Source organism: Hyperolius riggenbachi, chromosome 5, assembly GCF_040937935.1.
Source record: "Hyperolius riggenbachi isolate aHypRig1 chromosome 5, aHypRig1.pri, whole genome shotgun sequence".
Classification (NCBI taxonomy): Eukaryota; Metazoa; Chordata; class Amphibia; order Anura; family Hyperoliidae; genus Hyperolius; species Hyperolius riggenbachi.
This window is the reverse complement of record NC_090650.1, coordinates 394,098,515-394,386,872: the sequence shown is the minus strand read 5'-3', so window position 1 is coordinate 394,386,872 and position 288,358 is coordinate 394,098,515. Positions and strand designations below refer to the sequence as shown.

General features: G+C 44.7%; 4 protein-coding genes across 54 annotated transcripts in view; 2 read left to right on the top strand and 2 right to left on the bottom strand.

Annotated features, from left to right (window-relative positions):
• Positions 1 to 22,354, top strand: part of LRP12 (LDL receptor related protein 12) — a 74,902-nt gene extending 52,548 nt beyond the window's left edge. The window contains exons 4-6 of the mRNA XM_068234909.1: positions 10,620 to 11,712; positions 15,252 to 15,384; positions 20,194 to 22,354. Coding sequence (XP_068091010.1) covers positions 10,620 to 11,712; positions 15,252 to 15,384; positions 20,194 to 21,039 — 2,072 coding nt within the window. The 3' untranslated portion in view covers positions 21,040 to 22,354. The remainder of the gene's footprint in view (positions 1 to 10,619; positions 11,713 to 15,251; positions 15,385 to 20,193) is intronic.
• A 57,586-nt stretch (positions 22,355 to 79,940) lies between these two features.
• Positions 79,941 to 183,512, top strand: DPYS (dihydropyrimidinase). 2 transcript variants are annotated; one of them, XM_068237823.1, is made up of 10 exons: positions 79,941 to 80,297; positions 111,438 to 111,596; positions 116,199 to 116,378; positions 120,840 to 121,029; positions 138,173 to 138,329; positions 141,118 to 141,259; positions 142,356 to 142,498; positions 179,831 to 180,038; positions 181,643 to 181,716; positions 183,035 to 183,512. In XM_068237823.1, the coding sequence occupies exons 1-9, from the start codon at positions 80,043 to 80,045 to the stop codon at positions 181,703 to 181,705; spliced, it is 1,497 nt and encodes a 498-aa protein (XP_068093924.1). In that variant the 5' UTR covers positions 79,941 to 80,042; the 3' UTR covers positions 181,706 to 181,716; positions 183,035 to 183,512. The 2 variants fall into 2 exon arrangements, with proteins under 2 accessions (XP_068093924.1, XP_068093923.1); XM_068237822.1 differs by lacking the exon at positions 79,941 to 80,297 and adding an exon at positions 95,756 to 96,207.
• Positions 183,513 to 192,423: 8,911 nt separating this feature from the next.
• On the bottom strand, positions 192,424 to 202,846 carry DCSTAMP (dendrocyte expressed seven transmembrane protein). The gene is made up of 3 exons (XM_068234908.1): positions 201,601 to 202,846; positions 197,319 to 197,648; positions 192,424 to 193,588 (listed from the first exon to the last, which is right to left on the bottom strand). Exons 1-3 carry the CDS (start codon positions 202,642 to 202,644, stop codon positions 193,538 to 193,540), a joined length of 1,425 nt encoding a protein of 474 aa, XP_068091009.1. The 5' UTR covers positions 202,645 to 202,846; the 3' UTR covers positions 192,424 to 193,537.
• A 22,309-nt stretch (positions 202,847 to 225,155) lies between these two features.
• RIMS2 (regulating synaptic membrane exocytosis 2) overlaps positions 225,156 to 288,358 on the bottom strand; it is an 816,797-nt gene continuing 753,594 nt past the window's right edge. For 49 of the 50 annotated variants that reach the window (XM_068237786.1, XM_068237812.1, XM_068237820.1 and 46 more), the window contains 5 exons: positions 238,671 to 238,812; positions 235,326 to 235,438; positions 233,710 to 233,811; positions 231,698 to 231,837; positions 225,156 to 228,792 (listed from right to left, as the gene is read on the bottom strand). In XM_068237786.1, the coding sequence (XP_068093887.1) occupies positions 228,574 to 228,792; positions 231,698 to 231,837; positions 233,710 to 233,811; positions 235,326 to 235,438; positions 238,671 to 238,812 (716 nt within the window). In that variant the 3' untranslated portion in view covers positions 225,156 to 228,573. Of the gene's footprint in view, positions 228,793 to 231,697; positions 231,838 to 233,709; positions 233,812 to 235,325; positions 235,439 to 238,670; positions 238,813 to 267,825; positions 268,168 to 288,358 lie in introns of those variants that run through there. The other variant, XM_068237819.1, reaches the window with a different exon arrangement.

The window sequence follows — 288,358 nt, the reverse complement described above, 5'->3', positions numbered from 1 at the left end:
GGGGACCTTAGTTTGGTTTGGGATAGCAACAGAGGCTGGGCTGTATAGGCAGATCCAGCCTCTGTATGCAGATAACATTCTTTAAACACACCTCGGGTTCTCTTTAAGTTACCTCCTCTGTAGTTATTTTCACACGCAGTTAATTAACAGCCTGTCTTTAACTCTGGAGTTATTTTAAGGATTGAAGAGTTAACTCAAGGACAGAAGAGTTTACTTTAGGTTTGCCTGAGGTAAAAAGTTTCCTGAATACTACATGACTTATCACTGTGGTAACAACTCTAGAAATGTTATTAAAGACAGGAGATAAGCTTAGTGAATTGAGGCCAATGTTTCAACCAGAAACGTTATTAAAGACAGGAGATAAGCTTAGTGAATTGAGGCCAATGTTTCAACCAGAAGATGAGAAGGCAGTGTGCTGTCATTCTTTTACTGCTTACAATGATGCACGGTTAAAGATTGGAGGGGGGAGGTGGCACATTTGTCCCGCGGGCCTTGTTTGACACCTGTGGCGTACATAGTCACATCACTAACTGTCCTCAGAAGGGCTCACAATCTAAACCCTGTCATTGTATAAGGCCAGTTTTTGCAGGGAACCAGTACACAGTACAGTATGCTTTTGGGATGTGGGAGGAAAGTTCAGTGCAGAGGACTAAGGCCTAGTTTACATGGATGTTTTTAAAAGGTAATCTTTAGTGTGGGAAATAAAGCTATTTACATACCTGGGACTCCTTCCAGCCTCCCAAAGTCTATCAGGTCTCTCACTGACCTCCCAGTCCGCTGTGCTGCTGTCACCACATGCTCTGTTCCAGACATGCGCTTCTCTTTGATTGCGCTCATGTGGCCGGCAGCATTCATAAAACTTGCAGCTGCGCAGGAGCCCAATTGAGGGGGTACATGGCCGCGCATGCACAGTAGCCCATGACTGAACCGGTTGCGAACTTTAATTGGGGGCACAACAGCGTGGATCAGCAGGTCAGCAAGGGATCTGAAAAACTGCGGGGAATGGAAGGAGCGCCAGGTAAGAAAATCTGCATGCCACACTTAGTTATCCTCAAATCTAAAGGCCAGCACTCTGCTCTGGGCTGGGACACGATCTTTGTAGCGTTTGTATGCTCTCCGGTATTAAGGTTTCCTCCCACTGGTCCCTCGAAACATATTGGTAAGCTAATTCCTTGCAAAAGAGGCCTTATGCTACGTACACACATGCGACAACGATCGTTCGTTAAGAACGACGAACGAACTTTTAATTGATGAAAGAACGACCTAAGTAAAGATAGTTTTAAAATGTGTGTAACGATCTGATCGTTAGAACGAACGTTACATCACAGAAAGCAACTATTGCGCCTGCGCATAAAAATGAGAAGTTCCATGGAGAAATAGTGAAATGCGCATGTCAAGCCTAGTACGAACGATCGTTTCCAACGATGTACTACTTTTGCAAACGATCGTCGTTGGTTAAAATCCGCCGAGACAGAACTTTCTTTTGTAGCGATTTGGCTCGTTCGTCGTTTGCCTTAATAGTCGGTGGTTCGTTTTTTGTAACGATCGTCGTTGGTAAAGATCGGGGAACGATCGTTACAAACGACTATAGTCGCATGTGTGTACGCACCTTTAGACTACAGTAGGGACTAGTAGACTATAACTATAGTAGTCATTAGGTTGTAAGCTCCTGTGAGGCACAGTAAGTGACATGACTATGCACTCTGTAAAATGTTGCAGAAGTCAGAGCAAGGCAACTGTTTTTTTTTGTTTTTTTATAGGAATTAAAAATGGCGGCCTCTATATTTTTCTCACTTCAGTTGTCCTTTAGGGCTGGAACCCACAGGAGCACTTTTGGCAGCACTGCGATATGCTAGCAGTTTGCCAAAACGCTGGGCTAATGTTAATGGATGGGGCAACTTCCACAGGAGCGTTTGCGTTTCCCAGAAACGCAAACGCAGGACCTGCAGCATTTTGGCAGCGTTAGCGCTTCAATGTAAAGTATTGAACCGCTAGCGGAAACGCTCAGCAAAACCTAAACTGAGCGGTTTTGCTAGCGTTTTGCGGTTCAGCACACTGTAACAAAATTAAAAATAATTCACAGGACCAATCAGGATAAAAACGCGAAATGCAAAACGCTACACAACCGCTGAGCAAAAAAATACACTGTTGCAAAACGCGACCGAAAACTTGCATGAATCCGCTTGCAAACCGCTCAGGCAAAACGCTAGCGGTTGCGTTTTGCGTTTGCGGATTTCAGTGGGTTCCAGGCCTTAAAGTGTACCAGAGATGACCAAAAAAAAATCATACATTCCTGGGGCTTCCTTCAGCCCGATCGCTTCTCAGGCATCCTCCGCCTCCTTGATCTTCCATAAGGGCTCCCGGTATCTTCAGCCAGTCGGCGCATGTGCAGTGCGGCTGCGGCCAGGAGAGTTCTGTGCCTGCGCAGAGAGCTCCAGACGACGGAGTCAGGCAGGCGTGGCTTAGCCGCGCATGTTCCGAAGATACTAAGAGCATTTACGGAAGATCCAGGAGGCGGAGATTGGCACAGAGAAGCGATCAGGCTGTAGGAAGGAACCCCAGGTATGTATGAAATTTTTTTTTTTAATCTCCGGTTTCTTTTAAGCTGACATCAGCATGTTCTGCTGCTTGCAATGCATGAAGTAGCTGCACTCTGAGAATATTCCACATAGATTCCAGTGACATCTGCCTGCCTGGGAGCAGACTTCAGTGTGCTAAATCGGCTGCCTAATTTCCTTGCTGCGTAAGCTGCGCATTAGCTGGCTGAGGGGAAGGCATTCGCGTTCTGCGCTTCCTTGAAATGAAAATTGTTCCCAGGCTCTGCAGAATGGAAGTGTGCGGAGAAGACTGTTACTTGGTTACTAATTCAAGTCTGACTAAACTTTAGACCTACAGTCAGAGGTTGTTTTTTATTTTTCTTCTCCTCTTTCTGCTGTAAACGGTCCTCTGAGAATGGTTTGGCATCTTCTGGCTCATACAGTGGTTGTTTTTAATTGGACCTGAACTCTTGCACAGGACAGAAGGAAAACCTAGAGAATTGCACCCTGTATGTATTAAGAGAGTTTAGCCTGTCTAATGGCCCCTCATCTGTGACTATTCACAACTATAATTTGATCCCTCAGCTGTGTCAGCTCTGGAATCTTCTCTGCCACGGCAGAGCAGTTAATTTGTAAACACAGGATTTTAACAATATGTCTGCTTCCATGAAAGCAGGAAGTTGACACACTGTAGATATATTGCAGGATCTGTATCAGCTGTAATAAATGTTTTTCTTTAAAGTTTATTATGCTGTTGCTTATCTTTTGGAGCAGAGAGGAAGATATGAGTTCACGTCCGCTGTAAAGGGATCCTGAAGTGAGAGGGATAAGGATGTTGACATGTTTCCTTTTCAACCATACAAATTTCTTGGCTATCCTGTTGATCCTCTGCCTCTAAGGGTCATTTCACACTGTGCAGGCTGCATTGCAATAGCATTGCAACAGTACTGAAAAAGTGAAGCCTATGCTAAATAGGCATGCAGATTAGGTGCTCCTCTGACTAGAGTATCCACGTGCTTGTTTCAGGTGAGTGATTCGGACACTACTGATGCTTGAAAGATCAGCAGGACTGCCAGGCAAATGGTATTGTTTAAAAGGAAATAAATATGGCAGCCTACATATCCCTCTCACTTCAGGTTCCCTTTAACCTCTTGTTGGAGCTGCAATGGTATATCTACGCTCCTTGGTACTTCATCTTGGCACCAGGGGCGTAGATAAACAAACCTCTCCATGATTGCCCGCCGTGCATGCTCTAATACTCATTCTCATCGCTGCCTGTTAGTACACTGATTAGTAAATGGGAACATGCGTTCCAAAACCCAATCAAAGTGCCTGTAATCAATGATCACCGGCATCAGTGAGATGCCGGTGGTCATTAACAAACAAAGTAAAAACACACACATTTCCTGTGTACTGTTGTCAGTACACAGGAAAAAAGTGTGGGGGGGAACATCTAAAAATAAATTCCTCTAAATTCCCCCCCACTCCCACAGTTGCCAAAATAAGACACTTGTAAAAAAAAAAAAGTGACCTATTTAAAGAGACACTGAAGCGGGGAAAAAAAATTGATACAGTATAATGAATTGGTTGTGTAGTACGGATAATTACTAGAACGTTGGTGGCAAAGAAAATATTCTCATTTTTATTTTCAGTTATATAGTGTTGTTGTTGTTTTTTTTTTATAACATTGCATCATTCTCTAAGATTTGCCGTTTACACACTACTCGGCATTCTCAATGATTTTAAAGAGCAGGCCAGTGAACTATTGAACTGTCCTCTGGAGAGAAAAAGAAAATACAGTGACTGACAGTTGAGATAACAAGCTTAGACAGAGCTCTCTGTGACTTTGAATGTTGTGGAGCTCAATGGCTCTTTTGCATAGATAACTGGAGTTTCTTAACTCTCCCTGTACTGGGAACAATATTAGACTTATGTCTCTGCTCCTAATGTTTTATTTCTTAGCTGTACTACACATACAAATCATTATATCATAATTTTTTTTTCGCTTCAGTGTCTCTTTATAAAAAAAAATGGTTACCTTAGGGACTCAACTTTTTATAATGTATGTCATTAAGGTATACTAATGGCCCATACTCACGAGGGACTTTTGTCGCCCGTGAGTATGGGCCGTCGCACACGCGCGCACCCCGAACTGTCGCCCGCCGCTCATGTCGCCATGCGATTGAAACTTTCAATCGCATGGCGACAGTCGCCGCTGCCCCCCCCGCCGCAACTGTCGCTAGTCCGCGTGAGTACGCGGACTAGCGACAGCAACCTCCATGTAGGTACATGGAGCTTCCGGCGGGGGGAGGAGGAACGTCAGCGACAGCTTCCGCCTTGCCGCTGGTCCCTCTTCCGCGTGTGTACGCGGAGGGACCTGGCGAGAAGCTGTCGCCGGCCTGTCGCCCACACGCTCACGTGTGCTGGCGACAGGCCACATTTCTCGCCCGTGAGTATGGGCCATTAGAGATGGATAAACCGTGAGCTTTCGACTTATAAAAAGCCTTCGTCGGACTGGTTCCTGACCAAAACTGATAAACACAGCTTATATACACTGACATACAGAGGAGAGACATTCTTTAGCAAACATAAATGTAATTAGATGCCTTAACTGTTACTGAGGAGGCTTTCCCAGGCATCCTGGCTAAATTGATAAGATCAATAGAATCATCAACATGACATGAAGCAGACTCTGGTGATGGGGAGACATCGTAAATTCCGAGTTCAAATGGTAACTGGCCTGGTTACATGCACCATTAATTCTAAACTTAAGAGAATTGTGGCCTTTAAAGCCAGCATATGAAAGCAAATAAAATGAATAGTGTCAGTGAATACCATCTTACACAGCATATGACACAAAAATGAATGAAAAGATAGAAAAATTAAAATTGAAAGAATTATGGCATTTAAAACCCATCGCACCAGCACAAGAAGTTAGAGTCCTTGTTTAAACCATCTTGTACAGTTTTGAACCAATGATCTTATCAATTTAGCCAGGATGCCTGGGAAAGCCTCCTCAGTAACAGTTGAGGCATCTAATTACATTTATGTTTGTTAAAGAATGTTTCTCCTCTGTATGTCAGTGTATATGTTACGGCCAGAACCCGAAGTTTGGCCACTTCTAGTTCTGGCCGGCCACTTCGGGTTCTGGCCGGCCAATGCGCGAAGTGGCCGCTGCGCTGCGGCCACTGTTGAAAATGGAATGATTCCTCTGACATTAATGTATCTTCTGGCCGCAGCGCAGCGGCCAAACGTAGAACAACTTAGTTCATTTAATGCAATTCAGCCGGCGGCAATGTAACAATTCAAGCCGCCGGCTTTTTCTCTGCCTCTCTCTCCTCCTCTTATGGGCAGCAGGCGGGGACACACGTGTCCCCGGGAGTCGTTCGTCGCACCAGGAAAGCAGAGCGGGGAGGCTGCAGACATCGCTTCTGCCAGCACCGGCTCTGCAAGAATGGCAGGATTCCCCTGCCGCGACGAACGACTCCGGGGGGACACTCGTGTCCCCGCCCGGCTGCCCATAGGAGAGAGCGAGAGAGGCGGGAGGGGGGGGGGGGGGGGAAGAAGGAGAGAGAGAGATGCAGAGAAAAAGCCGGCGGCTTGAATTGTTACATTGCCGCCGGCTGAATTGCATTAAATTAACTAAGTTGTTCTACGTTTGGCCGCTGCGCTGCGGCCAGAAGATACATTAATGTCAGAGGAATCATTCCATTTCTAACATTGGCCGCAGCGCAGCGGCCACTTCGCGCATTGGCCGGCCAGAACCCGAAGTGGCCGGCCAGAACTAGAAGTGGCCAAACTTCGGGTTCTGGCCGTAACATATATATATATATATATATATATATATACATATATATATATATATATATATATATATATATATATATATATATATATATATATATATATATATATATATATATATATATATATATATATATATATATATATATATATATATATATATATATATATATATATGCTGTGTTTTTCAGTTTTGGTCAGGAACCAGTCCGACGAAGGCTTTTTATAAGTCGAAAACTCACTGTTTATCCATCTCTAAGTTAGCCAATAAATGGTATTATCCTGATTCAAAACTTTTTGCTTTTACTCATGGCTAACGCGGTACAACACTCTACTGCTTCTATTAAGGTATATTAATATTATTTTCTTTTATTTGCTTTATGTTCCTTACTACTGCCGCAAGGTTGTTATCTAAGTAGACTATCAATATCGGAGATCTTATATTGGAACAAAACTAGCTTTCTTAAAGAGGATCTGTGACATCAAAAGATCCCCTGGGGGGTACTCACCTCGGGTGGGGGAAGCCTCCGGATCCTAATGAGGCTTCCCACGCCGTCCTCCGTCCCTCAGGGGTCTCGCTGCAGCCCTCCGAGAATAATGACGTCAATATTTACCTTCCCGGCTCCTGCGCAGGCGCTCTGACGGCTGTCAGCTCCGAACTACACGGAAATACCCGATCGCCGTCTGGTCTGCTCTACTGTGCAGGCACAAGTTTCCGGCGCCTGCGCAGTAGAGCGGACCCGGCTGAGATCGGGTATTTCCGTGTAGTTCGGAGCCGAGAGCAGCCACAGCACCCCCGCTGGAGCCTGCAAAGGTAAATATTGAACTGACAGTCGGGTCTGTCGCCGGCTGTTCGGAGGGCTGCAGCGAGACCCCCGTGGGACAGAGGACGGCGTGGGAAGCCTCATTAGGATCCGGAGGCTTCCCCCACCCGAGGTGAGTACCCCCCAGGGGATCTTTTTGACGTTACAGAGTCTCTTTAAAAATGTAAAATCGGTCACAAATCTGTTATAAATGATGACCTTCTCCATCTAAATTGTATTGTTTTTTGATCGATTGTTGATTGGGAAGGTATCTTACCGAATTGAGCAAGAGAGGGAAGTGCACAAGAGGTAGCTGCAATTACGGCCGCATTAGCTTAGTGCTGCATCTAGCGGTGCCAGCGATGTGATTATTAGTTTAGAACTCTGCTGTTTTCTGATCTAACGTTCCAGTGGTCCTGGGTGACAAACAGGTGAACAGTCTATGCCCTGAGCCACCCCGCAGAACACTTTCAAAAACAAAAACTTATCGTAAAGTGCTCTGCTCAAGGGGTACTTGAGGCGATGTTACATACAATAGGGGATGCTTGGCAAACGCCATCTTTGATAGAGTGGCCCATGCTGTATATAATGCTGATAAACACTTTTTTACCTGATCTAATGTAGTGTGTTATAAGGTCTAAAGAATGCATGCCAAATCTGGCCCTCTGAGCCATCAGATTTGGCCCTCAGGTGGTTTACCCACTTTGCATTATATTTGGCCCACTTAAGACCACCAGAGAAGCTATATTGGAGGGTTACCCCTAGATCAGCAGGGAAGCCATATGTGGAGGGGGAAAGCACTAGATATCAGGGAAATGTATAGAAGGGGGGCCACTAGACACCAGGAAACTGTATAGGAGAGGGAGGACCACAAAACACTAGGGAATTGTATAGATGAGGGAGGGAGGGAGGACCACTAACCACCAGGGAACCGTATAGGAAAGGGAGGACTACTAAACATTAGGGAATTGTATAGGTGAGGGAGGACCACTAAATATCAGGGAACTGTAAAGGGGTCGGAGGAGGTCATTAGACACCAGGGAGAGAGGTGGCCACTAAACATTGAGGTCAGCCCGCGACTTGGTCCCAGAGCCCAATTTCGGCCCACTTTGTATTTGCGTTCCCAGTCTAAAGAGCGCATTGGAAACACAAGCCTTCTGAAATGCAATGTACAATATGTTTGGCTGCTTACAGTTCTGTCCTGTGCAGGTTTACTGGTAAGAGGTGTTACATCTCCATCTGCTGGGGATTAAAGGAGTTGCTCATTCAACAGAGCCATGCTTTTCAGAGTATGGGATGTCTGTCAGTGGTGTTTTCGAGTTAGGCCTCACACTGCAGGGCTCAGGATTTCTAAGGAGAACGGCATTGTGGGAGATTCTGCTCACTTTAGGGACCCCTACCTGGAACACATATCTCTGGGAGCAGCTGATGGTGTCTGTACAGGTTGTAGAAAAGTAGGCAGAAAGTCTCTTGCATTTGTAGTAATGCCATGTCCACATCTGTGACTGTGAGTGTCATCATTTCCTGTCCACACAGGAAGTAAGGTAATCTATGAGTATGGCAGTTTTGTAGTGCAGGGAGGTGTTAGGGTCCCCAACCTTTTTTTTTTTCCTTTTGCTAACGCTCTTCCTTTACCAGAGTCTACCAGTTATCATATAAAACCACAAAGCTGCATAGAGATACACATAGTATAGGATATGGAGGAGTTTCCTTCCATTTGGGGACTCAGACGGTAGTGACTGGATAGTGTACTGGTTAAAGGCTCTGCCTTTGACATGGGAGACCAGGGTTCGAATCCTGGCTAGGACAAGTACCTATTCAGTAAGGAGTTCAAGGCAAGACTCCCTAACACTGCAGGGTGGCCTCTTGAGCGCGTCCCAGTGGCTGCAGCTCTTGAGCGCTTTGAGTCCGACTGGAGAAAAGCGCTATACAAATGTTCGGATTATTATTATATTATTATAAAACTTACAAAATTGTAACCTCTTTTCACATTATTCAAGCTTAAAACACGACGATTTCCTGGAAGGCATCAAAGCATGTCATCAGTCGTTTGGCATACATCAGAATAATGGGCACCAGAGATACAGGATAGTAGAATATCTGTAAATTACCGATATTCTACTATTGGGCAGTGGTTAAAGGGGCACTACAGCAAAAAACTGTAAAATTTAAAATATGTGCAAACATACAAATAAGTACATTTTTTTTCCAGAAAATGAGCCATAAATTACTTTTCCACTATGTTGCTGTCACTTACAGTAGGTTGTAGAAATCTGACAGAAGTGACAGGTTTTGGACTAGTCCATCTCTTTATAGGGGATTTTCAGGGATATATTTATTTTCAAAAGCACTTAGTGAATGGCAGTTGCTCTGTCCAACTGCCAAAAAAACTGTGAGGGGGGCAGGGAAGCTGGCAAGCATCATTGTTTAAATCCTTTTTAGGGAATATCTTTATAAAGAATAAAAGGCTTGCTGAGAATCCCCTATGAAGAGATGGACTAGTCCAAAACCTGTCACTTCTGTCAGATTTCTACTGCCTACTGTAAGTGACAGCATTATAGGAAAAAAGTAATTTATGGCTCATTTTACTCTGAAAGAGACATACTTCTTATTTGTATATGTCTGCACATATTTAAAATTTACAGTTTTTCATTGTCGTGCCCCTGTAAATATCAGTAAACTTTACCGACACTTTACTATTGCCTAACCCTATTCTTGTGAGATTTTCCTATATTTATGCCTAGCCCACTCCAACCCATACCATTGCCTAACCCTGACTGACACCCCTACCCCCCCCCCCCCCCCCCCACGTATGCCTAACCTTAACAGACATCACACATGCGCGCGCGCACACACACACACTCATGCGTAGCACTAACCGAATCCCACTCATGCTTCACCCTAATTCACCCCACCCATGCCTAACAGCACAACACCTCACCCACCATTGCACACTCTATGCTATTTGCGCTGCCTTCGCTGATATATACCCGTACCACAGAAGTTTTGGTGCCCCATAGACAAGGCTCCTGCAATTTGTAGCCGCACTTTGTTTAGGGAGCAGCCCTTGCACTTGCTATTTTATCGTGTAGAACTGATTTATTGGGTGCCTATGAAATGCCCAAACTTCCGCGGTGTTTGGGGAAACCGGGAGCATTTTCCCGGGTCCGAATCTGCACTCTTGGCCGGGAGCCAGCTGAGAACAGCTGACCTGTTGGCAATAGGAAATTGCACGCATTGTGCGATTAAAAAGCAGCATTTTCCCCGCTGTGGAAAAAACACGTATTGCTCCCAGTGCACAGCGATTGCGCATTGGAAACATTGTGTGGTTTGCGTTGCGGAAAACACCCACGATATTTGGCAAGTGTGACCCTAGCCTCAGTATTTTGTGCCTTCACTTTTTTATACCAGTTATTCTGCATAAGTAAGTTGTTTCAGTGCTAATTTGCTTTCCTTTTTTCCCCTTCTCTTTAAGGAAAGAAAAAATGTGAGCGGAACAGATTCCACTGTGACAATGGAAAGTGCATATTGGAATCGTTGAAATGTAATCACCTGGACGACTGTGGCGATAACTCTGACGAGAAGTTCTGCCCCAAGCTCAGCCACCCCACCGAGCTCTCCTTTCAACCCTGCTCCCCCATTCAGTTCCAGTGTCTGTCGCGCTTCACCAAAGCCTACACCTGCCTCCCCAACACGCTGAAGTGTGACGGCAACATCGACTGCCTGGACCTGGGGGACGAGATTGACTGTGACGTCCCCACCTGCGGGCAGTCCCTAAAATACTTCTACGGGGCCTTCAGCTCGCCCAACTATCCTGACTTTTATCCGCCCGGCAGCAACTGCACGTGGCTCATAGACACGGGAGACCGCCGTAAGGTCATATTGCGATTCACGGACTTTAAACTGGACGGCACCGGCTACGGAGATTATGTGAAAATATATGATGGCCTAGAAGAAAATTCTCATAAACTTTTGCGTGTTTTGACTGCTTTTGATTCCCACGCTCCCCTTACGGTCGTTTCATCTTCCGGACAGATACGGGTGCATTTTTGCGCCGATAAGGTCAGCGCGGCCCGAGGATTTAACGCAACGTATCAAGTGGACGGATTCTGTTTGCCGTGGGAAATCCCCTGTGGCGGTAACTGGGGCTGCTATACGGAACAGCAGCGTTGCGATGGCTACTGGCACTGCCCCAATGGGAGGGATGAACTCAACTGTACCATGTGCCAAAAAGACGAGTTCCCCTGCTCCAGGAACGGAGTGTGTTACCCCCGCTCGGACCGCTGCAATTACCAGAATCACTGCCCCAACGGGTCCGATGAAAAGAATTGCTTCTTTTGTCAGCCGGGGAACTTTCACTGTAAAAATAACCGCTGTGTCTTTGAAAGTTGGGTGTGTGATTCGCAGGACGATTGCGGGGACGGCAGCGACGAGGAGAACTGTCCGGTGATCGTACCCACCCGGGTAATAACTGCTGCGGTGATTGGAAGCCTCATATGTGGGCTGCTGCTGGTCATTGCGCTGGGATGTACCTGCAAGCTGTATTCTCTGCGCATGTTTGAACGCAGGTCAGTGAAAAGGTTTATAATGGTTTGGTAGAGGTCCGAGCCAAAACTTTAAAGTTTTTCTTTTAGTTTTGGTAGACTGGAAAAGGATTCCAACCTTGGAACACTACCATAATGTACAAATGTTGGTAACTCTTGCCTCTGCATTAAATACAAAATAGCTGAAAAGAAGTGGAAAATGAATTGTATGTTTAATATAAATACATTTAATGTAGATTTCAGCTCCAGCCTAATAATGTATGACTTTTTAGCTTGACTTGAACCTGAGATGGCGCTGAAGGAAAAAATTATACATACATGGGGCTTTCTCCAGCCCCCTTCAGCCTAATCGGTCCCTCGCAGTCCTCCTTCGCCTCCTGGGTCCTCCGCTACGGCTCCTGGTAATCCGGCCAGTCGGGGTGCAGTGCGTTGGCCTGGCCAGGTACGCTCTTGCTGTCGGGACTGCGCCGTCTGGCCTCGACTAGCCAAATTACCAAGAACCATAGCGGAGGATCCAAGGAGGATGGCGAGGGACCAATTAGGCCAAAGGTGGCTGGAGGAAGCCCCAGGTATGTATACATGTTTCTTTTTGCACCATCTCAGGTACACTTTAAAACAGAACCTGTAGTTGGAAGGGTAAAAGTTACATACTTATCTCAGTAGTTGGAAGTCTAGTAGTTGGAAGTTAGATACTTATCTCAGTAGGTGGAATCCTCTGGATGGTCCAGAGGCTTTACTGGACAGGGCAGTCGCTACTATTGGGGCAATCTGGGCAATTGCACTGACGCCACCCACCCCCACCTGGTCTCCCCCGACTCATGCTCCTCAGGGCCCCTGCAAAGTTTTTGGCAGCATAGCCATGCTTGTATGGATGTGGCTAGGAGAGTGTCTGGAGGAAACCAAGCAAACACAGAGAGAACATGAAGTCCACGCAGATAGAGTCCTGGCCAATATTTGAACCATGAGTTTAACAGTGCAAGACAAGAGCGCTATTTAGTAAATCAGTGCTGCCCATATTACATTATATGGACTAGTTTTTTTGCAGCAAAAATTTCTGCATGCTGTCCATGCCGTGGGGTTTAACAATAATGACCATTATCCGGTGAACGGGTGAGTTATTCAACCATTCAGTCGCCAATTCCTAAACTATAAGGAGACCATTAGGCCCCATTCACACTTGCGTTTTGGCAAGTAAACAGACCAGATCCTGACCTGATCCTGATCAGAACCGTACGGTTCCGATCCGGATCCGGTCCGTTTGTATCAGGCATGCATCAGGCTGCCATCCGGATCCGTGGGCAAAAAATAGCGAAATTTAAAAAAAAAATGTTGGGGTCAGCAGAAGGTGCACGTGTAGAATCAGGTTCCTCCGCTGTAGGCCTCACCTCCACCTCCCGACATACTGCCAAACCGCTCCAGCACGTCTGTCACTGCTGCTCCACTCCAGACATGCTTGGCCCATGTGTCCCCATCCGAAATGGCCGCTCGGATACGCATAGGAAGTGGGGTAGAACGTCAGGTTTTTGTAGGCAGTGTGTTCTGTGCCTTCTGTGCCTTCCGTTCCCCATTGGTTTCTGTGTTCCTGATGGTGCTGTCAGGCTCAGGTCCGGCTCCGGTCCGGGTGCGTGGGCTGGAGATCCGGACCCAAAAAATAGCGCATGTTGGAAAAGAGTCCGGAGTCCGGATCCGATCCGGCTCCGTACTGTACGGAACGGACACGTGTGAACGTCCGCATAGCCTTTACATTGCTATGCGGAACGTACGTTCCGTTTGTACAGTATGCGGTCCGGATCAGATCCGGAAAATCCGGATAGCGAACGCTAATGTGAACCGGGCCTTACTTGCAATAAATTATATGCACAAATACACTTGTGGTAGGATTTAAACTTTCAGTTAACTCCAATTTCTCGCCTCTTTCTTGGATGTAACCACAATGAGTTTCCACCACAAATTCTTGTTTGAGTTCAAAGCAGGCGACTGGGTAGGCCAGACAACAAAATAAACACATCTGGTTCTATAGCACTTCTACACAGTCATACAATGATTGATGAGATGCTAAAAATTCAGTCTTGAACGCAGCTCAGAAATAGGCCTGTCAAAATTGTCAGAAAGTTCATTTGATTGGCTTAACTCCAAACTGCATATAATTTACATTTAATTTGCATCCAAGCTGCATATAATTTACATTTCATTTGGAATATCTGAGAAATGGAACTTCACACAGGCAAAGTAAAGGAATGCAGTTAACCATGCTACAAAAGAGAGCCCAGAAATACCTTTTAATTGAAGAGAACATAAAGCATTCCAACAAAATGATACTCGCCTAAGTTGAGGGAAGGCTGTGGATTGCATAGAGCCTTCCTGGCCCTCTTTCTGTCCGGTCATTCCACCTATGTGCCCTGGTGAAGCTCTTCGACCTATATCAAACACCTCTGTCCGCGCTTGCGCAGTACTGATGTGCATATCTTCGAAAACACTTGGGAATGTGAGCACTTCTGAGTAGTGGTGTGCGCTACTCGTAATCGAAATTTAAATTAGCTAGCACTGCCCGCGGCAGAGGGTGGGGTTAACTTACCTATGTCGCTGCCTATATCTGATGCGGTCCACGTAACTCCACTCCTTCCGGGTTTGAAGGAGGAAGTGGTAAAGTTCCATGGAACGCATCGGCTACAGATGGCGGCATAGGTAAGTTACCACCCCCTCTACCACGGGCAAGGCTATTTAGTTTAAATTTCTATTATGAGTAGCTACTCGTAGAGCGCACCACGCCTGCCGAGGCATCCCAAAGACACAGCCAGACTCGGAAATTCAACAGGAGACATAGGTGGAATGTTAAGAAGGACCGAGGACCTGGAAGGCTCTATGGTATCCAGAGCCCTCCCTCTGCATAGGTACTGTATTTTTTAGACTATAAGACTCACTTATTCTCCCCCAAAATTGGAGAAGTTCACTGCGTCTTATAGTCCAACTGCAGGGAACGCCTGCCAATAAACAATGCCGGGGACTCCCTGTACTGTGCCCATGCAGAGGAGGACACAGGGGGACACAAAGGGGCATAGAGAAGGACACAAGGGGGGGGGGACACAGAGGAATAGAGGGGGACACAAAGGGCTATAGAGGATGACACAAGGGGGCACAGAGGAAGACACTGGGGGAACACACAAAGGGGCATAGAGGACAACACAAAGGGGGACAGAGGAGGACACAAGGGGGCATGAGGTACAAAGGGGGCATAATCCACAAGATGCCCCTTCACCATGGATGCACCAGGTTTTGTATATATTTTTTCCTCTCTGGTTTTTGTCCTCTAAAGCTAGGTGCGTCTTATGGTCAGGAGCCTCTTATAGTCCGAAAAATATGGTATGTATGAAACCTGAAGTGAGTTTCCTTGTTTCAAGTTCTCTTTAAAAAGAAAACTTTTGGAGTTCAAGTGCACCAGAAGCCAGCTTGTCCAGCGTTTGTTGCTCATATGCTTGACTTTATTTAAATCTTTGGTCATTTTTCTCTCTCTGCTTTTGCTTTATTAATAACACATGGCCATTTCTTTTCTCTCTTTATTTCAGATCGTTTGAGACGCAGCTGTCCCGGGTGGAGGCTGATTTGCTGAGACGAGAGGCCCCTCCTTCTTACGGACAATTAATTGCTCAGGGCTTAATCCCACCTGTGGAGGATTTCCCAGTATGTTCCCCCAGCCAGGTGAGTATCTTCTATTCTGCGTGTATCTTTATCCATCACAATAAGCTTTCTAATAACTGGTGCAACAGGAGACCATTTTAACACTGTCAAATACTCTCATTCCATTATCGATCTCTTCAGGGAAAACAGAGATTTAGGGTAAGCATGTAGATACCTCAGTAGAGGGAAGCCTTCGGATCCAAACATTCCAACTTCCACATAGGACTCGCCCCTCCAACATGTAGTATACAATGAGATATTTATTAATCCATAGCGGTAATACAGCACACAAGAAAGCACAACGTTTTGGGCAGAGGCCCTTTCTCAAGTGCTCGGATCCTCCAGAAGCTTCCTCCAATGCCTCACCATTCCAGCGCTGAGACCCCAGAGCTTGTGGCCGCGCCCCTGTATGAGAACTAGCATGACCGCACAGCGCAGGCATAGGATGACTCGCACCTGTGGAGTAGCGTAGAGTCACCACTCGGGCTCAGTGGAAAAAGCTTTGTAGTGCAGGCGAGCTCCGTCAGCTGGCCGTTGTTGCTTGGCTTGGGGGGTCTCAGCACTGGAATGGCGAGGGGGACAGGGGAATACTCTCTACTAAGGTAAGTAAGACCTTTTAGGCTGCTTTCACAGTGTGACGTTACAGCCGCACGTTACAGCAGCCCCTAACGCAGAATAACTGACAGTAATGATAAATCAATGGGCTGTTCAGTGCCCGCGTTGCGTTGGAGTATATACTCTTATTTCGCTGCGTTAGAATGTTTCCACCTGCTCAGTAATGATTTTTTTTTTTTTTTAAATGTGCCGCATGCGCCGTTTTCGTTCGATCAGTATGCGTCAAAGTACGAATCAAGAGACGCATAACGCAGTTCAATGTAACGTCCAACTTCAAAGCTAACATGCGTTGCATTAAGGGCACTTTATGCGACCTTAACGTCGCATTAAACGCAACGTCTTAGTGTGAAAGAGCCCTTAGTGCATTTAATCCTACTGTACTTTAATACTTTTTCTCTCATTAAATTTTTTTATTGAAGATGAATTAACAAAATTCAACCAGACCATGAACCAATGAATGATAAAATACAAAGAGGTCCGATCATAACATGGGGCATAACAGAATTCAGTTTTAAAAGATGCAGAAGTCCAAACAGCCATACTATATACCGTGTTTTTCAGAATATAAGACACTCTGGAATATAAGACGCACCTAGGTTTAGAGGACAAAAACCAGGGAAAAAAATATATACTAAACCTGGTGTGTCCATGTTCCAGGAGCGTCTTGTAGATGTTCTCCCCCAATAATTGTCCTCTGTGTCCCCTTCTGTCCACCAGGGCCTCGATTCACTAACCGGCGCGAAGCCGGTTAGGAGGCCTTAACAGTTAGTAGGCGCAAACCACAGCGTTAGGTGGTTTGCACCTGTCAAAAACCCGAGCGGTTCTTGCCTTTTTCATGATTGCAAACTCAGTAAAGGACCAGCCCTTAAAGCGTTGCTATCATATAAAGGACCACCCACATCGCGCGCAGCACGGCGGGACAGTAATAGTGCGCGGTGCGACGACAACGTTGCACCCGCTGCCTTGTAAACAAAACGGCCTTTTACAAGGCAGCGGGTGCGGTTATCGTCACACCGCGCACTATTACTGTCCCACCGCGCTGCGAGCGATGTGGGTAGTCTTGTGCTATTAGTGCCCACAAAGCTACTTATGGAGCACTAAGCGGCTGTTCACTCCGGCGCTATCAATTAGCACCGGTTAGTGAATCAAGCCCCATGTGTCCCCTTCTGTCCCCGTGTCCTCCTGTTTATCCCACTGTGTCTTGCTTTGCACCCTTCTGGCCCCATGCCTGTGTCCTTTCCTGGCCCCCTGTGACCTCTGCATTCCCCTTCCAAGCAAGTGCAGTAGAGCCGACTGGCGCGACTGAGCCAGGTTACTGGGACCGATACCAGGCAAACGGAGGCACTCAGGAGGATGGCGAGGGACGTATCGGTGCTCATGGGGCTGAAGAAAACCCGAGGTAAGTATAAAATCTTTTAAATATTTCTTCTTAGGTACACTTTAAAGAGAGAGGCTTTTAAAAGTGACCATACATTAATGCCATCTGATTTAGCCAAAAGATAGATCCCTCTCTGATCAAATTCTGAACCGAAAGGGATCTATTACTGCCACACACTGAAATTAGATTAATAGATTTCAACATAAAATCTATTTAAAGCCAGTGGGGAGATGAAGACAGAAGGACAAAGGAGAAAGTGTGCTGACCAGGCAGGTGAATGGTGAGTAAGCTCTGCTGTGAGTACGCTGCAGGGGCCTCTGAAGTGAGAGACATAAAGGCTGCCATATTTATTTCCTTTTTTAAAGAAAACCTGTAACTAAAAAAAAGTTCCCCTGGGAGGTACTCAGCTCAGGTGGGGGAAGCCTCTGGATCCTATCAAGGCTTCCCCCGTCCTCCTGTGTCCCACGGCGGTCTCGCTGTGCCCCTCCGAACAGCCGGAATGTAAATATTTACCTTCCCGGCCTCAGCGCAGGCGCAGTATCGGCTCTCCGCTCGGAGATGGGCAGAAATAGCCGATCGCTGTCGGCCCACTCTACTGCGCAGACGCAAGTCTCCTGTGCCTGCATAGTAGAGCGAACCCGACAGAGATCGTCTATTTCTGTGCTGAGAGCCGCAACAGCGCCACCCGCTGGAGCCTGGGAAGGTATATAGATCAAGCCTTGACGGGGAGGATTGCGGGATGCTTCGGGGGAACCAGCACTGGATTGCCTGTAGCTACAGGGGAGCGGGAAGCCTCACTGGGACCCTGAGGCTTACCCCCTTCCAAGGCAAGTACCCCCCAGGGGACTTTTTATTTATTTTTTATAGTACAGAGTCTCTTTAAGCAATATCATTTGCCTGGCTGTCCTGCTGATCCTCTGCCTCTAATACTTTCAGCCATAGTCCCTGAACAAAATATTGTCAGACCTGACAAGATTAGCTGCATGTTGTTTCTGGTGTAATTCAGCCACTACTGCAGCCAAATAGATCAGCAGGGCTGCCAGTCAACTGGTATTGTTTAAAAGGAAATCAATATGGCAGCCTCTGTTTCACTTCCCTTGGGTTCACTTTAACCTCTTGCCGACCGCCCACTCATAACGCGCGTTGGCAAAGTGGTAGCTGCAGAACCAGCGACGCACATCTGCGTCGCCGGCTGCAGGCTAACTAATCAGGAAACGCGGCTGCTTCCTGTCAATTCACGGCGGGGGGCTCCATGAATAGCCTGCGGGCTGCCGATCGCGGCTCGCAGGCTAAATGTAAACACGAGCGGGAATAATCCGCTTTGTTTACATTTTTACAACGCTGCTAACAGTAGCAGCGTTGTACCAGATCAGCGATCCCGGCCAATCAGCGGCCGGGGATCGCTGTCACATGACAGGCAGGAGCCTGTTAGAGGCTGCACAGGACAGATCCGTTCCTGTGCAGCCTCCGATCTCCGGGGCAGGGAGGGAGAAGAGGGAGAGGAGAATCCTGCCGTGGAGGGGGCTTTGAGGTGCCCCCCCCCCTCCGCCACCCACATGCATGCAGGAGCGATCAGACCACCCCCCCAGCACATCATCCCCCTAGTGGAGAAAAAAGGGGGGCGATCTGGTTGCTCTGCCTGTTATTTGATCTGTGCTGGGGGCTGTAGAGCCCACCCAGCACAGATCTTAGAAATCGGCGCTGGTCCTTAAAGGACTTACGAGGCCAAAATGGCTAAAAAAGCCAAGTACCTGCAAGATGTTTAAATGCACGGAGGACGCGGTCCGCGCCCTCCGTGCAGCTCTGCCGGGTCCCCTTCCTGAGATCGCCCCCCGTGCCGATCGCGACCCCACAGGCCGGGTCGGGCTCTCGTGCCGCTCCCAATATGGCCGCTTCCTCTGGCCGCGGCAGCGCAGTCCGCCTGGCCGCGAGTGCGGCTGCGCAGCTCTAGGGCCAACCCCTCCGATATACACTACAGTGCGTGGTTCGGGGGGTTGGCCCTAGAGCTGCGCAGCCGCACTCGCCGGACTGCGCAGCCGCGGCCAGAGAAAGTGGCCATATTGGGAGCGACACGAGAGCCCGACCCGGCCTGTGGGGTCGTGATCGGCACAGGGGGCGATCTCAGGAAGGGGACCCGACGGACCTGCACGGAGGGCGCGGACGGCGTCCTCCGTGCATTTAAACACTCACAACAAGGCTTTTATAGTGCACAATTAGTTCAGGCCCAGAGACCCTGACTGGTAGATACTGCGAAGAAAGAACAAATGCAGAGCGCTCTCTGGTGCAATAAATGTTTTAATTGAAACTTCCTGCATTAAAAGTTACTTACGTAAAAACAATGATATCCAGCATATCACACAATGGAGTACAGAATCTGCTACTCCTGCAGCTGTATCCACCACGCTGTTGTCCCCTGCACTATGGCCAGTAGTGTAGATGTCCACTCTCATCAAACAGACCAGACCGTTCTCTTGCGTGGGTATTGTTCCTTTGTTGGTTGTGTGCTTCAGTGTTGGTCAGCTGAGGCAACAGCCAACACAGCAGATGATTCATAGTAGTTTTAATATTTTATATACGGGTTGTTCCTTGGATTCCACCATACTTAATGGGATAATTGCGGGTATTGATACCCTATTTGCTTTGAGTTTGGATCTTTTGCACCATACCAGAGAAATAATAGGATGGCTTTATAAGAGACCACCAAATAATCTCAACGTTTTATTTCTAGTGTTTGATATAACAGGCTATTATGCACATCATTTTTATTTATTTATTTTTTGGGGTATGTTTATATTCATTGCACCAATCTCTGTATTCTTCTCTCTTTTGTATCACAGGCTTCCGTCTTGGAAAACTTAAGACTAGCCGTCCGGTCTCAGCTGGGCTTCACATCGATCAGACTCCCGATCACAAGGCGGTCCAGCAACATTTGGAACAGAATTTATAACTTTGTGCGCTCGCGTAACTCCGGATCCCTGGCCTTGGTGTCCACTGACGGGGACGGTGCGTCAGGGCGCGGTGCTGGCAGAGACGACCGGGGCGGCACGCATCGGGGCCTGTTCTCTGTGGAGTCCGATGATAACGATGGAGAACACGATAGGAGGGATCCGCAAGGGGCCGTTGGAGGTGTGGCAGCTCCTCTGCCTCAGAAAACGCCCCCTGCTTCAGCCGTGGAGGCTTCTGTGAGCGGTAGCGGCAGTTCAGCCACTTCAACATCCAGCAGCAGTACATCGGACCCCGGGCGGGACGCCCCGGCCCCAGAACCGGCGGTCATCAGTCCAGCTCGCCAGCAGCTTAGCAGCGCACTTAGCCGAATGACTCAAGGTTTGCGTTGGGTACGGTTTACTCTGGGAAGGTCGAGCGCTGCTGGCCAGAACCAAAGCCCCCTGCGGCAGCTGGATAGCGGCAGCGTCGGCAGAGATGAGGACGACGATGTGGAGATGTTAATCCCATCTTTAGACTTTGACCTTAATGACTGCACTAGACCCTTACTTGATCTTGCTACCGAGCAGGGGCAAGGACTTGCACAGCACAGCCCCACCCCTCAAGGCGCCAGGCGCTGCAACCGGGACGGGCCTTGTGAGTGCTGCGGCATCGTGCACACCGCTCAGATTCCAGACACCTGCTTAGAGGCGGTGCTAAAGAATGAGGCTAGTGACGACGAGGCATTGCTTCTCTGCTAGGCGCACGCCCACACACAGCACTGGCAATGTATGTTTGGAGCAATATCTAGTCACTGTTTTGTACTTCACAGAAAAAAAAGAGGGCCTGGAGGATACAAGTGGCCCCCTGAGCCACCCCAGGCCCCGGTCCTGCTTCATGGCACTTCTGGTTATTACAGTGAAATGTTTTGTCTGCGGAAGTGTAGGTGGAAGATCCATTCATAATGGTTTAGGATTGATAATATATTTAAAGTGGACCTGTATGCATTTAGACAGTTTAGCCTGTCGAATTCCCTCTCATCTCTGACTAATCACAAGTGTAACTTGATCCCTCAGCTGTGTCAAGCTGGCTTCCTCGGCAGATCAATTTGTAAACACAGGATGTTAACTTATGTCTGCCTCCGGGAAAGCAGGAAGTAGACACTGCATTTTTATTGCAGGATTTGTATCAGCTGTAACAAAAGAAATGTTCTTTCTTTAAAGGTTATTATGCTGCTGCTTATCTTTTAGAGCAGAGAGGACGTTCTGAGTTCAGGTCCGCTTTAAAGTGGATCTGTCATCTGCATAGGACGGTAGCGAGCATTTTGTGGGCCGACCTAATCTCATGCCTGTCCATCTCCTGGGAACTGCAGAGGGCGCTGTAGCACCTCGTACCTCTGTGAATAAAATCGCTGATTATATACGGTACGCTCTGTTCGCCTTGATGCACGTAGAACCTGATCCTTGTCAGACAGACATAGGAGATGCTCCACAGCCTGAGTAACACGTGGGTTGATTTCTCCTGTGGCTTTGCACAGCTACCGCGTCTTGATTGCCAGAACTCACAAATTGCAGGCTTCTCAGCAGGCTATGCAAATCAGCATCTGTAGTTTCAGGAGAGCCGCAATTCACTTTGATCCGCTGCGCTAAACTAAAATTCAAGATAATTATTACTTCATTTGAAGTCAGATAGGATTAGATGAGTCTGAAACATGGGATCTTCCCATAACAAAGAATAATTACGCATTGTAGTTTCTCTGTGCTTTTGATCTAGACATTCTTCACTGTGAATGCTTGGACTGCTGCACGTTTCTGTCTTCTGAGTGCCCCTCGGCAGCCGGTCAAGCTTTGCTTTCTGTAGTGTTGATTGTGTGTGGCAGAACTCAAGGAGGAGCATGTGATTGGTTTGATCAGGTGATGAGATTTGGAGGGCTCTGATTTGCTGGCCATCGTCATGTGCTAAAGTAGGAAGTGTTAAGAGCAAAGCTGAGCCTTTGGAATCTATCAGCTTGATCTCACGTCTCCTCGGTATCTGCTACACAGGAGCAAGACTAGCTGTCAGCTCCGGAAAGATCAGTTAAAGGCCTCTTGCACACTGCTTGCGATTCTGATTCAGATTCCACTTTTTAATCAGTTTTTACATCCGATTCAGATTCCGATTTGCAGTGTGCAGGGAGCAACCTTTAAATCGGAATCTGAATCGGATGTAAAAACTGATTAAAAAGCGGAATCTGAATCGGAATCACTTGCAGTGTGCAAGAGGCCAAATATTGCTGCCACAGATGACCAATCAGAGCACAGAGTACCTACGTTTTTCCTGTTATTGAACTGTCCAAAACGAAGCTACCTGGAGTGGTAGGCAGCCATCAATATAATGCATTTTTTTGCCCATTTACCTTATTTTGATTATAGATACCTTTCACCCCAGACTAAGATTTTAAAGTCAATCTTGGCAGTAAATAAAATCAATCTAGGTTCCTGACATGCTTGGTACTTAGTGGTACTCATTGTCTGTTCCCACTTGGCAGTGCAAAAGCCTTCCAACTATTATTATTATTTTTTTTTTATTATTTGAATAGTGCCAACATCTTCTGCAGCGTTGTACAGTCTTGCCACGAATTCACCCTCAGAGGAGCTCACAGTCTAATCCCTACCATAGCTATATGTCCACTGTAGTCTAGGGCCAATTTAGGGGAAGCCAATAGACTTATTAGTATGTCTTTGGGATTTGGGAGGAAATCATCAAGTTGGGCAAAAATGGCGCTGGAAATTTAGGCGCACAAGGCACCCGCATAGGACATAATAGAAATTACGGCTATATTGGCGCCCAGGCAGTAATTTGGGTACATCAGCACACCAGTCTTAATAATTCATGCATCGTACATTTCTTGTGCACTATTCCACACAAATATCCACATGCCTTGAGAAAGGGGGACCCTGTGAGACCCTTAAAACAATTGTCTGATAAATGTGTGGATTAGTGCACAATAAATGTGCGTTGCACAAATTATTAAAGGGACTCTGTAACAAAAATGTCATTGTGTTTTCTACCATCCTACAGATTCCTAAACCTATTATAATGTGCTCTGGCTTACTGCAGCACTTTCTACTATCACCATCTCTGTAATAAATCAGCTTATCTTTCCCCTGTTGGACTTGTCTTCCTGTGTCTGGAAGGCTGCCAACTCTTCAGTGTGATCTGCTATGCATGCCCCCTCTATTCTATGCACACTCCCCTGTGCGTGTGTGTTATTTACATTAGCCAGCTTTTCTCTGCTCTCTTATCTTTTACAAGCTGGATAAATCCTCTGTCATCACATACTGATGAGTCACATACTGCAGAATTACAGACAACCTGGCAGAGCTGTCTGCAAGAGTAAACAAACAATCAGCTTGTAACTCTTCAGTGAGCTGCAGGGGGAAAGAAACACACAAATGATCTCTTGAGATTCAAAAGGAAGGCTGTATACAGCCTGATTGTGTATGGATGTATTTTCTATGTGTGGACATACTGTACATCAACCTACTTCCTGTTTTGGTGGCCATTTTGTTTGTTTACAAACAAACTTTTTAAAACTGTTTTTGACTACTTTTAATGCGGCGGGGAGTGGCGAAATTGTGACAGAGGGTAATAGGAGATGTCCCCTAACGCACTGGTATGTTTACTTTTGTGCAATTTTAACAATACAGATTCTCTTTAAGACTGGTGTGCTGATGTACCTGAACTACTGCATGATTTAAGTGATTCTGCCTTGTCACAACATCAAACACCCGGAACCTGATGGTGTGCCAACTTTATCTTTTTCTATAGGCAGTCATTTGGGCGCTTCAAAGAGACAAAGCCCAAATTACGATAAAAACAGTGTAATTTGGCTGCCAGCGCACAAATGACCGCTAGCTGTAGCCAATTGTCTAAAACCATTACTTCTATGTTCTACTTGATCTGCTACAATCTACATTGAGCACAGCTTGTGCGCCCAGTTACTGATAATTTACACAGGTGTCCTTTTAGGCGCCCCGATCCCCACCCCCAAATGACCTTATCCAGCTCCCACCTGCAAAGTGACCTGAAGCCTCTAAATTCATAAAGTGTGTCTCGAGGTAACAGGGGTGCTAATATTTGTTGCCTGCCCACACACATGGGTAGAGCATAGCCTGATCAGGCTTAAAGAGGAACTTCAGCCTAAACAAACATACTGTCATTAAGTTACATTAGTTATGTTAATTAAAATAGGTAATATAATCTCTTACCCACCCTGTTTTAAAAGAACAGGTAAATGTTTGATTTCATGAGGGCAGCCATCTTTTTGGTTGAAAGGAGGTGACAGGGAGCATTAGACACAGTTCCAACTGTCCTGAGCACCTCTCCCGGTTGCTAGGCAACGTGAACAACAACATAGGAAATCCCATAATGCTCTGCACAGCATCAGGGGAAAAAAGCCCGGGGGTTTTTTCTTTGATGGGTGGAGCTTAGCTAAAAATGCAGCTAAAAATTATGCTTTGGTAAGAAAAACAAAGTTCTGATGCTGTGAAACTGTTAAAGAAACACCAAGCCTTTTCAGTTCTGCTGAGTAGATTTTTAGTCCGGAGGTTCACTTTAATGTTACGTGATCCATCCTGATTGCTGAATACTCTTATTAATGCCTTATTTTCAGAAGTCTGGTCAAAATTCCTGGAAACCGCCACTGTAAAGCACTTTGTATTGCAGTACAGAAGATCCGCTCTGCCCGCTGACCCCTCTCCCCCACTTGCTTTGCCCTCCCTAATCAGTTAAATGTCATCGACCAATTTTGGGGAAGCAGTACATTATCAGATTACCAGAATAGTAGGAGGTGCCCTTGTTGTATATTTCAAAGATACTGGTCGTTTAACCATATGTAGAATAAAATAAAAATAAAATGATTAGCCTACCTTATAGAAGGAGACATTATTCGAAAAGGTAGTCAAGTAGATTTATTGGTAAAAGCACTTCGGACAATTTTCAGATTGATTGGATAAAATGATGTTGCTTTTCAGAGATTTAGTAACTGTCAGCAAGGATTAGTGGGCAGCATGGTGGTGTTGTAGTGGATAGCACTCCCGATTTGCAGCGCTGGGTCCCTGGCTCGCATACCAGCCATGTGGGTTTCCCCCGACACTCCAGTTTCCTCCCACATACCAAAAACATACTAAGGAGCAATTGGCTTCCCCCTAAATTGGTCCTAGACTACGATGGACAGAGGACTATGGTAGGAATTGTTTGTGATGAGACTAAGTACTCTGTACAGCCCTGCGAAGATGTCAGCACTATATAAATACTATCTAATAATAATGAGTACTGATGGCGAATGAGCCGTTGTTAATTCCATCTTGGATATAAATGAAATGCAGCTTTCTATTGGGTCAGTCCAAATTTTCAGGAAGTGCTTTTAATTGGCCCAATCCCAATCTGCGAATTTGCATTAAAGAGAAACTCTGACCAAAAATTTAACTTTATCCCAATCAGTAGCTGATGCCCCCTTTTACATGAGAAATCTATTCCTTTTCACAAACAGACCATCAGTGGGCGCTGTATGACTGATATTGTGGTGTAACCCCTTCCTCAAGAAAAGTTCAAACTTTTGGCAGTTTCTAGGCTGTGAACCTTGTTGCGTTGTGGAAAATAGCTGTTTACAGCTGTTTCCAACTGCCAAAAAAGCAAGCAGCAGCTACGTCACCTGCCAACAGTAAAATGTCCACTGGAGTTCCTCTTTAAAGGAGTTCTTTCGCGAAAAAAGTAGGCAGTTAAAAAATGTGACAGATGACAGGTTTTGGGCCAGTCCATCTTTTTAAGGGGGATTCTCAGGGCTTTCTTTGTTTTCAACAGCATTTCCTGAACAGTTGCAAAATCTAACTGACATAATAGTGTGCAAGTGATTAGGGAGGCCGGCTGGTATCTTGCTATTTTGGCAGTTAAACTGCTGTTCAGGAAATGCTGTTGAAAACAAAGAAAGCCCTGAGAATCCCCCTTAAAAAGATGGACTGGCCCAAAACCTGTCATCTGTCACATTTTTTAACTGCTTACTTTTTTCGCGAAAGAAGCCCTTTAACCTGCTGGGCGGTCTGGACGAGCTCAGCTCGTCCAGTACCGCCGGAGCCTGCCGCTCAGGCCCTGCTGGGCCGATTTGGCTCAAATAAAAAGCAGCACACGCAGCCGGCACTTTGCCAGCCGCGTGTGCTGCCTGATCGCCGCCGCTCTGCGGCGATCCGCCGCGAGCAGCGGCGAAAGAGGGTCCCCCCAGCCGCCTAAGCCCAGCGTAGCCGGAACAAAAAGTTCCGGCCAGCGCTAAGGGCTGGATCGGAGGCGGCTGACGTCAGGACGTCGGCTGACGTCGATGACGTCACTCCGCTCGTCGCTATGGCGACGATGTAAGCAAAACAAGGAAGGCCGCTCATTGCGGCCTTCCTTGTTTATTCTGGGCGCCGGAGGCGATCGGAAGAACGCCTCCGGAGCGCCCTCTAGTGGGCTTTCATGCAGCCAACTTTCAGTTGGCTGCATGAAATAGTTTTTTTTTTATTAAAAAAAAACCCTCCCGCAGCCTGCCTGGCGATCTTAATAGAACGCCAGGCAGGTTAAATGTGCATACAGTCTGAGATTATGAGCTTCTCATTCACCATCTCTTTGGCCTCGTTCACCTCATACACGGTTCTGTGCACATTTGGAAGTGCGTATGACATGGTGACAAGCAAGAACAGCAGAAGGGCATAGACGGCCTTTCTGCCCTTCACGTCATAGGCGCTGTGCAGCAGTATGACGCGCTTGTGTACTGCTGCCTGCATTTTGCCCGCAAGCGCAGAGCTGACCCATCACTGGATGGGATCAGCAGCACAGCGGGTAGCACACCGATGGCGTTCGATCGTATGCATTACGTTCTGATCGCACGGCCATCTGCGCTAGTAGAGGTGTACGAGGCCTTAATGATCCTTAAACAAGATGCTTCTTTTCCACGCTTGTTGCAAATTTATAACCTACTGCGTGGATTTACAAACTGAGCCATTCAAAATCGGCAGCTACCGATTTTTGTTTTCTATTGATTTTGTTTTGTGTTTTTGTTCAGTTTCAAGTTTCATAGAAATTTGTAACTAACCAGACAAGACACATGACATTTATATTGTGCTTTTCTCCTGGCGGACTCATAGCAGTAGCAGTGTTATGGAGGCTTGCCCAAGGTCTCCTACTGAATAGGTGCTGGCTTACTGAACTGGAGGATTATTTGTTTTTGTTTTTTTTAAACTTCGGTTCATGTGATTGGATGTTTGAAAACACAAATTTGCATCCAAGCTTTTCATTGGACCTCTCCTTCACCACATGACTCATCAGTATCGGCAAATATTGATGCTTATATCTCCATGGCAGAGTACCATAAACCGGTAGGCTTTAAAGACAAGCCAGGTGTGCATCAGGAAGAAGGACAAAGTAATCCAGTTAGCGAGTTCCCAGGGGATTGATTGGCTGTTGGATCAGCATGCAGAATAGCTGCTGTGCAGGTGACCAGTGCACTTTAATGGCTCCATGAGCAAACTACTTTTCAACACAGCTCTTCGGTACAGGAGACTCCTTGAATCCAAGTCATTAACTGTTGGGATAAAGTGTCTTGTGTACCAGTGTCTGTAGGACTGTTCTCAATGCCCATAGCAACCAATCAAATCACCTGGTTTTTTTTGTTTTTTTTTTCCTCTCTCTCTTTTTTGCTGTCTGTATTTTAAAGAAACCTGAACAGAGGAGTATGATTGGTGCTGTTGCTGATTTCATTTTGTACACAATATTTGCCTGGCCATTGCCTGTAATACCTTCACAGTCACTGATCCAGAACTAGTATGCAGATTGGGCATTCTGACTCCACTGCCCACATGCCAGATGTACTCAAGCACTGCTGACACCAAAGGAAAGTTTGGCAGGCAACTGGCATTTTTTAAGAGTAATGATGGCCGCTTCCTCACTCTAGATTTCAGGTTTCGATTAAAGTGTGCCTTTTTGACATTTGTGGAGGTTGTCCTCTTGACCGCCTCCGTAGAAAAAGTGATTCAAATGCTAGATTGCTGGATGTAATGTGAATCATTTCAATGTTAAAGCCTTTTGGGTCATAAGCCTGGAACAGGTTTACAGATTAGGGGTGTGCTCACAAGACTGTGAGGGGAGACGCTACAAAAAGTAGATCTGTTCCAAAACAAACTTTATTAACATGCACAAAAATGTACTAAGTTTCCATTATTCCAATATTGACAAATGTATCTAGATGTACAAGGGTGATGACACTTGTCTGTTTCGGACCTCACCAGTTCCTCTATCAAGCTTTTAGACATTGGAATAGGCTGTTCTTGCAAATGTATAAAGGGTGTAAATCTTAAAAGATACATGAGACCAAAAGAAGGAGTGCATCTTTACTTGGAGCTTCTTCCAGCTCCTAGAAGTCTCTGTATTCCTTGCCAGAGTTCCGCAGTCACCAAGTTTCCTGGTGTCCTCTCCGTAGTGGACCCTGACCCAGTTGGGTGCTACGGCACATGTGCAAAATGCTCTAAGCCACGGAAGCACACGCACTCATGCATGCGCAGAGGTTGGTCGGCAGCTGCTACGGAGCGGACAGCAGGAGACTTGGTGACCGCAGAACTGTAATGAGGGACACAGAGACTTCTAGGGGCTGGGAGAAGCCCCAGGCGTGTAAATATGCTTTTGTACTTTTGGCATCATGTATCCTTTAAAGTGCAAGCCACTTCCTTTTGCAGGCATGGCGGTTTCCACATCTTTCCCACTTTAAGACTGTGCTATACAGGTAGTCCCCGGTTAACGAACGAGATGGGGAACTGTAGGTTCGTTCTTAACCTGAATCTGTTCTTAAGTCGGAACAATGTGCCATCTCTGTCCCCTGTACCGCTTCTGTGTCTCCAGTGTCCCTCTATGTGTCACCTCTGCCCCCTGTATCTGCTTATACAAGTTTAAAAGCCATTTTTTCTTAGAATTTTTTTTTAAATCGATTTTCTCAAAAACTACACGTCCAATTTGAAAAATGTTTTTTGACTTGTTCCCATGGAAAAACCGAACCCATGCCGTTCCTAATCGGCAGGTCGTTGGGGACTACCTGTATACATTAGAAAAATAACCTATTCCAATGTATAAAAGCCTGATAAAGGACTTGTTGTGGTCCAAAATGCAATAAAGCCCGTCACCATTTTACATCTGTTTTTGGACTATACAATATGATTGGCTGCTTTGAAAATAGAAGCCTGGAACATTTTGGTCTGTTAATCAAGTTAACGTGTTTTGTCACAGATCTTTCTTCTTTTTGGGTCACCCAACCCCACCCCACCCCCTCATATTCTTGTTGTGACAAGTGAGTTTAGTGATTGCTCTTCCCTTTACAATGAATGATGCTAGTCACAGCACTTGCTGTGTGCTCTTCTTGTGAATGCTTCTCAGGGCTGTGCACAGCAGCATCCTGGACAAGTACAGCACTCTCCCTGCTATGACTATAGCTTCAGGAACGTGCAAAAGAAGAGTACGCTGTGAGGACAGTGCATGGCTGAGCCCAGTCAATTAACTGGAGGGGACAGTGCCACACCCAAGGGGCATCTGTCAAAGTGGAGTGGTCCCAAAGATTATGCGGGACTTGGAGAAACCCAGCTATGGCCACATTATGTTTATTTTTTTAGTTCAGTTTTTCTTTTTTAGTCACCGGCCTGTTGCTGTTGTTCTTTGCCTTATTCTGTTTTAGGTTTACTTGGGCATTTAGGAAAGGGTCACCCTGGTTGCTCTGAGTAACGAGCATTCATTCCTTCAGACACTCCTATACAAGGCCATGTGTGTTATTTTTATTCCATTTGTTGAGTGTTTTTTTTATGTTATGGGAATGTAAAATATGTTTGTTTTTTTTTAATCCTATTTAGACTTTTTTTAATTTACTACATGTGTATATACATATGCTTTTCAGCCGTATGAAATCTGTGATTGGAAGGTCACTACTGGCAGGCACTTGCTGTCTGCTAAAGAACGCCTCTACCCAGAATTCCGATAGACCTTTTCCTGACTTAGGAGAGAGTTGATAAAATGGTACAAATGAGATAAGACCGTGGCCCCAGTTGCTGCACTGTCCCTGTAATATTATAGACTAACATTTCACATATCCTGGTTGCATAGGAAAGCACTTAAAGTACACCTGTCAAAGGAAAAATATGGGGATGGGCGATGCACACCCCAAACCACACCCCTTATCTCCAAACCACACCTCCAACGGCCCCTGGCAAGTTTTTGTCTTTAAAATGAATTTTGGTTTACATTTCAAGCATTAGGAGGGGCATGCAAGTTGTTTTTAACAATGTGGTCTCTCGCTGGTGGTCACAGAGGCTGTGGCGATCATTTGGCACCGACTCAGACAAGACTAATGTGTGTACAGCTCTTACGGTGTCATTTAGGAATCCATCAGAGCAGCTCACTGTGTGAAGAATCAGCCCGCTGGGCTGGTATTTACCTGCCAGCCAGACACCACCAACCTGTCATCCCACCTCCTTTCTCTATTGACAGTGCATACTGTCCTGCTGTGTCTGAGCAGCGTGTAGGTACAGCACTCATTGTTTGTGTCACCCTAATAATCAGGAGGGGAACAATGGAGGGGAACATTGGAACTGCTTGTATGCAAGGCTAAAACCCTGGAAGCAAGATTGGCACTCCCTCCCTCCTTTCTTTCCCCTGACATAAACTCTACAACAGCAGGTCTTCCCTGCTCACTATTGAGCACTGTTGTAGCGTTACTGCAGAGCTCCAGGCAGTAGATGTATATATTCGGGGCGGCAGTCTGCAGCACATGGAGCTGCTTCCAACTGGCTATGGAGGGCATGATTCCCATTCTATTAAGATGCTCGCCCATCCTATGAGAGTTAGACCGCTCTACAGCCGACTGGAAGCTTCTATACTTGCAGCTGAAAACTGCTGTGCATGAAAACCATACAAATCTACAATGATGCACAATATTCAGCAGATGAGACTGGCTGCACGGGGGGGATGGCGCACAATACTGCCCAGTACTGCTACTCTGGCTAGTGCTCTGGGGTGACAGCCAGGTCCCAGGAAGGGGAGGCCCCATTGTGCCTTCATTTGTACACCTGCTGTATTTGTTTATTAGGTACAGAAGTATGTAGGGCAGTGATGGCTAACCTTGGCACTCCAGCTGTGGTGGAACTACAAGTCCCATGAAGCATTGCAATACTCTGACAACTATGTGCATAACTCAGGGAGGCAGAGGCATGATGGGATTTGTAGTTTTGTTGCAGCTGGATATAGGAGAATTGCATCAAAGAAGAAGAAATGTACACATTGCTGCAGACAGAGGGCAGCAGTGAGCTGTCGCTGACTTCAGGATCTGTATTTGATGTCCCAGCAAAATCCCAGCAGCGTTTCCACCATAAGCTAGGTATATTATGGCTAGGTTTACACTAGTGTCAGGCAAAATAAAATCCAGTGCTGGTTCTATGTTACCACCCCTTCACCTGTGACATCAGCTTTGCTTGGTAGTTTCCTCATCTTGGAGCCTGAGAGAACTCCGTGTAAGTGACAGGAAGGTCATTGCATGCAGCATCTGCCACACACACCACAGATGGAACATCTGTCGGCAAGAACAGTTCTTATGATAGGAACAATGGGAAACGCTGGAGCAATGTCTTCAGGGCTGTGAAGTGGGTACAAAAATCACCCGGCTCTTCAGTTTATGAAACCTCTTACTCCAGGTACCCAAAAATTGTTTTGACTCCACAGCCCTGGTTGCCTTAGCTGCGTCTCCTCTACACGCATGCTCTGTGTGATCTTTTAAAGATGTACCCCAAATTCTTTAAAGAGAACCCTAGGCAGATTCATGAAATCTTAATAGGACACAGAGGCATGCCCTGTGCACAATGATATGCCTCTGTGTCTTTCTGCACCGGCCCTAGTCCCCCCACCCCACCCCTGGGGTCTGCTGTCTCCACTGAAAAATACCGCCAGGCTAGAGACAAACTGCTTGTCGCTAGCCTGCTACTTACCTGCGCTTGTCAATCAGCTTCTCCTCCATAGCATGGCACTCCCTGCCTCCGCTAGCTTCCTCCAATCGGAAGCTAAGCCGCGACCCAGGAAGTACTTCCGGCGGCTTAGTCTCCGATTGGAGAAAGCTAGCGGGGGGGAGCCACGCTATGGAGGAGAAGCTGATTGACAAGTGCAGGTTAATAGCAGGCTAGCGACTAGCAGGTGTCCCTAGTCTGGCGGTATTTTTCAGGGGGGACAGCAGACCCCAGGGGTGAGGGGGACTGGGGCCTGTGCAGAAAGACACAGAGGCATATCATTGTGCACAGGGCATGCCTCTTTCCACCTTGGTGCTGGTCTGGGGACACCCCTCATGCTCTGCTCATTGTGAACCCAATCCAATGAGATGTGATGTAAAGCTAGAGGTGTTCCTCTGACCTGCAGCTTTCACAAGCAATCGCTGAGGTCACCGACAAGACTTTGAAAAATACTTGCTGGAACAAACAAAAACAGTTTCCGGACCTTGCAATAGGTATTCACTTCCTCCTTGTACTGTATCTTTTCATATAAGGTTTGAGGCCTCCTGCACATTACATGCGATTCCGATTTGAGATTTTTAATTGGTACTGCATGCTGCGTTTTCCTGTGTTTTTGTTTTGATAGCGTCCAGAGAAAATCTGAATCGCAACTCTGATTTGCATTGTGCAGTCTGTGTTCCCAGTACAACAAAAGCAGTTTTTTACCGCATCAGAAAACTGACAGTGAACATATCCTATTTTATAAAATGGATCCGTTGCGGTCAGCGGACCATACTTCTGTGCTGTGATTTTTATTTTTTCATTTTTTTTCCCCGGAATGGCGGATGTGACTACCATATAGCCTATGGTTGAAACATCTGCCCCAGACTCCAGCTAGAAGACAGCTACACTGTCTGCTCCCAAAAGTCTCACTACTGTGACTGCAGCCAAAGATGGTTTTAGCAACTATGACTCAGGAGGTTACATACATATGCAAACAACAGTTGTCTGTTTTTATAGCTACCTTTCATCACAGTAATATTCTGGACCATTTAAAGTATTAAGGACTTGACAGCCAACAAACGTTGAGAACCAGATTGTAACACAATGTGGGAAAGTCCAAGGGGGAGTGAAACTTTTGCAAATTACTCTAGCGTGAGTAAGGGTGAGTTTACAGTGAGCGCAAGCATCAGTCCCCACCCAACTACTGCATGGGGTTTCTAGCACACAGTGTGTGTTGCCATGGTGTTGGGGAAAAAAAAGCATGGAATCTGCCCAGCTACTAGGGATGATCAAGGAGATACAAATATTTATGCAAATGTATGTACATTTTTATAAAAATATCCAGCTTGAAAACAGACCAAGTCCCACCTAGGTTTAAATTGCTTGGTCCATTTTCAAACTGCATATTTTTGCATATAAAAAAAAAAGACATACATTTGCATAAACTCAGAAATATTTGTATATCATTGATCATCCCTACCAGCTACTGATGCAACACATTCACTGTAAACTGGCCCTCATGGGCTACTGTAAATTGGCCCGGGCATGCTGGAAGCTGTCCTATCTCCAAGATTGGAGTTAATTTAATTTTTTTTTTTTTATTATGGTTTTGCCCAGTAAAATAGTGTTGAATGAAAAAAGGACTAATACTATGCATTTTCCTTGTATGTTTGTATTTATTGGTGCAGAGCATTACTTTTTTCTGTTATTACTGTCTGGCCAGGAATGGTATTCGCAGCAAGGCTTGCTTAGTAAATTGCGGGATGTGTAGTACTACAAAGCTCAGCTTAGGCGTTTTTATATACATATATATATTCTTGGTAATGTTTGGAATTCTGGTATCTGCACAATTCTGTGAATCCTGGTGTGTATATTGCTATATATACACACGCATTAACAAAACACTATGCGCTTTCTCCGAGCTCCTCAAGTGGAGGACGTACTTTGCTACTGGCAAACTAGCTTCAACTAATAACAGTCACCTTTATTTCCCTCTGGGTTTCTGCCGGTTGTAAGAAACGTTTTTCACACTTGTGTTTTTTCTATATTTTTGTAATGTAAAAATTCACTATGTAATATGAAACCTGCATCACATTGGAAGAGAATTGACTGACTGATTTTTTTATTTTTTTTTAATTATTTTTTTTTCCTTTTATTTATTTTTATTTTTTGGTAATATATAGAATTTTTTTTATCCCTTCTAGGGAGTATACCGAACATTGTGTTTGTGTCTGTATGCTATTTATTAAATTGCTGGGGGGGTTAAAAACAAAAAAGGAATTTTACAAGCATGTTTCAAGTCCTGTGCAGCTGTCCTGTGTAGTCAGTTCAACTGACCAAATGTTTTATGTATGAACATTAAATTTACTTTTTTGTTAAGTTTTTTGGTGTGTTGAGTTGTCGTACAGTAAGGCTGGTGTTACTGCAGCTCATTAAAAAAAAAATATGCATCCAAGAAGATTTTGGCTATGATCAAGATAAGACCAATAACATTTATATTGCTCTTTTCTCCTGGCAGTCTCAAAGAGCTTGATCTGCAGCCACTAGGCAGTAGGTGTGTTAGGGAGTCTTGCCCAATATCTCCTTACTGAGTAGGTGCTGGCTTACTGAACAGGAAGAGCCAAGATTTGAATCCAGGTCTACTGTGTCAGAAGCTGAGCCCTTAAAGGATACCGGAGGTGACATGTGACATGAGGTAGACATTTGTATGTACAGTGCCTCGCACACAAATAACTATGCTGTGTTCTTTTTTCTTTCTGTCTGAAAGATTTGAATATCAGGTATGTAGGTGGCTGACTCAGCCCTGACTCAGGCAGGAAGTGACTACAGTGTGACCCTCACTGATAAGAAATTCCAACTATAAAACACTTTCCTAGCAGAAAATTGCTTCTGAAAGCAAGAACGAGATAAAAAGGGGAATTGCTTATCAGTCAGGGTCACACTGTAGTCACTTCCTTTCTGTGTCAGGACTGAGTCAGCCACTTACATACCTGATGTTTAACTCTTTCAGGCAGAGAAAGAAAAAAAGGAACACAGCATAGTTATTTGTGTGCCAGGCACTGTACATACATGTCTATCTCATCATGTCACTTCGGGTATCCTTTAACCACTTGACGACCACAGAGCTAACCCCCCCCTCCCCTAATGACCAGGCTGTTTTTTGCAGCACTGGGCTGTGCAGGCTTTTCAGCCTCCTGCACAGCCCAGCTATGGTGCCCAGCTATCTGACTCTCCTTTTTTTTGTCCGGCGATCCGTCCTGTTCCACCTCTCATAGGCATCAGCCTATGAGAGGACAGTGCTCCCTGGCCAATTAGAGGCCGGGGATTGCTGATCTCATACAGTGCTGTCGGGGAACACAGCGCTGTACGGATGTCAACAAAGGGGATTTCTTTCCCCTTTCGTTTACAAACAACCTGCTAGCCTCGATCGGCGGCTAGCAGGCTAATCGCGGAACTCCGTTCTATGAAGTGGCAGGGAATGACCACCTATGCGCGCGGCTGTTCCCTGGGAAACTGCAGCCCCAGGACTTCACGCCAATGGTCATTAGGCGGCCCTGGGGCTGCCGCCACGCCCATCGGCGTAAGGCAGTCCACAGGTAGTTAACCATTACACTATCTAGATCATGTTTTGTGTACCCAGCAGTACTGGCTGTGTGGGCAGGTGTCTGTGAATTTTTGGAAGAGGAGCTGTGAAGTAGACACTCTAGATACAGCCAAAGATGGAAAAAAAAAAGTGAGTATTGCTTAAGAGGGTCAGGATTACCTTTCAATAGGTTTAAGAGAACAGTGGGCAACACGGTGGCATAGTGGTTAGCGCTCTCGCCTTGCAGTGCTGGATTCCCATTTGAAATCCCAGCCAGGTCAACATCTGCACGGAGTTTATGTTCTCACCGTGTCTGCGTGGGTTTTCTCTGAGCACTCCTGTTTCCTCCCACATCCCAAAAACCTACAGATAAGTTAATTGGCTTCCCCCTAAAATTGGCCCTAGATTATGATGCATACACTACATGATACCTACATGGACATGACTATGGAAGGGATTAGATTGTGAGTCCCTCTGAGGGACTGTTGGTGACAAGACAATATACTCTGGATCGCTGTGTAATATGTCATCGCTATATAAATAAATAACGAAGGTAAAGCTATGTGCACACATCCAATTTTTATTGGTCTGTCATTAGCCAATTTGACTCCCTCCGTTTTGAATGAGGACCAACAAATTTTGAATACTATGAGCAGTTTGTGTTGGTGAGCTCTCACACTACTTAGAAAATTGGACAATTGCGCGCAGCCTAAGGCTAGAACCCACTAGACGCGCTTTGGTAGTGCTTGCCAATTGGCAAAGCGCGATGCCAGGAGATTCCTTTCAGGGTGGTCTCACTAGCAGTGTTATCGTAAAACGCTGCTTACAGCATTTTGTGAGGGACCAAGAAATTGCAGCACTTCTGAGAATTACCAAATCAGAAGCACTTTGTGATTCCGTAAGATGCCCATAGTAGGTCCCAGCCCTAAGGGTACACACATTCCGGGCCTGTGTTCAGGAGCCCCCCAGCATCACCTAAAGATACAGCATTTGCCTGACGTTGATCAACTGCCGAGGGCATTGTTCTAATCGCCACTCTTGTCCTGTACTGTGCGTTGTCCCTCCTTCCTTCTCCTCCCGACTTGTCAAAGGGCCCGGATGCCACCTTCTCGTAACCCCCAGAATAATTTTTTTATGATGATTCAGTTTCTTCTCTTAACCACCTCTCACTTCAAAATGCCTAAAGGGGGGAGTCAGAGCTACGTTGCTTAGGGCCCGATGTCCTCTTAATCCGCCCCTGCCTCTCCCAAGGTAAGTATCTGACTGTTTTTGTTTGCAAACGTCACTGTTTACATGTTACATGCTGTAATCACTGCTTCATCACATGATCATGACCAACCAATCAAAGCCTTACGAGTCTGACATCTGATCACACGCTCTCCGTGAGTCCTGCTATACACCAGCGACGCTATGACTGCTTAGCAGGCACAGGATTTGGTCATTGGAACCTCAGTGCGAATTTAAAAAGACCAATATTTGCCATTGTGACATGCTCAGTTTATTTCAGGAGAAGGGTCAATGTATCGCTAACCAATTGAAATTTACCCATGAATGATGATGGTGACCTTGACGCACAAGATTTAGGTAATGGTTAACCAGAGTCAAATTTCAATGTATTTAGTTAATGAGGATCCCTCCTACCAAAGGTCATTGTCTCATAAGTTGATGTGTACAGTATTCACCCACTGCTTGGATTTTACCAATATCCCTTAGTGTGAAGGTGCAAAGATCAGCATGCTCAATCTGCATAGAATGTGGAGGTGTTGGCTATAACAGCCAATCAGATTACAGGTCTTGCTTCGTTCCTGTTCTGGCTGTATCTAGTCTGTACTATCCAGCACAACTGTTCTCAAACTTTACTGGCCTGTGTACACACACAAGGGGATCTGTTTGCATGGAGCCTTTCAGATGATTCATTGTTCTAGCCAATTTCTTGAAATCACAAAAGAAGAGAGGGAAATCGAGACGCTGCTTCCTAATAGCCTTTTCATCCAGCCGGGCATTCACAGTGGTACAGAACAATGGGGGTGTCAGTGCCTGACAGTTGTTTCACAGACTAACCACCTGCTTCTTCAGAGGAAAAATATGTACTGTATTTTCTGGCATATAAGACAACTTTTTTAACCCAGGTCAATCTTCTCAAAAGTCGGGGTGCGTCTTATACACCAGGTGTTTCTTAAAGCGCGGGTTTTGAAGCTTCCGAGCTGGAGAATCTGTGGTTGCCTCATATGGTGGGGGCTCAAAAACGTCAGCGGCCGTATGCGGCGAACATATGAAAGCAGTAACTGGGTGCTGTACAAGTATGGTAGAAAAAAAATCTACTCACCAGGATACGTGGAAAGAAGTGACTTAACGCGGCCTGATGATGTGAGGGGACACCTCACTGGGAACGTGTAAGTGAAGGGCGGAACAAAGCTGTAGGCGTCCAAAGCCCAGGGTATGGAAAAAAAAGCGGTGCTGTGCCCAGAAAAACATGCCTCTTTCACCCGTCTGCCCCGCCCTCGTTACCTATTACCATACCTCTTTCTCTGCTTCTCAGATCTCACTCCTGAGGGGGACTGTAGTGAAGCGGGCATCCATGTGCGAGATCTGAGAGGCAGAGGAGGTGGTAATAGTATACAAGGGCGAGCTAGGCGGGTGAAAGAGGCGTGTTTGCACTACCGCTCCGATAGTCTTGGAGACAGGGATAGCTGACCAATCCAAGCAGGCATAGTATACAACAACCAGCCAATCGCTTGCCGTGATTGGCTGGTTGTTGTATACTGGGTACTGCATACAGTACAGCACCAGTCTCTGTACCTGTGTGTGTATACAGTACAGTATACACATTTTCAACAGTCAAGAGGGGGGTAGTCTTATACTGTGAGTATATCCCAAAATGTACATGGTTTTCCTCTGAAGAAGTAGTGGTCACACTGGTCATTTACAAGTAAGGTTCATGACAGAACAAAGTGCCTGTGCATAGGAGAAAAAAAAAAAGCAAGCCAGGCACGAGTGACTTTGTTTTACTCGGTATGTAGGGACCTCATGGATATCCAGTCCGGATGTGCACGTCCACAGCCAGCAGTGCGGCCAGAAAATTAAGAGGAAACTTGCGCTGGACAGATGAGCTTCAGTATTTAAGCAGCCCCTGTATCATTCAGAGGCTTCCAACTACTGAAGTATGCGAACCCCCTTCTCTTCCCTCCCGTACAGGTTTGTTTTAACCTCCGGCAGTACTCACTAAAGCAGTGGTCCTCAAACTAAGGCCTGCGGGCCGAATGCGGCCCCCTGAGGCTTTTTTACTGGCCCTTCACAAAAAAATGTATTACACATAGATGTGGCCTGCTTCATCTTTAAATATTGGTTGCTGCATATAGAATAGCAGAGCTGGCACTACCCTTCCACATGTAAGCCAGAAAGGAGTCATTTGCTGGCTTCCAATCCTAGGTATGCTTCACTGTCTGCATGCATGTGTGTACCCATGTGTAGTAGGGGTGGGTAATTTGCAGTTCTTGCAATTACTGTAAACAGGGTAGTTTTGGTGGGCGGGGGTTGTGACATTATCGCTCACATATGACTTGCTATGCTAGGGTCACAATGTCTGCACTTGCTGAGTTGGGGGCGGAACATACTATCTGAACATGCTGACACACTGGGACATGAGGCTGCACTTGTTAGTAGGCGCTGTCTGCAATACCTAGGTTCAGTGTAATGTTTTTCTACATAATTTTATGTATACTCCGGCCCCCCAGCACTCTGAAGTATGTTGACCCGGCCCTTGACCAAAAAAGTTTGGGGACCCTAGCGCTAAAGCAATGCCCACTCCACACAGCCAGGTTGAGGGAGGGAGAAAAATAATCCGTAGACATTGGCTTTGAGGAATAATTAGCAATCTCTCTGTAGATGTATGAAGCTGTAGCTGTCTTTCTGGACATCTCGGCAGCATCTTGTCACAGTTGTTAGAAAATAGGACAAAGAAGTTTCTGCTAAGAATTACTTCTGGCCTGGGTGGAACGGGGTAGAAGTTCTTAGCGTTCTTTTCCAGCAACAAACAAGTCTCTCTGTTCCATATGAGGATAATGTGGGCACATTCCACAGTACGTAAGGCCACTTTGTATTCTTTAATATCCTGAGAGAGGCTTTACTTGTCTTTCCTGCTCATCAGAATATTTGTGGAGTAAATATTGTTCAGAATAGCCAGAATATATTTGTTGTGTGACCCAAAATAGGGTCTGTTCACATTATAATGTACATTGCGTTGCATTTTCAAGGAAAACTTGCAACGATCTGCTAGTGTGTGAGCACTAACAGACAGACAAATATCAGACGTTTCCTAAACGGGTAATGTCTATAGATAGTGTTAGTAGAAGGCAGCACTAACACTGAGTACAGATAATGAGAATGGTCAACAAACCGGGTCGGTAACAAATCTGACAGATACGGTACAAAATCGGCAGGCAATTACAACATAAGTGAACAAGCAGAGGTCGGAAACAATCAGATGTGCAAAGGTACCAAATTGGCAGGCAAGGGCTAAGTGAATGTTCGGGCAGAGGTCGGAAACAGATCAGATTGGCAAAGGTACAGAATCGTTAGGCAAAGGGAAGTCAGATAACAGGCAGAAGTCAAACACAGTATAACAGATAATCAATATAATAGTAGGCTAGCTAGTGTGGAATCCCCGGGGTCCTGCCGGTTCAAGCCACACACGGAACTGACTAAGGTCTGAAGCCTTCACTGTGAAGTTTTAGCTAGAGCAGACAGTGAGCAAGGGTTAGATTCAGAGCTTAAATAGCCCGGGTAAGTATGAGAACACGCCCCCAAGCCGCTTGGCCAATCAGCAACCAGAGGCGGAGTCCTGCGTGTCAGCTGACACGCTTCCTGAGAGCATAAGAGTGCATGCGTCCACCCTCACTTTCAGTCCGAGCATCATGCGGCCGGATGCCCGCAGACACGCTATTGACATCATCCCCGCCGATGCGGCTGGCCGCACCGTAAGTGCCAGATGCGTTGCCAGCAGAGGAGACATCTATTGAGCTGGTAAGCACAGGATTACTGACAAAACTGAAGTCATAAGAATATGGAGGCTGCCATATTTATTTCCTTTTAAACAATACCAGTTGCCAGGCAGATGTGCTGAGCTGTTTGGCTGCAGTAGTGTGTGCACTTGGCCCTTTGCATTTGGCACTTGGCCCCTTGCATTTGGCACTTGGCCCTTTGCACTTGGCCCTTTGCATTTGGCACTTGGCCCTTTGCATTTGGCACTTGGGCCTTTGCACTTGGTACTTGGCCCTTTGCACTTGGCCCTTTACACTTGGCCTTTGGCCCTTTGCACTTGGTACTTGGCCCTTTGCATTTGGCACTTGGTCCTTTGCACTTGGCCCTTTGCATTTGGCACTTGGCCCTTTGCACTTGGCCTTTTGCATTTGGCACTTGGCCCTTTGCACTTGGAACTTGGCCCTTTGGATTTGGCACTTTGCACTTTGACAGCTTTTTTTCCTTTTTTTTGGGGGGGGGGGGGGGATTTTAAGTCCCCACATGGTAGCTTGAAAGCTTTCAGCTTCAGACTTTATTCCTGTTGACTGACAATGTTAGAACATACAATCAGAAGGGAGTAGAGAGATTTTTTTTTTCAAATGTGTCATCAAGATGCATTAATTAATCTTGAATCTTGAAAGGATTTTGAGGTATTTATAGCAAATAGATAAGACCCTTGGTTTACTTAACCTCCAGAGCTTTACATCGCTCAGGAGGTTTTGCTAGACTGAGTCCCCCAGTATACAGTAAAACTATTAGGTTATGTGGCTTCATAAGATGTTAGCTAGCACTAGGCTAGCTACTATAGGTGTTCACAACCTCACGATTGCTCCTGAGCCAGCCGCTTATACATTACCCAGCCTCTATCCAGCGATCACTGCAGCCTCCCGCACAGCTCTGGTCTTCTCTATATTATATTAGGAAGTACATCCCAGTGATGCACTTCCTGCTCAGCCAGGGAGTACATTACTGAATTGGGCAGCGCTCTGCCTATGATAGTGTTGGGCAAACACCTAGATGTTCGGGTTCGCGAACGTTCGCCGAACATCGCCGCGATGTTCGGGTGTTCGATCCGAACTCCGAACATAATGGAAATCAATGGGAAGCCGAACTTTCGTGCTTTGTAAAGCTTCCTTACATGCTACATACCCCAAATTTGCAGGGTATGTGCACCTTGGGAGTGGGTACAAGAGGGAAAAAAAATTAGCAAAAATAGCTTATAGTTTTTGAGAAAATCGATTTTAAAATTTCAAAGGGAAAACTGTCTTTTAAATGCGGGAAATGTCTGTTTTCTTTGCACAGGTAACATGCTTTTTGTCGGCATGCAGTCATAAATGTAATACATATAAGAGGTTCCAGGAAAGGGGACCGGTAACGCTAACCCAGCAGCAGCACACGTGATGGAACAGGAGGAGGGCGGCGCAGGAGGAGAAGGCCACGCTTTGAGACACAACAACCCAGGCCTTGCATGAGGACAAGAAGCGTGCGGATAGCAATTTGCATTTTGTCGCCATGCAGTCATAAATGTAATACAGATGAGAGGTTCAATAAACAGGGACCGGAAACGCTAACCCATCACAGATGTTCATTGTTCATGTTACTTGGTTGGGGTCCGGGAGTGTTGCGTAGTCGTTTCCAATCCAGGATTGATTCATTTTAATTTGAGTCAGACGGTCTGCATTTTCTGTGGAGAGGCGGATACGCCGATCTGTGACGATGCCTCCGGCAGCACTGAAACAGCGTTCCGACATAACGCTGGCTGCCGGGCAAGCCAGCACCTCTATTGCGTACATTGCCAGTTTTTGCCAGGTGTCTAGCTTCGATACCCAATAGTTGAAGGGTGCAGATGGATTGTTCAACACAGCTATGCCATCTGACATGTAGTCCTTGACCATCTTCTCCAGGCGATCGGTGTTGGAGGTGGATCTGCACGCTTGCTGTTCTGTGTGCTGCTGCATGGGTGTCAGAAAATTTTCCCACTCCAAGGACACTGCCGATACCATTCCCTTTTGGGCACTAGCTGCGGCTTGTGTTGTTTGCTGCCCTCCTGGTCGTCCTGGGTTTGCGGAAGTCAGTCTGTCGGCGTACAACTGGCTAGAGGAGGGGGAGGATGTCAATCTCCTCTCTAAAGTCTCCACAAGGGCCTGCTGGTATTCTTCCATTTTGACCTGTCTGACTCTTTCTTCAAGCAGTTTTGGAACATTGTGTTTGTACCGTGGATCCAGAAGGGTATAAACCCAGTAATTGGTGTTGTCCAGAATGCGCACAATGCGTGGGTCACGTTCAATGCAGTCCTAGGCCGAAGAGGTCATAGCCTAGGGTCACAAAAACCTGTTTATTTGGGCAATTTCAATGGTAGTGATGCTGACGTACATAAATCTCAGCCATGGCCGTTAGCAACGTCTGAATTTCACGAAATGTCTCATGCAGGTAGAAGACATATTGTTAGACTTGGATTCCAAAGATGGGGTCCCTACATCTCTGCAAACCAGAGTTACAGGGGTCCAAAATTGGTAAAATCCCCCATAGGCTTTCATTGGGCCTACTATTTACCGTTCCAAAATCTCACACCATTTCAAAGGGCAATGGCTCAGCAGTGGCAAAACTCACCAGTCATGATCCCCCTAAGAGTCCCTACAATGCTAGAAAATTTGGTACTGCTAAGCCATTGCCCTTTGAAAAGATGTGAGATTTTGGAAAGTGAAATAGGGAGGCAATGAAAGCCTATGGGGGATTTTACCAATTTTGCACTCCTGTAACTCTGGTTTGCAGAGATGTAGGGACCCCATCTTTGGAATCCAAGTCTAACAATATGTCTTCTACCTGCATGAGACATTTCATGAAATTCAGACGTTGCTAACGGCCATGGCTGAGATTTATGTACGTCAGCATCACTACCATTGAAATTGCCCAAATAAACAGGTTTTTGTGACCCTAGGCTATGACCTCTTCGGCCTAGGACTGCATTGAACGCGACCCACGCATTGTGCGCATTCTGGACAACACCAATTACTGGGTTTATACCCTTCTGGATCCACGGTACAAACACAATGTTCCAAAACTGCTTGAAGAAAGAGTCAGACAGGTCAAAATGGAAGAATACCAGCAGGCCCTTGTGGAGACTTTAGAGAGGAGATTGACATCCTCCCCCTCCTCTAGCCAGTTGTACGCCGACAGACTGACTTCCGCAAACCCAGGACGACCAGGAGGGCAGCAAACAACACAAGCCGCAGCTAGTGCCCAAAAGGGAATGGTATCGGCAGTGTCCTTGGAGTGGGAAAATTTTCTGACACCCATGCAGCAGCACACAGAACAGCAAGCGTGCAGATCCACCTCCAACACCGATCGCCTGGAGAAGATGGTCAAGGACTACATGTCAGATGGCATAGCTGTGTTGAACAATCCATCTGCACCCTTCAACTATTGGGTATCGAAGCTAGACACCTGGCACAAACTGGCAATGTACGCAATAGAGGTGCTGGCTTGCCCGGCAGCCAGCGTTATGTCGGAACGCTGTTTCAGTGCTGCCAGAGGCATCGTCACAGATCGGCGTATCCGCCTCTCCACAGTAAATGCAGACCGTCTGACTCAAATTAAAATGAATCAATCCTGGATTGGAAATGACTACGCAACACTCCCAGACCCCAACCAAGTAACATGAACAATGAACATCTGTGATGGGTTAGCGTTTCCGGTCCCTGTTTATTGAACCTCTCATCTGTATTACATTTATGACTGCATAGCGACAAAATGCAAATTGCTATCCGCACGCTTCTTGTCCTCATGCAAGGCCTGGGTTGTAGCGTGGCCTTCTCCTCCTGCGCCACCCTCCTCCTGTTCCATCACGTGTGCTGCTGCTGGGTTAGCGTTACCGGTCCCTTTTCCTGGAACCTCTTATATGTATTACATTTATGACTGCATGCCGACAAAAAGCATGTTACCTGTGCAAAGAAAACAGACATTTCCCGCATTTAAAAGACAGTTTTCCCTTTGAAACTTTAAAATCGATTTTCTCAAAAACTATAAGCTCTTTTTGCTAAAAAAAATTTCCCTCTTGTACCCACTCCCAATGTGCACATACCCTGTAAATTTGGGGTATGTAGCATGTAAGGAGGCTTTACAAAGCACGAAAGTTCGGGTCCCCATTGACTTCCATTATGGTCGGAGTTCGGCTCGAACACCCGAACATCGCGGCCATGTTCGGCCCGAACCTGAACATCTAGATGTTCGCCCAACACTACACGTGACCCGTTCGGCCAATTACAGCACTAGCCGAACGTTCGGGTAACGTTCGGCCATGCGCTCTTAGTTCGGCCATATGGCTGAACAGTTTAGCCGAACACCATCAGGTGTTCGGCCGAACTCGAACATCACCCGAACAGGGTGATGTTCTGCAGAACCCGAACAGTGGCGAACACTGTTCGCCCAACACTAGCCTATGATCATGTCGGCGCACTCTGACGCTGGGTCCTATGATTGCTGTCTTTTGCATTGTGGTGGGATGCGGGAGGAGCATCCCACCACAATGCAAAAATCAAGTGTGCAATTTGGTCTAAAAGTAATACAAAGAATCTCCCATGAGGAGATAGACTAGTCTTAAATCAGATCTGGATGCTTTTTACTACCTTCTTTAAGGGACTGACCGCAACATGGAGAAAAAAGTAATAGTATAGTATAGAATTAGCATTTTACTATAGGAGCAGGCCCGTTCCACCCATGATGCCAAGTGAGGTGACTTCCTCAGGCAGTAGAAGTCTGGGGGCAGCACCAGGCAGAAACAGGAAGTGATGAGAGTGCCTGGCCAACCTATACTGGGGCCAACTGTACCTAGCTACCAATACTGGGGGCACCTATAACTAGCTACCTACCTGTACTGAGGGTGTTATTTTGGGGGACTCACCGCAGCTATAACGTGCGGTGCAAATTGTTGGGTGCTGTGCGAGCATTCCAATACGTGGGGGGGAGGGGGGTGCACATCTTCACAAGTTTGCCTCAGGCAGCAAAATGTCTAGAACCGGCCCTGTATGGGAGAAATGTACATTTTGTATGTATGTATTTAGGTTACACTGTTTTTCGGCATAGTGGTCCATTGTATGCATCTTGGAATTGGCCCAAATGCACATCCTGCTGATTTGGACTGATGCAGTTCCAATCTGCATACATACATACATACATACAATTTCAAGCAAGCCAAAATGATTTACATTTCATCTTTATTCACAGGGCCGGATTTACCAAAAGGCACTGTAGGCCCGTGCCTACAGGCGCCTGATTATGGAAAAGCGGCTCACTCCCCTCCCAGAGTGCCTCCCTCCATCCTACCCAATGCAGAATGCTGAACAGAGCATAAATGAGAGGGTACTCATCCAGCTCTCTGCATTCCACTGGCAATATCTCTCTTTAGTTGGGGGCACCTCTAGCTACTTAAAGAGACTCTGAAGTCTCGTTTTTCACCTCTTTTCTTCATATAATCCTGTTCTGCATGAGTGCCCCAATAGATTTGCCGCATCCCCGCGGCAGATGGGTGATTTATTACTGCATTGAAAGCCCTGCAAACCTCCGGAACTTCTCTTCCTGGAGAGGCAGAGCTTTCAGCTGTAGCTCTGCCTCTCCACAGTCAATCTCTGCTGATCGCCGCCTCTCCCCACCCCTCTCAGTCTTCTTTCACTGAGAGGGGCGGGGAGGAGGTGGAGATCTGCAGAGACTGATTGCAGAGAGGCTGAGCTACAGCTGAAAGCTCTGCCTCTCCAGGAAGAGAAGCCCTGCGTGTCAGGGCAGCAGAATCTACGGCCTGCAAAGTCGTACAACATTGCAGGTCAATTGCACAGCAATGAATCACCCATCTGCCACGGGAATGCGACGATTCAAGGGGGGCATTCATGCTTAACAGGAATTTATGAAGAAAAGAGGTAAAAAACGAGACTTCAGAGTGTCTTTAGTACTGAGGGTACCTCTGGCTACTTAATACTAATGGACACCTGTAGCTACCTATGACGGGCAAGGGAGAAGTGACAGCTGCGCTAGCCAGCTTACTTGTGGTTCAGTTCAGGAGGTGTTTGTAGGTTAATCGAGGGTGAAGTCCAGGGTGTCAGGACATCTGTGCCTATAGTCTCCTGTGATGAGGGCCTGTTTATTCATGAGCAGAGATGAAACATGAGATGCCAGTGCAAATGTTAGCGCAACTTGTGTACAGCTTGCAATTGAGCCAATCAAAAATTGACTGCTGCTGCATTTGATTTGACCGGTCCCAAGCTGAATTTGGAATCCGTTGGTTATCTCTATTTATCAATTATTACCGAAACCTGCAGATTTTCTTGAGGCAGCAGAACCAATGTATGTGATGTATGCGTCAGCCTCTACAAAATATAATGTTTGGGCGCCGGCAGCTAATGCAAGATTTGGGGGCCCCATAGGCCCTAATGCAAATATCGGCTATAAGGCAGAAAATTGGGCACACAATCATCATTTTGAAAATTATAATGTTATAGTTTTTGAAATGTTTTATCTTTTTAAAAATTAAAACGTTATAGTTTTTGACCTTTTTAATGTTTAGAAATTATTCACTTTTGAAAGTTATTGTTTCGAAACGTATCGTTTGCTATATTATAAGGTTGAGAAGGGGGGTTTTAGGGTTAGGTGTCAGGTAAGGGGTTTTAGGGTTAGGCATCAGGAAGGTGAGGTCTTAGGGGTAGCCGTCAGGTTTAAAGCGTTGGGCAGCAGGAAGGGGAGTCTTATAGGACTACTGTAAGGGGGTAGGGGGGAAAAAGATTTAAACTTACCCGGGGCTTCTAATGGTACACAGCAGACGTCCTGTGCCCGCGCAGCCACTCACCGATGCTCCGGTCCCTGCCTCTTGTGCAATTTCTGACTTAAAAGTCTGAAAACCACTGCGTCTGAGTGGCCGTGTCCTCGCTCCCTGTGATTGGCTCCGAGACGCCATGAGCGTACTTTGCAGGCGCAGACCGTACTGGGCCTGCGCAAAACATTCCTGGTGACGTCACCGGGAGCAAGGGTGCAGCCGTGCAGTTGTTTTTCCGACTTTAAAGTCGCAAGTTCCGGAAGTGAACCCGGAGGCGGGGACCGGAGCATCGGTAAGGGGCTGCGCGGGCACAGGACGTCTGCTGTGGACTATTAGAAGCCCAAGGTAATTTCAACTCTTTTTTGTTTTTTCTCCTACCCCCCTGCAGTAGTGCTTTAATGTTAGTTGTCAGGAAGACAGGTTTTAGGGTTAGGCATCAGAAAGGGGGGTTTATATGGTTAGGTGTCAGGAAGGAAGGGTTCTGTGTGTGAGAGTAGGGTTATGTTAGGTTGTAGTAAAATACTGTTAACTTATACCAATATTTTATTACAGTAATTTACACTTAGCATATGGGTAGATATTAACGATAATTTTATTAATGAAAACCGACGCCCATTTTGCTCTGCAACTTGTTACATACTAATATTACGAGTACATGGCGTCTCGGAGCCAGTCAGCTCGGGAGAGGCAAATGACGGCTCTCCCCTGCCACTAAACTCGAAGGTGGTGTTAAATACTATTTCCCCCTCCTTGTTGTCGGAACTCTTTGGGGTCTGGCAGCTTTCGGTGCCCTGGATTATAGTTACTGCAATGACGGCGCCCAGCTTCGCCGCACGGGGCTCAGCGTTGCGCGCCGAAATATCCTAAATCTTACATTACAGCGCTGCTTTATGCATGTCATTAATTTGCCTGTTGACATTTCTCCTCCATACAGCTCTGGTGCTGAAAGGCAGTAACTTTTTACAACACATGTTCCTCCCGTATCATATGTCCTCTCTTACCCTAAACTCTGATCGCTTTCCTGTAATATTTACAGTATGAGTAGACCGTGCACAACATCTCCCACCACAATTCCATGATGCATATTTAGGTATTATAACACTAATATATTAAAGAGGAACACTGCAGTGAAAAAATGTGTGTGTGTATATATATATATATTTATATATATATATATATATATATATATATATATATATATATATATATATATATATATATACAGTGGGATGCGAAAGTTTGGGCAATGTTGTTAATCATCATTTTCCTGTATACATTTCTGGTTGTTATGCTAAAAAATGTCAGTTCAATATATCGTATAAGCAGAGGCGTAACTAGAAATCACTGGGTCCCCCTGCGAAAATTTGGACACCCCCCCCCCCCCTGCCCATAGGTGCCAAATGCCAAATAATCCTAATGGGGCAGCGTTTCACCATAAAATAATCGTAATGCAGCAATGTTTTACCAGAAATTAGTCATAAAGTGGGCAGCAGTCACCAGAAAATCGTAATGTGTGCAGCAGTCACCAGAAAATAATCGTAAAGTGGGCAACAGTCACCAGAATATTATAACGTAGGCAGCATTCACCAGAGCATAGCAATGTGGGCAGCATTCACCAGAAAATTGTAATGTGGGCAGCAGTCACCAGAAAATTGTAATGTGGGCAGCAGTCACCAGAAAATTGTAATATGGGCAGCATTCACAGGAAAATCGTAACGTGGGCAGCATTCACCAGAAAATCGTAACGTGGGCAGCATTCAACATAAAATCTTAATGTGGGCAGCAGTCACCAGAAAATCGCAATGTGAGCAGCAGTCACCAGAAAATCGTAATGTGGGCAGCATTCACCACAAAATCGCAATGTGGGCAGCATTCACCAGAAAATCGGAATGTGAGCAACAGTCACCAGAAAATCGTAATGTGGGCAGCAATTACCAGAAAATCATAACGTGGGCAGCAGTTACCAGAAAATCATAACGTGGGCAGCATTCACCAGAAAATCGCAATGTGGGCAGCAGTCACCAGATAATAATCGTACAGTGGGCAGCATTCACCAGAAAATCGTAATGTGGGCAGCAGTCACCAGAAAATCGTAATGTGGGCAGCAGGCACCAGAAAAATCGCAATGTGAGCAGCAGTCACCAGAAAATCGCAATGTGGGCAGCATACACCAGAAAATCGCAATGTGGGCAGCATACACCAGAAAATCGCAATGTGGGCAGCAGTCACCAGAAAATCGCAATGTGGGCAGCATTCACCAGAAAAATCACAATGTGGGCAGCAGTCACCTGAAAATCGTAACGTGGGCAGCATTTACCAGAAAATCGTAATATGAGCAGCAGTCACCAGAAAAATCGCAATGTGGGCAGCAGTCATCAGAAAATCACAATGTGGGCAGCGTTCACCAGAAAATCGTACAGTGGGCAGCATTCACCAGAAAATCATACAGTAAGCAGTAGTCACCAGAAAAATAGTACAGTGGGCAGCAGCCACTAGAAAATAGTACAGTGGGCAGCAGATACTAGAATAAAATGCACCTGTAAAAAAAAAAAATAACAATTCACTCACCTGGCAGAAGTCTCCTCTCCCGGCCGGCCTGTGGTGCGCAGATCCCCTGATGATCCTCCTGCAGCACATCTCCCGCGCTGACAGGCAGAGTGCAGGACTATGGCAAGATGGTGCCTGAAGCCCTGTGCTTGAGACACAAATAGTCTCCAGTGCAGGGCTTCGGCAGCCATCTTTCCGTAGCCCTGCTCTGCCTCCCAAGAGACTACGGGTTGCGGGGAATGAACTGGCCCGGCATTTATTAGACGATGCGGCCAGTACCACACCTGGCTGGTGGGTCCCACAATCGGGGGGGGGGGGGGGGTTAGCGGTAGCACTCCCCCTGCACACGGCTGGCCCCGGGCCCCCCTGCGGATGATGGGGTTGCATCCCCGGGAGTTACACCGGTGCATATAGGATACACACACAGTGATATTTGAGAAGTGAAATTAAGCTTATTGGATTTACAGAAAGTGTGCAACAATTGTATAAATAAAATTAGCTTTATTTTGCAATAAGATGCTTTGGACTGATGAAACTAAAATTGAGTTATTTGGGCATAACAAAGGGCATTATGCATGGAGGAAAAAGAACACAGCATTCCAAGAAAAAAAAACCTGCTACCTACAGTAAAATATGGTGGTGGTTCCATCATGCTGTGGGGCTGTGTGGCCAGTGCAGGAACTGGGTATCTTGTCAAAGTTGAGGGACGCATGGATTCCACTCAGTATCAGCAGATTCTGGAGACCAATGTCCAGGAATCAGTGACAAAGCTGAAGCTTCGCCGGGGCTGGATCTTTCAACAAGACAACTACCCTAAACACTGCTCAAAATCCACTAAGGCATTCATGCAGAGGAACAAGTACAACTTTCTGGAATGGCCATCTCAGTCCCCAGACCTGAATATAATTAAAAATCTGTGGTGTGAGTTAAAAAAAAGCTAACAACCAACAATTTATACAGGAAAATCATGACGATTAACAAGGTTTCCCAAACTTTGCATGCGTGTGTGTGTGTGTGTGTGTGTGTGTGCGTGCGTGCGTGCGCGCGTGTGTGTGTGTGTGTGTGTGTGTGGTGTTTCTGATGCTCAAACCAGGATAGTTAACGTTAAAGTGGGTATCCATAATAAATTATAATGTGACGGTGCCTCTTTAAAGGACCTCTGTCGCGAAAATCTTAAAAATACATGGTAACTTATATAAATAAGAAGTACATTTCTCCCAGAGTAAAATGAGCCATAAATTACTTTTCTTCTATGTTGCTGTCACTTACGGTAAGTAGTAGAAATCTGACATTACAAGCAGATTTTGGACTAGCCCATCTTCTCAGGGTTCTTAGAATTTTCTTTATTTTTAAAAGCACTTAGTGAAGGGCAGTTGCTCCATCCAACAGCCAAAAAAGTGTGCAGCGAGCAGGCAGGCTGTCCAGCACCATTATATAAATCATTTTCAGGGAATGTCTTTATAAATAATAAAGGCCATGCTGAGAATCCCCCCATGAAGAGATGGACTAACCCCAAACCTGTCGGTTCTGTCAGATTTCTACTACCTACTGTGAGTGACAGCAACATAGGAGAAAGTTAATTTATGGCTGATTTTACTCTGGAGGAAATGTACTTCTTACAATTATATATATAAGCTGCAACTGCTATGGGGCCCTAGAGAAGAGGAGGGCCCAGATGGTACTTAATGTGTTCACTATAAACTTTGCTTTGTTTCTAACCCCCTCCCTCCCAGACTTTGTCTCAGTGCTCATGGACTATACACAATGCAGGAGAATGTAAATTGACCAATCAACTCATATCCATACAGTAGGGGTAGGCAGCATTGCTCAAGAGTGCCTAGATATGGGGCCTCACAAAACTTTTGCTATGGGGCCCCATAATGTCTAGCTACACCACTGTCTTTAAGGGTTAAAAACAAAAAGAACTGACTTGACACTGATTCATGGGTTATCTGCTGGTCATTAGAAGTTTGGCTGGGTGTCAGCTTACTCAGGCTGCAGCTGTCTTCTGGTCTGTTCCACATCTAACTCTGCATGTTGTCTGAGAATAGCAGCAGCATATGGAGAAAAGAAGTGAGTAGTGGTAATGTCTGAGTGACAGGTCAAGTGTGTTTCATAGAAGTAGCTATGCTAATATTTCATCAACAAACATGGCCGCTGGCCTGTGCAGGTCTCGGGAGCAGGAGTAATGAGCCATACGGAATAGGATTATGTCACTCGTTTTCCACACCTGGGTTCATCTATTGACTTCAGCAAAGTTGGATATTAAATTATTTTTAAAGTGTGCCCAAGCCGAAGCTCAGGTACACAAAATCAGACATTTACCTAAAGAGAGGGAAGCCTCAGGGTCCCCCGTCGCTGAGCGCGGCCACCCCGAAAATTAGTGACAAGGCATTTTTGACCCAAGATTCTGACCTCTTTAACCACTTGAGGACCACAGTGGTAAACCCCCCTAAAGACCAGGTTATTTTCATAATTGGCCACTGCAGCTTTAAGGCCAAGCTGCAGGGCCGCACAACACAGCACATGAGTGATTTCCCCCCCCCCCTTTTCCCCCCACCAACAGAGCTCTCTGTTGATGGGGTCTGATCGCTCCCCCAGTGTTTGTTTGTTTTTTAATAAATATTTGTGGGGTTTTTTTTATTATTTTTTACAATTTTTTTAAATTAATTTATTTATTTAAAACCCTCCCTCCCCCCAACCAGCCAATGATAGCAATCAGCTCTCATAGGCTTCACCCTATGAGAGCCGATCGCTCTCTTGTCCCCCGGGGGGACAGCCGTGTCACACGGCTGTCCCCAGTACAGCATTGCTGCTGATCGCAGCGCTGTACATGTAAATAGACAGCGATCACGCAGTCTAACAGTCTCCCGAGCGGCAATAGCCGCTTGGAGACTGAAGAGGGGGTAGAGCTCTGCCCCTCAAGAAGGAGATCTGCGCGCGATCTCCTTCAGTAGCTGGCTCCAGGACCTGACACTAATTGGCGTTAGGCGGTCCTAGGGCTGCCGCCGCGGCCACGCCCACTGGCGTGGAGCGGTCTTAGAGTAGTTAAAGCGCGGGTGGGCTTGATCGTCTACTGTGCGGCCATGAGTGCAGAAGAGGAGCCGCACGGCCACAATTTGGAGTGAGCCACGCTCAGCAACAAGGGCCTTCCAACAACCGAGATAAGCCTCAATAGGATCCTGAGGCTTCCTCTCCTTAGGTAAGTATTTAACTTTTGACCATAGGTTTGCTTTGAGTACTCTTTAAGAAATCCTAAAACTGTTTAAAATGCCAAAAAAATCCACGGTAAGCAAGCCAAGGGCCAAGAAAAGGAGGACAGTGGGAATAAAAGCGCTCTGCTGTCAAATACTCTGCAGGGGCTCTGGTGACCACAATTCACTCCGGAGTAGGGGGTTGGGAGGGTCCGCTGGCTGGGTGGGGGATACGCAGTACTCCAATTACGTGTTTCACCTCTTTTTCTCCTAGGTAATATTTTCACAACTTGTAAATAAAATGACTTTTAAGATTCCCCCTCTGAATAAATGTGATACTTTTTGATCCTTTAAAATAATTTTTTAGCACCCTGCAATTTATAAATAGAAGATAAAAAATGATCTCCTAGGAGAAAACTCAGGAGAAAAATGTAATTGCATATGGGCCCTGGTACTACTAGTGGGGAAGTGGGGGCGGGGGGGTTGTCAGGGGCCCTGTATCATTGTAGCTTGATCCAGCCCTAGAGACCTTTCATCAGTGCGGGGTCGAGGCAGAGGCTCCAGCCTCAGGGCGCAGTGTAGGAGGGGGCGCACCACTCACTCAGCTATCATTCCCCTATTGTGTTTGAAGCAGAGAGAAATAATGAAAAGAGGGGGATACATGGCAGTGACTGCAAGCCGGATACCTAGAGATTAAGGTGTGTGTGTGTGTGGGGGGGGTGGCCTCTTAGTCTAATGGAATAAGTGTGTGACGGCTGGAGTGGGAGGGATGGAGGGGCGCACTTTAAAGTCTTAGACTTAGACTTGGGTGCTGGAGGAGTCGGACCTTGTCCCGTCTCTGTCTTTCATCACTTTGCTATCATATCACAATGCCATGTGCACTCCACTGGGCAGAGGCTTTGGGCTTGATTCACAATTGATAGCACGGCTGTTTTCATGCGAATTTTCGTGGTGCGGGCGATTGTGAATTTTCACACGAAACGGTAACGTTTTTGCGTGGAACCGCGAATTTGTGCACGAAAATGATATTTGCACACGAAAAACGTTATTGTTCTGCGCGAAAATTCACAATCGCGCGCATCGCGAAAATTCACACGAAAACGGCTGTGCTATCAGTTAGCACTATTTGTGAATCAAGCCCTTTGAGTCTGTGTACACACAGCTATTATTAACACACAGACTCTACGTTCTCTTGTGCCCCCCCAGTCTGCCCTTTGCCTCACCAGTCCTGGACTCCCATTATCAGAAACTAGAAGCCTTATAAAATGTCTGCATAATAACATATGGATTGTTATAAGCAACATTTATTTAACACGGGCTTTTATCCTTCCCTTCCCTGCTTTCTCACCTATCGCTGTATGATGGATCAATAAGGGCAGAGCTGTGTTATCATACATCACCTTGCAAGTTATGTCACCAGCGCTGGACTGCACCCAACTAATGGTCATAATAAACCACTCCATAAACTCCTGGCCTTTCTGCTAGGTATTTAACCCTAACAACCCCTCCCCCCCATCATTCATCATTAAAGGGAATCTGAAGGGAAAATAATCTTATGAGATAATGATTTATATGTGTAGTACAGCTAAGAAATAAAAACAGTAGCACAGATACGAGTCTCATATTGTTTCCAGTACAGGAAGAGAAACTTCACTTGTTATCTATGGAAAGCTGCTTCTCCGAGGTCTCCCACAGACTGAGTCCCACTAATTAGTCCTAATCTTGCTGCAGCTCAGTATCACCAAATTCTCTCATCAGCCCTAGAGAAAGCTGCTCCACCAATATTCCGCCGCAACCGACCCCCTAACCCCCAGCCCTGGCGCACTACCCATACTCGCAACCTCCAGAGGGAAACACGCGCCACTGAACGAAAATGGCGGAAAACTCGACTAAACCAGGATTTCCTACAGTACAAGACTAACCTGCAGCAGTTCCACACTGCCCTTGCTCATGCGAAGCAGGAATACTTTACCCAGCTCATCGGAGCACAAGCACCCAATCCCCGGCGTCTTTTTAGCACCTTCAACTCCCTGCTTAAACCCACCCCCCCACCTTCTGTTTCCTCCCTCTCTGCCACAGATTTAGCCACCCACTTCACCAACAAAATAGTCTCCATCCGTCAGGAAATATCCAATCTTCAATCTTCACCTCCCACCTGCTCACAACCATCTCCTTCTCCACCCTATCCTCCCCTCACCTCCTTCACTCCTACTACCACTGAGGAGGTCAACCACCTACTGCAGACTTCCCATACCACTACCTCCCCCCTTGACCCTATCCCTTCTGATCTACTTCAGCCTCACTTCACGGATCTGGCCCCAGTCCTCACTACCATGTTTAACCTCTCCCTATCCACAGGCACCTTCCCCTCAGACTTCAAGCAGGCCACTGTACTGCCTCTGCTCAAGAAACCCTCCCTCGACCCCTCGCTACCCTCCAACTACCGCCCGATCTCCCTCCTCCCCTTCGCCTCAAAACTCCTTGAGCGTCTGGTTTACAAACGCCTGACCCAGTACCTCAATGCCAACTCACTACTAGACCCACTGCAATCTGGATTTCGGCCTGCCCACTCAACCGAAACGGCTCTCACCAAAGTGGTCAATGACCTTGCCTTAGCTAAAGCTGAAGGTAAATACACCATTCTCCTCCTCCTTGACCTTTCAGCAGCTTTTGATACAGTAGATCATCCCCTACTCCTCCAGTCCCTCCAATCCATGGGCATTCACGATCTCGCCCTGACCTGGCTTTCATCCTACCTCTCCAACCGCTCCTTCACGACCTCCTTCAATGAGTCCTCGTCCACCCCCAACCACCTCTCAGTGGGAGTCCCCCAAGGCTCGGTCCTTGGCCCCCTACTGTTCTCCCTATACACATCCTCCATTGGCAAGGTTATCTCCTCCATGGGTTTTAACTATCATCTGTATGCAGATGACACCCAAATCTATCTCCACACCCCTGACATATCCACCACTACCATGGACAAGGTCTCCTCCTGCCTATCTGCCATCTCCTCCTGGATGTCCGCTAGGTTCCTAAAACTAAATCTAGACAAAACGGAATTTATGATCTTCCCACCCCGGTCATCCCTGGACCTCCCAGATGTGCAGGTCACTGTTAACCACACTACTATTCACCCTACCTCTCAAGCCCGCTGTCTGGGTGTCACCCTGGACTCCGCACTCTCCTTCACTCCCCACATCCAAAACCTCACAAAGTCCTGCAACTTCCACCTTCGTAACATCTGTAAGATTCGCCCTTTCCTGACCCCTGCCACCACCAAACTCCTCATCCATGCCCTCATAATTTCCCGCCTCGACTACTGCAATGCCCTTCTGTCTGGACTCCCTAAGACCCGAATAGCCCCACTGCAGTCCATCATGAATGCGGCTGCCAGAATTATCCACTCCTCCCATCGCTCCACCAGGGCGGCTCCCCTCCGTGAATCCCTCCACTGGCTTCCTATCCAGTCCAGAATCAGATTCAAGATATTGTGTCTGACCTACAAATCCATCCACAAAACCTGTCCAACCTACATTTCTGATCTTACTCAGAGATACACACCAAGCCGCTCACTCCGCTCCTCCAATGAACTTCGCCTGACCGTCCCCCGCATCACCCAGTCCCATGCACGCCTCCAAGACTTCTCAAGAGCCGCTCCGACACTATGGAACTCCCTACCTCCACCCATTAGGGCAGCCCCCTCCTTCAACACCTTCAAGAAGGCCCTCAAAACTCACCTTTTCACTCTTGCCTACCACCCCTCACAATTGCTCTAAACCCACAGCCGAACTCTGGTCCCCTACCTCTCGTGTCCCTACCTCTCCCTCTAGCTTGTAAGCCTTTGGGCAGGGTCCTCACTCCTTTTGTGTCCTACCTGATCATGCACCTCTATTACTGTGCACCCATGCTATGCATTTGAGTGAACCTAACTTGCCCAATCTCCATGCTCCCATCCAGTGACTAAGCATTACCTTGTACTCATACTGTGCTGTGTGATCTGGTTTTCTTGTATTCCTGTATTGTCATATTGCTGTTTGTCACCCCTAAATATTGTCTGTAACCTAAATTAATGTCCAGCGCTGCGTAATATGTTGGCGCTTTATAAATACAACAAATAAATAATAATAAATAAAAAATAGTCAGAGAGCGATGTTTTTTTTCTAAAGCACTTATACTTCAAAGAAACAATGAAAGACAACTGCAGAGAAGATTTTACTGCAGAGAAGATGAAAGGGTCACATTATTTTTGCTCTGTTTCATAGTTTAAAATGCAAAGTGTAATGTGTAAACTTCAAATATTAGAGAATGATGCAATGGTATGAAAAAAGCTATATAACTGAAAATAAAAATATGAGATCTTTTCTTTTCTGCTAATGTTCCATTCATTATCCGTACTACACATACAATTCATTCTATCATACCTTTTTTATCACTTCAGTGTCACTTCAATACAGAACCTGTAATGTTTACCCTTGGTACGCTTTAACCACTTCCCGACCGCCGTATATACAATTGGCGGCCGGGAAGTGGACCCCGCAAGGACCGCCGTATTGACAATTGGCGGCGGTCCTTGTAGGGGCATGGGCGGAGCGATCGCGTCATCAGTGACGCGATCCTCCGCCTGGCGCCGCTCACCCGCCGCAACATCCCGCCGGCCATACGGAAGCGCCGGCGGGATGTTAACCCGACGATCACCGCATACAAAGTGTATAATACACTTTGTAATGTTTACAAAGTGTATTATACAGGCTGCCTCCTGCCCTGGTGGTCCCAGTGTCCGAGGGACCACCAGGGCAGGCTGCAGCCACCCTAGTCTGCACCCAAGCACACTGATTTCTCCCCCCCTGCCCCAGATCGCCCACAGCACCCCTCAGACCCCCCCCTGCCCACCCCCCAGACCCCTGTTTGCACCCAATCACCCACCTAATCACCCATCAATCACTCCCTGTCACTATCTAAAAACGCTATTTTTTTTTATCCCCCCCCCCCTGCCCCCTGCTCCCTCCTGATCACCCCCCCCCCCACCCCTCAGATTCTCCCCAGACCCCCCCCCCAGACCCCCCCCCCCCCACCCCATGTACTGTATGCATCTATCCCCCCTGATCACCTGTCAATCACCTGTCAATCACCCATCAATCACCCCCTGTCACTGCCACCCATCAATCAGCCCCTAACCTGCCCCTTGCGGGCAATCTGATCACCCACCCACACCAATAGATCGCCCGCAGATCCGACATCAGATCACCACCCAAGCGCAGCGTTTACATCTATTCTCTCCTCTAAACACCCACTAATTACCCATCAATCACCCATCAATCACCCCCTATCACCACCTGTCACTGTTACCCATCAGATCAGACCCTAATCTGCCCCTTGCGGGCACCCAATCACCCGCCTACACGCTCAGATTGCCCTCAGACCCCCCCCTTATCAATTCGCCAGGGCATTATTTACATCTGTCCTTCCCTGTAATAACCCACTGATCACCTGTCACTGCCACCCATCAATCACCCCCTGTCACTGCCACCCATCAATCACCCCCTGTCACTGCCACCCATCAATCAGCCCCTAACCTGCCCCTTGCGGGCAATCTGATCACCCACCCACACCAATAGATCGCCCGCAGATCCGACATCAGATCACCACCCAAGCGCAGCGTTTACATCTATTCTCTCCTCTAAACACCCACTAATTACCCATCAATCACCCATCAATCACCCCCTATCACCACCTGTCACTGTTACCCATCAGATCAGACCCTAATCTGCCCCTTGCGGGCACCCAATCACCCGCCTACACGCTCAGATTGCCCTCAGACCCCCCCCTTATCAATTTGCCAGGGCATTATTTACATCTGTCCTTCCCTGTAATAACCCACTGATCACCTGTCAATCACCCATCAATCACCCCCTGTCACTGCCACCCATCAATCACCCCCTGTCACTGCCACCCATCAATCACCCCCTGTCACTGCCACCCATCAATCAGCCCCTAACCTGCCCCTTGCGGGCAATCTGATCACCCACCCACACCAATAGATCGCCCGCAGATCCGACATCAGATCACCTCCCAAGTGCAGTGTTTACATCTCTTCTCTCCTCTAAACACCCACTAATTACGCATCAATCACCCATCAATCACCCCCTATCACCACCTGTCACTGTTACCCATCAGATCAGACCCTAATCTGCACCTTGCGGGCACCCAATCACCCGCCTACACGCTCAGATTGCCCTCAGACCCCCCCTTATCAATTCGCCAGTGCAATATTTACATCTGTTCTCCCCTGTAATAACCCACTGATTACCTGTCAATCACCTGTCAATCACCTATCAATCACCCATCAATCACCCATCAATCACCCCCTGTCACTGCCACCCATCAATCACCCCCTGTCACTGCCACCCATCAATCACCCCCTGTCACTGCCACCCATCAATCACCCGCTGTCACTGCCACCCATCAATCAGCCCCTAACCTGCCCCTTGCGGGCAATCTGATCACCCACCCACACCAATAGATCGCCCGCAGATCCGACGTCAGATCACCTCCCAAGTGCAGTGTTTACATCTGTTCTCTACCCTAAACACCCACTAATTACCCATCAATCACCCCCTGTCACTGCTACCTATCAGATTAGACCCCTATCTGCCCCTAGGGCACTCAATCACCCGCCCACACCCTCAGAATGCTCTCAGACCCCAGCCCTGATCACCTCGCCAGTGCATTGCTTGCATCTATTCCCCCCTCTAATCACACCTTGAGACACCCATCAATCACCTCCTGTCACCCCCTAACACACCTACCCATCAGATCAGGCCCTAATTTGCCCCGTGTGGGCTCCTGATCATTTGGCTAAACCCTCAGATCCCCCTCAGACCCCCTTCCGATCACCTCCCCAGTGCATTGATTGCAAGTGACCCCATTTTAGAAAAAACGACACCCCAAGGTATTCTGTTAGGTGTATGACGAGTTCATAGAAGATTTTATTTTTTGTCAAAAGTTAGCGGAAATTGATTTTTATTGGTTTTTTTTCACAAAGTGTCATTTTTCACTAACTTGTGACAAAAAATAAAATCTTCTATGAACTCGCCATACACCTAACGGAATACCTTGGGGTGTCTTCTTTCTAAAATGGGGTCACTTGTGGGGTTCCTATACTGCCCTGGCATTTTAGGGGCCCTAAACCGCGAGGAGTAGTCTAGAAAACAAATGCCTCAAAATGACCTGTGAATAGGACGTTGGGCCCCTTAGCGCACCTAGGCTGCAAAAAAGTGTCACACATGTGGTACCGCCGTACTCAGGAAAAGTAGTATAATGTGTTTTGGGGTGTATTTTTACACATACCCATGCTGGGTGGGAGAAATTTCTATGTAAATGGACAATTGTGTGTAAAAAACATCAAACAATTGTCATTTACAGAGATATTTCTCCCACTAAGCATGGGTATGTGTAAAAATACACCCCAAAACACATTATACTACTTCTCCTGAGTACGGCGGTACCACATGTGTGGCACTTTTTTACACCCTAAGTACGCTAAGGGGCCCAAAGTCCAATGAGTACCTTTAGGATTTCACAGGTCATTTTGCAACATTTGGTTTCAAGACTACTCCTCACGGTTTAGGGCCCCTAAAATGCCAGGGCAGTATAGGAACCCCACAAATGACCCCATTCTAGAAAGAAGACACCCAAAGGTATTCCGTTAGGAGTATGGTGAGTTCATAGAAGATTTTATTTTTTGTCCCAAGTTAGCGGAAAATGACACTTTGTGAAAAAAAACAATTAATATCAATTTCCGCTAACTTGTGACAAAAAAATAAAAACTTCTATGAACTCACCACACTCCTAACGGAATACCTTGGGGTGTCTTCTTTCTAAAATGGGGTCATTAGTGGGGTTCCTATACTGCCCTGGCATTTTAGGGGCCCTAAACCGTGAGGAGTAGTCTTGAAACAAAAATGACCTGTGAAATCCTAAAGGTACTCATTGGACTTTGGGCCCCTTAGCGCAGTTACGGTGCAAAAAAGTGCCACACATGTGGTATCGCCGTACTCGGGAGAAGTAGTACAATGTGTTTTGGGGTGTATTTTTACACATACCCATGCTGGGTGGGAGAAATACCGCTGTAAATGGACAATTGTGTGTAAAAAAATCAAAAGCTTGTCATTTACAGAGGTATTTCTCCCACCCAGCATGGGTATGTGTAAAAATACACCCCAAAACACGTTGTACTACTTCTCCCGAGTATGGCGATACCACATGTGTGGCACTTTTTTGCACCCTAACTGCGCTAAAGGGCCCAAAGTCCAATGAGTACCTTTAGGATTTCACAGGTCATTTTGAGAAATTTCGTTTCAAGACTACTCCTCACGGTTTAGGGCCCCTAAAATGCCAGGGCAGTATAGGAACCCCACAAATGACCCCATTTTAGAAATAAGACACCCCAAGGTATTCCGTTAGGAGTATGGCGAGTTCATAGAAGATTTTATTTTTTGTCACAAGTTAGCGGAAATTGATTTTAATTGTGTTTTTTCACAAAGTGTCATTTTCCGCTAACTTTTGACAAAAAATAAAATCTTCTATGAACTCACCATACTCCTAACGGAATACCTTGGGGTGTCTTCTTTCTAAAATGGGGTCATTTGTGGGGTTCCTATACTGCCCTGGCATTTTAGGGGCCCTAAACCGTGAGGAGTAGTCTTGAAACGAAATTTCTCAAAATGACCTGTGAAATCCTAAAGGTACTCATTGGACTTTGGGCCCTTTAGCGCAGTTAGGGTGCAAAAAAGTGCCACACATGTGGTATCGCCGTACTCAGGAGAAGTAGTATAATGTGTTTTGGGGTGTATTTTTACACATACCCATGCTGAGTGGGAGAAAGATCTCTGTAAATGGACAATTGTGTGTAAAAAAAATTAACAAATTGTCATTTACAGAGATATTTCTCCCACCCAGCATGGGTATGTGTAAAAATACACCCTAAAACACATTATACTACTTCTCCTGAGTACGGCAATACCACATGTGTGGCACTTTTTTGCAGCCTAACTGCGCTAAGGGGTCCAAAGTCCAATGAGCACCTTTAGGCTTTACAGGGGTGCTTACAATTTAGCACCCCCCAAAATGTCAGGACAGTAAACACACCCCACAAATGACCCCATTTTGGAAAGTAGACCCTTCAAGGTATTCAGAGAGAAGCATGGTGAGTCCGTGGCAGATTTCATTTTTTTTTTGTCGCAAGTTAGAAGAAATGGAAACTTTTTTTTTTTTTTTTTTCTCACAAAGTGTCATTTTCCGCTTACTTGTGACAAAAAATAATATCTTCTATGAACTCACTATGCCTCTCAGTGAATACTTTGGGATGTCTTCTTTCCAAAATGGGGTCATTTGGGGGGTATTTATACTATCCTGGAATTCTAGCCCCTCATGAAACATGACAGGGGGTCAGAAAAGTCATAGATGCTTGAAAATGAGAAAATTCACTTTTTGCACCATAGTTTGTAAACGCTATAACTTTTACCCAAACCAATAATTAGTGACAAGAAAAGGAGCCAAAATTCATTTAGGTGGTAGGTTGTATGAGCGAGCAATAAACCGTGAAAGCTGCAGTGGTCTGAATGGAAAAAAAGTGGCCGGTAGAAAGCCCTAGGTCAGTGGTTCCCAACCCATGTGCCGCGACACATACATGTGTCGCGGCAGCTTTGGGTATGTGTCGCGGCTCTTGGAGGGGAGCAGCGCAGTGGAGGGAGAAAAACTGTGGGCAGCGGCGGAGAAGGGGGCCATCTCCCCCCCTTCTCTCACCTTAGGGTGCTCTGCCTCCCTCACTCTCCCCTCCGATACTAACTGTGGCGGGCTGGCGGCACTTGGCAGTGGGCGGGACTTACCTTTTGTGTCACTCCATGCGCCGGCCGGAAGTTCTGGCTCTGCAGCCGCTGCTCTGGTCTGGATCAGGCCAGAGTAGCGGCAAATCATCCCGCGCCGGCGACGAGACCAGACGGGACAGAGACACGGAAGGTAAGTTCCGCCCCTCTGCCAGCCACCGCACTTCGTTCCGGAGGAGAGAGCGAGAGCACCCTGAGGTGCCGCTCTCCTTCCCTCGCTCTCTCCTCCTGGGGGGGTACCTGGCTACATATTCTGGGCACATATATCCCTGGCTACATATACCCCTGACTACATATACGGGGACATATACACCTGCCTACATATACTGGGGACATATACCCCTGGCTACATATACTGGGGACATATACCTCTGGCTACATATACTGGGGACATATACACCTGCCTACATATACTGGGGACATATACACCTGCCTACATATACTGGGGACATATACACCTGCCTACATATACTGGGGACATATACCCCTGGCTACATATACTGGGGACATATACCTCTGGCTACATATATTGGGGACATATACCGGGGACATATACACCTGCCTACATATACTGTGGACATATACACCTGCCTACATATACTGGGGACATATACCCCTGGCTACATATACTGGGGACATATACCTCTGGCTACATATACTGGGAACATATACACCTGCCTACATATACTGGGGACATATACACCTGCCTACATATACTGGGGACATATACATCTGCCTAAATATACTGGGGACATATACCCCTGCCTACATGTACTGGGGACATATACCCCTGCCTACATATACTGGGGACATATACCCCTGCCTACATGTACTGGGGACATATACCCCTGCCTACATATACTGGGGACATATACCCCTGCCTACATATACTGGGCACATATACCCCTGGCTACATATACTGGGGACATATACCCCTGGCTACATATACTGGGGACATATACCCCTGGTTACATATACTGGGGACATATACCGGGGACATATACACCTGCCTACATATACTGGGGACATATACACCTGCCTACATATACTGGGGACATATACCCCTGCCTACATATACTGGGGACATATACCCCTGCCTACATATACTGGGGACATATACCCCTGCCTACATATACTGGGGACATATACCCCTGCCTACATATACTGGGGACATATACCCCTGCCTACATATACTGGGCACATATACCCCTGGCTACATATCCTGGGCACATATACCCCTGCCTACATATACTGGGGACATATACCCCTGCCTACATATCCTGGGCACATATACCCCTGCCTACATATCCTGGGCACATATACCCCTGCCTACATATCCTGGGCACATATACCCCTGCCTACATATCCTGGGCACATATACCCCTGCCTACATATCCTGGGCACATATACCCCTGGCTACATATACTGGGCACATATATCCCTGGCTACATATACTGGGGACATATACCCCTGCCTACATATACTGGGGACATATACCCCTGCCTACATATACTGGGCACATATACCCCTGCCTACATATCCTGGGCACATATACCCCTGCCTACATATACTGGGGACATATACCCCTGCCTACATATCCTGGGCACATATACCCCTGCCTACATATCCTGGGCACATATACCCCTGGCTACATATCCTGGGCACATATACCCCTACATATCCTGGGCACATATACCCCTGGCTACATATACTGGGCACATATATCCCTGGCTACATATACTGGGCACATATATCCCTGGCTACATATACTGGGGACAACTGGCTGTTTGTCATTATGTGCATTTACTGGTGAAAAGCTGTCTCTTATTATGTGAATTTACTGGTGAAAAGCTGTCTCTTATTATGTGAATTTACTGGTGAAAAGCTGTCTCTTATTATGTGCATTTACTGGTGAAAAGCTGTCTCTTATTATGTGCATTTACTGGTGAAAAGCTGTCTCTTATTATGTGAATTTACTGGTGAAAAGCTGTCTCTTATTATGTGAATTTACTGGTGAAAAGAGGTCTTTTATTATGTGCATTTACTGGGGAAACGCTGTCTCTCATTACGTGCATTTACTGGTGAAAGGCTGTCTGTCATTACCTGCATTTACTGGTGAAACGCTGTCTCTTATGTGCATTTAGTGGGGAAACGCTGTCTCTCATTACATGCATTTAGTCTACGTGTCACGGAGATCTGAACGTTTGGTTTGATGTGTCACGACTCCAAAAAGGTTGGGAACCACTGCCCTAGGTCCTCAAGTGGTTAAAGGGACTCCGAGCAGTGCACAAACTATGGAAAGATGCATATCATTTTAAAGCTCTCTTTCTCCTCTTTCTGGCGACACCTAAATCGTCGCCCTACGCCTCTTAGTTTTCTCTATTTTCGCGATTGAATTTGCGGCCGCTGCAATTTCAATTGCGAAAATAGTGAAGAACTAAAAGGCGTAGGGCGGCGGTTTATATATCATTGGAAAGAGGAGAAAGAGAGCTTTAAAATGATATGCATCTTTCCATAGTTTCTGCACTGCTTGGAGTCCCTTTAATAATCAAAGTACTAAAATGTTATCCTAGAGTGAGTGAAAAAAAAAGCATGACAGCTCTACCTCACCAAACCTTTGAGTGCTGCGTGTTCATATGAAAGATGCTGGATAGGAGGCAGCCATTCCTCATCATAACCCGAGTGCGACCATTTTGTGTTTTCTAAAATGTTATCCTGTTTGTAAAAAATGGCTTCTCAAAATACTGTATTAAAAATCTGAACACCGTCGGGCCTGTCTCCACCCATCAGTTTTTTCGGTGCATTTTCTGCACAGGAAAAAGGCAAGCAGTGTTAATCAATGAGCTAATTCAAACTTGAATGCATTTTTCACATGCAGAAAAACAATTGACAGCAATGCAAAACTGTCAGACAACTCATGCAGAAAACTGACACACAGAAAAACTGACGCACAGAAAAACTAACCAGTGGAGACAGGCCCAAATAGAAGGTCCAGAGTTGAGGGAGTTTGTCACATGGAGGCTGCTGCTGCTGTCTAGATTGCATCATCCTACTGTTCAGACTTGAAGGGTGCAGGCACAGACTGTTTAAGACCGTTTAACACTCAGTGAGAGTGGTTAAAATCAGGAATATCTTACCTCAGGAAGTAGTTATGGCAAACTCTATGGTCTTAATTTACTAAGCTTATCTCCTGTCTTTAATAACGTTTCTAGAGTTATCACCATGGTGATGAGGCATGTAGTATTCAGGAAACATTTTGCCTCAGGCAAACCTGAAGTTAACTCTTCAATCCTTAAAATAACTCCAGAATTCTAAAGTTAAAGACAGGCTGTTGATTAACTAAGATAACTCTCTCACTGTGCGGTGGCAAGTTTACTCTTGCCATATTATCTCCAGCATGATCTTAGAGAATTGAGGCCAATATCTGCATTTAAAGAGGGCTTGGATGCTTTCCTTGCATTGAAGGGTATCGACTGCTATAATTATAAGGTAATTTCCAGAAGAGTTGATCCAGGGATTTATCTGACTTCTATCTGGAGTTGGGAAGGAATTTTTCCCTAATTGGCCCAGGCCTTGTAAGGCTTTTTGCCTCCCCTGGATCAACTGAAATATGTGCAGGTTCATTTTCATTTATTTTTTCTGGTTGGACTTGGACGGATGTCTTTTTTTCAACCAAACCAATTATGTAACGTGAGTTACATGAGTATGCCTCCAGGCCAACTTAACCTTAGGCCTGGTGCACACCGAGCAGTTTTTGAAGCGTTTCGCAAACCGCTTCCACCTTCACAGGAAGGGCAGGAATGCATCCCTGCCTGAACTGCAATGTATGTAATAGCATCATAAAAGGTGATAAGATTTCTCATCCACATACAGGTCAAGGTGTCACGGTTAAGGGTAGACATTATTGCTCCACTGCATGGGTGGTATATGGGCTTAAGTGCCCATGTGGCCTGATGTATGTGGGTGAGACTACAAGAATGGTCAGAACCCGCATACAGGAACATAAGAGGGCCATTACTAAATATGCTAAAGATGAGAGGTAGAACTATGATACGTCTGTAGCTAGACATTTTTTTGGAGCCGGGCACAATGCAGCGCAGCTAAGATGGTGCGTTTTGGAGGCTATCAATCCTTCAACAAGGGGTGGCAATCTGGAGAAATTGTTAAAACAAAAGGAGGCTCGATGGATTTATTCATTGGATGTTGTCACCCCTAGGGGTATGAACGAGCGATTACCTTTAAAATGTTTTTTATAATGCCGTTGTTTCCTCTATAATGCCGTTGTGTTTATCATGTAATATGTAAATGTGGGTACCTGCAATTGTTATAACCACATGTTTGATTTACAGGTGGTTCTGTGGCAGTCCTTATGGGAAGTGCCAGGATGACGGTCAGTTAAATATATGTTTATATTGGTAGCCGAATTGGAGTGCTTGTTAAAGGGAAGGTTCAAGCAAAATAAAAAAAGGAGTTTCACTTACCTGGGGATTCTACCAGCCCCATGCAGCCATCCTGTGCCCTCGTAGTCACTCACTGCTGCTCCAGTCCCCCGCTGGCAACTTGCCGACCTCGGAGGTCGGCGGGACGCATTGCGTACGTTTTTACCCTTTTCCGCCTGTGCAGGAACATTAACACATACATTTTTAAGAAACACCACAGCTGTGAAACAGCCCTCATCCAAGTCTGCAACAATCTGCTCATGGCAAGGGACAGAGGGGAATGCTCCATCCTAATCCTGTTGGATCTCTCAGCTGCTTTTGATACAGTTGACCATGAAATCCTGCTTAACAGACTGCAGGAGTACTGTGGCATCAGTGGATCAGTCCTCCAGTGGTTCAGATCATTCCTGACTGACAGAATACAGAGAGTATCCCTAGGACCTATAATGTCCAAACCTGCACCTCTACAATTCGGAGTGCCACAAGGATCAATCCTATCCCCTCTGCTGTTTGCAATCTACATGTTGCCACTCGGTACACTTATCCAACGACATGGCCTGACGTACCACTGCTACGCCGATGACACACAGCTATACCTGTCCTTCAAACCTGGTGGAACAGACCCTACCCCAAAAATAAACTCTTGCTTAGCTGAGCTTCAGGCATGGATGAATGATAACTGGTTGAAACTGAATGCTGACAAAACTGAGGTCCTGTTTGTCCAAAGCCAGTGCTCGCCATCAAAACAGCTCTATCCTAAAGCAACACCAATCAGGATTGGGAATTCAGACATAAACAGCTCCAACCTTGTGCGCAGCCTTGGCGTACTAATCGATGGGGAATTGAGTTTCAGAAACCAAATTTCATCTGTAGTTAAATCTTCCTTCTTTCATCTGAAGAACATTGCAAAGATTAAACATCTGATTCCCCCAGAGGATCTTCCAACCCTAGTCCACGCCTTCATCACATCACGTCTGGACTACTGCAATGCCCTTTATGTTGGCCTCCCCAAAAAGGACCTGCGTCGCCTGCAATTAGTGCAGAATGCTGCTGCCAGATTGCTAACAAACCAGCCTCGCCACTGTCACATTACACCGATCCTTCGCTCACTGCACTGGCTACCAGTAGAATGGAGAATACTCTTCAAGATTGGACTGCTGACATTCAAATCCCTGCACAATCTAGGCCCTGGATACATGAAGGACTTGCTGAAGCTGCACCACACCTCTCACAACCTCAGATCAGCAAGTTCTATAAACTTGGTCACTCCCAGAGTGCACCTCAAAAAATCTGGAGACAGAGCCTTCTGTCATGCTGCCCCTACTCTTTGGAACTCCCTACCACACCCAGTAAAGACAGCACCATCCCTGGAGCTATTCAAATCCAGACTGAAAAGCCACCTGTTTAGCCTGGCATTTCCATATTTATAAAATTCTTCCTCTGTACCACGATGGTCGGAGCCATGCTTATGCGCTTTGAGTCCCACGGGAGAAAAGCGCTTTACAAATGTTATTTGTTGTTGTTGTTGTTGTTGTTGTTGTTATTTTTACGTGTTACTGGTTCAATGCGTAAATTTTTACGCATTGAACCAGTAACGCGTAAAAATGTATGTGTTAATGTTCCTGCACTAGCGGAAATGCGTAAAAACGTACGCAATGCGCCCCCCGACCTCCGAGGTCGGCAAGCTGCCAGCGGGGGACTGGAGCAGCAGTGAGTGACTACAAGGGCACAGGATGGCTGCATGGGGCTGGTAGAAGCCCCAGGTAAGTGAAACTCATTTTTTTATTTTGCTTGGACATTCCCTTTAACTGTATTTGCTTGGGACTATGGACTTGAGGGTTAATTGTTCCAAGGGCGGAGCAATGAAGGGTGGGGTTGCCCATACCAGAATGTGTATTTATACTTGTGATGTATGCTTCAATGCTGTTTTACACCTGATGAAGGATGGTTCACATCCGTAACATGTAGTGTTCGTGTTCGCTGAATACAAGCAAGTCATTTTGCAGCCAGTTGTGTGCCGTCTCTTCTTTTTGGTTTGGTTATCTCATTGGAACCTACAGGAAGCATTTAGAGGCTGTAATTTCTGCAAAAGGAAGAGCTACTAAACATTGATTTAATTTATTTTCTTCATTTCTTTTAAATGTATGCACCTGCCTAATTTTGTTTAACCCCCCTGGTGGTATTAAAAATTCCGCCAGGGGGCAGCGCAGCAGTTTTTTTTATTTTTTTATTTTTTTAAATCATGTAGCGAGCCAAGGGCTCGCTACATGATAGCCGCTGCTCAGCGGCATTCCCCCAGCCCCGCCGATCGCCTCCTGCAATAGGCGATCAGGAAATCCCGTTCAAAGAACGGGATTTCCTGGAGGGCTTCCCCCGTCGCCATGACGTCATTGGGAGTCCCGAACCACCCCTCGGCGCTGCCTGGCACTGATTGGCCAGGCAGCGCACGGGGTCTGGGGGGGGGGGGCGCGCGCCGCATCAGATAGCGGCGATCGTGCGGGGGCCGGCGGCGATCAGAGTGCTGGCGCAGCTAGCAAAGTGCTAGCTGCGTCCAGCAAAAAAAAAATTATGAAAATCGGCCCAGCAGGGCCTGAGCGGCACCCTCCGGCGGCTTACCCCGTGTCCAGCACGGGGTTACCGCTAAGGAGGTTAAACAATTATTGAGGCACTTTCTTTAAATCCAATAAACTTCATTCCACTTCTCAAATATCACTGTGTGTGTCTCCCATATGATATATTTAACTGACATTTTTTATTGTAACATCCAATGATTTATACAGGAAAATCATGACAATTAACAAGGTTGCCCAAACTTTCACATCCCACTGTATGTATGCCATGAGGGTATATTACTATTATTTTTACAAATAAGCTCTTGTAATCATCGGTAGTGTACAATGAGAAAGAAAAAAACTGAAAAATACACCTTTATTTCCAAATACAGTATTGTCACCATACATTGTACTAGGAACATAATCTAAATGCTGCAATAACCAGGATGGATAAGCAAATACAATTGTTGGGTTTAACTTATAATTTATTGTAAAGCTATAATGGATATAAATGGAAAAATATTTGTGAGGTTTTTTTCTATTTTTTTCCTTTATTTTCCTTTTAAAATGCATAGAAAATAAGGTACATACTAAACAAAATTATCACACACTAAAAGCCAAATTTGTCCTGAAAAGAACAATATATCAATTATTTAGGTGTGATAAATAGTAATAAAGTTATTGGTGGATGAATGGGAGCGACGCTGATATGTGAAAATTGCTGTAATCCTGAAGTGATTAAAACATATATGAATTTAAAGGTTGGGAATATATTTTGGAGTCAATATTTATTACATATATTCACAGAGATCTGTACATGAGACCTGAAATAGGAACGACTTAAAGAGAATCTGTATTGTTAAAATCGCACAAAAGTAAACATACCAGTGCATTAGGGGACATCTCCTATTACCCTCTGACACAATTTCGCCGCATTAAAAGTGGTTAAAAACAGTTTTAAAAAGTTTGTTTATAAACAAACAAAATGGCCACCAAAACAGGAAGTAGGTTGATGTACAGTATGTCCACACATAGAAAATACATCCATACACAAGCAGGCTGTATACACCCTTCCTTATCTCAATTTGTGTGTTTCTTTCCCCCTGTTCTCATGCACTGAAGTTTCAGGCTGCTCGTTTCTTCCTGCAAACAGCTTTGCCCTTGTCTGTAATTCTTCAGTATGTGAAAGCCCAGCCAGCTCAGAGGACGATTTATCCAGCTTGTAAAAGATAAGAGAGAAGAGAGAAGCTGCCCTAATCTAAATAATACACAGGCAGTGTGCATAGAGGGGCCTGGAAGGGGGAGTTCATAGCAGAACCACAACACTGAAGAACTTGGCAGCCTTCCAGACACAGGCCGACAAGTCTGACAGGGGAAAGATACATTGATTTATTACAGAGACTGTGATAGTAGAAAGTGCTGCAGTAAGCTAGAACAAATTAGAATAGCTTTTGGAACTTGTAGGATGATAAAAAACAGGATGCAATTTTTGTTACGGAGTCTCTTTAAGGTGAAGGAGGGACTGTTCCTATCGAAAAAGGGACAGTTGTGAACTATGATAAAGCATACATTAATGGATTGCGACGAGGCCCAGTGAGCACATCATAAACAAATGTTTACTTCAATAGCTGTGGTGGGCGTGAGGGATTCTACATACAAGAAGTGTAATAGACAGAAAGTGAAACATGGACGGTAATATGTGTGAGCTCTTCATAGCAGATTAGTTGTGTGAATCCTCCAAGGCAATTAAGCACTGTAACATATCCCTGGCAATAGTCCACGCTGAAAGATGATCTTCTCATTGCTGCTCCAACTGGCTTCTCATTGCTGAGGCTCTAAATCAGGGATGTCAAACCAATCCTTCGAGAGCTGAGTTCCTCACACATTTTTAACACAGCTCAAATTAATTGATGGCTCTGAATCAGGAAAGGTGTGGTCCCTCAGGTAGAACACATTCCTCTCTTTCTCAGTCCATCCTAAACACTGGAGTTCGACACCTGTGCTCTAAACACACACTTGATCAGCCAATGATAAGCCTGGAAGAGAGCCATAGTGTTTAACACTCAGCTACTGCAGGCACACAGGCTCTCCCAGCCATGCATATACACTCTGTAACAGGTGTATGTGAAATATGGGCGCCAGGAAAAATCGGGCACAGGTAAAGTGCTGTTCGTAGAATATTGGAATTCTACTATCTATAGTGTTCATTTTCCATTACTGTAGCTAAACCTACTACGTACCCACTGGCGGCCTGCCCTGTGCTCTGTGCGGCCCCCGCAACTTACACAACAGCTTTTCAATGGTGACTCCTCCCACCACTCCTTGGACTCTCCTGTTGCGTCATGTCGCCATGGTTACCCGGCGGCGCCTCCCATGACGTCGAAGGCACGTGCTGGAAGTAACCATGGTGGTAGGAGCAAAGCTGGGCCCAGCGAAGGGAGAGCACAGTGAGAGGAGACGCTGATGGAAAGCTGGCATGTAGGTTTCTGGGGGTGGCCTGCACCTGGCAACCTATACTGGGGGCACTGCCTGTACCTGGCTATCTATGCTGGGCACCTAGAGCTCACTACCTATACCGGGGGCACCCCCTTTACCTGGCTATCTATGCTGGGCACCTATACAGGGTGCATTACCTGTACCTGGCTACCTATATTGAGCACCTATAGCTCACTACCTATACTGAGGGCACCGCCTGTACCTGGCTACCTATACTGGGCACCTATAACTCGCTACCTATACTGGGGGTGCCATCTGTACCTGCCTACCTATACTGGCAGCACCTGTACCTGGCTACCTACACTGGGTGCACTTATAGCTTGTTGCCTATACTGGGGGCACCTGTATCTGGCTAACATACTGGAGCACCACCTGTAGCCGGATACCTATACTGGGGGGCACCTATGCCTGGATACCTATACTGGGTGCACTTATACCTGGCTAGGACAGGGCAGGGGGACAAGAGCTGGCACAGAGGGGGATAAGAGGTGACGCAGGGGAACAAAAGAGGCACAGGGAGAACAGAGATGAGATAGGGGGACATGAGGTGACACAGAGGGGGACAAAAGAGGCACAAACAGAGGTGAAAAAGGGGGAGACAAAAGAGGCATAGGGAGAACAGAGCTGGTCAAAAGAGAATGGATTCAGATTAAGAAGGGACCTACAGTCCCTATCTCATTTGTTAAGCGGGGACAACCTGTATTTTGCTAGTATTTGGCTCCACCCTCGTCATGTCATGGCCACACCCACTTTTTAAAAATGCGTTGCTTTCTTCGGTTGCCAGGTCAGCAGGAGAGTCAGGCAACTGGTTTAAAAGGAAAAATCATACCATATCCTTCTCAGTTTAGGTTCCCTTGAAGCCTAACACTTAACCCTCCCACACACAAACTCTGGTCCTGACATTTAGCTATTAACCCTCTCCCTGCACAAACCCTGGTCCTGACGCCTGACACTTAACCCTTCCCCTCACAAACCCAGGTTGTGACGCCTGACACTTAACCCTCCCCCACACAAACCCCAGTCTTGATGCCTTAAAGAAGAACTGTCGCGAAAACCTTGAAATTTAAGTATAGGTAGAAATACTCACCATCCTCCAACTCTGTCTTCTGTCTCCTCAGTAGCAGTCACCAGTGTTGGCGGGTCCCGGTCTACCTCTTTCAGTGACTCCTCCTCCTGGCAAGCTGGCGAAACGCAAAGGGCCAACGTGGGTGACTGGTGAGTGGGCGAACGGCAGGTGGTGATATCACTTCCGGGTTTTCCTGGCCCTGTCCCCACCCATGACGCAGCCTGAATGACACGCCTCAGGCTGCGTCATGGCAGGTCCGCCCCTGCTGCAGTATTGTACCATTTTCCCCATGACTAAAAAAATCAGTAAAAGAATCAGTAAAAGTATTAAGTATTTAGAAAAATGCATAGCAATAGAAGGGTTACACTTTTCTTCTGAGGTAATTGTTGCCTTTTGATAGCTGAGTAACAGGTATCTGAGTACAGGAGAGCAGAGAGTGAGATGATGAATGCTGCTCTGCTACTTCACTACTTATGCCTGGTACACACCATGCCATTCCCATCAGATAGTTGGGTCGAATCTATTATTTTTGACAGGTCCGAACTGATTTCCAATTATGACCAGAAAAGTGATCGGAAAATCGATTCAACCCATGTATCTGACAGGAAATTGTACGGTGTATTCCAGGCATTGGGGACTCACTGCTTTGACAGGAAATACAATGATTTTCAGCTGAGAAAAAACATGCGCACATATACATGAATCCCTAAAACGGAAAGGGGGGGGGTGGTTAGTGGGCCTTGGGTGCTGTAAAGTACAAATCTGACCTTGCTCCCCTCCTCAGAAATTGACGTGCTAAGCGTGTTGAGCTTTGGGGTGGAGATGTGAAGTAGCATTTAACTTTCCTGATGTTCGGTCATTCCCTTTTTGGTCAGGCCTAGACATTTTCATCCCTCATTGTACTTCAATTACAATTCAGTGTGACCTGTATGTCCAGGATGTTTAATGGTATCTTCTTCACAAAAAGACCACAAATATGTTTTTTTGGAACAATATCACTCCATCCATCATGATTCATTCCTGATATTTTTTGCACATTGTGTGCCTCTGAGGAAGCTGCTTTGGACACGTGTCATCCAGTCTTGTTTGTGAGCTGGATCTCTGAATTATGTCCACATTCTACACCCGAAACCAGGAAGATTTGTGATTTAAATAATAAAGAGTGATATCGTTACACAAAAGAAAAAAACATATTTATGGATTTTTTATGTACATTTGAACATTTGCTTGGGGTGGATTGATATTACGCATATTTTATCTATGCTGTTTCGGGCAGCACGGTGGCGTAGTGGTTAACGCTCTCGCTTTGCAGCGCTGGGTCCCTGGTTCGAATCCCAGCCAAGTCAACCTCTGCAAGGAGTTTGTATGTTCTCCCCGTGTCTGCGTGTGTTTCCTCCGGGCACACTGATTTCCTCCCATATCCCAAAAACAAACAGATCAGTTAATTGGCTTTCCCCTAAATTGGCCCTAGACTATGATACATACACTACACAATATAGACATATGACTATGGTAGGGATTAGATTGTGAGCCCCTCTGAGGGACAGTTAGTGACAACACAATATATTGTAAAGAGCTGCGTTGGCACTATATAAATACTGAAATAAATGGTATGACCTGTTTTGAATAAGAACTATAGCTCTTCTTTAACAGTATCTGGCTGTATGTAGTGGCTGAATGGAGTAATGGTTAAGGGCTCTGCCTCTGACACAGGAGACCAGGGTTCGAATCTCGGCTCTGCCTGTTCAGTAAGGCAGCACCTATTCAGTAGGAGACCTTGGGCCAGTCTCCCTAACACTGCTACTGCCTATAGAGCGCGTCCTTGTGGCTGCAGCTCTGGCGCTTTGAGTCCGCCAGGAGAAAAGCGCGATATAAGTGTTCTGTGTTTGTTTGTTTGATCTAACCCAGCAGTATTCATTGAGTTTTTTTCAAACCCTAATTAACCCCGGAGAGGCAGCAGTCCATTTTATGGGTCCATTTTAAGGTATCAGCACTGACCACTTCTACCCTGTCCAGTAAAGCCAATTTAACCTGCTCCATTTGTCAGCAGCACAGCCCAATCATGTTGGTGACAGCTATCTTTTCACACTTGCAGTTTTCCTCCCCGCTGTTAAATGCTACAAAGGAGTTTACCATGTCCTCTGTCAGCTTTGTTATTGAGCAGACCCTCTTGAAGCTGAGCAGGGACAGATGCCACAAATTCCTCCCTAGAATAAAGCAACTGTTTTCTCTTCAGCAAGCAGTTTTACAACAGCAGGACAGGAGCATCCTGAAAGTGAACATGAACTTGCAGCTGGAAGTCCTCCACACTGCAGCACAAATTATGCGGGTTACCTAACCACTTCACCCCCAAGGGATTTTTACCCTAACGGACCAGAGCAATTTTCACTTGTCAGCGCTCTCCCTTTTATTCGCCAATAACTTTGTTATTACTTATCACAACAAAATGATCTATACAGAAAGCCAATTAGGCTTTCTGTGGGTAGTACATTTTGATAAGAATTATTTTATTCTAAATGCATTTTAACCTCTTGACGACCAGCTAACGCCGATCGGCGTAAACTGGTCGTCTGCGGGTTACCATGGAAATGGCCGCACGATGGAGCGGCCTTTCCATGTCAGTTCACGGAGGGTGTCTCCGTGAACAGCCGGAGAGCCGCCGATTGCGGCTCGCCGGCAAAATGTAAACACGCGGGGAAGAAATCCCCGCTGTTTACATCATACGGCGCTGCTGCGCAGCAGCGCCGTAGGGCAGATCGGCGATCCCCGGCCTCTGATTGGCCGGGGATCGCCGGCATCTGATAGGCGGAAGCCTATCCTTCAATGCGCAGGACGGAACTCCGTCCTGTGCATTACGGAGAGAGGGAGGGAGGGAGGTAAGGAGGAGGCAGAGGGCTGAAATGGCTGCGGAGGGGGGCTTTGAGGAGCCCCCCCCCCCCGCAAAACACAGATGGCCGGCGGCGATCAGACCTCCTGGCAGGACATCCCCCTAGTGGGGAAAAAAGGGGGGAAGTCTGATCGCCCTGGCATAATACTGATCTGTGCTGCGGGCTGGAGAGCCCACGCAGCACAGATCAGCCAATACAGCCCTGGTCGGCAAGTGGTTAACAGGTTAACAAGGTTAACAAGTACCAGAACAAGCACAACAGCTTGTAAAATCAGAAACAGGGCACACAACTCTTCTTGCTTGACAGACAGGTTAGTAGCCTGGGGCATTTTTAATGGAGAATGGTTTGACACAGCTCACTTAAAGGACAACTGAAGTGAGAAGTATATGGAGGCTGCCATATTTATTTCCTTTTAAAACATACCAGTTGCCCGACAGCCCTGCTGATCTATTTAGCTGCGGTAGTTTCTGAATAACACCAGAAACAAGCATGCAGCTAGTCTTGTCAGATCTGACAATCATGTCAGAAACACCTGATATGCGGCATGCTTGTTCAGGGTCTGTGATTAAGAGTATTAGAGGCAGAGGATCAGTAGGACAGCCAGGTAACTGGTATTGCTTAAAAGGAAATAAATATGGCATCCTCCATATACCTCTCACTTCAGTTGTCCTTTAATACATTTCTTCCCAGTATGTGACATGGGACAGAAGTACTAGATAAAAGTTTAGTGTGTGTGTTTGGATGGCCAGTCCAATCACCCAGACTTACGAGTTTTCATTTACAATAGTAAGAGGAAATTCTACTTATAAACCAATTCCATTCACCCCAGCCTCAATCAGTATAAAGTAAGACATAATGAGATTATTACTAGCTTTCACACAGTTTCTGTACTTTTTCTATATTCTTATGCTGGGAACACAACTAGTTTTCATAGGATGATACAATTTGTTTACATCATACTGTTTTGTCATTTGACTCATTTGAGTCATTACCATACAGTTTCTAATAATTTGTCATATTCCTCTGCTTGTAGGTTGTCTGTTCTTGCTTAACCTTTTGGGGACCGAATGTTTAACTCTTTCAGGCAGATAAAGAAAAAAAGCAACACAGCCTAGTTATTTGTGTGCTTGGCACTGTACATACACATGTCTTTCTCATCATGTCACATGTCACCTCGGTTGTCCTTTAATTATCTACTGCTGTTTATGACCTAGTCTCTACTGGGAAAATACCTTGGGCTGTCTTATTTTTTGTTGTTAAGATGGCCACTAATGATCCAATCCTTTTCATACAATTTTACAAAATCTATGTAGTATAAAGGTGGCCACTAACAGTCCAATTTCTAGCGAAAAATCATTTTACGATCAGAAATTCTGATTGGATTGGTTGTAAATAATCTCTGTTGATGGGCACAATGGATTATCTATGATTATAAAAACAGTTGTCTGATTAGATTTTTTCCGAACCAAAATTTGGATTTTCTTTCAGGTCGTGATATATAGAAAGCAAAGATTGGTTCGTTGATGGTATAGTGAATAATTTCACTTCTGATCGCTCAAACATTTTTTCGCTATAAATTGGACCGTTAGTGGCCCCCTTAAAGTGATCCTTAAAGTGATCCTTAAAGTGAATGTTTACCGGTTTTAAAAACAAAAAGTCAGATACTCACCTAAGGAGAGGGAAGGCTCGGTCCTAATGAGCCTTCCCTCTCCTCTCCCAGTGCCCGGTCCCGCGCAGGATCCCCCGTGGCAGTATTCGACCAGTTCGGTCAAATACTGCCACTTCCGCATGCCGAAGGGAGCTTTCGGAAGGCTTCGGGAGCACTCGGGCTCCCGATGACGCGGCCGCTCCATACTACGCATGCGCGAGCGCCCTCTATGACGCGCTCGCGCGTACGTAGTATGGAGCGGCCCGTCTTCGGAAGCCCGAGTGCTCCTGAAGACCTCCGAAGTCCCTGCGGCGGCGGACGCGAACGGGGGAGCCAGCGCAGCACCGAGGGCACCGGGAGAGGAGAGGGAAGGCTCATTAGGACCGAGCCTTCCCTCTCCTTAGGTGAGTATCTGACTTTTTGTTTTTAGAAACGGTACCCATTGGCTTTAAGTCGATTTAAAAAAATGAGATTTACTCACCTGGGGCTTCCCTCAGACCCCTGCAGCTGATCGGTACCCTCGCAGCCCCGCTCCGATGCTCCAGGACACGCCAGCGAACACTTCTGGTTTGGCCGTCACCGGCCGACAGGCATGGGAACGCAAGTGATTATTCGCGTTCCCAGCCATAATATCGCCCCCTATGCTGCTATTGTGGGAAAAGGTGAGTTTCTGTTATATTCTACAAAAACTGGAATAGCGTTACTTGAGATAATTACAGTGGAAACTTGTACGTGTATACAGGAGAGTTCCAAGATAGCTGACCATCTGCATTCCAATGACTTCAGTTTTCCCACAAAATTAGGTTTTCGTCCACATTATATAAAATATATAGTTATCATAGGACATAATGCTAACCTCTTATTGCAACATGGTCTTATAACAGTATATTTCCTCAACATGCATAACTAGTGATAGGGGCATGGTTGGGGGTGTGGCAGGGGAGTGGCTTAAGTGTCCCTCTTTCTTATTTCAAAAAGTTGGGAGGTATGCTGTTACTTCATTTGGTGACATGGCATGTTTCATAAGATTGCTTCATTAATATTTGGTGTATGGCAGGTTTTAGACCTCTTTGCGCTGTTTTACATTTCCCACATGCAGAGCTGCGTAGTTACCAGAATAGTAGCACGGACTGTTGAAAGCCAAATTGCTAGAATACCTTTTCTATACCAGTCTTATCACCCTCTAACCAGTCTGTTCACAGCTCTTTATTGGATCACTGAAAGATAGCAGGCACTTTATAGCATGGCTGGGACTTCACCTGCACGATCTAGCATTGCTTTACAGTTCCAGATAGAAGATAGAGGCTGTAAATGATCCACTTCTTATTGTCAGAGGCCCAGCTAGTACAGTAGTTAATCATACATTGCTGTGCTGTAGGTATGGAGGCTGTGTAGTCAGTGATAGAAGAGGAGGAGTTACAGTCAGGGATTTCCATTACATTTAAGGAACGCTGTGGCATGTGCAATATCACATAACATTGAGAGGCCTGGAGTCCAGCAGGAGACACAGACTCAAAGCACTAATCTTGCACAGCAGTGCAAGAAGGGGACCTGCAACTTTTTTAATTTTGCTTTATTCAGATTCCGGGGTTATTACGGCAAAAAATAACTTTGGCAACTTTTGGACCAATGGCTTCAGATCGGATATTGATCAGAGGAGGTAAAATTGTAAACTGCGACGCTTCTCGGTACGCCGATGTGTACATCGAGGATGGAATCATAAAGGACATTGGGGATAATCTACAGCTGAACGATATCATTGATTTGAAAGTTATAGACGCTACAGGCAAGCTGGTCATCCCTGGAGGCATCGATACCCATACTCACCTACAGTTCCCATTCATGGGCACCTACTCTGTGGATGACTTCTATATAGGAACCAAGGTAATGAATTATTTCTGTAACATTTATAGCCGAGCATTGGAATTATTATACCATCCAGTAGCTAAAATGAACCTAATATTTCATATAACTATACGTTCTGCTGGGCACCCTCTCAACAGACGCACCTGTTGTCTCTACCCCCCACCCGTTAGATTGTACGCCTCTGGCAGGGCCCTCCTCTCTAGTGTTTCCAGCTTGATTATGCAAGCTCACTGTCTGACGCCCATAGCTGAATTTGAGGCAAGACCACAAGGGCCATGGCCTAGAGCACCAGACAAGCAAGGGGAGGTAAGTGGGCGGGCACACTCAGGCAGTAAAACTGCCAAACATGCAAACCACAGTGGTCAGAGTCCCGGTCTGTGGTCACACTGCTTCCACAAGGAAAATCAGTCGAGCACAGCACAGTATGGAGGAAGCACAGGGCAGGGAAGCATAGGACAGGGGTGCTCAAGCCCAGGGTAGACACAGTGGGCAGGGTGAGGTTGACAGTGGCGCGCCTTGGGCAGTAAGATGTACAAGTGCAGCCCTGCTGTCAGCCTGACACCCCTAACACAGACTATTTTAAACAAAGACACTGAGCTACTGTTATCAAATCATTTGCAAGATCATGTTTTGTTGTGAGCTCCTTGTATGTCCTACCTTGTATGTTAGCCCATTTATCTAGTGTGCGGCGCTGCATAATATGTTGGCGCTTTCTAAGTACAATAAATAGTAATAATAATAACTATTATTATTGGTTTAAATAGCACCTTCGTCATCCATAGCGCTGTACATAGAAACAAACATGAGTGCATAAAAATACATTTTTGTTTTACGTAATACAGACTTGGTAGACAGCTTTAATGTTACATAGACAAATACACGGTGACCAACAAAATGTTCAACAAGTCATAAAAAACAAAAGATAGAGAATCCTGCTCTTTTACAGCTTCCTGTTTAGATGTGCTGCCACTAGTAGACACACTTGTGTGTATATAACTTGTGTGTATACACTGAGTGGCCAAAAATTAGAGACATGCTCTAATAACGAGTTGGTCCACCTCTAGCTCTGATCATAGCCAACATTCTTCTCGGCATGGACTCAACAAGATGCTGATACCATTGCTGAGGAAGGTTGGCCCATGCTGACATAATGGCAGCTCTTAAGTTAGGTCAGATTGGATGGGGGTGTTCCCAAGCTTTGGAGTGATTTTTCGGACTTTGTCCCACAAATGTTCAATAGGACTGAGGTCAGGGGACTGAGCTGGACATGGAAGCAGGTTAAATTCTGATTTATGTTCCTCAAACCAATTTGAGAACGATCGAGCACAGTGGTAAGGGCCCACCATAGGTGTTTTTTTCTATTTTCCTGTGATACCAAAGGGTCTCCAGCTGCTAAAGCCCATCCAAATTCATCTAATTGTACATTGGGATATGCTTTGTGATGCACCTGCATTGAATTCAGCTGTATTTTGTTATGTTACCCTACGGTCGTGTTGTCGTGTTGTTGCTACTGTCCTTTCACCTCCCTCGTTCACCAGCCTTTTTCGACCAGGAAAGTCCTTACTCTTGAAATTTTTTTCCTCGTCTGCCACACGTGCTGCAGGTTGAGTGTAGTCTGTGGTGTTTCTGCATTGTTGACACTTTGGCCTTGGGGCCCACAGGAGCTGGTTCAGCCGCACATTACGGTCACAAGTGATTCCAAAAGCCTTATGCTAATCAAAGTCAATGGAGGTGAGCCCAAAGGAGCGATTGTGATTACTCCAAATTACAATCATGGGTCCTGCAGCATTTTTGGAGCATTTGCGCTCCAATACAATGGATCACCCTAGCATTTCCTCCTCTACCCTGGCCCATTCGCTACGTATAAGCACAATAGGAGTAAAGTAGCGCCCAGGTATGAATAAAACTAGGGCAAAACCAACAATAAAATCCAAAGAAGGGGTGAGATGGCTTACCTCAAAGACAACAGTCACATAAGACAAAAATATTTATTTTAGCACAGGCAATGAGTTTCACAAGTCCAAGTTCAATTCCTCAGGCCAGTAACAGTGCCAGCATATGTGAGCCAACAGATTTCGAGCACTCAAAGTGGCATGGACGGAGGGGAGGAAGAACGAGTGAAGCCCAGCTTACACTGGCATAAAAAATGGTCCACTTAACTCTGCTAAACGAACCGGATCTTAACAGAAGTGAATGGATCCCTAGGTCAGTCAATAGGATCCGTTCACATTGCTCCATTAGAACGGATCCGTTCAGCACGTTTCACCAAATGGACCCCAAGTTTGGGGAGGTTTTGATAATTCGGAGTGATAGATGTGTCGCTGACCACACACTAACAGAATGGATAAAAAACTGTTGCCAAATAAAAACTGATCCATTTCATGGATCAGTTTTGACATGGATCAGTTTTCAAGCCAACCAGTGTGAACCGGACCTGAGAGAAGAGCAGGAAGACAAGGGAAGGTAATGGAGGAAGAAAGAGAGACACTTATCTTTGGCCCTTACTATGTATATTTTTGACGTATGAATGGCTAAAGGTAGAGTGACCAGACGTCCCAGATTCGGGGTCCGCTGTCCCAGGCAGCATGAGGTCCCGGGAAACGTCCCGCTTTTAGCAGCGGGACGTCCCGGCCTCGGGACTCTGGCCACTGTATTGCATGAACTGGCTGCGGCGTCTATAGACGCTTTGCCAGTTCATTGCCTGCAGCCCCGCTCCAGCCTCCTTAGTCTTCCGGTGTCTGTTCCGACACCGGCAGGCGAGCAGGGCTACGGCAAGATGGCTGCCGAAGCCCTGTACTGGAGACTATTTGTGTCTCCAGTACAGGGCTTTGGGCGCCATCTTGCCTTAGCCCTGTCAGTGCGGGAGACGAGCAGGAGGAAGGTGGTCCCGGGAGCAGCGCGCCAGAGGTCAGAGACTTCTGCCAGGTGAGTAAATGCTTTCTTTTCCAGGTGAAATGTGCTCCCATTGCGTTAATTTTCTGGTGAAATGTTTGCCCGCATTGCGTTAATTTTCTGGTGAAATGTTTGCTTGTATTGCGTTAATTTTCTGGAGAAATGTTTGCTTGCATTGCGTTTATTTTCTGGTGAAATGTTTGCCCGAATTGCGTTAATTTTCTGGTGAAATGTTTGCCCGCATTGCGTTAATTTTCTGGTGAAATGTTTGCCCGCATTGCATTTATTTTCTGGTGAAATGTTTGCCCGCATTGCGTTAATTTTCTGGTGACATGTTTGCCCGCATTGCGTTTATTATGTACTGACATGTTGCCCGCATTGCGTTTATTTTGTACTGACATGTTTGCCCGCATTGCGTTTATTTTGTACTGACATGTTGCCCGCATTGCGTTTATTTTGTACTGACAAGTTGCCCGCATTGCGTTTATTTTGTACTGACATGTTTGCCCGCATTGCGTTTATTTTATACTGACATGTTTGCCCGCATTGTGTTTATTTTGTACTGACATGTTTGCCCGCATTGCGTTTATTTTATACTGACATGTTGCCCGCATTGCGTTTATTTTGTGCTGACATGTTGCCCATTGCATTTTTTTCTGGTGTCCGGGGTAACTGTTACTGCATTTATTATTTAATGGTCATAGATGGCTATGTTTGCTGCTTTGTGGTTACGGTTGTACTATTAGCATCAAACAGTTTCTGCACACCCATGATGCAAAGTCTCGTTTGACCACATCATGGCGTAAACACTGCTTTCTTATGTCTCGCTGTTACATCATTACGTTAGCTCCGCCCATACAATGTCATGGCCACGCCCATTACCCTACCCCCAGTCTTCATCACTGCGCACTCCTCAGTCCCCCCACTTTTCACTGCGGTGCGCTGCGCGCGCCAACCCCCCCTCTCCCGCCCCCCACTCCCCGTCCCAGATTGGACCCACAAAAACCTGGTCACTCTACTAAAGATGACATGGAAAGAATGAAACTATACTCAGCTTTGATGGTTTTGCTTTTTTTAAACGTCTAATTTTTCTCTTTTTTCTTCTCACTTTGACTTGGTTTATTATCTAACACAGCAATTATTGAAATAAAAGCAAAACAGTCAATGATGCTAACAAACCCGCCACAACAATAAGAGGGTGCTGATGAAACCCAGCTTATATTTTGATTGGAATACTACTACAGTAAAATGAGTTTACAAAAATAACAAGGGATTGTTTTGGCCAAGGAAAATGTAAAATGTGGTCATAGCTATAATGAGCCCTGTTTAGTCTTCTATCCAAAGCAGTTTTGCACTCTTCACCATTTTACGAAAGTTAAAATAATCTACTACCTTCTACCAAAAGGAAGATGCTTTACAGACAATGGAAGATCCAAGTCAAAACCATAGGAAAATCCTAGTCTAAAAGTTGCTGCTGTATGGCCCGGTGCACACCAAAAACCACTAGCAGATCCGCAAAACGCTATCGTTTTTTTAAACGCTTTTTCTTATTTTTATGTAGCGTTTCACCTAGCGTTTTGCGTTTTTGGGTAGCGTTTTTTGTGTAGTAGATTTCATATATTGTTACAGTAAAGCTGTTACTGAACAGCTTCTGTAACAAAAACGCCTGCAAAACCACTCTGAACTGGCGTTTTTCCGAGCGGTTTGCGTTTTTCCTATACTTTACATTGGAGGCAGAAACGCCTCCGAAATCCAAAAAATGCCTCACCCCGGGAGTATGCGTTTCAGCAAAACACCTTCCGTTCTAGTGTGCACCAGCCCATTGAAATACATTACCCTAGCGTATCTACAGCTGCAAGCGGATGTAAAAATGCAGGAAAATCCGCTCGGTGTGCACCAGCCCTATGTGGTCATTCAGGGCAAAGTACATAGCCTAATGAATGTTCTACCACTGCAGAGATGTTCGGAGTTGTCCCCTTATTGCCCCACACCTTCTGTATGATTCAAGCAGTTATTGTTTTCCCATGAAGCATCTCCTCCAGTACCTCTCTGATGTCTGTCTCCCACAGACAATAAAGAGTGATACACACCTTCAATTTTGATTGATTTTGATTGGCCAATGGTTAGCCAATTTTTACTACCCTTGCGTAGTATGAGGGCCACAGACTTTGAATACCATGAGCAGATTGTGTAGATAAACTCTCATACAACATGGAGATGGTGAAATTCAGTGGCATAGCTAAGGAGCTGTGGGCCCCGGTGCAAGTTTTACATTGGGGGCCCCCAAGGATTCTATACATAACAATTGACACGGCGCACTAAAATCTGCCAAGGACAACCACAGTGTCAGAGGTGCAAGAAGGGGATGGGGAACAGTTTGTGAATGATTACTACCATTCAAAGCATTTATAGAAGTCATTATTATAAGCACAGGACCAATAAAGAGCTAATACTGCAGCTGAGGGAGGATCCTATGGGGCCCCTCTGACCCAAGGGCCCCGGTGCATTTGCAACCGCTGCAACCCCTATTGCTACGCCACTGGTGAAATTGACCAGTGATTGGACAATCAAAATGGAAGGTGTGTGCCAGGCTTTAGGGTGAGTTTTATGTAAAATGAGGCTCTTGCAAAAAATAATGTGGGGCCTCTTAACATTTTAGCAGTATACTGATAGTAAAGTCATTGTGATGTTTGCAATCTCAGACTGGGGGGGGGGGATCTAACTTTGAGGCCCTGTGCAGTGACTCAGTTTACTCCAACAGAAGCAACGGCTCTGCAGATTCTGGGACCACCACAATTAGTGCACTGAATGAGAGGTATTACACAGGGATGGAACTACAATTCATGGGGCCCCCCAGTGAAATTTTGATGTCCCACCCCTTTCCTTGCCTCCCCTTGGTGGCCTTGGGGCCCATCTCACAAGAGTCATAAAACAAGTTTGGCCATCATGATCTTCTCACCCATAACAAGAGTACCCACAAAACACCTGATCTGGAGTATGGTCCCCTTTATCGGGGGAAGGGAAGGTTAGTAGTTGGGGGCCCCCCACAGCTCTGGGGCCCCGCTGCGATCGTAGTGGCTGCTCCCCTCTAGCTATACCTCTGGTATTACAGTATATTTTAGTACTGTTTTCACATTAGAGGGTTGTTTGTTTGCAGCCATCACTGGTTGGAAATCTTTTAGCTCCGCTGAAAATCACATTGCTACTCATGGTGGATAATCACTAAAGGGATTTTCCAGAGTCGCTGTTGTTTGCCATAACTTTATCTGGCAGAGAAACAGAATATCAGTTAAATTAGGTCAGAAACATGAAACAGATTTCACAATTCAGATACGCCCTGGTCAATGCTGCAATCACAAGCACATGCCTAGGGCAGAGACTGGGTGACTGGGCCCCCTGATACTAATGGTGAAATAGGGCATTCATGTCATTACAGAACTGTCTGCACTCTGCAATATCAGCCCTATGAATGGCCATACAGACAGCGTCCTTTACTGTGCAAAATGGTTGTTTTCCTGCTGGGGAAAATCTGCCGGCATCTAGTACTGTCCTATGGAGAGAGGAAGGGAAAGAGAAGCAGGAGGCTTCCCCTGAGCCGGGTTTCTGGAAAGGCCACCAAGGCCCGGACCTTGGTCGCCAGCTGGCCAAGGGGCGGCTGGACATGGAAGAGGGATTTCTGCATATGGAAGAAGAAGCTGCAAATGGAATATGGAAGCTGCAAATAAGGAGCAGCATAGGAGCACAGGGAGCTGCTGCCCAAGGGATCTGTATATAACTGAAGGGGCTGCTGTACATGAAGGTTAGACATGGAGGAGGGGGCTGCACAAGGCATGGGAAGGGGGTGCTGCACATGGAAGGGGAGCTGCAAGAAAGTTGGCCTAGGGGTGGAAAAACTATAAATTCGGCCTTGGGCTTCCCGCTGTGTTTGGCAACAAATTAGCTGATCCTAAAAACCTGACCCCGCTGAATGCTATTATCTTGCTGGATAGAGAAGATGATGGGCATACCCAGGGGCGCCTCTAGCCTTCTTGTCACTCCAGGCAAGAAATCCTGTGGCCCCCCCCCCCCCCCCCCCATAAAAAACAAAAATCATCTACATTATAGAACACTTCACACATGATATAAGCCATCAGAGAAGGATAACTATGAAACTTTGCCCTCCACTGATGGTCACCTGGCTCATTAAGTTAGATTTGGTGGGGGCTAGCAACCACCAGGCCCCTAAACTATCTCTAGACCCTAGGCAGCTGCCTAAGTTTGCCTTGTGGATGATCAGCATTGTATGCCATACAGCACATGCTGCCAGTATGCACCTCAAATAAATACAACACCCACACTACAAGTTCCAATGTCAGTCACATTGCAAGATTGGATTATCAAGCAAGACATTCTTCTTTTCAGAATAATTTTTCACAAACCTTATGAGATATGCAGATATGTTACCACCTGTTGGGGTAGGACTAGAGTGGGCATATCATGACATTGAAGGGCTGATATGGTAAGGTGGTTTAAGGCACAGTGCACACCGAGCGGTTTTAGCAGCGATCCGCCAACTACATCTGTCTGTGAAAATGCTTGGCTAATGTATTTCAATGGGATGGTGCACACCAGCGGTTTGAGGTTTTTAGCAAACCGCAAACGCGCCTCCTGCTGCACATTTGCGGTTGGCAGAAGCGATTCTGCCTCAATGTAAAGTATAGGAAAAATACTAACTGCTCTGAAAAAACGCTAGATTAGAACAGTTTTCCAGGCGTTTTTGCTACAGAAGCTGTTCAGTAACAGCTTTTACTGTAACAAGATTTGTAATCTGCTTCACATAAACGCTCAGCATGTTTAGAAAATGTCTCTAAACATGCCTAGAATCGTTCTGAAATCTGCTCCAAAAACCGCTAGCGTTTTGAGGATCTGCTAGCGGTTTTGGTGTGCACTGGGCCTAATAGTTTGATTCATAATCCATTCTGGAGATAAGCACAGTGTGTTTGTAGTGATACAAGAGAAGAGAAGTAGAATGGAGGGAGGAAGGGTAGTAGAGGGTCAGAATTGATGACATGGATAAGCAGATCTCTATGAGTAGAATAGAGGCTCAGTGGGTACCACTACTGAATTTTAGTGCTGAGTCCTAGGCTTGAACATTGGCCAGGGCAAAATCTGCATGGAGTTTCTGTCTTCAGACACTTCAGACATTTCCTGCATCCTAAAAAACATACTAATAAATCAACTGGTTTACCCCAAAACAATCCTATATTGAAAATATTAGACTATAACTGTGGTAGGGTTAGATTGTGAGCTACTCTGAGGACAGTCAGTGACATGACTATGTACTCTGTAAAGTGCTGCAGAATGTCAGTGCTATATGAATACATAATAATAATATGGTAGGACATTACAGTTTGACTATAGTAGGGATTAAATTGTAAGCTCCAGTGAGCAGTCAGTGACATGACTATGTACTCTGTAAAGTGCTGAAGATGTCAGTGCTACATAAATACACAATAATAGTTCCAAATGCTACTGGCTCCCCTGAAGAGTGCTCAGACTAGTGTACATAGTTGTGCACATTGTTCCCCAAGTAGCAGTTGTTTGGTCAGAGAGACAGTGGGAGAGGGAGCATGAGCAGAGGGTGAGGGCGAGCAAAGTTAAGCTCCACACTCACCACAGTGACTGCAACAACACAGGAAGATGGATCCAGCGAGGTGTCCCTCATGACAAGCGTCCGGCGATTAATCTTCCTGCCAGCGGGTATGCAAGATGTCACGTGACATTACAGGACAGGCACCAACGAGAAGTCAAGCGACCGCAGTACTTTACGGGGTGTCATCAAGGATCTTAAAGATCCTCAGTGATGGTCACTTTTCACCACACAACGCTAAGCGATGTCACGACATCGTGTAAATGACTACTTGTCGCTCCAAAAAAAAATTTGATGGACATCGGGAAAATCGTTGGAAAAATCGTGAGGTGGTACATAGCATTAGAGAGAGGGCAAACAGACAGCATTAATGGAAATACATTATTATGCCAGCTTCAATTATAAGTAGTGAAGGATGTAATTACACACATTGCTTACATGTCCATTATCATTGTTTGAGCTTTAGATGCTGCCCTCCTATTCACTCTCTCACAATGAAAGACAAAACCTGCAACCCCCACTGTGTCCATTACACACTTCAAACACTGTCCTGGTGAATTCAGGGAGAAGTTCAGGCTGTGTGTCCCAGAGGGGAGATCCTACCTCTCCATAGCTAGTCATGGCAAGCGTCCTGACATTTAGACATGCCAGACATTCTAGCAGCAGCAGAGCACAAGGCTGTCTGCAGAGTTTACTGTTTGTTTGTTTGTTTTTCTTGCTCGCTCTGCGGACTCAGTAACATTTGGGGGTAGGGTGCTGTCACCTCTGTACACTGAATAGTGAGGGACTGTCTCAAATCTTTCTATGAATCCTTATTAGATGCATTCCTAAAAACACTTGTGAGAGTAGAACAGAGTAACCAAGCAGCTCAGGGTGACCCAAGCTACTAGTAATGTATAGGGGGATAAAAGGAACCAAAAAGCCCTCCTACTAAAAAAGCAAAGCTTGGTGTAATTGCCTTCTTAAAACAGAGAGTAGAAAACTTTCTCTACATACCCTTAAACAGCAGTCAGTCACTCAGGCTCAGAAAGGTGGGGCAGAGAACAGCTATAAACCAGACACCTTCTTCTTAGGGAGTATCTATAAATCTGAACTCTGAATGATTGTTTATCCTTGACTTAGCAGAATGCTATTTGTGAAAAGAGCAGAGTATCCAAGCAGCTCAAAGTGACCCAAGCTTCTAGGAATGTATAGGGGGATAAAAGTTACCAAAATGCCCTCCTACTAAAAAAGCAAAGCTTGGTGTAATTTGCCTTCCTAAAACAGAAGGAAATCTATTTCTCTCCAGTCCCTTACAACGGTCTTTCAGGACTGGAATTTTTATTTCCCCTTGGACTGACAGTAATTTATTGTGCCTTACCCCATCAAAGCCACTTCAAGCCGCTGCCTGGGTGGTCAGTAGGTTAAGGCGCCCCTGGGCATACCACAGACATTTAAGAGTGTATTCCCTCCTCACCTACAACTCTACAAACATTTCTTCCTTTTGTTCCCTCTATCAGACTTCTATGTATGAGCAGCGGCATTGCTAGGATTCCTGGGGCACTTATATGGGCACCAGTAGAGGAACAGTTTTCAGTGTTCAATCAACCATTCAACTGAGGTTAAAGTGAACCTAAACTGAGAAGGATATGGATGTTTCTTTTTAAAATAATACCAGTTGCCTGACTCTCCTGCCGATCCTGTCTCTCTAATACTTTTAGACACAGCCCCTCAACAAGCATGCAGATCAGGTGCTCTGACTGAAGTAAGACTGGATTAGCTGCATGCTTGCTTCAGGTGTGTGATTCAGACACTACTGCAGCTAGAGAGATCAGCAGAACTGCCAAGCAACTAGTATTGTTTAAAAGGAAACATCCATATCCCTCTCGGTTTAGGTTCCCTTTAAAGAGACTCAGAGATGAACGACCTAATAGATTTATACATACCTTGGGCTTCCTCCAGCCCCATCCGCATGGATCGCTCCCACGCCGCACTCCTCCGCCACCTTTATTGCCAGTACCGAGTCTCGTCACTTTGACCAGTCAGGCCCAGTCGACACAAGCGCAGCGTGTTCCCTCCATACCGCACAGGCGCCTGAGACAGAGGGAGTCCCTGTGGATGCGTACAACTGGCCGCGTTCGGCGGAAGTGATGGGACCCGGTACCGGCTATAGAGGCAGCGGAGGATCGTGTGGGAGCAATCCATGCAGATGGGGCTTGAGGAAGCGGGGCTGGGGCTGCAGAGTTTATACAGTGATGTAAGCCTGCTGTCTAGGTGATGTTTGCTGTGGGAGGGACAGTAATCTGTGAAATAAACAAAAGGCCCCCAGAGGTGTATACAACTAAGTTAAAAACAACTAAAATGAAAAAGAGAAAAAATGACAACTTCATTTAACCCCCTCTCCACTGTGTGAGTGTTATTGCCTGAATTTATTTTTAAGGGTCTGGAATAAAATGTTTTCTACTGATTGTGGATGTTCCTCCGCTTTCTCTAATCTCTATACACATATTGCAGTACATGTTGGCAGAGGCACCATGTGCAGGTTGTCATGTTTCCTCCTAACCTCCCTCTCAAGAGTTAAAATGAACCTCCGGACTAAAAATCTACTCAGCAGAACTGAAAAGGCTTGGTGTCTCTTTAACAGTTTCACAGCATCAGAACTTTGTTTTTCTTACCAAAGCATCATTTTTAGCTGCATTGTTAGCTAAGCTCCACCCATCAAAGAAAACTGCCCGGGCTTTTTTCCCCTGATGCTGTGCAAAGCATGAGGGGATTTCCTATGTTGTTATTCACGTTGCCTAGCAACTGGGAGGGGTGATCAGCAGATTCAGCACACAGTTGGAACTGTATCTCATGCTCCCTGTCACCTCCTTTCAAACAAAAAGATGGCTTCCCTCATGAAATCAAACATTTGCCTGTTCTTTTAAAACAGGGTGGGTAGGAGATTATATTACCAATCTATTTTAATTAACATAACTAATGTAACTTAATGACAGTATGTGTGTTTAGGCTGAAGTTCCTCTTTAAGACTAGTTCACACTATGGGCCTGATTCACAAAGCGGTGCTAACAGTTAGCACGCTGGTGAAAAGCCCTTTATCACGCCTAAACTCAGTTTAGGCATGATAAGTTTAGGTGTGATAAGTTTAGGCGTGATAAGTTTAGGCATGATAAGTTTAAACACCAACTGGGTTAGCACCGCAGTGCACAGCTGATCAAAAGTTTTGCGCTAGCAAAGTCTGGTGCACTTTGCATAGAGTTTAATGGCGCTGCTTTGCGTGCGGGACTTTGCGCACAATCTAAACTTATCTAAACTTATCATGCCTAAACTTATCATGCCTAAATTTAGCATGCCTAAACTTATCACGCCTAAACTGGCTTTTCACCAGCGTGGTGCAATGGTTATCACGCCTAAAGTCTGTAACTGGGTTAGCACCGCTTTGTGAATCGAGCCCAATAAGTGCTTGGAGGTTTTTGTTTTTTTTTAATCACTAGAGTTTTTAAAAGCGGTGTGAAAGCGCTTGTGTAATGAAATCCAATGTGAGTGTTCTCACATGATCAATGAGCCTTCTTTCCAATTGCAAGCGTGGGTCCTGCACAGGGGCGTATCTGGGTAATATAGAGTGTATGGCAAAAACTGAAATTGCGCCTCCCTTCCCCACCTTCCCCGGTCAGAGCCCCCTTTTCCTCGAAAAACAGCATCCTTTCACGTCTACGTGCTATGGTTGCCTGTGCGCCCCTAGGGCCATGTGCACCCTACATACAGTGGTGGGATGCCAAAGTTTGGGCAACATTGTTAATCGTCATGATTTTCGTGTATAAATCATTGGTTGTTACGATAAAAAATGTCACTTAAATATATCATATAGGAGACACACACAGTGATATTTGAGAAGTGAAGTGAAGTTTATTGGATTTACAAAAAGTGCAATAATTGTTTAAACAAAATTAGGCAGGTGCATACATTTGGGCACCACAAAAAAGAAATGAAATCAATATTTAGTAGATCCTTCTTTTGCAGAAATTACAGCCTCTCAACGCTCCCTGTAGGTTCCAATGAGAGTCTGGATTCTGGTTGAAGGTATTTTGGACCAGTCCGCTTTACAAAACATCTCTAGTACATTCAGGTTTGATGGCTTCCGAGCATAGACAGCTCTCTTTAACTCACACCACAGATTTTCAATTATATTCAGGTCTGGGGACTGATATGGCCATTCCAGAACGTTGTACTTGTTCCTCTGCATGAATGCCTTAGTGGATTCTGAACAGTGTTTAGGGTAGTTGTCTTGTTGAAAGATCCAGCCCCGGTGAAGCTTCAGCTTTGTCACTGATTCCTGGACATTGGTCTCCAGAATCTGCTGATACTGAGTGGAATCCATGCGTCCCTCAACTTTTACAAGATTCCCAGTCCCTGCACTGGCCACACAGCCCCACAGCATGATGGAACCACCACCATATTTTACTGTAGATAGCAGGTGTTTTTCTTGAAATGCTTTGTTGTTTTTCCTCCATGCATAATGCCCCTTGTTATGCCCAAATAACTCAATTTTAGTTTCAGCAGTCCACAGCACCTTATTCCAAAATGAAGCTGGCTTGTCCAAATGTGCTTTATCATACCTCAAGTGGCTCTGTTTGTGCTGTGGGCGGAGAAAAGGCTTCCTGTGCATACAGCATCTCCTTGTGTAAAGTGCGCCAAATGGTTGAACGATGCACAGTGACTCCATCTACAGCAAGATGATGTTGTAGGTCTTTGGTGCTGGTCTGTGGGTTGACTCTGACTGTTCTCACCATTCATCGCTTCTGTTTATCTGAGATTTTGCTTGGTCTGCCACTTTGAGCCTTAACTTAAACTGAGCCAGAGGTCTTCCATTTCCTCAATATGTTCCTAACTGTGGAAACAGACAGCTTTCTGTATCCTTCCCCTAAACCATGATGGTGAACAATGTTTGTCTTCAGGTCATTTGAGAGTTGTTTTGAGACCCCCATGTTGCTACTCTTCAGAGAAAATTAAAAGAGGAGGGAAACATACAATTGACCCCCTTAAAAACTCTTTCTCATAATTGGATTCGCCTGTGTATGTAGGTCAGGAGTCACTGAGCTTACCAAGCCAATTTGAGTTCCAATAATTAATTAGTTCTAAAGGTTTTGGAATCAATAAAATGAAGACGGTGCCCAAATTTATGCACCTGCCTAATTTTATTTAAACAATTATTGCGCACTTCCTGTAAATCCAATAAACTTCATTTAACTTCTCAAATATCACTGTGTGTATCCTATATGATATATTTAACTGACATTTCTTATTGTAACAACCAACAATTTATACAGGAAATTCATGACGATTAACAACGTTGCCCAAACTTTCGCATCCCACTGTACATAAGTTATGTAGCTATGTTCCCCAGATAACATCATTAATCTGATCTGAGGTCTGAGTGACTGGGAGGCACGGGGGCAGGCATGGCGGCGCAGCACAGGGGCAGGCATGTGGGGCAGCACAGGGGCATGCATGCTGGCACAGTCAGGGGCAGGCATAACAGCACAACAAAAGAGTTGGCTTGGAGCCCATATTTCTGTGGTGCCCAAGGCATGAGCCATGTGTACACCCCTCTAGATACGCCTCTGGTCCTGCACAATTTTCTGGGCGATTGCGCTTCAACGCAAGGTATAGGAAAAATCGCAAATGCTTTAACAGCGCTGTGAACAGCTTTTTTCTGAGCTTTTCAGGGATTTTTTTTTTAAAAGACATTCAGTTCCAGGTCAAAGAGTGCACTACATATTTGTCTGTGCACAGAAATCGTAAATTTCAAAACAAAGATACAAAATCACTTGCAAAAAATGCCAGAAATCTCTCCTAAAATCACTCACAAGTGCTTAGTGCTTGCGATTGCACTTGCAATTTGTAGTGTGAACTAGGCCTTACCCAATTTTGGGAACAGGTATGTACAGTGACTTGGGAGCTGGCGTACCAGGAGGACACCCTAGGCCTCCAGGAAGGGAAGGGAAGAGTGCAGGTAGCTCCCCAAATGCTATTACTGCCGGGTGACACCGCCTGAAGCTACGCCCCAATAAAGGGGTGCACAGTACTATGCGGTGCACAATTGTTTTTTTTATTCATGTCTTTGTCCATATGAGAAAGATTTGACCTCACTTTCCCATTATTTTCACCAACTACAGTCCAGGGCAGGCTGTAATAATAATATGATTTGGGTTCTAATTCTTACACTTTCTTTTGTAAAACTATTGAAACGTAGTCTTAAAGCAAACCTGAAGCAAAAATAAACTTATCAGATAATGAATTGTATGTGTAGTACAGATAAGAAATAGAACATTAGTACCAAAGAAAAGAGTCTCATATTTTTTTTTCTAGTACAGGAAGAGTTAAAAAGTTCATTTCTTATCTATGCAAAACAGCCTCTCTGAGCTATTCCACTCACTGGGTCCAATATACAGTCCTGTTTTCTGAAGCTCTTAAAGAGCCAAAAAACAGTGAGAAACGGCTTGAGATAAGGTTTCACTACAGGAAAGTTCTAAGGGTCAATATTTCTGTTTTGTTTTATAGTTTAAAAGACAGAGTGTAGTTTTAAAACTGCAACTGTGACACAATGATGCAGTTATTAAAAAAAAAAAAAACCTATATAACCAATGTTCTATTTCTTAGCTGTACTACACATACAATACATTGTATCATAACTTTTTTTCCGATTCAGGTTTGCTTTAAGTGGAGTTCTGCTTTAATCCACAGCACTGTCCTTTAGTTTTATAATCTAGTTCCAGATGACCCAGATATTTAAATAAACTGGCATACACCAGCAGAAAAGTATAACTAAGTTGCATAACAGAAATAAAGGCCAGCGTCCTTAGGAAACCCGCCTGTTCTGGCTCAGTAAAATCTCTGTCTGAACACAATTATAATTCTTTGGTTGCTGGAACGGTCCTCTAAACTTATATCCATTTCAAAGACGGAGGGTGGGCTTGGATTCCGCCGCAGCCAATAACCAACGAGCCGCTCTGTATAAAAGCAAGTCGTTCAGGGATTTTTAAAAAGCCAGACTGAAGGTTTCTCGGCAACCAACAGCTAGCTGTCTTTCCTTCATCAATAAGGAAGGGGGCTGCAGGGTCTTCAGCTTTGTAGATCATTTTATTCAGAGCTCTGCAGACCAACAAGACCATGTCATCACAGGACAGGATTCTCATTAAAGGGGGTAAAATCGTGAACGACGATCAATCCCTTTTTGCGGATGTCTACGTTGAAGATGGTCTGATTAAGGACATCGGGACCAACCTGCGGCCCTCGAGACCGGAGGGTGTGAAAGTGATCAATGCCTCCGGTAAACTGGTCATGCCTGGCGGCATCGACACGCACACACATTTCCAGTTCCCGTTCATGGGGTCCCATTCTATCGATGACTTCTTCCAGGGAACCAAGGTAACGTGTTTCTGCCTTCACCGTATCCGCTAAAGCTAAGCACACACATGTATGATAATTGTCGCTCGTTTGGGATCTGGAAACTATCCCTCAGTTGACAATTCGGGTAATCATGCTGTCAGAGCCAGGACAAGGTCCTCCAGCACCCAAGGCTGAGACACCAAAATGCTCCCCTCTATCCTTCCTACTACCACACCAGTCACACACTGATTGCTATTAGACTAAGAGGGGCCCCAGGGAATCCCAACTCCCCCCCCCCCCCTAACACCTTAATCTCTAGTTATCTGGCTTGCAGTCACTGACATGTATCCCATTTTCTTATTTCTCTCTGCTTTAAACACAATAGCGGAATGATAGCTGAGTGAGTTGTGCGCGCCCTCCTACATTGCGCCCTGAGGCTGGGGCCTTTCTCACCTGTGTCTCGGCCCGGCCCTGCATGCTGTACAGACACATCCCTAGTCTTGAAGCTAGCGATGTGTTCTGCTTCTATGGAGGGGGGAGGGGAGAGATGATGATCAGCGCATGGAGGGTTTGAAATAACGTTATTATCAGTTGGAAATTGGGGGTCCTTAAAGGGAACTTAAAGGGAAAGGGATATGGATGTTTCCTTTTAAACAATACTAGTTGCCTAGCAGTCCTGCTGATCTCTTTGGCCACAGTAGTGGCTAAATCACACACCTGCAACAAGCATGCAGCTAATCCAGTCTGATTTCAGTCAGAGCACCTGATCTGCATGCTTGTTCAGGAGCTGTGACTAAAAGTGTTAGACACAAGGATCAGCAGGAGAGTCAGGCAACTGGTATTATTTTAAAAGGAAAAATCCATATCCTTCTCAGTTTAGTTTCCCTTTAAGGATCTGATGGACCCTTAAGGAATACTGATGCCCGAGGAAGATGGATCTGCAGCCACTGTAAACACAGAACAATCATCAGCTGAAGTGGTTGTTATTGGCCGTTCCAGCAGATGGTTATCACATGTGTGTATGTAACTTTAGATCTGTTAATTCATAGAAGTCATATAGAGCAAAATTTCAACACAGGAAAATAGTTCACAGCACCAAACTCAACGTGTATTATTATGTATTACTATTATTATTAATGTTGTTGTTGTTATTAAGCATTTATATAGTGCTGAGACGTTATAGAGCACTTTATAGAGCACATAGTCATGTCACTGACTGACTGTCCTTCACTGGAGCTCACAATCTAATCCTTAACACAGTCATAGCGTAATGTCCTACTATATTATTATTATTATTATTATTATTATTATTATTATTATTATTATACATGTATATACCACTTACATTTTTTGCAGCACTTTTCAGAGTACATTGTCATGTCACTAACTGTCCCCCACAGGAGCTCGCAATGTAATCTCTACCGTTGTCATAGTGTAATGTCACTATTATTATAATTATGTATTTATATAGCACTGACATATTCTGCAGTACTTTATAGAGTTTATAGAGTACATAGTCATGTGACTGACTTTCCCTCACAGGAGCTCACAATCGAATCCCTAACATAGTTATGGTCACTTGTTCCTCCCATAGTCTAAGGCCAATGTTGGAGGGAATCCAGTTAATTCATCTGTATGTTTTTAGGATATGACAGGAAACCAGAGTGCCTGGAGGTAGCCCAGAATTTTGCAATTAATGTAATGAAACATCATTTTTCCATTCAATTTACAGCCAGCTATGAGTATCTGAAACTAATTAAGTTCAAACTGCACTTCTTTGCACATCTGGTTTATGTATCTTTGGAGAACAGACAGCCCAGAATTTCCCATGTCCCTGCAGAAGAAGAGTAGTCATTATTCCAAGAATTACCAACAATATTGATTAATTATTATATTATGACTACAACTATCATCACATCAAACTGAAAACGTGGTGTTTTCAGTTTGATGGGATGCTCATTGCTATTATCAGTAGCAATCAATGGTCATACAATGAAACTACATACAAATGTTTAATCAACCTGCATTCAGTATAAGGAGGCGCCAGAAGAATAAAAGGTCAGATTAAAACAATAAAATTGTAGGTAGCAATGGTGGACTTGCTCACCTCACAAAAAGCACAAGCACTAATTTGGTGTAATAAAAACCATATAATTTAATTATTACTCCTTATACAAAAAACAAATTTTGCAACGCGTTTCACGGATCCCAAGTCCGCTTCCTCAGGCAAAAAATTCACACAGGTAGGAGCAACTAAAATATAAACGACAAAACAAACAACAAAATAAAATAAAAACAACAAGATAAAATAAGATAAAATAAGAACAAGGAACTATGTCACATTCTGCAAAAAATTGTGTTCATCAATATACATCTTTGATCCAAAACTACCACGTTCCATTCTATAATCATATCTCCATAAAAACATAAGTATCACCATAAAAACCCTCTATAGAATTCCAAGAGGCCCCTCAGATAGATAAACACATATCCATAACAGAGTGTACATCCACATGTATGTGCATGCACACACACATATACATGCAGGGTCCAAAACCAAATGGATTGATGTATAAACGAATTGTAGAATTATAGAAGCCTGTGCGGTATATCAATATATATGCGTGTAGGGTCCCCATAGGGCATAAGGTATGATGATATTGGATATAAAAACATAGAGATATAAAGATGTATAACACATATACGCACACATACATCTATATACATATACATGTACACGTATACTGCCATATCTACACACACATATATACATATGCACACTTGCGTGCAACATGAGCGTGGGTTGTGATGGGGCCCTCGTCCTAGGGGTGGTAATCACCCCTGTATGTGTGGGTATATACTGTCACGACCTATCAACTGCATGCGTACCTGCGTGCAGTGACAGGGTTTTCAACTACATGCCCAAGGTGTAAAGGACGCACAGTGAGCCCTTTGGGGTGGGTGAATACCTGTCCTTAAAAAAAGGGGGGGGGGCCTGGGGGTATAGAAACCGGAGGTGATCCATGATGGTGATCGCATTCGGGGAAGGGACTTACCGGTGATGCTGTGCAGTCACGAGTGGCGCCTCCGCTGTAATTTGGCGCCCACTCCGCATCTGAATATAACCCTCCTGAGGAGGGAGTGAAATGACGTCCTCCTAAGGGGCGGGGTGTTGCCGGATGTGGCCTACGCTGCTTGATCTGCTGATGGGGTGCACGTCCAGGCGGAAATCCGTGGTGTATGGGCAAAAGGTCCGTTTCTCCATCTCCACTGTGGGCAAGGAGCGCTTACCACTTGTACAGTGTGAGATGGGAGCGGATCAGAAGAGACAATGTTATGTGGCCAACTTGTTGAAATTAAACAATACTTGATGTGGCAGGGAAAAAGATATGCGAATCAGCAACAGAGGGACATATTGCCGACACGCATAAATTATATCATTGGATTAATCAATTGCTAAACATAAGAGGGGGGAGGGGGGGGAAAGGAAGTAAATAAATAAAATAAAATAAAATAAGCAACATCATAAATGATAAGACCAAGCCCCATCTATGTTGCGGGCAAGACGGGTTTTTTTTCCCTTTTTGGGCGGTATCAGCATAAATGTATAGATACCTACATACCCACATACATCTGAAGTCTCCAAAGGTGACCAACCACAGCATATATCTTTCTCTACATATATGTATACACCATATGCTATATGTTATCCACACATGCTGCTCCAGCATGTGTACAATACAGGTGTACATACGAACCATTCATTATACCAATATATGCATATAATATCAATGTAGTATAAGGAGCTCTATACTCCCTCTTGTGGCTGATACGCTAAGTGGCCTAAACATAACACTAGTGGTATTCTGTCCTGTCTGTGGCTTTTGCTCCACAAGTAACAAGACAGATCACACTGTAGGTGATAGTATATATAGGGGAAAACGGTATATACAGGAAAACAAACAATTTGGATAGACATAAGTCTAAAAGGATAAAAATGCATAAAATATATATATATATATATATATATATATATATATATATAAAAAATTTAATATATAATATAATATATACATACACATGAAAACCATATGCACATATATATATATATATATATATATATATATATATATATATATATATATATATACACATATATACATACACACACACACACACACACATCTCCCCATAAAAAGGGGGGGGAGAGTGAAATCTACACATACATATACATACATACATACATACACACGCGCGTGCATCAAGAATATTTGATAAGAACTAAAAAGCTAAAAAAGAGCGACTTTGTGGAGTATCTGAGTTGTATGTATATCCGATGGTGCTGAGGGTATTATGGAAAGGTGAGGGGGGGGGTTGGGGGGGTTGGTTTTTCTTGGGGGGGGGGGGTGTTGGGGGGGGGGAAGGATGAGACAAAAAAGGGGGAAGGGGGGAGGGGGCGGGGGTGTTGACTTGTGATGGTCTTAAATGGGCTTGGGTGTGTGAGGTATATATTTAAAACGTCTTTTCAAGTTGTTCATTCAATCCCAGGGGTGTGAGTGTTTTGAGTGTCTGAATCCAGTACATTTCTCTGTTTTTTAGTGTTTGGATGGCATTGGGGGCCATAGGATTTATGGACTCCAGTGCTATGAAGGACACTTCAGATACATTTCTATTGTGAAACTGATCAAAGTGTCTGGATAGGCTGTGGGTGGCCAGTCCATTCTGGATGTTGCGTCTATGTTGACCTATTCTGTCTTTTAATTGTTGGCTGGTGCGGCCCACGTACTGGACCAAACATGGGCAAGTGGCCACGTAGATAACATATCTGGTGTCACAGTTTATATGCTTATATATAGGGTATACTAATTTGTTGCTATAGGATATGACATGATCGGTGGTGGTGATAAAATTACAAGCTAGGCATCGTTTCTTGAGACATGCAGAGGACCCTACGGGTGAGACCTCCTTTTTTTCATGGGATTTTAATTTACTTGGAGCCAATAGGTTTCGGAGGTTGGGTGCTCTTCGATAGGTCATTATGGGTCTGTTAGGAATATGTTCACATAGAAAGGGATCCTGTTGTAATATCTCCCATCTCTGGGTGAGTATGTCTCTAATGGCTGTGTGTTTGGCATTATATTTAGTGATAAACCGTAATGTGGTGTCCGACTTTGGCTTCTCATGAGTAGTGTGTGGTTCTTGGTTGCATTTTGCTTTGTGTTTTGCATCTTGAATACGTTTTTTTGGGTATTTCCTTTCTTTGAACTTGTTGACTAATATTTTGGACTGTATTTCGTAATCTTGGACATCCGTGCAATTTCTGTAGATTCGTTTAAATTGGTTGTAGGGGGTATTGGTGGTCCATGGTTTGTGATGAAAGCTGCTAAAGTGAATGTAACTATTGGAATCCACCTTTTTGAAATGGGTTTTTGTTTTGATGGTATTATTCTCATGGAACAAGACCAGATCCAGAAATTCCAGGGATGTGTTGCTGTATTGGAAAGTGAATGAGAGTTGGGCCCTGTTGGAGTTAAGATATTGGACAAATAATGGAATGTGGGTTGTGTCACCCTGCCAGATAAATACTAAATCGTCTATGTAACGCCTATATAACACAATGTGATCTTTGAATGGGTTATTATTCAGGACGTATATGGTTTCAAGGAGGCCCATAGCCAGATTGGCGTAGCTTGGCGCGAAGCTGCTGCCCATCGCCGTACCCCCTATTTGTTGGTATGTAGTGTCCAAAAAGGTAAAATAATTGTGCGTGAGTATAAACTCTACGCACTGTAGCAGAAAGATTTTTTGTTTTTGTGGCATGTCTGGATCAGATTGGAGGTAGAATTGTGTTGCCTCCATACCAAATTCGTGTGTTATGTTAGTATAGAGTGCAGAAACGTCACATGTTAACCAGGTGTAGTTTGCTTTCCATTCATAATCTTTTAATATTTCGATGAGGTGTTGGGAGTCCCTCGTGTACGAGTCCAATTTTCGTACGTCTTTTTGCAGGTGTTGATCTACAAATTTGGATAGGTTGCTAGTGACGGAATTAATGCCGGATATAATGGGTCTGCCAGGGGGATTGTGTAGGCATTTGTGGATCTTGTGCAATTGGTAAAAAAATGGAACAGCAGGATGTTCAATCAGTATAAAATTTCTCTCATCCTTGGTGATGATACCTTCCATCAGGGCGTGGTTGATGAAGGTTTTAAGTGCCATGTTGTATGCGATGGTGGGGTCTTTTGGAAGGATGCAATAGCTGACAGGGTCGTGTAACAGGCGAAGTGCCTCCCTAATGTAGTCCTCTCTATTGAGTATGACTATACCCCCCCCCCTTTGTCCGCTGGTTTGATTACCAGATTCTTGTTATTTTTGAGGTGATTGATAGCTCTCTTTTCAGATGGGGTAAGGTTAGTTTGGGGAATGTCCTGTTCTTGGCATAGTTTTTGCATGTCTTCTAAAGTGAGTGCATAAAAGGTTTCAATAAAGCTTTCTTTGGATGCAGTTGGATAAAATCTAGATCTAGCCCTAAGGGAGGTCGTTATGCATTTTTCGAGGTGTACTTCCTGATCATTAACAGTTACAATGGGTGTATTTGGGTCTTGGGTAAGGATTGGTCTGTTGTTATCCCTTACTTTTTTCATGGCGAAATGTCTCTTCAGAGTCAATTTCCGTATGAAGGTGTTTAAGTCAACAAAGAGTTCGCTTAGCTGGGCCATATTAGTGGGACAAAAGGACAGTCCTTTGCTTAATATTTGTATTTCATTTTCTTTGAGTATATAGTCAGATAGGTTGAAGATAGATTTGGTCACATGATTAGTGGGTGCAGCTATGTTTTGTTTCTTTTTCCCCTTTCCCCTTGATCCTCTTTTCCTGTGTTTTTGAAAGGTCGTTTGCGTATGCTTTTTGGTTGTAGGACAGTGTTTGAGCCTTTGGGGCTGGGAAGTTGTGTATGTAGTGGGTCCGGTTGGTGGTTCGTGAGGGTCGATGGAAGATCTAAAAAAGACTCTGACTGTTCGCTTGGGCTGTCGGGACCCGGATAGGTGGGAGTTGGTGGATCAGTAGCGTCTATGCTCTGGTTTGGACCCTCCAGATGGGCCACGGAAGCCGAAACTTTCTGAGTATTATAAACACTATATTGTGAGTAGTTCTCATCATCCTCTTTGTTAGGTGGGTCACTAGCTGTAGAGGGCTGTTGAGGTATGTGCTTGGGATCTTTGTTCGTGATGGTGATTGGGTCTGATGTAGTATTGGTGGGTGTGTCCCCTGGGGTGATTGATGTGGGGCAAATACCTGTGGTGGAGGTGATGTCTATAGGTAAATTTGTGGTGTGTCTGAATAAGGTAGGTGGTGGTGGACCTTTGGAGAAATTGTACTTAGGTGAGTTTTGAGGATCCATACTGAGTTGTGTATTACACTGTGATTGAGAGTTGTTGGCCGATTGATGGGGGATTTTTTGGGTGGTTTTCTTGGTTTTGTGTGTATTGTTGCTTAATATCTTAAATAAGGATGGTATTGAGTTCTTAGAAGGTGGTAGTTTTGAAAACACAAATTTGTGTGCTTTAGGTGAACAGGTATTGCCTGGGACTGGTATGGTCCTAGGGGTGAATGTCGGTGTAGGACTTGGGGTGTTCTGTGATGTTGTGGTCGTTGGGGGTACGTATCCTTGTATAGTCGGGAGGGATCCCAGGTTGTTTGTGGGTTCTCCATTGGGCAGTATTGGTGGTGGGGGAAAGTTGGGGTATAGAAAGGGAGGTGGGGGAATACGTAGATTCGTCAGTTGGGGGATGGTGGCAGGTGGTAACCCTGGTGTGGGACCCCTATAGGGATGATGTGTTGGGTCTTGTTGTGGTGGGCGTGGGGGAGGGGGGGCCTTGGGTTTTCGTTCTCTTTCCCTGTGTTCTGAGTATGCTAGTCTATCCCTGTTGAGTTTGTTTAGTTTGTTGTCGATGGTGTCGTGTTCAAATTTTCTTACTCTTGTAATAAGATTGGACATGAGTGCCTGGTATTTGACACTACATGTGTGTGGAGCTAGTGTGTTTTTGCAGTCTGCTATAACTGGTTGTAGCTCCTCTATAAGCGAGGTCCGTTTCTTGATGATGCGTGTCATCATGCCTTCCGAGCATGTTTCAAGGTACTTATACCAATCTTCTGTGAAGGTGGTGTCTTTCGGGAATGCTGATAAGGTTTTGACTCTTATCCCGTCCGGGGATATTTTTTCCTCGATATAGGTTTCTTGCATGGAAATGTCTGCTTGGTGGAAGAACTCATCTTTAAGGGCATTTTCTAATTTTTGAAACATGGGTTTGAGATCGATAAGGGTTTCCGCCCTGGTTCTGGGTTCCTCATCCATGTTATCCGAAATGTTAGATGCATTTGATTTTTTAAGGATAGCCAATAAATCAGATCTATGCACATTTCGTTGTTCTATGAAATTCATCGTTAATTGAATGTATGTTTTTCCTTGGTTGTATGGTGGGGTCTACAATCGATCACACGTTGGACTCGTCCACGTAGGATATGTAACAAGAAAAAAAGAGAAAGAGAGATCGAGAGCCCCCAATAGTGTGTTATCGTTTTTTTGGGTTGGCACAATTGTAAGAAAAATTGTTTATACTCACAAGTATGGGTTGCCGATAGGGGCAACCACTTCAATCGCAGGCGAGGAGATTAACCACTTAAGCCCGAAGGGTTGAAATTTTTTTACATCCGAGCAACTTTCACCCCCCATTCATTTGCCAATAACTTTATCACTACTCATCACAATTAATTGATCTATATCTTGTTTTTTCCGCCACCAATTAGGCTTTCTGTGGGGGGTACATTTTGCTAAGAGCCACTTTACTGTAAATGCATTTTAACAGGAAGAATAAGAAAAAAATGGAAAAAATTCATTATTTCTCAGTTTTCAGCCATTATAGTTTTAAAATAATACATGCCTCCATAATTAAAACTCACGTATTGTATTTGCCCATATGTCCCGGGTATTTCACCGTTAAAATTATGTCCCTATCACAATGTATGGCGACAATATTTTATTTGGAAATAAAGGTGCATTTTTTCCGTTTTGCGTCCATCACTGTTTAGAAGCCCATAATTTATTAAATCATATTGATATACTCCTTTGACATGAATATTTAAAAAGTTCAGACCCTTAGGTAACTATTTATGTTTTTTTTTTTTTTTTATTATTGTAATTTTTTTTTTTTTTTATTTAAACTTGTATGTGGGTATTTTTTGGTGTGGGAGGTAAACGGTTTTTTTTTAATATATTTATAGGTTTATTCTTAAAACTTTTTTTTTTAAGGTGTAATTTGCTATTTGGCCACAAGATGGCCAGAATCAAAAAGTCCTGGGAGCGATCGATCTCGCTCCCAGGCAGAAGAAAGGAGACCAGAGCTCAGAAAAGCCGCAGCGTCTGAAGAGACGCTGTCGGCTTTTCTCCGGGGGGGTCCGATCAGCGAAAGGGATTTATAATCCCTTTCACTGATCGGTGGGCTAGCGGCCAGCAGCGAGGGCGCGCACGGGGGGGCCCGCGGGTGCGCGCAGCCCAACTGGACGAGAAATCTCGTCCAGTTGGGCTTAAGTGGTTAAACCTGTCCTCGCTCAGGTTAAAGAAGTCGCTCTCCGTAGAGGAAAAAAAGAGGGGTGTAAACACCCATCCACCAGGTGGATCAATATGTACTCAGTATAAGGAGGCGCCAGAAGAATAAAAGGTCAGATTAAAACAATAAAATTGTAGGTAGCAATGGTGGACTTGCTCACCTCACAAAAAGCACAAGCACTAATTTGGTGTAATAAAAACCATATAATTTAATTATTACTCCTTATACAAAAAACTAATTTTGCAACGCGTTTCACGGATCCCAAGTCCGCTTCCTCAGGCAAAAAATTCACACAGGTAGGAGCAACTAAAATATAAACGACAAAACAAACAACAAAATAAAATAAAAACAACAAGATAAAATAAGAACAAGGAACTATGTCACATTCTGCAAAAAATTGTGTTCATCAATATACATCTTTGATCCAAAACTAACACGTTCCATTCTATAATCATATCTCCATAAAAACATAAGTATCACCATAAAAACCCTCTATAGAATTCCAAGAGGCCCCTCAGATAGATAAACACATATCCATAACAGAGTGTACATCCACATGTATGTGCATGCACACACACATATACATGCAGGGTCCAAAACCAAATGGATTGATGTATAAACGAATTGTAGAATTATAGAAGCCTGTGCGGTATATCAATATATATGCGTGTAGGGTCCCCATAGGGCATAAGGTATGATGATATTGGATATAAAAACATAGAGATATAAAGATGTATAACACATATACGCACACATACATCTATATACATATACATGTACACGTATACTGCCATATCTACACACACATATATACATATGCACACTTGCGTGCAACATGAGCGTGGGTTGTGATGGGGCCCTCGTCCTAGGGGTGGTAATCACCCCTGTATGTGTGGGTATATACTGTCACGACCTATCAACTGCATGCGTACCTGCGTGCAGTGACAGGGTTTTCAACTACATGCCCAAGGTGTAAAAAACGCACAGTGAGCCCTTTGGGGTGGGTGAATACCTGTCCTTAAAAAAAGGGGGGGGGGGCCTGGGGGTATAGAAACCGGAGGTGATCCATGATGGTGATCGCATTCGGGAAGGGACTTACCGGTGATGCTGTGCAGTCACGAGTGGCGCCTCCGCTGTAATTTGGCACCCACTCCGCATCTGAATATAACCCTCCTGAGGAGGGAGTGAAATGACGTCCTCCTAAGGGGCGGGGTGTTGCCGGATGTGGCCTACGCTGCTTGATCTGCTGATGGGGCGCACGTCCAGGCGGAAATGCATGGTGTATGGGCAAAAGGTCCGTTTCTCCATCTCCACTGTGGGCAAGGAGCGCTTACCACTTGTACAGTGTGAGATGGGAGCGGATCAGGATCAACCTGCATGTTCAGTCCCGGATTTACATCGCAGGAGCCTATAGGCACAGATGTCCTGGCTCCCTAGACTTCTCCCTCCATTAACCTACAAACCCTCACTGAACCGCACTGCAAGTGTGCTGGCTAGTCCAGCTGTCACTCCTCCCTTACTTCCCTTGCCTGGCATAGGCAGTTACAGCCAGTTGCCATTTAGTATTATGTAGAGAGGCAGGGCTGTGGAGTTCGGAGCCAAGGAGTTTGAGTCAGAGCAATTTTTTGGTACCTGAAGTTGGAGGTTTCATAAACTGAGGAGTCGGATGATTTTTGTACCGACCCCAAAGCCCTGGCCAAAGGTTCACTCTGTATTAAGTAGGTAGAGGTTATCCAAAGTATTAAGTAGATAGAGGTGGCCCTAGTTGATGGTAGATATCATCAATGGAATTCTGAGAGTCGGGTGAGTAACCTTTCATTTACACTCCACTCGGGACTCTGCATAGGGAAGGAGAGAGAGAGGCACTGGGGAGGGGCATGAGCCGCCTTTCCATCATCAGGCGCTTGTAGGCATGTGCCTACAGTGCCTTATGGTAAATCCAGCCCTGTGCATGTCAGATGTCTCGCCGACATTTCGGGGGCCACTATATGCACTGAGGCAGTCTTTAGTAGGGATGATTGGAACCAGCAAATTCCCTTCCGCCGGAAATCACGGATTCCGTCAATGATAAATTCCGTCGCTATTAAAATTCCGCCGGATTTGTATGAAATTCCGCGGAATTCTGGATTCCGTCGGAAATTTTTTAATTTTTCTCTCCTCCTCCCTCCACCCTCCATCCACCATCTTGTAGGGAATTGCAGTTTTTCAAAACAGCTTACATACCATGGCTGGGATTTGAACCCAGGTCTCAGTGTGTAGTAGGTATCTATCTTACCCCCTAGACCACCAACCACACTACATGCTAAAGCTGGCCTAGCATGTACCATTATTATCAATCCAATAGAAAAAGTAGCATGATTAAGTATTTGTACTTTTTTAAAAGCCAGCTTACATACCTTGGCCAGGAATTGAACCCAGGTCTCAGCGTGTAGTAGGTATCTGACTTACCCCCTAGACCACCAACCACACTACATGCTAAAGCCAGCCTAGCATGTACCATTATTATCAATCCTATAGAAAAAGTAGCATGATTAAGGATTTGTACATTTTTAAAAGCCAGCTTACATACCTTGGCCAGGAATTGAACCCAGGTCTCAGCGTGTAGTAGGTATCTGACTTACCCCCTAGACCACCAACCACACTACATGCTAAAGCCAGCTTAGCATGTACCATTATTATCAATCCAATAGAAAAAGTAGCATGATTAAGGATTTGTACTTTTTTAAAAGCCAGCTTACATACACTGGCCAGGAATTGAACCCAGGTCTCAGCGTGTAGTAGATATCTGACTTACCCCCTAGACCACCAACCACACTACATGCTAAAGCCAGCCTAGCATGTACCATTATGATCAATCCAATAGAAAAAGTAGCGTGCTTAAAGGGGAACTTCAGCCTAAACAAACATACTGTCATTAAGTTACATTAGTTATGTTAATTAGAATAGATAGGTAATATAATCTCTTACCAACCCTGTTTTAAAAGAACAGGCAAATGTTTGTGATTCATGGGGGCTGCGATCTTTGTCATGGGGGCAGCCATCTTTTTGGTTGAAAGGAGGTGACAGGGAGCAGGAGACACAGTTCCAACTGTTCTGTTCTGAACTGTTCTGATCACCCCTCCCAGCTGCACGTGCTAGGCTTCTCTGTACATTTCAGTGTGTTGTCAAAAGTGAAACCGGTCTGGTGGAAACTTTTAGATCAAATTGGTCCATTTCTATGTATTTCATTTACAGCTGCCTGTAAAAGTGCCATGTCAGTGAAATTGGTCAATAAAGTTGGCCATACATGACTACATCTTCTGCTTCATTTTTTGTTTTTTTCTTCTATCTGATTCTTCCAATACAACCGATCAGATTTTTATCACGGAAAACTAAAAATCCAGTGCTGCCATTAGACAAGGAGGGCAATTCCCCCAGGACCCCCAAACACTGCCGGACCCCCTGCGCCACCAGACCCCTCAAGTGGTCTACCCCCCCCCCCCAACTCTTCCTGAGTCCCTGGTGCCTCTGTGTGGCTTCATTGTAATAACTCACCTGTCCCGACGTGCTGCTCCATCCATGCTCTGTCTTCATCCCCTCTGCCTGCCTCTTCTCTATGACCCGGCACAGGTTATTTATGCATAACATGTGCTGCATGGAAAAGAGGGGCTAAAGACAGAGCATGGATGGAGAAGCGCTCGGGACAGGTGAGTTATGACAATGCAGTCACACATTGTGCAGGGGCCTGTAGAGCCGTCGGGGGGATTTATTGATGGTACGCAGCTCGGGATTTACTTTCCTGGGGGTAGGAGGCCCCTGTACCACTTAAACTGGCCCTGCCTCAAAGTCTCTGCCTCTCTTTGGGCCCTGTCCCACTTGTTGGGATTAAAGAGAACCCGAGGTGGGGTTCTAACAACAAAATCCCCCTACAGAGGCTGGGTCTGCCTATAGAGCCCAGCCTCTGTTGCTATTCAGATTCCCCCTAAGCCCACCCCCTGCGCTCTGCGAGACCACATAAATTACAGCCGCGCTGCCGACACAGAGCGTGTCAGAGCGGGCTGTGTTTACCTCTGTAATGCCAGTCTCGCCGCTCCCCGCCTCCTGCATCACTCCGGTCCCCGCCCACGTCCCTTCCCTCCCCGCTGATAGGAGGGAAGTGACGTGGGCGGGGACCGGAGCGATGCAGGAGGCGGGGGGAGCACCGAGACTGACAGGAGGAGGTAAACACAGCCTGCACACTGCGGCTGTGATTTATGGGGTCTCGCAGAGCGCAGGGGGGGGGGGCTTAGGAGGAATCTGGATGGGGATTTCATTGTTAGAACCTCGCCTCAGGTTCTCTTTAAAGTGAAAGCGTAACCAAGAATTGAACTTCATCCCAATCAGTAGCTGATACCCCCTTCCCTATGAGAAATCTTTTCCTTTTCTCAAACGGATCATCAGGGGACTCTGTAAGGCTAATATTGTGGTGAAACCCCTCCCACAGTGTGATGTCAGGACCATAGTCCTGGCATTACACTGTGGGAGCCTTTTTGCATTGTGGGAAATTACAGATGTTTACAATTGCCAAAAAAGCAAGCAGCATCTCTTTCCAGTGACATCACCTGCCAGCAGTAAAAATGTCACCATGTGATAAATGTCAGAATGTAAATCAGGGAGAGGAAAGATTTTACAATGGGCAAACACTGAATACATCATGTATAAATCATTTATACATGATTATTTTAAAAATGAAGCACTTTTTTATTACATTATTTTCACTGGCGTTCCTCTTAAAGTCCGAATCTCAGATTGCTAGCCTTTTGCGAATTGGAATTGTACTACAATTAATATGTACATTGACTTGCTGTTTTTTCACTAGTGCAATTCATTTGTTTCGGAATCTCAGTTGATGGCCTGGTGCATTTTTGCTGCATTTGTGTAGGAAAATCACATGGAAATTGCATTATCACGATAAGCGATTTGGGAACATGGATCATGATTGAATCACAGTGAAATTGTGACAGTCGAAATAGAAATGAGATGTTCACTGCAACTGTAAGTTGCGCATGAAATGCAGCTCTGCCATCTAGTGGTACATTATGTATTTAACATTCAGGGTACTGCTCAAAGCTTTATGGGGTTGATTCACTAAACCTTGCTATTTTATAGCACGCACGTTAGGAAAAAGCGTGCGTGTTAATTTTAACTCACGCGTGTTATTTATTTCCGCGCATGCATCGTAACGCCGATAGCGGTAATTCCGGCACAGCGCGCGTTATGTAGATAGAGTTTGGTATTGCAATCAAAATGCATGCATAATTGCATTTAGTGCGCGTAATAGTCTACATGCGCAAAGTTTTAAGCGCAACGCGGGCTGTGCAGTTATAAAGCGTGATGTGTATCCCCAACGTGTGTTATGGAGTTATACCACGTGATATGTATTTTTAACGTGCGTAAAGTTTTATGCGCGTAACAAAGTGCGCTAAACGCATAGCACAGCCGTGCTATGCGTTAGCACGGTTTAGTGAATCAACCCCTATCAATGTAAAGTTAGGTCAGTGTTTTCATTAGGTTTTCAAACTAAAAACTCAAAATTAATAATTTTTAGCATTTTTGTTTTAAAGGGGGCCCAAGGTTGGAGGTGACTGTACTGAGCCTCAGGTTGTAATTTACATGGTTAATAATGGCATTGTATTGTCATTTCAGGCTGCAGTGGCAGGAGGGACCACCATGATCATCGACTTTGCCATTCCCCGAAAAGGATGTTCTCTGATTGAAGCGTTTGACACTTGGAGGGGCTGGGCTGACCCCAAGGTGTGCTGTGACTATGCTCTGCATGTGGCCGTCACTTGGTGGAGTGATAAGGTAAGCAGCATTCTGTATATCACAATAAATAATAAAGTATTCTTTATGGTATGTAATGGATGATTATCTTTAATGACTGCGGCTGCCCATAACCTGGAAATGCTCTCTTGACCACTTCCTGGTCCATGGTGGTGGTGCTGCAGCATGATGCTCTCCTGACCACTTCCTGGTCAATGGTGGTGGTGCTGCAGCATGATGCTCTCCTTACCACTTCCTGGTTGGTGGTGGTGGTGCTGCAGCATGATGCTCTCCTGACCACTTCCTGGTTCATGGTGGTGGTGCTGCAGCATGGTGCTCTCCTGACCACTTCCTGGTTCATGGTGGTGCAGCATGATGCTCTCCTGACCACTTCCTGGGTCATTGTGGTGCTGCAGCATGATACTCTCTTAACCCCTTCCTGGTTCATGGTGGTGCTTCAGCATGATGCTCTCCTGACCACTTCCTGGGTCATGATGGTGCTGCAGCATGATACTCTGTTGACCCCTTCCTGGTCCATGGTGTTGGTGCTGCAGCATGATGCTCTCCTAACCCCTTCCTGGTTCATGGTGGTGGTGCTGCAGCATGATGCTCTCCTGACCACTTCCTGGGTCATGGTGGTTCTGCAGCATGATACTCTCTTGACCCCTTCCTGGTCCATTGTGGTGGTGCTGCAGCATGATGCTCCCCTTACCACTTCCTGGTTCGTGGTAGTGGTGCTGCAGCATGATTCTCTCCTGACCTCTTCCTGGTTCATGGTGGTGCTGCAGCATGATACTCTCTTGACCACTTCCTGGTTCATGGTGGTGCTGCAGCATGATGCTCTCCTGACCTCTTCCTGGTTCATGGTGGTGCTGCAGCATGATGCTCTCCTGACCACTTCCTGGTTCATGGTGGTACTGCAGCATGATACTCTCTTGACCACTTCCTGGTTCATGGTGGTGCTGCAGCGTGATGCTCTCCTGACCACTTCCTGATTCATGGTGGTGCTGCAGCATGATGCTCTCTTGACCACTTCCTGATTCATGGTGGTGCTGCAGCATGATGCTCTCCTGACCACTTCCTGGTTCATGGTGGTGCTGCAACACGATGCTCTCCTGACCACTTCCTGGTGGTGGTGTATCAACTGCTGCAGCATGGTGGAGATCAGGAGAATTTTTTTCCCTACTAATCTTCATCACTGACAGGAGAAACATCAGGGGTATAATCTGACCCCTGGCATCTCTAATGAGGATCTGTCCAAGTATGAACTGTCATATGGGGCTATATCATAATCAAACATGCGTCTTCTACATGTTATTGCTCCCAGCTTGCCGAATCAGATAAGGGAAAGGCCCTTTGTCCTTAAAGGGTACCTGAAGTGAGAGGGATTTTCAGGCTGACATATTTATTTCCTTTTAAGCAATACCAGTTGCCTGGCTGTCCTGCTGATCCTCTGCCTCTAATAATTTTAGCCATAGACCCCGAACAAATATACCTGCGCTTGCATAAGGGCTCAATAGGCCTGCTTCTGATCACTGTCCCAGTGGTTTGAGTAATTCATGTACATGACAAAAATAATCCATTTAAGCATGCATGAAATAGAGGCACAAGATAAAATGGGTGCTGGGTGAAGTCTAAACAATACCATTGGGAATTGGGAGCCAATTGAAAACAAAAAAAATTACAGTGGTAATGACGATAATAAAACATTGGTCAATTTTACCGATATTTTACTACAACTAAACCTAATTCTACTTAAACACAGCACCCTCCCCCTCCGATGCCTAACCTTAACCCCTTCCCAAACGCCTATCGTCAGGAATGTGGCTCCCCCAGGACCGCCTGACGGTAATCGCCGTCATGTCCTGGGGGCGGAGATTAGCGGGGCATGCATCCCTGCTGAGTTACGGAGCTCCACTAGGTAAAGAACCTTCCAGCCGCGATGGCAGGCTGTAAAATAAATTTTAAAAAACGGCCAAAATTACACGTACAGCACTGCGATCTAGTGCAGCGCTGTACAGGGGACAGGTTTGTCACTGAGCTGTCCCCAGGACAGCCTCACAAACAGATCGCTTTCATAGGCTGATTCCTATGAGAGACAATCACATGCTGATTGGCTCTCGGGATTGGGTGAAAAAAAAAGTGCTGAATTGTAAAAAATGGACTGGAAACTAGGGGGTGTAAGCCTGTGGTCCTCAAGTGGTTAAAACCCCCTTTCCTGATGGCTAACCATAAAAACCCCTTCCTGACGCCTAACCCTAAGACCCCCTTCCTGACGCCTAATCTGAATCCCCCCTCCTGACGCCTAACCTTCAAACCCCCCTTCCTGACACCTAACCCTAAAACCCCCCTTCCTGATGCCTGACCCTAAGGCCTCGTTTCCACGGATTGTTGAGCTGTGTGCTCAGCAAGCAGTTACCAGGCAGCAGTGAGCAGTTGCCGGCCAGGCAGCAACAAGCAATTACCAGGCAACAGTGAGCAGCTGTGAGAGTTTGAGAGGCATTTCACTGCCTATCAACAGTCCCTGCAAAAGAGGCCTAAATCCCCTCTTCCTAACCTTATAATTTTCAAAACGATAATTTTCAAAAATGAAAAATTCATAAATACAAAAGACAAAAAAAATTAAAACACTATAACCTTCTCGTTTTCAAAATGATAAAATGTTTTAAAAAGTTAACATTCGAATGTTCAAGAAGCGAGAAAAAATTTAAAAAACCACAAAGGTTCTAATTTTCAAAACAATATTTATCTGACGCCCAAATTTTTGGTTTCGGCAACCAATAGCCAATATTTGCATTAGTGATTATTTTTGGTAGCAACCAAATAACCCATTTGCACCCATTAGCAGCGGACGCCCACATCTTCTGCTTACCATTTTAAAGTATTTATGTATGAATATATGAATTTTAGATTCAGTGCTTTCAGTGAAAAATACAATTAGGCCTCTTTCACCTGGGAGGCTGAACTACACGCATGTAGAGCAGTTCAGCCTTCAGGCTGCTGACCACGAGCACCTTTCTATTGCAATGACATGTAGCTGAATAGCAGAGTTTGTAACTCCGTTTGTGTCTGTGTTTGACAGGCGGAGATGTTATGCAGCGGAGAAAACATGCAGCATGTCACATCATGACTGCAGGAGCTCTCAGATGTGGCTTTTCCACCACCTGTCCTGGGCACTAGCAAGTGCCTGGCTGAAAGCAGGAAGATTTAGGCACCCAGCAGCTAATGGACGATTTGGGCGCCCCACCCACAGGCGCTAATGCAAATTTCGGCTATTAAGCGCCCAAATCAGAAATTGGGGCGTGCCATAATTATCATTTTGAAAATTAGAACATTATGGTTTTTGACATTTTTCATATTTTGCATTTATCTTTTTGAAATGTATCATTTTGAACATTATAAGGTTAGGAATGTTTTAGGGTTAGGCATCAGGAAGAGAGACCGTATGGTTAGGTGTCAAGAAGGAGCATTTTAGGGTTAGACGTCAAGAAGGGGAGGGTTAGGAAAGGATTCCCAGGAAAGGGGTTTTAGGGTAAGGCGTCAAGAAGAAGGGGTTTTAGGATTAGGCATCAGGAAGGGAGGTTTAGGGTTAGGTGTTAGGAAGGGTTTTTTTAGGTTTAGCCGTCAGTAATGGGAGGGTTTTAGGGTTCGGCACCACCAGGGGGGGTTTTAGGTTTAGGCATCAGGAAGGGGTTTTTAGGGTAAAGCATCAGAAAGGGGGTTTTAGGGTTAGGCGTCAGTAAGAGGGGTTTAGGGTTAGGCATCAGGAAGGGGGATTTTAGGATAAGGCGTCAGGAAGGGGGTTTTAGGTTTAGGCGCCAGGAAGGTTGGGTTTTAGGCATCAGGAAGGTTGGGTTTAGGGTTAGATGTCAGGGAGGTGGGATTTTAGGTTTAGTCGTCAGTAAGGGGGGTTTTAGGGTTAGGTGTCAGGAAGGGGGGTTTTAGGGTTAGGTGTCAGGAAGGGGGGTTTTAGGGTTAGGCATCAGAAAGGGGGTTTTATGATTAGGCATCAGGAAGGGGGGTCTTAGGATTAGGCATCAGGAAGAGGGGGGGTCTTAGGGTTAGGCGTCAGGAAGGGAACCCCCCTTAGGGTTAGGTATCAGGAAGGGGGATTTTAGGGTTAAGCATCAGAAAGGGGGTTTTAGGATTAGGCATCAGGAAGGGGGTTTTAGCATTAGGCGTGAGGAAGGGGGGTTTTAGGGTTAGGCGTCAGGAAGGGGGGGGGGTTAGGGTAAGGCATCAGGAAGGGGGATTTTAGGATTAGGTGTCAAGAAGGGGGGACTTAGTGTTAGGTGTCAGGAAGGGGGGGGGTTTAGGGTTAAGCGTCAAGAAACGGGGTTTTAGGATTAAATATATACAGATATTTTATTACAATAATTTACACTATTTACAATTTAAAAACAAAGAATATCGGTAGATATTAACGATAATTTTATTAACGAAAGCGGCAGCCCATCTTCCCTCACGCTGTTATTTCATGCATGTGCCCGGCTGGTGCATGGGAGGAGCTTACAGGAGGTGAGTTCACTGCTTTCTGCTTCCCCTATTTATGTATCATCTTATTTTGGTTACAGTAAGGCTTTAAATATTTGCTTATGTTAATCTGTGTGACATCCTGTGATTAACATGTTTCTTTATGTACAGGTGAAGGAAGAAATGGAGATCCTTGTGAGGGACAAAGGCGTAAATTCCTTTAAGATGTTCATGGCGTACAAGGACTTGTACATGGTTCATGACCTGGAGCTGTACCTGGCATTCACTTGCTGCAAGGATATTGGGGCCATCGCCCAAGTGCATGCAGAGAATGGAGATTTAATTTCAGAGGTAAATTAATGTCTTTGGTATAAGAAGGTTTAAAAATAGCGCAACAGTGACATCTTGTGGTTTTATTACAAATTGCATTATATTGCTACTTCAGCAACTTTAAAAACATTGAAGTTCAAAATATTTATTGTATGTGCTGATATCCTCCCAGATCCCAAGTATCCCTTTACAGCATACATAGAAGAACTCATGTCACGATCTAATGTCTGTGCTGTTAATGTCTACTAGGGTCTAATTGCAGGAAGGCTATTTAATTTACCAATGTTTTTGGTTAGTGAGAACCTTAAAGCGGATCCGAGATGAAAAACTAACTATAACAAGTAACTTGTCTATATATCTTATGTACAGTTTAGATGGTTTAAACAGTAAATCTATCTGCATACAGATTTAATAGAATATGATTATTTCTTCCTGTGATACAATGACAGCAGCCATGTTGTTTGTAAACATTACACAGAGGCAGGCTTATCTGCACCATCAGCACTCAGACTGAAAAAAACTCCCCTCCTCCTCCTCTCTGCCTCTGAAATCTCTGGCTAGTAATACCTCCCCCTCCTCCTGCCCAGACTGCGCTCCCATGAGCCCTTGCTACTGTCTGAAAGTGCCTTGGCTCTCTGAAAACCTGTGGGCATGGCTTGTTTAGTTTATAGGGAATTAGAGTATTAAAACAAAAACAAAAAAGTATTTGGCTTGAGGAATGCCCTATAAACTATAGGAAAGGAACACAATTATGCAATGAGTAAAAGTTCGTCTCGGATCCACTTTAAGGGAGAGGTACTTAAGTACCAGTGATCTCTGCCCCCTTAAGGACCAGAGACCGCCGGTACAAGAAACCGTGGAATACCGATGAATCGCCTCACCTGCTGCTGCCGCCAGTCACAAGGCTCTGCCATCGCTTCAGGCCCCTCTCTCTGCTGTCTCTATGACGGCAGAGTTCCTGTGAGCCGGTCAGGAGACGCTTTCATTGGTTCCTGACCATGTCTATCAATGTAAGCCAATGGGAGTTGCTTACATTGATAGACACGGTCAGGAGCCAATGAAATCAGCTCCTGACCGGCTCACAGGGCTCTGCCATTATAAAGACGGCAGAACGAGTGAACTGCGGTGGGGAGATAGTGACGCGATCAGTGGGAGTGTTGAACGTGTGTCGTCCTTCAAGAATAAGTGACTCCCATGTTAACCTAGAAACAAAAAAACACATATATCAGTAGTTAAGTACTAGTTCTACTAACATAACAGATGTATTGCACTGTCCACGTAGGATTCCTGTGAATTTTATAAAGGTAAAGCAGAGAATCCTATTCTAGGCAGTTTCCATCTTGGTAACCTTTGAATGAAGCTAATCCTGACATCATTTCCTTCCTTACTCTTTTTTTATCCCCTTGCCAATTGTGTATTCATTACCCGCCCACCTCCCAGAGTCTTCAGACACTCCCACTGAGGTCTATACTAGGAAGTGCACTGTCTTTTGTCATTAGGCATGCATCTGTTTTGCCAGCCAATGGCAATGGCAATTAAAGTGCCAGTGCTCCTAAGGCATGTGATAACTCCAAACCATAACAGCAGAAAATGTTTTGAATGCAGGATTAGCATCTTTATCACTTAAAACACTCAGACCAGTTTCTGTTAAAATTTGATTTTTATGGTGACAATTCCGCTTTAACTCGTTAAACAATTCCAGTTTCCTGGCAGTATTGCTGATCATTCTGGCATCAGTATTGCCTGAATCACAAAGCTGTAATGAGTATACAGCTAATCTTGTCAAAACATCTGATCTTCATGCTTGTTCAGAGTCTATTGCTAAAAGTAATAGAGGCAGAGGATAAGCAGGACTGCCAGGCAACTGGTATTGTTTAAAGTGGTATTATATGCACATATCATCTATAAGCGAAAGCATTAAACACAGTATAAAATGAACAGCTAAAACCATGTGGCTGGTTTTCAAGGGTTAAAGCTCCACCTTTTCAATTCATTTAGCTGCTAATTGATAAGGCCAGAATTATCAGATTGTGCTGGCAGTGTATACACTGTGTAAACAAAGCAGAAAGCTTCTGCTGTACTGGGGAAAGATTGGATCTCCCAGAATGCTCTGGGAGAAACAATTCCACGTCTAAACAGCCTGAGCTAATTATTACTGAGAGGGAGGTTCAATATTTAATACACAGCAATATATATCTATAGAAAGTGTTTCTGAAGCTGAAACCAGGATAGTTACTGTATCATAAAAGTGAGCATCCTGAATAATTTGCTGCATTCCACTGTATGTCACTACAGTGCCTCTTTACACCAACTCCTACATACTGTAAATGTATTAGCAGCCAGTGATGATCACCGCTTTAAATCCGAATAGGTTTTATTCGGATTTCATCCAGGTAATTAAAGCATCTGTGTGGGTTTGCGAGGGGGGGTTAATCTTACCCATGAGACTTCTTCTTTGCTCCCTCCTATGGCGCCTCCCACAATGCATTCCAAGGGCGTCATGTGACTACAAACACTTCCTCCTTCAACCCAGAAGGAGGAAGTGTTTGTAATAACTAGGGATGGTCGGAATACCAATTTCCGATTCCGCGGTAAATCCGCATTCCGCCATTGCCAATTACCGATTCCGTTACCAATTTCCGCATTCCAATGCGGAATTTCTACCGGAAATCGCGGAAATTCCGCCCAAATTCAACATCGATTTTCTCAAAAACTATAAGGTCTTTTTTGCTATTAACCGCTAAAGTTGGCGGATTTTTACTGTAATGTAAAATGCAGAAAATACGCAGATGCAAATTTTCTGCATTTTACATTACAGTAAAAATCCGCCGAATAGCAAAGCCCCCTTAAGTCCTAGAAACACCACATTTTCAGGGTTTATTAAACTGAATCTTGTGAACCAGATGCAAAATTTTTTTTTCAAAAAGACCTTATAGTTTTTGAGAAAATCAATGTTAAAGTCGGGTGGAATTTCCGCGATTTCCGGCGGAAATTTCCGCGATTTCTGGCGGAAATCCGCCTACCGCACTTGCATTACCGATTTCTGCATTCCGATGCGGAAATGCAATTTCTGATCAGAATTTCAGGAAATTGCATTTCCGCGGAATCCGAATGAGCATCCCTAGTAATCACATGACCGCAGCTTGGAACGCAGTGTGGGAGGCGCCGTGGGATGGATCAAAGAAGACGTCTGATGGTAAGATGACCCCCCCCCCCTCGCTCACCTGCACAGGTGCTTTAATTACCTGGATGAAATCCAAATGAAAGGCATTCAGATTTCATCCGAATACGGATTTAAGAGCATCCCTGGAAGCAGCACAACAGATTGACTTGCTACTGACCAGGTGAGCACTGCCAGGGGCTGGGACTGATGCGTGATTAACACCTGCAGAGACAGTAAAGGCAGCCCCATACACAATAGAATGGACACACTGTCTGGAAGAGAGTTTAGTGATTTTCCAGAAGATTACAGGCAAACACATTTTAAAATTAATTTTAGTATGGTATAGATGTAGCTTGAAGGAAACACCAGGTGAAAATAAACTAATGAGATACACAATTGTATCTAACCTCCTGCTCCTAAAAATGACTTTTTTACATATCCCAGCTTTATTTTATATTCAACTCTATTTTTTAAGTTTTTACTTTTCATTGCCTCCACTCAATGACACATTCATGGAAGCTAAAATCTGTGAACTGTTGACCGTTTTTTATCTATTTCCTGCTCTCAGAAGCCATTTTCTGCTAGGAAAGTGTTTTATGGTTGTAATTCCTTATCAGTGAGAGGTATGCTATAGTCCAACCAGGTTCTGACCTAGTCCCAGCCCAGACAGAGGCTGTTACTTGCATACCTGATTTTTAACACTTTTAAGCAGAGAAATGAAAAAGGAACACATCATAGTTACAGTATTTGTGTGCTAGGCACTGTGCATACACATGTTTATCTCATCATGCCACATGTCACCTCGTGTATACTTTAAGAGAGTTCCCTAACAAGCGAACATGATGCTGACTATTTAAAGAGGAACTCCAGTGAAAATAATGTTATAAAAAAAATTGCTTCATTTTTACAATAATTATGTATAAATGATTTAGTCAGTGTTTGCCCATTGTAAAATCTTTCCTCTCCCTGATTTACATTCTGACATTTAGCACATGGTGACAATTTTACTGCTTGTAGGTAATGTCACTGGAAGTAGCTGCTGCTTGCTCTTTTGGCAGTTGGAAACCACTGTAAACAGTTATTTTCCACAATGTAATGAGGTTCACAGACAGGAAACTGCCAGGACCATGGTCCTCAGAGTTTCCTGTGGGAGGGGTTTCACCACAATATCAGCCATACAGAGCCCCCTGATGATTGATTTGTGAAAAATAATAGATTTCTCATGTAAAAGGGGGTATCAGCTACTGATTGGGATGAAGTTCAATTCTTGGTTATGGTTTCTCTTTAGGTATACTTATAAATACTTTATTGGTTTAAAGGGAGCAAAGAAGATGTTGTCGCTGGGGATCACAGGTCCAGAGGGCCATGAGCTGTGTCGTCCAGAGGAAGTGGAGGCCGAAGCCACCCAGAGGGCCATCACCATCGCCAACTCTGTCAACTGCCCACTCTTCGTGGTTCATGTGATGAGCAAGTCTGCTGGCAAAATAATTGCTAATGCCCGGAGAGAAGGTAGAGTCCAACACCACTGTGGATTCCTAGAACAACAATGTAGTGCATGACATTTACTGGGAAGAAACTCATTTAAAAAGTGCCATGTTGCCTGAATGAGTAGGTGCTGTGGAAATGACTGAATTTGATGTTATACAGTAATTACTGTAGCAGAAGAAGTGCTAGGGAAATACTGTGGTCACGCTATGAGTACATCGTGCAACACTTAGGAGCACACACCACACTGACTGAACTGTGCACACCAATATTAACCTGCGCTCTGTGTGTGTGGTTGATTTAGCGCAGTGTCCTGCATCAAGGCCTTTGTGCATCTTTTAGACAGACGGCGGAACTGTGTGCTTGCCCATGAGTGCCAGAATGCAGAGCAATGGCAGCGTTTGTAACACCACGTGTGTTAGAGCTTGACATTGCCCAGCAACAGAGAACCATGACATGTCGTGTCTGAGCATGGCTGTGGTTGTGCTCAGATGTGACTACATGGGGGATCGCATGTGCATGGCCAGTCCAAGAGAGAAGGTGATAGGCGGTGAATACATTCTCTTACACTGCCGGGATGAAAGAGTCTTAACTTGGCTTTAATTCTTAAAAAGGTAGCATCATGGCCTGTTATCCCTGAAAATAATAAACTAGCCAAAGTCAGAATATCTGCCTAGTTTACACACAGACCCCTGTCCAGAGTGCTGAATATCTGCCTAGTTTACACACAGCGCTGTCCAGGGTGCTGAATATCTGCCTAGTTTAAACACAGAACGCTGTCCAGAGTGCTGAATATCTGCCTAGTTTACACGCAGCGCTGTCCACGGTGCTGAATATCTGCCTAGTTTACACAGAGCGCTGTCCAGGGTGCTGAATATCTGCCTAGTTTACACACAGACCCCTGTCCAGGATGCTGAATATCATGGTCGCAATGGGATCATCCTGAATTATTGCTTCTACTGATGGCGAACACGGTACAACACTCTACTGCTACTAATTTACACACAGACCCCTGTCCAGGATGCTGAATATCTACCTAATTTACACACAGTGCTGTCCAGGGTGCTGGATATCTGCCTAGTTTACACACAGACCCCTGTCCAGGGTGTGGATATTTGCCTAGTTTACACACAGTGCTGTCCAGGGTGCTGAATATCTACCTAGTTTACACACAGCGCTGTCCAGGGTGCTGAATATCTACCTAGTTTACACACAGAGCTCTGTGCAGGGTGCTGAATATCTGCCTAGTTTACACACAGAGCTGTCCAGAGTGCTGAATATCTACCTAGTTTACACACAGCACAGTCCAGAGTGCTGAATATCTGCCTAGTTTACACACAGTGCTGTCCAGGGTGCTGAATATCTGCCTAGTTTACACACAGCGCTGTCCAGAGTGCTGAATATCTGCCTAGTTTACACACAGAGCTGTCCAGAGTGCTGAATATCTACCTAGTTTACACACAGCGCTGTCCAGGGTGCTGAATATCTACCTACCGTCTTTCCCCGAAAATAAGACAGTGTCTTATATTAATGATTGCTCTAAAAGATGTGCTAGGGCTTATTTTCAGGGATGTCTTATATTTCCTTTAGGAAGTGTCTCTCAGCAGAATATTTCCTGTTCCTTTGTACTGTGATTTTCATGGATTTGAAAGTATGCTACTGTACTGATCAGGCACCTGCCCGGTCTTCCCTGCACACAGCGGATAACCTTGCTGTGTGCTGGGATGACAGGATCAGTGCCCGATTGGCACTGTACCACTGTGTCCCCACTTACTGGCTGCCTCTTCCTCCTCTTTAACTTCCACTAGGGCTTATTTTCGGGGTAGGGCTTATATTTCAAGCATGCTCAAAATTCCAGCTAGGGCTTATTTTCAGGGTAAGTCTTACTTTCAGGGAAAGAGGGTAGTTTACACACAGAGCTGTCCAGGATGCTGAATATCATGGTCGCAATGGGATCATCCTGAATTATTGCTTCTACTGATGGCTAACATGGTACAACACTCTACTGCTACTAGTTTACACACAGACCCCTGTCCAGGATGCTGAATATCTACCTAGTTTACACTCACAGCGCTGTCCAGGGTGCTGAATATCTGCCTAGTTTACACACAGTGCTGTCCAGGGTGCTGAATATCTGCCTAGTTTACAGGCAGAGCGCTGTCCAGAGTGCTGAATATCTGCCTAGTTTACACACAGAGCTGTCCAGAGTGCTGAATATCTACCTAGTTTACACACAGCGCTGTCCAGGGTGCTGAATATCTACCTAGTTTACACACAGAGCTCTGTGCAGGGTGCTGAATATCTGCCTAGTTTACACACAGCACTTTCCAGGCATGCTGAATATCTACCTAGTGGTATCATCATACCATCATAAATGGTATTATCCTGACTTCTTGCAATATTAACGGTGCTCTTTTTTCCTTATCCCATTTCTTGTGATGAATATCTACCTAGTTTACACACAGACCGCTGTCCGGAGTGCTGAATATATTTATTGATTTTAACCAGGACCGGCTCTAGAATTTTACCCCCCCGGTAGTATAATTGCACCCAGGTAGCCTGGAGGGGATAGCAGCCAGGATGGGGGGCAGCGGAGACATCAGTGGGGAGGGGGGTCGGACCACCCCCTCACCTGGGTCCTCTCGTCCGTTCTCTCCTCCAGCTAATTGCGCAGCGGGCACACACGTCAGGCAGCGGGTGGGGAAGCAATTACTCACCTCTTCCTTCCGCGTTCCAGCATGCATGTCGCTTCCTGCAATCTCACTCAAGTGAGCGGCATTGAAGGAAGTGACGAGTGGTGCTACACACGCATAGAATACTCCCGGTTTGCGGGATTGTGATCAGGGTGCGCATGGCTTGGGTCCATGCATACACAGTAGCTAGAACAGCCAGCAGTGGCGACCCCCACAAAGCTGAAAGGTCCCCGAGATACAGCAGCTACTGTGCATGGACGCAAGCCGTGTGCACCCTGATCGCGTATGCATGCATAGGATGCTACCAGCTGCTGGACCACAATTAGGGTGCTTGGGTCCACGCATGTGCAGTAGCCGCCGCCTCTCGGCAACCCGTCAGCTTTGCAGGGGTCATCGCTGCTGCCCAGATGGAGCCATGAGGATGTAGTGGGCACATACAAGTCCAGGGGGCTGGAGGAAGCCCCAGATAAGTTAAAATCATTAATATTTTTTGCTTAAGTATTCCTTTAAGGTGTATTCACATGCACGACTCAGTCTTTAGCGAACCATGCATGCGCAGGACACCTATGGCGACAGGGGGGGGCACCTGTGGGACCAAGGAAAGGGATGCCGGGAGACCTCTTGGGCTACGGGGGGGGGGGAGGAGGAGGGGCTGGAGGAAGCACCAGGTAAGTCCAAACTTCAGGGTTTTTTTACTGCTCAGGATCCCATTAAGTATTTTGCTCATCTTCAATAATCCTCTTCTAAAATATGAAAATGGATATTAACAATACTGTATTATCAGACCATGATTCATAAGGTTTGGAGCCAGAGAAGCGCAATTAGTCGCTAGATTCTACACCGTTAGCAGATTGAAATACATGGCGGAGATCTAAGTGTTTTAAATCAATTGCGTTACACTTAATTTTCCTAATACAGATGAAGACAGTAACTTTCCCATCCATAACGTTGATAGATGAATGGTGAAGAGTATATTCCAAGCAAGTCAGCATTACTGAAATGTACAGTAATAATCTAGAAATGACTATCATTTGGCACCAGGGGACCTTTATTATAACCAGGAAAGCGCATTAAATGCAACCATAGACTTCAATAATGGATAAAAGGTACATTTTGGATACAAATGCATATACATACTTGAAAAAGTACTTGAAAAAGCAAAGTATACATTGCAGTTGCCATTTATTTTTTACCAATTTTTTTATTTCTTTTTTTTAATAAGTTTAATAGTAAAAAAAAAATACTTAAAGGGAACATTAAGTGAGTAGACGAATAAGAATATAGTAAAGGGCAGCGTACATTGATTTGTGTAGGCACTTACCGCAGTGTCTGCAGTTTTGTAATCACCCCCCCTGTACTCTGTAATCTGCCCCGTTTGCCTCCATTGACTTGTGCAGTTAGCGAGTCAAACCAGGAAGTAGAATCCTGACCTTCCTTGGTCCTAATGCCGATCTGCTGTGCACTTCAATCATACGTTACAGATTTCTTGTGGAAAAGGAGTAGAGTTGGGCCGAACCTCCGATTTTAGGTTCGCGAACCGGGTTCGCAAACTTCCGCGGAAGGTTCGGTTCGCGTTAAAGTTCGCGAACCGCAATAGACTTCAATGGGGATGCGAACTTTGAAAACAAAAAAAAATTATGCTGGCCACAAAAGTGATGGAAAAGATGTTTCAAGGGGTCTAACACCTGGAGGGGGGCATGGCGGAGTGGGATACACGCCAAAAGTCCCCGGGAAAAATCTGGATTTGACGCAAAGCAGCGTTTTAAGGGCAGAAATCACATTGAATGCTAAATGACAGGCCTAAAGTGCTTTAAAACATCTTGCATGTGTATACATCAATTAGGTAGTGTAATTAAGGTACTGCTTCACACTGACACACCAAACTCACTGTGTAACGCACCGCAAACAGCTGTTTGTGTAGTGACGGCAGTGGCGGGTTCACTGAACAGGCATACAGTGGTGGGTTCACAGAACAGGTATGCAGTGGCAGGTTCACTGAACAGGTATGCAGTGGCGGGTTCACTGAACAGGTATGCAGTGGTGGGTTCACAGAACAGGTATGCAGTGGTGGGTTCACAGTACAGGTATGCAGTGGTGGGTTCTCAGAACAGGTATGCAGTGGCAGGTTCACAGAACAGGTATGCAGTGGTGGGTTCACAGAACAGGTATGCAGTGGTGGGTTCACAGTACAGGTATGCAGTGGTGGGTTCACAGAACAGGTATGCAGTGGTGGGTTCACAGAACAGGTATGCAGTGGTGGGTTCACAGAACAGGTATGCAGTGGTGGGTTCACAGAACAGGTATGCAGTGGTGGGTTCACAGAACAGGTATGCAGTGGCAGGTTCACTTAACAGAACAGGTATGCAGTGGTGGGTTCACAGAACAGGTATGCAGTGGCAGGTTCACTGAACAGAACAGGTATGCAGCCAGGAACAAGCTAAGCCTAACTAATCTTTCCCTATGAGAGACAGTCTGCAGCAGCTCGCCCTACTCTCACTAACGCAGGCACACGAGTGAGCGTAATGGCCGCCGCTGCATGCCTTTTATAAGGGGGGGAGTGGCTCCAGGGGCTAGTGTAGCCTAATTGGCTACACTGGGCCTGCTGACTGTGATGTAGAGGGTCAAAGTTGACCCTCATGGTGCATTATGGGGCGAACCGAACTTCCGCAAAAGTTCGCCTGCGGGACGCGATCGCGAACCACTGAAGTTCGCATGGAACCGTTCGCAGGCGAACCGTTCGGCCCAACTCTAAAAAGGAGGTGTTGGCTACTGTTTGGGATGAAGTTTTTCCTCAAAAGTTCCTCTTTAAAGAGAAACCATGACCAAGGATTGAACTTCATTCCAATCGGTAGCTGATACCCCCTTTCCCATGAGAAATCTTTTCCTTTTCTCAAATGGATCAGGGGGGTCTGTATGACTGATATTGTGGTGAAACCCCTCCCACAGAGTGATGTCAGGACCATGGTTCTGACATCACTCTGTGGGAGCCTTGTTGCATTGTGGGAAACAGCTGTTTCCAACTGCCAAAAAAGTAAGCAGCAGCTACTTCCACTGACATCGCCTTCCAGCAGTAAAAATGTCAGAATGTAAATCAGGGAGGGAGAGGAAAGATTTTACAATGGGCAAACACTGACTAAATCATTTATACATAATTATTGTAAAAATTAAGCACTTTTGTTCATTATGTTATTTTCACTGGAGGTCCTCTTTAAATGACCACTAATGTGAAAAAGTGTAACATATGAAATACACACATACCCTCTTTCCATGAAATTAAGACATCCCCTGAAAGCAAGCCCTAGCAGGAATTTTGAGCATACTCAAAATATAAGCCCTAAAAGAAGCCCTAGCTGCAGTAAGGGGAAAAAGTACGGCAACTTGTGTTTCTACTGGAGCCGATGATCTCGCAGGCAGGACCAAGGCTCCATCATTGGGCCAATCACTGCACTAGCTGCTTATCAGCGAGTACAGTGATTGGCCCAATAACGGAGCCATGGTGCCACCTGCAAGACCATTGGCTCCAGTAGAAACACAAGTTGCCGTACTTCTTCCTCATAGGCTGAAGATCGGGGACACAGTGGCATGGAGCTGGGGGAAAGAAAAGGAAGCAGGGGAAAAATCGGAGGACATGGGGAACAGTGCAGCATGGAGCTGTGGGTAAGAGGAGGATGCAGGGAGACATCGGAGGACACAGGAGACATTGGAGGTGGATCCAGCAGAGGAAGAGGCGGCACATAATGACATGCCTCTGGGTCTCATATTGGGGTGTCCTGTGCCCCCCCTGTAAAAAGTGCCTGGCTAGCAACAGTCTACTTGTCGCTAGCTGTCTATTTAACTTCTGTATGTCATTCAATGCGCGCTCCCCCGCCTCTGTCCCTGCTGCTTCCCGCCTCCTGTGAGCTTCCTCCAATCGGAAGCTAAGTTGATTTTTGCTTTAAAGTGTACCTGAAGTGAAAATTAACTGATGAGATAAACAATTGTATTTATCCTCCTGCTCCTAAAAAAAACACCCCATGGTTTTATTTTATATTTAAACTTTTACCAAGTAGATTGAATGTTTTGTTGTCTCTGCTCAGTGGCAGCCTAGTAAGTGTCCGTAAATGAAAATACATGAACTGTTGACTTTTTCTATCTCTCCCTGCCTTCAGAAGTTGTATTCTGCCAGGTAAACTTTTATGGCTGTACTTTGCTTATCGGTGATGTTTACTATATTCCCAGTGTAAGGTACCGACAAGATTAAAGCTGTCACTTGCATGCCTAGAAATTAACTGTTTCAGGCATCAAAATAAAACCAGCAAAACAACCTGTTTATTAATATGTTTTTCACTTTACATGCACATGTTTATCTCATCATGTCACATGTCCCCTTGGGTACACTTTAAATCTGCTGTTTCGTCTGTAACCTGGCATCCATCCCATTTCTAAGAAACACAGCAGCATGTTGTTTTTGTGGTGTTGGGTACAATGTGCAGCATTGCACAGTTGACAGTTGAGCATCTTCCAGCAGAGGGCAGCACCGAGGTTATCTGGATAATAACAGTAAAAACTGTTAAATAAAATCTTGCAAAGGAAGTGCATGAGTATTTCTCTGTATAATTTACAGATAAGGATTGCTACTTGCCTTGCCAGATCTGTACATTAAATTTACTGTTCACTCCAAGAGAGAAAAATACATTATATAATTTAACCACTTCTCTTCCAGACGTTGTTTTTAGTAGACCATTTATTCCATTTATCACAAAACTTAAATTATGTATCTGGTGCAATATATGGTAATTATAGATGATTTTGAAATCTGCACTATGGCCCCTGTGCCTTTCTATAGGGCCCACTGTGCCCCCTTATTGTGGCAGTCCCTACTGTATTCCCTGGTAGTCTGGTGGCCCCCTCTCCCCTATATAGAGTTTCCTAGTGGGTCCCCCTCCTTAATATAACTTGCATATTTCCCTGGTAGTCTTGTGGTCTTCCTTCCCCTCATATACATTTTCATGGTGATCTTGTGGTCCTCCCTCCCTTATAGATTTCCCTGGTAGTCTAGTGGTATCCCCTCCCCCTTATATGGGCATCCCTGATGGTGTATTGGCCCCCTTCCTGTTTATATACTTCCCCTGGTAGTGCAGAGTTCCCCAACCCTGCCATCAAGTTCCACCAACAGTGCATGTTTTACAGGAAACCGCAAACTTTCAAAGGTAGCGTGATTAGTGTCTCAGCAGAGCTGATAAACTACCTTTGTGGATAGGTTGAGGGACACTGGTGTGGTGCGACGCAATTCAATTTTATATTTTGAGCATAAACCATTTTTTATTGACCATTTTTGTAATGTGGGACTGAACAGCAATTTATATTCTGTCCAAACTCCTCCTCCTGCCCTATTCAAATACAGGACTGATCCTTGTCGCACCCTCTGTGTTGCAGCTGTGTGACCTGTTTCACTATTGTGAAAAAAAGTAGTCAGTTAAAATCTGACAGAAGCGACAGGTTTTGGGACAGTCCATCTCCTTATGGGGGATTTTCAGGGTTTTCTTTCTTTTCAACAGCATTTCCTAAACAGCCTAAAGTCTAAAGGTGGCCACTAACGGTCCAATTTCTAGTGAAAAATCGTTCGAGCGATCAGAAATTCTGATCAGATTGGTTGTAAATAATCTCCTTTGGTGGACACAATCGATTATGAATGAGTGAAAAAAATGTCGCCCGAATGAATTTTCATTGAACCAAAATTTGGATTTTCTTGTTGGTTGTGATAGATAGGAAGTAAAGATTGGTTCGTTGATGGTGTAGTGAACGATTTATTACAATATTTCACTTCCGATCAGAATTTCTGATCGCTCGAACGATTTTTCGCTAGAAATTGGACCATTAGTGGCTACCTTAAAGAGACTCCGTAACAAAAATTGCATCCTGTTTTTTATCATCCTACAAGTTCCAAAAGCTATTCTAATGTGTTCTGGCTTACTGCAGCACTTTGTACTATCACAGTCTCTGTAATAAATCAACTTATCTCTCTCTTGTCAGACTTGTCAGCCTGTGTCTGGAAGGCTGCCAAGTTCTTCAGTGTTGTGGTTCTGCTATGAACTCCCCCTTCCAGGCCCCTCTATGCACACTGCCTGTGTGTTATTTAGATTAGAGCAGCTTCTCTCTTCTCTCTTATCTTTTACAAGCTGGATAAATCGTCCTCTGAGCTGGCTGGGCTTTCACATAGTGAGGAATTACAGACAAGGGCAAAGCTGTTTGCAGGAAGAAAAGAGCAGCCTGAAACTTCAGTGCATGAGAGATGCAGAGGGAAAGAAACACACAAATGATCTCTTGAGATTCAAAAGGAAGGCTGTATACAGCCTGCTTGTGTATGGATGTATTTTCTATGTGTGGACATACTGTACACCAACCTACTTCCTGTTTTGGTGGCCATTTTGTTTGTTTATAAACAAACTTTTTAAAACTGTTTTTAACCACTTTTAATGCGGCGGGGAGCGGCGAAATTGTGACAGAGGGTAATAGGAGATGTCCCCTAACGCACTGGTATGTTTACTTTTGTGTGATTTTAACAATACAGATTCTCTTTAAGGGTCTGGCTGGCTGGTATGTTACTATTTTGGCAGTTAAACTGCTGTTCAGGAAATGCTGTTGAAAACAAAACCCTGACAATCCCCTATGAGGAGATGGACTGGCCCAAAACATGTCAGTTCTGTCAGATTTTAAGGCCCAGTGCACACCAAACCGCTAACAGATCCTCAAAACGCTAGAGGTTTTTGGAGAAGATTTCAGAGCAATTCTAGGCATGTTTAGAGACGTTTTCTAAACATGCCTAGCGGTTTTTGGAGCAATTTTGTGTAGCAGATTACAAATATTGTTACAGTGAAGCTGTTACTGAACGCCTGGAAAACAGCTCTGATCTAGCATTTTCCAGAGCGGTTTGAGCTTTTCCTATACTTTACATTGAGGCAGAAACGCATCTGCAAACCGCAAAAGTGCTGCAGGAGCCACGTTTGCGGTTTGCTAAAAACCTCAGACCGCTGGTGTGCACTATCTCATTGAGATACATTAGCCAAGCGTTTTCACAGGCGGAAGCGGTTTGGAAAACGCTACAAAAACCGCTCCAGGCCTAACTGCCTACTTTTTTGGCAATAGTGGTCCTTTATGTCTAACCATCAGTTACTGTATATTTCCGCCTTCCTTAGTGTGCACTAAAACATTAACCCTTGCCATACCTTGTCCACTGTGTTTACTCAAAGTTTAAAGCCAAGCCAATATGAACTTAAAGTGAACCTAAACTCAATAAAAAAAGGCTGCTTAAAGAGAACCAGAAACAAAACACATAATAGATTTATACATACCTGGGGCTTCCTCCAGCCCAATAAGCCTGAATCGCTCCCACGCCGCCATCCTCTGCCACCTCTAGCGCCGGTACCGGGTCCCGTCACTTCAGCCAGTCAGGGCCAGTCGATGCAAGCGCACTGCGCTCCCTCCGTACTGCACAGGCGCATGCGTAAACCAGGTGATGGAGGGAGTCCCTGCGGATGCGTACAACTGGCCACGTCCGGCGGAAGTGACGGAACTCGGTACTGGCAATAGAGGCGGCGGAGGGCGGCTGTGTGAGAGTGATCCATGCTGATGGGGCTGGAGGAAGTCCCAGGTATGTATAAATCTATTATGTGAGTCCCACGCCATCCGTCTACATTTTTTAGCCACGATCAGCCTTGTAACTTGCTTAGTTGTGTCAGTCTCGGTCTACTGCACATGTGCGGGGCTTCTACTGGCCCCCTGCAACCACCCTGTGCCCACGCCGGGACAAACCAATCCTCCGGTTCCTTGCAGAGACCCAGTTTTGTTTTCGCAGACTCAGCCCACTGTGCCTGTGCAGCCATGGCGGTGCATGTCCTCGATCACACTTCTGGCTCCTAGTGATAGGAGCATAATCGAGGACTTGCGCGGCCAGGGCCAGGCAGGCACAGTGGCAGGCACAGTGGCCATCGACTAATTATGTTGCCGAAAACTAAACTTCGTCGCTGCGAAGGACCAAAGGATCGCTTTGTCCCGGCGCAGGCACAGGGCGGCTGCAGGGGACGGTAGAAGCACCAGGTAAGTTAAAGTAAGTTAAACTGCCTTTTTTGATCGAGTTTAGGCTCACGTTAAAAAAAAATGTTAGATTATGACCACTGTAGAGGGAAGCTGTAGATAAGGTATAATGCTCCGCTGTTTCATCATATTTCTTCCTAAAGCAATACATAAGTTAAATAAATAAATAAATAAAAAATAAGAATAACACAAACACTCCACATTCCCTTTAGGCGAGACAAAACAGCAAAAGACTATTGCTGATTCTGAAAGTCAACATGAAGAATAATAGAATTTTGCCCAGTAATCGTCTTTTTATCGAGATTTTCCACGCACTTCGTCAGATCTTCCTCTCCATATTTTATCAGCCGCGCAGCGATATAACGGCTCGCTCTCCGGTATCTGGAAAGGCTTCATTAAGTTTAGGAGGTCCTCTCTTTTGGGAGGCATGTCAGCTGAAGATTTATTGTGCGCTGGTAACAAAGCTGCGATTTCAGCATTAAGCATCTGGCATTATTCGCTTTTTTTTTTCTTTCTTTTTGTCACCATGGGAGCAAATGCTGACATTTCTTTTCAAATGCAATTTTAATATCAGGGATGGTGAGGGAGAGATACTGGCCTGACAGGTAGGCAGGCAGAACTAAATGCCACCCGCCCCCCCACCGCCAACACCCAAAGAACAAACACCCAAATTGAGCAAAGCAAATGTTTATAGCAATCAGGGTTATGAGTGGATGTCACCAGTGTACAAATGCAATGTGCTGGCCAGAATACCTGTTTCATGGGCCAAGAGTTCCTGCCACTGCAGTACAGCTTGCTTACTTTCAGGATTTAGCTGGTGAGCGGGTCAGTCAGGTGTGACCATGTGATACACAGCAGGAAGAATACTGAATGCCAGTGTAATGCCTGGCAGATCTCTTGTTTTCCTTCAGTCACAATAACTCCAATCTAGTGCCGTAGCTCTGAGCTCGGCCCACGGTCTTCACCTATAGACAAGCCCCCGCTTGAACAGTTCAATGAATATGTCTCCTGACTTCGGTAGCCCCCAGGTCTTAATGTGCAAGGTATAGTGGCTGAGGCCAGGAAAACCACCAGAGCAAGCAAGACTATGCAGCTGGGCGATATTAGGTAATAGAATGGAATGCCCTTGTGGAGGAGATTACACAGATCACACCACGAGCTATGAACAAGGGAGCATGATTGCTAAGAGCGACCGCAGCTCTGAGCTTCCGATAACCGACACAATAAACAAGACACAATGGTTGCTCAGTGCAGCCGCAGCACTGAGCATCTGGTGTCCACCACACTGAGTAACAAGGACAGACAACAGACAGTCAGAAGAAATGCTTACCAGCTTAAAGGGATACTTAAGTCAAATAAAAAAAATTAGTTTTACTCACCTGGGGCTTCCCTCAGCCCCCTGCAGCTGTCTGGTGCCCTCGCAGCCTCGCTCTGATCCTCCTGTCCCCGCCGGCGGCTGCTTCCGGTTTCGGCGACAGCCGCCGACAGGCTGGGAACGCGAGTGATTCTTCGCGTTCCCAGCCACAATAGCACCCTCTATGCTGTTATTGTGGCCTTCTTACAAGGTCAGACAAGACAAACAGGAAGGTACGCAAGTAATAGCAACCGCAGCTATGGTTACATTCACAGGAACAGAGCTAGCAGTAATACTACCATTCACCAACATGGTGAAGGCAGTCTCCAAGCTATTAGGATAGGAAGACTTCATTGTACCCCCGTGGGTGCAGTGAACGTCCAAGCAGGCAAAGCAAGGTAACGCAATAATATTCAAACTTCACACAAGGAACCCAGCAGTCAAAGGCAAAGCTGAACGCTATGATGGGCAAGGTGTGAGAGGAGGAGCAGGCTTTTCTATGGACATCAGCCAATGAGAGCAGACATGCAAATTCCCACACAGCTGAATGATAATCACTCAATCCTGTGTTAGGATGATTGAAGGCTGCAAGCTGACTGTGAATGGAAAGGACTCTCATTACAAATGCATGCCAAATTATGCAATAACATGCATGTAAGAAATCCAGAGCTGTCTGGCTACAGTATGCAGCAAGCCCTAGGTGGATTCATGACAACATCCTGAGCTACACTGAACTGAGTGATTGCAGATGGCAATGAGACTTATAGCGAATGCAATCAAAACTAAGCAACCAAATGTAAGCAGAGAAATCAAAACTGCTTGGTTGCAGCTCCACTGCAACCGACAGGACATACTACAATAGGGATCCTTACAGCCAGACTACATTTCCCAGCATTCATGCATCACAGAAGAAACTATGTGTCTGCGTGAGAAAGCAGGAGTTTATAGTTCATGTGAGGTAGGTTGTGAAGAATTTTGAGAAGTCAGCTTTGCTGAAAGGAAATGACAGGACAGAGAGACATGGATGGGTGCACAGCAGGGGGCTGAGGGCTGTACCACACACTAGAAATCGCAAAACGTTATCGAAATCACAAGCGTATCGTGTAAGCGCTTTGCAGGTGATTGCAACTGAGATTGCTTGCAAATTGTAAAGAGTGTCAGCGATTTGCAATTAGCGTTTCTCAATTTGATTGGTGGATTCAAATGCACTGTGCTTCTGGGTAGTTTCAGCTCTTTAAAATCACATGCAAATCACTTCCATTTACGATTTGTGCACGCTTTGCCTGAGACTGCCATTTTCAAAATCGCAATTGCTCTAGTTGGCTCACCTCCATACACTTTCATTAGCAAAGCATTTTTAACCAGTTCACCCCCAAGCGTCTTTATCCTAACGGACCAGAGCAATTTTCAGTTGTCAGCGCTCCTCCCTTTTATTCCCTAATAACTTTATTACTACTTATCACAAGAAAATGATCTATACCTCGTTTTTTTCGCCACCAATTAGGCTTTCTGTGGATAGTACATTTTGCTAAGAATTTTTTTATTCTAAATGCATTTTAATGAGAAAAACAGAAAAAAAAGAAAAAAGTCATTATTTCTCAGTGTTCAGCCATTATAGTTTTAAAATTAAACATTCTCCTGTGGATAAAACAAACACGTTTTATTTGCCCAGTGGTCCCGATAATTAAACCGTTTAAATTATGTCCCTACCACAATGTATGGCGACAGTGTATTATTTTGAAATATAAGTGGTTATTTTTCTGTTTGTTCTGGCCATAATTACAAGCCCCTATGTAATAAATTAAAATTAATTTTCCCCCATAAAATATAGAATAAAAAAAGCTGAGTCCCTAAGGCAACTATTTATTTATTTTTTTTAAGCGGATTTTTTTTTTACAAGTGGTTTTTTTTTGGGGGGGGGGGGAGGGTTGGAAGTGTAATTTTATTAATGATGTGTATATACTTGAAAATGTATGTATTTTGTAGGTGTAATATACTTTTTGGCCACAAGATGGCGCTAGTGAACACTCATAGGACGTGTTCACTTTTTTTTTTTTTTTTTTACACTTTATTAAACTGTTACATTTCCTGTTTATGTGAATGGACGTAGCCGCTGTTCGCGGTCACGTCCATTCACTCCAGGCACTGCGATTGGGTAGAGGACCGTTCGGTCTTCTTCCCCAATCACCCAGCACGGGATCCCGACGGTAATGGCGGCGGTAGCGGCACGCACACAGCGGTAGCAGCGGCGGGAATGCGCGACGTATTAAAACGTCATGTTGCCGTTAATAGCGGTAAGCATGACGTTTTAATACGATAGGTTGTCGGTAAATGGTTAAAAGCATCTGTGATTCTCAAGACTCCAAAATCGCGGTGGCACGCCCCAGGCCCAAGGCTGCTTTTCTACTTGTCCAGCGGACAATCAGGGCTAATTCACACTGGGAGATTTTTAAGCGATTTGCTGATCACTGGAGATCAGCAAAATGCTAATGCAAGTCAATGGTAGTGTTCACACTGTAGTGATTGCCAGTGATTAGTGATTTGCTGATGGTGCATGCTGCATTTTTGGAGCGATTGCATTTCAATGTTACAAAACGCAATCACTCCTAAACAGCTTTCCTGTACAGTGAAAAAACTGCTTTTTGCTGATCGCCGGCGATCAGCAAAACTATACCTAAACCAGTTTGAACTAGCCTTCACAACTGCACGACGATTTACATGTAAATTACAGGCAGTGCTTCTTTTCCATAAGCTTGATTCATTTTCGCCCAAATCACAATCCCCGGCCTGCACAATTTTGCGATCATGTTTCCTTCCCGACGGCTGCAAGGCACAATCGCCACAAGTGGAAATGGCAGGTTGGGTGATCCAAAACGCATCACGATATCGCTTCCAATCGCGCTGCCAAGTGTAAAAGCATTCTAACAAAGCTTCACAAGGGAGTTTTTGTAAAGTTTATAATTTACATCGATTGAATGTTGCTTTTTCAATTTTGGGTTAATCGGGCTGTAAAGGCCCTTTTCCAATAGCAATCGCTAGCGCTTGTGCTAAACGCTAACGATTGTAATTCAGCAAGTCCCAAATTTTTTTCCGCTTTTGCGATCGCGATTTTGCTATGCAATGCACCGCATAGCAAAATCGCGGTAAAAATCGCTCCGAGGCGCGATCGCACTTTGTTAAAAATCAAATCGCGGTAGTGGAAAATACCTCCCATGATTCTTATGTTATTTAGCAAACCCTAGCGATTAAAAAAATCTATAGCGATTTGCGATTCAGCATCGCAAACGCTCACAGTGGAAAAGTGCCCTAAAGGTGAATACTGAGCATACATTTAGAGATAAAGGGCCACTGCACTAAACTCCGTTATTGATACTAGCACTAGGGCCGGAGCTACCATAGGAAAAAATGGGCAATTGCCCCAGAGCCTGTAGGGGCCCCAAGGTGTCCCTCTCCCATCTTAACTGTTGCTCCCCAGGGACTCTGCAGAGTCTGTTAAGTTGTGAGGTGATTGAGGAAGGGTCAGCAGCCAGCTCAGGGGCCCAGGAGGGAAATTTGGCTGCAACAAAGGGCCTCTAATTGGTCAGGGGGTGTCTGTTGGGGGCCCCCAGGCTACTTTTGCCCTGGGGCCCAATTGTTACTTGAACCGGCCCTGGCTAGCACAGGGGGAGCACTGGCCATTAACCCTTAGTGCAACATACGTTACTGCGGTCCAGCAGGATCTGTAAAGTTATGAGGTCCTTGGCTGGTGAACTTGGGGCTTTAGTTCTCATTTTTGGATCCCTCAATGTATCCAGTTGCCCATTAGCTGGCTCCACCAGGGGCATAACTAGAGGGGAGCAGCCCCTGCGATCACAGAGAGGCCCAGAGCTGTGGGGGCCCCAAATACTGACCTCCTTCCTCCAATACAGGGGTCTATACTGCAGATCAGGTGTTTTTGTGGCTACTCTTGTTATGGGTGTGAAGATCAGGATGGCCACACTTGTCTTAGTTATGACCCTTGTGAGATGGACCCCAGGCTGTGAGGGGCACCAAGGGAAGGCAAAGGAAAGGGTCCCCATCAAAGTTTCTCTGGGGGGCCCATAAATTGTAGTTATGCTACTGGGCTCCACTATTGTGTATTTTCATTATTTTTATATGCCTGACTCATTCTTCCTGTGACACCTTATCTGATTTCTTTTGCTCGTTTAACTTCTTCTGACCTTATTTATAGTTTGTAACTTCTTTATTGTACTCCTTCATTGTGTTGTTTCCATATGCAGCCCCTTTCCGACCCACAAAATCTCTTATGTCATTCTCACCAGGGTTACTATCTGTTGCTGTTCAGGGCCGGCGCTACCATACAGGCAAAGGGGGCCGCCTCAGAGCCTGTAGGGGCCTCCCAAGGTGCTTCCCCACCCCCCCCCCCAACTAAGTAGTTGCTCTCTTGTGCACCTGAAGAGTCTTTGGCAGAGCAGCGTCTCACCCGTTCCAGCGGATGAACAACTCTGTGGCTTCGTGCATTCCGGTCTCCATCCACCGCTGGCTGCATCTTCCCTGTGACTGGCAGCATGCTATTACGTAATAACATATGCTGGGTCATGGAGATGAGGCACCCCTGTGAGGGTGATATCGGGGAGTGCACGGAGCCATGGACTGGCAGAGGAGTGTGCCCACCAGCACAGGTGAGACACTACTCTGCCAAAGACTCTGCAGGGCGCAACAGTTAAGATTGGGTGGCGCAGCAGCCACCTCGGGCCCTGGGGGGAAATTTGCCTGCAACAAAGAGACCCTCATGACACTTTCTGGTTTCGGGGTGTCTGTCAGGGGAGCCCTATTGTTACTAGAAACGGTCCTGTTGCTGTTTCTAAGTTGTTGGAATTGTGTCTAATAAAACATTTCTGATAAAAAGAATTTTTTAAAAAATCATACCCGACTGCAAACCAAAACAAGAAGATAATTTTTAAGAAAATTAGCTTTCTGTCTTGTATACCACCGATGAAGCCGCGTCATCACAGCGCTACTTGTAGGTGGTGTTTTTAACTTTCTATTTAACTTTCCTTCCTGTTAGGTAAAGTGGTATTTGGAGAACCGATTGCTGCTTGTCTTGGGACTGACGGCACAAATTACTGGCACAAGGACTGGTGTCATGCTGCAGCACACGTGATGGGACCACCACTTCGCCCAGACCCTACTACTCCAAAGTATCTCATGCAGCTGCTGGCTAAGTGAGTATAGGGCCTAGGCAATCACTGTCTGGTTGTTACAGAAAACTGATCCTCTCTTTTAGGCCCCTTGCACACTTATACACTGCGCCTCCCTGCGTTAGGCTTCCCCCACATTTTCCTGCCGCAAAGGCAATGCAAGTCTATGGAGAACCTAAACTGAAAAAAAGTTTCACACTTTCGGCAGTGCGTATGGTGTGCGATCAGCAAGAACATCACAAGTGCATAGACAGCACTTCTGATGTTCAGACTATGCACGCTGCACAGCACTGCAATGAACTATAGCACTGCTGCATTCATTTTTGGCAAAGCGCATCACTGATCCCAATCACTGTAATGAATGGGAATCAGCAGCACAACGCACAGCAATGCGCCATTTGCGATCGGGTACGCTTGCTTCCCAAACACACGGACATATGCATTGCCTAATGTGAACGAGGCCTTACTTGGTGCTTCTACCAGCCCCCTCCAGCCGCCCTTTTGCTCAACGATCCCCCTGTCCCCCGCAGCGGCTAAGTTTTGTTTTAGAGTGACTGGCCAGTCGATGGCCACTGCAACTGCGCAGCCCTGGCGGCGCACGTCCTCGATCACACTTCTGTCACTGGTAGCGTCCTGTGCATGCGCAGTACTAGAAAATCTGTGGCCATCGACTGGCCAGTCACTCTAAAATGAAACTTAGCTGCTGCGGCGGACAGGAGGATCGTTGAGTGATGACACAGGCACAGGGCGGCTGCAGGGGGCTGCTTTTGAAGCTGATTAGATACACTTTCATGCAGGGGCATAACTAGAAACAGGGGTGTCTCTAGCCATTTTGTCACTCCAGGCGAGAAAACCTGTGGCGCCCCCACCCCCCTCCTTGGCACCTCCAATGAGAATAATCGTAATGCGTCAGCATTTCACCAGAAAACAATCGTGATGCAGCACCGTTTCATCAGAAAATACACGTATTGCGGCACTGTTTCACCAGAAAATAATCGTAATGTGGGAAACATTTCAACAGAAAACAATTGTACTGCGGCAGTGGTTCACCAGAATATAAACGTATTGCGGTAACGTTTCACCAGAAAACAATGATAATGCGGCAACGGTTCACCAGAAAATACACGTATTGCGGCACTGTTTCACCAGAAAATAATCGTACTGCAACAGCGCTTTAACAGAAAATACACGTATTGCAGCACTGTTTCACCAGAAAATACACACTGTACATACACACACTATACATACACATCCACTGTACATACACTATATATACACATCCACTGTACATACACTATACATACACACATGCACCCACTGTACATACATGCATACACACACTCTGTATATACACGCATGTACACACTATACACACACGCATGCACACACTATACACACTGTACATACACGGATGCACACATGGTACATACACACATGCATAAATATACACTGTACATATACACATTCATAAAGACTGTACATACACTGTATATATGTATATAAACACACACTGACTGTACACACGAACGGACACACACACTATACACAACACACAGACACACATACACACACACACACACTATACTCAACGCACACACGCACACACACCTAAGAGGGAAAGAAAAAAAACACGTGTTCACCACCCTTTGTAGCTGTCTGTCGTCGGCTGAAGCTGAAGGACCACAAGACTGGAGGGTGGATCTGTGCAGTGTAGCGCAGCCGGCGGTGGCACTGGTCCCTGGTGCATGTGACCGGCGGGGGGCGGAGTTAGGGGCGGTGGCTGCACGCGTATAAACAAACTAGCGTGCAGCCGCTCGCTCTGCACTGAGAAGGAGAGGGGGCGGACTATTAGGCAGCGGCACCGCACGTATAGCTAACTAGCGTGCGGCTGCTCGCTCTGAAGGGAGAGGGAGGGAGGGGGGCGGACCAGTAGGCGGCACAGGCTGAGCTGCCTGTCACAGCCAGCCCGCCGCCGTCCTGATAGCGAAAAATAAATAAATAAATAAACACACACTGCGGCGAGTGAGCGCCCACGGCCACCCACGGCGCCCCAGGCCAAAATTTATAGTTGCCTGATGACAGAGACGGCTGTGACTAGAAATCACTGGGCCCCCTGTGAAAATTTGGGGCCCACTCAGGGCCATTTTGGGGGTCCGGAGGGGTCGCAGCATGGGGGGAATGCATTGGCCACCTACATCGGCGGCAAGGGGGGCCACTCCCCCCCTCTCCTTGGGCTCTCCCCTCACCGCTCCCCCTTCAGCTTTAATAGGTGGCAGCAGGGGCAGGCAGGAACACAGGCATACCTCCATGTGTTCCATCGTGGAGGTTCAATCTCTAAGTGCCACACGCTACTTCCTGATAAACAGGAAGTCCCTGTCTGTCGCTGCTGCTAGGAAGGGGAGGAGTGGCCCCCCTCCCCACCGATGTAGGTGGCCAATGCTCTCCCCCCATGCTGGCCCTGGGACAACCCCCACCCCCCGCAGCTGCATTGCTTGCAGCCCTTATTGTTACGCCACTACTTTCACGTAAAGTAAGTTCATTTTGTTTTCATGGTGGAATAACGAAAACATTTGTTAAAGTTCCTCTACATGAGGTTCCCATTTCATCCCAACTGTTAACCACACACAGACACTGGAACCGCCACAAGTCCCAGCAAAGATGTCAAACCGGGACTTCTGTTCAGTTCCCCATTTGCTATCAACCACAGAATTGTAGGTACTTTTAGATCTGCATGGTTGGAATAAGCACTTGTAAAATACATAAATATATACACTTTTCCTTGAATGTCTCTGATTTGTTATTTATCTCCCAGTGATGACCTGAGTGTGACGGGAACAGATAACTGTACGTTCAGCACAAACCAGAAAGCACTTGGAAAAGATGACTTCACCAAGATTCCTAATGGAGTGAACGGGGTAGAGGACAGGATGTCGGTAATCTGGGAGAAAGGAGTGGTAAGAGATGACCTGCTGGCAGCGGTGCCTCAGTCTTCTGTAAAAGCACACTTCCTGGGGGTGGAAACATTAGACCTGGATAGTGAGATAAGGGGGTTAGGGCCCATTCAAACTGGATTGATTTGCAGGTATTTACAGCTGTTTCTCGAATCGCCAGCAATTACTAGTGCTTTGAAAAGCGCTAGTGTAATTAAAAGTATATGCCAGTGATCTCACTGCAGTGATAGCCGGCAATTCACGATTTTCGGTAAACGAAAACACAGCACTTTTTCACAATTGCGATTAAAATGTTGAAAAAATGGAAATCGGGGTCGCTCCAAAATTTTCTAAATTGTCCAGTCAAATATACACAAAAAAATGTGAAAAAAATCCCTTTCACAAAATGCTAATGCCTTTGACAACAAAGGAAACCCTGAAAATCCCCCATGACGAGATGGACTAGTCCAAAACCTGTTGGTTCTGGCAGATTTTAACTGCTTCCTTTTTCACTGGAGTGATCCTTTAAGGTGGCCATACATCAAGTGACTTGGTGGCCAGTCGATCTTCTGATTCAATTATTATAATCGAATCGGATGAAAATAGGTGTTGCCAAGTGCATGCCCGATTGACTATGCAACCTATTTCCGGCCGACTTGCTCGATTGGGTACGCGGCAGTAATGGCGAGCAATATAGTGATGAACAACGAACGCGAGGAAACCCCCGACCTTGTCACCCTAATGTGCAATGTACTCCCCAGTGCACCATACATTACCGGTCTGTGGCCGTCACTTGTCCTCCATTGGCTCCGGGCGCAGTCCTTGGTCCATTTGCCGGCAACCAAGTGGGGCACGTGTATGGATGAAGGGCGGAGGCAGCGGCGCACAAGCAATGGATACAGACAGGTAATGCAGAGTGCACTCGGGGTACATAGCACATGCACATTGGGGGACAGCTTTGGGCCAGCTAAGCGGCAAATGCGGCATTACCAGGCTGATTCCAGATCAATTTATGCATGAAATTGACCGGGAATCGGCCTGCGGTGTATGGGCAGCCAACATGACCGCTTGACACCATTCCCGTTATTGTTGTACTTATAAGTCACTTTGTGTTCTCCAGCACAGCGGGATTATGGATGAGAATCGCTATGTTGCGGTCACAAGCTCCAATGCCGCCAGAATCTTTAACATGTATCCAAGAAAAGGCAAGATTGCTGTTGGCTCTGATGCAGATATAGTCATCTGGGATCCACAAGCCACCAGGTATGTGATGGACAACTTTATTGCAGGACTTTTGTATTGTTTATTTGGTTGGTTGGTTGGTTGGTTGGTTGTATTGATTACTGATGATGAGTGCTTATTCTGATAAGCTCTTTTCTTTTTCCAAATAATTTTTTATTGAAAGATTGAACAGGAACAAGTACATAAAATAACATGTCACAGAGATAATGTGTATAACACCAAGTATTAGCTATGACGTATAGTTGCGCTTTCGGTACATTTGTAAAGGTTATGATAGCCCAGAATGTTGAGCAGAGTTCCATTTTATGTTATTAAAGGAGGATTATGAACCGAGTTATCTGCATTGGTCTATTCCGAAGGTTTCTGGACAAAGAAGTCATGACAATAATAATAAATGGTAAAGTGATACACTAAATATAAAGAGAATAGGGAATAAATATCATATATGTACCTTGAGTAGCATAGGATTTGGTATACACCAAAACATGGTTATATTAGAAAGCAGTAAGGAGTGAAATGGACATGGTAAGACATATACAGATAGATAGAGAGGAGGAGAGGAAAAATAAGAGAAGGGAGAGGGGGAGGGATGGGAAGGGGATGGGAGGTGTAGGAAGTGTGTCTAACTCCATCAGATCTATTTTGTGCTGTTTATAAAGTCCAGTTTTATGGAATGTTGGGTTAGAAAGAGCAGAGTCCCTGCAGAGAATTACCATTGCTTTCTCTGAGTCCCTAAAATCCAACCATATAGCCCATTTAGTAACAAAAGATTCAGCATTATCTGAGGTCGGGGTAAAGAGGTCCTCCAAGCGCATATCTGCGTTTATCTCTTTGAATAGTTCAGCCATAGTGGGTACTGAGCTTGATTTCCAGTGTCGAGCAATTAGTAATCTCGCTGAGATAAGTAAAATAGGAGTTATTGATTTTTTTTATACTGGAAGTTCTCCCAGGGAGTAGAGTTAAGAGGGCTGTTGAAGCTTTTACAGGCAGAGATTCACAGTACATTTGCTTGTGGACCTCAAACACACCACTTGTATTTTAGGGCATTCCCACCAAATATGAATATAGGTTCCTGTAGATTGTAGACACCTCCAGCATTGGTCCGAGCTGTCTCGATTATATTTAGACATCTGTGATGGTACACGATACCATCTAGCAAATATTTTGAAGTTTCTCTTTTGAAAATTTAGAGAGACTGAGGATTTATGTATTAGTTCAAAGATTTTTTCCCAATCTTCTGCAGGAAGAGCCTGTCCTAAGTCTCCATCGATAAGCTCTTTTCTTCTTTGCATTCACACTTTGTGATCCCTTTCAAAGGTATAAAGGTGTCCATAGATCAGGCGATGTAGAATCAACCAACTAGAGCATTCAACTTTAAAAATAGTTGGTCGATCGGCGATGAATCGGATGGTAGGCCATACATTACATGCGACATACTGTAGCAAATCAATTATTTCTGTCGCCCGCCATGGTCAATCGGTTTACTAGTACAGTACATGGGTGCACGGCGATCGGTTGATCGTGCCCATACATCACTCGATTCATTCTAGATCAACCAATATCTTGCAGCATGTGCGATCAATGAAACGGCGCGATTCTCCTACTTATTGGTTGGTCGAGTACTCTTTCTGTGCTCGATATTGACTCGATTCTCTCCCGATTCGATTATTGGTTGGTTGATCGCAGCTTTCAATCACCTGATGTATGGGCACCTTAACTTTAGTAAGAGCAGCCACTGTAACTGCAGCAGAACCCAGAGGTATAGGGACCCCCAACATCTTACCTTCTCTCCTTCAATAGGTCTGCAGCTAAAGCTGTGGTCACACATGTTGTGGGTCGGGAGGGTTATGGTTACAACACTGTTATGGGGTAGTAATGCTGGCTGCACTAATTATGGTTTGGGGAGTCATCGTGGTGGTGACACTGTTATGGGGAAGACATATTGGCTACACTTGTTATGATATAGGGGACTCATGGTGGCCACAATGTTATGGAGAGGGTAATACTGGCTGCACTTGCTATGGTTCAGGGGTAGTCATCATGGTGGTGACACTGCTATGGACGGATTGTATTGGCTGCACTTGACTCCTGACAGATAAGACTCCTGATCATGGGGTGTGAACATTGGTTGACCCCATTAAAGCTTTGCAGGGGGCTTATGAATGATTTCTAGTTAACCCCTTGATATCGACTATGTGAAGAAGAGAACCGAATAGGTACATATGGTTTCAGAGCTATTGAATTTGGCACAGGTACCAAATTCTGGCAAAAGGATTGCCAATACTTACCGTATTTTTTGGAATATAAGAAGCTGCTGACCATAAGACGCACCTAGGTTTAGAGGACAAAAACCAGGGGGAAAAATGATATACTAAACCTAGTGCATCCATGGTGAAGAGGCATCTTGTGGATTATGTCCCCTTTGTACCTCTTTTGTCTCCCTTTGTCCTTCTCTGTCCCCCTTGTGTCCCCCTCTATGCCCCTTTGTGTCCCCCTGTGTCCTCCTCTGCATGGGCACAGTACAGGGAGTCCCCAACATAGGGGTGGGTTGGAGATTTGTATTGGCCGGCGTTCACAAGTCAGGTACACTTTGCATTTGGACTATAAGATGCAGTGACTCCCCCCCACCACCACTTTTGGGGGAGAAAAAGTGAGTCTTATAGTCCAAAAAATACAGTATTTACTTTGCATACGAGATGCATTTTTCCTCCATGTTATTGTTTCTTCTTCCCAGTCGAGTGGCTAACTCTCTAACCTATCCCCTAGTGAAACATTCCTTAATGCCTCTCCCTAACCTTCCACCACTAACACTGACCCCCTTCCTGATGTCTGACGTACACCTTCTGATCCAAACATCTCTGGCCAACCTCCATCTACTCTATCCCATGACACAAGCCCTCCTAAAAGACACCTAACCTAATCCTTAAACAATAACTCTAACCAATAGCCTACTTTTATTGTCTTCAACTCCAGCACCAAATCCAAGCTCTAAGGGCCCAAATCTTTACAATTGGAGCCTAGGCTATTTAATAGCTCTAGGCTGGCAGAAAGATAGGGCTCTTTCACATGGGCATTGAATAACCAGTGAAATGCCCATTGGCCTCTCACAACTGGTCACTACTGCCTGGTAACTGCTCGCTGCTGCCTAGTAGCTGCTCATTGCTGCTTGTTAAGTGCTTGGTGAGCACACAGATCAACTGCCCGTGTGAAAGATCCCTAAGAGAGTTAATAGCTGGTTAGTCATATAGGAGTGGGATAAGGCTTAGTGATAAGCCTGAATTTTGCATAATCGTAATTTTGCATAGTAATTCGCAATTACGATGCAAAATTGTAATGCAAAATTTTGGGAACATTTGGGGAAAAATGTATATAATTTTGTTTTTAAATATATTAACCAAATTGTAGTATAATGTCCCTTCAAGGGCTGAGACAACCAATTATAATCAACAAGAAAAGATGCCCTCCATAGGAACTATTAATATATCACACCCATACATCCACAGTAGGTGAAAAAAATGTATCAAAGTTTATTAAAGGACTTATCCAACAGAAGACAATTAAAAACAATTAAAATCCCCCTTCTGAATCTGATTATAATCAGAAATCCTCCAGCAGCTGATAATAATAGTAGTGCTATATTAACAAAGTGCTACATATACTTTCAAAATAACGTATCAAATTGTAGTATAAATAGTGAACCAATTTTACTGTAAAATGATTAGTCCATTGCAAAAAACAACCAGATAAATCCAAAGTGTTGCGTGCAAACGAATAACATCACAATTAAACATCACAATACAGTGCAATAGTGTAAATGAACAATGTGCAATGAGCAAGCACAGTATTCTCAGATAAAAATAAATATAATAAAGTGCGTGAAGTGCTTACCAGTGAATTAGAATCAACAGCATGGAGGAGAGGGAGGAAGTGCCCTGTTTTTAAATATAATCTGGAACCGCAATTTTGCAATTTCGTGTAATTGTCACCAAATTGCTACACATGTAAAGGAGAAGAGTGGAAACAAGTGAAAAAAAGAATCTTTCAAAAAGACCTAATAGTTTTTGATAAAATTGATTTTGCCTTTGCAATTTAAAATACATTTTCTCAAAAACGACAAGGTCTTTTTGAACAATTCTTTTTCTAACTAATTTCCACTATGCTCCTTAAAGAGAATCTGTATTGTTAAAATCGCACAAAAGTAAACATACCAGTGCGTTAGGGGACATCACCTATTCCCCTCTGTCACAATTTCTCCGCTCCCCGCCGCATTAAAAGTAGTCAAAAACAGTTTTAAAAAGTTTGTTTGTAAACAAACAAAATGGCCACCAAAACAGGAAGTAGGTTGATATACAGTATGTCCACACATAGAAAATACATCCATACACAATCAGGCTGTATACAGCCTTCCTTTTGAATCTCAAGAGATCATTTGTGTGTTTCTTTCCCCCTTCAGCTCACCGAAGAGTTACAAGCTGATTGTTTGTTTCTTCTTGCAGACAGCTCTGCCCGGTTGTCTGTAATTCTGCAGTATGTGACTCATCGGTATGTGAACAGAGGATTTATCCAGCTTGTAAAAGATAAGAGAGCAGAGAAAAGTTGGCTAATTTTTTTTTTTTTTTTAAACAAGCCAAGTTTATTTGATAGCTCAGCATCAAGAAAAAGTACAGGCTACAAATAACATTCCACAAAGAGTGCACATAGAGAACATACATCACTTAGCCATAGGCATTTTGTCACATCAGGATAAAATATAGACACTCCTTGCAGGGGAGGCTGATAATTAGTGAGGTGATTTCACAGCAAACTTGGCATGTAAGTTATAAAATAGCAATTGTCAAATATTCTATAGTTTTAAGAAAAGAAACATTAAAACATTTCAGTGCAACAAGCGCCTTTTACCCAGGGACAAGCAAAAAAGAACCTGTCCAGGGAGAAAAGTAGCGGAGAACATTTTGCTTGGCGGTATCCGATCTCAGAAAAACTAATAGTAGATAGCTTTTAGATTTAGGAGATAACTAGACTTGCTCAAATTTTAGTGTATCTGGAGTTGAGCCACTCAAACCATGTATTTTCGAATTTGGCAGAGGCATTTCTATGTTGATATATGGCCCGGCGGTATGGTAGTACTGTATTAACAGATTTAATCCAGTCTGTACTGGTAGGAACCGTGGGTGTTATCCAGTTTTTGGTAAGTTGTTTGCGAGCCAAATGTAGGGCTTCCAATGCAAATTGTTTGTGATATTTGCTAGGTAGGGTGACGGAGAAGATGTTCAAGAGACATGTTTTGGCATCGCAAACAAGAGGGCATCCCATGTGGTCATTCATAAATTGGATTATCTGCTTCCAGAAAGCATTTACACGCGGGCACGACCATATCATATGTATAAAAGTACCTCTGTCATTTCGACATTTGGGGCAGAAGTCATCAACGCCTGGTTTGAATTTGGACAATCGTACAGGAGTAAGGAAGGCTCTATGGAGTATATATAGATATAATAAACGATCGGGTAGGTATGGGGAGATTTTAGTAACACTGGAGAGGGTATCATCCCAATTGTCTTCAGAGACTTCACCTACTTCCCTATTCCAGAAGATGCGTTTCTGGTAGATACGGTGAGTGGCGCCAGGCGTGACGAGTTCACTATAAAGAAGGGTAATCAATTGCTTGGAGGAAGCACCTTTAATTATGTCTAGAAGGGGGGAGTTTGCAAATTCTTTAGGCAAGTCGTCGAGCTGAGCATTGAGGGCATGTCGTAGGCCCAAGTATCTGAGGTAGGCTGATTGTGGGAGGTCAAATTCTGCTGTTAGCTGATCAAAGGTCTTAATTATGCCCCCCAGGAAGAGTTGATGTAAGAATCTAACACCTTTGTTAAACCACCAGTCAGCATCCGAGAATCCGCTGAGTTCTTTCAAGTTTTGATTCTCCCAGAGAGGGGTGAGTCGGAAGGGTACTTCATTGTGCAATATATGATGGGAGCAGTCCCAGACTTTAAGTATTTCCTTCAAAGTAGGAGGAAGGGATTGTAGTCTGCCCACTCCCTTATATCCTTTAAGTGTATTATAGTAAGGGTCCTTGTTTCGATAAGGGAGCACGGAAAATATGTTATTTTGGGGAGTTAATTTTCCTTCCCTGAACCCATCATACAGGTGTGATAGTTGGGATGCGAGATAATATAGATAGCAGTTGGGGACCGCAATGCCACCTAGGTCTTTTGGCTGCAGCAAAGCGGGGAGGAATAGGCGATGCCGTTGCTTGGCCCATATAAAGCAAGCTAGCTGGGAGTGTAATCTCGAGAAAACCGATGAATGGAGAAAAACTGGAGAGTGCCAGGAGACATATAAGATTTTTGGTAGGATAACCATTTTAAATAAGTTGGCGCGTCCAGTGGCATTTAAAGGAAGTTTTTCCCAAGCTTTAAGTTTGGCACTCGTCTGAACTAATAAGGGGTCTAGATTCAGGGGAACAAAATCTCCAGGTGATCTCGAAACCACAATACCCAGATACCTGAAGGAGCTCACCCATTGCAGAGGGGTGGAGAGGTGCTGTTGGGCTGGTGGGAAGGAGTCGACTGGCAGCAAAGACGATTTGGCCCAATTAATTCGAAGACCTGAATAGGAGCCATAATGGTTGATTACTTGTAATGTTTGTGTAAGTGAGTCACCCGGGTCAGATAGGTAAATCAACATATCGTCAGCGTAGAGGCTGATTTTATCGATCGCGTCCCCTTTAGTCCAACCCCGAATTTTATTATCTGCTCGGATCATAGCTGCCAGAGGTTCGACAGCAAGATCAAACAGGAGTGGGGAGAGGGGGCATCCCTGCCGGGTGCCTCGTTGAAGGGTGAATGGAGTGGAGAGCCATCCGTTAACTTTTACTCGTGCCACCGGGTTAGTATATAGGAGTTTTACCCAACTAATGAAAGAGGGACCAAATCCGAGTCTGTGCAGGACCGCAAACAGGAAATCCCATTCCACAGTGTCGAATGCCTTTTCGGCGTCTAGGGATAATACCACTCTGGTACCAACCTCGTCATACTGAGTTTGTAGGTTAAGGAAAAGGCGACGTAGGTTGAGAGCTGTGGAGCGGTCCGGCACAAACCCAGACTGGTCTCTATGTATCAGGGAGCGTGAAACTGTACTAAGGCGGCGCGCAAGAATTTTGGCTAATATTTTCACATCAGTTTGAAGTAGTGATATAGGTCGATATGCTTCGCAGCGGCTAGGGGGTTTATCAGGTTTTAATATTAAAGTAATGATGGCCTCTCTCATAGAATAGGGGAGTTCCTGTTCTTCCTTAGCAGCCGTGTATAGTTGCAGAAGTTTGGGGGCAAAGAAGGCGGAGTGTTGTTTATACAGCTCTATGGGCAGCCCGTCTGACCCAGGTGACTTAGAGGCTGGGAAAGAGGAAATGGCCTCTTCCACCTCCTTCACAGTGATGGGGGCATCTAAATTAGACTTTTGAGGTGTAGATAGAGTGGGGAGTTCAATTGCATTGAGATAGTCAAGGGTCTCGGATGCTGATCTGGTGGACCGGCTAGTATATAGGTCACTATAAAAAGATACAAATCTAGCAAGGATCTCCTCAGGTGAGGATAGTATCTGACCCCCTGCGTCCTCGACCCCCAACACCACTTGTGGAGATTGTCGCTGGCGTGATATTTTGGCAAGCAGAGCACCACACTTGTCTCCATTTTCATACCAATTTTGTTTAGCGAATAGTATTTTCCTGTTTGCTTTTTCAATTAGCAGCTGCTCAAGATCTCGCAATTTATGCTTATAAGCAGAGGCGTAGCTAGGGTTTTCAGCGCCCGGGGACAAAGACTATTAATGCGCCCCCTAAGGTGAAGGGGCGTGGCCAAATATGGGCGTGGTTATGGGTGGAGCCAAACGTACATGGAGGTTAGCAGGCTCACGCTCACCCACCCTCCCTCAGTAGGTACCTTCCAGCATGTTCCAAGACAAATTCAGCAATCATGAGCTCCCCCCCATCAAGACAAATTCCGCAATCATGAGCAAACATGACCAACTCAGCAATCATGAGGCCCCTAACAAGACAAATTTAGCAATCATGAGGCCCCCAACAAGACAAATTCAGCAATCATGAGGCCCCTAACAAGACAAATTCAGCGATCTTGAGGCCCCCAACAAATCATGAGACCCCCAACAAGACAAATTCAGTAACCATGAGGCCCCCAACAAGACAAATTCAGCAGTCATGAGGCACATAAATAGACAGCATTTCACATAAATAGGCAGAATGCCCCCTTAATATGGTAGACACCTCTCACCTGGCAGCAGTTCCCCAAAATACACTCAATCTGACAGCAGTGGTTCCCCAAAAATAGGTAGCCCCAGTATAGGTGGCCAGCAGTATAGATGTCCCCAGAACAGGTAGCCAGGAGTAGAGATGTCCACAGAACAGGTAGCCAGGGGTATATGTGCCCAGTATATGTAGGCAGGGGTATGTGTCCCCAGTATATGTAGCCAGAGGTATATGTGCCCAGTATATGTAGCCAGGGGTATATGTGCCCAGTATATATAGTCAGGGGTATATGTGCCCAGTATATATAGTCAGGGGTATATGTGCCCAGTATATGTAGCCAGGGGTATATGCCCAGTATATGTAGTTAGGGGTATATGTGCCCAATATATGTAGGCAGGGGTATATGTGCCCAGAGTAGGTAGCCAGGGGTATATATGTGCCCAGAGTAGGTAGCCAGGGGTATAGGTGCCCAGAGTAGGTAGCCAGGGGTATAGGTGCCCAGAGTAGGTAGCCAGGGGTATATATGTGCCCAGAGTAGGTAGCCAGGGGTATAGGTGCCCAGAGTAGGTAGCCAGGGGTATAGGTGCCCAGAGTAGGTAGCCAGGGGTATAGGTGCCCAGAGTAGGTAGCCAGGGGTATAGGTGCCCAGAGTAGGTAGCCAGGGGTATATATGTGCCCAGAGTAGGTAGCCAGGGGTATAGGTGCCCAGAGTAGGTAGCCAGGGGTATAGGTGCCCAGAGTAGGTAGCCAGGGGTATAGGTGCCCAGAGTAGGTAGCCAGGGGTATAGGTGCCCAGAGTAGGTAGCCAGGGGTATATATGTGCCCAGAGTAGGTAGCCAGGGGTATAGGTGCCCAGAGTAGGTAGCCAGGGGTATATATGTGCCCAGAGTAGGTAGCCAGGGGTATATGTGCCCAGAGTAGGTAGCCAGGGGTATAGGTGCCCAGAGTAGGTAGCCAGGGGTATAGGTGCCCAGAGTAGGTAGCCAGGGGTATATATGTGCCCAGAGTAGGTAGCCAGGGGTATATATGTGCCCAGAGTAGGTAGCCAGGGGTATATATGTGCCCAGAGTAGGTAGCCAGGGGTATATATGTGCCCAGAGTAGGTAGCCAGGGGTATATATGTGCCCAGAGTAGGTAGCCAGGGGTATATATGTGCCCAGAGTAGGTAGCCAGGGGTATATATGTGCCCAGAGTAGGTAGCCAGGGGTATAGGTGCCCAGAGTAGGTAGCCAGGGGTATAGGTGCCCAGAGTAGGTAGCCAGGGGTATAGGTGCCCAGAGTAGGTAGCCAGGGGTATAGGTGCCCAGAGTAGGTAGCCAGGGGTATATATGTGCCCAGAGTAGGTAGCCAGGGGTATAGGTGCCCAGAGTAGGTAGCCAGGGGTATATATGTGCCCAGAGTAGGTAGCCAGGGGTATAGGTGCCCAGAGTAGGTAGCCAGGGGTATAGGTGCCCAGAGTAGGTAGCCAGGGGTATAGGTGCCCAGAGTAGGTAGCCAGGGGTATATATGTGCCCAGAGTAGGTAGCCAGGGGTATATATGTGCCCAGAGTAGGTAGCCAGGGGTATATATGTGCCCAGAGTAGGTAGCCAGGGGTATATATGTGCCCAGAGTAGGTAGCCAGGGGTATATATGTGCCCAGAGTAGGTAGCCAGGGGTATATATGTGCCCAGAGTAGGTAGCCAGGGGTATATATGTGCCCAGAGTAGGTAGCCAGGGGTATATATGTGCCCAGAGTAGGTAGCCAGGGGTATATATGTGCCCAGAGTAGGTAGCCAGGGGTATATATGTGCCCAGAGTAGGTAGCCAGGGGTATATATGTGCCCAGAGTAGGTAGCCAGGGGTATATATGTGCCCAGAGTAGGTAGCCAGGGGTATATATGTGCCCAGAGTAGGTAGCCAGGGGTATATATGTGCCCAGAGTAGGTAGCCAGGGGTATATATGTGCCCAGAGTAGGTAGCCAGGGGTATAGGTGCCCAGAGTAGGTAGCCAGGGGTATATATGTGCCCAGAGTAGGTAGCCAGGGGTATATATGTGCCCAGAGTAGGTAGCCAGGTCAGGTGTCCCCCTCCCCAGCAGGAGGGGAGCAGCGCAGAGAAGAGGAAGAGCTGCTCTCTCTCCCTCGCTGTCCCCTCCAATGTCTGTCCGGGACGGTGCTGGCAGCCGCGGGCGGAACTTACCTCCGTCTCTCGCAGCGCAGGATGGATCTGCCGCTACTCTGGTCTGGTCCAGACCAGAGCAGCGGCTGCGCACCCGAACTTCCGCCCGGCGCTGGAGCGAGACGGAGGTGAGTTCCGCCCGCCGCTGCCAGCACCGTCCCGGACAGACATTGGAGGGGACAGCGAGGGAGAGAGAGCACCTAAGGTGAGGGAAGGAGGGGGGAGATGGCCCCCCTTCCCCACCGTCCGCACAGCTCTCTCTCTTCTCTGCGCTGCTCTCCTCAGGTCTCCGCAACAAAAAAAAAACAAACAAAAAAAACCCCGAAGCTCAGCTGGGCGCCCTTGGGGACCCGGCGCCCCGGGGCACTTGTCCTACCCCGACCCCCCCTAGCTCCGCGCCTGCTTATAAGAAGCTTCATTCATTGGATTGGGCGAAGCGGCATATATATTTTCTGCTTTAGATAGTTCTTTACGAATAGAGGTCTCTAATAATGAAGATTGTGTTTTAGCCCTTTTGATTTCTTTTATAAAACATTGTTTAAGGTGCAGTTTAACCACACTCCATATTGAGGTGAAGCGAGCAGTGTCTCCTTGAATTAAAAGGAATTGTTGGAGTTCAGCTTCTAACCGCATGGTGTCCTCCACCTTTCCCAACCAAAAAGTATTTAACTTCCAGAGATTAGCTCTGGGTGGAAAGGTCCAGGCGAAGGTCACCACACAGGGAGAATGATCTGATAAAATGGGTGGGGTATAGGTGACCGTTTGGGTGTTTGGGAGAAGGGCACTGCTTACCAGTATATAGTCTAGTCTTGAGCGTGAATGATATGTGGCAGACATACAGGAGTATGCAGGAGTGTTAGGGAATTTACTGTGCCAGGTGTCTGCGACCGAAACTAGTTGCAGCATTTTGAGCAGTTTAGTGGGCGTCGAGGACACAGAGGAGACAGGCATCTTATCCAGATGTGGATATAGAACATAGTTGAAGTCACCCATCCAAATAGATGGAAGATGCGGGTGTAGAGCTATGAGCGCCAGGGCCCTTTTGATTATTTCATACGAGAAAGGTGGGGGGATATAGACTGCTAGAATGAGCAAGGGCATACCATAGAGTGAGCAATGCATAAATATATATCTGCCCTCCTTGTCCACATCAATAGCAAACATTTGAAAATGCACTCGTTTTGTAATCAAGAGAGAGACTCCTCTAGACTGTGATGTAAAAACTGAGCTGTATTGCCAGCCTATCCACGATCTACGTAGTATATGGGGCATATTTCCATCAAAATGGGTTTCTTGTAGTGCTATGACATTAACATCTTGTTTTCTGAGGGTGTTGAGTACAACTGAACATTTAACCTTTTCACGTATGCCTCTCACATTCCATGTGAGAAAGGAGACCTTAGACATAGCCATCATTTATCTCATACAGGGTAGGAAATATCGGATCCGCCAAGCTTATAGTGCACTGTAACAACCTGAACAATAACATAGGACTTTGAGGTCCCGGCTCTTGACATAACTCTCTTAGCCAGAGCACATAACTAAATAGCACACTGGGTGGCTGCACATCACTGTGGCAAACTGTCACAGGCAACCGACCTGTGTCAATTTGTACGATAGGTGCGTTAAGCGATGTACAGACAATCAGCGGGGGGGGGGGGAACACCCGATAGGGTGCACAATGCCAACACGTACAATAACAATCCAAAGGGCTCTCCCATCCAGGCCTTTGGTGACGGGGCGGGGAGGGGGGAGGCCGACCCCCCCGTCACAACTGCAACGGGGAGGTCACCCTCCCCCGGCCCGGCCCCGGCACACCGCCCGAGGGAGTAGCGCACAGAAATAGGAAAATGAAGGAGAGAAGCACGAGGGTAGGCCCCCGGGACACATCCAGGCACAGCAAGGTCCACGGGCAGCTCGATCAGTTCAAGCAAAATATATATGAGAAATACAGGGAGCTCGGGTTACATACAGCTTGTTAGTATAGACTATGCAGGAGGCAAATATCAAGGGTCAGAACCATTAAGTTTGAGAACCCAAGCATAGTTCTAGAAGGGAGGCGATTCCCCTCTACGTTTCACTGCTGCATGTCCTAGGCGAGCCGCCGTGCATAGAGGGGACCGGGGGATAAGGTCGGTCCAGACAAAGCGTATAGGAGGTGTTGTCCGGCTACATTAAAACGCTCATCACAGGATAACTGCAGGGGAATAGCCAGGTGGACAGCACAGTCTTGTTGCAAGGTGGACAGGGAGAGAAAAAAGCAAAAGGGGGGCAGAAAAAAAACATCAAAACAGCGTATACGTTACTGATCTGGCGAGGCTGTTACTGCAGGGCAGGAGTCCAGCCATGTTATGACATCTGAGGCTGCATCAAAGAAATGTGTCTTGCCGCTGTCTATCACGCGAAGGCGAGCAGGAAATAACATGGAGTACTGGAGGTCGAGCTTGCGTAACTTGCGTTTAGCATCTTGAAAGCTAGCTCGTTGCTTCTGGGTTTCAACCCCGAAATCCGGGAAGATGGATATTTCCACGTTGTCTAGGCTAAAGTTCCCCTTCTCTCGGGCAAGTCGGAGAACCGTGTCTCTGTCTTTGAAATGCAGCAGCCTTCCAATGAAAGTGCGCAGCAATCCACCTGGGATCGGTTTCCGAGCTGTTATGCGGTGGGCGCGCTCTACAGAGAACGTAGGAGTGAAGGCCTCAGCGCCATATTGGGAAAGGAGCAGTTTTTCAAGAAAGCGCGCTGGGTCGGTACCTTCCGCCTTTTCTGGCAGGCCTACCAGTCGAATATTATTTCGACGCAGCCGGTTCTCCATGTCTTCTTGGCGAGCTATCACTGCTGTAATTTGTGATTGCATATTTTGGGATTGCTGTGGTAATGAGCGGCAGTCGTCTTCCAGTTGAGAGATCCGGCGTTCGACATCTCCCACCCGTTCTCTTAGGTTGCCCAGATCAGCCCTCAGCAGCTGTAGGTCTGCTTTCACCTCGTCCACCTTAGCCGATAAAGTATCAGTTAGTGAAGTATGCATAGCGGTGATAGCCTCCAGTATACGCGCCGTGTCCGGGCTGGCGTCCTCCTCGTCAGGCCGGGCGCCATCTTGGGTAGCACGCCTGAACTTATCCAGAGGGCCCACGATCTTCTCCTTATCCTTCTCCCTTTTGTCGCCAGCTTTCGGAGGCATCTTCACGGCGAGCCGTGCAGGCGAGACAGGGGAGAAAGCAAATAGAGATAATTGCAATAAGGAGTCCCTCGGTGCGCAGGATTGAGAAGGATTATAGTAACCCGGAGGGAGAGCTCAGGAAAACGCGTCTCTTCACATGCTCGTGCAGGCCACGCCCCCCAAAAGTTGGCTAATTTAAATAACACACACACACAGGGGAGTGTGCATAGAGGGGGCATGCATAGCAGATCACACTGAAGAGTTGGCAGCCTTCCAGACACAGGACAACAAGCCCGACAGGGGAAAGATAAGCTGATTTATTACAGAGATGGTGATAGTAGAAAGTGCTGCAGTAAGCCAGAGCACATTATAATAGGTTTAGGAACCTCTAGGATGGTAGAAAACACAATGACATTTTTGTTACAGAGTCCCTTTAACACTTGTAGCAATTTTGGTGATAATTGCATGTATGGTGGCTTTGCTATTAACCGCCAAATTCGGCATGAAATTACGCACAAATTACGTGAAAATACAAATGGATTACACAAAATCTATTGAATTACGATCATTACAATAAAGTTAGACATGGGTCTGAGGTTTGATTTAGGCAACATTTTTCGTGCAGCATTAAAAGTGGTCTGGAATGAAAAAAATGTATCAAAATTATGAAGCCACAATTACTGTATACACTCGAATACAAGTCGACCTCATATATAAGTCGACTCCAATATTCAACCCTCTTAAAGGGAACCAGAGATTAAAGTTTCACACATAATAAACATATCAGTCAATAGCTTGTTAAGAATAAATGCTCTACCTTATAATTTTGCCACTCTGGTGTGCCTTTTTGAGTGTTTTTATCCATTATTGCTCCAGGAAAAATCCAATATGGCCGCCAGCTCATACCCATTCTGCTTCCAGGTTATGAGCTGTTCTGGATGTGCTGTCTAGGCTCTATGAGACTATAAACAAGCAGGGCTGCTGCTTCATTCATTATTCTGGTATGCTGTGCGGCTGCCTGTAGGAAGTGTCTCTCATAAAAATGAAACTGCATGATGACTGCATAGTCAGTGCACACAGATTGCACAGCTACACTTGTCTGTTGTTTGAGAGCTTCTTTCTCGGCAGCAGCTCCTCCCAGTCATCAGAGCTCTGAGTACAAAAAGCAGGAAAGCTGAGGCAGAAGGAGTCAGGCTTGGGCTTGAAAAGACTTCACAGAAGACTGACTCAGCTATAATGATTCCAGGTCAAACCTAGACTGAATGCTCAGTCGGGAATTCTTATCACAGCTGATAACAGGTAGATTTAGCAGAGAAGAATGAAACTGAGGCAGGGAACACACTTGTCTGTTTTTGTGCGCATTTTCTGCACAGAAAAACTGAGAACTCATGTTAATCAATGGGCTAGTACACACTTAACCACTTAAGGACCAGCTAACGCCCATAGGCGTCAGCAGGTCTTAAGTGGGTTACCATGGGAACGGGAGCGGCCTTTCCATGTCAGGTCACGGATGGTGTCTCTGTGAACAGCCGGAGAGCCGCCGAACGCAGCTCGCCGGCAAAATGTAAACACGCGGGGAAGAAATCCCCGCTGTTTACATCATACGGCGCTGCTGCGCAGCAGCGCCATAAGGCAGATCGGCGATCCCCGGCCTCTGATTGGCCGGGGATCACCGGCATATGATAGGCTGAAGCCTATCCTACAATGCGCAGGACGGATATCCGTCCTGCGCCGCTCACAGGGGGAGGGAGAGGGAGGAAGAGGGAGGGAGCGCCGAAAACGCTGTGGAGGGGGGCTTTGAAGAGCCCCCCCGCAAAGCACAGCAAGCCGGCGGCAATCAGACCCCCCAGGAGGACATCCCCCTAGTGGGGAAAAAAGGGGGTAAGTCTGATCGCCCTGGCTCTATCCTGATCTGTGCTGAGGGCTGGAGAGTCCACGCAGCACAGATCAGGCAAACCACCCCTGGTCCTTATTATGTTGTTCGCGCGCAGAAAAAAAACTGACATTCTGCATCCTGATTCTGCACATTTTGTTAGTTTTCTCTATCAACTACATTAGCTGCTGTGAAAAAACGCGCATGTTTTCCTGCATAGAAACACGCTTGGTGTGCGGAAAAAGTTTGCAGGAAAATGCGCACAGAAAACTGAAAGACAAGTGTGTTCCCTGCCTAAATGCAGGGTAAGTGTTTACTGTCATGTTCCCACTGATAAATGTAATAAAATACATGAGGGTGCTTCGTCTCTGGTTCTCTTTAAGCTTTTTTATTGCTCTTTCAATAAAGCATAAACAGCCATTACAGCAACGTTTCGGAGAAACACCCCTTTCTCAAGCTAGGCTGAATGTCATTAACAACACATATCATGTTGATCTACTATATATAGTACAAAGGGCTGGGAAACACCAATAGCAATAACACATACTCACAACCAATCGCAGCAGTCCGTACAAAGTCGGACCTGATGGAGAACTGTGCTATCGGGATCCCATTGGATGACCCCATGAAGGTAGTGCCCATACATCCCTTCCAGATACGTGGACGTCGCTGTACTGAATGCTTCCGGGCTGCGGCTTCCTCCCACGTCATCACCAGCTCCGCCCATCTCCTCCTACTGGCGGACCTGCTGGGAGACGTCAGGAGTTACGTGTGCTGGCGTGATGTATACCGTCTCACCGCCCACCGAGCCTGCAGCCAATGATGAGAGCGCCCACTCTGTCAGCGCTACTCATCAAAGCTGGAATGCGGAAGCGTCCATGACGCGGCGGCCACGATCGTGAATTAAACTTAAAGTAACCACAAATACCAAGTGTAAACAATAAATATAAGCATTACGGAGATGCCAGCATCTGTGCAGGCCAAGACCAGGCAGCAAAATATAGCCATAATGGCTAAGATGTATACAGGAGTATAGTAGGACCAATAGATGAGGCTGCATATGATGCAAGAACCCGTCACCATGGAAACCAGAGATACAATCACAACTTAAATAAAGGGTAAAAGATCAAGTTCACGATTAAGACCCCTGGGTTCCATGGTGTCAAGAGTCTTAATCCAATGAGCCCCACGCCACAGTAACTTTTTAATACGATCTCCCCCTCTCCTCAGGGGGGGCACTTGCTCTAAAACCATGAACCTCAGTTGGCTAACATTGTGATTTGCTTGTGTGAAATGGTAAGGAACGGCCTGATCAATCAACTTCTCTCGAATCGCATGTTTGTGTGAGGAAAGACGCTTTTTTAATTTCTGTGTAGTTTGGCCAACATATAAAAGCCCACACGGGCATTTTAGAGCATAAACGACAAACATTGAATCACAGGTATAACACCCCTTAATTTTAAATTTCGTACCACGATGGGGATGAATTACTTCATCCCCCTTGATGACAGAATTGCAGTACACGCAATTCAAACATGGAAACGTACCTCGCCGTGAGGATGTTGTTGATCTGGCCGCTCCCTGAGTGTCAGCATGTACCAACCGGTCACGTAGGTTATGAGCCCTTCTATAAGAAAAAATGGGTACATTAGTAAATTGTGGTATCTGTGGAAAGCTCTCGGATAACAGGTACCAATGTTTTCTTATAATCTTAGCTATTTTATCACTGGCTGTGTTGTATCTTGATATAAAAGGAATTCTATTATGCATTTGTCTACGGGATCTCCTACCTGCAGCCTCCCCCATTTTTCTCTCTCTAGCCTGACTAACAATGTCAGGTGGATATCCTCTCTCCAAGAACTTAGTCTCCATCTGATCCATCCTAGTGTCTCGAGTGTCACCCTCCGCCACAATCATCTGTACCCTCTGAAATTGACTAATGGGCACCGACCTCCTAGTAGCCCACGGATGAAAACTCCCATAATGAAGCAGGGAGTTCACATCCGTGGGCTTAACATAGAGATCGGTGACCAACCTGTCCCCCCTCCTGACCACAAGTGTATCCAAAAAGCTAACCTGCGTTTCTGAGCTATGAATTGTGAGCTTAATGGCCCGACACTGTTCCATAACTTCTTGGACAAATTTCTGTAGGGTCGAATGTGGCCCTGTCCATATGCAAAAGATGTCATCAATATATCGTAACCATTGTAGGGCATATTGTTGAAACAATCTATTTGGATAAATGTACATCTCTTCATATGTGCCCATATATATATTAGCATAGGACGGGGGCCACATTCGAACCCATCGCTGTACCCCTGATCTGCATATAGAAATCATCCTCATATCTGAAGTAGTTATATGATAATACAATGTTGAGTAACATACATACAAAATCTACTTGCTTGTCATTAAAGTCTGATGCAGTTTCCAATATATAGCGGACAGCCTCCACACCCCCATCATGAGGGATGGAGGTGTAGAGGCTCTCCACATCCATCGTCACCAACAGGTAATCTCCAACAATAGGCTGCATACTACGGAGAACTCCCAGAAACATGGGGGTATCCCGCAGATATGACTTCTGTGCTATGACATATGGTCTAAGAATTTTATCAAGATATTTTGCTATTGGTGCAAAGACTGACTCTACACCAGCAACAATGGGTCTCCCTGGAGGATTCTCTAAACACTTATGAATTTTTGGGCAGGTATACAATACAGGAGTGATGGGATGAGTTTGGATAAGAAAAGTGGCCAATTTAGAGTCAATAATGCTGTGCTCCACAGCTGATGAAACAACATCTGCTATTCTAGATTGAATCTCAGGCAGGGGGTCACTCAATAACTTCCGATAGGTAGTCTGATCAGACAACTGTCTCAGGATTTCCTGACGGTACTTGCTGGTGTCCATTACCACAATGGCCCCGCCTTTGTCGGCGGGCTTGATGGTTAAAGTGGTATTGGTTGCTAGTTCATCAATTGCCAACCTTTCCTGCTTGGAGATGTTATTTGATATGGATAGTCCCATCAATCTATTATCTCGTAGGAGCGTATCTACTTCTCCTTGTACTTTCTTAACAAAAATATCAATCACTTGACAGGAGGGGGGCTGAAAATTACTTTTCACCCTTAACCCTGTATCCTGCAATTGTAGAAGTTCAACTTCACTGGTAGGGATCAAAGATGGAAATTCACGGGGCATTGAGAAAAAATATTTTAACTTGATCGATCGAAAAAATCTCTGAAGGTCAACATCGACCTCAAGTGGATCAGGACCTTGTACCGGTGCAAACGATAAACCATGATTGAGGGCAGATGACTGAGACGGAGTAAGCGCCACTGATGAGATGTTCACCACTATGTTGTTGTTGTTTTCTTGTATGGTTTGTTTTGACGTGGCCGAAGCCGTTCTCTGATGCTGCCGTCGCCTCCGCCCGCCCCTGCGCTGCCTCCTGCGCTTGACGGATGATCGGAGATGCCCTCCTGGGAGGAGCTCGTCAAAAAATCCGAGGACTCTTGTCGGCCTTCTTTACGTATAGACCCTTGTGCCCCTCCTGCTCGAGGTCTGCGTATAGGTCTCCTATTACGTGTAGGTCTCTGCCATTGGTATACATAGCCCAAAGTATAGTCCTGCGTGTCACGCTGATATTTATCTCTTTTTGTTGCCTCTATCTCTTTCATATGACATTCAAGGATAATAGCTAGTTCAAGATCGAAACGATCATAAGCTTCTTTAGATATAAGAGTCTGTAGTTTTTCTTGTAGGTTATGGCGTTGACTGAGGAGTTTGGGCAGTTCCTCCTGTAGTCGCTCTACCGTCAATACCATGGCATCAAAAGATGCTTTGTTCCATATCATGGACCATTTATTGCAGAAGTTGACATCATTGGGAAACATAATTGGCGCGACGTTAGATCTCATTCCCCTCGGTATTCGTTTAGACCTATAATATTCAGCTAAAGTCTTAGCATGTAGTTCTAGCGTGACATGTGACTTGGCAACCTTGATAATTTGTTTGCAAATGACCTTATCATCCTCCATACTGAGATAGGCCACATCTGTGGATACTTGCGACATGATTTTCATTGCCTCTTCCGTAGTGTAGGAAAGTATAGATGCCTCCATGTTGGCATTATCCATTTTCACCTCCAAATGCGTGCTCACACCTGATGCTGTAGAAATCACCAATGGAAGTTGTGGTGAAGCACCGCTTTTGTGTTAAGCAGATGGATGTGCCTCGGTCCAATCTGGCAGCACCCCAGATTATAATAGCATGAAGAAAGATCAGACCGGCACCATCCAGGATATTCAATGCTATTGGTGTTTCCCAGCCCTTTGTACTATATATAGTAGATCAACATGATATGTGTTGTTAATGACATTCAGCCTAGCTTGAGAAAGGGGTGTTTCTCCGAAACGTTGCTGTAATGGCTGTTTATGCTTTATTGAAAGAGCAATAAAAGAGCATTGAATATCCTGGATGGTGCCGGTCTGACCTTTCTTCATGCTATTATAATCTGGGGTGCTGCCAGATTGGACCGAGGCACATCCATCTGCTTAACACAAAAGCGGTGCTTCACCACAACTTCCATTGGTTCTCTTTAAGCTGGAATTTTTTTATTGACTCAAGTATAAGTCTACCCAGCAAAGTTAATGGCTGTACTTGGAGCTCAGGAGGGGTTAATGACTGCATTGCATACAGTATTGCAGCCATTAACTTCTACTGTCCCTTACGTGCATCCAATACCCAGGGCCGGATTTGTGGGCAGGCCACATAAGCCCAGGCCTAGGGCGGGGCTTGAGTTAGGGCGACATTGCAGCTTCTAAGTTAGCTGTATCATAATTGCCCTGTGTGCGGTGCTTCACTTGTGCCCTGTACCGCTGGTCTGTCTGTGAAAATTAGCATTGCTCGCCCCCCTTGCTGACTGCACTGCATACACACAGTGGCTCACAGTGATGACTCATCACTGTGCATCGCTCACTCTAATGACTGAGCCACCACGCTGCTGAATGCCTGCAGCGTACTAGTGTATGTAGTGCAGTGAGTGATGGGGAAGTTAGTGAAGGAGAGGTGACTTGAGCAGGGCTGTAAATCGCTCACTGAATGTGCGGAGGGGCCCGCAGTCAGGCAGCGGTACAGGAACAGACATGGGTATGTGACAGATGAAAGCCCTCCTTTCACACTGACCTGTAATGGAGTCCAGTAGCTGTATAGATAAGCTGACTTGCCAGATGCTCATGCTGAATGTTTTGTCTCAGTCAGCCTGCCTGATTTATTACCTATCCCAGTAACTGGACATGTGTAACGTCTCCTTCCCTCCTCCACTCTTTTCACTTTCCTTCCTATATCATCCCCCCTCTCTTTGTTCTCTCATCTTGAGGTCTATTTCTGTCCTTCTTCCTACCCTCTTCCTCATCTTGTTCCCTCTCTGTCTTAATCCCTCATTATGTGCCCTCTATCCTTTCCTCCACTTTTCCTCATTTTCCTCCTCCTCTCATTTTGACTGTCCTCAGGAACTCGCAATCTATCCCTACCATAGTCTAAGCTTCATCATATTATGATAAAGCATTTGTATAGTGCTGACATCTTCTGCAGCACATTACAGAGTACATAGTCATGTTGCCGACTGTCCTCAAAGGAGCTCACAATCTAATTCTGCTAGTCATAGCCTAATGTCCTACCATACTATCATGTATTTATATAGCACTGACATCTTCTGCAGCACTTCACAGAGTACATAGTCATGTCACTAAATGTCCTACCGTATTATTGTTATTATTATTATTATTATTATTATTATTATTATTATTATTATTATGTATTTATATAGCAGTGGCATCTTCTGCAGCACATTACAGAGTACATAGCCATGTCACTGACTGTCCTCAGAGGAGCTCACAATCTAATATTACCTTAGTCATAGTGTAATGTCCTATCATATAATTATTATGTATTTATATAGCACTGACATCTCCTGCAGCACTTTACAGAGTACATAGTCATGTCACTGACTGTCCTCAGAGGAGATCACAATCTAATCCTACCATAGCCATAGTCTAATGTCCTACCATATTATTATTATGAATTTATATAGCACTGACATCTTCTGCAGCACATTACAGAGTGCATAGTCATGTCACTGACTGTCCTCAGAGGAGCTCACAATCTAATATTACCTTAGTCATAGTGTAATGTCCTATCATATAATTATTATGTATTTATATAGCAGTGACATCTCCTGCAGCACATTACAGAGTGCATAGTCATGTCACTGACTGTCCTCAAAAGAGCTCACACTCTAATCCTACCATAGTCATAGCCTAATGCCCTACCATATTATTATTATGAATTTATATAGCACTGACATCTTCTGCAGCACATTACAGAGTACATAGTCATATCACTGACTGTCCTCAGAGAAGCTCACAGTCTAATCCTACCATAGTCATAGTCTAATGTCCTACCATATTATTATTATGTATTTATATAGCACTGACATCGTCTGCAGCACATTACAGAGTACATAGTCATGTCACTGAGTGTCCTCAGAGGAGCTCACAATCTAATCCTACCATAGTCATAGTCTAATGTCCTATCATATTATTATTATGTATTTATATAGAAAAACAAAAGTTTGCTTTCCTAAAACAAAAAGGATTTGCAATAATTCAGGTTGGAGTGAGCTCGAGACGTCTCCCAGGCACCACTGCTGAATATATGCAAATTAACCATTGTATTTGTATAGTATTTACCATTGTATTTATATAGCACTGACATCTTCTGCAGCACATTACAGGGTACATAGTCATGTCACTGACTGTCTTTAGAGGAGCTCACAATCTAATCCTACCATAGTCATAGCCTAATGTCCTACCATATTATTATTATGTATTTATATACTACTGGCCTCTCCTGCAGCACATTACAGAGTACATAGCCATGTCACTGACTGTCCTCAGAGGAGCTCACAATCTAATCCTACCATAGTCATTGCCTAATGTCCTACCATATTATTATTATGTATTTATATAGCACTGGCCTCTCCTGCAGCACATTACAGAGTACATAGTCATGTCACTGACTGTCCCCAGAGGAGCTCACAATCTAATCCCTGTCATAGCCTAATGTCCTACCATATTATTATTATGTATTTATATACCACTGGCCTCTCCTGCAGCACATTACAGAGTACATAGTCATGTCACTGACTGTCCCCAGAGGAGCTCACAATCTAATCCCTGTCATAGTCTAATGTCCTATCAAAATATTATGTATTTATATAGCAGTGGCATCTCCTGCAGCACTTTACAGGCATGTTACTGACTGTCCTCAGTGGAGCTTGCAATCGGTGATATAATATTGTGTTTCCATGCACACACATGGAGGGGGGGCGGTTTGTTGATTGCTGGCCTAGGGCGGTAAAAAGTACAAATCCGGCCCTGCCAATACCTCCTCCAGGCCCCAAAGTGCTGCAATTATTCTCTCCCTTCTATGTAGCCCAGTATTTCCCCCCTGCCCCTTTCCTTGTTGTGGCCAGGACTATCACACCTGTGTTTTCTTGGCATCTCCTTTCCACAAAGTATCACCAATGGGTAAATTACTGCAAATGGGAACATCACTATTAATAATAATCTGAATCTGAACATTTTATATAGCGCTTTTCTCCTGTCGGACTCAAAGCGCTCAAGAGCTGCAGCCACTGGGACGCGCTCAGGAGGCCACCCTGCTGTGTTAGGGAGTCTTGCCTTGAACTCCTTACTGAATAGGTACTGACCCTAGCCAGGATTCAAACCCTGGTCTCCCATGTCAAAGGCAGAGCCCTTAACCAGGACTCTATTCAGCCACTTAGTACACACAACTCAGTGTGCTCAGTGTTGCCCATGACTCATGTATAAGCCGACCCCTATACTTTTATGACGTGAATCATATCTAAATTTCTAGACTTATACTTGAGCCACGGAGGAACGATAGACCACCATTTTCTCTGTGTGACTAATACAATATGATACTCCTTTACTACATATTGCAGTGTAAGCGGCTTGACCCCATTTTTCTTAAAAGTGAGAATGAAACAGCAAGAACATCATTCCTTTCTCAGTTCTCACACTCTGCAAGCCTCAAGAATCCGATTCATGCCAGAGCCTAATCCACTCAGGCAAAGCACCATGTTAAGTCAACAGAATGTCAGCAGAGCATAAATTGTGGATTATTAGAGTGGAGGATTTTTTCACAGCTCCAGTGTGAGAGTGCCAATTAAGCTATTTGAAGGAGCTGAGGAAGGATTCCAGGTAGCCATTCCAGAAACCTGCTGTCAGCAACACGCGTCTGCCAGTAACAGTCTATAGAATACGTCCGGATTTCTGCCTGTAATGCAGTCCTAGAAGAACAGAATGTTCCATGGCAAATGTTGTTTAACGCTAGACTTTCTGTAAAGTCCCAGGGAGGGCATTAGCAGTTCCGGTTTAAGGGGCTTCAAGGCCCTGGGACAAACTTAAGTGTGGGGCCCCCCTGCCTGAGACACCATACAGCCCCCCCCCCCCCCCCCGTAATTACGTATCTCAGTGGGCGGGCAGGAAGCGGCTGCACACTCTGTGTACTCTGCTCTGAGGCTGGCACACTGTCTTCTTCCTTCTCTATGACCCGACGCGTAATGTGTAAACATGCGGCGGGTCATAGAGTGGGAAGGAGACAATGTGCCAGCCTCAGAGTGTGCACGGTATGTGCAGCCGCTTCCTGCCCACCCGCTGAGATAGGTAATTACAGGAAGCAATCGCAGGGACCCGGGGAGCAGCATTGACAGGGAGGGCGGTGCAGGGCCCCTGCAGAGGGCGGGGCCCCAGGGCAATTGACCTCTTTGCCTCTATGGGAGCGCCGGCCCTGGGCATTAGGGGGTCCCGGTGACATTGAAGGGGAGAAATGTGAATCTTTTCTCCAGATGCAGCGCAGAACAACATTAGAGTCCAATCCAGTACAAACGTCCCAAGTGAGCATGGAGAGACAGAGACTGATTTTACCTGAATACAAGTTCCTTTATTGGCTGCTGTAAAGCAATTTTCTTTTCAGGGCTCTGTAGACGGACCTCTGACTTTATTTTGAGCATTAGTTTCATTGCAGGTCAGCTGCAATTTTAAAGGGAACCTGAAGTGAGAGGTATATGGATAGAGATGGGCCGAACATCCGATTTTAGGTTCGCGAACCGGGTTCGCGAACTTCCGCGGAAGGTTCAGTTCGCGTTAAAGTTCGCGAACCGCAATAGACTTCAATGGGGATGCGAACTTTGAAAAAAAAAATAATTATGCTGGCCATAAAAGTGATGGAAAAGATGTTTCAAGGGGTCTAACACCTGGAGGGGGGCATGGCGGAGTGGGATACACGCCAAAAGTCCCCAGGAAAAATCTGGATTTGACGCAAAGCAGCGTTTTAAGGGCAGAAATCATATTGAATGCTAAATGACAGGCCTAAAGTGCTTTAAAACATCTTGCATGTGTATACATCAATCAGGTAGTGTAATTAAGGTACTGCTTCACACTGACACACCAAACTGTTCACTGAACAGAACAGGTATGCAGTGGCGGGTTCACTGAACAGAACAGGTATACAGTGGCGGGTTCACTGAACAGAACAGGTATGCAGTGGCGGGTTCACTAAACAGGTATACAGTGGCGGGTCCACTGAACAGAACAGGTATGCAGTGGCGGGTCCACTGAACAGAACAGGTATGCAGTGGTGGGTTCACAGAACAGGTATGCAGTGGCAGGATCACTGAACAGGTATGCAGTGGTGGGTGGGTTCACAGAACAGGTATGCAGTGGTGGGTTCACAGAACAGGTATGCAGTGGCAGGATCACTGAACAGATATGCAGTGGTGGGTGGGTTCACAGAACAGGTATGCAGTGGCAGGATCACTGAACAGGTATGCAGTGGTGGGTGGGTTCACAGAACAGGTATGCAGTGGCAGAATCACTGAACAGGTATGCAGTGGTGGGTGGGTTCACAGAACAGGTATGCAGTGGCAGGATCACTGAACAGGTATGCAGTGGTGGGTGGGTTCACAGAACAGGTATGCAGTGGCAGGATCACTGAACAGGTATGCAGCCAGGAAAAGCTAAGCCTAACTAATCTTTCCCTATGAGAGACAGACAGCAGCTCGCCCTACTCTCTCTAATGCAGGCACACGAGTGGCCGTAATGGCCGCCGCTGCCTGCCTTATATAAGGGGGGTGGGGCTCCAGGGGCTAGTGTAGCCTAATTGGCTGCACTGGGCCTGCTGACTGTGATGTAGAGGGTCAAAGTTGACCCTCATAGTGCATTGTGGGGCGAACCGAACTTCCGGAAACGTTCGCCTGCGGGAGGCGAACGCGAACCACCGAAGTTCGCCGGGAACTGTTCGCCGGCGAACCGTTCGGCCCATCTCTATATATGGAGTAATCCTTCTGGTATCATTGGCGTTTTTTGATTAACACACCTAAAACAGGAATTCAGCTAATTTTGTCAGAAACATCTGATCTATGTGCTTGTTCAGAGTCTATGGCTAAACGTACCACAGATAGAGGATCAGCAGGACAGCCAGGCAACTGCTATTGTTTAAAAGGAAATACATATGGAGGCCTCCACATTTACATATACAATGGGGCTCTGACTTGGGCTATATGCTATGTCACTGCAGGGCCGGGCCGAGGCATAGGCTGTAGAGGCTCCAGCCTCAGGGCGCAGTGTAGGAGGGGGCGCAGAATTCATTCAGCTGTCATTCCTAATTGTGTTTGAAGCAGAAATAAATAAGAAAAGGGGATACATAGCAGTGACAGCAAGCCAGATAATTAGATATTAAGGTATTGGGGAGGTTGTGGGCCCTGTGGCGCCTCTTAGTCTAATAGCAATCAGTGTGTGATGGCTGGGGTAGGAGGGATGGAGGGGCGCACTTTGGTGTCTCAGCCTTGGGTGCTGGAGGACCTTGTCCCGGCTCTGTGTCACTGTATATGTTTGCACAGTGTTAGCACTGCACTTTATTGGTTTTACCCTGATGAAGCCCTTTCCCTTTTTAAATTAGGGGCGAAACATGTTGGGTAGTTAAAGTTACTGTTTTTTGTTTTGCATTGTTTTCCTGGTTTCAGGGGGGGTTGGGGAGGGGTCTCTATGCTAGATTACTATAGATATAGAGCAAGTACTGCTGGGAGAGATTGTCCCTAGCAGTATTTTACCTCTAAGCACAGTTTGCCTTAGAACATGTATAGACACACATGCCCCATCTCGGTAATTATATTTCTTGTGGGGTTACTTCTGTGCCTGATTGTTATACAATATGTACCATAGGGAGAGGTTATTCCTACCCTAGCAGCATTTTCCTTCTAAGCAAGGTCTACCTGAATACGAATTAGCCAGCCACAGGCTGCTTGATTATGCAGTGAAGGTCTTCGTTGTCTCAGTCGCATGTGTAGATGTACATACATGCCCCCCTTCTGAGAATATGTGTTAGGTGATAAAACAACACCCACTAACAATGCGATAGGCTAAAAGTTTTTTTTTTTTACATAGATTTTATATATATATATATGCACAGAGGGAGATAATGGTTGCTTGGCAGTTGAAAACAGGTGTTATTTCCCACAATGCAACAAGGCTCACAGACAGGAAACTGTCAGGACCATGGTCATAGCATCATACTGTGGGATGAAATTCAATCCTGAGTTAAAGTTCTTCTTTAAAGTGTACCTGAGATGGTACACTGGGCCTTATTTATACTTACATGGGGCTTTCTCCAGTACCAATGAGGACTGTGGCTTTCCTCACCATCCTCTTTGCCCCCTTTGTTCTGCCGCTACAACTCCGAGTAATTCAGTCAGTCGCCACCAACCGTGGGCTTCTGGGCATGCGCACCCCTGCCATGCTCCTGTCTCCAGGAGCGTTCTGAGCCTGCGCAGTGCAACTGCACAGTTGCAAAACGCTCCTGGCTGCAGGAGCACACCAAGGGGCGCGTGCGGCCAAGTCGCGCACGTGCAGAAGGCGCAAGAATGGAGAGGCCGAAAAGTGCGGCGAGGGAGTCCCGGATGCTCGTGGGGCTGGAGGAAGCTAGTTCACATCTCAGGTTCACTTTAAAGTACAGTATATATATTATGTTATACAAAGGCGACTGATCTCCAGTCCCAAGTGTTTATAATTCAATACCTGCAATCTTATTATTAGTTTATGTGTCTGTTAGTGTAAGGGCAGCCAGTATACAGTGTCTGTATCTAACAATCACCTCAGGTACTCTTTAAAGGACAACCGAGGTGACATGTGACATGATGAGATAGACATGTGTATGTACAGTGCCAAGCACACAAATAACTAGGCTGTGTTCCTTTTTTCTTTCGCTGCCTGAAAGAGTTGAACATCAGGTATGCAAGTGACAGTTTCTGGCCGGGTCAGGACTGGGTCAGACTATAGCATAACACTCACTGATAAGTAATTACAGTCATAAAACACTTTCCTGTCAGTAAATGGCTTCTGAGAGCAGTAAAGAGATAAAAAAGGGTCAATAATACATAGATTTAAGCTCTGGCTTACTTCAATGAAAGTGTCCTTGAGCAGAGACAATGAAACAGTAAATACTTCTAGTAAACTAGATTTCAATATAAAATAAAACTGTGGGATATCTAAAAAAAAAAAAGTCATTTTTAGGAGAAGGAGGATAGCTACAATTGTTTTTCTCATCCGTTTATTTTCACCTCGAATGTCGATGACAGTTATTGGACTCAGAACAATGCAGCCTCCAGTACTTCTCCTCCTGGTTCCCAGCAGATCGTCCCTGGCTGGTGTGTGCTGCGCTGGAAATAGGCTTTTCATGTCACGGTGTGACTGGCACTCAGCGCGGCTGCCTCACAGCTGTCTATCCTCCCATCCGCTTAAATATTTAAATCATCAGCTTCATTGGCAGGATGGCGTAATGAGCATTATTGTCATGCAAAAACGTCCTGCGCTAATCCTTCCAAACTACCGACACATCCAGGAAAAGGAATGGAATGTCACATCATCGCCTCGGATTACAGACTCTAAATTCTAATTATATACGTGTGGGTGTGTGTATAATGCATATATATATATATATATATATATATATATATATATATACACACATATATACATAATATACTGTATATTAGTAAAAAATAAAAGCCCACCCGTTAAGTAACAGGCACTAGGTCAATTGACACGTGCCGCCCGCACACCTAGGACCTCGCGCCACTCCCCACAACGTGCACAGCTGCGACCCACACATGGCCACGGCCCACATGTGCACAGCCACAACCCACACCGACGCACACACAGCAGTGACCCAAGCATTCACGCGTGCAGGGCTGGATTTACCGTAAGGCACTATAGGCCCGTGCCTACAGGCGCCTGATGATGAAAAAGCAGCTCACTCCCCTCCCTGAGTGCCTCCCTCTCTTTCCCTATGCAGAGTCCCAAGTAGAGCGTAAATGAGAGGTTACTCACCCAGCTCTCAGCATTCCACTGATGAGATCTCCCTTCAGTTGGGGGCACCTCTAGCTACTTAACCACTTTACCCCCGGCGGTACGAATTTCTCCGTCCCTTTTTCCCCCCCTAAAAAACCAGGGACGGAGAAATCCGTACCTTCCGCGCTACCGCCGCTGTCCGCGCTACCGCCGCTCATGCGCGTGCTCCCGCCGCTCGTGCACGCTGCCGCCCGCCCAGAGATCAATGAACGGGAAAATCCATTCCCGTTCGTTGATCTAAGCCCCCGCAATGATCTGCTGCTTCTTTGAGAAACAGCTCGATCATTGTGATTCTCCAAGCCTCCTACTGCTTCCTGTAAGCCTCCTTCCTGACGCTTACAGGTAGCATGTAAACAGACTCACTGTGGCCATCTTGTGTCCAAATAGTAAACTACACCCTAAAGCATTTTACACATACAAATACCCTGTTTTACACAATAAATTAACTCATTACCTCCCACACTCCCCAATTTTATTTTTTTTTGTACTTTAAAAAAAAAAAAATACAATAAAAAAAACACATAAATAGTTAACATTGTGATAGGGACATAATTTAAACGGTTTTATAACCGGGACAAATGGGCAAATACATTTCATGGGTTTTAATTACAGTAGCATGCATTATTTAAAAACTATAATGGACGAAAACTGAAAAATAATATTTTTTACCACATTTTTTCCTATTTTCCCATTAAAACACATTTAGAATAAAATAATTCTTGCCATAATGTCCCACCTAAAGAAAGCCTAATTGGTGGCGAAAAAAAACAAGATATAGTTCATTTCATTGCGATAAGTAATAATAAAGTTATAGACAAATGAATGGAAGGAGCACTGAAATGTGAAAATTGCTCTGGTGTTCAAGGGGTAAAACCCCTCAGTGGTGAAGTGGTTAATACTGAGGTTCCTCTAGCTACCTAATACTTGGGGACACCTTTATCAACTTAATATTGAGGGTACTTCTGGCTATCTACCTACTGTAAGTGACAGCAACATAGGAGAAAAGTAATTTATGGGTCAATTTACTCTGGAAAAAACGTACTTCTTATTTCTTTATGTTTGCACATATTTTAAATTTTACAATTTTGCGCCATAGTGCCCCCTTAAGTAGCTAGTAGTGCCCCCCCCCCCCCCCCCCAGTGGAATGCCTAAGGCTGGGTGAGTTAACTCATATTTATACTCCACACGGGACTCTGCATAGGGAAGGTGGGAGGGAGGCGCTCAGGAAAGGGAGGGAGCCACCTTTCCACACATGCCTTATGGTAAATCCCGCCTTGTTGGGGGGGGGGGAATATTTTAAGCGATAATACATCCGCTGGAATATCGTGAGTGTGTGCACCAGGCGGGGAACATGCTTGCTTCATTTTACATTTAGCAAGGTTGTTATATGAGGGCTCTCAGTAGCTGCGTGTGACGGATTGGGCATGACTGCTAAAGCAGCAGACAGAGATTGTTTCTGACAGATGGTAGAGAGGTTATTTCTGAACCTGGCTCTTGTAGGTATAATAGAGTGTGATGTGCACTTCTAATGGACTGTGTTGTTTTCTGCAAGTCGGAACAGCAGAGCCCAGCGGGGGCAGCTATAGCCCCGAAACCTGCTGCTGACTGACTTTCCCACTTGTTATACTGTAACAGGAATTAGCCCTGCAGTTTCCATTTTTACTAACAGAAGTTATTAAAAATCACCCTTGAGAGATGGTAGCAACTGTAAATAGTTAAAAGTATGCAGAGTAAATGGGACCACTATGTAAAAAAAAAAAGTCAGATTTCATTGGCTCACATTGATCACAGGGTCATGAACCAATGAAATCGGCTCCTGACCGCCTCACAGAGCTCTACTGGCATAAGAGACAGCAGAGCCGGTGGGTTGAGGCGATGGGTGTGCAGCAGTGACGCCGGTAGCAGCGATTCATTGGTATGTGCTGGGTTTTGGTACCAGCGGTCTCTGGTCCTTAAAGTGAACCTCCGGACTAAAAATTGACTCAGCAGCACTGGAAAGACCTGGTGTTTCTTTAACTGTTTCACAGCATCAGAACTTTTTTTCTCTTATACAAGCCTCATTTTTAGCTGCACAGAAAAAAACTGCCCGGGCATTTTTCCCCTAATGCTGTGCAAAGCATGATGGGATTTCTGATGTTGTTGTTATCGTTCTGCTGTTTTGGTGGAATGTTGTTGTTTTTTTACATTTTGAATTTGACATTTTAAGCCTAGCACATGCAGCTGGGAGGGGTGATCAGGACACAGGACAGTTGGAACTGTGTCTCCTGCTCCCTGTCACCTCCTTTCAACCAAAAAGATGGCTGCCCCCATGACAAAGATGGCAGCCCCCATGAATCACAAACATTTGCCTGTTCTTTTAAAACGGGGTGGGTAAGAGATTATATTACCTATCTATTCTAATTAACATAACTAATGTAACTTAATGACAGTATGTTTGTTTAGGCTGAAGTTCCCCTTTAAGAGGCCAGAGACCACTGGTACTGAAAAGGGTTAAAAGAAAATGAATATAGCAGCCTCCGTGCCACTCTCACTTCAGTTGACCTTTAAGACTCTGTGTTCCACTTAGCCCTAACCCTTCACCACTTGATATAACTATATCTGTTGTTATTCTGTACAGACGTCCAAGGGCGTAACAATAGATCCTGCAAGGGGCCCAGAAGCCGCAGGGGGCCCTGTGGGGGAGAAGTTTTTTTTCCTTGTCCTGAGAGACTGACAACTAAGGGCACGGAGAGAAAAAACATTCTGCTCTCTGCACAATTGTTCTAATGACTGCATCTGTTCAGTCACTGCTGATAAGGAATCATACAAAGTTTTGCAGACAAATATTTTTAGACAGTCCCTATTCAGTGTCCAGCAGAGTCTTGTGTACAGTGCTGTTCTACCCCCAGCCTTTCCACCCATCCTCAAGTGTAGTGTACTGTAGTGATGCTTGAGGGGTCTGCGCAAGTAGAAAAAAAACTTTCTAGTCTCAGCACAAATGGGGGCCCCATCCAAAGTTTTGCAGGGGGCCCAGTAATTTCTAGTTACGCCCCTGCAGACGTCCCCTGTACATTGCGGAGCCCCTCACCTGCAGATAACATGCAGCTGTTGAACGACGTGGGTGCAATGTTAGGTGAGCATTTAGTCCGGTCGAAGAAATCGTGTCGCCGTGTTTGAAGACGCCGTACGTGCTGCCACTTTCCATCAGCCGGCGTCCTCTGAGGTGACAAAGTATACACCGGAACATCCCGCTGGCGTCTCTAGCCGGCTCTGACACCAATGCTTATAAATTAAAAGAGTTTAACGCCGTTAAACGTGTCTGGAGCGGCCGTAATCCCTTGAAACTGTTTGTGCAATCAGAAAAGGTTACAGGCAAAATAAGGCAGTGATATTTCAAGGCAGGAACAGTTCTGCAGCGCAGGTGAAGCCGTAGCAGCCGGCTGACCTAGATTTATCAAGCTGGAACAAAATGTTTTCAGATCCTTTGCGGCTCAGTCACGGCCATTTATCAAAGTGTCTGAAGTGTGTGTCGCGGGGCAATATGAGGCACGTCCCGGGATTTTATTTAAAGCTGAACTGCAGGCAGACGGCTCAATACAAAAGTTGAAATACAGTGAAATATTTTTTTTATACCCGACTGAAGATCTGTAAAAGGGGCCATACACATACAATGGTGGCCTGATTGTATGAAGTATTGATTGCCCCCAATTCAATTAAGGTGCCCATACATCTAGCGATGAATGATGGGCAGATTAAACCAACAGACGAATCTCATTAACCACTTAATGACAAGCTGACTTATAAAAACGTCCTGCTAAAGCCTCTTAATGGCTCCAGGACGTTTTTATACGTCAGACAGTGCTGCTGCCGCTGTGCGCCTGCACACGCCTCGCACATTCGCGCTCCTGCGCGTGCTTTCCCGTGCACGTGAAAATTGTGGGGAAAAATGCACCAAAGAAAAAATACACCTTAATTTCCAAATACTATATTGTCACCATACTTTGTACTAGGGACATGATTAAAATGTTATAACCAGGACAAATAGGCAGATAAAATGTGTGGGTTTTATGCACAGTAGCAGTGTTTATATTAAAACTATAGGGGATGAAATTGGAGAAATAGTGTATTTTTTCATTTTTTCCTTCTTTTCCCCTTTAAAATGCATACAAAATAAAGTAATTACTGAAAACAAATATCAACCCCAAAAAGCCCAATTGGTGATGAAAAAAACAAGATATAGATCATTTCATTGTGATTAGTAGTGATTAAGCTATTGGCAAATGAAAGGGATGAGCACTGGAAGGTGAAAATCGCTCCTGTCCGTTAGGGTAAAAACGCCTTTGAGGTGAAGTGGTTAAAGAGGATCTGTAAAGTTAAAAAATTCCCCTGGGGGGGGGGGTACTCGTCTCAGGAGGGGGAAGCCTCTGGATCCTATCGAGGCTTTCATGTCCTCCTGTGTCCCACGGCGGTCTCGCTGCAGCCCGCTGAACAGCAGGCATGTAAATATTTACCTTCCCGGCTCCAGCGCGGCCCTCCGCTCGAAAAAAGGTGGAAATAGTCTATCCCAGTCGGGTCCGCTCTACTGCACAGGGGCAAGTCTCCTGCGCAGTACAGCGGATCGGACTGCGATCGGTCGGCTATTTCCACCTATTTCCCAGCGTCCCCGCTGGAACAGGGAAAGGTAAATATTGCACAGCCTGACAAATTGTCGGCTGTGCATTCAGTGGGCTGCAGCAAGACCACCGTGCGACGGAGGAGGATGGGGGAAGCCTCGATAGGATCCAGAGACTTCTGCCTACACAGGTGAGTACCCCCCAGGGGAACTCCTTTTCATTACAGAGTCTCTTTAAAGAGAGATCTGTCAGATACCCATACACTGCAGGCTGATTTCCGTTCGATTTAAGCATGATACACATTTATACACCAGGGGAAACAGCGCCAGGGGTTTCATCACATTCGTCGCTTGCCTCCCATATTGCTCGCTGTTATCTCCATGCTCCCAATTGCCCATGATGACCCGACATCTTTCAGCATGTCCGATCAATGCATGCAACCAATTTCGGCCTGAAATTGGGCACATTGTAGCTCGGGCGTGCTCTTGGTGGCACCGATTTTTATCCGATGTGATAATAATGAATAGGATGGTCGATCGGCCACCAAGTCAAGAAATGTATGGCCACCATTTGGTTGAGAAGTGATCAGGTCACCATCATTTAATCTGCTGAATTCTTATCTGGAATCATTAAAACCACTTAACGACCGCCTAACGCCGATAGGCGTCGGCGGGTCGTTAGTGGTATAGCATGGAAACGGCCGCTCGATCGGTGGCCTTTCCATGCCAGTTCACGGAGACTGCCTCCGTGAACAGTGTGCGAGCCACCGATCTCGGCTCGCACGCATAATGTAAACATGCGGGGAGGGAATCCCCGCTGTTTACATCACACGGCGCAGCAGCGCCGTGACGTAGATCGGTGATCCCCAGCCTCTGATTGGCCGGGGATTGCCGGCATCTGATAGGCAGAAGCCTATCCTATCAGGCGCAGGACAGATATCCGTCCTGCGCCGCTCAGAGGGGAAGGGAGAGGGAGGGATCCGAGGTGAGTGCAGAAAACGCTGCTGAGGGGGGCTTTGAGGAGCCCCCCCCCCCCCTGCAAATCAATAGGAGCCGGCGGCTATCAGACCCCCCCTGCAGGACATCCCCCTAGTGGGGGAAAAAAGGGGGGAAGTCTGATCACCCTGCCACATTCCTGATCGGTGCTGCGGGCTGTAGAGCCCACGCAGCACCGATCATTGCAAAATCCCCTGGTCCTTAAGTGGTTAAACCCGCTGATCTGCTAGCTTTGGTCTTCTCCATGCACTAGAAAACGAAAGGTATTTTTACCGCTTGATTCCCATCAGATCACCCCCATTAACCCCTCCCCGATGTTCGATCGATTGACATTTCAAAAACCACAAATCGATTGAAAGTATTAATCAGACAGGATGGAAAATCTAGGTCAATCAGGGGCGGCAGCAGATCTATGGCACATAGTGTTGCACTGCATCAACAGAGCAACTCTCTGCAGTTCGATTAATCTATTGGAAATCAATGGGCTGCGTGTGGTAGAAATCGATCAGAAAGGTAGTTCCGCTACCCGCCGCAAGAGCCGTACAAGTCTATGGAGACTTGAAAGCTTAACGCAATCTGATGAAATGCACCAGAAGTATCCAAACTGCTGAATTTCCAGCAATGCGAGTCAATGGGTGACACAACTAGTATGAGCAACAGGAGCACATGTGTGGACTGCCGGGAATCCCAGTGATGTACTTCCTGCCCAGCAGGAAGTATGTCTTCGAGTAGGGGGCAGCGCTATGCCATACCCCCCAACTTTTTGAAATTTTAAAACGGGAGACTTAAGCCACACCCAGTGTGGCCTAGTCACTCATACTCTAAAGATTTCCATAAGAAAAATATGTTGTTTTCTAATTCAAACCTCACTGGTCATTTCTACTCTGGTTCATGTTCCTTCATATTAACATTTGAAAATAAGAAATATATTAATTTAAAGCATGGGAATAAAGTTTAGAGTCAATTAAGCATTTTTCAGGAGAAAACACACATATATTTACATAGAGCTGTACATCAGTCCTGAAAGAGGGATGAATAGGTTAGAAAGAGGGACAGAGGGATTTGGTTCCCAAAGAGGGACTGTCCCTCCAAAAGCATACCTCCCAACTTTTTGAGATGAGAAAGAGGGACACTTAAGCCACGCCCTGGCCACACCCCTGATCACGCCCCCTGTCACACCCATAGCCACGCATACCATAAAGATCTCATAAGAAAAATATGTTGTTTTATTATTCAAACCACACTGGTCCTTTCTATCCTGAATCATTTTCCTTCATATTAACATTTGAAAATAAGAAATATATCAATTTAAAGGGGTTCTGTGGCCCTTTAAAAAAACAAAAAGTGTCACCTACTTGGGGCTTCTACCGGCCCCCTGCAGCTATCACGTCCCACGCCGTCACAGAAGCCCCCTCCATTCCTTGCCGCGGGTCTAACTAGACAAATAGCACTGCGGCTGCGCAGCCTTGGCCATGCCCGTTCTCGCTCCCACGCGGGTCGTCAGGAGCTTACTGCCCAGGCGAAGTACAGGAAACCTTCATACTGCATCTGCACAGTACGCTCCGGATGACGCGCACGGGAACGAGGATGCGAGGTCTAGTTAGGCAAATAATTGGCATGAGTCCTTAAAGAGGGACAGATGATGAAGAAAGAGGGACAAGGTTCACAAAGAGGGACTGTCCCTCCAAAAGAAGCACACTTGGGAGCTATGCTTTTCTTAAATTCAAATTGGCTGCAAGAAAGAAATTGTGGGTTTGCTCCACCCTCACCGACAACTAGACAGTGTAAAATGTATAATTTTTCTGCGCCTAATCAGACCAAGTAAATTCCATCACATTGAAAGCTATACAACATTTTATTCTAAAAGGTGGAACACCATTTGCTGATTTTTCAATCAATAAATTACAGAACACATCTCGCAAATTCCGCATCAATCATCCATACACCTGAATCTGACTGCCAGTCTGCACAAAAGCCAGCTCTACTGATAGCCCTTCTGGCAATCCTCAGCCGCCCGTATATGGACAGACAGCAGTCCAGACCAGGCGCAGCAACGTTGCACTCACGGAAGTCCGTTTAAAAATGGCACTGCAGTGCTAATGTTTCAAAAAATGCACAATTCATATAAAATATAGTAATAAAAAGACGGTTTGTCTATCTCAGAAAGGGACTGCTACCTCCAATTTTCATAAATCAGTCAATTCATTTCGCAGGTCTGCACTGGATAACTTGATTGTGCTCAAAGGATATAGACAAACCATCTTTTTATTACTATATTTTATATGAATTGTGCATTTTTTGAAACATTAGCACTGCAGGGCCATTTTTAAACGGACTTCCGTGAGTGCAACGTTGCTGCGCCTGGTCTGGACTGCTGTCTGTCCATATACGGGCGGCTGAGGATTGCCAGAAGGGCTATCAGTAGAGCTGGCTTTTGTGCAGACTGGCAGTCAGATTCAGGTGTATGGATGATTGATGCGGAATTTGTGAGATGTGTTCTGTAATTTATTGATTGAAAAATCAGCAAATGGTGTTCCACCTTTTAGAATAAAATGTTGTATAGCTTTCAATGTGATGGAATTTACTTGGTCTGATTAGGCGCAGAAAAATTATACATTTTAAACTCCCTTTATGTGTAGTTGATAATACCAATTGGCAAGCACAGTTTTGTGAGAAGCTAAACTACTTGCCCATGTTAACTATTCTATTGTAAGCTGTAAGGTTGTCTTTTTGGAGGCCGATGCAAATGTTTTTGCTGATGACAATAAGAGAGGACATTGTCGTAACAGAATATAACTGTGTATATATCTATCTGCAGGACTATTTCTGCCAAAACCCATCACCAAGCAGTGAACTTCAATATATTTGAAGGCATGGTGTGCCACGGGGTGCCTCTGGTCACTATTGCTGGTGGAAAGGTCGTGTACGAGAACGGTGTCCTGCATGTGGTGCCGGGCCACGGCAAATACATTCCACGTAAGCCGTTTGCTGAGTACGTCTACAGCCGTGTCTTGAAAAGAGATGAAGTAAGTCCATACAAAACTGTTTCTTTTTTTTCTTTCAAGTAAAACTGCAACTATTATTATCAACCTATTAGAAAGGACGTGAGAATTTTAATTGCTATCTGTTATTTAACTTCTGCCTACTTCCTGTTATCAGTAGCACAGCAGGAAGTGAGAAAATATCTGCAAAAGGAGACACAGACAACAACTTAAACATTTGTAGAATGTAGAATTTTGCATCATTTCTCTGTTATGACACATTCTGATGTACTCATGGGGATGTATTAAGACTGTCGGATGATGCCTGAATTTAATTAATGGTTGTCTTGCATTTCACATGCCTTTTTCAAGTTCAACCAACTATTTACCTAAATGTTTGACAGAGAAGTATGGTCAATAATTAAGAAAAAATAAAATAAAAAAATGGAGGAATACCACAAGCTACTATGGCCCATATGCAATTAACTTTTTCTCCTTGGTGATATTACCTTTTAAACCACCAGCTAGCAAGAAAATACTCAAAATAATTTTGATGGTACTCTTTTACCAAATTTTTGGTACACTTGTAAAGTTTAAAAGTTTTTTTTTTTAAAGAGAATATGGAAATAATCTCCTAGGAGATAACTTTGGGGGAAAAGTTGCATATGGGCCTATGTGTAGTAGTTTAAGGCCTCTTTCACAGTGGGACGTTAAAGTCGCACGTTAGAAAATTTTGTAACGCAGACTAACGCACAGCAATACTAAGTCTGTGCGACATTCACAGTGCACACATTGCGTTGTGTGTAACGTGTAGCAATATTTAGAAATTGCTGCATGCTGTGCGTTTAGCAATACATTTGCTGCTTTGTGTGCTGCACATGCTCAGTAAGGTTTTTTAAAAAAAAATGTAACGCATGCGCCGTTTTCATTCCATCAGTATGTGAAGAAAACGGCACACACAGAGACACATAACGCAGTGCAAAATAACGTCCAATTTCATAACCTACATGCGCTGCATTAGGGGCACGTTGTGCGACTTTAACGTCGCATCAAACGCAACGTCCCACTGTGAAAGAGGCCTAAGTTTCAATGTACACAGCAGAGTATAGCACAGACCTAATTATTAGACAGCTACTAAAAGTGCAGGTGGATTTCTCCCTGTCTCCACTCAAATGTGTGGTTCCAACAGGAATTCCAGCGGTAGGTGCGCTCCAAAAATATAGGGAACGAGACTAGCAAGTATATTTGTTAACCAAATGGAAACGAAACTATAGAAATAAAAGGGGCCCTCAAAATTACAAAGATTAAGATACTAAAAATGTCTGAAGAACTTACCTCCTAAAGGAATTACAGTCTTTATGGCAAAAGAGTTTATTATTCACCAAACACGTTTTGTGGGCTAACCCCACTTCCTCAGGCTGTAGTGCCACACGGCCAAGGGTGAAGCATTCCTTGTTGGCCTCACGATGAAGTGGAGATGACCCCTAAATCAAATTGTTTTGGTGCATAATAAACTATTTTTTTCCCATTAAGGCTGTTATTCTTGCAGGTGGTGAGCTCAAGGCTTGAAGGTCCCTTGAAGCCCACAGGGATAAAAGGTAGCACAGATGTACATTATCCTCCATAGTAATGACCATATGTTGTTACAGGTGTGCCAGCCCGTTCCTGTGAAGAGACAGCCTTACAAAGGAGATGTCATCCAGGTGAAATGAAGATGCAACAGGTAGCGTTACCCGGATCTTATCTTAGGCATGGTTCATGTTGGGAGTCAGTGCATTGGAGTGGCAACTGTTGGTGCCTTGTTCTTCAGCTACTTCCCAACACCTAGGGGATAAGAGGCTGCAAATGGAATACAAAGGTTGCAAATAAGAAACAACACATGAAGGAGGCTGCTGTACATGAGGGTTAGACAGAGAAGAGGGGGCTGCACAAGGAATAGGAGAGGGGTGCTGCACATGGAAGGGACAGAGGCGTAGCTATGGATGGGCATGGGGGACATATGTCCACGGGCGCAGCACTGTGAGGGTGCTCAGTACAGTTGCTTCACCCCCACAAGTGTGAGAGGCGGCTACCTGAAGTGCCTCCGCTCTCTCCTCTCCCTCCCTCTGCAGAGGAGTGCAGAGGAGTGCAGAAGCATTAACAGCAGCAGTAAAAGCAGGGCACATGCGGCCTTGCTTCTATGTACAGCTCCCTTAATGAAGCAGCACCCTGTTTGCAGCAGGACAGATAGATGCCTCTCCAAGGAAAGTAGCCACCCTTATAAGAATTGCATTCAACCCCAACCCCCCCCCCAAAAGAAAAGAAACATAGTCACAAACATGTATACAAAGATGTCGTCCGGCTTTTCTACTTATTTCTATACTATTTTGGCAACTGCTGTTCTGTAAGCGCTTTTGAAAATAAAGAAAACCCTGAGAATTCATCATGAGGTTATGGACTAGCCCAAAACCTGTCAGATGTTTACTATTTACTGTAAGCAACACAGCAACATATGAAAAAAGTAATTTCTAGGGCATTTTATTTTGGAACAAATGTGCATTTCAAACATATGCATGAACATGGATTTTTACAATTTTTATAGTTTTTTTTTTTAAAGGACAACTGTAGTAGGAGGTATATGGAGGCTGCCATATTTATTTCCTTTTAGACAAGACTACTTGCCTGGAAGCCCTGCTAGTCTATTTGTCTGCAGTATTCCCTGAATAATACCAGAAACAAGCATGCAGCTAATCTTGTCAAATCTGACTATAATGTCAGAAACCCCTGATCTGCTACATGCTTGTTCAGGGTCTATGGCTAAAAGTATTAGAGGCAGAGGATCAGCAGGGTTGCCAGGAAACTGGTATTGCTTAAAAGGAAATAAATAACACAGCTTTGTTACAGTTGTCCTTAATGACAGTGGCCCTTTAATTTAGGGGTGTATAGCAATCTACATGTCTGGCTTGCTACTCAGCGTTTCATCTACTTGCATTGCGATTTTGCTTGGACTGCCCATTTGTAATCTTCGATATTGATTTTTATATATTTCTTCTAATTAACAGACAGGAGCGGTGATGATCTCAGCCAAGTGAAGAGAACCAAGGTCCAGACTATGCAATAATGACACAATAAATATATATTTCCTTTTTCTCCAGCTATTGCAATCTCCTCTGCAGTCTAGCGCGACGCGTAGCTCATTGTGCTGACTGGGCATGCGGAATAGTACATAGCAAAGCCAAGAAAGAGTTTATGCTGATTAATACGATATATCACCTGCTGACAGATTTTCAGTGAGACATATAGAGGAAGCAAAAGCAGAACGCCACTTCATAACCTGTGGCCATAGCGTATAATCCATACTAGGCACAGCATTTCTGAACAAATGTCCGTTTTCTGATGACTTTTTTTTTTTTTGTTATTTTGGTCAACATTACTTTTTGGAACAAATAGAGCTTTTATTTGCTAGCAAAGTTTAAGAAATGTATAGAACGTGTATAGCTAGCTTTGTATATCCAGATTCATTAAAAGAGAATTTGCATATTTCTTGGACTCTCAAACTCTTTTGTGACTTAAAGTGGGATAAAACGCTGACATAACGTTCAATAAACATGTGTTTTACTACTTTTTATTACTCATACAGTTACCGTATTTGCTTTTGTGCACAAGTAATGTTGTCTGTTTACAAATTCACAAAGTACAGTTCATCTGCTCCGAAAGCTGCCATTGCCTTTTATTGCATAGCTGCTGTATTTATATATTAAAATCTAACCAGTGATCACTTTTCAGCTTTTTTTGCTTCTCAGCTCAGTACAGCTCAGTTTCAATGTTTATAGAATGTATGTGACAAAGGAATGTAAACAAACAATAATATTATCATCTCTTTGGATGTGGCCAGAAGCTGCCCACTGAAGCATTGAGCTTTCCACTGAAGAAAAACGTGCTGTGTTTAACTGTTTAAATGCTGTTCTGCTACAATTTTTTTCTTGTAGTAGTAGTAGATTTTATGCTGTAAATATTTTTTTAGGGCAAAGAGGAAATGCTGAGTTTCATACTAGTTGAGTTTCATTTAAGGATACAGCACAGTCCCCATTATCTGGAATTCAGGCAAGTCTCAACAAACCAGCATTACTGATAGATAACGGGGACCTCTGTCTTGGGGTGTTCTGGGGGATTTGCGCTGACATAAAATGCTCATCGAGCCTCCACCGATCCTCCAGTGATGTCCTTCATCACCTCCCGGGCTTCTAGCGGCTTTTGGCATCCGTGCACGCAAGTCGGCGTGTCACATGACCCGACACGGGTCAGCTGACACTCCGGCTTCCATGCACGGAAAGCCGAGGTGATGCAGGACATCGCTGGAGGATCGGTGGAGGAACGGTGAGTATTTTGCCTGCACCTGGGGGGAGATTACTGCTTTTTTGGGAAGTTTCTCAAGCAACCGGCAAGCACATGTATACCAGGCACTATGCTGTATTAAACTTGCCTTTCCAAGCTCAGTCCAGAGCCAGGTACAAGTTCTGAGATCTTGTGCTTCCTTGCAGCCATCAGTCTGACCCCGCCTGCTGTCTGTGCATAGGGATGGTCGAGGAGATGCTAAAGATTCTGACTGAGCTGATGCATCATGCAAATAATGTCAGCTTGGAAATGGACCAGCAGCTGCTACCGTACAAGTGATCTGTCCATGTCTAAGCTGCCTAAATATCTATGCTGCCTAAATGTGCACAGAGCACTGGGACACACCGTAGGCGGCTCTAGAAAGCTGGGATACACATGTTTTACTTGGCCCCTCCCTGTTTTTTCACCAAGTTCCCACTAATCTACCTTTTGCCTACCTTTTTACTTAAAGGACACCTGAAGTGAGTGGAATATGGAAGCGGCCATGTTCAGGGCCGCCCTTAGGTTTCACAACACCCTGAGAGAGATTTTATTTTGGTTTCCCCCAAGGTACTCATCACTCCCCCCCCCTCCCAATCTTCCCCTTCCATTAATATATAAATGGATACACAACCCCAGTGGTCCTGGGGGAGTGCTATGTCCCTGGATTAAGTCCCACCCGCAGATGAAGGCACCCCCTGGGTGGGTGTTTGATCACCTGGAAGCAGGAAGTTCGGTATCCTGAGAGGCAGCTGCATCGCCGGTCCCAGGAGAGCAGACATCACAAGGTCCGGATAGTGTAAGTTGCAGGCAGCCTCCACTGTGTCCCTCTGTAGTGCCCCCCCCCCCCCTTTTGCATCCCTCTGCCCCCCTTTGTGCTTCCTTCTAGGGAGGGATAAGGGAGTATGAACATAGTGGAATTCACGTCTGCTGGTGTGGAAGGTGATTTGTATTTATGCCACTGCATTTATTATACAGAAGCTTAATCTTTTAAGTTAGTGCATAAATGGATTCATCCTTTTTCTAAAAAAAAATAATGTTTTGTCCTTTTTGAGCATTGTTCTCTTTTTCTTGAGAGGAAGTGGGGAGGCTTGTATCAACCATGACTGTGAAAAATGTCCATTATTAGAAACTCAGTGTTGCAATCATGACCAAGCAAGTGGCAAACATATACTGTATAACCAAACACAAAGCATACATAAACACACTCTCTGCAGGAAGGCTGATAACTCTAATTAGATGACCAATAGAATAAAGACTAAAGATACTGTACATGTGCATTATATATATAACACCATCTCCAGGGCCGGATTTACCATAAGGCACTGTAGGCGCGCGCCTTCAGGCACCCGATGATGGAAAGGCGGCTCACTTCCCTCCTCTAATGCCTCCCCTCCTTCCCTATGCAGAGTCCTGAGCAGAGTGTAAGTGGGAGGTGACTCACCCAGCTTCTGCATTCCACTGATGAGATCTCCCTTCAGACAGGAACATCTCTAGCTACTTAGTATTGAGGTACATCTAGCTAATACTTGGGGGCACCTCTAGCTACTGAATACTGAGGGCACCTCTGGCTACCTAGTACTAAGGGGCACCTATAGCTACCTACGACAGGCAAGGTAAGTAAAGGATTAGTGACAGCTGGGCCTGCCAGCACACTTGCAGTGCAGTTCGGCGGGGGTTTGTAGGTTTATGAAGGGAGAAGTCTAAGGTGCGAGGACATCTGTGCCTATAGGCTCCTGTGAGGTAAATCCGGGCCTGGTCACACACATTTGTAGAACCAGAAATACTCCTATTAATGGGCACTGAGCACCTGGAACTAAAAGTTTTTAAAATGAACCTCCGCATACGGGAGGACTCTAATGGAATGTGCTGTTGAGGTTGGCGTGAACGTCCTACTCACTTATGGGGTGCTGCACCTCTAGCCCTCTGTCTATCTGGGAACCTCAGCTGAATCATTTTCAACTTCCTGCCGAAGTCACACACATGCTCGACCTGCCACAAGGCATGAAGGGAAATGTAGTTCATGGATGTGAGTACAGAGACAGCGATCTGCTTCCGAGTAATTTCAATTAGCAAGCTACTCGGAATTGAAAAGCTAATGAATCGCCGATTAATCAGCTGTGACCGCTGGTGGCAGGGGGTTAACTTTCCCAGAAGTCTGCGCGACAGTTTGTGCTCCATTACGCATCATAGAAGAACCGCGCTTCATGACTCACTACCGCGCTTCCTTCTTCAAGCCGAAAGGAGGAAATGCAGTAGTGAGTCGTGGAATGTGGCTCACAGTGCTCCTATAATGCGAGTGGAGCGCACACATTCGCGCAGAATTCTTGGTAAGTTAACCCCCCCTGTCACCCGCGGTCACAGCTGATTAATCACCGACTCATTAGCATTTCAATTCCAAGTAGCTTGCTACTCTAAATTACTCAGAAGCCCATCTCTGTACAGAGATGCCAAACTTTACTCTCTTTCCTCACAGATTAACCCTAACATAACCTGAGCCTGTACATCATGAATGACCCTCCACCTACCCAATACATTTCCCTAACCTACCTCCCAAACTACCATTTTAGCTCGATAACTCTACAGATGGACAGTGTGTGCCTGTGATCAGTTGCTGAATGTACCATACAGCTGCTGGCATGGCAACACTGCAGAGCCTAACAAACATGCTATAGCCACCTCGACTCTTCCTAGTGTTTGTAGCTCCTCCTATGATCGTAGCATACAGTGTCGGACTGGGAGGTGGTAGAGCTGAGGAAATCCACTTTCTGGCCAAGCAGCAGTAATCAGGTGTTGCTGCTCACAGTAAAGATTTGCTGCAGGTTTCTATTGGGAGTGATAACACAGGGTTACTGCTGCTTGGCCAGCAGGTGGATTTCCTCAGTTTTTCCACCTCCCATTCCGACACTGGTAGCATACCTCCAAACTTTTAGGCAGGAGTCACACTGACCGGCTTTCGTACGCGTTTTCTGCACAGAAAAACTGACTTCAACTGAGAACTCATGTTAATCAATAAGCAAGGTCACACTTGAATGCAGATTTCGCATGCAGAAAAAAAACTGACATCTTGCGCAATTTGTCAGTTTTCTCTATAAATTACATTAGCTGCTCTAAGGCAGGGGTCACACTTGTCTTTCAGTTTTCTGCAAAGTGTAGAAACTGAAAGACAAGTGTGACCCCTGCCTTAGAGATAGGAAATAGGAACAAACGGCCCGCCACACCCCTAATTTCATGAGAAAATGTTTTTATTTTAGAATTCAAAAAACATTTCTCGTTTCTATCCTGGTTAATTTCCCTTCATATTACAATTTGAAAATAAGAAATATAGTAGATCAATTTAAAGGATGGGAATAAAGTTTGGCGTCAATTAAACCCATTTTTCAGTAGAGGAAGCAAGAGGAAAATTTGGGAGCTATATTGTAGTCATAGACGGCCTTTGACCGGAGCGATCGCTCAGGGCGCCAGCTTCCAAGTGGGCGCCTATAGCTGGTTACCTATTATGAGGGCACCTACACCTGATTTCTTATACTGGTGGCACCAACACCTGCCTACCAATATACTGGAGGTGCTAAGCCTGGCTACCTATGGGGGGATGGAGACCTTCACCTGACTGACTTCCTATACTGGGGGCACCTATGCTTGGCAACCTATATTAAGGGCCCCTACACATAAGATCCTATACTGGGACACCTATACCTGGCTACCTACCTATATTGAGCGTGATGGTGTTTTTATTTGGGGGGCGCACTGCGGCTATAATGCGTGGAGCAAATTGTCGGTGCTGTGCTATCACTGTCCCACTGATTGTTTTATTCATATTCCTGAATGGTTCTAGCCTTTATTTTTAAGTTTATTCAGGATAATGCACTCTTTCCATCCATTTGTGGTTATTAATTTTATTTTTTCTATTATACATATGTGATGTGTCATTTGGCGTGATGTGTCATGACGTCAAAAATGTTGGGAACCACTGTCCTAGGAGAAATCTCAGGAGAAAAGGTGAATTGCATATGGGCCTGTGTGTGCGTGCGTGCATGTGTGTGCATGCTTGCGTGTGTGTGTGTGCGCACATGCGCGAAGAGGATGAAGGGGGCACAAAAATCAGGTTTCGCTCAGGGCGCTGTGAAACCTAAAGCCGGCCCTGGTTGTAGTATGATCACTACAGTAGTCCTGAGTGATATTATGTAGTAACAGCATCTCCTAAGGTGCTGCACAGCATACCTCCCAACTTTTTGAGATCAGAAAGAGGGACACTTAAAGTGAACCTAAAACGAGTAAAATTATTTAAAATAAACACATGATGTACCTGCAAATTAATATTACATACTAACCTCACCATCAGTTCCTCTCAGGAGCTCACCATTTAAATCTTACACCAATTCATTCCCTTTCAGACAAGATTTTGTCAAAACTGAAATATATCCGTTGTTGTCAGTTATATATCAGTTGCTGTCAGTTATAATTGAAAAGACAACTGATGAGCAAGGTAATGTCAATGTTTCCCTGTGGCTCACGTGGGTGAAAATTACAGTTTAGTACACAAAGAGGGCTGGTTGCCCGGCACCCAGTGGTGGGGGAAGAAAGTGTCTGTTGCACCTATATTTATAAACAAACCCGTCCCTTTAAACGTTGCTGCAACCTGGATCCTTTACATATGGGAGCGTGCAGACAGGCTAAAGGATCAACACAATGTAAACAGAACACACAGAACAGTCCGTGCACCACTTCCTGTAATGCATTTATTCTTCCAGTGTTGCAATGTCAGCAGATGGGTTGGCAGTGGCACATATACATCACAGATTCATGTTGCAAAACATATTTGTAGATACGTCTGACCTGTGCCGTGGATGGGTGCGGGAGGGTGACCAGGGGAAAGTAGGACTGCGCGACAGCCGTTTCGCGCCGGGCGGCGCTTGCTCACGTGCAGTAGTCCTTGGGCCAAGGACTACTGCACGTGAGCAAGCGCCGCCCGGCGCGAAACGGCTGTCGCGCAGTCCTACTTTCCCCTGGTCACCCTCCCGCACCCATCCACGGCACAGGTCAGACGTACCTACAAATATGTTTTGCAACATGAATCTGTGATGTATATGTGCCAACCCATCTGCTGACATTGCAACACTGGAAGAATAAATGCATTACAGGAAGTGGTGCACGGTCTGTTCTGTGTGTTCTGTTTACATTAAAATTACAGTTTAACAGTGCACTGACCAGGAAGCTGTTATGGAGTAATGTCCATTTTCAAAATGGAGGATGGAAAATTCCATCGATCACAGTAGACAAACAGGACGCAGGAGAGATGAAAGAAATTGATGAGTAGACTGCCAGGGAGGTAAGTATGACGTGTGTATGTTAATTTTGACTTTTAATTTTTTTGTTCAGGTTTGCGTTAAGTCACACCCCTGCCACACCTCTAACCACACCCCTAGTCACACATACCATAAAGACTTCATAAGAAAATTATGTTGATTTATTATTTAAACCACACTGGTCCTCTCTATCTTGGATCATTTTCCTTCATATTAACATTTAAAAATATTAAATATATAAATTTAAAGGTTTGGAATAAAGTTTAGAAAGTAGAAAAATACATATATTTACAAAGATCTGTACATCAGTCCTGAAATAGGGCCAAATGAAGAAGTAAGAGCGACAGAGGGACAGTTTGGAGCTTTGGCACAGAATAAGGCAAACAAATTAATATATGACTCCAGCCGTAATAATAAAAGTCCTCCTGGATATATTAGTTTTTGCATTTAAAGAGACACTGAAGCGAAAAAAAATATGATATAATGCATTGGTTGTGTACTGTGAATAATTACTAGAAGATTAGCAGCAAAGAAAATATTCTCATACTTTTATTTTCAGGTATATAGTGTTTTTTCTAACATTGCATCATTCTATAATATGTGCAGATTACACAACACTCAGCATTCATAATGATTCTTTCAGAGCAGTCTGTGAACTAATGACCTCTCCTCTGGCAGAGAAAAAGAAAACAGTTGAGATAATAAAAGTCAGAAAACAGCCCTCTCCAGGACTTTCAAAGTCGTAGAGCTTAATGGATTTATTGCATAGAGATAACAACTGGAGTTTCTTAACTCTTCCTGTACTGGAAACAATTCGACTGATGTATCTGATCTTAATGTTTTATTTCTTAGCTGTACTACACATACAAATCATAATATCATACTTTTTTTTTCGCTTCAGTGTCTCTTTAAAGAGACTCCGTAACAAAAATTGCATCCTGTTTTTTATCATCCTACAAGTTCCAAAAGCTATTCTAATGTGTTCTGGCTTACTGCAGCACATTTTACTATCACCATCTCTGTAATAAATCAACTTATCTCTCTCTTGTCAGACTTGTCAGCCTGTGGCTGGAAGGCTGCCAAGTTCTTCAGTGTTGTGGTTCTGTGATGCATCTCCCCCCTCCAGGCCCCTCTCTGCACACTGCCTGTGTATTATTTAGATTAGGGCAGCTTCTCTCTTCTCTCTCATCTTTTACAAGCTGGATAAATCCTCCTCTGAGCTGACTGGGCTTTCACATACTGAGAAATTACATATAGGCAAAGCTGTCTGCACTCTGCTGCAGGAAGAAACAGCCTGACATTTCAGTGGAAGATAGCTGCAGGGGGAAAGAAACACACAAATGATCTCTTGAGATTCAAAAGGAAGGGTGTATACAGCCTGCTTGTGTATGAATGTATTTTCTATGTGTGGACATACTGTACATCAACCTACTTCCTGTTTTGGTGGCCATTTTGTTTGTTTATAAACAAACTTTTTAAAACTGCTTTTAACCACTTTTAATGCAGCGAGGAGCGGCAAAATTGTGACAGAGGGTAATAGGAGATGTCCCCAAACGCACTGGTATGTTTACTTTTGTGCGATTTTAACAATACAGATTCTCTTTAAAGCAGATCCGATGAAAACGTAACTATAACAAATAATTTGTCTATATATCTTATCTAAAGTTTAGATAGTTTACACAGCATATCTAGCTGCAAACAGCTTTTAAAGTGTATGATTATTTATTCCTGTGATACAATGAGGGCAGCCATGTTCTGTTTGTCACATTGTCACAGGCCTGAGGGGGGAGATGCTATCAGCTTGCCTGTGTGTAAATTCAGTCCCCTCTCCTCCCCCCTCCTCCCCTCTGCCTCTGAAATCTCTGCCTAGTAACCTCCTCCTCCTCCTGCCCAGACTGAGCTCCCATAATCCCCTGCTACCTGGGACTGAGTGCCAAGGTTCTCTGAAAACCTGTGGGCTAGGCTTGTTTAGTTTATAGGGAATTCGAGTATTAAAACAAAACAAAAAAAGTATTTGGCTTGAGGAATGCCCTATAAACAATATGAAAGGAACACAATTATGCAATGAGTAAAAGTTTCTCTTGGATCCACTTTAACCTGCTGAGCGGTCTGGACGAGCTCAGCTCGTCCAACACCGCCAGAGGCTGCCGCTCAGGCCCTGCTGGGCCGATTTCCACCAAATAAAAAGCAGCACACGCAGCCGGCACTTTGCCAGCCGCGTGTGCTGCCTGATCGCCGCTGCAGCGCGGCGATCTGCCACGTGCAGCGGCGAAAGAGGGTCCCCCCAGCCGCCCGAGCCCAGCGTAGCCGGAACAAACAGTTCCGGCCAGCGCTAAGGGCTGGATCGGAGGCGGCTGACGTCAGGACGTCGGCTGACGTCCATGACGTCACTCCGCTCGTCGCCATGGCGACGAGGGAAGCGAAACACGGAGGGCCGCTCATTGCGGCCTTCCGTGTTATTTCTTGCCGCCGGAGGCGATCGGAAGCCTCTAGTGGGCTTTCATGCAGCCAACTTTCAGTTGGCTGCATGAAATAGTTTTTTTTTTATTTAAAAAAAACCCTCCCGCAGCCACCCTGGCGATTTAATCAGAACGCCAGGGTGGTTAAGTGGTTTTCACTTGTTTACAATGTGCTGTGACAGAAAAGAGGGAAGAGAAAAAGCGCCCATGTAAACAGCACCAGATGAATCATCAAAATAACATCAATTTTATTTGGAAACAATTCACACATAAAAACAATTAAAATAACCAATGGTGAGGCAGCGGGGTATAATTAACATTGATACCATAAATAGTATAAAGGTAAAAAATCCTCAAAACCTCAAAATAATTGTGGCAATATAAAGGACATTTAGGCTGGTTTCACAGTGGGACGTTACAGGCGCACAGCAATGAAAAATCAATGGGCTGTTCACAGTGCCCACGTTGCGTTACACAGTAACGCTGCGCCACCAGACAACGTACTGCATGCAGTACTTTCTAAGCGGCAGAGCCGCGTTAGACTGCTTGCACATGCTCAGTACGGATGGGGTTTTTTTATTTTTGGGGCGGAGAGGAGGCGGGGAGAGGCCGCTACGTAGCCAGGCACATGGCTACTTAATATTCACTGCACTTGCAGTGTTTTCTTCTTGGAGCGGCCGCTGATTGGCTGGCGGGACCACGTGATGCGGAGAGCTCCGCTCACGTGGTCTCCGCAGTGCCTCCGACAGAGCAGGCGCACCAAGAGCTGCTTGTAACGCGGCTCTTGGTAGCGTCTTGCTCCAACACCACCAGGCGTTGCGTTAGGGGCACGTTATGCGACCTTAACATCCCCTCTAACGCAACGTCCTTGTGTGAAACCAGTCTAATTCACAGAACATTAAAACCTCACAATCCAATCTGTGTAGAACAGGAATTATATGTACTCAATAATAACACCTTATATAGATGTGTGTAAATATTACATATATTGCACAATGGCCCAAGTCAAAAGTGCCTGAATTGATCAAAATAAAGGAAGCTAAACATCCCCTAGAAATAATGGCAGAATCCGAAAAGATAAAGGGATGGAAGGTACAACAGTGCAAGAGAGTGAAACAAACTCAAGAGGACTTATGTGATCAGTAGGAGAGGGGAGGACAGAGTGACCAGCCGCCGATATAGGCAATTAAATATACAATTCTACACAGATGAGGCAAAACCGATCACAGCTAAAATAAATAATAAGGAGAGCACTGTGTCCCAGGAGCTTACAATCTGCTGTGCACCGGAAGCAACGCACTATGGTGTCCTGCATGGGAGGCTGGCAACTTATTCGTCATTACGGTGATCTGTCACTTCAATCATCACACCGCTCCACCCAGGAAATGATCTCCAGGGAAGGGCCAATAACCCACCAATCAGTTCTTCATTTGTTTACATAATGTTTCCTTGTCAGTATCGGGAACCAGAAACACGCCTGGAAAAGAGCACAAAATGTTAAAGTGGTCTGAAACTCTGACATAACATTCAATAAAAATGTGTTTTCCTACTTTTTATTACTCATACAGTTATATTTGCTTTTGTGCACATGTAATATTGTCTGTTTACAAATTACAAGTTTCCAAAGTGTAGTTTTTCTTACCCTGAAAGCTGGCATTGCATTTTATTATTTTTCTATTATAACTGCTTTTTATTATATATTAAAATCTTCTAATGAGAAATTCTGAACACTGTGCGTGTTTGTTTACATTCCAGTGTTGATACATTTGTTTTCAACAAGTAAAAAGGATACTGTTATCTCCAGTTTGGATGCGGATTTGATGCTGAATAGCAGGACAAAGTGCTTTGTTTAACCATTTCAGTGATGTTCTGCTAGAATTAATTTTTTTCTGGGATAGTAGCTTTGAGGAATCTTTTAAAGCAAAGTAGAAATGCTGGCTTTCAGACCACTTTAAAGGACATCAATACATTTAAAAAGGAACTCCAGTGAAAATAATGAAATTGAAAAAAAGTGCTTAATTTTTAATTAATCATGTATAAATGATTTAGTCGGTGTTTGCCCATTGTACAATCTTTCCTCTCCCTGATTTACATTCTGACATTTATCACATGGTGACATTTTTTGGTAGGTGATGTCACTGGAAGGAGATGCTGCTTGCTTTTTTGGCAGTTGGAAACAGCTGTTATTTCCCACAATGCAACAAGGCTCCCACAGTGTGATGTCAGTACCTCAGTGCTGTGAGGTGCTGACATCACACTGTGGGAGGGGTCTCACCACAATATCAGCCATACAAAGCCCCCTGATGATCGGATTGAGAAAAGGAAAAGATTTCTCATGGGAAAGGGGGTATCAGCTACTGATTGGGATGAAGTTCAATTCTAGGTTATGGTTTCTTTTTAAGTTGTAAAACAATGTACTGTATTTTCATTATCATATATTCTCTTGTAACTATATAGTGCAGAAAAGGATTAAGATGAAATTGGGCCCTAAGCAAGATAGCAATTTTTGTCCACCGCTGAGGGTCACCTGGCTATTTTAGTTCGATTTGTTGGGGCTGGCATCCACCAGGCCCCTACACTCTCTCTAGGCCCTAGGCAGCTGCCTAGGTTTAAGTGTATATACAACGGTCCACAGAAACAGCCCCCAGAACCAGTCTTGGGGATATGCCGGTGCCAAGCCTCGACCGGATTGCTCTAACGGTCCAGGTGCAACCAATTTGAAAGAAAGAGGCGGCACTGCCGGCACACCACTGGCTGCAAACAGTTGCTTGTATTGTGGAACAGACACTAGGAAACTGCCTAGAATTGCCTTGTGGATGATCTTGTTCTTGGGAGGGAGGGAGAACTCCTTAGTGTTAGTTGGGGAAATGTGGAAGTGGGGCAAAAAATAGTTCATGTGTACATGGCTTTTATGAATCAGAGAGGGAAACAGAGAGAGGAGAATTCTAAAATTCTGGTTACCTTTCACATCAAGCAGTATACAGTTACCACGGCTTCCATCAAGTTTCCTAAAAACATACAGCAGCTGCAGACAGACTGTGCAATGAGTTGCAAGATGAGAGGGGCGCCCCAATTGTGATACAATATGTAGTGAGTGAAGGTAAGTAATAGGAATAGTCTGACCTTGTGCTAAGAGGTTAAGATATTTTTTGCTAGACACCAATTAAAAGACAACGCGTTTCATAGGACCTGCTCGCTTCCTCTGGTCAAATCGAGACAGTGTCTGAGCTGTGTGTCTCTGTTTCAGAGCGCCAAAAAATTAGTTATCAAACTGCTGTTTCAGTAATGATATACTGTATTTTTTGGAGTATAATACTCACTTTTTTCCCCCAAAAGTAGGGGATAATAGGTCACTGCGTCTTATAGTCCAAATGCAGGGAGTTCCTGACTTGTGAACGCCTGCCAATACAAACCTTCAACCCGTCACAATGTCGGGGACTCTCTGTACTGTGCCCATGCAGAGGAGGACACAGGGGGACAAATGGAGGACACAGAAAGACACAAAGGGACATAGAGGAGGACATAAGTGAGACACAAAGGGACATAGAGGAGGACAAAGGCGGAAACATGGGGAACACAGGGGGACACAAAGGGCCATAGAGGAGGACACAAGGAGGATAGAGGTGGACACATGGGGGACACTGGAGGACACAGGGGGACACAAAGGGGCATAGAGGAGGATACATGGGGGACACAAGACATACAAGGGGGCGTGAGGTACAAAGGTGGCATAATCCACAAGATGCCCCTTCACGATGGATGCACCAGGTTTAGTATATATATTTTTGTCCCTGGTTTTAGTCCTCTAAACCTTGGTGCGTCTTATGGTCAGCAGCGTCTTATAGTCTGAGAAATACAGGTACTGATTATTGTATTAACCACCCTGGCGTTCTATTAAGATCGTCAGGGAGGCTGCGGGAGGGTTTTTTAAAAAAAAACTATTTCATGCAGCCAACTGAAAGTTGGCTGCATGAAAGCCCACTAGAGGGCGCTCCGGAGGCGTTCTTCCGATCGCCTCCGCCTCCGGCGGCCAGAAGGCCTTCCGTGTTTCACTTACCTCGTCGCCATGGCGACGAGCGGAGTGACGTCATGGACGTCAGCCGACGTCCTGACGTCAGCTGCCTCCGATCCAGCCCTTAGCGCTGGCCGGAACTTTTTGTTCCGGCTACGCTGGGCTCAGGCGGCTGGGGGGACCCTCTTTCGCCGCTGCATGCGGCGGATCGCCGCGCTGCAGCGGCGATCAGGTAGCACACGCGGCTGGCAAAGTGCCGGCTGCGTGTGCTGCTTTTTATTTGAGCCAAATCGGCCCAGCAGGGCCTGAGCGGCAGGCTCCGGCGGTACTGGACGAGCTGAGCTCGTCCAGACCGCTCAGCAGGTTAAAGATGAGTTAATGTCCATACGTCGTCAGGTGAATCATCAGGTTGTCAGGAGAATCTGATCAGAGAGAGATCTGTCGCAACTCCCAGCATCCTCCACAGCCACCTCATTACCGTGAGTGTCTGACATTTCACACAAACGTGCCTGGTGCCATGTGTACAGGCACTCACTAGCAGGGTGACAGCAGAGAACTCTGGGAACCGTGCCAGCGGGACAAGAGAGAATTTGCACACCGTGAGCACCCAGCGTCTTATTTTACACTTGGGGGACAGCAGCCGGGGGTCCATCATGTACGTTGGTTGTCTTCATATCAAACGCCGTTAGTGGCAAACACCCGATTGAGGACTTTCGACTGAGATTTTCGAGGAAATGTCCATTCGACCGATTTGTCCTAAAATCGATCAAATCATCTATTGGGTGGACCAATTTTGATTCCATAAAATGATGGGATTGGATTGTCGATCGGCTTGCAAAATTGCTAAATGTATGGCCACCTTTACTCTTTCCAATACTGTTTATGTCCATAAAGTGAACATGAGACAAAAGTCGTCTAAGGTGTTATACTCACCTGGGGCTTCCTCCAGCTCCCTTGAGACTGCTTGGTCCCTTGCCGGCTCCCCCGACGCTCCTATTCCATGCTGGATGACCTGGACTTGGCCACCCAGCGAGGGACAGGAGTGGTCCGAGGAGCTGGTGAGGGACCAAGCAGTCTTAAGGGGGCTGGAGGAAGCCCCAGGTGAGTAAAACATCTCAGACAACTTTTGTCTCAGGTACACTTTAATTCTAAAAGGGATCTAATCCATAAGCAAGCTGTGTTTGCCATGTCTTACCTGAGTGAAAATGCTTCTGTGTGTCTGATCTCGGCTGCCCACACTCTCCTGCGATCTCTCCCTCAGTATCTTCTGATGAAGGTCCTGGACTCTCTCCAGTTCTTTCTCAGGGTAGAACGCCGACATCACCAATATCTTGATTTGTATCAGGAAAGAAGAGATCAACCCAAAGAAGACCAGCACACTCGTTAATACTGATAGTGGGATCCAGGAGGCGGAGAGAGCTGGGACCGGGATACACTGAGGCTCAAACAGGTTGATGCGGATGTTGGAAGCGAGTGTTTCTGAATTCCTGGGGATATTGAATGTAGATAAGTCCACATGTTTGTCCTGCATGATGGAAACAGGAAGGTGAAAAGGGAAAGAAATCATATTTAGATATTACAGACCCTCTTGATCAACATAGATTGTGAAGAGAAGGAGTATGCAACTGACGACTGCATAGATTTACATTGCTTTCCACATAGATATCTTAGTGTACTGTCTGAAGGAAAAATGACTGAATATATATATACAGTATACAGTAGGAAGCAGGAAATTTGCGCATGAGGCAAGTGGACAAAAAGGGCAACACCATTCACTCCCATAATAAATATCATTTGATGGGCGCCGAACAGGAAAAAAGCGTGCCCGAGGATTATTAACTTTTTTAAACGGCACCTGGAGATAATTAACATTTTCAAACTGCGGTTGTGATGATTAAGTTTACAAAATGCGCCTGTGATATACTAAACATCTGTATCATATTTAACTAAACCGTTATTTAAAATGTTATCACTTACTCTTTGTAAAACATTATTATCCACATAATAAAGCGATCAGTACGTAACGTAAATTGTAATATATTTTTCACAGTCACTATTTGTAAAACATTATTATCCACACAATTAAGAGATCAGTAAGGGGGGGGGTCTTATGGTTAGGCACCACCAGGGGGGTCTTAGGGTTAGGAACCACCCGGGCGTTAGGGTTAGGCACCAACAGGGGGTCTAAGGGTTAGGCACCACTGGGGGGGGGGGGGGGTCTAAGGGTTAGGGATAGGTAGAGGGAGGTTTCAGTGAGAAAGTAGGGTTAGGCTTAGTTGTAGTAAAATGTTAGGGCTCTTTCACATTAGGGCAGATTTTCTGCGTTTCAACGTAACGGGTAAAGTTTGCGTTACCCAAAGTAAAATGAAAGTCCATAGACTTTCATTTTAGCTTTCACATATAACGCAGCCTTTTTGTGCATTGCGTTACACTGCACCCAGGCGCAGTTTTTCGGCCGACGCTAGCTTTATGCGTTACAATGTTAGTCAATGTAAAACGTACACTATGCGCGTTTTTAATCTGTTAACGCAGGCAATCAGTTCCAGAGTGCAACAGAGGAACAATGTAGAAAGTTAAGAAAAACAAATTACCTGCGTTTTTCTATGTGCTGTAACGCACTGAAAGCGGATTAAAAACGCACACTCACTGCAGTGCAACGCATATCAAAACGCATTAAAACGCATACAACAAAACGTATGCTTTGAGCGTTCTCCAACGCAAGCTCTGATGTGAAAGAGCCCTTAGTAATAGATACTACTGTTTTACTACAGTTATTACGAGCGTACTTATATTTTTTTTTTATTGTTATAAACAATATTTTCAGATAAATGAAGGTTATCCTACATAATAATGTTCAAGTGTCTCTGCGTCCCTGCACTTCCTGTGTGTGTGTGTGTGTGTGCCGTGTTTTGCGCTACTGCGCATGTGCAGAAAGGGAAAGAGAGAGACACTGAGGAGAGCTGAGGGAGGACGGGGCCAGAAGGGGCAGGCGTATGTGCACGCGGTGGGCATGCGCACGGGACGGGCACGCACGTGCGCGCAGTGGAGTTTTGACAGACCTAGCCCGTTTTTAAACGGGCTAAGGTCACTAAGTACACAATATTATACAATCATAATGATTATACATATATTATCGTTTTTTAACAAACATAATTATAAGTTCCACTTTTAAAACAGGGAAGATTATCGCATTCACAATTTGCGATTTCATAGGTATTATTAAAGGTTTTTTAATTTGTAAAACATTATTATAAACGAAATACAACACAATATTTTTATATAATTGGTATTACCGCTTATTGCTTACACCACGCGCACTTTTTTTTCCGACGCCCTTTTTGATGGACGCTATACTGTGTATAAAAAGTAAATGAAGCACAGATTATAGTGATGCATACACATATATACTGCATCAAACACATAAAGTGGATTAAGGAGAAGAAATATTAATCCATGCATCCGTTATAATCCAGTATCCACAGCAGTGTTACAAAACTGATAGAAACGCAGGTCCTACGGTAAATTGCAAATGATCAGTATAGGGCAATATCAAATGTAGGTCTAGAGCACTGTAGTGAGAGCTATATGTAGGCTGCCATATTTATTTCCTTTTAAACAATACCAGTTGCCTGGCAGCCCTGCTGGTCTATTTGGCTGCAGTAGTATCTGAATGACACCAGAAACAAGCATGCAGCTAATCTTGTCAGATATGCCAGAAACAACAGATCTGCTGCATGCTTGTTCAGGGTCTATGGCTAAAAGTATTAGAGGCAGAGGATAGCAGGATAGCCAGGTAACTGGTATTGCTTAAAACAAAATAATTATGGCAGCCTCCATATTCCTCTCACTGCAGTTGTCCTTTAAGGCTTTCTTAACCACCTGAGCGGTATGGACGAGCTCAGCTCATCCATTACCGCCGCGGTGGATTGCTCAGAGCCTCAGCCCCTGGAGGGTCTTTTTAGACCGAATTTTCGGAGGAGGTGTAGCTAGCACTTGGCTAGCTATACCCCCGCCGGCCTGCTCTGATCCCCCCGATCGCCGCTGTTTTATACATTCACCCCCCCTACCCCGGAGCCCGCGCCGGCGCAGCCTCTCCATAGCCTCCAGGGGTCGCAATGGTGGTGATCGGAACTGCGCATGACGTCATGACATCGGTGACGTCAGACATTATGCCCGATCGTCGCCATAGCAACGCCTGAAGCTATGGCGGAAGTCTCGGCCATAGCAGGATCGCGGCCAGGTAAATATCGCTGTCAGCGAGCGGAAGGAGGGGGACAGTGCCGGGGGACTTGGAGGCAAAGTGTAGCTAGCCTAGTGCTAGCTACACCAACAAAGACACATTTAAAAAAAAAAAAAACTGCCACCCGCAGCCACAATTAAACGAACGCCAGGGTGGTTAAGTCCATAGTAGACCTAAGATGAAAAACACACACACTCCTTAATGATTACATGCAAAATTAATTTTGCACTATGATTTTGCATTGTAATTGCAAACTTTGTTACAAATTTACTTTTATAAAAAAAAATCTAAAAAAAGAAAAATCACTATTCTCATGGGAACCTTCTATTGAAGTCCCCTCAGCAGGACACCTCTTGTGTACAGTTTTTACCACTTTAAACAATCGCAAAAGATCATTTTCAAGTGGACCTGAACTCTTGCACAAGGCAGAAGTAAAACACAGAGAAACTCACCCTCTATGTATTTAGAGAGTTTAGCCTGTCTAATTTCCCCCTCATCTGTGACTAATCACAAGGATAATTTGATTTCTGAGCTCCGCAGAGCAGCTAATTTGTAAACATAGGATGATAACCCTATGTCTGCTTTCATGAAAGCAGGAAGTAGGCACACTGGAGATTTATTGCAGGATTTGTATCAGCTGTAACAAAGAAATGTTTGTCTTTAAAGGTTATTATGCTGCTGCTTATCTTTTAGAGCAGAAAGGAAGTTCTGAGTTAATGTCCGCTTTAACCTGTTGTCGACCGCTCCATGGCGCAAACGCGCCGGCAGCCCCAGGCCCACTCCATTCCAATTGGCGTGAAGTCCTGGGGCGGGGTTTTGCAGCGGTCTAAGGCAGCGCTGTACTGGGAACAGCCGTGTGACACGGCTGTCCCCCTGGGAGGCACTAAAGCGATCGCTGATGCTGCCGATCGCGCTAATTGGCTGGCGGGGGGGGGGGGGAAGTGATGAAAAAAATAGTAAAATTATTCTAAAAAATAAAGATAAATAAATAAACAAACATCCCTGCAGGGACCAGACTCCACCAACAGAAAGCTCTGTTGGTGGGCTGAAAAGAGGGAGGAGGGAATCACTTGTGTGCTGAGTTGTACGGCCCTGCAGCGAGGCCTTAAAGCTGCAGTGGCCTGATTAGTAAAACATGGCCTGGTCACTAGGGGGGTTTAAGCCTGTGGTCCTTAAGTGGTTAAAGTGTGCACTAAGCTGAACAATCTAAGCTAAAACTACCCAATAAAATACTTACAATAAAGCTCATGGTTATTGGAATGTCAACTGATCCCAGACCTTGAAGGTTTTTGGCCACTGTAGCAATGAACCAGTACAACATGAAGTCTAAAAATGAAATTAAGCTCCATATAAAAATGTTGGTCAAAATAGGGAGGAAAAACAATGCCATGCTCTGCTTTTGTTTTCTTGACATTTTCAGGCTTGAAATTCTGATGAATTTGTTCTGCTCCGTCTTGCTGAGCGGCAACACACACCTCTCGCCTCGCTGCCGTTTGTTTTCATCATATTGCAGGAATTGTTTTGTAATATACATATTATTTGTTTTCTTCTTAACCAGAAATGCTTTAAAAAATAACCAGCTACCTATCAAGAGGATGAAAACCCCAAGAACGAGAAAAACAATATGGCCAACAAATGTTATTATATCAAGCATGGCGGAGATATTTGAAGACGTCGTCAGGATGTGAACTTTTGTCTCGTTGAGTAGAACTTTAAGTTTCTCATCAGAAATAGTCATACGGCATTGAAAATGATCAGAAAAGCTGACAATGATATTAAAGGGGTTGAAAAATTGTTCTTTGGCATGAAGATAGACCCGGCGGATCATGTCTGAGTAATTCTTGAAGGGCATCACTTTCAGCAGAGAAAGCTTGACTTCCAGATTGCAGATGATGCAGTCTGCCACGATTTTTAGATTTCCCAAGATATTTTTTACATTGTTAAACACAACAATGCTGGTTCCAACAGTGATGAGGACATTCCTGCCTTCTCTCATACCGCAAGACAAAAGGAACAGGACACTCATGCAACGCACCGACTTAAAAATATAAGCAAAAATCGATACGGTCAGGCCAAGGGAAAAGGTTGAAACCAGTTGTATGCGTCCAAGCCCTACTTTTGATAAGATCGATACCAAAATCAGACAAGTGCTGACTGTTAGTCCAAACAGGAGGCAAAGGAAGCCAAACCAAAGCCGGTTTTTCCACCCACATTCATTTCCAGAGATAAAAATTTTGCAGCTTTTTGAAAACACTGCTGACATTTGTTTCAGTTGAACCATTTTAGAACTGGCAAAAAGCTTGTAAAACAAAAACGTTCAGAAAAAAAAAATCACAACATTTCTTGTCAGGAGTCCAAGAATCGCAAATCCTGAATGGCCAACGTGCTTGAAAGTATCATCAATGAAAGACAGAAAGACGGTTTTGCTCGCAGGACAGTCCGCTCGTAACTGATTGTAAAACTCTGAAAGGCGACAGTTTGGTTTAAGTATTTTCTTCATGGAAAAACAAAAAAGGAAGGCAGGCGGACAGAGAAGAGAACTATAACCGCTGCTAGCAATGATTCACCAAAATACCCATTTGTACGCAGAATAATGGGGAAGTTGCTCTGAATCTTAAAAATGGGAACTGCAGATTTTTTATTAAGGGGAACCTGAACCAAGTAAAATTATTTAAAATAAACACATGATGTACCTGCAAATAAATATTACATACTTAACTCGCCATAAGTTCCTCTCAGAAGCTCACCATTTGCTTCTAACATTGATTCCTTCCAGTTCTGACAAAATTTTGTCAGAACTGAAATATATTTCCCACAATACAGCACGGTTCACAAACAGCGAACTGTCATGACCATGGTCATGATGACATCACACTGTGGGAGGGGTTTTCCCACAATATCAGCCACACAGACGTCCCTGATGATCTATTTGAGAAAAGGTAAAGATTTCCTGTGGAAAGGGCGTATCAGCTACTGATTGGGATGACGTTCAATCCTGGGTTAGAGTTCTGTTTTAAAAATGAATTAAGGAATAGGAAAAGAGATAGAAAATAATAAAGATAAAATAAAAGATAAAGATAAAAATAAAAAGGAAGGTCTCAGGAGTGGCTCCCAGTGCCAGTTCTCTCACTCATCTATTAGCACAGAAGTCTACAGTCAGCATCTACAGTATACCACCACTAACGGTCATCACATTTTAAAGAGGACCTTTAACTAAGATTTGAACTTCATTCTATTCATTATCTGATACCCCCTTTCCTACAAGAAATCTTTACCTTTTCTTGAATAAATTATCAGTGGGGTCTGTATGGCTGATATTGTGGTGAAATCCCTCCTACAGAGTGATGCCATGACCATGGTCCTGACAGTTTGCTGTCTGTGAACCTTGTTGCATTGTGGGAAATAATGGCTTTTTCCAACTGCCAAGCATGCAATATCTCCTTCTGTGCATAGAACTCTCAGTAATGAACATTACGCACAGATCACATGGCAGAACTAAAGATGTCACCACCAGTGATACATTTCAGAATGGGTATTGATGAATACTGCTGTGCATGTGCTCATTTGTACTGCAAAATCATCTTTCTAGCTTTTAAAGTTTTTGAGATATTCACATTTTTATAAAGGTCAAAAGTTCACTCAGCCTTAATCAGTCTTTGCAATGTTGTAGGGGGGTTGAGTGAAGTTTTTTGACCTTTATAAAAATTTGAATATCTCAAAAACTATAAAAGATAGAAAGATGATTTTTGCAGCACAAACGAGCACATGCACAGCACTACCCATGCATACCAGTTACATGTCTGTACGTTTTTTGTACGGGGGCTGGGTGATGTTACTGTTTTGGACAACAAGTGCTTTAGTCTTCAAAATAAATGCAGCACAAATCTTATTTTTTGCAGCACCAATGGGCACAAATGTAGCACTAACCAAATATGATGGAATTTTTATTTGTGCTGATTGTAGGGGGGCCAGCTTCATGGAGCTTGTGTTTTCAGAGTATGTTTGAAGGTTTCCAGGCTCGGAGCATGATGAACAGGCTGTGGGAAAGAGTTCCAAAGGATAAGGACAGCCCGTGAGAAGTCCTGGATAGTTGCCACACTTGTTATCGGACTCCTAACAGCTGTGGGGTCACCACGGGTAAGGGAAGAGACGACAACAGGGAAACACCTATACACACACGTTGGAACTGTGCGTAGCTTAACAATACACCTAATGATATTGAAACAAGCTTAAAGTGGAATGAAACCCAGCATTTCTTCTTTGCTCTAAAAGATTATTTACAGCATATAATATACTAACACAATTTTTTTTTTTAGTAAAACAGCATTCAAAGGATTAAATCACAGGACTGACTTTTTCTCCTGCAGGGGCAGCCGCATTCGAACTGCTGATAACCTTATCTTGTGTTTACATTCTTCACTTGATACAATTAAGTCAACATTCTCTGACTGTGCAGAAACTTCTGCTAATGAGTCCTGAACTGAAACACTGCTCAGAAATCAGTGCTGGCTGCATTTACAATAGAAATACAACATACTGGTCCAAGCCTCTATCCCATAGAACCACATTAATCCCCGCCATATACTGATAAGGACCAACAGTCTAAAACAGGCTGTCTGCATGTTGGGTTGATTTGGCTTTATAAAATGTATACGCTATAGGCTTGCTATACACCAGTGGTTCTGGATGTAAGCCTGGCTTCAGAGGCATAAAGAAATCATTAGAATCTTCAGTAGCGGTGCATTGTGGGTAAATTGCTCACTTAAAGCTGAATTATCGCAAACTCCTTCTGTTTTAAGAAGGCAAACTACACTGAGCAATGCTTTTAGTAGGAGGGCTTTTTGGTCTCTTTAGTCCCCTATTCTTGCCTACTGGTTTTGGGTCGCTCTGAGCTGCCTGGGTACTCTGTTTTCCCTCTGTATCTGAATGTCTTACATGCATGATATACATGTGAAACATACGTGTTATAAAAATACATAGTGTATTCACACTGCTAGGTATAGAAAGATCTGGGATGGGCTGTGTACGTTCACAAACAGATACGCAGTGTTCATTCACACATTACAGGTCATTAAATCATTTTCATTCATTTTCTCTCGTCGCTGCACTTATCCAATTGTGTCTTGGGCTGTCAGTCGGAGTCATTTCTGTGTTTCCATAGCAAAGCTGATGTGCTGCTCACAAGTGAGTCCCTCAGACAGGCAGGCAGGCAGCACCCGCCGAGCAAGCTGTAGTTATGACATCTCCATGGGATGTGAGGCGTGCTCTGTAATTTCCTGCCACAGGAATGGGAACTGGGGGAACATCATTTGCCACAATTGGCTATTTAGCATTAAAAGCTGAATATGTAACAGGATCAAAGAGTCTTCATGTAAGAGGAAAGGCTGGGAGGTCAGCCTGCCTACAACATGTACTGTGGAGCAAATAGATTAAATCTCCAAGGTGTTTTTTTTTGTTATTATTATATGCATTGCATAAAACAGTTATTAAATGAATTAGGCATTACAGTAATTTTTTTTTTGTTAACCTTTTCCTCCTTCCTGAACAGACCATAGTAGACTCCCTCAGCCAACACATTACTGGTACTTGCAACAGCTTGGAAATCACAGAGGCTATCGTTTGAACCCATGGGCGTAGCAATCACCCCTGCGACCCCTGCCATCGCAGGGGGGCCCCTTCTCCTCCCTCTCCCCAACCGCAAGTGCAGCCAATTAGCAAAGAAATCTCCGCATTCACTCACAAAAACCGTGTGCTAGAGCATGTTTAATTTTCTCCTGCTTCCTCCTTCCTGTTTCACAGCAGAACACTCTCTCTCTGCTGCCATTCGCCGGCTCCTGATCACATGACACGCATGGGGTTCGGGGACAAAGGAGGCCCCATGCTACCCTTTTTTGCAGGGCGGCCCTATTAAGTCTAGTTACGCCCAGGGCCGGTTTAAGCAACAATGGGGCCCCAGGGCAAAATAAACCTGGGGGGCCCCCCAACAGATACCCCGGAGCAAAAATTGGCATTAAGGGACCTTTTTTGCAGCTGGTATAGTCAGGGTTTGAAGCCCCAATCGGTCGGAGATCCACATTCTGGCTACCCCAGCCTGCATGGGGGACAAGGGGTAAAAAAGTTTCAGTAGGGGGGACCCCACATAATTAAAAAAAAAAAAAATCCCACACTCTAAACATAAAAAAAATTGGAAAAACAGGAAAAAAATGCCAGGGATCTTCATACAGCCATATTGCGGCTGTATAACGATCCCTGGCCAAAGCGCTGCGGCTGCGTATGGACCCCCTGGAAACCCCGTCAGGAAATGTATTGCTCTTTCTTTTGATACATGTAAAATTACACTACTGTTAGGTACTGAAAGTGACATTTACCGCATTTAAAAGTATACTTTTTTCTTCGAAACTTTAAAATCGATTTTCTCAAAACTTATAAGGTCTTTTTGAAAAATTGTTTTTTCCTCTTATTCCCGGTTTCAATATTTTTATAAAAGGATTTTCAAATTTTTACAGTCATATTAACAATGACATTTGTGCTGAGTTGTTAACTGAACATACATGAATATATATGGGCATGCATAAGTATACAGCTTATAAAATAACAATATAAAGAAAAAGAACAGTTTGCATAGAAGTATAAGTCATACCATCAACAATACTTGATCAAGATGTTATAATCAAGGTTATAATCAAGATTATAATTGTAGTTGTGAGTCGCTTATCTGCAACCAGTGACAGCATAAAAACTTTATTCAAATGTTATAATTTCTCAGTGGTTGCTTGATAATTTTTCCCTAGCACCTAACATTGATAGGTGTTCGAGTAAAGGTCTATGTATTACACAGGCATTTCCTTTCCTCTTATTCCCAATGATCTCCTTAACATATCCTGCAAATTTAGGGTTTCTAGAATTTAAGGTGGATTTGCTATTAACCATTAAAGTCGGCTGTTTTTTAAATGTGTATTTTTTTTCCTTTGAAACTTTAAAATCGATTTTCTCAACAACTATAATTTGAATTTTTTTTCCTCTTGTAGCCACTGGGGGCCCCTACAAGTTCTGGGGCCCTGGGGCAGCTGCCTCCTTTGCCTCTATGGTAGCACCGGCCCTGGTTACGCCCCTGTTTGAACCGGTCAGAAACAGGCCCAAAAGGATATTATTTTTCTAAAAGCAAGGATGGAAGATAAGAGGGAACAGTTCTATAAAATCTGGTACCCACTTGTTGTTTTCCTCCTCAGACAGGAAAGAAGCACCTGAATCAGAGATGCCCTCCATAGCGTAAAACCATATGTAAATTTATAACAAAAGACAATTAGCATGTAAGCTCGAATTATTGAATTATTAGGAAAACAAAAGATTGCTTTTTGTTTTCAATAGCATTTTAGTAAGAGGGCTTTTTGGTCCATTGTAGCTCCTTACACACTCCTCGGAGTTCTGGTTCACCATGAGCTTGCTGGGTTCTCTGTACCATTGAATTATTAGCATACCATGACACCTCTGAGCCCAATAGGACAGCACAGTGGCATAGTGGCTAGAGCTCTCGCTTTGCAGCTCTGGGTTACCTGTTCAAATCCCAGCCAGGACACTATCTACACAGAGATTATATATTCAGCCTGTGTCTGCGTGGGCATTCTCCGGGCACTCTGGTTCTTCCCACATCCCAAAAACAAACTCACAATACATGCATAGACATAGGACTATGGTAGGGATTAGATTGTGAGCCCCTCTGAGGGACAGCTAAGGGACATGACAACATACTCTGTACAGCGCTGCGGAAGATGTCAGCCCTGTATAATAACATAATAGATACATACACAACCGATGGTTAGTCAATCTGTGGCCTGTCTCACATGGTGGGGATTTTTGTGTCAGTTAGCACTATGCTGGTGTGCTACTTGTGCTAGCAGCAGTGGCATAGCTAGAGATTATGAGGCACCATAGCAAAGCTTTCATGGGGCCATCAGATGCAGGCAGTCTTGAGCAATGCAACCTGCCCCTACCCCATGGACATACTTCCCAACTTTTTGAAATGAGAAAGAGGGAGAATTAAGCCACGCCCCTGCCACACCCTGATCACTCCCCCATCACACCCCTAGTCACACATATCATAAAGATTTCATATGAAAAATATATTGGTTTATAATTCATACTACACTGGTCCTTTCTATCCTGGTTCATTTTCCTTCATATTAACATTTTAAAATTAGTAATATATCAATTTAAAGGATGTGCCGGCCAACATAACGTTTGGCTTGGCGCCCTGGCACCCTATTTGCATACGTCCAAGGTAAGCTCCTAGACTGGGTATCTACTACCACCCCCCACTATACTCCTCAGGGCCGGTTCTAAAAACAATGGGGCCCCCGGGCAAGATTAACCACGGGCCCCCCAATAGACACTCCCCAATCAAAAATCGTCAGTAGGGACCCTTTGTTGCATCCAAATTTCCACCCAAGGACCATGAGGCAGGGGCTGACACCATCTGGCTAGGCTGAAGACTCTGCAGGGACACCGGGGAACAACATTTAAGTTGGGGGGAGACACCTTGCGGGCCCCTGCAGGCTCTGGGGCCGTAGGGCAATTGCCCCCTTTGCCTCTATGGTAGCGCCGGCCCTGATACTCCTAACAGACAGCGCAACTCTGCACTGCCTGCACTCAGCCTCTAAATATACCCTAAGGGCAGTGCTGCCTGCACTTAGTTTTTATATACAGATAGAACCTTCTATAGCCATACAGGCAGTTCCTGCTTGAACACCCTAATAGGGGTCCCAAATACTATGCCCACACCTCAGCCCCTCCTGCTATACAGTCTTAAACCTTACACTCGCCCCCAGTCTCATACCCTTACACTTCCTCATCCCTTGGCCACCTGCAGTCATACCTCTCACTGCTTTGGTCCCCCCCCCCCCTTTTTTTCCTATTATACCATACAACTTACCAACATATTAGCTAGACCACTCTGATACGTCAGAACTAATGTATATATGCCCTGTTAACTATTTTTATATGTTTTTGAACCCGATAAGGATAAATGTTTTTTCTAGGATCGACTATCAGTACAGCCTTCTTATTGTTTATGTTTATTTATTTTATTTATTGGTGTGTCTTTTATCTATTTTATTTATTGTAACATTTTAAGTTTACATAATGCCGAGCGTCCAATTGGTTTTATTTGTTTACTTTCTTAGTACCTTTACTTGACCTGAGGAAGCGGTTTGTACCGCGAAACACGTTGTCCGAAGTGCTTTATCTCAATAAAACAATCTAATTCTTCACCAAGTGACGTCTCTTTATATAAGGGAACATCGAACATATTACAAGGGCGCCTCCTATTCTTCTCGAAATACGACTTTGTATTACCCCACCAGTGGGGTCCTTCACGACTATCCAGAAGTGAAGCCTTTTTCCAAAGAAGCAGCGACCAATCCTCTAAAAGACCGAATGGGGACGGTACTTCCCTACATGCCATACAGAGTGGTTGCTTTTTTAGCAACCCACACTTGTGAGTATAACTACTATTCTTACTTTTAAGCCATTTGACCTGAAGATAATACACCAGAAGGGCTCCTGGTACCCCTGCGGTTTTTTTCTTTCTCTCCTCTGTACTTGTTACAGCCCCCGAATTTAAAGGATGGGAATAAAGTTTAGAGTCGATCAAACATTTTTAGTAGCGGTATGTATATATATACTGTATGTGTATATATATATATATATATATATATATATATATATATAATTTACATAGAAAGAGAGACAAAGTCCTGACATATGAGGAGGAAAGAGGGACAGAGGAACAGGGCTCCCAAAGAGGGACTGTCCCTTCAAAAGAGGGACAGTTGGGAGCTATGTGCCTATGGGTGTAAGTTGATTTGGCAATTTACAGTATCATGCAATCTACACTTCATATGTTAATAGTGAATACATCGCGTGGGCCCCCTCTGCTCCAAGCCCCCATAGTAGCTGCTATAGCTATTGCTACGTCCCTGGCTAGCAGGAGATGGATAGTTTCTTTTTTTCCCCCCTGAAAATGGTGATGCATGACAGATTGTGTTGTATGCCTTTATAATCTGTTTCCGTGCTGTTTTACCCATAATATAAATAACACACTTTATAGTGCATAATGGAACCCAGCTACAACACACTGTGCAGCTCACTTACACTCCATTAAGCATCAACTCCCACCCAAGATTGCCTGCAATTTCCCTCACTCTGTATGTTGTGTCTTAGTGTGTTTGTTTACAGTATGTTTAAGACAATTTCCATTCATTGTATATAATAAGAGCACACTGCATAAGTACTGAAAACACTCAAGCTGAGCTCCAGACTCTAATGAGTGCATTGTGTGAATTGAAGTTTCTTTTTTCCAGTTTTGATATTTAACCACTTCGCATTCCAAGGCTTTTCCCCCTTAAAGTGAACCTCCAGACTAAAAATCTACTCAGCAGCACTGAAAAGGCTTGGTGTTTCTTTAACAGTTTCACAGCATCAGAACCTTGTTTGGTTCTTTTCCGTTAGCCGGGCGCATCCACTAGGTGGCGATAACTCCACCAGAGTTACATCTTCCCCTACTATCCATGGCGGCCTGGAGGGGGAATAGTAATTAACGCCACCTGGTGGTTGCACCTGGCTAACGGAATAGTACCCTTTGTTTTTCTTACTCAAGCCTCATTTTTAGCTGCACAGAATAAAACTGCCCGGGCATTTCCCACCTGATGCTGTGCAAAGCATGATGGGATTTCTGATGTTGTTCTTCTTCTGTTTTTTTTTTTTTTTTTAATTTTGAATTCGAGATTTGAAGCCTAGCACACAGCTGGGAGGGGTGATCAGGACACAGGACAGTTGGAACTGTGTCTCATGCTCCCTGTCACCTCCTTTCAACCAAAAAGATGGCTGCCCCCATGAAATCACAAACATTTGCCTGTTCTTTTAAAACAGGGTGGGTAAGAGATTATATTACCTATCTATTTTAATTAACATAACTAATGTAACTTAATAACAGTATGTTTGTTTAGGCTGGAGTTCCTCTTTAAGATCCCTGACAATTTGGGCATTTCAGCGGTCACTGTTGATATAGCAATAACTTTTTTTTAGCAGTTAAGCCATCAATGTGATACTCATGTAGTTTCATTCAGGATAATCTAGGCTTACTTTGGGTAATATTTGTTTTCAAGAATTATTTTATTTTTTTAAGCACTTTATAGCGAAAAATTAGAAAATATTGCAGAAAATACAATTTTTTTCATATTTCACCCCTCACAAATTTCACATGATAAGTGCCACAGTTATAAAACATCTCAAAATATGTTCCTTGTCTTTTTTTGGTTAAAATGATACCCTACATGCCCTATTTCATCACTCGTTGGGAATGTGGTGTACCATTATCGCCAGCTTGTGCGTTTGCAGCGATTGAATACGAGCCCTATGGCGCACAGTTTGGGGACTCCAGTGCTGTACAGAAACATTACTAGGCAACAGCTCAGTGATGCATATATACAGTGTTGTGTCCCGGAGTTGTTGCCCTAGCGATCGCACCTGATCACTACAGGCGGCAGCCATTACCGACGGTCACTAATCTTAGGGCTAAGTTTAGGTGACACAAGGGGTTAATTAGTTGGGCAGGAGTCAATTTTTTTCTTGGGGGGGGAGAGAAACACTTTATTAATAAATAGGGACACTGTCACTTTTTTTTTTCATTTTTCCCCCCTTGCTTTTATAAATGAGTGCTGCTAGTTGCAGTACTCATTCACTGTTAAATGAATGCACGCATGTGCACGAGTGTGCACGGGGTCGACAGAGGCACGCGCAGGAGCACTCAGCAGTGTTTTAACTGCAGGACGTGAATGTCATGTCCTGGAATGTACAGGGGGCAATTAGGACCTGAAATTCATGTGTCCCCCTTACTCATCATGACCTCGGCCCACGTCAGGGCCGCGCTCCTCTCCTGCTACGAGAGAAAGCACGGCCGGGCATGTGCAGTAAGCCGAAGCCGCTCCTACACGAGTGGCCCCAGCTTACTGCACATACTGTGCGGCCGCGCTGATGGACGAGGAGGTGCGACGCCCTGATATGGTTGGTGACAATGGTTTGCCGCTAATCTTTGGGGGGGGGGGGGGGGGGGGTGGCCAGTGACGGGGGACAGCAGACCACCAAGGGAAGCCTCAATAGGATCCTGAGGCTTCCCTTTCTTTAGGTAAGTATTGCACTTTAAACAATGCAAATTGTATGGTTGCCCCGCTACTGCGCATGTCGACAAGGAGATCCTCCTGGTGCTAAGTTGTATGGCGGCCGTGCAGCACACTGTTAAAGCTGCAGTGTGCTGAATTGTAAAAAAAATAGCCTGGTCACTAGGGGGGTATAAGCCTGTGGTCCTCAAGTAGTTAACTGCTTAATGTCCGCTCCACGCCGATTGGCGTGAGCGGAGCGGCAGCCCCAGGACCACTCCATGCCAATTGGTGTGGAGTCCTAGAGGCAGAGATTGCAGGGGATCGTGCGTATCCCCGCTTCAATGACGGAGCTATCAGCCTCCACTAGGAGACTGTTAGACGCCTAACAGATGTCTACTTACATGGTACAGCGATGTACAGGTGTCAGCCGTGTGACACGGCTGTCACTCTGAGAGGCAGCGATCCGCTGTCATAGGCTGAAGCCTATGACAGCCTATCACGCTGATTGGCTGGCGGGGAGAGGGAGGGACAGGGAAAAAAATAATTTAAAAAAAGGGGAAATTTAATATAAAATTAAACAAATAAATATTTGTGAAAAAAAAAATAAACAATGGGGGAGCGATCACAGCCCACCAACAAAAAGCTCTGTTGGTGTGCAGAAAAGGGGTGGAATTACTTGTGTGCTGAGTTGTGCGGCCTGCACCGAGGCCTTAAAGCTGCAGTGGCCTATTTTGTAAAAAATGGTCTGCTCACTAGGGGGGTTTAAGACCGTGGTCCTCAAGTGGTTAATAGGATAGATCTCCCACTCACTTTAACTGTCCTTTAAACTATTTCACACATTTGCCACAAGCACTGTGTCATAGAACATAACAATATAAGATCTCGCCTTGTTTGTTTTTTGTTCAGTTCCTGGGAAACTTTGATAATGATGTGTGACTTCTGCAAATATTTACACTAAAGGGAACTAGTCTTCAATTTGTAAAAACAAAAGAAGAACCTCTGATCTTAAAGAACAAGTGTACTGAGTCCTTTAGGGCAAGTGTAAAAATAATTATGCTATACCAGTGATCTGAACCTCTGGTACCCATTCCCAATGTATCTTGACATATACCATGTGGTTACTCAACAATTACATAAAGTATGGTGGATTTCACAACCACTCAGATTTCACAATTTATGAACCCACGACTTAAATGGCAACTGAAGTGAGAAGAATATGGAGGCTGCCATATTTATTTCCTTTTAACCACTTAAGGACTGCAGTCATACAACCCCTTAAATGGGAACTTCAGCCTAAACAAACATACTGTCATTAAGTTACAGTAGTTATGTTAATTAGAATAGATAGGTAATATAATCTCTTACCCTGTTTTAAAAGAACAGGCAAATGTTTGTGATTCATGGGGGCTGCCATCTTTGTCATGGGGGCAGCCATCTTTTTGGTTGAAAGGAGGTGACAGGGAGCATGAGACACAGTTCAAACTGTCCTGTGTCCTGATAACCCATCCCAGCTGCATGCGCTAGGTTTCAAATGTCAAATTCAAAATGTAAGAAAAAAAATGTGCACCTAAACCGCAGAACAAGAGCAACAACATCAGAAATCCCATCATGCTTTGCACAGCTTCAGGAGAAAAATGCCCGGGCAGTTTTCTTCTGTGCAGCTAAAATCGAGGCTTGTATAAGAGAAACAAAGTTCTGATGCTGTGAAACTGTTAAAGAAACACCAAGCCTTTTCAGTGCTGCTGAGTCGATTTTTAGTCTGGAGGTTCACTTTAAGGACCAGACACTTTTTTTCCATTCAGACCACTGCAGATTTAACGGTTTATTGCTTGGTCATACAACCTACCACTTAAATAAATTTTACATCCTTTTCTTGTCCCTAATACAGCTTTCTTTTGGGGCTATTTGATTGCTGCTGTGATTTTTAGTTTTTATTATATTCATCAAAAAAGACATGAATTTTGTCAAAAAAATGATTTGTTTAACTTTCTGTGCTGACATTTTTCAAATAAAGTAAAATTTATATATACATTTTTGTCCAAATTTATTGTGCTACGTCTTTGATTAAAAAAATCCAATAAGTGTATATTTATTGGTTTGGGTAAAAGTTATAGCGTTTACAAACTATGGTGCAAAAAGTGAATTTTCCCATTTTGAAGCATCTCTGACTTTTCTGAGCACCTGTCAGGTTTCATGAGGTGCTAGAATTCCAGGATAGTATAAATACCCCCAAAATGACCCCATTTTGGAAAGAAGACACCCCAAAGTATTCACTAAGAGGCATGGTAAGTTCATAGAAGATTTTATTTTTTGTCACAAGTTAGCAGAAAATGACACTTTGTGACAAAAAAATAAATAAAAAAAAGTTTCCATTTCTGCTAACTTGTGACAAACAAAAAAGAAATATGCCACAGACTCACAATGCCCCTCTCTGAATACTTTGGGATGTCTACTTTCCAAAATGGGGTCATTTGTGGGGTGTGTTTACTGTCCTGGCATTTTGAGGAGTGCTAAATTGGAAGCACCCCTGTAAAGCCTAAAGGTGGTCATAGGACTTTGGGCCCCTTAGCGCAGTTAGGGTGCAAAAAAGTGCCAAACATGTGGTATCGCTGTACTCAGGCGAAGTATAAATATATATATATAAAAGTAAATCATGTATTTTGGGGTGTATTTTTACACATACCCATGCTGGGTGGGAGAAATATCTCTGTTTCTCCCACCCAGCATGGGTAGGTGTACAAATACACCCAAAAACACATTTTACTACTTCTCCTGAGTACGGCAATACCACATGTGCGACACTTTTTTGCAGCCTAGGTGCGCTAAGGGGCCCAACATAGGGTCATTTTGAGGCATTTGGTTTCTAGACTACTCCTCACGGTTTAGGGCCCCTAAAATGCCAGGGCAGTATAGGAACCCCACAAGTGACCCCATTTTAGAAAGAAGACACCCCAAGGTATTCCGTTAGGTGTATGGTGAGTTCATAGAAGATTTTAATTTTTGTCACAAGTTAGTGGAAAATGACACTTTGGGAAAAAAAAAACAATGAAAATTAATTTTCGCTAACTTTTGACAAAAAGTAAAATCTTCTATGAACTCATCATACACCTAACGGAATACCTTGGGGAGTCTTCTTTCTAAAATGGGGTCACTTGTGGGGTTCCTATACGGCCCTGGCATTTTAGGGGCCCAAAACCGTGAGGAGTAGTCTAGAAACCAAATGCCTCCAAATGACTGTTCAGGGGTATAAGCATCTGCAAATTTTGACGACAAGTGGTCTATAAGGGGCCGAATTTTGTGGAACCAGTCATAAGCAGGGTGGCCTCTTAAATGACAGGTTGTATTGGCACTGAAGTGCAGGAAGCGCAGGATGTTCTCAAATCGTGACCTGGACAAGGCATGTGATGTATTGGGTGCGTAGACCAATAAGACCGCAATACATTCTTTTTGACTAGACCAGTGGTTCCCAACCCATGTGCCGCGACACATACATGTGTCGCAGCAGCTTCGGGTATGTGTCGCGGCTCTCTCGGAGGGGAGCAGCGCAGTGGAGGGAGAGCTGTGGGCAGCGGCGGAGAAGGGGGCCATCTCCCCCCCTTCTCTCACCTTAGGGTGCTCTGCCTCCCTCGCTCTCCCCTCCGATACTAAATGTGGCGGCGCTTGGCAGCGGGCGGGACTTACCTTCAGTGTCGCTCCAAGCGCCGGCCGGAAGTTCTGGTTCTGCAGCCGCTGCTCTGGTCTGGATCAGGCCAGAGTAGTGGCAAATCATCCAGCGCCGGCGACGAGACCAGACGGAGACACGGAAGGTAAGTTCCGCCCCTCAGCCAGCCACCGCACTTCGTTCCGGAGGAGAGAGCGAGGGAGGGAGAGCACCCTGAGGTGCCGCTCTCCTTCCCTCGCTCTCTCCTCCTGGGGGGGGGGGGGGGGGGGGGGCACCTGGCTATATATACTGGGCACATATATCCCTGGCTACATATACTGGGGACATATACCAGGGACATACATCTGCCTACATATACTGGGGACATATACCCCTGGCTACATATACTGGGCACATATATCCCTGGCTACATATACCGGGCACATATATCCCTGGCTACATATACCGGGCACATATACCCCTGCCTACATATACTGGGCACATATACCCCTGGCTACATATACTGGGGACATATACACCTGCCTACATATACTGGGGACATATAATAATATAATAATAATCCGAACATTTGTATAGCGCTTTTCTCCTGTCGGACTCAAAGCGCTCAAGAGCTGCAGCCACTGGGACGCGCTCAAGAGGCCACCCTACAGTGTTAGGGAGTCTTGCCTTGAACTCCTTACTGAATAGGTACTTGACCTAGCCAGGATTCGAACCCTGGTCTCCCATGTCAAAGGCAGAGCCCTTAACCAGTACACTTTCCAGCCACATATACCCCTGGCTACATATACTGGGCACATATATCCCTGGCTACATATACCGGGCACACATACCCCTGCCTACATATACTGGGCACATATACCCCTGGCTACACATACTGGGGACATATACCCCTGGCTACATATACTGGACACATATATCCCTGGCTACATATACCGGGCACATATACCCCTGGCTACATATACCGGGCACATATACCCCTGCCTACATATACCGGGCACATATACCCCTGCCTACATATACCGGGCACATATACCCCTGGCTACATATACTGGGGACATATACCCCTGCCTACATATACTGGGGACATATACTCCTGACTACATATACTGGGCACATATACCCCTGGCTACATATACTGGGGACATATACCGGGGACATATACACCTGCCTACATATACTGGGGACATATACCCCTGGCTACATATACTGGGGACATTTACCCCTGGCTACATATACTGGGCACATATACCCCTGCCTACATATACTGGGCACATATACCCCTGGCTACATATACTGGGCACATATACCCCTGGCTACATATACTGGGCACATATATCCCTGGCTACATATACTGGGCACATATATCCCTGGCTACATATACTGGGCACATATATCCCTGGCTACATATACTGGGGACAACTGGCTGTTTGTCATTATGTGCATTTACTGGTGAAAAGCTGTCTCTTATTATGTGCATTTACTGGTGAAAAGAGGTCTCATATTATGTGCATTTACTGGTGAAAAGCTGTCTCTTATTATGTGCATTTACTGGGGAAACGCTGTCTCTCATTACGTGCATTTACTGGTGAAAGGCTGTCTGTCATTACCTGCATTTACTGGTGAAACGCTGTCTCTTATGTGCATTTAGTGGGGAAACGCTGTCTCTCATTACATGCATTTAGTCTACGTGTCACGGAGATCTGAACGTTTGGTTTGATGTGTCACGACTCCAAAAAGGTTGGGAACCACTGATGTATACAGTACACGGGGAGGGGGGGGGTAGTCTGGGGAGGATCTGAGAGTGTGGGGGTGGGTGATCAGGAGCCCCCAGGGGGCAGTTTAGGACCTAACCTAAAAAATAGCGTTGACAGAGTGACAGGGAGTGATCGATGGGTGATTAGGGGGGTGATCGGGTGCAAACAGGGGTCTGGGGGGTGGACAGGGGGGGTCTGAGGGGTGCTGTGGGCGATCAGAGGGCGGGGGGGGGCAGACCAGTGTGCTTGGGTGCAGACAGGGAGGGCTGCAGCCTGCCCTGGTGGTCCCTCGATCACTGGGACCACCAGGGCAGGAGGCAGCCTGTATAATACGCTTTGTATACATTACAAAGCGTATTATACGCTTCCATTGCGGCGATCGAGGGGTTAACAACCCGCCGGCGCTTCCGAACAGCCGGCGGGTTGATGTCGCGGGTGGGCAGAGCCTATTGCCGGCGGATGCGCGCGCATTGCAGCGCACGATCCCCGGCCAGCTGGAGTCCCAGGACCCGACACCGTTCGGTGTTACGTGGTCCTGGGCGTGCCACTTTGCCGCCGCCCATAGGTAGTGGGCGGTCGGCAAGTGGTTAAACAATACCAGTTGCCTGGCAGCCCTGCTGAACTATTGGGCTACAGTAGCGTCTGAATAACACCAGAAACAAGCATGCAGCTAATCTTGTCAGCTCTGACAATAATGTCAGAAACATCTGATCTGCATATGCTTGTTCAGGGTCTATTGGTAAAAGTATCAGAGGCAGAGGATTAGCAGGGCTGCCAGGCAACTGGTATTGCTTAAAAGGAAATAAATATGGAGGCCTCCTTATACCTCTCGCTGCAGTTGTCCTTTAAGATGGGGTTTGAACACCACCAAAACTCAGGAGAAATCTCAGCAGAGGTTATTCTTCCTGTGCCAACTGAAGACATTTGTAATGCTGACCAGCTCTTACACCGCTACCATCCAATCCATCCTTTTCTCCCCCACCACCAAAGTCCACATTGCAGTCCCAGATATTTGTTTAAAGGGACTCAGAGGAGTGCCCGAATTTAAAAAAGAATACTTACCTGGGGCTTCTTCCAGCTCACTGTAGACAGTGAGGTCCCCCGGCATCCTCTCCTTCATCCTCCGTCGGTCCCCGTTACCGGAGACACCCGGGCTGGGTGTCGGGCCGGCTCTTCCTGGTTAATGACGCAATGCATTATCACGGCAGCCGGTGTGACAGGTCTGCGCATGCATGTCTGTTAATCTTTGTATGTGTCAGAGTGGTGCAACTAAATATTTTGAATTAAATAAAAGTGTTTGGTTTGGGTCTGCTTTAACCGGTTCAGCACCGCAGTGCCGAAAATCTCATGCATTCGAGCAACGTTCACCTCCAATTCATTCGCCTATAACTTTATTGCTACTTATCACAATGAATTGATCTATATCTTGTTTTTTCCGCCACTAATTAGGCTTTCTTTGGGTAGTACATTTTGCTAAGAATTATTTTTTTCTAAATCTATTTTAACAGGAAGATTAAGAAAGAAATGAAAATAATTCATTATTTCTCAGTTTTTGGCCATTATAGTTTGAAATTAATATACGCTACCGTAATTAAAACTCATGTATTTTATTTGCCCATCTGTCCCGGTTATTACACCATTTAAACGATGTCCCTATCACAATTTATGGTGCCGATATTTCATTTAGAAATAAAGGTGCATTTTTTCAATTTGCGTCCATCACTATTTATAAGCTTATAATTTTAAATAATATAATAACATATTCTCTTGACATGCATATTTAAAAAGTTCAGACCCTTGGGTAACTATTTATGTTTTTTTTTTTTTTTTAATTGTATTTTTTTTTTTTATAAAAAAAGCGTATGTGGGTAATTTTTGGTGTGGGAGGGAAACTGCTAATTTTAAATGTAAAATAATATTTTTTTTATTAAAAATGTATGTGGGTGCAGTTTACTATTTGGCCACAAGATGGCCACAGTGAAAAAAGTCCTGGATGCGAACGATCTCGCATCCAGGAACTAAAATGCTGGGGAGAAGTTTCCTGGGGGCAGAAATACCGCTCTCTCTGGAGAGAAAACGTCTGTATTTCTGCGGGGAAGTTAGATCGGTGAATGGGAATTATATTCCCTTTCACTGATCGGGGGGCTAGCGGCTGGCAGCGGGAGCGCGCGTGAAAGCACCCGATCGCGCGCACCAGCCGGCGGCAGCAGCAGTGCCTATCTGGACGAGGAAGCTCGTCCAGATAGGTAGAACTGGTTAAGCTCTCCTCTTTCATTTGATGACTGAATTGCCATTCTACACCAAATAGTTTTTGTTCAATGTCAATTTAAAAATTGCGGGTGCCATCTTGGCTATGTTAGAACTTCTGGGTCACCCTGTCTTCTCTGTTAGAGAAGTGCATCACTGAATGAAGCAGGAAGAGGAAGTGACACGCATGGCCATTGCAAGAGGCTCCTCCAAAGGGGTCATAGCATGGCTTTGTTGGAAGTCGTCTGGCTTAAAAGCATGCCCATGAGAGGTGTCCGGAGTACCTTTAACCATCATGCTACATATTGATGGTAAAATGGAGGATTGACTGACCACTAAAAATTGAAGGTGTGTACTAGGCTTTAGGGTGCGTGCACATGTCCATTTTCGATTGGCCAACAGCTGGCACATTTTGCCACTTCCATGTAGTAGAAGGGCAAACAGCTTTTGAATACTATGAACAGATTGTTCAGCCAAGCTCTTAGGCCTAGTGCACACCAGAGCGGTTCTGCTGCGGTTTGCGATCCGCTTGCAGGTGCGGATCCGCTTGGGTAATGTATTTCAATGGGCTGGTGCACACCAGAGCGGGAGGCGTTTTGCAGAAACGCATACTCCCGGGCTGCTGCAGATTTTGGATTGCGGATGCGTTTCTGCCTCAATGTTAAATATAGGAAAAACGCAAACCTCTCTGAAAAACGGCAGTTCAGAGCGGTTTGCCAGGCGTTTTTTGTTACAGTAGCTGTTCAGTAACAGCTTTACTGTAACAATACATGAAATCTACTACACCAAAAACGCTTCCCAAAACCGCAAAATGCTAGCTGAAACGCCACAGAAAAAGAAGAAAAAGCATTTCAAAATCTGCTAGCATTTTGCGGATCTGCTAGCGGTTTTTGGTGTGCACCAGGCCTTACTGTATAATCCATGGAAGCGATAAACTTGGCCTATCAAAGTTGTATGTGTGTAATGATGTGTGTAAGATGTCTCTACCATAAATACAAAGGTGTGTTTTATTTTAGAACATCTAGTTATCGGAATAAATCCCCCCAAAAAAAATGTTTCTGGCAGTGCTGATCCACGTCCAGATAGCCAGAATACTCTCACGAGTGTTCCATAGTATTTGCTTGTGTTTCCAAATCAAATGCTCAAGCTTGACAACATGAAAGGACAAAGAAGTCAGAGGTCAACTGCCAGTTCCAACCACATGGGGGTGGGATGGACATTGAGAATGCAGTAATCTGAAAGTAAATCTGAAATGGTGGAAAAGTAAAAAAAAATTATACATACATGGGGCTTCCTCCAGGCTGATCGCTCCCTTGCCGACCTTCTGGATCCTCCACAATTCGCATCAGAAAGTATTTCGGTCCATGGCGTACTGTTCATGAGCGTCCCGCTGTGCACGTTCCCGCATTGCACTCCCTTAGTCAAAAGCGTTCTGTGCCAGGCACAGAACAGTCACGGCCAAGGGAGCACGGCGGGGAAAAGCGCGCGGGCGGACTGCGCCGACTGGAGGATTTTCCAGGGTGAACCGCGGAGGCCGGTCAGGGACCGATCAGGCTGCAGGGGGCTAGAGGAAGTCCCAGATATGTATAAAATGTTTTATCCGTCCCACGTACCGTTTCAACAGCTGGCTGTACACATAAGGGCTGCATGGGCAAGAGCCAAAGGACTTATTCAATTCATATTTTATCCTCAGTTTTCACCTAGGAGATCCTGTTCAGCAGATTGTCCCATTCTGTTCCACAGCCTTAAAGGAGAACTGTAGTGAGAGGTATATGGAGGCTGCCATATTGATTTCCTTTTAAGCTATACCAGTTGCCTGGCAGCCCTGCTGATCTATTTGGCTGCAGTAGTATGAATCACACCAGAAACAAGCATGCAGCTAATCTTGTCAGATCTTACAAAAATGTCAAACACCAGATCTGCTGCATGCTTGTTCAGGGTCTAGGGCTAAAAGTATTGGAGGCAGAAAATCTGCAGGATAGCCAGGTAACTGGTATTGCTTAAAAGGAAATCAATATGGTAGCCTCCATATACCTTTCACTACAGTTCTCCTTTAACCAAGAAGTACATGTGGGCAAAATGTGTCAGTGAATGCATAGTACGTGTCCCTTCACACAGGAGGATAAGCCCCCCCACACACGAGATTGCAGGACTGGGTAAGAGAAAAGTATATGCACTGCTTATTTGTTCATGTTCATTGGAAGCATTTGTATTCCCATATGCTATATGGCTTATTCATACTGGATATTTGAAGGTGGTTCAATTATTGATTGTTAGTCATAGTTTTGGAATAATACCCATCCTCTCTCCCCTATTTTTGACTCATATTGTATATTATATATACTGATCATGGAGACTGCTATCCTCTTGTGATTTTCATGGTTTCTAATTGCCTTTATGGTGTGTATGGAGATAGGTTCCTGAATAAAATTTGTATTTGATTGTGATTATAAGCCTATGGCGATTACTTTCATTACCTTACAATTTGCCTAGATGGATACTTTTCTTTGTACATAGAAACCTCATCCCCTATATTGGCAAGTAGCCCTGGCCATTTTTCACTTAAGTCTTCTGAAGCTCTGCCCTGGCCCGCCCCACCCCGCCCCCAGCTCAGCAGCCACCAGTTAGGTTGCAGCAAATAGGTGGAGGGGGCCAGAGCAGTTTTTCCAAAGGGGGGTGGGGGCTGCGGAGTTCCTGACAGGGTCCTCCCTTCACTAGTGTATTCTACATGATTGTGGGCTCCTTTCCTACGACCAGCTCACACTTGTATTACTGGGCCTACCTAACCAGCCCAAATTACATTCATGTATTATGTACCCTGCTTGCCTTGTGTAACTTTGTCCTATGTTGTATAACCTTGTTATGTCTCTCATCCTTTGTATCAATGTATGCATTTATTGTCCAGAGCTGCGCCATATGTTGGTGCTTTATAAATACAATAATAATGAATTACGGGCAAGCAGATGAGTTATTAACCCTACCACCCGCCAATCTGTGCGGAAGTAATAGAGAGCATTACAGTGCAGGCTCAGTATTTTTTCACCAATGGTCCTCTTTAAATTAAAATATATACCATACCTTTAAACCCATGAGCAGCTTCAATAGTTATCTCGTTTGAGATAACTCTATTGACCTTCTTTTGACCTCAATGCTTTAAATTCTTGGAATGTATTGATGTCTCTCTGCCAGCAGAAAACAAAGAAACTGAAAGCAGAAGTCCTCTGTTATTGTCTAGTGACAAGTGGCCATACATTGCATTACCGCAGTACTAATTAGAAGCAGGGAAATGTAACAAATAAGAAATAAAAAAATGTTCTAAAATAAATAGGCCATGGGGCACTTGCCATCCTCTAAATAATATGTCCGCTAAAGAGTTAATAGGACAATATTAAATATAGCATAAAAAATTAGCAAACAACAAAACCCTAGTTTTTGAAAAAAAAAATACCATGGACACCAATTCATCTCCTCCTCAGAGACCTACAACTGCCTGCTCCCAGTCAGTCTAAACCACTTTCAGCTCGATCACATGCAGGGCAGTAAGTGAGAGGGTATTCTACAAAAAGCTGGATCTCCCCCCATCAAATAATTTTCTTTTAAATGAGCGTAGAGGAGAAGGTTGAAAAACTCTCATACACTGCAAACTTTATAAAGAACAGATGAAGCAATTATATTTATCCTCCTACGCCTAAAAATGACTAAGTATCACAGGGTTTTATTTTAGATTTAAACTTTTACAAAGTAGGTTGTATGTTTTACAGTCACGAATCAGTGGCAGCCTATTAAGTGTCCCAGGGTTAGAAAAAGGTCAATACTTCATGTATTTTATCTCTCGCTGCCCTCACAATTGTTATTCTAACAGGAAAACTTTTATGGGTATAATTTGCTTATCAGTGATGTTTAATATATTCCCGACAAGACAGAAGCGGTCACTTCCAAGCTTAGAAATTAACTCTTTCAGGCAGCAAAATAAAACCACCTGGTTATTAATATTTTGTACTGTAAATACATATTTACCTCATCATGCCACATATCGCCTCGGGTACACTTTAAAGGACCCCGAGGCAAAAATAAACGAATGAAAGAAATGATTGTATCTATCTTCCTTCTCTTAACAATACATTTTTAAGATATTCCACAGTTTTATTTTATGTTTAAATCTACTTTTTAAAGGGATCTAAGCAGCTCCTGGCTTCAAATAGCAGCAAGGGCTGCCATTGTTCAGAAGCTGACCCCCCTGTTATTTTACCACTGCCATTATCCAGGCTAGGTGTGAAATTCTTCAACTGTAACTGATGTTTTCTGTTTGAAGTACAATGGGGGTTTGTTTGTTGTCAATTAAGTCTAATGAGGGGATTTCTTATCTGCCTTCCACCATCTCCTGCTCGGTGTCCTCAGGTCCTTTACGGTAAGTGGCTATTTTAACCCTTAGATGTAAAAAAATGAGGTAAAATTAAATAAGAATAATAAACCACATTTTTACAATGCATTTTTAATTTGCTATAGAGCTGCCCTGGGTGTTAAAAATTATGCTCGGTTCACTTTAAGTTTTATTGTTTTTGCTCAATGACACATTCATTGAAGTATGCCAGAGCTCAAATCTATGAACTATTTTGTACCCTTTTTTTATCTCTTTCCTGCTCTCAGAAGCCATTGTCTGCTAGGAAAGAGTTTTATAGTTGGAATTTCCTATCAGTGAAGGTCACACTGTAGTCACTTCCTGTCTGAGTCAGTACTGAGTCAGCCACTTACATACCTGATATTTAACTTTTTCAGGCAGAGAAAGAAAAAAAGGAACACAGCCTAGTTATTAGTGTGCTAGGCACTATACATGCACATGTCTATCTCATCATGTCACATGTCACCTTGGGCAACCTTTAAGTGGTTATCAAATCCATTCCAAGTCCTCCATTCAATCGCAATCAATCCACTGACATCAAAAAAACTCTAGAAATAATACATCATATTCCAAATGTGTAAAGAAAATGTTTTATTGAAAGTCTTAAATACCACCACCGTAATTAATATGCTTTACATTAGTTGGTGCTCATTGCAGGGCTAATCTGCTGGATAACCCAACTTTTTTAAATTTCTCTTGCTTTTTTTTTTTTCCCCTTTTAAAACGTACTATGTACAAGACTGCAGAGGTCCCCGGAATAGTGCGAGTGTCATGACTATACCATGAGCGCAGCTGCAGACGTGTGAAATAAAAAAAAAAATACATCAATTTTTTCATCTTTAAAATAAATACTGCATAATGATACTTATGTACAAATCTTATATACGGTCTTGTTCTCCCTATAAAAATTAGAAAGAAAAAAATGCATTTTGGGATTTATTTTTTTTTGTCAGAAAATAACATATTACACTGCATTTTCAATACATCAATTTACTTCCATTTATGACATGATGATACTGTAGATGGTATTTTTTTTTAATATATATATTTTTATATACTTTTTTCATTTTGCTGGTTCACAACCATCTAAAATTACTTTGATAAACAGCTTTACCGACAATATAATTAACCCCCCTCCCCCAAAAAACGGTAGCCTACCTACCTGGTGGAGAGACAATTACGTAAATTAAAAAGGCAATTACGATATTTTTTTTCTTTTTTTTTGCCCACAGATACATTTTTTAACCAAATTGGATTTGTAAGGGGATTAAGTACACTAATAATATTGTCCTTGACCTGTCACTTTCAAATTAAAATCATCCATATCGTCTATATGTGTGCTTAAGAATGTGTATACGTATCTACACACACATGTATAAATATGCCTATTCACATTTGTGTACATGAACAAAAACTTACATGTAAGTATATTGTTTTTCTTTTACAAACAATTTACATTACATGCACAGAGCGTGCATGTTTATGTCACTTTGTTGTTCTTGTTTGGGCTATGAACGCAAACCTAAGATTCCCGAACAGTTGCGGAACTGAGCAATATGGCTCGAGAAGCCTATGTGGTATTATTGTTATGCCACATCAACTGGAGAGAGTCGAGGGTTGCATTGGTACTCATAGACATTAAATACCTCTTAATTATGCACTGCACGGGAGACAAAAGACCGCAACAAAAACTTTGGGACATAACCACGGAAGAATTAAGAGATACCAGCCACGTTGGTAGTTTTGGCCAACTTTCAATTCCTTGTTGAAAAGATGAGCTGGTATTTGGATTCTCAGCCTATCAAAAGCTCATAGGATATGGCCGTAAATATTTTGGTGTTTATAAATTGAAGAAAGAAAATGTCTTGTAAATGTCTATGGGTACCTTAAGACCAGAGTCATAAGATTAAAGAAAATTTAAAAAGAAAAAAAAAGGCAATGTCAACTTTCATCCAACCGAACCAATAAGATATATGATGCACAATATTGTTTTCTTTATAGGCTTCAAATTTCAAGATGCAATATCAGCAACACACCTAAACAGATATTTTTGGTTTCACCTTGGGAAGATGGGGTAGGAGAATGAAAAGGGAGGTCCCACAGAGCTCAACAGTTGTGTTCCCCCCAAAAATGACAGGATCACAAATATGGCAGCTAGAGCCCGGTGTTAGAACTACGTCAGCCAGACATAGCAGTTACCGTAAAGTAGCGTGCTACTTGGCTGGATGGGATCAGCAGCTTTGGTCAGCCGTATCACTGACCCAACTGTCCTTTTTAACAAAGCAACTTCTAAACCCTTGACCTTTTCAGTGCTGAAAATGAAAGATTAAGTAAAAACATTACCTGGTATGATACACAACTCTGACAAAGTGCAAAAAAAGGGTCTACCTTTGTTGAAAAATAGTGGATATTCTGTTGTCCCACAAGAGGAATTTCAGTTTAACCCTCAAGTTTAACAATGCTGGGCACTGAGTAATAATTTTACGAAGGACAATGGCCACTTATAGTTATTTTTTTTTCTCCTTTAAGACTCAATCTGATGGTGAAAAAAATGTTACCATGCACTGTACAAGATATTGCAAAAAAGTTCAAATATCTTCTATATCAAATACATGCTGAATTACCTTAGGTATTTCTCAAGCCATGTTGCAAAATTCTTTTCAACATGCTTGATGTCAAGAAAAGTTGCTATGCAATGGGCATCGAGTGGATGACCTCTGCTGGATCTGGCAGGTCAAACAAGGAATTCTGTCAAACAATTCAAGAATGCAGGACGAGAAAAATCTGCAAACATTTTCCAAACACGGAGAAAGGGGAAGCAATCAAGGCACACGGGGTAAAACGGTGTGCCGCCAATAACCCGAAAAGAATGGCGTCAGAAAAAGAGGTTCCGGAAGTTCAAGGGACCTGAAGACACAATGCAAAAAACAGGGACCTAGGAAAGAATAGATGGTAGACATGTACAAACTTTACAAGGCTTGTACCTTTGACATTGAATTAAATTGTATATGTTACATTTATTTCTTGTCACATAAAGAGAATTTTAAATATTTGCTAGAAAGAAATTTTATTTTAATATACGCCTGCAAAAACACAGACCATGATTGGTTTATAAGAATGATAAACGTGGTTTGTCTTTATTTTACGCCGTTGCATTCTCTTCCCCCATTTTTTTTTTTGTTTTAAAACCATGCACTAGTGAAATTTCTTTTCTTAAAAAGAATATAAATTGTTGAAAATGGCTGTATCTTTTTCGTTATTTTGTAATTTTTTTTTTGCAAGTTGCAGCCCAAAGAAATTAAATTTTAGTGTTCACTTAGATCCGTGTTCATGCAAAAGAAAAAAAATAAAATAATTTATTTTTTAAGTCTCTGAAGCACTGAATAATCACAGAAAATTCTTCCCCGGTGAAATTCATAAAATAGTGGACTCCATTTTAACTTCTGCTAAGCCAACTTTGCTTTAGGCTACGGGTATGTATGACCTTCGGTACGATCATCCTTAATAACACTGGTATTCCACTGGACTCCATATCTTCTTTAAGTAACTCACACTCCATCGATCTCCTTGTGTTGGGTTCCTTCTCAGGCGTTCCCAGTATTTGGGGGTGGGTGAGGGGCAAATACAAAAAGAAAGTGTTGCAACAATATGATATGTCACTGAAGATGACTTCCATCACATGAAATATTTCTTTGTTAGTGTCAGTAATCCATGGCTTCAGATTCAACTAGAACTGAGCTTTACTGGTCTTCAATGCTGCCGGTCAGCTCCCCTCCAACACCTGAGAGCCCTCTGTAGCGCACAATGTGTGCAACCTCCACTGAGAATGCAGGATCGCCCGGTATCCCTAGAAACAGGCTCAGAAGACACAACATTAAGCATGCAGTGTTTACCAGGGTGCGCGACCTGCCATCTTTTGTTTTCTTGTGATTCTGTTGTTTTTGATTTATTTTTGAAACGCTGGTTGCAGAGACAACAGTTTTTTTCACAGGTGCTATGACCGAGAATAAGAAGGTCCCGTGGAACTTTCAAGAGATGATTGGGAGGCTCTCCTGGTTAAAGGAGCCAATGTTGGGTCTACTAGAGAGGAAGGGGGAAACAGTTTATACCATCCAATCACCATGTTGGATAGCTCCATTTCATCTAAAAGTATCTGTGCCACACCCATGAATGATTTGTGATCCATGCGTCCATAGTCACCCCAGACAATTATCTGCGGATTAATAAAAAGAAAAGCAGAAAATAAGAAAATAGAAAGAAATGGTTTTAAGCTTTTATAAGTCTTTTAGTTAAATAAGAGACCTACATGCATAATGGCCTCAATTCACTAAGCTTATCTCCTGTCTTTAATAACGTTTCTAGAGTGATCACCATGGTGATGAGGCATCTCGTATTCAGGAAAGATTTTACCTCAGGCAAACCTAAAGTTAACTCTTCTGTCTTTAAGTTAATTCTTCAATCCTTAAAGTAACTCCAGAGTTAAAGACAGGCTGTTTATTAACTGCATGTGAAAATAACTACAGAGGAGGTAAAATAACTACAGAGGAGGTAAATTAACTACAGAGGAGGTAACTTAAGGAATGAAGAGATAAGATAACTCTCTCACTGTGTGGTGGTACGTTTTCTCTTGCCTTATTATCTCCAGCATGATCTTAGTGCATTGAGGCCATAGTCTCCTAAAATAGGTATATATATATATGCTTATAACAGATAATTTTACCGCATTTCTCGTTTATGGAGATAACTTGTGCTTACTTATTCATTTGTTAAGTGTAATAATTTATATGTTACAACGCCTATTTATTGGTCTTAGATGTCTTCTATTTAGTACCTTTATGTTAAAGGACAACTGAACTGAGAAGTATATACAGGCTGCCATGTTTATTTCCTTTTAAAAAATACCAGTTGCCTGGCAGCCCTGCTGGTCTATTTGGCTGCAGTAAAGACTGTCTGAATAACACCAGAGACAAACATGCAGCTAATCTTTGTCAGATCTGACTAGGCCTCAATTCACTAAGCGTATCTCCTGTCTTTAATAACTCTTCTAGAGTTGTTACCATGGTGATAAGGCATGTAGTATTCAGGAAACATTTTACCTCAGGCAAGCCTAAAGTTAACTCTTCTGTCTTTAAATTAACTCTCCAATCCTTAAAATAACTCCAGAGTTAAAGACAGGCTGTTAATTAACTGCGTGTGAAATTAACTACAGAGGAGGTAAATTAACCACAGAGGAGGTAAATTAACTACAGAGGAGGTAAATTAACTACAGGAGAGGTAACTTAAGGAATGAAGAGGTAAGATAACTCTCTCACGTGTGGAGGTACGTTTTCTCTTGCTTTATTATCTCTAGCATGATCTTAGTGAATTGAGGCCAATGTCAGAAACACCTGATCTGCTGCATGCTTGTTCAAGGTCTATGGTTACAAGTATTAGAGGGAGAGGATCAGTAGGGCAGCCAGGCAACTGTCTGAATTGGCTAACCACAATAATAATAAATAGCATGTGATAATAACATCTATAAAAAAGAAAACATCTGACCGACCATTAATAAAGGATTAGACTAACATGATTAAAGGGACGCTGAGCAGTGACTTAAATTGAAAGATTTCACTTACCTGGGGCTTCCTCCAGTCCACCGTAGGCCGCAAAGTCCCTTGGCGTCCTCCTGGCTCCTGTGTCCCTCCGCCGGCTCCCGTTACTGGCGACACCCGGGCCGGGTCTTCCTGGATTCTGATGCATGGTGTCATCACGCTGGCCGTTACACGTCATCACGGCGTGACAGGTCTGTGCACGCATGGTTTTCTAATGCTAAACCACGCATGGGCAGACCTGTCACGCCGGCGTGATGACGCGTAGCGGCCAGCTTGATGACACCATGCGTCAGAATCTAGGAAGAGCTGGCCCGGGTGACGCCGGTAATGGGAGCCGGCGGAGGCACACGGAGAGGAGCCAGGAGCACGCCGGGGAACCTCGCCACCTACGGTTGACTGGAGGAAGCCCCAGGTAAATGAAATCTTTTAATTTAAGTCACTGCGCAGGGTCCCTTTAACTATGACTCGGCAATATGCAAATTTATTTGCAAGAAGAGAATCTGCCCAAGAAAATGATGGTCTATATCAGGGGTGGCCATTTTATTGGATAGATCGTGGTAGATGGCAAAGGACCTCTGGGCACGTCTCACACCTGCCTGTGTAATGTACGTGTCATACTCTGTCTCGGATGAGCTTGGTGCGATATGCTGTCCTGACGTCTTGCACAGCAGTGCAGAGGATGTTGCAGGGGGCAGAGGAACCTATAGTATGCATCTAATTGATTGGCGGATTGTGGCAATCACTGATGGACTAGCGCTGTGCATGCGCTGTAGTTGTGGCTTGCATCTGTAGGTAGAAACTACCTCGTAGATAATTTATAATTTTCGAAGTAGCTCACAAGCTGAAAAAGTTTGGGCACCTCTGGTCTAAATAGATGGAATACTTTTAAATTACCGTAAGCTGGACTGAACTGTCTATAGATATTCATGTAGGGATGATCAATGATATGCAAATACTTCTGGTTCATGCAAATGTATGTAATTGATAATAAAAAAAAAAATGGACCAATCAAGTCCCACCAAGGTTTAAACTGATTCGTCCAATGTCAAGCTGCATATTTTTGCATACAAAGTTAAATAAATTTGAATAAACTCTGAAGTATTTGCATATGACTGATCATCCCTATAGTCATCTAGTCATTGTTGCTCAGAGAATGAAGGTAGAGTTGTGTGAGAGAGCAGGACCAGTTTGGGAGACTCTGCAACAATGTCTTTTATGCTGTCCCCTGTGGTATGGTCCACCACTGCTGCATACTATGCCTTCCCTCTCATGGTCTTGCATGAGGTATGGACCACTACTGCTACTTTTTATGCTGTCTCTCTCATGGTCTTGCATGACCACTACCTTTTATGCTGTCTGTAATGGTCTTGCATGTGGTATGGTCAACAACTGCTGCATGCTAGGTGCTTGTAATGGTCTTGCATGTGGTATTGTCCCCGACTACTGTATACTATGCGGTGTCTAATGGTTTAGCATGTGGTACGGTCCACAACTGCTACACATTTTAATTAGCTGAAAAAACATTACCTGTAAGACCTTTCCTTGCGGTGATTCTTCAAAGGATAACAGTTGCTGATATAAAGGCTCCAGCGTTTTTCTTGCTACCTTTGTTTTCTTTTTGGCTATGCAACTTCCATTTTCCAAGAGATACACCTTAACATACGGTGCTGAAAGAAATAGAAAAGCTTGAGGTTAGGCAAAATTTATGATACAAATTAGCCAAGAGCGACCTGCAGGCCCAAACATACATGGGGTTAGGTAGTTTTCATTAAAATCAAGTAAATCTATGTTTTCTACAGATGTTGCTAAAACTAGGTTAAATTGCATGACTAGTCTCAAAAACAGCTCAAAAGTGACTTCTATGTGGCCAACCTGAAATGTATTTGCCTAATAACTCTGTCGAAGAATTCGCCCCAGCGCCTCATGTCGGACTACATCTGACAAGGAGCATTATGGCCACCGCTGACCGCGTCACCATCAGATCTAATTTGACACAACATCAGGGATCTCTGATCAAAGTGTTGGAATAAGTATGACACTCTGACCCCCCTCCAGCACCATGTAATATAGATATTACTTTGGTGCATTTGGGCTTTCACATCAGACAGCAGTATGGCCCACTACTGTTGCATACTATGCTGTCCCTCTTATGGCCTTGCATGTGCTATGGCCCACTACTGCTGCATACTATGCTGTGTCTGTAATGGACTTGCATGTGGTATGACCCAATACTGCTGCATACTATGTGGTCCCTCTCATGGCCTTGCATGTGGTATGACCCACTACTGCTGCATACTATGTGGTCCCTCTCATGGCCTTGCATGTGGTATGGCCCACTACTGCTGCATACTATGTGGTCCCTCTCACGGCCTTGCATGTGGTATGACCCACTACTGTTGCATACTATGCTGTCCCTCTCATGGCCTTGCATGTGGTATGGCCCACTACTGCTGTATACTATGTGGTCCCTCTCACGGCCTTGCATGTGGTATGACCCACTACTGTTGCATACTATGCTGTCCCTCTCATGGCCTTGCATGTGGTATGACCCACTACTGCTGCATACTATGTGGTCCCTCTCATGGCCTTGCATGTGGTATGGCCCACTACTGCCGCATACTATGCTGTCCCTCTCATGGCCTTGCATGTGGTATGACCCACTACTGCCGCATACTATGTGGTCCCTCTCATGGCCTTGCATGTGGTATGGCCCACCACTGCTGCATACTATGCTGTCCCTCTCATGGCCTTGCATGTGGTATGGCCCACTACTGCTGTATACTATGTGATCTCTCTCATGGCCTTGCATGTGGTATGACCCACTACTGTTGCATACTATACTGTCCCTCTCATGGCCTTGCATGTGGAATGGCCCACTGCTGTTACCTTTTATACTGTGGCTCTTATGGTCTTGCATGTGGATCTATTCCGACATGGCGTCAGGCCTTTCAGATCAAAGTGTTGAAATAAGTCTGACACTTTTATCCACCCCAGCACCACACCTTGCAAATCTGTATTATGCCGGCGCATATGCATTACGACGGGGCGCTGGCACTGCCCCCCCCCCCCCCCCCCCCCACCACCACTTTACATTAGTGTGAAGAGGAAGAGACCCCACCGGCTCCTCCAGACACAGCATGCAAGGTTCATCCACTGCCCCCTCGCAAAGCAGATGGAAAAAGTAAGTGCTGGGGAGGTAAGGGAGTGGGATCTGAATAATGGATTGGAAAGGGTTAAAAGGTATAGCTTTTCTCCTATCAGCTAAACATATGGCCCCGGCTGTCAGTACCAATATAAACCCATCCACTTAGCTCAGCCCCAAATACGCAAATGCCTGCTGCCATAACTACTCATACAGCACAAGGAGGAGACCTATGCTTATTTTTTATACAGGTGATTTTACTTTGGACTAAAGGCAAGTAGGATAACTACTGTATATAGGCATAGGTCTTAGACAGTTAGGAGATGTGAGGTTGTATGGTATGTTACGCCACTGTATAACGCCACTTTAGGTATGTTCAGTGATGAAGGTGGTTTACCTGGCAGTGTCTTGGACCCTGGTTTTACTACAAGCCCACGGGCTCGTATAACTTCCACCTCCAACTGTCCTTTCTTATCCATCATTCCAACCTGGATGTCCCCTACAATAAAGAAATAAGTGTAAATTAATAAAAAAAATAGCTCATGAATGTTAAACTGTGAATTACAATTAAAGCAAATTTGTGGTGAAAAAAAGTCAGTTACTTACCTATGGAGAGGGAAGGCTCTGGATCCTACTGTGCTTTCCCTCTTCCCCTCTCGCCCCCGTCTTCCTCTTACACCTCCAACTGTCAGCCCCGTCTTCCGGAACACTCGGTGACAAGAGTGCTCCAAAGCCTTTCCGAAGGGCTGTATTCAACCGCTTGTTCAAATGGCTCTTACAGGGGTGACAGTGAAGGAACGAGGGGGCAATAAGATCCAGAGGATTCCCTCTCCATAGGTAAGTATCAGACTTTTTTTTTTCATCAGAATGAGAAACCTTATTAGCTTTATTTTTACTTGAATTCAATAGAGAATATAAACAATGTTACCGAGTACCTTCAGCATTTTCTACCTCTCAGCTTCTGTTCCATCCTATCCTATCCAACCAAACTGCCTCTCAGTCATCTGTTCATAAATGTCTCCAACACAACTAAACCTCCCCATTCTCCTTCCATTTAACTCCGCCATAAGAATGAAAAAAAAGTGTGAAAAGCTAGCATCTGCCAATCAATGGCAGTTGGTTACTTACCCGGTAGCAAAAGGCTTTTTGATTAGCTAAATTTAATTCCCTCCCTTGTTGAACAAAGACTTGCATGTTAGGGCTGGTGCACACCAACAGGGCTTCTGAGCGCTTTTTAAAATGCCATTGCTTTGAAAAGCGCTTGGCTAATGTATTTGAATGGGATGGAGCACACCAGAGCGATGAGCTTTTTCCCCCAAACACAAACGCGGGTCCTGCAGCATTTTTGCTGATTTCTGAGGTGATTCAGCCTCAATGTTAAGTATAGGAAAGTGGAAAACCGCTCTGAAAAGCGCTAGATCACAGTGATTTTCCAAGTATTTTTTACAGCAGCTGTTCAATTGCAGCTCTACTGTAACAAAATATAAAAAACATTTGCAAAACGCTCCAAAATCGCTAGGCATGTTTAGAAAATTGCTCAGTACATGCCTAGAATCGTTCTGAAAAATCACTTCGAAAAGTGCTGAGCATTTGCGATTACGCTAGCGCTATTTGGTGTGCACTGGGCCTTAGAAAACATTTCTGCTGATCACTATCCCCCAACATTTCTGTTAGACTTAAGGTGCCCATACACTTATAGATGAGCACCAGATAGGGCCAAAAGATCGATCCCTAGCAGATCAAATCACAGTGTTGCACTGTTCGATGCATTGCATCAATTTGGGCCATCTATTTGGCGCAACTCCCAACCCATTGCCAGTCAATCGGCTCGTTGGGGCATCAATCTGTAGCCGATTCGATCAGAGAGAGATCAAATTTGCCAGGAATGGATGGGCAAAGTAAGTGTATAGCTACTTTTATTCCATTAAACTTGCTATCTTGACGTTCCTCTTGAATCAGATCCCACCACCCATCATTCCTCAAATATTGTGTTCTGTAAACATAATTACATACCCATTGAGGGAGTTGCTAAGGTCTGTCGCCCGACCAATTGTGCAGGACCTAATCCGTCCAGGAAATCACTGAACTGGCTGTCAGATCCCAGTCGGACTCCAGGAAATATTAAGCTACAAGAGAGAAGAATAAATTCCTTACAGATCAGAACAGCGTACAGAAATCCAACGAACGTGTATTATATCTGGCAGGAATAAACCAATCTCAGGCAGGCTTCAAAAAATATTTCAGAGCTGATTCAAAAACGGATTTCATCAGTTACCTTACATTTTTCACCACAACCATAAGAAGAGATGCTGCCTATCTTCATTACAGAAGGAAAAAAAATCATATGGATAACTCAACAGTATGCTGCTGATCTTCACTGGCCAATGAGCACATGCTAACCTGCCCATATGTGCTGTAAAATAATGGAGAATAGTCAGATTTCGGCTGAATACCCAGATAGCTCATGACCCAGAAACAACAATGAAAGTATAAGGGCTGGTACAGTCGGATGCGGGGGGACGGTAAACGTGTTTCCGGTAGGCAGCTGAAGCGATGCTTAAAGTGAACGAGGCCTGAGGGGCTTAAAGAGGCCAAAAAACCCTCTTACTTAAAGAAAAAAAAAAAAAAGCTATGCTATTCCGTAGCAATGTTCCAAACCCTATCTCACAGAGCTGTATCAATCCATGGCATACACTGATAAGGAGCAGACACTTGGAATTGACTGTATGTATGTAGGATTGATGTGGCTCTGTAGAATTTATAAGCTATAGGTTCCCTATACACCAGCAGTTCTGGATGTATGCCTGGCTTTTAGGAGCATAAAGAGAGGATTTGCATATTCAGCTGCGATGCATCATGGGAGATCCCTTTTGCACACTTAAAGGGACACTGTAGCGCATGTGTAGTAGGCTCTCCTCATGCCCACCGCACCCCCCCTTTACTGTATACCGACCCCTCAAACTTACTTCCGGGTCTGGAGGGTAAGTGGGGACTGTGCAGCTGCCGTCCGCATGCCTGCAGCCAGGCGCACTCTGCGCATGTGCGCTATGTCACAACTACGAAGTACGCATGTGCAGAGCTCTCCCTGCCGTGAGATCAATGACACGCGCCCGCGGGGCAGCGCCTGTGCAGTCCGAACTGGCCAGGAAGTGGGGGGGGGGGGTCGGTATAAAGTAACGGAGGGGGACGGAGGAGAACAGGAGAGCGCTGAGCACTAGGAGAGCCCACTACACATGCCTGCTCCCCCCGTTTTTAGATTTAGATTAGCGCTAAGGTATCCTTTAAAGCTGAAATATTGCCAATGCTTTATTTTATGAAGGCATATTCATACTTAGATTTCTATCTCATTCTATCTTAGTGACTGGGCAGAATTTTAACTTTTTATGCAGGTAAGATATTTTTACATATACTCTTTGTTAAGCTAAGGAAGGAAAATATTTTGTAAAAATTAAGGCTGAAACAAGACCTCTGGTTACCTCCAGATTGCTGGGGGCCTTTTTGCGGCTGAGAGGTTTAGTCTTTAAAACAGTATTTCCTAACCGATCCCAACATCCCACCACGTGGAAACTTTGCAGGTAGCATATACAGGGATGGTGTAACTAGGGAGTTAATAGGGTGATATAGCTACACGTGTGGGTGTGTACAAAAATGAGTAAAAATAAAAACAGGCAGTGGAGTTGATTCCCTAAACCATACTAATGCATAACGCTACAGTGCTAAATGCATTACGCGTGCCGCAGTGCGCGTAAAACTTTACGCGTACTAAAACGCCACAGCGTGCGGGAAAAACACACATCGCACGGTGTAACTCCATAGCACGCGTCGGGGATACACAGAACGCTTTATAAATCTGCAGTGCACGCTGCAAATATACTTCCTGAGTTTAGCGGGCGTAGACTATTACGCACACAAAATGCAATGACGCAAGTATTTTGGGTAGTTGGGCTTCCTTTACATTTGTCAGCTGTTTGTGGCCAATAAATGCTTTGCTCATCAGCACCAGCTTCATACTAGTTTGCGACTGGGCAAGTGTTATTTGTTTGTATGTGTCCCTTAATTTTTTCATATTGTTTTTTTAATTTAGTTATTAAATTGTGCTGCTCATATGTACAATGTCATTTTTTTTTATTCACTGTGGGCAATGTAACCTGTGCTTTGTGGTGTGTGCTGTGTAATGTTTGTGTTATAAATGTGTACTGTGAACTTTGCCGTTATCACCGCTGTCACGTGCTTGCGTTAGGTGTTACGTCGTTCGCTCAGAAAGAGAAAAAAATGCGCGTATTAATTTTTATTGCATGTTTTTTTTTTTTTTTACGCATGAATGGCGTAAAGCCTAACGCAAGCACGTTAAGAAATAACACTGTTTAGTGAATCAACCCCAGTGACATAGAATCAATTGGATTCAACTAATGCAAATAGGCTCAGACAGGGTAATCCACGGTACACCAGAACCTGGACCTTCCTACTTTATTTATTGCACCTAAAGTATCGTATTTTTCACTCCAAAAGATGCTCTGACCATTAAACGCACCTAGGTTTAGAGAAGGAAAGCCAGCAAAAACAATATTCTAAACCAGGTGTGTCTTCAAGGTGCGGGGGCATCTTCTGGCATATCACCGCAGGCCTGGCACCAAAGCACATGACACACAAATACTGCACACATCTTACATAAATGCACACACAGCATACACACACACACACACACACACATTTCCCAGGAACATTGTTATCACCTCCGTGCACTTCCTGCTATCTCTCCTGCTGTGTTTACCCAGCTCCAAGTGTTTCCTTCTGTTGTGCTAATTCTCCAGGGGAGGAGGGGGGGAACTAGAGAGCTGCTGGAAGAGCCTCTCTCCCTTTGATCTACATTTTCAAAACAGAATGGGCAGGCAGAAAAGGAGGAGGGGGACTGCATCAGGCATCAGCCTATTTTTAGGGCTTTGGTTTTGTAAGCTCCGGCTTGCTGTCACCCCCTCTGCAGGTGACACATGGTACAGTGACGCTGCATAAAGTGCTGCTGACCTCCCGGGGCTTACAGAGATGCAGCATCCGCTCCATAAGACTCAGAGACTTTTCCTCCCCACTTCTGGGGGAGAAAAGGTGCGTCTTATAGAGTAAAAAAATAAAAGTAAGTGCTACAGACCCAGGATCAGTGCATTTGAGAAAGGGTAGTAAGCCTGAAACAACAAGCTCAAGCCAAGCCTCTAGTCCCACATTTAATAAAAGCTGGGCTTAAGTTGCTCTTCTTGCTAGTCTCATCCACAAATCATGGCCCTCTGGTGGCCCTTAAGGACAGGTTTGGGATTATACACAAATAACCACTGTAAACACCACCCGCTCACACTTATGAGGACTTACTTCCCCTCCGAGCTGTAACTGTTCATACTTCCATCGTTGGACTCCCGACTTGCTTGTCTGGTCATCCAGTTTCTCATCTCCACCGCCAGTCCAGTTTCCGTACTTCGCTGTATCGTGCTCTTCAACTTTTTACCTCCAACTTCTGCAAGATAAAAAAAATGAAGACAAGGATAGGATTACACTGAAAAAGGCTTTTATATTTGCTAACTTATTGTATTTGGTAACTATGCTCACAGCTGCCCACTGAGGGCAATCAGTGTAAAGGTACCAAAAAGCCATAGTACTTAGATGGACTGCAATTGTTGTATCAGTGGGTAAAAGCAAGCAATTGTGGTGACAGTTACCATATAGCCAATATACTGAATCCGATATCTTCTGCAAGTTATGAAAACAGTCAAGTAATGTACAGAGTTCTTAAAATAAAATTTCAGATATTCCACTATTACTATTTCGATAGTAAAATATCAGTAATCTTTATTGATATTTTATTATGGCCTAACCAAGCCTTATTCCCAGACAGGCCCCTCCCTTTACCAATGCCTAGCCCTAACCAATCTACCCACCAATGCCTAACCCTATGGACCCCTCTCACACCACGACGCCCTGGCAATGCCTAACCATAAGCTCCCCCCCAAATGCTAAATCCTAACCACCAATTATATGGGTACCGCCATAGGCTCTCATGTTAATAGCTGCAGTTAGTGGCTATTTCAGGTAATTTGAGCACCAGAGGCATCCGATAAAATAGCAGGCGGCCCCACAAACTGTGGTTACAAATAGCACGCATGAAGCACATACATGTAATAACTGCTAATCCCAGCTATTGACATGGGCGCCTAATTCCACTGTTGTCAAAGGCTGAAATGAGTGGGCTACAAATGCTCCCACAATTGGTAACATTCAAATTGTACCTGAAAGACGCAAGTGGGCGGCAGACGGGATGTTTAACTTCCCAACAAATGTGTAGTTCAGACATCCGTCTGAAAGAGTTCCTCTAAACTTTATTAGAAATGCAGACATCAAACCAACAAACATCGATTCCGGTGATACCTTTAATGACTAGCTGTACATGGTTTATTGCAAGCGTTCGAAACCTTAAGTTTCTTCTCAAGTCATTATACAGAAATGGATCAGACCATTTCTGCTCTAGTTCTGTATAATGCCTGAAGAAGAAACGTAATGTTTCGAAAGCTTGCAATAAACCACGTACAGCTAGTCATTAAAGAGACACTGAAGCGAAAAAAAATAATGATATTATGATTTGTATGTGTAGTACAGCTAAGAAATAAAACATTAAGATATATCAGTCTAATTGTTTCCAGTACAGGAAGAGTTAAGAAACTCTAGTTGTTATCTCTATGCAAAAAAGCCATTAATCTCTACGACTTTCAAAGTCCTGGAGAGGGCTGTCATCTGACTTTTATTATCTCAACTGTAAGTGAACTAATTACTTTTTCTCTTCCATAGGAGAGGTCATTAGTTCACAGACTGCTCTGAAAGAATCATTTTGAATGCTGAGTGTTGTGTAATCTGCACATATTAGAGAATGACGCAATGTTAGAAAAAACACTGTGTACCTGAAAATAAAAATATGAGGATATTTCCTTTGCTGCTAATCTTCTAGTAATTATTCATAGTACACAACCAATTCACTATATCATATATTTTTTTTCGCTTCAGTGTCTCTTTAAAGGTATCACCGGAATCAGTGTTTGTTGGTTTGATATCTGCATTTCTGCTCCTCAACTAACACAGGACCACACTTCACCATCTAAAGTTTTTCAAATCCCACAGAAGAATTTGATTAAATTCCTCAGCTAGATTCAGTGTTCAACTTCATCATCAACAGGGACAACTCTGCATTTCTGAAATCCATGCCTTCAAAATGGAACATGACAGCTGACAGCCCCGGTTTGTCAGAACAGCTTCATAGCAGCTCTAAGAAAACCACATCCTATGCGGTTTGAAGTGCTCTCCCGAGGCCCACGTCAGTTTGACACTTTGATTTTCTATTCCTTTATTAATGATGCTACAACAGTTCCATAGCCACATTATTCATATTACTTGCTGATGACACAATAGGCTGCATATTCACCTATTGGTTGGCTGAGCCACACTAGGATAAGCTAGGTAACATTAATATTTGGCCTTAGGGTTGGTTGACAATAGGCCTGCTGAAGGATTGTTTCCTGGAGTGGATGCTAGTGGACCAATGGACCTGCAGAACGAACCTCATGCTTTCATATAGGCCTGTTCACTCACGTTTGTTCTTGTTGGGTGCAGGTTAGTTCTGCAGAAGTGTTCCCGAGTTAAGGTATACAATAAGTAAATTGAGTATATATCTGTCTGGTGTGTAAAGAAAGGGATGAGATTATTGAGGGCATTAGAACCTGGAGTAATTTTGTTTCTTTAAACGCAATATCCATTTTTAACTTTTAGGTCTCATCCCTCCTCGCCTTTCCCCCCAAACTAACGCAAGGTGCCCTCCTGCAGTGCAGCAGGTAAAAAATGGTGCCGCCACAGGAGGCAATAGTAAAAGCCGCAACTAGCAGCAATGAATGATAAGATAGCAGGCCTTTACTATTGCGCACAAAATATTGGTAATAGAGTTTGCCGGCAGCGGGTTTGTTTTTAGGGTTAGGAGCAAGGGGTGTTACATAGAGGTTAATCTTAGGGACTACGGCTAAGGCACTATGGGTATGCAGTGTTCTCCCCAGAAATTATTTCCAGCTGGGTGGCATGAAAAAGTAGCCGGGTGGGGTGAGATGAGAGAATGCAGGGCCGCTGTTGCTGTGCGCAACTTTGCTCACAGCATAGGAGGAGGTGAGCTGATAACAGCCGGGTGCTCACCAAAACTAGCCGGGTGGAGTACCCGGCTAAAAAAGCCTGGGGAGAACACTGGGTATGGTTGCGTTTATGCGTGGAGGGGGGGGGGGGGTTAAGGTTAGGTGTAGGTAAGGGGAGGGTGTTAGGGTTAGGAATAGGTAGAGGAAGGCTTCTGTGTGGATGTAGGGTTAGGTTATAGTAAAGTATCGGTAGATTAATGATGTTCTACTATAGGAATTAAGTCGTAGATTTTATGGATATTCTACTAGCAGCAGTCTCCATGGCTATTTTGAGCGGACGCCCTTTTTATAGGTATGCCCTGCAAATACTTGTAGTTCCAGTGAGATCTCCATGCTGAGCTTTCAATCCAAGTTCAAGTCACCCTCTGTGAGTGGGCCGCAACATTATCACAGCTAGTGTTGTTATTCGAAATCGGGTTATTTTAATTTGGAAACCTGAATTCATACTTCAGCACCAAGATAAGTGGACAAGGTCAGGGGGAGTTCACTTATTTGCACCTGATGTAAGTCACATGAAGTGCAAAGAAGTAAACTCCCCCTTAACCTGTCCACGTCTGGGTGCTGATATGGGGTGAAAGCGAATTAGAGTTCCCAAATTTCAGTAACCCCGATTCCAACATCAGCAGCCTGGCCTACTGCGGGAACATCTAGGAGGTGTCATGCTGCTTGAGAAGCAACATGAGAAGGGTGGGGTGGGCTTTGGATACAGTGATCAGAGGTTTGTCAGGACAGTGCCAAAGTATCTCAAAGTACCTTTTTCTCCTTGGATAGTTCAGATGAATGGTGGGGATGCAAAACCCTAAAGGTGAAGTCCTATGGAGACTCCCACCACATACAATATCTCAAAGAGAAGCATTGGTTGGTTGGTTGGTTAGCTTCACACCAAACTGGCCTTAACCTGTGGAGAGGACATTAGACTGACTATTCTAGGGACATTAAGGTGGCCATACATCTAGGGATTTGGCTGTTTGATCAACCATTTGATTTTTTCATTTTATTGAATCGAGAGAGAGAGAGAATAGAGTGTGTCCTAGTATGCTCGATCGAGGAAAAGTGGCTGATATGTTGAATTGACCAGCAAAGTCGGTTGAGCAGGATGGAAGATATCAGTCAACCGCACAGGAATCGGCTACTGTCCACCTATCATTTGCTCAACACAATCAATGTTTGCATTCAGAGCATGGAGGCACAAGATCGGTCAGATCGATTAGTGAAGGCGAATCGCATAGGATATCACTTGTAGTGTGTGGGCCACTAGTCGATCGACTTTTGATCAACCACTTTGAAGTTGATTGCTAAATAAAGTCGGTCGCTTAGTTGAATGAGTCCTGGAACCCACTAGAGTGTTTTTGCGTTTAGGGAGCGATTTAAAACCACTAGCGATTTCCCTAAACGCTCTGCCAATGTAAACATTTCCACAGTAGCAATTGTGATTAGCAAAATCGCAAGACATGAAGCGTTTTGGGCGCTCTTCCGCTTCAATGTAAAGCATTGAAGCGATGGCAAATCGCTCATGAACTGCTACACATAGCAATTCGTGTGCGATTTTAAATTACTGCAAACTGTAAAAAAAATTATAATAAATTGAAAGGATCAATCAGAATTAAAATCGCGAATCGCTATCACAAATGCTGGCAAAAAGCTTACACCCTTTAAAATCGCTACCAAAAATCTCTGGAAAACGCTCATGAAATCGCTTACAAAATGCTAATTAAAAACGCCAGCGTTTGTGCTAGCGATTTGTAGTGGGTTCTAGGCCTGAATCAGAATCTCTAGATGTATGGCTACCTTTAGATTGTTATTATTATTTAGTATTTTTATAGCGCCGACATATTCCGCAGTGCTGTACAGAGTATATATATTGTCTTTGTCACTTAACTGTCCCTCTGAGGGGCTCACAATCTAATCCCTACCATAGTACTATGTCTATGTATGTATTGTGTAGTGCATGTATCGTAGTCTAGGGCCAATTTTTAAGGGGAAGCCAATTAACTTATCTGTATGCTTTTGGGATGTGGGAGGAAATCAGAGTACCTGGAGGAAACCCACGCAGACGCGGGGAGAACATACAAACTCCTTGCAGATGTTGACCTGGCTGGGATTCGAACCGGGAAACCAGCGTTGCAAGGCAAGAGCGCTAAGCGCCACCGTGCTGCCCAGATTGTGAGCTTCTTTGAGAAACAGTGACAAATTATGCAACATACTCTAAAAAGTGATGAGGGGAAGGTCAACGCTATATAAATAGATAACAACCAAGAATGCTTTTTACTCAAAGTATGATAGCAAACTGTGTCAGACTGACACACTCAGCAAATGGTACAAAAACTACACATACAATTTTGCAGTATTATAATACAAAAAAAGTCCAATCTGGACAGAGAAAGAGTCTAATAGAAGAAACCATCCGTGAGCTCTACATGAAAGGAGAACAGACAGATCTACAGAATATATAGAATGTCCCTCGGTACGAGGCCAATCTGCCCAAAACATTATGCTAAACACACCATAAACCTCTCAAAATGGTGATAATTGGCCCAACGACGCCGGAGAATACATCAACACATCTGTAAATGGCAAAGCTGCTCTATTTCAATGAGGCTAAAAGCCTGCACTGCAGAACTGAATGTCTAGAACAGCACAGCGTACTGAGAATATGGCTTACAGACATTTCATCAGGGGTCATTACTTCCAATCACGTGTGCACATTTACACGCTCCGCATGCAAAGCAAGCCAGAAAACTGCAAAGACAATGTTTACATGGAAACAACAGTACGGAGAAACCTGCACAATCCACTTTTTTTTAAAGTGATGAATGTTTTTATCATAGAACAGTGAGAAAAGGGTATGGCAAATAAATGTACAAAAACATCAGGAACACATCCATAGGCAAAAATTACAGTTGGGAACATAGCATCTGCACGCCACAACCCAACCACCTTACTATGACATACTGTATATACTCGCATATAAGCCAACTTGCGTATAACCCAGGGTACCCACTTTTCCCTCAGAAACCAGGAAAAAGGGATTGACTCGTGTATAAGCCCCCCACCCCAGTATAGCCCCTCCACAGTAGCCAGATGTGCCCCCAGTACAAGACAGCTCCTCCCCCCATAGTCAGATGTGCCCCACGGGGGGGCTCCGTGATCCAGCCTCACTAAACGGCACACTGCGACTCCAAATCTCAGCAGAACGGGGAACAGTGGATGGACACAAACGCTACCCGCAAACGCAAGATGGGTAGCGCTAGACCCCAGAAACTCACAGACTACTTTCCTCCACGCTCTGATGAAGGCCTCTAAGATGGCGCCAGCACGAGCGCCCGAGGTATGCACATACCATCAAAGAACTCCGGCGCCAGTACACAAACGGCAGAGCTGGATGCAGAAACAGTGTACTTCCCCAGCATCCGGACCACCGCAGAGTGGCAGCCCTGCAAAGTCCCGACCCAGGCTGGCTGATACTAACCAGGAGCCGCATCAGGTAGGCCAAACAACACTGACTGTCCCTGCAGGCACCAGATCTGACATAACGTTTGCTGATATCAATACCTCTGATCAAGCATTAACACAAGACAGCCTAAAAAACATGCTCTTATTGTTGCAACAACTTTGCTTCTCTTTCTAAATCAGTACAATCCTCAGTAAATGCACTAGGAGAGAAAGTCGCCATGATAGAGGACAGGCTATGCGCTTTAACACAAGAGCATAATAAAATAGTGGACACGCTGGACCATAACTCAGATGAGGACCAGATAAAACTGAAAATGATAGATATGGAAGACCGGGACAGGAAACAAAATTTGAAGCTGAGAGGCATACCGGAGACAGTACCAGATGACCAAATTAAGCCTTATATTCTGAAACTAACTAGATCATTAATACCATCTATTCTGGAGCGAATTATATTATTATTGAAAGGGCACACAGAATCCCAAAGCCAAAGCATCTACCATCTGCGACCCCGAGAGATGTGATTGTGCGCTTTGCTTTTTACTTTGTGAAAGAAGCCATCTTACTCGCCCTACAAAAATCTAATACAATGCCAGAGACCTACAAGAACATCCAGATCTTTACGGATTTCTCAGCGGCCACACCTTAAAATTTCGGAGATCACTACAACAGATCACGGCCACTTTAAGAAACCATCAGATAAAATACAAATGGGGCTACCCCTTAACCTGTTTTAGTTCCTGGACGTAGAAACTACGCCCAGGAACCATGTGCGCTACCGCGCGCTCCCGCGGCCGATCGCACGCGTGCACTCGCGCTCTCGGCCCGCAGTTCGTTAGCCAGGCAATCAGTGAATCGGGCTATGGTGCCCGTTTACTGATTCCTCTCCCCCGCTGAAAAAGCGACAGCTTCTCTCGGAAGCTGCGCCTTTTCTGGCTGTTACCTCCCCCATGCGTCTCTCTAAGCGTATGTTACGCTTAGAGTGACACCATGTAAACAAACTCATGGCCGCCATCTTGTGGCCAAAAAGTAATATACTACAACTATAAGTAAAAAAAAAATCAAAATCAACACACATTTACATTAAAAACCTATTGTTTACACCCCACCCTCCCAAAACTACCCAAATAAAATGTTTAATATATATATATATATATATATATATATATATATATATATATATATATATATATATATATATAAAAAATTACAAAAAAAACCAAACATGTAAATATTTACCTAAGGGTCTAAACTTTTTAAATATCAATGTAAAGATGAAATATTTTTATATTTTTTTTTATTTTAAACTTGTAAATAGTGATAGATGCAAAATGGAAAAAATGCACCTTTATTTCCAAATAAAATATTGTCGCCATACATTGTGATAGGGACATAATTGTAACGGTGTAATAACCGGGACATATGGGCAAATACAATACGTGAGTTTTAATTATGGAGGCATGTTTTATTTTAAAACTATAATGGCTGAAAACTGAGAAATAATGATTTTTTTCCGTTTTTTTTTTCTTATTCTTCCTGTTAAAATGCATTATAGTAAAGTGGCTCTTAGCAAAATGTACCCCCCAAAGAAAGCCTAATTGGTGGCGGAAAAAACAAGATATAGATCAGTTCATTGTGATAAGTAGTGATAAAGTTATAGGCTAATGAATGGGAGGTGAACAAGTGAAAATGACGGAACGCGAATGGGTTAAAGCTGCTGATCACCAGAGCAGGCTCAACACATGTGATTGTCGACACAGAAGGAGGTCAGAAACTGATAAAAAGCTAGAAGCTTAAGCTGGAAGAACCTCCTCTGCATGCCACTGTTACTCCCTCCTCTAGAAGAATCTTCCAGGGAAGGAGATCTAACAACTGAAAGCTGGATCAAGTATCTCACTACCAGACACTTGGTTGTCCTATTGCTGCACTGCATCCTGAGTGTTGCTACTTACTATAAGCAATACCCCATTCCCCGAAATATTGTCACCTTCTTCCACCTAGGTGAATATAATCTTTGTTGCCTTCTAAGACTGTGTTTTTCAAGCGCCTTACAAGAAACGTTTACTGCTTCTCTCTCTCCCGACTCGTTACTGCTCCTCCTGACATCCAGAGAGGATCACCTCCTGAACCTGGTCACATAACAGGCATTACATACATCACAAATCCGAAAGTACCATGTCTCTTAGCTTTATATCACTCAATGGCCTCAATTCACTAAGCTTATCTCCTGTCTTTAATAACTCTTCTAGAGTGGTCACCATGGTGATACGGCATGTAGTATTCAGGAAACATTTTACCTCAGGCAAGCCTAAAGTTAACTCTTCTGTCTTTAAGTTAACTCTCCAATCCTTAAAATAACTCCAGAGTTAAAGACAGGCTGTTAATTAACTGCGTGTGAAAATAACTACAGAGGAGGTAAATTAACTACAGAGGAGGTAACGTAAGGAATGAAGAGATAAGATAACTCTCTCACTGTGTGAAGGTAAGTTTTCTCTTGCCTTATTATCTCCAGCATAATCTTAGTGAATTGAGGCCAATGTGAATGAACTGAACTCCCCTATAAAAAAGGTTCTCACTCAAAAAGGAGATACAACAGCTCCACCCTGACGTCCTGTTGTTACAGGAGACACACCTTCTAGACTCAACACAGCACTATTGTAAATTGCAGGAGTTTCCTACCATCCTTTTCAATAAGTTTTGTAAGAAGAAAAGAGGTCTGCTTATAGCGTCTCATCAAAACCTGGCTTTAACAATCTTGGAAGAAGTAAGGGATCCTCAGGGGAGATTTATCTAAGTGACTTGCGAAATCAACAACCAACTATACACCATTGCAAATATGTACGCACCCAACACAAAACAACTGTCATTCCTTAAAGCTAAAATCAAAAAAATTAAGCCCTTAGGTAAAGGCTCCATTATTATTGGGGGTGATATCACTATATGTACTGATCCTAAACTGGACTCAACACACCCTAACCGAGACTCAGTGCCCTCTTTACAAGGAACTCTACATAAGGAACAACTTTATGACGCATGGAGAGTGATGAACGCATCCGCAAGAGACTACGTTCTATTCGCAGGTTCATAAGTCATGGTCCAGAATTTATCTATTTCTGCTAGATAAACATACACTCCAGAAGGTTAAAGATGTTAAGATACATCAAATAACATGGACGGACCATGCTCCCGTTTCACTGACCTTGAGTGTTTCGGGTCCATCACCAGACAGACCTGCCTGGAGGCTTAATACAACATTACTAGCTTCTAACACCAACAAAGAAAATATAACTAATGTTTTACGAGAATTTTTTGAAATAAACGATGGTGAAGTTGGAATGGCTACGATTTGGGCAGCCCATAAGGCCCACATAAGAGGCTATCTATTAAAACTAGGTGCAAATAAAAAAAGAGGGAACAAAAAGCAAAAATGGAAGCATTATTAACAGAAATCTATAAATGTGAAATTACCCTGAAGCGCTCATTCTCCCACCAAACATCTAACACCCCTTTCCAGCTAAGGCAAGAGCTTAGGCTACTTTTACAAAATGAATATGAGTTCCCCCTCAAAAAATATAAAACCAAGCATTACTCCCAAGGCAACAAAGCTAGCAAAAAATTAGCCAATATTATCAAAAGTAGACAAGCCAAAGCCAACATTAAAATGTTGATTCACCCAACTACCAAAGCAAAATTATTCAACCCCAGAGACATAGTTAACGCGTTTAGCGCCCTTAACAACATCAAACAAGATCCGAACACCACCCAACCTACCCCTCAATCTATCACTAAATTCATGGATACTATAAATTTACCTCACATCTCAATAGAGGACTTAGAACCCCTCAATAAACCCATTTCTCTCTCTGAAATCAACCATGGTATCAAATCTATAAAATCAAACAATTAGAATTAGAAAAGGTCTTGAAGTATTCCCCCCCAAAGCCGGGCCCTGGCGGCTTTGGGGGGGAATACTTCAAGACCTTTTCTAATATATTAGTACCTAAGCTCCAAACTTTATACAATATATTTCTTCAATCTGGTACAATACCGCAGGAATACTTCTCAGCTACAATATCCATTTTACCCAAACCTGGAAAAGACCTTAGTAGCCCTTCCAACTACAGGCCGATCTCTCTCCTGAACGGAGATTTGAAATTATACGCTAAAAATTTTAGCCTCAAGACTATTAATGGTACTTCCTAAATTAATCAACTTAGATCAGGTTGGCTTTATGAAGGGCAGGCAGTCAGGCGATGGTACCAGGAGATTTAAAGACCTATTAAGGTTCGCTGAGCTCGGTCGGATGCCTTCTCTGTTTCTATCCTTGGATGCGGAGAAGGCATTCGACTGGGTAAACTGGACATTCTTGAGAAGCATCTTACACAAGTTCGGCCTAACTGGAAATATACAGACTGGTATTATGGCCCTCTACACATCCCCCTCAGCCAGGGTGGTGGCGTCTGGCTTTCAATCTAAAATATTCACAATTACCAATGGCACCTGACAGGGGTGCCCCTTATCCCCTCTCATCATGGAGACTATGGCTCAAAAAATACGAGAAAATCCTTTAATCAAAGGAACACAGTGCCATGATCAAACCCACAAAATAGGCCTATTTGCAGACGACACCATCCCCTAAACTCCATGAAAAACCTTATGAAAGATCTTGAGGCCTTCTCTGAGGTATCTTATTATAAAATAAACGAGTCTAAGTCATATATACTAGGGTCCAATATTCCCTTTGAGGTACAGAAAATACTTAAAACACAGTACACCTTTCCATGGGCAAAGGATTCGATCCAATATCTGGGCATTAAATTGTCAGCCACAGCAAATAAATTATTCAAACTTACTTTCATCCCCTTATTGCAGACAGTTAAGACTGAACTCCAAGAATACGCCAAACATCAACTATCAAGGGTAGGCAGACTAGCAGCATTAAAAATGTTTACCTTGCCTAAAATAACATATATATTTCGGACTGTCACAATCCCAATCCACAAGAAATTTTTCTCAGACCTCAATAAAATCATTTTAGAAGATATATGGGGCAAAGACAAGAAACACAGACTAGCTCTTAAAAATTTAACAATTCCAAAACACTCTGGAGGTTTTGGACTACCTTGTTTTAAGTCCTTATATATAGCTTGCAACTTAGAGATCTCTAAGGCTTGGTGGATGGAAAAGGACAGACCCCTTTGGGCCACACTTGAAAGCAACATACTGAACCACCACCCCAAAGATGTATTGATAGCTAATTGCATCCAAAGTAACACACAAATTCCCAATTATCCTACTATTAAGGCCACTATTAGTGCTTGGAAAACGTTATCAGAAACTAAATTTATAGGGCATCAATTGTCCTGCCCAAACATCCCTCTATCCTGTCTCAAAGTCCTGACAGACAATATTAATATATCAAAGTGGTTGAAAGCAGGAGTTTATACACTACAACAGGTCTTATCCACAACAGGGGTAAAGTTGTTCCAAGAACTAAAAGAGGAATACGGTTTGAATAATAGAGAATTTCATACGTATCTTCAGATACGCCACTTTATACAATCGACACAATCTAAATGGCCCCTATGGCCAAAAAGTCTCTACGCCTGTTTCGCAGATCCAGGTAAATTTAGGAAAGGAATCGCTATTTGTTATGAAACCCTTACACGTGACTCCTCCACAAGCCTAGAGAAATACCGTATTTACAATACTGGACAGTATCTCTTAGAGAAAATATTACAATAGAAAAATGGTGCCAGGCCTCAAAAAACGTAACACACTTATCCAAATGCATATCCCATAGGGAAACTGTATTGAAAATAATGTACAATTGGTATATTACCCCCTCTAAGATGGCCAAATATTCTAAATCACAACAGGGTCTTTGTTGGAGGAATTGTGGAGAGGAGGGAACTTTAACGCATATATTAAAACCAATATGGGCCCAAGTGTTTGAGGAAATCTCTGACTTATTAGGGAAGCACATTCTCCCCTCCCCCAGTCTAGCACTATTACATATAGACTTGGACATCGTACCAAAGCCACACAGATTAAAAATAACTCACTTACTATGTGCCACAAGACAAGCAATATGCTCACATTGGAAAGACTCTGATCCTCCCTCATGGGTATACATAAAAAACTTAGAGGCACTAAACTTAGATATGGAATTCAAATTACGCAATATATCCAATTGAAATATCACAACAGGGGAAAACCAGAAACCCAAAAAGTTATAGACATGATCTAGGTACTAGACTGTAAAAACCAAGTCACCCAACACACTAGAGGGAGCACCCTAAGAGGAGACTGGTAAAGCAGCTTGATACATGTTATGGTTCGTTATCTGTTAGGGTTTCTTTGTTCTGTGTTAATTTAGAGTGCTGTTATCCTTATATAAGAAAAACAAGCTTGCTTGGTACTATGGAACTATTAATAATTATTTGACACACCATACAATTGATGTAATAACTCAGTTTTGATTATACATATGTCAAGTTGCAGAGGTGAATATATGTACACGTGATTTTGTACTATCATATAATACACCTAAGATTTGTTCTGCCAATCTTCATAGTACTTACTGTATATATTCTTGAAAACCTTCACTAAAAAATTACGTAAAAAAAAAAAAAAAAGATGTGCCCCACGGATGATCCAGCTGTGTCTTAAAAGAGGAACTTCAGCCTAAACAAACATACTGTCATTAAGTTACATTAGTTATGTAAATTAAAATAGATAGGTAATATAATCTCTTACCCACCCTGTTTTAAAAGAACAGGCAAATGTTTGTGATTCATGGGGGCTGCCATCTTTGTCATGGGGGCAGCCATTTTTTTGGTTGAAAGGAGGCGACATGGAGGATGAGGCACAGTTCCAACTGTCCTGTGTCCTGATCACCCCTTCCAGCTGCGTGTGCTAGGCTTCAAATCTCGAATTCAAAATAATAATAATAATAAAAAAAAAATTACACCAAAACAGCAGATTGAGTACAGCAACATCAGAAATCCCATCATGCATTGCACAGCATCAGGGGAAAAATGCCCGGGCAGTTTTATTCTGTGCAGCTAAAAATGAGGCTTGGGTAAGAAAAACAACATTCTGATGCTGTGAAAGAAACCTCAAACCTTTTCAGTGCTGCGGAGTAGATTTTTAGTCTGGAGGTTCACTTTAAGATGCCACTAGATGGTGTCATAAATATGAGACACAGCAATTTCCCCACAGGTAAGAATCCCCAATCATTGCACCGCTGACACGTTGCTTGCACACTCCACTCCACAAACCAGGGTACACAGGTAGTCTTGAGCAGTGCACTCTGCTATGCACACCATGTTGCAGGGCAGGGCTGTGGAGTCGGTCCAAAAATCCACCGACTCCGACTCCTCAGTTTAGGATTCCACCGACTCAGACTCCTCTAATTTGCATATTACAATTTTGTTGATTGAAAGTATGTAACATGAAATTCGTCTCTTAACTGCCAATGTTTAGGAATTTTACAGGACAACTGAAGTGAGAAGGATATGTAGACTACTATATTTATTCCCTTTAGACTAAAACTAGTCCTTGGTAAGAGTACTTGTAAAAGGTACAAACCGGAACATAGAACATCTATCAGGCCCTAGGCAATGTAAGTGTGGGTACATGTAAGAATGATGTGCAGGTACTCTGCAGGGGAATGAGGAGATTCTTCCTCTATTACACATTCTTCATGCACAATCTGAACAAGGTTTATGGGTGACAGACAACACCTCTGTGTTCAATGTGCACAGCATTCTCAGTGGATTCCCTGCAGCTCTGTAGGGAGTGCATATGTAGAGTATAGTACTACTGTGTAACAAAGTAAACCTGAGACAGATGAAATTAAAGTTTTATACATACCTGGGGCTTCCTCCAGCCGCCTTCAGGATAATCAGTCCCTCGTTGTCCTCCTCCACCACCTGGATCTTCTGCTATGAGTCCAGGTACTTGAGCCAGTCGGGTGTAGAGTCGGGTGTAGTGCGCATGCACACACTCCGCCGCCAGGAGCATACTACACCTGTGCAGCACTATTGCGCAGGTGCACAATGTTCCTGGCTGTGGGAGCGGCATGCGGCCGGACAGAGCTGACTGGCTGAATTACCAGGATTCATAGCAGAAGATCCGGGTGGTGGAGGTGGACAGCGAGGGACTGATTAGCCTGAAGGGGGCTGGAGGAAGCCCCAGGTATGTATAAAACACTTTTCATCCGTCTCAGGTACCCTTTAATTTGTAATCACCAAACCAAATTTTAACAACATATCAAATTATTTGATTTCATCAGCAAAGGGAGTGCATACATTTGCATAAATCAGCATCAGTGCAGAATTATTTCCATCTCATTGACCATCTCTATTAGTGACATGGCTACACATCAAGCTTTATTCTTACAGCATAGACGTTATTTAGTATATATAAGAGATTCTGTGTACACATCATATATACAGTCACAATCAGATATGTATATCTGACCTTCAAAATACGGGGACTGCTTTATTAAAGCAGCACAAGTAACTAATTTTGATTGGTTTATTTCATTTTTGTGGACTGAGCACAGCTATTACTGTATATATACATTATTTTTAATGACTATTATCTGAGAAATAGAACATTTTATCATATTTTCTATTTTAATTACAGTTACAAATTCATTAGGAGTCGGAGTCGGTGCATTTTTTCCCGACTCCGACTCCAGGCACCCAAAATTGCCCGACTCCACGACTCCGACTCCACAGCCCTGTTGCAGGGGATGGGGGCACACACAGCAGGCAGTCAGCTGGCAAGAGCAGGATCACTAGTGCACAATCCTTACACTCCTCTGCCAGTAACAAAACCTGTTCCACCATCCGTTCTGCTCCACTGACTCGCATATAAGCCGAGGGGGTAACTTTTCAGTACTTTTTTGTGCTGAAAAATTTGGCTTATACGCGAATATATAAGGTAAATCAGCTCCCAGGACCCCCAAACTAAAGAAGTCAGAGCAATATCATATGGAACCAGTCATTACTCGGCAACATGAACTGGAATCAAAAACTATGCGAGCGGTCTGGAGGAATTGAGCATACACATTCTAAATCCTCCAAAATACAACTCCATATTTTAAGATGTTCCAGTAATTATGTTTAGAACAGCATACCCAAGAAAGGGCAAAAGACTAGATATATAGATAGACTGAAGCATAGGAAGGAAAAGGAGAAAAAAAAAGACAAGAAAGAGAGAAAAGGGACAGGAATAGCAGTAAGGAATAGAAAGTAAAAAATAGAGAGATGTCCCCTGTGGGAGGGATCCGCCAGCCATAACAACAAAACAATTTTGCATAGCTCAGATCAGTTCCTAACACCAGATGGAATTCACTTTTTTTTTTAAAGAGAATCCATTGGGTATGGAAAATTGCAATCCATATTTTTTAAATTCCAGTTCGTTTTATTAATGTGTCTTGTAGGTCTGTGACACCCTGCAGGCTGCTCACTACTTCCCTTATGGAGGAAGTCCAAACCACATCCCTTGGGTCACCTGGGTAACACAGTGATGTCACTTCTAACTGTCCTGTCTGCTAAGAAGGAATAGAAGGTGTGAGAGCTTTGGGAGCTGTCATATTTATGTCCTTTTAAACAATACCAGTTGCCCGGCAGTGCTACTGATCTTTCTGGTCAGTAGGGTCTAAATCACACACTTGACACAAGCATGCAGCTAATCTTGTCAGATTTTTCATAGACATGTGATCTGCATGCTCATTCAGGGTGTATGGCTTAAATGGACCCTGAGCCGAACCCAAAATTGACAAAAAGAACTTGCCTGGGGCTTCCTCCAGCCGTAGTCCATGAGGTTCCTTGGCGTCCTCTGGGCTACATATATTCTTTTACTGTCAGCTCTGTTAGCCTGGCATCTTTGCGAGGAGTCGTGGGCAGCCGTGGCTTAAGAACAACGCAAGCGCAGAACGCTCACAGCGAAGGGCTTGCGAGCAGGACGGGTGTGCTGAGGGCCAGCGCATGCGCAGTTGCGCACAACTCCTTGCAAAGTCACTGGGCTAACGGAATAGACAGTGGCAGTACAGAGGGAGCCCAGAGGACGCTGAGGGACCTCATGGAATACGAGGGACTGGAGGAAGCCCCTGGTAAGTTCATATTGTCAATTTTGGGTCTTGCTCAGGGTTCCCTTTAAAGAGAAACTCCAACCAAGAATTGAACTTTATCCCAATCAGTAGCTGATACCCCCTTTTACATGAGAAATAGAATGATTTTCACAAACAGACCATCAGGGGGCGCTGTGTGACTAGTTTTGTGCTGAAACCCCTCCTACAAGAGGCTCTGAATACCGCGGTACTTCTGGCAAACTGCCACAATGTAACAATGTTCACAGACAGGAATTAGCTGTTTACAGCTGTCTCTAACAGCCAAAACAGCTAGGAGCAGCTACATAACCTGCCCACAGTAACAATGTCACCATGTAATAAATGTCAGAATGTGAATCTGGGAGAGGAAAGATTTTACAATGAGCAAACACTGACTAAATCATTTATACATAATTATTGTAAAAATGAAGCACTTTTTTTATTACATTATTTTCACTGGAGTTGCTCTTTAAAGTATTAGAGGCAGAAGATCAGCAGGAGAGCCAGGCAATGTGCATTATTTAAATGGAAACAAACATGTCAGCCTCCATATCCCTCTCACCTCGGGTTCCCTTTAAGCTGCATCTTCCTGCTAAAGGCTGACAGACTGTAGAGGTTCATTGATACAACAAATACAAGTGAGCTGCACTCATCCTGCTACATGGTCACTGCAGTTTTCATATGGTGGTAGTAGTGCTGGTGGAGCTGGGAAGAGTTAACAGCTTGCAATACAAAACCTGTCAGATCTTCACTACCTACTGAAAGTGACAGCAACAAAGGAAAAAAGTTCTAGTGTATTTTAAAATGTACTGTTTATACGTATATATTTCACATTTTACAATTTTTCGAGATATCTTTTAAGGCCTCGTTCACATCATTCAGCGCAGATGGCTGTGCGATCGGGACAACAACTTTTGTAGAGCGCTTTTCTCCCATAGGACTCAAAGTGCATAAGCATGGCTCAGACGATCGTGGTACAGAGGAAGAATTTTATAAGTCTGGAAATGCCAGGCTAAACAGGTGACTTTTCAGTCTGGATTTGAATAACTCCAGGGATGGCGCTGTCTTTATTGGGTGTGGCAGGGAGTTCCAAAGAGTAGGGGCAGCATGACAGAAGGCTCTGTCTCCAGATTTTTTGAGGTGCACTCTGGGAGTGACCAAGTTTATAGAACTTGCTGATCTGAGGTTGTGAGGTGTGGTGCAGCTTCAGCAAGTCTCATCCATCCAGGGGCCAAATTGTGCAGGGATTTGAATGTCGGCAGTCCAATCTTGAAGAGTATTCTCCATTCTATTGGTAGCGCGTACGATCGCACGCCATATGCGCTACTGTGCGCTGCAGATCCCGTTCACTACAGTGAATGGGTGCTGCGCAGTGATTCCCGAAAATGCATGCAGCAGCGCGATAGCGTATCGCACTGCTGCGTAGCGCATATGATGGGAACGGTAGAAGGGCTGTCTATATCCTTCTACCGTTCTTGCGTGTCGCACACTATGCACGCCGCCAAAATGCACACGACAGTGTGTTTAGTCTGAACGAGCCCTTAGTGATAAAAGGAACTGTACAGGCTAGAATAAACTGTTCGTCTGCCTCGTGGCCACACTTAGATCAAGCAGTATCAGCTGACAGGAAGCTCCTGTTGTCTTACGGCTGTTATTCTGTGTCACACATACACCTCATTAAACATTAGCTAACTATGCAACCCGAAAAGCAGATGGAGGAGCTCTGTCAGCTATAGAGGAAGCGTAACCAAGGACTGAACGTCATTCCAATCAGTAGCTGATACCCCCTTTCCAATGAGAAAGCTTTACCTTTTCTTAAATAGATCAGGGGGGTCTGTATGGCCGATATGGTGGTGAAACCCCTCCCACAGAGTGAGGTCATGACAGTTTGCTGTCTGTGAAAACTGTAGCATTGTGGGAAATAAGGGTTTTTTTTCCAACTGCCAAGCAAACAGTATCTCCCTCTGTGCATATACATTTCAGAATGTAAATCAGGGAGAGGAGAGATTATACAATGGGCAAACACTGACTAAATAATCTATAAATGAATATTGTAAACAATAAGCAATTAGATGCATGATGTTATTTTCACTACAGTTCCTCTTTAAGACGCCGGTGTGAAAAGCAGTCAGTGGCATATTCCAGTCACTGAGGAAGCAGGGAAGACTGTGCACAATATGGCTGCACGCTCAGAGCGGTCACACGTTATTAGACGCTTTGCTGTCACACCCATAAATAATGAACGTGATTCTACCCCAAGATCAGCTTATTACAGTTTCTCCATCACAGAATGTAGTGTGTGGGGCGTGCAGGATGCTGTGACAGGCATAAGGAATATGTGACTACTCGGAAACAGTAATGGCTACACAGGGACTGCACACAGATACAGTAACGCTGCATTGGCATGACAGTAACTATGGAATGGTGCAATGGTATTGTATGGGTTGACAACAGTCACACCTGGGCAAAATGGCACAGCCATAACTGAGAGTTGTGTATAATGACACTGCAATTTGTGACAATACCTATAAATAAGCACAGTGACACTTTGTAGGTGAAAGTGATTTCAAATTGATATAATTACACTGTATTGGGTGATAGCCACTATAAATGGGTCTAGTGACACAGCATGGGGTAACAGTGATTACACATGCATATGGTGACAGTGTATTGTGTGATAGTCACTATAGAGCGAAGGGTTCCAGTGAGAGTTAAGGTGGCCATTAACCACTCTGCGACCGCCTAATGCCGATTGGCGGCTGCAGAGTGGCTCCCCCATGACCACCTAACACCGAAAGGTGTCAAGAGCGGTGGGCGGGAATCCTGCAGACATGGAGCGGAGCTTCGTGATCAGCGTGCCAGCCTGTGATTGCGGCTGGCATGCTGTTAGCTAAAAAAAAATGCTGTTATTTACTTGTACAGCACTGCGATCTAGTGCAGCGCTGTATGGGGGACAGCTCTGCACTACTGTTGCCTATGAGAGGAGATTATGAGGATTCTCTCCAGGGGGAAGGTGGAGGGAATAATTGAAGGATAATACACAATTTTATTAGCAATTTAATGATAAAAGAATAAAAAATTAAATAAAAACCACAGCAGCAATCAGATGCCATCAACAGAAAGCTCTTTTGGTAGAAAAAAAAGGGGGGAGGGGGTGCCAGATTCAATTGTGTTCTAAGTTGTATGGCTCTGCAGCAAACTGTTAAAGCTGCAGAACACTGAATTGTAAAAAAAAAAAAAAAAAAAAAAAATCGCCTGGTCACTAAGGGGGTGTAGGCTTGTGGTTCTTAAAGTGGACCCAAATTAAAAATACGAGATTTCAGAAATAAAAAGTATTTTCTAAATTATAACAATAAATAGCAGCCTTTTTTCAGCTGCATGATGACAAATATAAAATATTTTACATTTATTGGCGAAACTCCTCCCTTCCTTTCAAATTGCCGGGACAGAATCCGGCAAAATGCTGGAGTAGGTAGTGTCTGGCAATGGAGGAATTGCTAATGGTTGCCACCTGTATAACACTAGTTATGCAAAGAGAAGGCTGAAAAGCATGCACTGAAATGCTCGTAGGCTTGAAGAAGTGTTTAGTTTTAGTCGTCAGAGTGGTGCAACTAAATATTTTGAATTAAAAAAATGGTTTGGTTTGGGTCCACTTTAAGTGGTTAACAATACAATCCCATAAACGACTGATCATTTATGATCATCGTTGTGATCAATCCGAGGTGCCCACTAACGGCCAAAAACCCACTAACCAATTTGATTAAGTTAAAGGAACCATTCCCTTTTTTTCGGCTTGATCCCATCTATCCAATCAAATTGGTTAGCATATTTTTGCCCATTAGTGGGCACGATAAGGTTAGGGTGAGGCTAAGGTTAGTGACAGTGAAAGGTTGGAGTGACAGTAAGGTTAATGGTTTGTACCAGAGCAGCATGTGTGGGGGTAAGTTGGTGTGAGGGTAAGTCATTGTGTAAAGTTGACAGAGTGGGTGGATTCTGCATGGAAAAAAAGCAGCTGATTTTGTTGACCCAGGCGGTGTGCAAAACCTCGTACACAAATTTGTTCAAATGTTTACCAGTCAGAAATGCTGTTTAAAACAGACTGTAAGCAAGAGAAGAAACAGTCTTCAACAAGAAACTGCAAGAACCAGAGTACTTTTTTTTGAACTTTAAGACTCCCCTTTTCCACCAAAAGTGGGGAAAAAAGGTCACTGCGTCTTATAGTCCAAATGCAGGGAGCTCCTGACTTGTGAACGCTGCCAATACAAACCTCCAACCTGCCGCAATGTCGGGGACTCTCTGTACTGTGCCCATGCAGAGGAGGACATAGGGGGACAAACGGAGGACACAGGGGACACAAAGGGGCATAGAGGAGGACACGGAGACAAAAGAGGTACAAGGGGACATGAGGTATAAAGGGTGCATAATCTACAAGATACCCCTTCACCATGGATACACCAGGTTTAGTATATATTTTTCCCCTGATTTTTGACCTGTAAACCTAGGTGTGTCTTATAGTCTGAAAACACGGTAGTAGTTTGCCTGAGAAGTTCTACCTAATGCAACTATCAAATAACCTGTGACAGGACATATCATAAAAGAAATGCTCTCTTTTGATTTTTTGTGTGGCATGCGTAAAAGTCCAATAACAAATGTATCGAAACTGTATCATTGTGCAGCATAGCAACTGTGTTTCTAAAACTGTCCTGTGCTTCATATTCTATGCAGCGTATCATCCACAATTACCTCCAGCAGCAAACGCAGCAGCAATAATAACAACATTTTCATCCAGTCTAAAAATAGAATGGCGAGTACGTATTGCCTTGCCGCCAGCTCTATTGGGCACCAGGTGACGGCAAAAGCTCAAATATCAGTAATGTAACACTACCAATATTTTACTGTACTTACCCGATGCCTTATTATCTCGCTAACCCTCCCTCCAACAGCCAAAAGGAAGCCATACATCTGGGAACTTGGCAGCTGATCGATCATCCGATTATTATAAATCGGAACGGTTAAAAATTGGTGCCACCAGGAGCATGCCGATTGATGATGCAACAGATCTCTCTTCGATTAGGTTCTTTTAGAGAAAGATCTGTCTCTTGGTCGATCTTCCCATACATCGTCTGATGTATGGGCACATTAACCCCCTCCTACCAGCTAACACTATCCCACCTGGCACCCAAATTGACTGCAACACAAATGTCAATTGCTGGTTAATCAGCTACTAAATGACAAATAGCTGCTCTAACGAAACCCTACTAGCTGATAGGGTATAACTAGTGTCTGCTCAGCTTCTGCCTGGGTCTGATGGGTTATTATAATTGTGTATTTATATCGTGCTGGTATCTTTCACAGGAATTTACAAAGTCCATGGCCAAGTCACTAACCTGTCCCTCAGAGGAGCTCACAGTCCACTCTGTATCACAGTCTAAGGGCTCTTTCACATCAAAGTGGACTTCTGGCATTTTGACGCAAAGTCAATAGTTTGCGTTTTCCAAGGTAAAAGTACATAGACTTTCGTTTTGCCTTTCATATCTTAACGCTGAGTTTTGACGCACCCGGAAGCTTTTAATCGTCCGGTGCCGGCGGTTTCCCGTCGGGCGAATGAGAACTACCGCTGCTAATCAGCGTTGCACTATAACTTCCTGTCACATAACGCCTGCACGATATCGGGTCGTGCACGCGTTGCCTAATGTGAAAGAGCCCTAAGGTAAATTTTGGAGGGGTGAGGCAATTAGTCTAAAACCTTTTCCATGACACTGAACACCCCAATTAATATAAACCCAACAATGTCTATTAACCAAAAATTCAACCAGGTCAACATTTTTATACACCCCAAAAATACCAAAGATATAAGATACAGTAAGCTTTGAAAACAACCGAATCGCAGGGCTTCCCTTGGAAGACAACACTATCAATGTCATTAAAAAGAAACACAAGCTCACTCCAAAAATTACACAGCATTTTGAATTACACATGGTCAATTAAATGCTAATAATTTCAAATGAATGCAAATTGTGTGCAGATTGTAGTTGGACCAATCAAATACAGTAACTGCTGTGCCCAATTTGCATAAAATGAGAAGAAAATTGGCATCCGTTCACAATTACCCCCCCCCCCCCCCCCCCCTTGCCAATTGGCCATCCCTTTCTTTCGTTTTAAAGTGAGCCCGAAGTGAGAGTGAAACGGAGGCTGCCATATTTATCTCCTTTTAAGCAATACCAGTTGCCTGGCAGCCCTGCCGATCTATTTGGCTGCAGTAGTGTCTGAATAACACCAGAAACAAGCATGCAGCTAATCTTGTCAGATCTGACAATGTCAGAAACACCTGATCTGCTGCATACTTGTTCAGGGTCTATGGCTAAAAGTATCAGAGGCAGAGGGTCAGCAGGGCTGCCAAGCAACTGGTATTGCTTAAAAGAAAATAAATATGGCAGCCTCCATATCACTCTGACCTCTGGGTTCACTTTTAGCATTCTTAGCTGCAAAATCTGATACAACCAGGGAAATCAGGTTTAATAGATGTTGCAATTGCCCTTTAAAGTGGATCTGAACTCTTGCACAGGACAGAAGGAAAACAGAGAAATACACCCTGTATGTATTTAGAGAGTATAGCCCATGCATGGGCAAACTTGGCCCTCCAGCTGTTAAGGAACTACAAGTCCCACAATGCAGTGCAGGAGTCTTACAGCCACAGTCAAAGGCAAATGCATTGTGGGACTTGTAGTTCCTTAACAGCTGGAGGGCCAAGTTTGCCCATGCATGGTGTAGCCTGTCTAATGCTGGGTACACAAGTCACGTTTTTCCGCTCGATTTTCCCACCCAATCGTTTTTTCCGCTTGATTCTCGTATCTATTTCCATTCACTTCTATGAGAAATGGAGTGCAGAATCGATCAGAAGGAATATCGGACATGCCAGATATTATCTATCGGATCCATGTATCGAGCGGAAAATCGTACCGTGTGCACCCAGCATAATTCCCTCTCATTTGTGTCTAATCACAAGTTGTAATTTGATTTGTTCCTGTGTCACCGGACTGCCACAGCAGATAAGCTAATTTGTAAACACAGGATGTTAACCCTATATCTGCTTTCAGGAAAGCAGGACGTAGAAACTGCAGATTTATCGCAGGATTTGTATCAGCTGTAACAAAGGAATCTTTTTCTTTAAAAGTGATTATGCTGTTGTGTATCTTTTAGGGCAGAGAGAAAGTTCTGATTTCAGGTCTGCTTAACATAAAACATGTGCACAATTATTGAGAACGACCAATATTGATTGAGTGGAGATGATTTGTGAATGTTCTATGTAATAGAGAACAATTCAATCCTACTAATGGATGTAGTACCCTATAGAGCCATTGTCCTGTCTGTGTCTTCTGGGATGCAATGCAGGTCATTCATTGTAACCTGGCTAGTGACAACAGAGAGGAATCTGTTGCTGTACAGATTAGTCACTGCATCCGATAATGACAGCTTATCACAAGTGACAGAACCTTCATGGGCTCTAGTGCCTATAGTGGAGCTCTATAGCAGAGTATGATGCTTTATACAACATGTCACTGCCAAATGATTCTCCAGTAATGAGAGCTCTTCCCCCTCTGTTCAATGGCTAGCAACAAATCCATGTACATGACACCACAACAACACCTTGACTTAAAGGGCAACTAAAGTGAGAGATGTGGAGGATGCCAGTGCCATATTTATTTACTTTTAATCAATACCAGTTGCCTGGCTATCCTACTGATCTTCTGCCTCTAATACTTTTAGCCATAGCCCCTGAACAAGCATGCAGCAGATCAGGCGTTTCTGACATTATTGTCAGATCTGATAAGATTAGCTGCATGCTTGTTTCTGGTGTTATTCAGACACTATTGTACAAGACAAGGCACAGAACAGTTATATTGCGCTTTTCTCCTGATGGACTCAAAGCGCCAGAGCTGCAGTCACTAGGACGCACTCTATAGGCAGTAGCAGTGTTAGGGAAACTTGCCCAAGGTCTCCTACTGAATAGGTGCTGGCTTACTGAACAGGCAGAGCAGAGATTTGAACCCAGGTCTCCTGTGTCAGAGGCAGAGCCCTTAACTATTACACTATCCAGCCACATACTGTAGATCAGCAGGACAGCCGGGCAACTGGTATTGTTTAAAAGGAGATACATATGGCAGCCACCATATCACTCTCACTTCAGTTCCTGAGAAAAAACGTGACTTTTCTGCCCATCTATTGACTTGCAGTGAAACACAAGTTGCACACACAAGAAAAGCAGAACTGCTGTCCACATTTAAATTGCAGAAACATCGCGCACATTTGCAAATGAATGAAAATAGAATGCGATTGCACTGAAATATATTACACGTGCGAACGCATGTTTGCAAATCGTAAGAGCTCTCGAATAGGTGTGAAAAATCATCAAACAACCTTGACAATAAAATACACTATAAGCTTAATTAAGCATAGTTCAAGAGAGAATAATCCCCGTAGCGACAACACTAAACCATCAGCGTAAAAGTATGAAAATCACAATCAAGCTAGAAACTTTGTGGAATAACCACCTGCGTCCCACACATCACCCACCAACCACCCATCCATTACTTCCAGGACCAGCCTCACATCACTAAGGGCCCTTTTCCACTAGAGCGATTGTGATTGCTGAATCGCAAAATCGCAAATCGCTAGTGATTTTTAAATTGCTAGGGTTGTTACTTTATCATAGAAAGCATGAGAAGTATTTTCCACTACAGTGATTCGATTTGGAAATCGCTAATCGCAATCGCTTGCTGGAGCGATTTTTACAATGATAATGCAATGCAAATGAAAATCGCAAATCGCAATCGCATAACAGAATTAATGAAAAATCGCAATCGCAATCACTGGCGTTTGTGATTTGTGATTGCGATTGCTAGTGGAAAAGGGCCCTTATAGCTTCACATATATAGAATTTAAATATAAACCTAAACTACAATCACAGCATTTTTTTTTAACTGATTTTAATTTTTTTTTTTTATTATTATTATTTGATTGTATCTAAAATTTCTGCCTCTCATGTTTGATGAAATACTTGAATTTGATGTAAAATGATCGCAAATCAAATCGATTGTTCTCAGCTTGGCAGCTCAATTTGACCCTTCCGTTAATTCACACGTCGAACCACCACAAATTGAAATGTGTGTGGCCAGCGAAAGGTTTGTCTCTAGAAGCCCCCATAATAATCCCAACTTTTTAGGCATGTTAAATCAAGTTGTGACCTGTCAAGTCTCTATCAAATGATGGGTAGTTTTTATCATTTACAAGAGGGTGCTTCAGAGATGGGGGTTCCTGATATGGTCACCTCTGATCCCAGCAGTATAATGGGTGATCTATAGATTCCTGATAAGGTCACCTCTGAACCCAGCAGTATAATGGGTGATCTATAGATTCCTGATAAGGTCACCTCTGATCCCAGCAGTATAATGGGTGATCTATAGATTCCTGATAAGGTCACCTCTGAACCCAGCAGTATAATGGGTGATCTATAGATTCCTGATATGGTCACCTCTGATCCCAGCAGTATAATGGGTGATCTATAGATTCCTGATAAGGTCACCTCTGAACCCAGCAGTATAATGGGTGATCATAGATTCCTGATAAGGTCACCTCTGAACCCAGCAGTATAATGGGTGATCTATAGATTCCTGATATGGTCACCTCTGATCCCAGCAGTATAATGGGTGATCTATAGATTCCTGATAAGGTCACCTCTGAACCCAGCAGTATAATGGGTGATCTATAGATTCCTGATAAGGTCACCTTTGAACCCAGCAGTATAATGGGTGATCTATAGATTCCTGATAAGGTCACCTCTGAACCCAGCAGTATAATGGGTGATCTATAGATTCCTGATAAGGTCAGCTCTGATCCCAGCAGTATAATGGGTGAGCTATAGGATTAACGTGATATGATCAGCTCCGATATCAGCAGTATAATATGTGATCTATAGACTCCTGTAATATGGGTATTGCATGGAGTGCATCACTACAATGGGTGATCTACATAACCTGTGATAAGTTCCAGGGCCGGTTTAAGCAACAATGGGGCCCCAGGGCAAAATAAACCTGCCCCCCCCCCCCCCCCCCCCTAACAGATACCCTGGAACAAAAATCAGCATTAAGGGACCTTTTTTGCAGCTGGTATAGTCAGGGTGTGAAGCCCCAATCGGTCGGAGCTCCACATTCTGGCTATCCCAGCCTGCATGGAGGACAAGGGGTTAAAAAGTTTCAGGAGGGGGGGACCCCACATAATTTTCTTTTTTTTTATAAATTCCCGCACTCTAAACATAAAAAAATTTTGGGAAAATAGGAAAAAATGCCAGGGATCTTCATACAGCCATATTGCGGCTGTATAGCGATCCCTGGCCAAAGCGCTGCGGCTGCGCATAGACCCCCTGGAAACCCCGTCAGGAAATTTATTGCGCTTTCGTTTGATACATGTAAAATTACACTACCGTTGGGTTTGCAACTAGAAGTGACATTTACCGCATTTAAAAGTATACTTTTTTCCTTCGAAACTTTAAAATCGTTTTTCTCAAAAACTATAAGGTCTTTTTGAAAAAAAATTTTTTCCTCTTATTCCCAATGATCTCCTTAACATATCCTGCAAATTTAGAGTTTCTAGCATTTAAGGTGGATTTGCTATTAACCATTAAAGTCGGCAGATTTTTAAATGTGTATTTTTTTTCCTTTGAAACTTTAAAATCGATTTTCTCAACTATAAAGTCGATTTGAAATTTGTTTTCCTCTTGTAGCCACTGGGGGCCCCTACAAGCTCTGGGGCCCTGGGGCAATCGCCCCCTTTGCCTCTATGGTAGCGCCGGCCCTGATAAGGTCAGCTCTGATCCCAGCAGTATAATGGGTGATTTAAAGATTCCTGCGATATGGGTATTGCATGGGGCGCATCAGTATAATGGACGATCTATAACCTGTAGCTAAAAGCCAGTATAATGGGTGATCTATAACCTGTAGCTAGCAGGGTGATCTATAACCTGTAGCTAGCAGGGTGATCTATAGACTCCTGTGATATGCTCAGCTCTGATCACAGAAATATAATAGGTGATCTATAGCCTCCTGTGATATGGGTGTTGCAGAGATGGGGGTGAACTAGTATAATAGGAGATCTATAAATCTGTACCAGTGTAATGGGTGATCTATAGCTACCTGTAATATTGTCAGCTCTGATCCCAGAAGTATAATGGACGATCTATAACCTGTAGCTAGCAGCCAGTATAATGGGTGATCTATAACCTGTAGCTAGCAGCCAGTATAATGGGTGATCTATAACCTGTAGCTAGCAGGGTGATCTATAGCCACCTGTGATATTGTCAGCTCTGATCCCAGAAGTATAATGGACAATCTATAACCTGTAGCTAGCAGCCAGTATAACGGGTGATCTATAACCTGTAGCTAGCAGGGTGATCTATAACCTGTAGCTAGCAGGGTGATCTATAGACTCCTGTGTTATGCTCAGCTCTGATCACAGAAATATAATAGGTGATCTATAGCCTCCTGTGATATGGGTGTTGCAGAGATGGGGGTGAACTAGTATAATAGGAGATCTATAAATCTGTACCAGTGTAATGGGTGATCTATAGCCACCTGTAATATTGTCAGCTCTGATCCCAGAAGTATAATGGACGATCTATAACCTGTAGCTAGCAGCCAGTATAATGGGTGATCTATAACCTGTAGCTAGCAGCCAGTATAATGGGTGATCTATAACCTGTAGCTAGCAGCCAGTATAATGGGTGATCTATAACCTGTAGCTAGCAGCCAGGATAATGGGTGATCTATAACCTGTAGCTAGCAGCCAGTATAATGGGTGATCTATAACCTGTAGCTAGCAGCCAGTATAATGGGTGATCTATAACCTGTAGCTAGCAGCCAGGATAATGGGTGATCTGTAACCTGTAGCTAGCAGCCAGTATAATGGGTGATCTATAACCTGTAGCTAGCAGGGTGATCTATAACCTGTAGCTAGCAGGGTGATCTATAGACTCCTGTGATATGCTCAGCTCTGATCTGATATGGTTTGCCCTGATCCCAGCAGTATAATGGGTGATCTATACGCCGCTTGTGATATGGTTTGCCCTGATCCCAGCAGTATAATGGGTGATCTATAGCCGCCTGTGATATTGTCACCTCTGATACCAGCAGTATAATGGGTGATCTATACGCCGCTTGTGATATGGTTTGCCCTGATCCCAGCAGTATAATGGGTGATCTATACGCCGCTTGTGATATGGTCAGCTCTGGTCCCAGAAGTATAATGGGTGATCTATAGATGGGTGTTGCAGAGATGCGGTGCACCAGTATAATGGGTGATCTATAGCAAGCAGCCAGTGTAATGGGTGATCTATAGCCTTCTGTGATATGGTCACCTCTGATACCATCAGTATAATTGGTGATCTATAGCCACCTGTGATATTGTCAGCTCTGATCCCAGAAATATAATGGGTGACCTATAGATTCCTGTGATATTGTCAGCTCTGGTCCCAGAAGTATAATGGGTGACCTATAGCAAGCAGCCGGTAAAATGGGTGATCTATAGCCACCTGTAATACTGTCAGCTCTGATCCCAGAAGTATAATGGGTGATCTATAGATTCCTGTGATATGGGGTGTTGCAGAGATGGGGTGCATCAGTATAATGGGTGATCTATATATGATCCCAGCAGTATAGACAGTATAGGCGGTCCTCACCTTCCTCCTCCTCTTCCAGCGAGGAGTTCATGCAGGGGATGTAGCCGGCCAGAGCCTCGAAGGAGGCGGACAGGCTGCTGCGGCTCTGGGAGCGCTGGATGCGGAGTGCCCGCTGCCGCTGCTCTCTGCCCATCTTGGACGAGCCCCTGTACAGGATCCGAGGCGTCTTGGCGGATGGTGGTGGCGCTTAGCAGGTGGGAAGAGCGGCGGACAGCCAGGTGCCAGTATCCGCTGTGTGCCGGGCATGCACGTCTCCGCTCCGCCGGGCACAGGTGATGATGCGCTGCCCGGGATCGCGGCGTGCCAGTGTGTCTGTCTGCACAGCTGCTGGAGGAGAAGCGTGCTTCCCATCCAGCCAATGCCGTCTGCCTCCCAGCGCTCAGCTCCGCTGATCTCCGCCCACCCCACCAATCAGCGCGCAGCTCTCCTCTGATCTCCGCCCACCCCACCAATCAGCGCGCAGCAGTGGAACAACACTTCGAGCCCCTGTCCTCCTGCTGCTGCTGCTGCTGCTGCTGCTGCTGCTGCTCCCTGCCTGGCTCCACTGGCAACAAGTCCCTCTGTGCCAGGCCAGCCTGGCAAAGAGATGCGAAGTCCTAGCCAGCCACCACCAGGAGCCCTGCTACTGCCAGACAGAGAGGAAACAGAGAGAGAAACAACACTGGCAGTATGAGGAAGAAAAAGAGGTGATGCTGGTATATAGGAGGGAGGGAGACAAAGGAGAAGAGAGAGGACACTGGGGCCCATATGCAATTCACCTTTTCACCTCTTTTCTCCTAGGAGATAATTTTTCACCTTGTAAAATAACTTTTCAGCATTTTGGAATTGAAAAAGTACCAAAAAGTTGTTGAATAACTACTATCAAAATTATTTTGAGTATTTTCTTGATTGCTGGTGATTCTACCTATGCTGGAGGAAGGAGAGTCATCAGGATATCTATACGGAAGGGTAGGAGGGTCATCTGGCTTTTTATACTAGAGAGATAGGGAGCGGTCATCAGGATACCTATACTGGAGGGAAAGGAGGGTCATCAGACTATCTAAACTGGGGGCTGGCGGTAGAAAGGGTCATATGGCTACCTATACTAGGGGGCGCTCAGCTGGCTATCTATACTGAAGGGTGACGGATGCTCAGAGTGGCCTTGGGCGGTAAAAAGTACGAATCCGGCACTCACTGAGAACAGTCAGTGCGTAATGGGAATAAAGAGAGCACTGAGGCCCATATGCAATTCATTTTACTCCTGAGTTTTCTCCTAGGACAGGAGTAGAGAACCTATGGCACGGGAGCCAGATGTGGATCTTTTGATGGCTACATCTGGCTGACAGTTAGGGGTTGATTCACTAAGCTACACCGCTCAAGCAGTGCAGCTTAGTGTGGCACCGCAAGTAGCATTTTTAAAGTAGGCACGCTACTGCTGTAGCATGCACTACTAACTTACGCTTCCCCAGAACTAACAGCTGCTCCAATTGTCCCACTCTGGACCCTGTCAGGTCCAGTGACTTTGTAGGACGAGTTTGTACAAGCTGTTAGTCAGTGTTTCTCCTGTCTGGCTCTCGGGGAATATTGCTGATGTTGCTGAAACCCAAGTGAAACTGAAGATGTGTCTGACACTTCCGCTGCCCGGCGGATCAACTGTGTCCACATCACCATGGCAACAGGGACATCAGCCCTCTGCTGCGCATGCCTACTTGTCCCAGTTTGGAACATGTTGTATGGCTCTCACGTAAATACATTTTAAAATATCTGGCGTTTATGGCTCTCAGCCAAAAAGTTTCCTGACCCCTGTCCTAGGAGGTAATTTTTCATCTTCTATTTTTTTCAAGTCTTAATAGAACACAGAGGCATGTTCTGTGCACAACGACATGCCTCGGTGTCCTTCTATGGCTGCCTCCAGCCCCTCTCCCCTGCTCTGCTGTCCCCCCTTAAAGAGAACCAGAGACGTTGGACAAAAGATTTTATACATACCTGGGGCTTCCTCCAGTCCTATAAGCCTGGATCGCTCCCACGCCGCCGTCCTCTGCTGCCTCTATCCACCGGTACCGGTTCCCGTACTTTCGGCCAGTCGACACAAGCGCAGTGCGTCCCTGCCAGCGGACGCGGCCAATTGTACGCAAGATCAGGAACTTCCTCTTCATATCCTTATGCATGCGCCTCCATACTACGCAGGCACATGCGTAAGGGTATGGAGGGAGTCCCCGCTCTTGCATACAATTGGCCGTGTCCGGCAGAAGTGACGGGTCCCGGTAGCGGCGATAGAGGCAGCGGAGGACGGCGGTGTGGGATCAATCCAGGCTTATGGGCTGGAGGAAGCCCCAAGGTTTTTCATTTTTTTAATAGTTCATCTCTGGTTCCCTTTAAAAATAGTGCCATGCTAGCAATAATCTGCTTGTCGCTAGCCTGCTATTTACCTGCATATTTTCAATCATCGCCGCTTTATTGCAGGGCTCACCCGCCTGTGTCCCCCCTCGCTCCCCGCCTCCATAAGCTTCCGATTGGAGGAAGCTTACGGAGGTGGGGGAGGCATGCAATACAGGAGGCGGGGGAGCAGCGATGATTGACAATATGCAGGTAAATAGCAGGCTAGCAACAAGCAGATTGTTGCTAGCCTGGTGCTATTAGGGGGGACAACAGAGCCCACCTACTTTTTTGGTACTTTAACTGCAGAGTACTGAAAAGTTATGATCAACAGAAAATGAAAAATTACCCCCTTGGAGAAAACTGAGAAAAAGCACCCTAAAGGACAACCTGTAAAATAAACACATACACCTAATACTCCGCCCCAGCAGACTCCATTCAGCATCTTCAGATGTCCTTCAGGTGTCCTGCTCAGCTGCTGCTCCTCTGAAATCTCCATATTGAAAATGGCGCCCAACCCTGGAAGTGCCTCCGGGGTCAGTGCAACGTCAGCGTCCAGATGCTCGCTTAGGACACTAGGGAGCGGGCATAGCGGGGTGGGAAAGGGACGTGAGTGGGCTGCACAACCGCCAGAAGCCTTCCTGATCTGGCTTGATGCCTGGTACACACTATGAGATTTTGTGGCAGATTTACTGTCAGATCGATTATTTCCAACAGGTCCGTTCTGATTTCTGATCGCTTTACTGAAAAATCGATCGGAAATCAGATTGGACCTGTTGGAAATAATCGATCTGGCAGTAAATCTGCCAGAAAATCTCATCGTGTGTACCAGGCAAAGTCTGACTCTCTGAGGCCTTGTTCACATTGCGTTTTGCTTGCGTGTCCGTCCGCGGTGGGTTTTTTTTTCAAGTGTTTTCTGGCGATTTTCTGCGCGTTTGTTTTTGTGGGCGTTTTTGTAAGCGCTTTTGCAGAGCGCTTCCGTCTTTGGATCCGAAAAAAGTCCAGAAAAATAAACACAATGTATTTTCTTAAAAAAATGCTCACGCAATCGCTTGCCAAAGCGATTTTGTGAGCGTTTTGCGTTTTTCCTATACCTCCCATTGAGGCAAATCGCCTCAAAAATGGCCCAAGCACCGCTTTTCAAAGCAGATCGCAAATTAACCGCTCTGATATGAATTCTCTCAAAGAGAATCAATGCACAAGCGTTTTCAGGGCGATTTTGAAAATCGCCCGCGCTTAAAATTTTACAAAAACGCCTATAATATGAACAAGGCCTGAAAGTCTGACTTTCTCTAAAAGTAAAACTTTTCTGCCAGGGATTTCAGGCACTGGGGGAGCAGCCCAGCAGATAGGAGTGCACAGAGGTATGTAAAGATCAGGTCAACATACCTCTGTGCTTCATTTTAAAAGTATACTGTACTTCGAGCCAGGTATCTTTTAAAGCAGACCTGAACTCAGAACTTCCTCTCTGCTCTAAAAGATAAGCAATAGCATAATAGCCTTTAAAGAAAAACATTTATTTGTTGCAGCTGATGCAAATTCTGCAATAAATCTGCAGTGGGTCTATTTCCTGCTTTCATGGAAGCAGACATGGGTTTCACATCCTGTGTTTAAAAATCTGCCTACAGATAATTAATACTAATGTTGTATTCATTATCTGTACTACACAAACAATTCATTGGCTCATATTCAAATCACTTTTCCTCCTAAGTTTTCTCCTAGGAGACCATTTTTGATCTGCTGTTTACAATAACTTTTCAGCACTTTGCAGTTGAAAAAGTACCAACGAGTAGGTAAAAAAATACCAACAAGTAGGTGAAAAAGTACCAACGAGTAGGTGAAAAAGTACTATCAACATTATTCTTAGTATTTTCTATCTTACTGGTGGCTTAAAAGGCATTTTATTGAGATGTGAAAATATCACTTAGGAAAAAATGTGAATTGCATATGGGCCATTATCTGATAAGTATTTTCGCTTTAGTTTTACTTTAGGGGGCCATTCACTCTTACACGATTAGCGGGCTATTCCCGCTAATCACTAAAGCGCCAGTGCTAGGTTATCCTATGGCAGTGTTCTCACTACCACAATTGGCATCGATCGCGGGTGTCTTGCTTGCGCTCTGATCGCGGTAAAATCACTTGCGCAAAACGTAAGCGCCAAACGCTCCCATTTTGCCTTTTTAGATGTGAACGAGGCCTTATGGTGCCCATATACGATACAATAAAAATGTTTATTTTTCCAGTTTATTCGATCTAAATGATTGAATCGAATGAAAGTTGAAAATATTTTTTTTTTCGATCAATAAATTCGAACGATTATCCCGTTTTTTTGAAAAAAAAGATCTGATTGGACATGCTGGAAAAATCTTTATATTCAATCTAATGGAATAATCAAACTAAATTTAAATTTCTAATTGAAATAAAATGAAAAATTGTACCATGTATGGCCACCATTAGTTTCTTAAATTATCTCTCCCTACGGTGGAGGGATAAAATAAGTGAGATAGGCCTCAATTAACTAAACGTATCTCCTGTCTTTAATAACGTTTGTCTAGTTATCACCATGGTGATGAGGCATGCAGTATTCAGGAAACATTTTACCTCAGGCAAACCTAAAGTTAACTTTTCTGTCTTTAAGTTAACTCTTCAATCCTTAAAATAACTCCAGAGTTAAAGACAGGTTGTTAATTAACCATGTGAAAATAACTACAGAGGAGGTAAATTAAGGAATGAAGAGATAAGATAACTCTCTCACTGTGTGGAGGTAAGTTTTCTCTTGCCTTATTATCTCCAGCATGATCTTAGTGAATTGAGGCCATAGTTGATGAGAAACGTTTTGTGAATGGCCCCCAATGCGGTTTATGCGAGTACAACATGGCCCAGATAAAATAAAGGGAAGTATAGTTTGGGTTAACACTGAACACGCTGTGCCCATAAACTATCTAGCTAACTGTGTATAGCCGTCAACTCTACTGCTCAGCATTCCCTGGATAATACAGAAAAATGTTGCCAGTTATGCTTTTCCCAGCCCACTCATGTGTGTCAAACATGCACACAACACGGGTGGCATCCGCTAAGCTTTCACAAGCACACGGCCTACATTAAGCACCTGAAGATTTGTGCCCCAGTTACCGATTCCCCAGACGCCATGCATACATTTCCCGGCGTCCATATAATGAGGCAGTTTAGTGCAACATGTAGCTGGCGTTCCATGCAGTTTCTGAGCAAGGCAGGGAAACGCTTTGTGTTTGCAGTGCACAGAAAGTGACGAGACGATGGCCGCAAGAGAAAATTGTTCTGTTCTCGGGGCTTAGCTGACAAAAGCCCGGACGAAGCCCCTCCCTGAGGACCCGCTGATGTACACACAACGACTGGCTGAAACGCCAGCGAACAAACGCCTTCCTGTCCAGATCGGCATTAGCTGTGCTGTCACGGGTAAAAGCCGTGAAAGGAGCACATTAATACACATTAATAACGGACTGACAAGTAGCATCGTCACTGCAGATAGGCAGAGATGGTCACAGAGGATGTGCTTGCCTTGCATGGCAATAATCATTTAATTATCATGTAAACACTCACTTTGAGATCCTTTTAGAGGGGAATGATCACCTGCACTACAAGTCTGCAAATTTAAAGTGTACCTGAGTTGACATGTAACTTGATGAGATAGCCATGGATATGTACAGTGCCAAACACACAAATAACTAGGCTGTGTTTTTTTTTCTTCTGCCCGAAATAGTAAACCTCAGACATCAAAGTGACTGTTTCTGTCTTGTTGGACCACTGTCGGATTATAGTGATAAGGAATTACAGGCATAAAGCTTTTTTCTTGCAGAAAACATGGTTTCTGTATTTCAACACCTAATAGACTGCCATTGATCAGAGAAAACAATACATAAAGGCCCCTTTCACACTTGGCCACTTTCTATGCATTGTGTTACCCTTTTTGCACGCAGGGTAACACAACAGCAACGAAAGTCTATGGGGTCCAATACACTAAACGCGTTGTCGTAATTTCCCGACCCGCCGCGAAGTCAACATCGGGTTATCATATGACTTCCGCCGCAACGGAATACATAGAAGTCAATAGGCAATGCAGAAATTTTAAATTCGAGGAACGCAAATAGGACAAGGAAGCTGGGAATCCCAGTGATGTACTTCCTGTCCAGCAGGAACTGCACCACTGGGCAAGGGAAACGTTGCTGTGCAATTTACAGCTCCCATCGAATTGCAATGTTTTCCTCAGGTGTACAACCGGCCTAAATCTACTTACTTTGCAAAGTTTAGATATAAAATAAAAACATGGGATATCTAAATAAAAAAACAACCAAAAAAACAGTCATTTTTAGGAGTAGGAGGATAGATACAATTGTTTATTTCATAAGTTTATTTTCACTTCAGGTTCACGTTAAATTGTCATGTTCATGTCACAAAGTATTAAATGACGACTGTAGTAAGAAGAATATGGAGGGTGACATTTAGTTCATTTTAAACAATACCAGTTGCCTGGCAGCCCTGCTGATCTATCTGGCTGCTGTAGTGTCGGAATGACACCAGAAACAAGCATGCAGCTAATCTTGTCAGATCTGACAGTAATGTCAGAAACACCTGATCTGCTGCATGCTTGTTCAGGGTCTATGGCTGAAAGTATTAGAGGCAGAGGGTCAGCAGGGCTGCCAGGCAACTGGTATTGCTTAAAAGGAAATAAATATGGCAGCCTCCATATTCCTCTGCATTCAGTTGTCCTTTAACACAAAGTTCTTTAGCGCAGGTGATTTAGTAAGAAAAAGGATTGTGTGGACCCTTCAGCTTAAATCACTTGGATGAAGGTGACTGCCATGTGGGCTGCTGTGGCTACTTTCCCAGCCGTGATGTCGCTGTGCAGTGAACTGTGGACCTCCCATGTCTCTCTGCATCACCATACTGTTCATACTCCAGGGGACATGCACAGACAGACCTGTCACTATATAACCCCTTACTAACGTGACATACACATTTTCCACTACCGTTCATCGAAATGGTCTTCAGATCTCACTTTGGGTGGCAGTTTGGATAGGTATTGTTGTGAAGAAACATGGAGATATATGAGATAAAAATTGGGATATACGTATTCACTATACATCCTTAACTGTTTCCTGACCGAAGCAGTATGAATCTACATCCAGCAGGTGGTGCTGCGGCTCTGACTGGACGTAGATTCTACTGCTTCGGCACTCCGCGCTACCGTCGTTCTCGACACACTACACCTGACGCAATTTGCTAAGACGGCAAATATCTGTGAGCAGATTAGGAATCACTTTCATTGGCTCTGGACGGAAGAGAATCCGAGTCACAACATGGCTAGCCAATCAATCTTCATCTGATTGATTTCTGGACGAAATCTGTCTAATGGGTCGATCAGATGCACAGTAACGGCAATCGATATTGTGATGACTGACATATTCCGGGCTGGTGTCTTCTCAAGTGTATCAGTGTCCAACCCCGCCAATGTTCCGCGTCGAAGTCTCATCCCACCGCTAGCTTAACTCCCGACCTCCTCCGGTGTCCGCCATCACTACAAGCGCACGTTCCATGTGACACTGGTGTGTGCCGTGATGTCACTTCACACCAGCGCTGTAGAGTCGGAGTCGAGGAGTTCGAGCAATTTTGGGCACCTGGCTGGATTTGAAGGTTTCATAAACTGAGGCATTGGATAATTTTTGAACGGACTCAACAGCCCTTCTACACACGGCGAGTCACATGGTACATTCAACCACGGTGACGCCAAACCCAGAGGAGGCCAGGCTTAAAGGCCCATACATACGGCATACAAATGTCTCTCAAAACAGGCGATGGAGGATGGTTTGCGCAAGAATTGCTCCGTGTGTACGCAGCGCGTGCCAAAGACTGTCTGCAGACAAGTCCTAAAACGAGAGATCAAACCGTCCGATCACTCACAACTTTTGTAGTGCAAACCGTCTCGCAATTTAGAGTTGTTGTGTTGTGTGTACGAAAGTGTGAAAGACGGGCAGCTTATGGACAGCTTGGAAGCACACGATGATGATCACTTTTCAAGTCCATGGTAGACTGCTTCCGTTGTGAGGTCACTCAGTATGTTGTTGCGTGTGCACAATTGTTGCTTGTGCAAAATGTCGCTCAAAACCGCACGCTGCAATCGTCTGTCTTTAGTTCCTGCCTCGCAGCTAAAGACATTTGTATGCGGTTTGTATGTACCCTAAAGGCCCATTCATGCTACAAGTAGCAAAGTTTTGCGTGAGTGATTTTACAGCGATCAGCACGGTAAAAAAAATCACTGGACACCCTCCAGATTCCCGACTATCACGATCAGCGCTTTGTTAAGCACTGTACCGCAATGGCTCAAGAACCACGGCAAAATGCTGCAAGCAATGCGTTTGTGATTGTCGCTAATCGCGGAAATGCCCGCTAATCACCATAGTGTGAACGAGCTCTTAGACTTTTTTGGTTAATTCACTCTGCACTCAGATTGGCCTGCCTTGGCCTGGAGTCTTGGACAACTGCTGTATCTATGAACCGCTAGTGTTTTGAGCCTCTGAAGTTTTGCCCTTCTGTGCCGTGCTCACGTGCTGATCCATTCTATTAAAACAAGTATTTCTATTACTTAGTAACCATAAAGAAATTGTGTGTATACTCATGAAACCTGCCAATTAGATACTGCCAAATAGATACTGCCTTCCATCAGGTTCTGCTCCTGGGAACCCGGGTATATTAGACAAGAAGTGCACCAGTCACGTGTTGACTCTTCAGTCTTGATTAAAACGATTCCCGCTTGGAGGTGTATGTTATGCTATGCCGATCGAAAGCTTCACACCACTTGCAGTAATTAAATCTCCTAATTAGATATTCTAAGCTTATCATATGTTATGGGTAAATGCAGGAGACAGTCACCTTTCCCTATTGATAATTAGACTAAAGGCTTCATGCAAAACATATTATAGAGATGCTCAGGAATAGAATTATATGAGTCCGCTGTCAGCTCACACTATATTACTTATTTTCACAGTTGCGGCATTGGGCAATGAAGGCATGTGCCTAAAGGTGGCCACATACGATACAGTAAAATGATCCGATTTATGGCAATTCGATAAAAACGATCGGATTCCCCAAATATTTAAAGATTTTTTTTTCATTCGAGCAAGAAATCCGATCGGATTTCATGTTTTTATTGGATACAAGTTGATCGGAAATGGGGGATTTTTATTAATTTTTATGAAAATTCAATGGTGTATGGTGTGTGGTAGATTGTCCATTAATATGCACACCCTAGGAATTTTCTCATTGTTTACAATCATTTTTATCATACCGTATATACTCGCATATAAGCCGACCCGCATATAAGCCGACCCCCCAACTTCTCCATGAAAAACCAGAGAAAAATGATTGACCCCCATATAAGCCGGGGGTAGGAAATGCTGGCCGTGTGATCCCCCTCCCCCAGTGTGTCCCAGTATAGCTAGTATAGTGCCCAGTAAGGGTAGGTAGTGCCCCAGTATAGCTAGTATAGTGCCCAGTTTAGCCAGTATAGTGCCCAGTATAGGTAGGTAGTGCCCCAGTATAGCTAGTATAGTGCCCAGTATAGCTAGTATAGTGCCCCAGTATAGCTAGTATAGTGCCCCAGTATAGCTAGTATAGTGCCCAGTTTAGCCAGTATAGGTAGGTAGTGCCCCAGTATAGCTAGTAGAGTGCCCCAGTATAGCTAGTAGAGTGCCCCAGTATAGCTAGTAGAGTGCCCCAGTATAGCTAGTAGAGTGCCCCAGTATAGCTAGTAGAGTGCCCCAGTATAGCTAGTAGAGTGCCCCATTATAGCTAGTAGAGTGCCCCAGTATAGCTAGTAGAGTGCCCCAGTATAGCTAGTAGAGTGCCCCAGTATAGCTAGTAGAGTGCCCCAGTATAGCTAGTAGAGTGCCCCAGTATAGCTAGTATAGTGCCCAGTTTAGCTAGTAAAGTGCCCAATTTAGCTAGTGTAATTCCCAGTATAGCTAGTATAGTGCCCCAGTATAAGTAGGTAGTGCCCCAGTATAGGTAGGTAGTGCCCCAGTATAGGTAGGTAGTGCCCCAGTATAGGTAGGTAGTGCCCCAGTATAGCTAGTAAAGTGCCCAGTTTAGCTAGTATAGTGCCCCAGTATAGGTAGGTAGTGCCCCAGTATAGCTAGTAAAGTGCCCAGTTTAGCTAGTATAGTGCCCAGTTTAGGTAGGTAGTGCCCCAGTATAGGTAGGTAGTGCCCCAGTATAGCTAGGTAGTGCCCCAGTATAGCTAGTAAAGTGCCCAGTTTAGCTAGTATAGTGCCACAGTATAGGTAGGTAGTGCCCCAGTATAGGTAGGTAGTGCCCCAGTATAGCTAGTAGAGTGCCCCAGTATAGCTAGTAGAGTGCCCCAGTATAGCTAGTATAGTGCCCAGTTTAGCTAGTAAAGTGCCCAATTTAGCTAGTGTAATTCCCAGTATAGCTAGTATAGTGCCCCAGTATAAGTAGGTAGTGCCCCAGTATAGGTAGGTAGTGCCCCAGTATAGGTAGGTAGTGCCCCAGTATAGGTAGGTAGTGCCCCAGTATAGCTAGGTAGTGCCCCAGTATAGCTAGTAAAGTGCCCAGTTTAGCTAGTATAGTGCCCCAGTATAGGTAGGTAGTGCCCCAGTATAGCTAGTAAAGTGCCCAGTTTAGCTAGTATAGTGCCCAGTTTAGGTAGGTAGTGCCCCAGTATAGGTAGGTAGTGCCCCAGTATAGCTAGGTAGTGCCCCAGTATAGCTAGTAAAGTGCCCAGTTTAGCTAGTATAGTGCCCCAGTATAGGTAGGTAGTGCCCCAGTATAGGTAGGTAGTGCCCCAGTATAGCTAGTATAGTGCCCAGTTTAGCTAGTATAGTGCCCAGTTTAGGTAGGTAGTGCCCCGGTATAGCTAGTATAGTACCCAGTGTAGGTAGGTAGTGGCCAGTAGCTGCTGCTGTGACAATGCAGGGGGCAGGAAAGAGCGGTTCCCCTGGTAACGGCGATACAGATCGCCGCTACAGGGAGCCGCACTCTTTCCTGCCCCCTGCATCGTCACAGCAGCAGCGCCGAGCGCGCTGCTGTGATCTCTTCATACGGGCATGAGAGCGCAGAGCAGGGAAGAGGAAGCGCCGGGGAAGAGGAAGCCGCTGCAGGTAATAGCAGCGGCGGCAGGGGGTAGCGGGGGCCGTGGACCACCAGGGAAGACTCGCATACAAGCCGACCCCCCAACTTTTGACCCCCTTTTTGGGGGTCAAAATTCGGCTTGTATGCGAGTATATACGGTAATTGGGGAAAAATTGAACATATGTGTGGTACATTGGTCAGATTTTTTAAATGTTACAGTCAGTCAGAAAAATTGATCGCCATTCTTGAACTGAATAGAACAGATATTTAAAAAATTGTATGGTGTGTGGCTACCTTAGGAATAGACAACAATCGGATGGCCTCTCCCAGCAGTTCTGTAGAATGGAAAAAAACATGCAGTCTAAATATAAAGCTGTACTGTATATTACTTTAAAGCAGTCTTTTATTATCCTATACAATAAAACGTAACTGTCCCTGCGTCATCCACTTTCCCTGTCCGTCCGTCCGTGGTTTTTTTGTACTGCGCATGTGCGCAGTACAGGCAGCCGCTGGAACGGGAGGTCGGGCCAGGGAGTAGGGCAGGCGGGCGCATGTGCGCAGTACAGGCAGCCGTTGGGACAGGAGGTCGGGCCAGGGAGCAGGGCAGGCGGGCGCATGTGCGCAGTACAGGCAGCCGCTGGAACGGGAGGTCGGGCCAGGGAGTAGGGCAGGCGGGCGCATGTGCGCAGTACAAGCAGCCGTTGGGACAGGAGGTCGGGCCAGGGAGTAGGGCAGGCGGGTGCGCGCGCACACTGATTGGCAGCGGTGGCGGAACGGTAATATCATTACCTAGAGCCTGTTTTTAAATGGGCTTAGATAGACTAGTTATTTAATATTTGTAAAGCACCAACATCTTCCGCAGCGCTGTACAGAGCATATGGTCTTGTCACTTAGCTGTCCCTTTATAGTCATATGTCTATGTACGTAGTGTATGCATCGTTGTCTAGGGTCAGTTTTTATGGGGAAGCCAATTAACTTATCTGTATGTTTTTGGAATGTGCCTGGAAGAAACCCACACAGACACGGGGAGAAAATACAAACCCTGGCTGAGATTCGAACCGGGTACCCAGTGCTGCAAGGCAGGAGAGCTGACCACTACGCCACCGAGCTGCCCAAGTAAAAATAAAAGCCACAGATAGCAGAAGGTTTAACAGAGTAGCAGGAAGAAATGTCTAAAAACTGACCATTTGTGCAATACATTCTAGGTTTTAATAGTTAGCCACGCCCACTTTCTGGAAAACTGCCATGGCAGTTTTCTGCCTTCGCAAAGATTGCCCTCAGGGCTCTTTCACATTAGGGCAGATTTTCTGCGTTTCAACCCAACGGGTAAAGTTTGCGTTACCCAAGGTGAAATGAAAGTCCATAGACTTTCATTTTAGCTTTCACATATAATGCAGCCTTTTTGTGCGTTGCGTTACACTGCACCCAGGCGCAGTTTTTCGGCCGACGCTAGCTTTATGCGTTACAGTGTTAGTCAATGTAAAACGCACACTATGCGCGTTTTTAATCCGTTAACGCAGGCAATCAGTCCCAGAATGCAACAGAGGAACAATGTAGAAAGTTGAAAACTAAAAGAAGAAAAAATTACCTGCGTTTTCCTATGTGCTGTAACGCATTGAAAACGCATTAAAAACGCACACTCACTGCAGTGCAACGCATATCAAAACGCATTAAAACGCATACAACAAAACGTATGCTTTGAGCATTCTCCAACGCAAGCTCTGATGTGAAAGAGCCCTCAGGAGATTGTGTCATCTGTGGGTGGGAGGTGTCTTATAGTGTGGCCTGAGAGTTACTCTGCTTCTACCTGTGCCTTCTAAAGGTTGCTACTAACGGTCCAATGTCTAGTGAAAAATCATTTAAGCAATCAGTAATTCAGATTATATTGGTTCTGATTAGATTGGTTGTAAATAATCTCTGTTGATGTGCACAATCAATTACAAACGATTATAAAAATAGTTGTCCGATTGGATTTTCATCAAACCAAAATTTGGATTTTCTTGTTGGTTGTGATAGATAGGAAGGATGGTTGATTGTGCAGTGAACAATTTTTCTTCCGGTCAGAATTATCTGATCGCTCCAACAATTTTTCACTAGAAACTTTATGGCTGATATTGTGGTGAAACCCCTCCCACAAAGAAATTCGGAGTACGTACTGTTGGCAGTTTCCTGTCTAACCTTGCTGCATTGTGGGAAATAGCTGTTTACAGCTGTTTCCAACTGCCAAAAAAGCATGCAGCAGCTACATCACCTGCCAACAGTAAAAAAGGCACCATGTAATAAATGTTAGAATGTAAATCAGGGAGAGGAAAGATTTTACAATGGGCAAACACTGACTAAATTTTTTATACATAATTATTGTAAAAATGAAGCATTTTTTTATTACATTATTTTCACTGGAGTTCCTCCTTAACATGTTTTAACTGAAATCTTCTTCCCAATGCACTGCTATGTAAAAAACGCGTACCAACGCACACTAATGCGTATTAACGCATACTAACACATACCAACTGATTAAGTATAAACGGGGCCTAAGGTAAGTATTTCTTTTAGTACCTGATGGTTGCCTCAAGTACACTTTAAGTAAAACAAGGATTGTCTATGGATATCTTCAGTAATTCTCCAGTTCTCTTTACACTTACGTAATAAATCACCCCAAGTAAGGTGCGCACACACAGACAATTACTGTTGCCTGCAGTTATTGGGATTCAATTCCTCGGGTGACATTTCGGGGCCAGGAGCAGACCAAATGCTTTGTTAGCCTACAGGCTAGTGACACTATTGGTTACTATGGATGAGGGAGGAGGGATGGTAGCACGTCAGGTGATGATGCGGCTTCCAGTGGGCGGGGTGAGGAGGAGAATGATGCAGTCGGGTGTTGTTTAGGTGCCGTTGTCACTAAAGATCCAGTGTGCCTGACTTTGAGGGACCCCTATAGACATGCTGGATTCTCACATCAGTCGGTCCTGAATGGCCACCTCAGCTGAGAGTCATTTAACGTGTACCTAGCAACAACATGAATGATGCACACCAAGGCTGTGCCAGGCATTGTGCCACATAGTGCAGCGTTTATCAGCTGCATTTCTCAGCCTAGCCTATCACTGCTGTCAGCCGAAGAGTGTGCTTCATATAGGTTCTAGCTGTGACATTCATGAAGGGCTATATTTAGAAGTAGTCATAAGCATGACATGTAGAAGCGGCAGTGAGCAGTGTGATTCACGCTAATTTATAACTGAGAACATCATCTACTTCATCACCAAGGTCTCAACCCCGGCAGACTAAAGAACATTACATTAGAAACATTATATTGGGTACGCAATACTCCCATCATATTCTAAGAAGAAGAGAAACCGTACTTTGGCCGCGCAGATCGCTCCCTCGCCACGGTTAAACACCTCCTATATCTCCCGGTAGCAGCCACTCGGCGCACGCGCAAGCTCGCTCCCCAGTCTCGTTCCCGTGGCTGGGAAAGTTCTGCGTGGACGCTCCTGGCGACGGGAGTACTATGGGGAGGGCTGCGCATGCGCAGTACGCCCAACTGGCAGCGGAGATCCGGATATCAAGGAGGCTTTGGATTGCGGCGAGGAAGCGATCTGCGTGAAGGGGGCTGGAGGAAGCCCCAGGTATGTATAAAACTTTTCTTTACCCTGATCTCAGAGTCACTTTTCAGGCAGAGGCTGCAGAGCTAGGGGCGGGCCGTGGCAATGCAGATGGGGGTGGCCAGAGTCTTAGCGAAAAATTAGAAAAAAGTCAGCTATGGCTAAAATATCAAAGGGGCGGGGCAATCACCTGCCTGGAGGGATGACGTCGGAACAGGTAAGTATTTAGTCCTGACACCCCCCAGTTCTCCATCATTAAAGGGAACCTAAACTGAGAGGGATATGGGCGTTTCCTTTTAAACAATACCAGTTCCTTGTCAGTCCTGCTGATCTCTTTGGCTGCAGCAGTGGCTGAATCACACACCTGAAACAAGCATGCAGCTAATCCAGTCTGACTTCAGTCAGAGCACCTGATCTGCATGCAAACTACAGAGAGTAATCAATGCCATGGAGAGGATTATCGAGTCCCCCCTCCCACCACTCTACTCCTCCACACTGCAAGCCAGGGCCGTCAGGAAAGCAAAGAGCCTCTTACACCAGCAACTACCATCTCAATCTTATTCCACTGGGCTGCCCCTACAGGTCCACTTCCACCACGAACTCCAGACACAGATACTCCTTTCCCCAACAAGCCATCCAGCTCCTAAACCTAGGCCCCTCCGCCAGCGCACATGGCCGGATTTCAGGCAAGGCCACAAATGCCATGGCCTAGACTCTAGATTGAGATGGTAGTTGCTGGTGTAAGAGGCCCTAGAGCACCAGGAAGCAAGGGGCGGGCTGAGGGCTGGCACACTAATGCAGTTAAGCTGCCAAACATGTGAACAGCAGCAGTCAGGCAAGTATCTGGGACTCGGGGATGAAGGGACAGCAAACATGGGCCAGCTTATTGTCTGTGACCTGAGCTGTCACTCATCATCACCGTCAGTTGTTCTTCGAGTCCAACTCTGCCCTCCTCCCAGCTCCAACCTATTATAGTGGAAAGCATCGGTTTGATCCAAAAATGAAATAAAAATTATAACCACTCCGATCATTTTAGATGTAATCGATCCACAAAACAGATCAATAAAACGATTGACAAATTAGTCTTTTGAAGTTGATTGGCACCATCATCGCTGTCCAATCAATCAGAAGGTTGATCGTTCAGTAAAACGGCATCGTTAATAAACATCTTTAAATACATTGATTACTGGGACCAATACAAGTGTGTGTGTTGGGGGTTTGCGGTTTGTCAGGGGCGGCTGGTGATAGCGGCCTTGGGTAGTCAAAAAGTACAAATCCGGCCCTGGCAGCGCAGGCGCTTGATCTACGACTATATGTACAAACGCATGTACAGCCACTACCCCTGAATGCTACACTGTCCCACACCACTGTCTACGTCTTTCTTTGTAGAAATACTGAGATTGTCTGTGTCAACGAAAATTCCATGTACTCTGTACGGCGAACACACCCGATTCTGAATAGCATGACATACCATTACATTACCCTTAAAAGTCTACCGTATTAAACGGCACAAGAGACATAATGATTGTAATTAGATTGTGACATTTCTTTGCACAAGTGGAGATGTAAGGGCAAGTCCTGCCTTTTCCATTCAATGAACACCTCGTGTCCCCCCTCCACCAGGCTCTCGCCTCTAGAATAAGACACGCAGAGGAAGCGCGCGCCGTACGCCTTTTTACAGTAATTAATCACTGCTGAGGGTTTTTGTTCGTTTAATACGGGGCTATGTAATTATCTTTTTCAAACAAAAATTACCGAGATCACTTAAGCGGAAGGAAAAAAAAATGGTTACAGGGAGTAATGAAATGGCTGGCTAAATATTTAATGGGATAAGCCGCCGGTAATGATGTAAACAGCAAAGAGTAGAAAACAAACAAGTCCGTAGGGCATCATTAAAGGGAACTTGAAGCGAGAGGGATATGGAGGCTGCCATATTTATTTCCTTTTAAACAATACCAGTTGACTGGCAATCTTGCTGATCATTCTGGCATCAGTAGTGTCTGGATCAGACACAGAAACATCTCATCGGCATGCTTGTTCAGGGTCTACAGCTAAAGGTATTAGAGGCACAGGACCAGCAGGACTGCCAGGAAATACATACAGTGCCCTCCATAGCCCTCTCACTTCAGTTGTCCTTTAAAGTAAGCCCAACACTCAAGTGAGAAGCCTATTGTGAGTCTGTCACATCCATCACATCCATGTCTTTCGGGGATTTGCACTTTGAGTGAAAGGGTTAACAGAGGGAGGAGTCAAGGAAGAAAATCACTTTTAATAGGCAAGCACAATTTTTTTTTGCCCCCTATGTTTGCTACAGTTTAACCAATAAACATCCTGCCAACAATAGCAAATAAGCAGGAAGAGTATAGGTACATAACTTTTAAATGTGTACTACTGTATGCCACCTCTAGCTAGATGCCCACTCCATGCACCTGCTCCACTCTTAGCAATACAAAATATGCCATTTTCCAATCACTAAATGTTTGGTTACAATTGATAAAAAGGGTCCTAGTTTTTAAAAGGTTTTCGTTCTGTTCTATATTCTTATTGATGATGCATCGTATTTGCCTTCCTTTACACCCCAGTTCCTCTTTAATTCACTACATCTGCTCCAATCCCTAGAGTGGCTGGATAGGATACTGGTTAAGGGCTCTGACACAGGAGACCAGGGTTCCAATCTAGCCTCTTCCTGTTCAGTAAGCCAGCACCTATTTAGCAAGGAGACCTTGGACAATACTCTCTAAGGCACCATTCACACTCGAAAACTTAAAACGTCATCGATTACCGCCGGCGGTTTGCGGGAGGGATTTTTCCGTGATTTAACGTGGAAAACTCACTGGACACTGCAGTGATTTTCCCGCGATCGCGTTTAGCGCTTCTATAGCACTGAAACGCGATCGCCGGGAAATCGCCTGAAAATGGTGCAGGCTACACTTTTGCGTTTGGTGATTTGCGTTAATCGCACTAGCAGTCTTGCACATCTTGCAGTAAACTATTTCCAATAGCTAGAATATCGACAATGTTGTCAATATTCTACTATCAGCTTCCCTAACCTATACGTCACACTAACCCTTCCCCACTTACACCTAAGCTCCCTGCTACCTATGCCAGACACTAACAGCCCTCCCCCACCTATACTTAAAGGATACCCGAGGTGACATGTGACATGGTGAGATAAACATGTGTATGTACAGAGCCTAGCACACAAATAACTATGATGTGTTACTTTTTTCTTCCTCTGCCTGAAGGAGTTAAACATCAGGTATGTAAGTGGCAGTTCCTGTCTGAGTCAGGACTGGGTCAGACTACGGTGTAACCCTCACTGATAAGAAATTACAACTATAAAACACTTTCCTAGCAGAAAATGGCTTCTGAGAGCAGGAAAGAGATAAAAAAAGGGTCAATAGTTCATAGATTTTTAGCTCTGGCATACTTCAATGAATGTGTAATTGAGCAAAAACAATAAAAGCGTAAAACTTATAAAGCAGATTTAAATATAAAACTGTGGATTATCTTAAAAAGTCATTTTTAGGAGAAGGAGGATAGATACAATTGTTTATTTCAATAGTTTATTTCCACCTCGGTTGTCCTTTAACAATAACCAAACAATAACGAGCTTCATGCAGAAGCTGATGCAGGGTTCTGCCATGTGTAGTCTTAAGCTACGTACACACATGCGACAACGATCATTCGTTGTCAACGATGAACGAACTTTTAATTGACGAAAGAACGAACGACCTAAGTAAAGTTAGTTTTAAAAGGTGTGTAACGATCTGATCGTTAGAACGAACGTTACATCACGTAAAAGCACCTATTGCGCCTGCGCAAAAAAATGAAAAGTTACATGGAGAAATAGTAAATGTGCATGTCAAGCCTAGTACGAACGATCGTTTCCAACGATGTACTACTTTTGCAAACGATCGTCGTTGGGAAAAATCCGCCAAGCTAGATCGTTCGTTTTGAACGATCTAGCTCGTCCGTCGTTAGACTTCATGGTCGTCGGCTGCTTTTTTTTAAACGATCGTCGTTTGAAATGATCGGGGAACGATTGTTTCAAACGACTATAGTCGCATGTGTGTACGCACCTTAACTCCCGGGCGCATGGTTACACCTCTCCGCCGCTGCCTCCAACAGTATACGAAGTCTGGCTACATGATGGCCAAGCCCCAACACCCTAGACCCTAGCGCTGCCCCCCCCCCCCCCCCCCACCTGCTAGTGACCAGGCTATTCTTAAAAAAAATTATGTCACTGCAGCTTTAAGGGCTCGGTGCAGACATGTCAGCACACAAGCGATTTCTCTCCCCCCCCCTTACTGCCCACCACCAACAGAGCTTTCTGTGTGTGGGCTCTGATGGCCGCCACTTTGTTTCTTTGTTGTTGTTTTTTTTTTTTTTTTTTTTATAAATTTGACTTTCTTTGTATTAAATTTTATACCCAGCCTTCCCTCCCTTTGCCAGCCAATCCCCGCGATCAGCTGGCATCAGCCTATGACAGCCGATTGCTCTTCTGCCTCCTAGGGGGACAGCCGTGTCACACGGGTGTCCCCTGTACTGCGCTGCCTTAGATCGCAGCACTGTACATTGTAAATAGATGGCGGTTTCGCCATCTAACAGTCTCCTAGAGGTGATCGCCGCTGGGAGACTGACGCGCACATTGGCACTCACAATCTCCGACAAAACCCCGCCCCAGGACTTCACGCCAATTGGCGTGGAGCGGTCGGCAAGGGGTTAAGGTCACTCACAGTAACATTCTCAGATGCTACCCAAGAAAGCCAGCTCTACCCAAATCAAATCTAAAAGTGTTGCTGGTGACCATCAGTTCCCATTAGGCTTGCTTTCAAAGTTACACAGCGGTGCAGTGGCGTAACTACAACGCATGGGGCCACCCAGCAAAAAACTGATGCTCCCTAATGTTCACACCCCTTCCCTTGCCTCCCTTTGGTGCCCTTCACAGCCTGGGGGCCCATCTTACAAGGTTTAGGCTGGTTTCACAGTGGGACGTTAAAGTCCCACGTTACAGCAGCCAGTAACGCAGCCTAACTCACAGCGCTGTAAAATCAGTTGTGCTGTTCACAGTGCCCACGTTGCTTTACATAGTAACGCATCACGTTTAAACAAAGTGCTGCATGCTGTACGTCATACTGGGCTAAGCCACATTAGACTGTTTGCACACGCTCAGTAATGTTGGAGGAGGAGGTCTCCCCTCCTCCTCTGCGGCCAGCCACATGGCTAATTAATATTCACTGCACTGTGGAGACTTGTGGTGGGACTGTAGTGTTGTCCGGATCATGAACGAATCGTTCATTTGATCAGGATCGTTTTTGTGAGTCCAATCATCCGGATCTTCACAATGAAAGATTCGGTTCACAGTGGATGTCTGTCTGGAAGAAACAGGAACATACAGAATGTACAGTGCAGGGAAAGTCTTGTCCTGCTAGTCATTTCACCCAAAATGATTC

Excerpts from the sequence above, each read along its gene's own strand:
- DCSTAMP (XM_068234908.1), bottom strand. The coding sequence starts at position 202,644 with ATGGTTCAACTGAAACAAATGTCAGCAGTGTTTTCAAAAAGCTGCAAA. Across the intron at positions 197,649-201,600 it reads CAATAACCATGAGCTTTATT|GACAAACATGTGGACTTATC; the intron begins GTAAGTATTTTA and ends TCCATCATGCAG. Across the intron at positions 193,589-197,318 it reads ACAGAAGCATTTTCACTCAG|GCGTGTTTCTGGTTCCCGAT; the intron begins GTAAGACATGGC and ends GCTCTTTTCCAG.
- DPYS (XM_068237822.1), top strand. The coding sequence starts at position 95,950 with ATGTCATCACAGGACAGGATTCTCATTAAAGGGGGTAAAATCGTGAAC. Across the intron at positions 96,208-111,437 it reads ACTTCTTCCAGGGAACCAAG|GCTGCAGTGGCAGGAGGGAC; the intron begins GTAACGTGTTTC and ends TTGTCATTTCAG. Across the intron at positions 141,260-142,355 it reads TAATCTGGGAGAAAGGAGTG|CACAGCGGGATTATGGATGA; the intron begins GTAAGAGATGAC and ends TGTGTTCTCCAG.